We start from the raw sequence: 288,358 nt of genomic DNA, 5'->3' as shown, positions 1-288,358 counted from the left end.
CACCTTTACCTTTACTTTTTTACCATCGGTTCTATCCTTCATTTATTCTGTTCTGAAGAAAAGGTTTATATTCCACCATGCAGTATTACTATTTCCAGTACTACTTTGTATTGAAAATCTTAATATGTTTCTCTCTGAACCTGTGCAGTCTTGACCATCCTTGGCATTCCATGGACCAATGCAATGTGTAACCCAGGAGACTGTGGATACTGACAGCAACAATTCCTGCCATCATGGCAGCTATAAGTAGTTCTGCAGCAAACATGGAGATTGTGGCCCATCATCTGTTACCTTGTTCATACAAATGCATGTCTGGGAAAGACGGGAAACCATCTTGTGTGAACCAATCCTTGGTTAAGGATATAGGGTGAAATTCAACATTGCGCGAGCAGATGTCTGCTCGCACAAGGGGACCTCTTCCTCCTCTCTTCATCCTGCAGCCCCATGCTCCCAAATTCTTATCTGGAGTGTCCCCCAACCTCCTGGAGCAGAAAGTGAGAGTGTGCGTGGGTCTGCAGGGAAGAAGGGGGATCACCCTTTCCTGTTCCGCTGACAGAAACTGTTCCATCAGTAGAAAGACTTCACTGGATTTCACCCATACTAAATAACTGCCAGGGCTTCACAGTGGCTATCAGTTTTCTTGCGTAAACTGGGTAGTCATTTCTTTACTAATATGGCATACTTTATGTGATCCACCTCATTGCTGACCTTCTAAAGATGAACTAGCTGGCCTGCATAATAACTAAGTTACAACATATAGAATGCTGATGGGATGTTAGGCCAAAACTTAAATCCAAAATGTGCTGGTAATATATTTGGGATTTATGATACTCAGTTTGTGTTAATTTGACTTTTTTTGGGAAAAGGCATAGTTCACTAGACAAGAAAGCCTGATTCATACATACTTTTGTAATGTGGGAGCCATTCTCAGTCCAGTCCCCTGCCACACTGACAATATATGAAAGTAGAACCATGTGAGCAATTCTGTGGCTACTCCACATGCCAACATAACCTACCACAGAAATGTTACACCTTTTTCAACCCAAGGGCTGAAAGGGCTTCCACAAGATGTAGTGATGGCCATCAATTTGGAAGGCTTTAAAAGGGGATTGGACAAATTCCTGGAGGATAAGGCTATCAATGGCTACTAGTCCTGATGGCTATATGTTACCTCCAGTATCAGAGGCAGTATGCCTATGTACACCAGTTGCTGGGGAACATGGGAAGGAGGGTGCTGTTGCACTCATCTCCTGCTTGTGGGTTTCCTGTGAACAGCTGGTTGGCCACTGTGTGAACAGAATGCTGGACAAGATGGACCCTTGGTCTGATCCATCATGGCTCTTCTCATGTTCTTACATTCTTATGGCTTCTTCACACAGAGCTTTTATCTTGCTATTGAGATTGCTCACTCACAGAAGTTTGCGGGCCCTTTAGATGATGCTGTTAACCTCCAGGGCGTCTCCTGCACTAACTGACCTTTATTCCATTTTTAAATAGATCAGAGACAATGAGGTATCTAATTACCCCGCCTATGTTCCTCTTGAGTTCTCTCCGTGAAAAAGGAAAAGCCACAAGAAGAGGAACTGAACCAATGAAATATATGGAAGACTCAGATAAGGGGGAGAAAGAGGGGGAAGGTGGGGGAAGGAAGCATGTGTAAAGGGAGTCCGTTGTGATCCTGCATTTAAACGGAAGCAGAAAGCATTTAATAGGTAAATCTATGGAAGCCAAAGCTACATATAAACTCAGACCACTGCCCCATGCAACCATGCCACGCTACAGCACAGTAAACTATAGAAATCCAACTTAGTGTAGGATTTCACAGAATGCCCTTCCCACCACAGCTTCTTGGTGCAGAGATCCACTGAAAAAAAAGTGATTGCTGTCTTCTTCATTAGGAGTTTACAATTAGCTCATGAGCTATAGATTTATAATCAGGTAACTATATATTCATTTGTACCATATGACAATAATGCAGTAAGCAACCGTGGCTTGTGTAGTAGCTGTCTCCACAAGATGGCACTACTGGGTCTCTTTCAAGTTTGCAAAATTTTGTGCCACACAGGCAATTTTGGGGGTGGGGGAGGGAGAAAGTGTGTTATATGATATTTTTCACAGCCTTTGGCAACCCTATGGAACAAGATGACAGATGAAGACAAAATGGCCAGACAGATCTGTTAGAATAAGGTGGGCTGTAAGTCTAAACGAATGAGGAAATAATAAAAAGAGAGGGCAGAACCTTAAGATACCCGATATAATACAGCTGTTCTTGCTTTTTTCATAATGGTGTGTCGGACATAAAAGAAGTCTACATAATCAGATGACTTCAGACATTAAAGGAGTGTTATTTGCACATATGTTACGTTTGGCCACATGGAGTGGAGAAAGGAGGCATGGGACCCACACCATGCATTCAACATCAACAGGTTTGAATAACAGACTGACATGATGCTGTGTTCTATTGTGATGAAGCAAGTTTGTCAAAAGGTGCATAAGATTAAAAGCTATATCAAAGGGAAGAGAAGATCTTGGAATTTTGCTCAAGATGCCTCAAGCAGTGCGGGGGCGGAGAAACAATGGAAAGTTTTTAAAAACTGAAAGAAAGAAAGAAAAGAAATTAAGGGGGATGAAAAGGGAAGGGTCTGTGGTCTGGTGCTAGAAACAGGCCTTTAATCATAGAGTAGTCAGAACGACATGAAGAAAGCCAGGCCAACTCTGATCAAGGCAGTTGTAGTGAAAAAGAGAACAGAGGACTATATAGAAGTGCATCTGGTCTTAACCGAAGAGGAAACAAGGCTGATGATGAGAGGATGTTCATTAGCAACTGAGGAAAATATAAACAAGAGTTTCATTTTTCAAGAGGAAAGGTACACATGCACATTCTTATAAATGCCAGTGCTAGAATGGGCAGACATGATGTTAAAAATTATAGCTCATCAAGAGGGAGTGCAGAACATCAATGCACTGTTCTGCATTGATGTGACAAAAGTACTAATATTAAGAGGTTGGATATGTGGGAGTAGGATAAGAACATAAGAAGAGCAATGCTGGACCAGGCCAAAGGCGAATTTAGTTGAGCATTCTGTTCTCACAGTGGCCAGCCAGATGCCTATGGGAAGCCAACAAGGAGGACCTGAGCTCAGTTTAACACCCTCCTGCTTGTGTTCCCCAACAACTGGTTGGCCCCAACAACTGGTGCCAACAACTGGCAGTATCATACTGCCTCAGATACTGGAGGTAATATGTAGCTATCTTGACAAGTAGTCATTGAAAGCCTTATCCTCCAGGAATGTGTCCAACCCCCTTTAAAGCCATCCAAGTTGGTGGCCATCACTACATCTTGTGATAGCAAATTCCATAGTTTAAGTATGCACTGTGAGAAGATGTACTTCCTTTTATCCCGCCATTCAGCTTCACTGAATGACCCTGGGTTCTAGTATTAAAATTATATTAATCTAGTATGAATTAGTAGGATGCTTGCTCTTTGGTTTAATCATCACCAAAGAACCTCATTGATATAGCAGCTAGGTAATTCAGGTACAGGCAACATGGTGCCCATGGGCACCAATGTGCCACTGGACACCTTTCTTGTGCCCACCAAAGTGCCCTACCTCTCCCACTTTTTAAAACATTAACACATTTCCTAACCAAAAGCTAGGATCACTGTGAAATAGGTTTCTGTTGGTGCTGAAAACTGTGGATTCAGTGGAGTTTTGTCTGTTGTGGGTCAGACTGCACCTCTGCCTTGAACTCAGTCTTTTTGGCAGGTTATTTGTCCTTTGGCATACCTCCCATGCCAGCTATTTTGTTGTGGTGCCCAGGACAGTTTCTCAAATTGCCAAATGTGCCCATGGCCCAAAAAGCTTGCCTACCCCTGAGGTAATGTTACAAAACTCATAGTAATCTCTTTTTAAATTTAAGTCCAAGGGCTTTCCCTTCCTGTTCTGGGCTATAGATTGTAAGAATGTGGAATATTCCTTCCTCTTTGTTACCTGGAGAAAACCTTCTGTTACCACATGATGGCAGTACAAGATTTGAGTTTTATGCTTTAGCATCTGTGTGCATGTTGCTGTCTCTGGGTTCATGTGTTAATGTAGTTACACTGAAAATTAAAAACAGTGGTGAAAAGTATAGACCTCATCTCAAAAATTATTCTCAAACAGGGAAATGAGGATGCTGTAGTTTCTAAAAGCGTACAAGATTTGGGGCTGCATTGTACTACAAAGACTTCCCCAGTCTCAATTCTCACATTCTGTTTTGACAAAAGGCTGATTCAGACATGTTTGTGATTCACTTGGTGTATCAAAGGCATTTTTAAACTCTTGACTATATTAAAAAGCAGAGTACTGAACATATTGCAATACAAATTCATATTGAGGCCATACTTAGCGTGTCAAATCTGATAGTTTTCTTTGGCCCCTCCAAGTTTCTGATTTACTAATAGTTTCACATGACATTTTCTTTATGAACTCCTGTAAAGTGGTCTGTTATGCCACAGGTAGATATTAGAAGAATTATCCCATGCCTGGAAAATAGGCACAGAACAAGCTTTTGGAAATGGAAGGTGCACATTAGAAGGGACATATGAACCACATCAGGAGACTTTGGTAATAGTTGAATTGATAAATCTAAAGATAAGGGCAGTATTATCCTGATGGATGGATGGATGGATGGATGAACGAATGCATATAACTTAAAACACTTGGGCAGCATGAACTAAGAATGCAGCCAGTTGTGGCACGAGGGCAAGAATATTTCATTCCGATTAGAATTAGACATATTGTTACAGCTACTGTTTGGCCTCCCTTTGTTAGATGGGTTGCTTCTTAGTAAGCCAGAATTAGATGGTTGGTTTATATTTTCTTAATGGGGCTAATATTTGGGAGATAGTGGGGAATCTTTCTGTGTGTCTGAATGAGATAACCATCAGAGCTTGGAGAAGATGACCCCCACCCCCAGCTAAAGAATGGGGCTGATGGAAGATGTATTTGAGTGAAGACATAGCTGACTGGGAGGGAGAGACAGACAGCTCTACTGAACTTCTTTAAGCCTGGGAGCATCTTGGAGTGCAGAGCCTCTTTTGGGGGATCTGCTTCCTTGCAGGAGCATGTGCTGTTTGCCTCCATTGATGCTTTACTTGCATACTTGTAAAGAAAATATTACAAAAATGCTATAGGTTTTCCCAATGCTCTATCCTTCAATGGTGTCATGCTAGGTCTGGAAATTCTGGGTCACCCTGCCCCTGGAAGATCTCACTGGCTGCAGAAGTGGGGACACAATAACGTACTCAGTCTTATTGTAAAATCTTCTGTGTTAGAAGAATTTTTCACCAGACAGGGAGAAATAGTTGTGATTCAACTGTTAAATTACCTGCCTTTTACAGCTAAAACAAAACAAGAGTCCTCTGCGGTGGCACCTTAGAGCAAAGTACATTCCAGCAGCATAGGGGCATCTGTTGCAGAATAGAGAAATGTGTGGTTATCACATGAATCCCCAGGAAGATTGGTCCAATTCATCATGGTGAAGGGAAAGCAAGCTAATAAGAGATTAGCATTGGGGGGTGGGGGAAACATCAAGGCAAGATGACTTTTCAGGCAAGCGGAGTAAGAAATTACTGTAACAGCTTTCCGCTTGCTTTGTCGCCTTCTCACCACCAGCACCGGCAGCAAAGTCATCTCAAAATATATCAGACAACACCACATGTTGCTTGTATGCAGAACCCTTCTGTGACAAGCGGATCCTTTCCAAGTTTCCATCCTGAGCTACGGACGGTGAAAACAAAACATGATTAAAAGTAAATGATGAAATCACCATCACTACTGCTGATGACTATATCAAAATGGTAGAATGGCCTTTCCATTACAGGCAAGGCTGGAACACTTAAATACCCTGTAGCAGCATTTTAATTGCATTTTATTCTTCCTACAATCTTACAGGTAATGGGGGGAAGCATGCTATAAATGGAATGAGGCTGCACAATCCAAGTGTTTACGGGGTCAATGGCTGGGTCAAAAAGTGATGAGTATGACGCCAGTGATGCTCCCATGTGTAATTGCAATTGCCAATCGCAAAAGGTATTGGCTGTGATCCAGAGCCTAGTTAAATGCGCTTTGACTTCAATTGAACCTATGAGAGCATAGCTGTGTGCTATATTTCAGCTTTATGCCACAGTCCAACTAGTTCACACACTTAAGTCTCATTCAAGCAACTGATATATTTTGAAATGAATTTGCTGGTGGTGGTGAGAAGGTGATTAATGATTCTAAGTAAACATGCCATAGGATTGGGCAGCCCATCTCATTAATTTTAATGAGATTTGTGTTTAGTAGGGCTTATGCCCAACTAGTGTGTAAAATGCTTGCTGCCTCAGAGCATCTCTACACCAGCCTAAAATCCCACATTTAAAACGGGGCTTTCTGCTTCCGTTTCAAATGCAGGATCACAACAGACTCCCTTTACACGTGCTTCCTTTCCCCCTCCTTCTCCCCCTTACCTGAGTCTTCCATATGTTTCATTGATCTAGCTCCTCTTCTTGCAGCTTTTCCTTTTCCAGAAAGGGAACTCAAATGGAATGCAAGCAGGGTAATTTGATACCTCATTATCTCTGATCTATTTAAAAATGGAATAAAGGTAATTTAGTGTAGGAGATGCCCTGGAGGTTAATGACATCATCTAAAAGGCCTGCAAACTTCCTTGAGTGAGCAATCTCAATAGCAGGATAAAAGTGCTGTGTGAAGAAGCCCTAAGGCTGCAATTCTATTCATTCTTACTTGGGAATGCCCCACTAAATTGCATGGGACTTAATGCTGAGTCAGCATGCATAGGACTGGTCTGTTCTTTGCTGGATTTTAGCCATAGCCTACTGTCTTATACAGAATTAGGATAATTATGCAGATATTGATGTCCTAACCCTAAAACATGGTGGTGCAACCAATATGTAGTAAAATTTGGATATATTTACCCATACACTAGCATGATATCTCAAATCTATAAAGTAACGTGAGTGCTGCAAACGTATGGGTTGTTTAGGCTCACAGTATTAGGCTTCCAAGCACACAATTGTGATGAATGTAATATAGAAACTAAATTACACAGCTGCAATATAAACGCTTGTAAATGTAACTGGGGGGGGAGGGTGCCCCACAATTTAAAATATGTTATTAATTTGAATCTAATTTTAGGACTTAGAATTCTGTTTTGCATGGTAGAATTTCTCAGACTTCATATTGAGATAATGGCCCATTTCAGTTAGTCATCTAAACCAGGGGTGGGCAGAAAGTAGATCTCCAGATTTTTTGGATTTGAACTCCCAGCATTCCTGACCATTTGCCATGCTGGTAGGGGCTTCTGGGAGTTGAAGTCCGAAACATCTGGACATCTACCGTCTATCCGCCCCTGACCTAAACTATAGTTTATGATTAGGGCTCAGCCTGCATGAGCCTCAGGCTCACACACTTTCACTTTAGAACAGACTGCAGTTTCCATTATGTATGAACTCAAGGAACTGTGGTCTGTTCTTACTAAATGAAGTTAGAGCTAGGATGAAACCATGGTTTGATATCTGGGTTTGTTAACCATTTGTTAGGTATTATTTGAACTGGACCAATGTATGTCAGATGCTTTGAGCATTCAAAAGCACTGTGCAAATACTAAATATTATTAAGTTTCATCACTAAACACTAATACTAGCACTTCTACTACACATACTCTCACTTCACTGACTGCTGTCATTGACAAACCTTGATAAATTGAAACACTTGGAATGAACATTATTCAGTGCTCTGGCTTAACTGGGTTGTGGATCGGGCTGCAAGGAAAGCAGTACATTAGCCATTTGAACTGGTGATAAACAGTTATTGAATTTCCATCACATTTGCCTACCTTCTGGGCTGTCTTTGCATGCTTAAGTTTAAGTCCTGATATTTGTAAGAGATTATTTTGTGGAAGACATAATGAACATCAGTATGATTTCACAAAGGCTTCCACTGGAAATAAACTGCAGATAATCACTGTGGGTACAAAAGTGGTTGTATTACATTCAAGCAATAGTATAGCTGCCCTGGAATAATTTCTTATGAAGCATGGGATATACTTTTTAAAAATAAAATTCAGTAATTGACACACAGAAACTAGATATTGCATAAGAAGAGAGAGAGAACATAGTAGGTGTTTACCATAATAGGGATTTGAAGAAGTAATGTATACATATGATAGCATCTGCAGCAAACATAATGGTTCCCTTGAATGTGTGGCATTGGAGTCTAATGTTGATTATGTAAATCATGCTTAAAATGTACATGCTATTACTTGGAATCATGAAAGGAGAAAAAGGGAAATATAGAGTGATTCTTCCTGCGGTGAACACAAGAAGAATAAGAATGGTTAAAAAACCCTTCTAAAAATAGCTTAATGACTTTGAGAAGACATTGGATTGACTCATGATTTTTGTCCATATGGAACTGACAAAGTATTCTAAAGTTTCCTTAAATAATATTCAGCATAATCAGAGTTTTTACTTGTCTGGTATATTGAGAGCTTTTCTAACCAGTACTTTGGGAGGTGTTCTCCCCCCCCCCCCGCCGCCGCCCATTTCTTTGGAAATGGAAAGGGAATGCTTCTATTTCTCCACAATCTAACTTTTATCTTTGGTCATCAGTCCCCCGTTCCCATGACCAATTATCCTGTATTTCTTTCCCCTTGACAATTCACTAATAGCTTCATTCCCTTCTCCTATCATTGGCTCATCTTTCTTCCTATGTACAGGCATAAGTCAGCACCAATGTGCATATCTTCCTTGTCTTCTTCCAAGATCTGATTTTTTTACACCACCATTAACTTCCAAACATACCTGTGAAGAAAAGTAAATGATTGTTTAGTTGTCATTTGTTCTGGGTTTAGAATCTAAGTGGAAATCCATTACATCCCTGTATAGATTTTTATAGTTTAGTTTCATTTATGTTATAAATGAATGCCTAACTGTACTTGGCACTGCATATATTGGCTAGTGAATAGACCTTCCACAATAAATGCCTGGAAGTTTAAAAACATAGTTATTGGGCTGGATTAAAGCTGAAATCTATTGTTTATGTCTAGCATGGGTCCTTTCAAAAGTCGCTAACCAGGTGTCCAATGTCATGGAGCAGTTCCTCTCCTGTGTTATAGATTGCATGCTGTTGTGCTCCACGTATAGATCCTCGTGTCTGCTGGGAAAGATCCAGCAACTTCTTAGGTATTTTATAGTTGTCATATATGGGAATCTTCAGCTCAGTCCTCCCTACTCTATACTCTCTATATAATCAGGGCTGCAGAATATCTTTCAGACCAGGGTCTGAATGCCATTTTGGAGAGGCTCTTGGGGGCAGCATCCCAGTGGTGGGTAGGAGCAAAGGCAAAAGGGGCAGGAGCCAATATACCAAAAATAGCAGCATAGTTTATCTTAAAACTCTTACTGCCAGTAACTAAGCCTTAGGAGAGGAATCTCAACCTTTTAGGATAGGAGAAAAATCCATGCACAAAATCCAGGAAACCACCAAACAATGGTGGTTGGGGGAAATGGGCTGGGACTAGGGGAAGGGGTCATAGCCTTCTGAGGAACCCCTGAGAGCCAAATTGGGATCTTTGGAAGGCCAGATTTGGCCCCCAGGCCTGAGGTTCTACACCCCTGCAATATATGAAGAAACTCCATTAGAGGCCAGTATTGCCTTCTTTCACAGTGGGCTTCTCCACATGAGTGATTTATTGCACACTTATGACTGGCCACTCACAGAAGCCTGCAGATCCTTTACATGACATCGTCAACCTCCAGGGCATCTCCCACACCTTCCTCTGGTAATCTCGTTTTTAAAAAGACTGGAGATCCATTTGAAATTACCACAGGATATCCCCAGTGTGTAAAGTTGGCATTGCGCTATAATACAGCCAATAAATGGGGCTGTTTCATTGAAACTTACGGAGCATTGCTGAGAGGGGAAGTTTTCAATTACAAATCACATGGTCGCAGTTGGTCGCTGTCTAAAGGAGCCCATAGTGAATGCAGAAAGACTTCAGAAGGAGAAAGCCTGGTAAGGGTGTGGGTTTTTTCTTTAACGCAGAGATGTTTCCTCATTGCTCAGTTGCTGCTGCTGCCTTCTTTGTGCTACATCACAGCCACAGCTATGCCTCAAATAAGAACATGTCGTGACAAATGCCTCCCCAGGCCCCTGACATCCAAGTGGCACTTTCTAGAAGTAGGGGCAGCAGTGTATGCAGTGGTGTGGGGGTACCATGAGTCTCAGGGTCAAACTACGTGTGATGAAGGACTGGAATGTCATTCTTTTTATTTTACACAAATAAACTGGGGTGGGGAAGGATTTGGATTAGAGATGTGGAGTGGGGGCAAAGGGCAGACCCCCTTCCTCCTGCAGTGCAGGTGTGCAGGACGGAAGAATACTTGACCCCTCCTAAGCCAGCTGATTCCTGCCTACAAACCCCCACTGCTATTTTCCCCCAGACAGGCTTGCTGCAAGGGGGAGGCATATGCAAGGGAAAATGTTCAGATTCAGGAAGTGCTAAGCAACTGCGTCTACACTGAAAGGGATTCTCCCAGGCTCCACATTAGCAATGAGTCAAAAATGAAGCTGTAAACCCCATGTTTCCCTCATAGCACCTAGTAATAAGGGTTACAAAAGTATTTTTAAAGAAGCAATGCGAGTTATTCTGAGTTCTGATGAAGCTACCAAATTCTACATGAGATATCTGTAATCACAGCTATTTAACACATAAACATAGGTGTTTCTAGACTCCTATTTATTCCTATAAATACTATAGCAATAAAAATGTCAAATAACACAGGATAAGGTAAGAGGAGAATGTTTTTTCCATTTAGCAGAATGTGTTTAAAATCTTTGTCTCCTTGGGCAATCATATTCTGATACCATCTAAATCAGTGTGGCCAAGAACTAGTCAACCATAAAATGAATGCAGTCTCCTATGTGGTATAAGATGCATATATTCACATTAAGTGAATGGATGAGGAAATTTTTGCTGTCTTACAAATGTCTGGATGAGAAACACCGTAGCAAATTATATACTAGATCTAGTAAACAGGCAGCAGGTTTTTAAACAACCAAGATTAAATGCCCAATCATGCCCAGTTTACTCAAGTCTTTACTCCTGTGGGTAATTTGGCGTTTAGTAACAAAGGAGGAATTATTTTCAAGTACAGGTTATAGAATCAGGCCTTGTATATCAAGTAAATTACATCAGTTCAGTTCCTGCACCCAGTTCGTTCTGTTAATCTCTCATCAAAACTAGTGGGACAAGTACGGTCAACTAGGCACAGTGTTGTAAGCAGTAGGAATAATGCAGAAAGTTATGCTCTTAAATTTTGTTAAAATCAGTGGGACTTAAGTATGCATACTGCTTCTGGACATGGAATATTATGGGTATTTTTCAAGCACCCATTGCTGCTATTTCAGCAAGGCCATCCTCTTCTTTGTTTATTAAATTTATACCTTTGCAGCAGTACTTTCTCACTGGTTATCAATAATGTTCTCTAAGAAAATCTGTGATTTTAGGAAAATAATCCCAAACCAGTGCATGAAGATGCTGAAAGCATAATCCTCTAGGATCTTGTACTAGGGTGAGTCCTCATGCCAGTGTGAACTTCCTGGCTCCAATTACAGCTGTCACAAGTTCAAGTGCTTTGATGAATGCAGACTGAAAATGGATATACATGACTTCTTTCACCTGTTTCACTTTTGACATTATTAAACCAAGTTCACTAAATGCATGAGAAGGAGCGGTGTAGCCCTGCTGTCCTCCTTCTGTGTTTCTGTTGCCCTGTACTCAAGGAAGGTGATGGTTTCAAGAGGAGAGCCTCCTGTACCCATGATTCCAGAGTTCAAGGTCACAGCTTAGCTCTGTCTCCGTGTCTGGAGAGCCATAGGCCTTATTTTTCAGTAATGGCAGCATCTTTCATATTAGACACATGAATCACACCGCATATGATAGAGCTTGTAGTATGAACTACAGATGATACGCCTCATTTGAGCTGGTTATGCTTGAATTACGGTCAGATGAAGGCAGACTCACAAATTGTCTTTTGGAGGTGTGTGGGGGTGTCAATCAGTGTTGTGTCAGCTACATAGGTAAGCAGCACATCCTTGACATGATCCAGCAGAAGTTTCAACACAATCATGGTTCTCCTGCATGGGAAAGATAGGAACACAGGAAGTGGTCTTAGATCAGACTATTTGTCTGTTTAGCCCAGTATTTTCTTGCTTGAAAGAGCAATCTGCATTACTGGTTGCAACAATACAATTGGCAAGAAATCAGCAGGGGTATAATTCAGTGGCAGCAGGGTCAGAATATATGGGGGGAAGGTACAGTTAATGCTTTGGAGGACCACATGCAACCCCTGGGTCTCAGGTTGTACACTCCTAGTATAACTGAAGTAGTTCCCACCGACCTCCCCAGAAGAAAGGTAAGAAAATATGTGGAGTTTAAAATGTTGCTTATTCGTCTGGTGGAAGTGGCTGCTAGACTGAACCTGAGAAGAAACCTTCACACCTATTGATTGATTGATTGATTGATTGCATTTATACCCCGCCTTTTTTCCTCTTGAAAGGAACCCAAGGCAGCTTACATTATCCTCCTCCTCTCCATTTTATCCTCACAACAACAACCCTGTGAGGTGGGCTGGGCTGAGAGTCTGTGACTGGCCCAAAGTCACCCAGTGAGCTTCACAGCCAAGTGGGGACTAGAACCCAGATCTCCCAGCTCCTAGTCCAACACTCTTGCCACTACACCGCACCACTACACTACACCTATGCAACCTTAGTGCATAGATTCAGGATTTGCAGAACTGCTGGCACTGACTGTAGTCACAGGATAAATATGTGTAGGACACATTTTTAAAGCTGCTATGACATATGTACTTTTTGTCCTAGGATTATTATAATCTCATTTCAGGAGTCTCTCCCGCCCCCTCCCTTGCTTCTTTTCCCTTCATTTCTAGGCTGCAAATACTGAAAACTAAATTAAGTACAGAAACTAGTCATATACCTTGAATTCTGGAAATATTGCTTTGTCAGCATGAGTCTGATGCCCAGGAAATGGTGACCTTCCTGATCAGAAACAAGAAGTCTGTCTCAGTGACTAATGGGAGAGGTTGGTCATGGTCCTTTACTACTTACTTTCTGCACATGAGTCTTCCTTTTGAAGACCATATGGCAGGATGCATTCTGCATTCATGCATGTTTCCCTACAGAATATGAGAGGGACAAGTTTTTAAAAAGGGAAGCTTGGCTCAGCCATGCTTATTTTCATCTACTTTTAAATGTGCCAGTTCCCCTTAGAAGCATTGTACAATACAATGCCTTTGTCAGGGGCACAGAATCCACTCAGCCAAGGAAAGTCCCTGCTTGTGGTTTGGAAATTACACTTACCAGTTCAAAGCAAGACACTGAGGCATCAACAGATAAAATAAAAAGGAATCAGGCAGAGATGTTCTTCAGTAAAGTTCAATTACTAAAAGAAAACAACAACAACCTTGGTTATCACCCCCAAAATATGGCCCTCAGAGGGAATGCAAATTTGTTTTTGAACTTAGACCTCACTTAACAGCCTATGCCAACTTTCCCCAACCTGGTGTCTTTCAGATATGTTGGACTGCAACTCCCATAATTCCCAGACAGCATGACCACCATGCTGGTTAGGGATGATGGGAGTTGCAGTTCAATATATCTGAAGGGCACTAGGTTGGGGAAGGCTGGCCTAAACCATCCAAGTAGACTTACAATGAAAAGTCTACAGGTGCAACATTCACAATCATCAGAAGTTTCCCAAGAAGAAACCTACAAGTAGATTAAAAATCAGGGATGCCTGTGAAGAAGCAGTGTACACTCAAGAGTTGCAGCTCAGAATCCTCTGTGATATTTCAAAGGGTCCTCAGGGTCCTTCTTTGGGTAACAATGTGCATCTTCCTTGGGGCAGCAAAATGTCCCATTGAATTTGGCAGGGTAAAAAATAAAAAAGCAAGGATCTCTTGCGCAGACTGTGTATTTGGGCTAAATAGAATGCTCATTTCCACATTCGTGGCTGGAAAAGTTTAAAGTGAATTCAGAGTAACATCTTCATAGTACAACAATCATATGTGATACAAGTTAAGTATAGCACATTCTCCCCCCCCCCCCGCCCCAAGTTTTGTTCCAGGGGTCTAATTGTCTTGCTTCGTTCCAGCAGTTCCACCTGAAAAGTGGGATGGTTATAGGTACCCCCTTAAGGAAGTGGGTTGGCATTGCACCCCACTTCAAACACTGCGTGGCAGACACATAAGAAGCATCTCTAGTTGAGCTTGCGAAGTACTAAACAGAACATCTATTCAAATGCCTTTCTGTGAGAAGAAACGTCCCTGTTAGAATTCATCTGCCCATGGAGACAAACACTAAATGTTTTTACCACATTCAATATGTGCGTGGAAAAATAGAACCTAGTGCTCAGTAGGCATATAGGGCCAGTAAATAATTTACAATTTCCTTGGGGGTAGAAAGAATGGCCAGAGAGGCAAGCAACTGAATCTAGTAATCAAGGAACAGTAGATTCCCAGTTCATGAATCATTTAATAGGGTCACTAGGCTACTGGCATTGTACCACAATGAGCCAAACCTGAGTGTGTCACATTGTCTGCTGGATCCCACTGTTGACTGCACTCCTGCAAAATAGTCCCTTTTTGCCACTACCCAGCTGACAAATTTTGGCAGCAAGCCACTGCTTTATCCTTTTAAAAAGGGGCTATTTTGCAGCTTTTTTGCTGCAGCTGCCACTTTGGCCATTTGCAGCGGCAGCGGGGGCAGTGGGACGCTGCCAAAAAGGCCACGGGTCCGCATGTGGATCAGTGTTGCTCACCCCTGAGCTACGCTCTGGTGGCAGGTGGTTTCTATATAGTTGTGGCTCCCCTTAATACTATGTTTAAAGGCCACTGCATTTGTGGAGAGATGGGACATTTTGACATGCTGTTTTAGAAAAATAATAATGACAGATTATCCATGTTTATAGATAGTCATTATGTTTGTAATAAAACAATGAGCAAGAGCAAAGCTTAATTCACACAGCAAATGTTGGCTCCCTGCATTTTGGATTGTTGTTTGCACTGGGATGCCAAAAGCTCAATCCTGCACATGACCAGCTGGCTGTAGGCAAGGAACTGACGCATGCAGCAATTTCCAGCCATTGTCACAAGTCTGATGATAGTGTGAATCAGTCCCACCTCTGTTGTGGTTGGTCAGCAGTAGAACATATATAAGTGCATAACATGGCCTGATGAGACAAGGCTTTGGTCCACCTTACTCTATTATCTACACTGACCAGCAGTGTCTCTCTGGGGTCTCTGACAGGGGTCTTTCCCAGCCCTATCTGGAGACACCAGGGATTGAATGTGGGACCTTCTGCATGTAAAAATTGTGCTCTACTGCTGAACTATGGCCACTTACCAGAACAAAACAGTGATTTCTTTTTTAAAGAGGTGGAAGGAGACAATAATTAAGTGATAGGAAATGCACTTTGCAGTGATAGAAATTCAAATATTTTCCTGTCTTAATTCACCAAGGGTGCAATTCTTCTGCTTTCATAATACAGCTTGAGCTACTTCAGTTCAGCTTGAGGGAACTGTGAGCATATACATAGGATAGAGCCCCTGTCCCCCCAGTTTGTTTTTTCTCACCCTTGCTGCACACTATTTCCCCTGAAAGGATTTGCTGATGCTTGCAGCTCACCAGTGCTTGAAAGTTACGCAAAGAGGCCATAAACCGTTTGATCAGGTCAATAGCCCCCTGAGTTATCATTAGTAAAATGAGTCAATTGTATGTGCTTGAGAAAATTATATGCAGCACACTAGTATGAAGTCAATTTGCAGTTTTATGTTCTTATTAATACAACTTATTATTGTCTGTAAAAATGGGTGTTCTTTCCACTTTCCCCTCTCTTCTCCCACTTTAAACACATAGTGTGCAGCCAACTGAAGAGCTTGGCAACACCATTTATAAGGCACCCCAAGAAACATATACTATTAACAGCTAGATCACCATAAATATTGTGAGTAGAGCTATCAGGGACCTGCTCCTATACTTCCTTTGTACTTTAGGTATTGATCAGCCCAATATTTTCCACATTACATATAATCACTCTTACAAGACTGCCCAGGAAAGACACTTTATTCAGTATTCATGGCATGCCAAACCATCATCTTCAGGGGGGATAACACATACACACACAAATGGTGTGTGTGTGTGTGTGTGTGTGTGTGTGGAGTTGACTTGATGGTGGTTGAGATCGAATTAAGAGGTTCAGGGGGCCAAACTAAAGGTAACAGGGGAGATCCATGATTAGATGTCTCCACATAATTAACATCTCCTAAAAGGAGTACATATGTAGGCCTTCCCCCAATTTGGACTGGGGCCATGGCATGGGGGACAGGATCAAACTTTTCCTCCCACACCACAGCTCCAAGCCACATTGCACCTTCCCCCCAAACAACTATTAGCTGTAGAAACAAAAACAGGCACCAATATAGGCACCAAAACATATAGGCACCAATCTTTCTATTTCTGTACATTCCTAATAAAACATTATTTGCATTTGAAGTCACAGAAAAGGTTTTTCTTCTTTTGTACAAAGCAGCCAAGAATTAGGGTGTTTTCAGATGAGGCTTTCATTGTGAAATTGCCCTGCTTCATTCACAGAATTTTATAGGAGGACCCAGACAATGACGTCTTCCATTTGTAGCCCTCCTGCATTTTCCCACTGAATTTCCAATCTTTTTTCTTACCAGAAAAAAAAAATTAAAAAAGAAAAGGTAAAGAATAAAAAAGAAAAGAAAAGAATAGCTGCACCATGTCTTTTGACTGGTAGCGTTTGGAGCCCTCTGTCTGGAAGCACTCTTTAGAGGTAAGGCCACAAAATATTTTGCTATATTATAAAACCACCAAAACACGATTTCCCATTATTTTGGCAGGGAGCAAGAATTTTTCACACAGTGGTACCACATCTGATGCTCTCCTGGGTATGTTTAGTAACATTAACTCTGTCTGAGACTTTGAACTATTTTTAGAAGCTTTAAATGCATCCAGGGGAAAGAAAGTTTTCTTTTTATTCATACAAACAGTATCTTTATTTATTAAAAAAGTGAAAAATGGCTTCTCCTTTTACATCAGATGGCTTTTGCAATACAACTCTACTTATAGAAAAGTCTATGGGGATACATGAAGCCTTCTAATAAATGGGGATTCATATGATACTTTAGAGACTTTGTAAGGGCTGTATTTCTGGATGTTCAGTCTCATAACACAGTGAAGTGAAAGATCCTTCAGTCTAAATCTGTATTTTGAGGCTCAAAAATGTCAACATATACAGCCTGACTGCAGGCAGCGCTACTAAACCAATTAGTTGGATTCAAATTTAGCCATGCTTAGAGTAGACCCATTCAAATCAATGGGACTAAACTTAGTCGTGATTAATTCATCTCATGATTTCAATTAATCTACTCTAAGCATGTCTAATGTTTTTGGAGTTTAGCCCATTTTGTTCCTTTGAGACACTGGCTACTTCCAGATTGAAAACTCCTATTGTTACCAATCAAAAGACATTGTACAGCTATTCTGTCTTTTTTGTCCTTAATGGATTTTTTTGTGATAATTAAAAAGACAGAAGAAGCCGTGGGCAAACATGGAAGGGTTATCAATGGAACCCCCATAAAATTCCATGAATAAGGCAGGGCAATTGCACAATAAAAGGCTCGTCTGGAAGCACCCGCTGTTTGTGCGTAATATTAGCATGCCAGTAGTTTATCCTCCAGGGCCACATTAGGCCTAGGATGGGAAGAGGCTGTACTGGTGGATTACATGCTTTGCATGTAAAAGGTCCCAGATTCAATCCCTGTCATCTCCACACAAGTCTGAGGAAAACTTATGTATGATGCCCTAGAGAGCAGCTACCAGTCTGTGTGGACAATACTGAGCTAGATGGACCAATAGTCTGACTTGTTATAAGGCAGCTTCCTATGTCACCAATCATTGGCATGCTAACACTTCATGTGAATGGACTATTCCTTGCAGTAAGCACATTAAACGCAACAGCAGGCACAGAACACACCGACATGAATAGGTGCTTCCTATACAGTCTCATCACCGGTGACTTTCCACGCATTGATACACGTGACTTACATGTGAAGTTGTGTGTGCGTGCATCTGTGCGTGCATGCATATGCGTTTAAAACATTATATGGAACAATTTGCATGAGAGGTTTCTATTGGGCAGATGCTCCTGAGTCTAAGTTCTGTAGTTAATCTGTCTCTGGGTGTTAGAGAACAAAATCCTATTAGGCTTTATTGTATAGCAGAAATATTACCTTATATTTGCTTCAGAAACATGCAAACAGATGCACAAGGATACTGTAATCAATATCCTATATAAATTGTCTATAAAACTATCATGTTAATTGCACTCATCACTTCTAGAGAATATTAACTCCCTGCTCAACATTCATGAATTAATTTTGAATTCACTGAGATTAAGGAAGCCTATTTTAAGAGTCACATGTTCATTAGTATTTCTAATCACAGAGATATGCTTAAATGTTGCAGGCTGTGGCCATTTTAGGCAGAGGTGCATTTTTAATCATGGAAAATTTATTTATACTTACTTATACAGCAAATCTTATGGATTAGAAAAAAGTAAATGGAGAGTAAGAACAATTCAGTGCTTTCATGCAAGATGCAAGTATTGTGTGTGTGTGTGTGTGTATACAAGGGGAAATGGAAGGAAAAAGATCAATAGGAAGAAGATGAACATCATGGTTAAGGAATCTGAGGGAATGGTTCAACTGTACTTCTATACAACTATTCAGAGTAGCGACGTCAAAAACGAAAACAGCTGTAATGATAGCTAACCTCCAATAGGAGATGGCATCTTAAGAAGAAAACACACACACACACACTATATATATATATATATATATATATATATATATTCTAATCAGTACCAAAACATCTGCAGTGGCATGAAATAACCACTAGGGGCCCTGCTAGCACTTTAGCATAAAAGTCTTAAGCCATCATCAACACAGTTACACATATTTCAAAATCAAGAAATGCTCATTAACCTATTTCATACTCTTCCTTGGTGCAACTATGAATAATTCTTTCTCCAGCACGTACTGGCCTCTCCACTACTTGATATATTATTTTACAGGAGATGTCACAGAGCAGCAATTTTTCTTGTTTTATCAGAGAAATGGCAACATTCATGCAAAATATGACACTCAGGACTGTAAATTTTAACTTGCTTTACATCTGATTCTGTTTACAGAACAGAATAGGAGCTCAAGTGTAGCACAAGTATTCTTCCTCTCCCTTTAAAACAATGCTTTACTGCATGTGCCAACTCCACATGAGTAGTATGGGGGAGATTTCTGCTGCCCAGGAATACCGTGGGCCTTATGACAACCCTATTTAGTACCATTCTCCTATATCAGTAATAAAAGTCAGTCCTCTAATGTATATGCAAGGCCAGGCATAGTGATACAGTGGCCCTATCCTCAATCATATTTTGGAATCTCACCCAATAAATAACCTATGTTCATTTTGCTTAGCTAAATAACCATTAGCTAAACAAAAAGAACCAGGTTAGGGTCGTCCAAGGGGCATCTCAGCTAGTTTTCCATGCCAGTTGGGGGTGTCGATTACTGCCTGTACCAAAGGTGGGGGGCTTCACACGACAGGCAAAGAGAGATGCTCTTAGTATCTGTGGCTTCCTTTGTATGAGCTTGCATCCAGGAGTAGTGTTGGCTCAGACGTTGTGATTATTGAGTGGTTTGAGAGGTGCAAGGCTCTAAAATGTCATTGAGGATAGCATCACAATATCATATCACCTGGCCATGCATATACACTAGAAGTCTGTCTTTTATTACTGACACAGGACGACAGTGCTAGACAGCACTGGCAACTTTTTCCTGCTTGTTTTTCCTGTTGTGCTATAAAAAGATAACCTGAAAAGGCCCTCAAGTGTTGCCCATAGAAGTTATCCAGCAGAAATGTTCTCCCTGCTACTCATGTATATTTCCAGTAGCATCATTCCCATAGGCACTCTGGCCCAGGAAATGTGGAGATCTTCATGAGCAGTGGCAAGGCTTTTCTTAAGGTTAAAAAAATACGACAGAAAAACCCACTCAGTCACTTATCAAAAGTAAGGTAAGTCTAACTGCCCCCTGAGATTTCTACAAAGAAATCTCTTTGCTTATCCACCTCTATAGCAGCTGAATATTCCCCCATGATTTTCATGGAGGACAAATTGTCCTGTGAAAGTGGCAATGGGGGGTGGGCACATAGCTTGACTCATGGGTTCCATCAAGCCCTGCCATCTCCATTTGACTGAGATTATACACACACGTTCATATGCTGTTCACTCTCACAGGGTACATTCAGACAAGGCTTTTATAGAATTTTACAGGGGGTCCAGATGTCGTCTTCCACTCATAACCCTCCCTTGTTTCCCCACCACTTCAGTGTTTTTCTTACCACAGAAAATCAATTAAGGAGAAAATGATGGAATAGCCGCAGAGTGCCTCCTGATTGGTACCACCAGGAGCCCTCTGTTTGGAAACACCCACAGTGTTCAGCCACGTCTGCCTTAGTCTTTCTGTTGAAGTTGGGACACATCACCCATTAGCTAAACAAAATGAACCAAAACAACAATATTCAGCCAATTAATGCTCTCATAACCTAAGTTCCACCTGAGTGGGGGGGGGAGGGGGAGGAGGAACACCCCAAGGGATGCAAAAATCATGACAGCCCACAGCCAATCAGCATGGGCATAAAATATTCCTTCCTGGACCTCATCTAGGAAGATGAGCTTCAGTCATCACAGCCCAATGTGCTCTTCCACCCAGTGACTGAGCTGCCTCCTCTCACCCACCAGCACCAGATTAACATTTATATCCTGTTTTTCTGTAATAAGGTACAGGGTAGCAAACAATAGTCAACAATTGATACAATATCCAAATAACATAGCGATGTGTTGCTGGCCATGTCGGCCACCTGGTTATCTGTGTGCAGGGCTTGATCCAGGAGCATTGGCACGCCACACACCTGCTCTTCCTTAGGCATGCACTGGTCTTATAGCCCCAGTTCCTGCTTCTTGCCTGAAGCCTCACCATTGCAAGGGGAATTCCCCCTTTCCCCTTCAGATCTAATGGCTGCCAGAGGGAGGCAAGAAGGCTGCCAGTGGGGGATAGCGGCTTTTTTCATAGAACCCAGTATTAAGATCAAGTTAAGCTCGCTCTCTATGCTGGGAGATCCCAACATCATTATGTCATGGAAACAGTCTGATCCCATGGGCAAGACCCCCTCAGTGGGCCCCCTCCCTCCGTGAGTCTCCCTTCTCACCACCATTGTCACCAGCTGCTGTTGCTCCTCACCCTCTTTTTCCTCATTGCTACCACTCGCTTGCTTGACAGGCAGAGAGCCAGGGAGCAAGCAGGCCATGGCATCTGCCGCTCCTCCTTCTTCACCACCACCGTTGTCTGGGCGAAAGCAAGAGGCAGGTGAACAAGCAGGTTGCAATACTGAAGAGGAAGAGCAAGTCCAGGGGGCTCTTGTCAGTGTGGGCCCTTGGCAGGTGCCCAGCCTTGCTTACCCTTGATGCCGGCCTTGGATTTGATTGACCCTCCTCTACAAAATACTTAACGTAAGGGTTTTTCCTACACTGGGTACACTAGCCTTCCCCAACCTGGCACCCTCCAGATGTGATGGACTACAATCCCATGATCTCCAGTCTTGCCAGGAATGATGTAGGGGGTTGTAGTCCCAATGTATCTGGAGGGTACCAAATTGGGAAGTCTGGTGTGAATGATTAACATACCGTTCTCTGAAAGGGAAAGAATACCATTTTAAATTTATGGTATCCATTTTGACTTGCATATAAAGAATGGTGGGGAGGGGAGGATTTTACAAGCTACATGACATAAAGTTCTCTATGTAGCAATCAAATCTCTCATTTTATCGATTTTAAAGAAGCAAACTGGACACTCTCTGCTAGAATTAGTGTGGGGACTGCAAGAGATCAGAGCTGCTGCCTATATTTCTCTCAGTCACTCCTATTCCAGTTTAGAGTTTAGTTTTGATAAGGAGGCTCTGACTCCTGACAAAGAGAAAAAGCAACAAGAACAATAAGACCTGTCATAAGGCAAACCACAGGTAAAGAAATGGAAAGTAATTGCCTCTGGAGATTCTAGCCTTCCATGCCCAGAAATTAATTTTCCATTTTTGATACAATGAAGGTTTAATTCACCCCCCGCCGCCGCCCCCACCGGGCCCATGCTAAGGCTGATAAAAATCAAAGGTTTAATGCAGCTGCAGCCTCACTCTGGAGAGCAATTTCGAACTATTTCAGAAATTAATAATTAATTATAGAGCATCTTTTCATTGCTCACAGCCGTGTTGTTTCTTTTAACTCTTCTGGTTCCCTTTCTCCCACACTCCTGGTTTACAGTCACCAAGGAAGAATATATCCTTTGCAAACTCCACTGAAATGGAGCCTTCCCCAGCCTTCCCCAATCTGGCTCCCTCCAGATGTGTTGGACTACAACTCCCATAACCACCCAGCTATCATGACCACTGGTTTTGTGACTTCTTTCCTCCACTCCTTTGCAACTTCCATTTTCTATGGGTCTTATGCAGGAGAAGTTCCATGTAGACTGAGAAGCATTGTTGTTGTTGTGCAGTCATTAAGTCATGTCCGACTCTTCGTGACCCCATGGACCATAGCACGCCAGGCCTTCCTGTCCTCCGCTCTCTCCTGGAGTGCGCTCCAATTCATATTCATTGCATCGGTGATGGGATCTAGCCATCTCATCCTCTGCCTTCTCTGGTGATTCAGCCAAACACTACTCATTTTCTTTTATTATCTATGTTTCTCTCAATTGTGCAGCTATTTGGCTCACCTATTCAACACAATTAGCATGCCCTTGTAATTCAGTACTCAGCATCTCACACAGGAAGAGCAACAATCCCCCCCCCCCGGTGGAAATAGGTATGTGTGGGCTGGCAGGGTGGTAACATTTTTTCAGGGACTGCAAAATATTTTCTGAGGGTGATTAGTAAAGCAATTCCCAAATTCTACAGAAAAAATGAAATCCTTGATATTGTCTCCGACTTCTTTTAAAAAGCAAAACTTTGGAGAAAATGGGTGAGATGCAGAGCATTGTGTGACCAGCCATGTCATAGATTCCACCCTGTCACAGTGATGGGGAATTGAACAGAAACTGACATCTTGCCCTTCCCACCACGTGAAAATTAAACACATCTTCAGGCATGCATCCCTCACACAATCAGAACTGCATGAGGGGGAGAGCAAGGCCACACTCTTTGGCTCCACCCCCTCTGTTGAGCTCCTGTCACTTGGCTCCCTCATCTTCCACACATGATGTTGGAGGGCAAATGTCTTTGCTCTGCTCTTGGAGACTCCCTGTGTGATTTAGAATCCTGAGCTGGGAAGCCTATAGGAGTAGAGCAGACTCCTGCTGAGAAGGTACCCCTGTTATGTATGGAGGATGGTGGAGCCAAGTGATGGGAACGCAGAAGGGGAAGGACAAAGAATGCAGCCTTGCTCTTTCCCCCACATGATTCTAATTGTGTGTGTGTGTGTGGGGGGTAAATTGTGGGATGGGACAGAGCTCACTGGCAGAGCACCTGCTTTGAATGCAGAAGCTCTCAGGCACAATTCCTGGCTTCTCCGGGTAGGAGAAAGAATCCTGCCTGAAACCCTAGAGAGCTAAACAATATAAACAATACTGGGCTAGATGCACCAATGGCCCATAAGGCAGCTTCCTATGTTCTTAACACCTGAACAGGGCTTATATCTCATCTATCTGTATGGATGAGATAATCTGGCCAGGGACAGCCATAAGAACGTAATATGCCCCAACCACAAAGGAGGTTTAGGTAGGGGTGGTAGTATTTCTTCTGATCTTATATTCCAGCAGCTGCCACCTCTTTTGCAAAGGACAATGAAAACCTAATTTTGTCCATTAATATTGCTAGAACTCAGTGTGCTCCTCAACTTTCAGATTATCTTTCTTTCTTTGATTACTCTTTCATACTCCAGGCTATTATACTGATAAGCAATGAGCTTCATAAGTGTGCTGGAAACATTCAGCTCTGTCCTCATATGTGGCTGAAACGTTTTGCTCTAGCAGCATAATTAAGCTATTAGATCCTTCTTAATTTACAGTAGTGGGCTGAATCCAGGACCTGCCTTCTGTGGACAGAAGGGCTGCTCATGGAAGGTGCTTCCGCCCAATTTTCAGGGACCCCCCTTCCCCCCTACACCATAGCTCATACCGTTGAGCACGGTCTCCCGACCATCTGTGTAGCATTTTCAGGGGGCTGGAGGGGCTGACATAGGGAGGAGGGGGCAAGAAGTCCAATTCTGCCTGCCTAGTTGCACACAGCTAAATCTGGATCCAACCCAATGTATTCATTTTCAGTAAGGGACCCCCACTCCCGCATTTCTTTCCTCCTTTTGAGATGATTGGCTAAGTATTCTAAGCAGGCACATTTTCTCTGTTTCCACATGGGGAAAAACTCTATATTTGCAATAGGTTGTAACAGTTCTTTGTAAAACAAGGTATGCACTTTGCGTTGGTGTTGTCAGGAACACATTTGCATTCTTTTCAGTAAGCTATCGACTGTTTATTTCAATTCCATGTGATAATTAAATGACTTCATAATGTATTGAGTTGTAACATGCTAACCTCATAAATCAAGCCAAATAAAAGTGGATCACTTCCTGTGCTATAACAGAATAATTTGGAAACTAAAGAAAACTTGTTGATATTTAAATTTAGGAAAGATATTGCCGTTCCAGAGCTATAAAACTTTTAATAGGAGACATTGCAAATTTCTCTGTTGGTGCCTGGAGCTTTCTAGGTGGTCTTTTCTACCAATATAAATCACTTTGCCAAGACCTGCCATTAATTGTGGCATTTTTTTCTTGCCATTGTTTGTTCCTTCAGCTTTTGGGCCCACTCTAGATCTCTATAAGAGTACAGTTCTTTACTCAGAGATTACTCAAGCCAGGAGTTTTTCTTAATTTATATTTTGAATAGGCTTTTCTATTTGCCTCTGTGGTATTTACACTCCCGTATTTCATTTTTTTCCTGCAAAGAATGAGCTAGTTAACCACCTTTTCTCACTATATCATATGGAATTGTGGGCCATGTTCCCAACCTCAAAAATGTGTAATCACATGAGTACATTCTACCTATATCCCTCAGCACATTTTATGAAAGGGGTCAATAGACCTCTCATTAAAGTCAGTCTAAAGATTATTAATGGTAGCTGGTTCGAGTCCAGGCAGCCCAGCATCAGCTCAGACTTTAAATCCCTTTCTATAGAAAAAGAGTAGAAACGTTTGCAATACTTGAGAGAGTCCTACTTTTGCTTTTGGCTACTTAGACCAGACCAGACATCATAACAGCTATTGACCTTTTATCCCACTTTCCTTTGAATGTAAATCGAGGTAGCTTACAAACACTAAGAAATATTTGGAAATGTAAAACACAATGGAAAATTATCAAGTTAAACATTAACAATAGTTTCTTTTTTTAAAAAAGTGTCAACAATTTCTAGAAGGCCTATTATTCAAAATGTCTGATTAGCCTCCAGAAAGCAACACTGGTGTGATACAGGCTATAGCTAGCCTTTCCCATCCTGGTGCCCTCCAGTCCAAATGTTTTGGGCTACAACTCCCAGCATTCCTGATAATTGGCAATGCTAGCTGGGGATGATGGAAGTTGAGGTCCAAAACATCTGGAGGGCACTAGGTTGGTGGAAGGATGATATAGATCAAGGGATACAAGAGGATGTTAGGTGGCCATAACATACAAAGAGAAGCTCTCCATTCACAAATGATACCCTGGGCAGGAGACCCAGTTGCTGAACACAGATTTTTCTTTCCCCCCCTTATGAAGGATGCACATTTGCACATGCAGGAGCTAATCCAGAAAGGCAATCCATGCACAAAAGCCTATTGCCAGGTGTGGAAGTCCTTTGCTGTATCAGGGTGATGTTCTATATTTGCACTAGTATATGTAGTCCAAAGTCCATATCAACTTATTCACCATCCTGACTTCTGTTGAGGTGCTGAGGCCAGTTTGCATGATCAAATAAGCCATGGTGGCTTGTTTAAGCTGTGGCATGTGCTGGCGCATGCTGGGCACCATTTCCCTAGTTACCCGCCTGCGTGTAGCTTGTGTTGTCCAAACCTGGGTGGAATGGCTTTTTTGAGGGGGAAACAATCCTCAATAACCCTATAATAGGCAATGTTTCCCCCTCAAACAAGCCATGCCATCCAGGTTCGGATGACCCCACAAGCCATGCCTGGGAAGGTAATAAGGGAAATGGTGCCAGTTATGCGCCAGGTATTAAAACAAGTCACTGTGGTTTACTTAAGCCATGGTGGCTTGGTTTGATCATGCAAACCAGGTCACTGGCTCAGTTCACTGCACACAGTTCCTAGTAGTATTAGAGAGTATTTTCTTTGGTTTACGTGCTTTTGAGCATGAAGCCAATGTGGTTTGCAAATCCAAGCCCTGCTGTAAAATGCCCACTGATATAACTACTTAAGTAACTTCAGAATGGGGGCTCATAACAAACTATTGAACTCTGTATAGCTAACATATGTTAGGAATGTGGTCTGATGGTTTGAAAGACTTGGCTACATGGGGGAAAAGACTTTGTCGTACCAATCCAATAACACCCAATAATCTCCTTGAGGACTATCCAGCATGACTGCTACAGTACTTGCTTTGAAACCATTTACCATGGAAAGGCCCATCTTACTTTTGTCGTCTTCTCAGAGGCACTATATTAAACTTATCACCTCACTAACAAGAACCTTGCTCCAGCTGCAATTGAGTCCTGGGACTGTAGATACTGGTTCAGAGACATTGTGTAGTGTCTGTCTAGTGAATTTATTATGGAGACTAAATTGCCAGTTATACTCAAGCAGGTGATTGTAAAACTCTGTAAGGTGGTGAAGGGGTCACAGGGAGGGCAGCTAATAACAATGAAGCTACTTGGAGAGTTTATCTGACCCACCTTACTGTTCCACCTCATACTCAACTATTTATGGTGACATTGTTTATTTATCCTCATAAGCAAGTAGAGATTGTAATAAGTTTTTTTTAGCAGAAAAAGGACAGTTTTGGAACTGAGCCTTAGACCCTGAATCAAGAAACATTCAAGAAAGGCAACTTGTAAGATATATGGAGAGAAAAGATACAAGATTGAAGTGGATGCTTTTAGAAATGTGAATGTATAAATTTAAGCATAGTTGAAAAGCTCTGCCTGTTACAGATGCACACATACACTTGTCCCAGCTAAAAGTCTCATGTGTGCTGTGATACAGGTACAGAGCTCTTGGGCATACAAGCTTCTCTATTCACATCCATGAAGGAGGCAGCTCTGCACACACACACACACATCTGTTTGCATACACAGGGCTTTCCCTCCATTTCATAAAATGGAAAACTCATTGCAAAGCAGGGAACTCTTGCATGTTCCTTGGAGCCACCACAGCATCAAAACACCACTGGCTTGTGCAGAATGGACATCCCAAAGTCATAGAATCATAGAATCATAGAATAGTAGGGTTGGAAGGGGCCTACAAGGCCATCGAGTCCAACCCCCTGCTCAATGCAGGAATCCAAGTCAGAGCATCCCTGACAAATGGCTGTCCAGCCTTGTCTTGAAGGCCTCCAGTGTGGGAGAGCCCACCATCTCCCCAGGTAATTGGTTCCATTGTCGTATTGCTCTTACAGTCAGGAAGTTTTTCCTGATGTTCAGCCGGAATCTGGCTTCCTGTCACTTGAGCCCATTATTCCGTGTCCTGCACTCTGGGATGATCAAGAAGAGATCCTGGCCTTCTTCTCTGTGACAACCTTTCAAGGACTTGAAGAGTGCTATCATATCTCCCCTCAGTCTTCTCTTCTCAAGGCTAAACATGCCCAGTTCTTTCAGTCTCTCTTCATAGGGCTTTGTTTCCAGTCCCCTGATCATCTTTGTTGCCCTCCTCTGAACCCTCTCCAGTTTGTCTGCATCCTTCTTAAAGTGTGGTGCCCAGAACTGGACACAGTACTCCAGATGAGGCCTAACCAGTGCTGAGTAGAGGGGAACTAGTACTTCCCAGGATTTGGAAGCGATGCCCGAAAGAGCATTTGCCTTTTTGGCAGCCACATCACATTGTTGGCTCATATTCAGCTTGTGATCGACAACAATTCCAAGATCCTTCTCGCTTATAGTGTGGTTGAGCCACGTATCCCCCATCTTGTAAGTGTACATTTGGTTTCTTTTTCCTAGGTGCAGAACTTGGCATTTATCCCTATGAAATGTCATTCTGTTGTTTTCTACCCAGTGCTCCAGTCTATCCAGATCACTTTGAATTTTGTTTCTGTCTTCTAAAGTATTAGCTATCCCACCCAATTTTGTGTCATCTGCAAATTTGATCAGCATTCCCTGCACCTCCTCCTCCAAGTCATTAATAAAAATGTTGAAGAGCACTGGGCCCAGGACTGAGCCCTGCAGTACCCCACTCATTACCTCTCCCCAGTTGGAGAAGGTCCCATTGATAAGCACTCTTTGAGTCCGATTCTGTAGCCAACTGTGGATCCACCGGACTGTTGTTTCATCTAGCCCACTTTGAGCTAGTTTGCTCATCAGGATATCATGGGGCACTTTGTCGAAAGCTTTGCTGAAGTCGAGGTATATGATGTCTACAGCATTCCCACGGTCTACAAGGGAGGTTACTTGATCAAAAAATGAGATCAGATTTGTCTGGCAGGATTTGTTTTTGACAAATCCATGTTGGCTTCGAGTAATCATGGCATTGTTGTCAAGGTGCTTCCAGATGGATTCCTTTATCATCTGCTCCAGAATTTTCCCAGGGATTGATGTCAGACTGACTGGTCTGTAGTTCCCAGGTTCCTTCTTTTTACCCTTTTTGAAGATAGGGACAACGTTAGCCCTCCTCCAGTCATCTGGCACTTCCCCCGTCCTCCATGATTTCTCAAAGAGAATAGACAGCAGTTCTGAGAGTTCTTCTGCCAGTTCCTTTATTACTCTAAGATGCAGTTCATCTGGCCCTGGAGATTTGAACTCATTCAAAGTAATTAGGTGTTCCTTGACCATATGCCTATCGATCTCAAGCTGCAATCCTGCCTCTTCAGCCTGTACTTCGCCTTTGCCAGGGGGGTCATTGACCTTCTTTTGGGAGAAGACTGAGCCAAAGTAGGAACTGAGCACCTCTGCCTTTTCTTTGTCATCTGTTATCATTTTGCCATCCTTATTTAATAGCTGAACCACCATTTCTTTCCTCTGCCTTTTACTATGCACGTAGCTGAAGAAAGCCTTTTTGTTGTTTTTAGCATCCCTTGCTAACCTCAGCTCATTCTCAGCTTTAGCCTTCCTGATGCCATCCCTGCAATTCTGTGCTATCTGCCTGTACTCTTCCTTTGTTACTTGACCTTCTTTCCACTTCCTATATGTGTCCTTTTTTGTTTTCAGGTCATCCCTAAGCTTTTTGTGAAGCTACATTGGCTTCTTCTGTTGTCTTCCACCTTTTCTTCTTGTTGGAATTGTTTGTGATTGTGCCTTGAGAATTTCCTTTTTTAAAAGCTCCCACCCATCTTGGACTCCTTTTCTCATTAGCGTCTCTTGCCATGGGACCTTACTGATCATTGTTCTGAATTTATTAAAATCAGCATTCCTAAAATCCAGGGTACGCGTTTGACTACACTCAGCTTTTGCTTCCCTTAGAACCAAGAACTCAAGTACAACATGGTCGCTTTCCCCCAGAGTTCCTGTAACTGCTACTTTATCCACTAAGTCATATCTGTTGGTTAGGATCAAGTCAAGGATAGCCAAACCTCTAGTTCCTTCCTCTACTTTCTGTAGGAGGAAGTTATCCGCCACACAAGTTAGGAATTTCCTGGAGGGGCCATGTTTTGCAGAATTTGTCTCCCAACAAATATCGGGGAAATTGAAGTCCCCCATTACTACTACATCATGCTTCCTTAAAACATTGGCTATTTGCTTTTCAAAAGTTTCATCCTTGTCTTCTCCTTGATTGGGTGCCGGTAGTAGACTCCGACCACCAGGTTCCTTTTATTCTTTGCTCCATTTATTTCAACCCAGATGCTCTCGATGGGGCTACCAAGCTCCTCCTCCTGTATTTCTGTGCAGAGATATGTATTTTTCACATACAGTACAACCCCACCTCCCTTTCTGTTCCTCCTGTTCTTTTTGAACAAGTTATATCCTTCAATTGCTGTATTCCAGTCATGAGAGTCATCCCACCAAGTCTCAGTTATACCTATCAGGTCATAATTTCCCTCTTGTATTAAGAGTTCAAGTTCGTTCTGTTTGTTTCCCATACTCTGGGCATTAGTATATAGACATCGAAGACCATGTGCTTCATAGTCTGGCTTTCTTCCTACATGTGTCTGAAGACTATTATTGGGCGCTATCAGAGCTGTTCTCTCCGTTGCAGTGCATGCGCCTATGTCCATTGTTACCCCCAACATTACATCTCCCTTCCCCGTAGGATTCAGTTTAAAGCCCTCCTGATGAAGTACTTCATGCTGTGGCCAAACACATTCTTCCCATCCTTTGTGAGGTGCAACCCGTCCCTAGCCAACAGCCCATCTTCCAGGAAGTATAGCCTGTGGTCCCAGAATCCAAATCTCTCTCGTCGGCACCACCGTCATAGCTGTCATTCACCCGGAGTATTTTTCGTTCCCTTTCTATCCCTCTTCTAACTACTGGAAGGATGGATGAGAAAACTATCTGGGCCCCAAAGTTCTTGAGTTTCCTTCCCAAAGCTTCAAAGTCTGACGTGATCTCTTCGTAGCTCCGCTTGGCGGTATCATTTGTTCCCACATGGATGAGAAGAAAGGGATACCTGTCAGTGGGCTTTATGAGTGAAGGCAACCTTTCAGTCACGTCTCTAATCTGTCCTCCCGGGAGGCAACATACCTGGCGAGTCCACAGGTCTTCGCGACATACTTGGGTCTCGATCCCACGCAGCAAGGAGTCTCCCACTACTACCACTCTTCTCTTCTTCTTCGTGTAGGCCTGGGTTTCATTGCCTCTGTTTGACTGACCTTCAGCCTCTTACTCACTCTCATTCAGGTTCCCCTGTGATTCTTCCTCTGCAGTCTGTCCTCCAGTCTCATCCACAAGTACCTGGAATCGGTTCCACAGCTCCACTGCTTCCACTGGTGCAGAGTGGCGTCTAGTTCTTCTTCTCCTAACTGTCACCCTTTTCCAAGGAGTATCCTCTACTCCATTTTTCTTCACCTCAGCATTTCCCACTGCCTCATCTTGCTGTTGCTCTTCAAGCTTCTAGTCTTCCCTTTGCTGCTGTAGTTCCCCCATTCTGTCCAAGAACTCTTCGTGTTCTCTTATTCCCCGGAGAGTTGACAGTCGCTGCTCCAGTCCACTTACTTTTTCTTCCAGCAGCGTGATCAACTTGCACTTGTTGCAGGTGTAGGCCATGTTGTTCTCAGGCAAGAAAACAAACATTGCACACAGCTTGCAGGTCACCACCACTGGAGAGTCTTGTCCTTCCATAGCCTCTTTTCCCTTTTTGTGTCTAGCTTTGTGATTGTTCTAGACTAGCCTGTGCCTACTCCCCTCCTCAGTAGAGGTTAAAAGCAGAGTCCCACTGGAGTCAGGTGCTAACACAGTCAGGTGACCTTGGATATCAAAGGATTGGATCCAGATTCATGCTCAATCTACTGTGCTGAAGGAAATGGACTTCCCTGCCCCTTCCTTCCCATGACAGCCTCTCTAGCCCCCTGAAAAAACAGAAAAAGTCAGGAGACCCTGCTGAATGGGGTGAGTTGTGGTGTGTGAGGAAGGGAGGACCCCCCCAAAATTGGGCAGAGGAAGGTCCCTTTGTCTCATTGAAGGCAGTTCCTGGATTCGACCCAGTGACTATAAGACAGAGGGAGTTTATATAGTTTAAAGGGTGCCTCCCCTTCATGGATCACTGCCTTGTTGTGGCGAAGGGGCTTGCGTAACTCAGTGAAGCCATAAGCTATGCCGTGCAGGGCCACCCAAGACGGACAGGTCATGGCAGAGAGTTCTGACAAAATGTGGTCCACTGGAGAAGGAAATGGCAACCCACTCCAGTATTCTTGCCAAGAAAACCCCATGGAACGTATCACAAGGCTAAAAGAGATGACGCCGGAAGATGAGCCCCTCAGGTCGGAAGGTGTCCAATATGCTACTGGGGAAGAGCAGAGGGTATTTCCAAGTAGCGCCAGAAAGAGTGAAGTGGCTGGGCCAAACCCGAAAGGACACTCAGGTGTGGATGTGTCTGGTGGTGAAAAGAAAATCCGATGCTGTAAAGAACAATATTGTTTAGGAACCTGGAATGTAAGATCAATGAATCAAGGTAAGCTGGAGGTGGTCAAACATGAGATGGCAAGATTGAACATCGACATCTTGGGAATCAGCGAACTAAAATGGACAGGCATGGGCGAATTTAATTCAGGTGACCATCATATATACTATTGTGGGCAAGAACCCCTTAGAAGAAATGGAGTAGCACTCATAGTCAACAAAAGGGTGGGAAAAGCAGTACTGGGGTACAATCTTAAAAATGATAGAATGATCTCAGTACGAATCCAAGGCAAACCATTCAACATCACAGTAATTCAAGTCTATGCCCCAACCACTGAGGCCGAAGAAGCTGAGGTTGATCGGTTCTATGAAGACCTACAACTCCTTCTAGAACTAACACCAAAAAAAGATGTCCTCTTCATCATAGGGAATTGGAATGCTAAAGTAGGAAGTCAAGAAATCACCGGGATAACAGGCAGGCATGGCCTTGGTGTACAAAATGAAGCAGGACAAAAGCTAATAGAGTTTTGCCAAGAGAACATGCTGATCATAGCAAACACTCTTTTCCAACAGCACAAGAGGCGACTCTACACATGGACGTCACCAGATGGTCAATATCGAAATCAGATTGATTATGTCCTTTGCAACCAAAGATGGAGAAGCTCCATACAGTCAGTAAAAACAAGACCTGGAGCTGACTGTGGCTCAGATCATGAGCTGCTTCTTGCAAAATTTCGGCTTAAATTGAAGAACGTCGGGAAAACTACTAAACCGTTCAGGTATGACCTAACTCATATCCCTTATGAATATACAGTGGAGGTGAGGAATAGATTTCAGGGATTAGACCTGATAGACAGAGTGCCTGAGGAACTATGGACGGAGGTCCGTAACATTGTTTAGGAGGCAGCAACGAAATCCATCCCAAAGAAAAAGAAATGCAAGAAAGCAAAGTGGCTGTCTGATGAGGCTTTACAAGTAGCTCACGAAAGAAGGGAAGCGAAAAGCAAGGGAGAAAGGGGAAGATATACCCAACTGAATGCAGAGTTCCAGAGAATAGCAAGGAGAGACAAGAAGGCCTTCTTAAATGAACAATGCAAAGAAATCGAGGAAAACAACAGAATGGGAAAGACTAGAGATCTCTTCAAGAAAATTGGAGATCTCAAGGGAACGTTTTGTGCAAAGACGGGCATGATGAAGGACAAAGAAGGCAGGGACCTAACAGAAGCAGATGAGATTAAGAAGAGGTGGCAAGAATACACAGAAGAACTATACAGGAAAGATCTGAATGTCCCTGATAGCCATGATAGTGCGGTCACTGAACTTGAGCCGGACATCCTAGAGAGTGAAGTCAAGTGGGCCTTAGGAAGCATTAGTAACAACAAAGCTAGCGGAGATGACAGTATTCCAGCCGAGCTATTTAAAATCCTAAAAGATGATGCTGTTAAAGTGCTGCATTCAATATGCCAACAAATCTGGAACACTCAACAGTGGCCACAAGACTGGAAAAGGTCAGTTTACATTCCAATTCCAAAGAAGGGCAACGCCAAAGAGTGTTCAAACTACCGCACAATTGCGCTCATTTCACATGCCAGCAAGGTGATGCTCAAAATCCTACAAGCTAGGCTTCAGCAGTATGCGAACCGAGAACTACCGGAAGTACAAGCTGGGTTTAGAAGAGGCAGAGGAACTAGAGATCAAATCGCCAACATTCGCTGCATCATGGAGAAAGCAAGAGAATTCCAGAAAAACATCTATTTCTGCTTCATTGACTACGCTAAAGCCTTTGATTGTGTGGAACACAACAAACTGTGGCAAATTCTGAAAGTGATGGGAGTACCAGACCACCTTACCTGTCTCCTGAGAAACCTGTATGAGGGTCAAGAAGCAACAGTAAGAACCAGACATGGAACAACCGATTGGTTCCAAATTGGGAAAGGAGTACGATAAGGCTGCATATTGTCACCCTGCTTATTTAACTTATATGCAGAGTACATCATGAGAAACGCCGGGTTGGATGAATCAGAGGTCGGAATTAAGATTGCTGGGAGAATTATCAACAACCTCCGATATGCAGACGATACCACCCTAATGGCAGAAAGCGAAGAGGATCTAAAGAGCCTCTTGTTGAGGGTGAAAGAGGAGAGTGCAAAAGCTGGTTTGAAACTCAACATTAAAAAAACTAAGATCATGGCATCTGGCCCCATCACTTCCTGGCATATAGAAGGGGAAGAAATGGAAGCAGTGACAGATTTTACTTTCTTGGGCTCCAAGATCACCGCAGACGGTGACTGTAGCCATGAAATTAAAAGACGCTTGCTCCTTGGGAGGAAAGCTATGGCAAACCTAGACAGCATAGTAAGAAGCAGAGACATCACCTTGCCGACAAAGGTCCGTCTAATCAAAGCTATGGTTTTCCCAGTAGTAATGTATGGTTGTGAGAGCTGGACTATAAGGAAGGCTGAGCGCCGAAGAATTGATGCTTTCGAACTGTGGTGCTGGAGAAGACTCTTACGAGTCCCCTGGACTGCAAGGAGGTCAAATCAGTCCATCCTAAAGGAAATCAACCCTGAGTGCTCATTGGAAGGACAGATAATGAAGCTGAAGCTCCAATATTTTGGCCACCTAATGCGAAGAGAAAACTCCCTGGAAAAGACCCTGATGCTGGGAAAGACTGAAGGCAAAAGGAGAAGGGGACGGCAGAGGATGAGATGGCTAGATAGTATCACGGATGCAATGAATATGAACTTGAGCACGCTCCGGGAGAGAGCGCAGGACAGGAAGGCCTGGCATGCTATGGTCCATGGGGTCACGAAGAGTCGGACACGACTGAACGACTGAACAACAACAAAAAGGGTGCCTCCTCATGGGTCCCATCAGCTCTTTAAAGGCAGCAGCCATTTTGTTGTGTCAGCAGCAGAGAAGAGCTGCAAGGGACAATATTATAAACAGTTATCCTGGGATAATAACCCCTTGAGTCATTTTAAACTTTTATTTGTTTATACATTCAGGGGTGATTCAGAGGTAAAAATGTGCAAAGAATACGAAGCAAAATGAGGAGCTCATGACTCGACTCTTTTTTGTGGTAAGAAGAGCATTCAGGTAAACACCGTAGTTATTCTAGGATGCCGAGGCTGTGAACCGCAGAGTTCCCTTAAGAGGAAGAATGAACCATGAATGACTCAAGATAGCAGGGGTGATCATTGTAACACCATGGAATTCCTTGTCCACTTGAAGCCCCCTTCAGGTGTTCTCCTCTATGCAATTGTAATAGTGTGGGGGAAAAGAGCAGGGCTCTGCCTAGTAGCCAAGCTCCTGCCACTGTGTCCTCTCTGGCCCCACTTCCCACCACCCATTCATTGGAAGTGAACATCTGAGGAGGGCAGCCTGCTCTATATGCATAAGTTCTCCCCTCCCCCAGTGATATAGGCCTTTCCACCAACAGCACACAGCCCTTTCTGTCCTTAGGTCCTGTGTGATGTTTTTCCTTCCATGATATCAACCCAGCAAAGCCCATGTTCTTTCCCTCTCCTTTTCCCAGTCTCCACTTTTCCCAGTACCCTAGGAGATGCCGAGGATTGAACTTGGGACCTTCTACATGCAAAGCATGTGCTCTACCACTAAGCTATCCCATTTTCCATCACATCCATGGTAGTCAGTTCTTTTTTCAGCTTTTCCCCCCTCTAAGTCCCCATCTTTCTCTTTTGTATACATCCTCAACCCTCCTCTGGGCTTTTGTAATATTATGGCAGCTTATCCAATGGTTGAGGGAGCTCAAAGACCAAAAGGTAATAGCCAGCCATCATCTTGATGGTGATGATATCATATTTTTAACCCTCACATAGGACTGCATTAGGTCTAACCAATCAAGTGAATTGACCTTTGGACAAGCAAAAAAGGATTAGGAACACAGAAAGCACATAGGGAGGGGAAGGACATGGTTTGCCAGGGAGAAACAGCAGCGGGCAGAGGAGGGGGGAGTAACTCTCATCTTGCCTGTTGATTTTCCCTCTCAACCCCGCCCCCCAGCTGCTCCCCACCCCCTCCAGTTTCGGTTCTCAGGCATGCATGGGCTGCATCTGTAGCATCGCCCACACAAGAATCCAGCATCACTACCCACGCACCCACAACCTGATTTCCCAGCAATTGCGGGAGGGTGGGCACATTTGGCTTACTGCGCAGCTGCATGCTACTGGTGAGTGCCTCTGCACACGAAGATGTCACATGGCAACTTCCGAAGCAGCTGTTGCATGGCAGGGGAGCATCTGTTTCCAGTGAGGTGGCACTGGAAGCCATGCTCCCAGGTGAGGTTTCCAGAAATCCATGCTCTGCCCTGGAACACAGGAAGCTGCCTTATACCGGGTCAGACCATTTGTCCACCTAGTCCAGTATTGGTGACGCTGACTGGCAGCGGCTCTCCAGGGTTGCAGGCAGGACGTTTTTCAGCCCTACCTGGAGATGCGGGGGATTGACCCGGGGACCTTCTATATGCAAAGCAAGTGCTCTACCTCTGAGCTACAGCCCCTCCCCAGGAATCCCGAGTGTAAACCCCATTTTCTCCGTGCCATCCTGTATAGTAATAGCAAATCCATTTGCTGAGCATGGCTCCTTATGTAGCTAAAATGGAGCCATTTATGCCCAAGAGGGATGAATCAGCAGGCTTGAGGGGACCTCCAGGATTTGCAGAAGTACAAAATCTCTTTAGGGGAAAAAAGCTAAAGAGGACCTCCCTCTCCAAAACAGCCCAGTGACGACTGAGCATACTCAAGTGAGCATGGCACGTTGACCAACTGTTGGGTGAGTGGGACTAAAAGCGGGGGATAGCGGTGGAATGGAGTATCTTGGATGATAGTATGGCTGGCTGAACACGAGCACTCCACACTGCAGCATTTTGTTGCAGGTCCCACTCGTCCTGGTATATTTTCCATCAGCACAGTAATTCTCTCATCAGATTTTGTGCTTGTTATGCACCTAAATGTAGGACCTATATGCCTGGGCTGGTTTTGAAGCCTTCGTTTCCTGTGTTTATTATCCCACAGTGCAATAATTATTAGATAGAGATAAACATCCAAGCAATCAAAACGAAAAAAAAACATACACCCACACAGATTTCTCACAGTTGGCTCTGGATATGACTCACTAGATATGTATTAAGCACAGTGGGTGGGTACCCTTAATTTCTATATTTCTATTGTTTAAGTGTGTTTTTATGGGTTCTTGCTAATACTGATTTTGGCTACAGGCCTCAAGCCATTTACTCTGGAGTAGGCCTGTGGAAGTGAACTAGATTTACATCTAAGCATGTGCTCAGAAGACTCCAATCATATTTTGGCAAAATGTGAAACAAAAAATGTGGGCCTCTGACATGGATTGCAGCAGCTGTTCTGCCTCACCTGACGATCTTGGAATAAAGGCTGAAATCACTGGAGAGATTATTTCCCATTTGCTAAGCAAAGCAGTAGGAAGAAGTGAACAGTTGGGCACGTACCTTCCACAGCTGTCAAATATCTGAATTTATATCCATGTCTGTGTTGCATCTCCATATATAAAGGTCTGCTCACTTAAATGGTAGTTGGTTAATAGACTTTAAAAAATTACAAATTAAACAAATAGCATTATGTACAGATACCAAATATTTGAATTGCTCTAAGTTTGGTGCTTCAGTTTGTGGGTGGCCATTTGATGTGGGTGAATTATTCAGAGCTGCATCCCACCAAAAGTGATAGTTGGGCAGGTCTTGTCACATGAGGGGGATATCATTAGGGGAAAGGCTGTAATTCAGTGGTAGGCTGTAATTCAGTGGTAGAGTGCATGCTTTACATACAAAAGGTCCCAGGTTCAATCCTTGCCTTCTCCATGTAGGGCTAGGAAAGACCTTTTATAAAAGATTTTTTTAAAAAAAGTTACAGGCTGCCCAGAGCACGCCTATACTTTGTGGAGGGTAGCCTTAGAGTGTAGTGGTAGGCAAGGTGAAGTAAATGCCATGGGGTAGCTCAGAACTCTGACGGCCAGCTGTGAAATGGCAGAAACACTGGAGAAACACCCCTTAACTGGAGTCAGTGAGGTCATGATCAGGTGAAAGGCATACCCCTGGGCAGGGCTATCATGCCGGAGTAAATGTGGAGGATGGTGCACACCACAACAGAAGCACAGACAAGCTGAATGAAGGAAAACAATCAGACTAAAAGTAGTCTCAGAAGAACTGTTTTTTCTGCAGTAAGCTCCAGGGTGGCTGCTGGATGGCCACAACATCATGTATCCCTAACAACCTCCAAATGTAGCCAGCTCAGAGTAAATTGCTCGTGGAGACACCCCCCCCCCCCCGGAGTGTTGAATCTCTTTCAGCCTAAGGGCCAAATTCAATTTTGGAAAAGCTCGGGGAGGGTGCATATTCCGGTGGAGACTGGGACTGAAGACAAAAGGGGCAGAGCCAAATATCAAAACCACCAGCATATTATATCTTAAAGCTCTTACTGTCCATAAGTAAGCCTTAGCCTTGAGAGAGGGATTTCAGCCTTTTTAGAGTTGGGGGACAACTGCACAAAAGTTGGTGGTTGGGGAAAGAGGGTGAGGTCAAGGGAAGGGACAGCTGTTCTTGTCTTTGTGCTCTGGCCATCCGAGTTCTGCAAGTCTCTTACACTGCAACCCTATACATGTCTAGCCAGAAAGAGCAAATGGTTACTTTGCCTGCTCCCAGAATTGGTCTCAAAAGCATCAAGTGATGACTTGCATGAATAAAGATCAAACGGGACTTTTAAATCACCTCACATAATCTCAAACATAATATTTTCAACAGAGGCAGTTTGCTTGTTTGTTTAAATGATCTAAATGCCACCTTTACAATGAAAATGCTCAAGGCTGCTTACAAAAGTATAAAAGTAAAAAATCAGAACCAAACAGAACAGCAGTAAAAGCAATACTGTAAACATTGGAATGCACTAATCAGTTAAAAGCCTGAACAAATAAAAATGCCTTAGCCTGGCTTCTAAAACATAGCAGACCAGATGCAAGGTGAGTAGCCCTGAGGACCACATTCCAGATTTCAGGTGCCACCACTGAGGGAGTGTCTCTGAGACATTGGAAGGAGATGGAAGGAGAAGCCAATCGTGGCTTACTCAGATTTTTCAAGGAGTCGGCTTTGCTCCATGCAGGGCTCCATGAGTGAGTGTATCACACCAGTAAAAGTTGCTTCACAGAAGATACTTCCAGGTGGGGGTTCCAACATTAATCAGGCCTGCTTAGGAAGTTGCCTTATAATAGTTTTTCCATCTAGCCAAGTATTGTCTACTCAGGCAGAGGTCTTTCACATCACCTAACTCATTGATCCTTTTTAACTGGGCTAGAGACTAAGAACTTTTCTACATGAAGCATTAATTGTGTGCTCATCATTCCCTACTCACAGCTGTTTATGGGTTCTTTAAATCAGCGGTCCCCAACCTTTTTGGCACCAAGGACCGGTTTCGTGGAAGACCATTTTTCCACGGACTGGGGTGGTGGCGGTGGTTTTGCTGGCAGACTTCCGGCCACTGGGACGCAAATGGTGTCCGCGTAGCAGACGCCATTTGCGTCCCTGTGTCAGGGTGGAAACTGAGCCGATGGAACCCCAGAGCAGTTCTGATTCTGAGGAGAATCAGCAATCCGTGGGAGAGGAGCCAGCTCATCCCTCACAGGCACAGCAGCTGGCAGAGATTCCTCCTGCCAGCATTCCTGAGATAGCTGGTGACCCTGGCAGTGAGCAAGTGCGGGAGGGAGGCTTGCTGGACGCTCGACGCAGACGCAAAGAGCGACGAGCGATGGAGGGCGCAGAAAGGAGGCGTAGCGCCCGTTTGGCGTGCAAGCAACGGCCGCCTCCCATGGGCCCAAGGGAAAGAGGGAGGATCTCTCCCTAGCCCATACGTTCAGGGTCTTCAAGTGACTCTCCTTCAAACAGGGATCAACTGCCTACTCGGTGCATAGGCCACTCTGCTGTTCCTTGCTTAGTCGCTGGTGATTAGCATCTGAAAGAGTCATTAAGTTGTAAAAGGATTAAAGCCTTGAAAAGAAACCTTCCATCTGTGTCTTGAGTTGGCTATTGGAGTCTACTGAAAGAGGCCGCCAGGGCGCTCCTGACACCCTGTTCTTTGCAGTAATAGGCTACGTAAAGATTTACATAGCCCATTACTTGAAGAACAGGGACGCGAATGGCGTCTGCTACGTGGACACCATTTGCGTCCCAGCGGCCAGGAGTCTGCCAGTGGCCGGAGCCGGCTGGCAGCTCCACGGACTCGCCATGGAGCGGAGCTGGCCGGGGCCAGTGAGGATTCCGGGGGGAGGGATGGTTCGCCTCTCCCCCCGCGGACCCAAGGTAAGGGGGTTTCGCACACCCCTACAGCCCAGTTCCTAACCGGCCATGGACCTGCTTTAGATGACAACATGACCCTCTGGTTTCACTTCTGTGTCCAAAGAGCACTTTTGGCAAGTTTTTTAGAGCAGGGAAAATGCAGTATTATTTCTGAAAGAAAATGCTTTTCCACACATGAATTTGCTTTATTGTGCCATACCACAGTGCCACCTAGAGGCTGTGTAGCAGAAAAGCAGGAAAGGAAACACTCTTTGCGTCATGCCTGGATCTCAATTCTGTGGCAAAACCAAAAGTGGATGCAGCACATTAACAGCCTTGTGTACAACAGCCCTAAATCTGGGGCCTTCTGTATGCAAAGAATGAGCTCTGCCACTAAACTATGGTCCCTTCGCCATGTGTCACATGTTGTATACTGGCTGTCATGTTTACTCAGGGAAGACAGACTACATATGTCTGTGTATTGCCTAGGAAACCAGTTCAAAACCTAAAGCAGAACAGAGTGCTAAGGTACTCTCAGGGGCAGCATTTCAAATTTCAGTTGGGGTTCCGGGGGAGTGTGGGGAGACAGTTTCCAGTGGTGGGAGAAGACAAGTTTCATATCAAGTCCCAAAGAACACCTTGGTTATGTATATGTAAGATAGGAGGAGCAATCCTACTGCCTGATGCAGCACAGCCCATCATTGGAGCATCCAAAGCCCAGTTATGCTCATGCTGACAGGGTGGAAGTGAGGGAGAAGTGGGTTCTCCTCCCTCCCTTCTTGTTCTGGTTTTAAAAAAACATCTATTTCTTCCCCATTCATTAATTCCCCCCAGCGTTGTGTGATGTGTGTGTGTTTGGGGACTAGGAGGGCTTTGGATCCTGTGGATCCAAACCGTTCCAGCGATTCAGCCATGCCCCAGATCCACCACCTTTTCACCTATCTTGACACTGGAGCGCCGATGTCAGGGAGGTAAATGATGCAGAAGTTTCAACAGAAGCTGGGTGGAGGTCAGACCTCTCTCTTCGCCCTTGGAGGGGGAGATCTGAATCATCTATGGATCCTATGGCAATCCTATGGCTTCTCAGGGGCTCTACAATAGCAGCTTTATATTGTTTTAAAATGGAGTGGGTTTTTTTTTTTTCAAATTTAAGAGCAGTTTTCATGGTTACATTTATTATACCTCACAATAACTCCCCCCTTTAAACTAAGGGACTATGACAGGGTGGCTATGTGTTCTACAGCTTTTTATCCTGCAATTTTACTGGGGCTTCTGCTTCCAGATTCTTCACGGGATTAAGATCGGCCCTTTACATGCACTTCCCTCCCCCCACTTTACCTGTGAGTTCTATATGTTTCATTATACAGCCACTAGATGGCACTATGGTTTAGCTCCTATTATTGGGCGACCTCCTCTTTTCATGGAGAAATTCAACACACTGTATTTTAATGGTTCATTATCTCCAATCCTTTAAAAAATGGGATAAAGGTCAGAAGAGATGGGAGAGGCCTTGGAGGCTGATGACATCATATAAAGGACCCGCAAACTTCCGTGAGTAACCAATCTCAATTGCAGGATAAAAGCCCCATGAGGAGAAGCCCCAAGTCAAGTCTGGTTTAAAGATAAAGAACCATCAGAAGGGAGAGGCAGCAGGGACCTTGAAGTTGCTCGTCATCAGTTAGCACCTGGTCATTCACCAGCTAGTCACACGGGTCACTTGGTCACTGTCTTCCCCACTATGTATTTCTATTTAAATAACAGTAATTATTTCTAAATTTGCATCTCTATATATAAATTAGCACATGCACATTTTATACAAATTCATACCATCTTTCATCGCCTTTTTTGGTGATTCATTTCTTTTTTGGTGATGTGTCAGTGGCCACCCTAGACTATACCTCTATGGCATGCATACCTTGTGACCTAGGTAAACAAGACCTGTTTACTTGTTTATTCCAATAGTCAATTGGCCAGTTTGCACGCTCGCCACAGCCCACCATGGTACATGCCGGCAGCCACTGTGAATATTCAAGTCGTGGTGGACAATCACAGCAGTTTATCATGATGTCCGAACCTGGCAGAGGATGGGTTGTTGCTGTGATTAACAAATCACCCCCAACCCAAAACCAGCCCATAGTTTGTGGGAGGTTTGTTAACCAGGGCAACAATCCACCCTTGCTGGGTTCAGATGTCATGATAAGGCCACCACAGCTTGAATATTCACAATGGCCGCTGAACATGCCGCAACCCACCATGGCTTACTTTGTAGAACATGGGAACTGGACAGATGAGGGGGGAGATGAGGGTTGCAAAAATAGGGCTTCTGGCCCTGATTTAGAATTATAATCCCATTATAACATCACTGCCAGACTCAGGATTTACAGGTATCTAGCAAACCTACATATGGTCAACACCAAGATGTGCTAAGCACCACTGCATACAAGAAGATCCTTCCAAGGTGAGAAGCGATAAGATATGGTGCACCAAGGACTTAAATATAATTACAAAAATAAATCTAAGAAATTGTAAATGAATTTTATAAAATTTATAATAAATATCAATCAATCAATAACATAGCTACTTCATGTATGTCAGCATAATCTGCAAAGAGGAAAATCATGCATCTACCCTATGGCAAGATGCATGAGTTCTACATGCATTATTTCACATGATCTGAGGTGGATCATTGCATTAAAAGCAGTCTATAAGGCAAAGCCTAGATTTCAAAAAGTTGAAATAAGCAGAATGAGAGGAAGCCCTGCTAAAATGTCTCTTTTCATCCTAGGATAAGGGATCAATTAGACTGCAAAAGGAGGCGAGAGCTGTGAAATCATTTATTCTAGTCTAATAAAACCCCTTCTGCACCAAGTATAAAATACTAGCCAAGGTGTACACAAACAGCTGAGCACATCTTCTGCCATCTATTAGTGATTGCAAATAGCCAGGGTACATCCAGAAAGCTGCCAACAGCAACATCAGGACATTATTAAATATTATTCATTACCTTCAGTGGAAAAAATAGAGCCCTTAATCCTTCATCTTCAGTCCAAGAAACCCTTGTAGTGTCCCTGGAGGATTTTTGATCTCTACTTTAGAAGCCTTACGCTTTGGCTCACGGTTAGGTCCATGGATACAACTGGGGGTGGGGGTGGGAGAGGGGTTATTTTCCAACAAGGTAAATCAACTTAAAATCCCCTTACCTTTCTGATTCAGGAAAACAGTTTCAGATATTTATTTATTTATAATTATTTTGAGGCTGTCCTTAAGGGTAAAACCCTCTCAAGGTGGAGTACAGGGTTTAAAAAACACACATACGAAAGTATACAAAGAGGCAAATAGACAATTAAATACCATAAAACACTATAAAAGCAGATTATACCAATAAAAGCTGCAGCCCAAAGACTACAGGACAACCAGTGAAAACAAGGGAGTCTTCAAAGCCTTCCTGAAGATCTGCAAAGAACGGGCCTGATGAACCCCTGATAGAAGCTGACTCCAGAGGTGTGGGGCCACTACTGAAAAAAAACCCTCCCTTGTATTCATCAGCCTAACTGCCCTTGGCAGCAGACAAATGAGAAGGGGAACCAGTTATTATGTTAGTAGTGACCGAGGCTAATATCTTTATTACGGAGTGTATTAAATAATGAAAAGTCCAAGTATCATACTAATGTTGTCACAACATAAAACTCAATTTTATTTTAATTATAGAGTTAAATTGACTGCTTTCATATATTCGTTTCATGAAAAATCTGCATCAGAACTGGGAATTCCGTTACGCTCAATAGCATATGTAACAGGTGTGTGTGCGTGTTTTTAAATGTCCCCTGTGTCAAGAACCTCTACTGATATTAATATCAAAAACATCAGCGGAAGTAATTCGTGAATGAAAGCTGATTTAAACAGACACCTCTTACCTTTTAGGATCATGCTGGTGTACAACATGGCATACACATCGTCACAGCAGATGCAGGAACCTATGCAAAGCAAGTGAGGCAAGTCCATTTTGCTCTGCTTCCCATCGCTTTCAGCCCCATTGTTATAGCAGGGGAAGAAGAACATAGCTCAGTGACAAAGCGCACACAGAAGGTCCCAGGCTCAAGTCCTCTAGTATCTCCAGTTATGAAGGATCAAATAGCAGATGCTGGGACAGATCCCTGCTGAAATCCTGGAAAGCTGCTACTAGGGTGGTCACTTATGCATTGCCCCCAAAGAGGAAATGCATCACCAAGGGAGAGGACAAAAGAGAACACCGATCTGCATAAAACCGGCATATGCTAATTTATATGCAAATTCAGAAATAATGAGTATAATCTAAATAGAAATAAAATACATCTCACCATAGCAGGAAAGAGTGTGGCCAGGTGACCTGTTTCCCAGCTCAGGTGCTAACTGTGGTCGGGCAACTTCCTTCCCTATGGTTATTTTTACACAGGACTTGGACTGGACAGCCCATCAAGCAGAGCCTGCAGGCAGCATGCACCCCCTCCCCCATCATGCCCATGGAGGGATCACATGTAAGAAAGGGGGAAAGTGGCCATGTAGTGATTACAGAAAAGACAAATTTATTCAGCTTTTTTTCAAGCTAAATTTATCCATTCTAAGAGCATCTCTGTTGTTGTTGTTCAGTTGTTAAGTCGTGTCCAACTCTTCGTGACCCCATGGACCGCCAGGCCTTCCTGTCCTCCGCTCTCTCCTGGAGTGTGCTCAAGTTCATATTAATTGCATCGGTGATGCTATAAGAGCATCTCTACACTAGCCGAAAATCCTGCATTTAAAATGGGGCTTTCTGCTTCTGTTTTAAATGCAGGATCACAAGGGACTCCACATATACATGCTTCCTCCCCCTTTTCCTCCCTCCTTTCCCCCCTTATCTGAGTCTTCCATATGTTTCATTATACAACTGCTAGATGGCGCTGTGGTCTAGCTCCTCTTATTGCAGCTTTTCCTTTTTCACAAGGCAACTGAAGCGCGGTAATTTGATAGCTCATTATCTCTGATCTGTTAAAAATGGAATAAAGGTCATTTAGTGTGGGAGATGCCCTTGAGGTTCATGATGTCATCTAAAGGGCCCACAAACTTCCTTGAGTAACCAATCTCAAAAGCAGGATAAAAGTGCTGTGTGAAGGCTCTGTAGTACTTTGCAACCAAATTTCAGTGGCAATTCGTAGCAACCCCCCCCCCTCATTTTTGCAGATATTTGGCAGCACAGTGCAGCCTGTGGTGGTTCTGGGAGGGAGACCAGCTCCCAGACCGCCCACCCATGAAGTAGAGGATACCCTCAAATAGAGGACTGTCCTCTGTAAAGTAGGACACATAGCCACCCTAGCTGCTACCTGTTGGTGTAGAAAATATTGACCAATATTCTGATTCAGTTTGAGGCAGATTCCTATATGAAGGGCACCGATTTATAGTAACCCGTTACCTGCAAGATGGCCCAAAGGGGCCCTTAAGATGGTACGAGGGATAATCTCTAGCTATCACCCATCATTCACTCATTTCTGATCATGATTGTTATTGCTGGCACAGTAGCGGAATCAACTGGAGATGCTGCATCAGCACAGTAATTGGGTCAGCTTGCAATGCAGGCACAACACACCATGAATTGTGGTATTATGCTGGTGCCACACCCTGGTGCGCTAATTAGCTGAGGCAGCAGCATAGGGTTGGGCTGCTCACCATTTTTTTTTTCAGCGTGCATGCAAAGGTTCTTAATGCCTGTTGTTGAACCCCTGCTTTCTCCAAGGCAGAAGGACAATCTGATAATGCCCGAGAGACTCTACTGTGTGTTTATGCATATTATGATAAAATAAAAGGAAAAGACTGGTGGTGGTGGTGAATCTGTATATTTATGAAGTGATATGGTAGCCTTACAAACTCATTTCTTTGGCTCCTGGTCATACCATGTGGAACTAATGAATGTATAGCTTATGTAACGTTAGAGCAATATTTATGATTTACTCTCTGAAATGCTTCTGATTACTCCATGTCATCCTTAATAAATATTTTCTTATTTAAAATTCCAAATCAGTTGTTCATTCTTTGGCTCCAATCCAGAGAAAGCTAGCTGTGTGTGCAAACGGCCTGTTGAAATAGATGGGACAAGCAGTCATGCCTGTGACTCAACCTGCTTATGTTCTGTTTAAAAGGAGTTAAGTATGACTAACTTTCTCTTGATTAGGCCCCAGTTGCTTGTGGGAAACTGTATACTATAGTTGCTTCAAATTCATGTGACAAGGACACAATAAGTGCAATCTACCATCCCAACAGATGCATTTCCTAAAGTAGCACACTGTTTTAACTGTTTTATTGTTTTAGATTTTAATTGGTATTAGCTGGCTGGGGAATGCTGGGAGTTGTAGGCCTTTTCTCCGATTGTGCCCTTAATATGTTTTTAGCTGTTTAGATTATTTATTGTTTCATACTGTTTAAATTGATTTTATCTGTACGCTGCCCTGAGATCTGAATGATATAGGGTGGGATACAAGTGTTTTAAATAAAATAATAAACAGACTGCTGTTGTTTTTCTTAAGCTTTTGCAGGCAACAGTTTATTGGTGCAAACATGTAAGCTAGCTAGCTGGGTCCCTTTAATACACTGGCACCTGGCTACAGCAGGACTGGGAATAGATCTTTGAGTATCGAAACAGAAACCCAGAAGTCAGCGAGTCTTGGGGCTATTTTCAAGGCACCAGCAGAATTCCATGGGGTGCTAGTATTGGCACCCCCCCACCATTTGCCACCAATTTCCGGCAGCAAACTATTATGGAATACTACAATTACCAAATTTAGCCTGTAAACAAACCCCACTGAAGGTAACAAGGGATCGCTCACGACGGGCTGGCCCTACCATTAGGCAGAGTGAGGCAGTCACTTCAGGTGGGGGATGCTAGGAGGCAGCAGCAAGAGCTTGGGGGAGAAAGTTCTGTGCCATACAGCCTTCCCTGCCCCCCCCCCCAAACTAGCCTGCTGCTTTCAGATGCAGTGAAGACTGTTGTCTCATTGCCAGTGTTAAAATTTGCAGCTGCCAGTCCAGACAGCTTTTGTACAGAATGGGAGGGGAGCCATCTTGTTCTTCACCACAGGCAGCAAAATGTCTTGGGCCAGCCCTGCAAAGGTGGAGAAAGTAGCCCCACCCTAGGTGTTAATTCCCAGTTAAATGGCAGCCTGAGGCCAATTCTGTAAATCAGCTGGCTTTCCTGCTGCTCTGGGGAAGGGGAAAATTGGTACTTGCCAATGTCTAGTAGACTGTGGAAATGCTGTCCTCCTGAAAGCATTTGGAGGGTGGATGGAGCAGTTGCTAGGTAAATGCCAAACATTTTTTGGAGGACCAGCTCCAGGTCCTTCGATGCCCCAGGTCAGGCATGGGCAGACATCAGGCTTATGGAATCCACTTTGTGTTTTTTACTAGAATTTTTAAGATATACCAGCTGGAGCCAGGTACAAAATTGGGGCTCAGGTGGGGGCAGACATATGTTAAAAATTAAAGGATAGGGCACACCTGAGCCAGGACCAGCCCAAGACATTTTACTGCCTGAGACCAAGAACAAGATGGCGCCTTTTGCCCCATTCTGTGTACGAATGCTGACCGCACTGGCTGACCACATTGAATCTTACTTCAATACTGCAGCAAGTAAGCTTAGGGGGTGCAAGGCAAGTTGCATGGCATACACAGCTCTACCCTCCCAACACCATGCTGCAGCTGCTTCTGCCTAATGGTAGGGCTGGTCCTGCTAAGAGTGTATACTCAGCACATGAATTTATGATCAGTACCAGAACCAAGCTCACAAGTCCTTTGCACAAAAATCCACTCCTGGTTTCTCCAAGTGTTCTTTTTCAGCAACCTAATTTGAGAGAGGGAAAATGTTTTCAGCTGTTGTTATTCTTAGACAATTGGGAGCCATACATGCTTGCTGAATTATTGCTAATCATCCAGATATAGACCAGTAAATATCTCTACCCAGCCCTGCTGTAGACAAGTCAAACTTTTGCTGACCCTCTTTATGTTTTATTGTATGCTGAGCAGTATAACAGTAGCCCATCAAATTATCAAGCATAGATGGGGGTTGGATCTAGGATCTGCCTTCTGTTGTCAGTTCTCTGCTCTTGGAAGGTACCTCTGTCTGATTTTCAAGGATCCTCTCTCCACAGCTCACTCCATTCAACATGGCCCCCTGACCCTCTGTGTATCACTGGGGGGAGGGCAGACTGGAGGGGACAGGAAAGTCCACTTCCATTAGCTCATTTACATGTGCTCATTTACATATTATGTTAATCATGTAGCACGTTTTACCTTAATGTAACTGTGCATGGTCTCAAATCAGATCAAGACCAGCATGTTCTGGGAAGGGAAGATTAAACCTCCCCCACCCCAGTTTTTCCCCAAATTCCCTACTGGTCTCACAGGCTTAAAAATATTTTTTAAGTCTCCATTGGAATTTTGGGAAAGAAATGGAGCAGGGGAGAGGTTTAATCTTCTCCTTCTGGAATGTGCTGGTCTCGATCTGAATCAGGACCATGCATAGTGACATTAAGATAAAACAAAATGCAAACCTCAACTACACAATTAACATAGTAGTTCGACTCACAACCTGCATCCAACCTCGGGAATACTATTTTCTTATTTTTACTCTCACAATATTGTACTCCATATTAATTAATGTGTATAAAATATTACCCACAGCTTCCTGGGCACCATCGCTAGTACAGATTAGGATCCCCATTTCACCTACAAGCATTCGCTGAAGAAAAAGTGGGTACGTCAAAAAGTGCAGGGAACAGTTCTCTCTCCAAAGCATTTACATATCTGACGACTTGACAAGCTAAGTCAACAGTGGCATAACATGGCAAGAGGCATATGGGGGAAGACTCAGCCAGCATGCAAACCTGGGTACAGCCTGCACAATGTGGAGCATGTTAATGCCCGGAGATCATCTGGTGCCCCATTCAGCAGCTGAGGTTGCCCAGTTGCTGATGCCCTTTTGCAACCAAGTTGTCAGGTTGATACAAATTGGGCAAATCTGCTGCATATGAGTAATTTTCTTTTGTAGATGTATTATTTAGTTAAAAGAAGCAAGAGATTTTTAAAAAAACCCTTCAAATTTAATCTTTTTGAAACTTAATTTTTGCCCTTTTCAGCCACTGAACCTGCCACATGGAAAATGGATAAACAAAACCTGGAAAGACCCTAGGACTTGGCTTTAATTAGGAAGTAGAAATAACCTCCAGGCTCCCTATGAAAGAAGTATATTTACTCATATTTTGGCTTGATTTTCAAAGGTGTTGAACACTTAGCTCCCACTATTGTCCATGTAAATTGTGGATGGTCAAAACCTTTGAAAATCAGGCCAAAATGGTCCATAGACGTTAAGTTCTTCAGGGCACGATCTTGATGCTTGTTTGATAAACTGTATTTTGTAGCACTGTCTCCCCAGACAGCAATATATGAGTAATAATAATAATAGCTAGCAGATTTGGGCAAGGAGTTAGGGACATTTGATGTGGTTAAACAACGGCTTTCATGGTGCATTTTATTCTTTTCAACAAAAATAAGCCCTTGTTTTACAGGCCATATACTAGCGGAGCACAAAAGGAGCAACATGCCTGAAAACAATTTAGAAACAGGAAGGTGTTTGCCTGCTCATGTGCAACTTGGATACTTTTCTGTAATTTCTGATTTCATTTTCTTGAAATAACTTGAATCAAATGCTGCCAACTGGCAGTCTCGGCAAACTAAGAAAGGGCTTGTTTGCTTGCAATTACTTTTGTATCACAATGCCAAATGACCAGAGTATTTCAGCTAAGTGCATCCATATGTGAGCACATACATACCCGCCATCCAGAAAACACCACTTTATGCTTTAAATATTGTCTCTTTTGTGACATCTGTGCATGGCAAGTAAGTGACTCAAGCAGACTGACAGGCACTCTGAGCAAGCAGAATCCCTTGTAGAGTTCGGCCCTGTAAAGTAAGCAAGGGTTAAACCAAGGCAGGCAAGACTGGGTTTACGGAGGTCAGTCCTCTAACTGAAGGGCTGTCAGAGGACAGACCTCTGTTTCAAGGCAACCTCTATTTGAAGGGCTGTCCAGTTCAAGTCAAATTTAAAGATAAAGAGCCATAAGAAGGGAGAGTTTTGTCGCCCAAATAGGTTACCTGGTCACAACCTTCCCTGCAGTGATGAGATGCATTATATTTTGATTTAAATTATGGTAATTATTTTTATATTTGCATCTATACATACATACATACATACATACATATATTCATATGCAAATTTTTATGCAAATCTACATCCTCCTTTGTTTTCTTTTTGTTGATCAATTTCCTCTTTTTGGAAAATGCATAAATGGCACCTTAAGCTAAGACAAAGTGCAAGAAAAGAGCCAACAGGTATGGTGAACTGTCTGATGGGCTAGAAAGTCTCGTAAGTAATCTCTAATGCAAACGAAGCAGACAAAGTGTTAGATATACTATATAGAGTGATTGGTTGAATGCAGCCAATTGATATTAGCAGTGCCAGTTGTTGCTCCAGACTGTGGCTGAGACTAGGCAAGTTCAGTTCCCAGGGACGGATGTACAGTCAGGGCCAGAAATATTGGAACAAGGATAACTGTTTTGGCAGTTGGCCTCTGTACACCACCACATTGAAGTTGAAAGGAAACACACCCAGATGAGAGCGAAGTCAGGACTTCCAACTGTAATTCAAGGGGTTTGACAAAAGTGGGGCACCAACCATTCAGGAAGTACAGCCAGTGGCATACCCCCCCCCCCATCGTTGGTGGCTCATAAGTAATGGAACAAACCAACATCATTTCAAACTTAAGGATCGCCTTTAATACCTGGGTGAAAATCCTTTGCAGTCAATGACTGCCTGAAGTCTGGAACCCATGGACATGACCAAATGCTGAGTTTCCTCCCTTGAGATGCTTTGCCAGGCCTTTACTGCAGCTGCCTTCAGCTGCTGCTTGTTTGTGGGTCTTTCTGCCTTCAGTCTTGTCTTCAGTAAGTGAGAAGCATGCTCTATTGGGTTGAGATCAGGTGACTGACTTGGCCACTGAAGAACATCCCACTTCTTTGCTTTGAGAAACTCTTGGGTAGCTTTTGCTGTATGTTTTGGGTCATTATCCATCTGCAATATGAAGTGGCGTCCTATCAGTTTGGCAGCATTCAGCTGAATCTGAGCAGAAAGTCTAGCCCTATACACTTCAGAATTCATCCTGCTGCTTTTATCAGCAGTCAGGTCATCAGGTCAGTCCAGTGCATTCGGCCCCCCGAAATCTGTGGCGGAACGGCCTGCCATGCCCCCGCCCCCCTGCGGATCCCCCCCGGGACGAGACTAACCTGGGGCGGATCTTCCGGGCGGCGGCGGCTCCGGCAGCGGGCGGTCTTCCGACTGGCTGCTGCCGCCGCCATTTCCAGGCTTGTGGGGAAAAAAAAAGACGTGATAGGCTACATAAAGATTTACATAGCCTATCATGGCTAGGTTTTAAAAAAAAGGAAAAAAAAGACGTGATAGGCTATGTAAATTTTTATGTAGCCTATCATGGTTGGGGGTGTGTTTTTTTAAAAAAAAAATGGGTACGCAAATGGCGGCGGCTACGGCTGCCGCCATTTGCATTCCTTCTTTTTACCGTCTTAATGTACGTAAATATTTACGTAGACTATGACGGCGAAAATCAAGGGGAACGCAAATAGCGTAGCAGGTGCTATTTGAGTCCCCTTTTGAGTCGCCGTTTTAGCTTACGTAAAGATTTACGTAGGCTAAAACGGTGAATGAAAAAGGGATGCAAATAGCACCCGCTATGCTATTTGCGTTCCCCTTGATTTTTGCCGTCATAGTCTACGTAAATATTTACGTAGATTAAGACGGCCAAAAAGAAGGAACGCAAATGGCAGCGGCTGTAGCCGCCGCCATTTGCGTACGCGGTTGTTGTTGTTTTTTTTACTCAGAGCCCTCCGCGTCCGGAAATCCGGCTGCGGATGGCTCTGGCCTGGCTGGGCCTGGCCGGCTGCTCCGCGGAGCTGCCATGGAGCACAGCTGGCCGTTCGAGGATTCCAGGGGGAGGAATGGAGCGCCTCCCCACCCGGCCAGGATTCCGGGGGGAGGGACGGAACGCCTCCCCCCCCACCATCAACATAATCCACGAAAGGTAAGTCACTTTCGTACATCCCTATGGACACCTCTTTGGACCTCATGTTGGGAGTTCCAGTGAACAGCTACCACATGCAAATGTAACACTCAGAACCACCTCCAGGCCTTTCATCTGCTTGATTGGTCATGGGGTACCCAGGAAACAGGCCACACCTGGCCATGCAGTTGCTTGTCAGCCATTCGTTATGAGTCACCAACGATGGGTGTGTGTGCATGCCACTGGCTGTACTTCCTGAATGGTTAGTGCCCCACTTTTGTCAAACCCCTTGAATTACAGCTGAAAGTCCTGACTTCACTCCCATCTAGGTGTGTTTCCTTTCAACTTCATTGTGGTGGTGTACAGAGGCGAACTGCCAAAACAGTTATCCTTGTTCCAATATTTCTGGCCCTGGCTGTATGTGATTTCATTTTCCATAATTTTTTACTTAAATTTGTCCTGTTTGCAACGCTGAACATAAACATGAAATATTTTTTAGGAAAAGCTTGCATGCTCCTGAATTTATATACATGTTCAAAAATACACATTTTCATGCTTTAGTTTATGGGGGAAAGTGTGCATGGACACTTTCAAAAGATGTGTACCGAAAACACTCATGGTTCCCATTCAAATGAAAACAGATCACATTGGAAATGGGAGAGAAGCCATCCAAAGCGGAATCTTGAAGGCAGAGTCCAGAGAATCTCAGCAATCTAGACCTTACTGATTCTCCCCTCTCTATCCGCAGATAATGGTGCATTAATTCCCCGACCAGGCACACTGCAGTGGTGATACCAGGGAGTTGTGGCTCAGTGGTACAGCACATGCTTTATATGCACACGTGCATATAAAGCACATGCTTTATATGCACACATTCCTGGGGAGGGGCTGTAGCTCAGAGGTAGAGCACTTGCTTTGCATATAGAAGGTCCCCGGTTCAATCCCTCGCATCTCCAGGTAGGGCTGAAAAACGTCCTGCCTGCAACCCTGGAGAGCCGCTGCCAGTCAGCGTCACCAATACTGGACTAGATGGACAAATGGTCTGACCCGGTATAAGGCAGCTTCCTGTGTTCCAGGGCAGAGCATGGATTTCTGGAAACCTCACCTGGGAGCATGGCTTCCAGTGCCACCTCACTGGAAACAGATGCTCCCCTGCCATGCAACAGCTGCTTCGGAAGTTGCCATGTGACATCTTCGTGTGCAGAGGCACTCACCAGTAGCATGCAGCTGCGCAGTAAGCCAAATGTGCCCACCCTCCCGCAATTGCTGGGAAATCAGGTTGTGGGTGCGTGGGTAGTGATGCTGGATTCTTGTGTTGGCGATGCTACAGATGCAGCCCATGCATGCCTGAGAACCGAAACTGGAGGGGGTGGGGAGCAGCTGGGGGGCGGGGTTGAGAGGGAAAATCAACAGGCAAGATGAGAGTTACTCCCCCCTCCTCTGCCCGCTGCTGTTTCTCCCCAGTGTCCTTCCCCTGCCTATGTGCTTTGCAGCTGTTCAGTGATGGTTGAAGTTCCAAGGCCTGAATCTGTTGCTGAACGTGAGGCCCTCAGGAACTATAAGGCACACATCACTTAATGTTATTTAAAAAGGTGTCTGTGAGTTTGTGACTATTTAAGTTGTGTTTGTAACATTACTATAGTTATTGTAGGATTTTGAAAAGAAACCCCAACAAATGCTTCTAAAAATACCTAGTTGTTTTGTTTTTGTAATTTAACAATATTTATCTAAGAACGAGCAGCCAAACCTTGATTAAAATGCCCCCCCCGCCGCCGCTGCTGCCACTGCCGCCACCGCCGCCACCCTTTACCGAATTGGTAGGCAGTGGTGTAGTGGCAAATTTTGAAGTACAGGTATTGATCATGACAGTCCCTATAGCCACACTCCTAGGGAGAGACCACATTTCAGGCAGCTGTGTTGATCCACAATAAAAAACCAGTTCTAGCAGTTTTATTTCCACCAGGAGCAGGTCTTTTGTAAAGCTGATGGGTCTTAATTGCCCATTCAAGGCCAAGCCACCATAAAATACTTTGCATTACAACAGGGAACCATATATTGTTGTTGAGGAAATTCATTTCCCCCCATCTTCTGTGAGAATTGCAGCTAAGCTCAGAGGGAACAGAGAATTCTGAGGAGCATGGCAAATGATGTCCAGCATCCCTACTAATAAAAAAAAAGTGCTGGCGCTACCAGTCTCTGCAAGCCCTGGCTCCAGTACACCAGTGGAGAGACACAGAAAAAAAGATGGCAAACTTTCCAACATAAAAACAAAGAAAGGCAGCAAACTGAGAGAGCTTATGGGAGGCCCTTGAATTAAGGAAATAGGAGATTGCTTGTTGTGTAATCACAACTTGAGCTAGCAACACCTTAGCAGTTGACAACTGAAGTTAGCAAACACTTGTTTTTTTTTAGAAAAAAATGATGATGAAGATGATGATGATAGATTTATATAGCACTGTCAGTGTGAATAAGTGCCTTACTGGGTTTTATAGGCAAGAATAGAAAAGTTCTCACTCACAAGGAGCTTCCAATCTAAAACAAAACAGACAATGAGGAAAACAGGGGGAAGGGAGAAGTAGAGTACTTGTGGATTCCATAAAAGACAAAAAGAGCTGCAGGTATTTGGCACTTACAAAAAAAATCAACTACATTTCCCCCATCTGTTACTCATCTATAAAATGAGATAATATGACCCAGTTTTGCAAAGTATCATTTGAGCTCTGTGATGAAGACTGCCATTATATTATATTATTCTAGAACAGATTATGCTCAGATGAGACATCGCCACATGACCTCAGGTGGCTTCTGTCAACAGATGGCAATGTGGAATCCTTTGGGCTTGATTATTTACTTATCCAGAAGATTTACAATTATGAACAATGATGAAAAAATACATACTAAGTCTTTCTGGTTTTATGGTAGAGTCTGTCATAAGGTACCTAGAAAATAGGCATCGTGATATAATGACATATGCTTGAAACTTTAACCCAGCTTGGTTGAGAGGTCTGTCTAGAGTATTCATTTTTCATTAATTTTGACTCAAGTAGACAATGTAAATCTGATGTTAGTTTTGAAAACAGACGTTTTGTTGCTACGTTCTATTTCATGTGAATTGGCATGTGTGTGTGATTCAACTTGGAAAACTGCTGCAACTCCAATTAATGTCAGTGAAACTGTTGGAGTTTATATATAAATGGTTCAGTTTAATGTAAAGGCTAGGGGGGAGCACAGGGGCTTGAATTTGGAAATATTCCCATTTTTCACTTAAGGAAGGGAGCAGGAGGGAAAGGAGTAATAACAACAACAATAATAAAAATGTCATAGAAGTTAAAAATCAGTCCATCAAGTCCATTTTCCTTGGCAGGTTGCTTTTCCTCCTTCATTGTAATATTTTGTTCTCTAGATTTGTTTTTTTTTTTATCCCCCCCCCCATACTCCTAAAAAAACCCTGATATGAAATTGTAATAAAGTTGCTACTTGTAAAATTTAGGGTTGTGCCCCATCTCCTCCCATTTTTAATTGAGCAAATTTGATTTGCTATTTACAAGAGGAGAATCTGGTGGCATACTTGTTTGTTTTTATCTCTCCCATTTGGAAAGGTCACTATCCTGTCTACACAAGTTGCGAGCAGAAGAACTGTAAAGTAATTTAATCTAGTGGCCAAAAGAAAACATGCAGCTCCTACTCCCTGGCTTTTTTCACTGCTGGTATTTCCACAGGTTCCTCCAAGTTACAAAGTCTTCGCTGAGGGAATCACCTCGCCTTCCATTACTGAATCGCCAAAAGCCTGGAGAAAGAGAGAGAATCACTGTGAGTTACGTTCCCTTCTGGAGTTGCCTGCCAGTGACAAGCTGAGCAGAGTAAATAAAAAAGCTAATTTCCTTTTTTTGAAAACGATGTAGTTTATTACTGAAAACACACACCTATGTATAATCTTTTAAAAATATAACTGAAATATGAGTGTTTTGCAGGGGTTGCCACAGAAACACGTAGTGCCGTGTAGAATCCAAAATAGGATGTCTAGACAAACTCCTACTGTCTGACCTTTTATGTATTTCCTAATCCAACCGATCTTGCCAACCAAATTGGTGACTAAGCAGCAATTCACTTTATACACTGTCATAAAGGCCTGACAGGGCCCAGGTCACCGTTATAAATTTCAGTCTGGCTACTTCAGCAACTCTCAGCTTCCTTTACCAACACAACTCCCGTGTGGTTTCTGGGCTGTGATGTGTGCACTGGATCATCATGAAGTAATTTTGGGGGGCTGTAAAATCCAAAAGCCACAACTCGGCTGAGAAACAGAGAGCACTTTCATTCAGCAGGACCCCGGAGTTTACATAAAGCCATAAAAGGAAGACTGGAGAAAGTCTCTGGTGAAAACAAAATAAAGAAGTCAGTGACGTTAAGGTCTAGAGCAGCCGTCTCTTTTGGGGAAGGAGATCAGAGTTTGCATGTCTGTAATATTAAACATTACAAAATGAACTTCACTGTTGTGAATAGCTACACCACATGAGAATCACATTTCCCTTCCTTTCCATCCTCAACTGAAAAGTCAATTTGTTTATTTATTCCTCCCTGCCCCCCCCCCTTCCCAAAGCAGCCATATATAAAGCAAGTCAGCACAGGTTAAAAAAGCACTTCATCAAAAAGGTAAGATAAATGTACAGTCCCAAACATAGTCCTTCCATAATGTACATTGCACAAAATCCATCTGTCTTCAGGAATCTTGCAAGCAGTAGCACAGCAGAGCAAGGGCTCGCAGGGATGCAGCACTGGCACTTTTTTATTAGCAGGGACACTGATGTCATCTGCCACCTCCCTCAGACTTCTCTGAGCTTAGCTGCAATCCTCACAGTAGCTGGGTGGAAATCAGTTTTCCCAGCAACAACATATTGTTCCCTGTTTTAATGTAATGTATTTCGGGGTGGCTTTGTCTTGAATTGGAGATGCAGACCCATTCACTTTACAATACCCGCTCCTGGTGGAGATAACTGGTAGAATTGATTTGTTGATATGGATCAACATAGCTGGCTGAATTTTTGGACTCCCCTTGGTGACATCGCTATGTTTACCACTACCGAATTTACCACTACACTACTGCTTACAAGATATCTGTAGACTGCAAGGCCCAGTCAAATATCCCTTTTAAAAGGTCCTGCAAGTTCATGTTGATCCTGCAAAAATATACATGGGGCTTCTATACACGCCCAAGGGAATAGCTGCTACTTCATTTTAATTTATCTAAGTTTAATTTATCTAAGTTAGGTTCTGAGGAGTCTTGATCAAAGTGCAAAATGCAATGTAAATAAAAGCATGTTTTCGTGAGTGAAGACAGTTTCCCTTCCCATGGAAGATAACAGCAACAATAAGAAAGGAGAGGGTACTAGGCTTTGTGGGGTGGCAGGAGGGAGGAGCTGGGTGAACAGAAGTGACTTGCTGACATTTTGATCTGTGTACAAGTCTATACAAAGTGAGAAACCAAGCTCATTTAAAATTCACAAAGCATTGTAGAAGTAAAAAAAGAAGTTCTTCTTGCCCTTTTCTAACTATACAGTTCGTGCACATTCACATCTGCTCTGGGGGTATGTCACTGGACTTCATATGTATTTTCTGTGGATTTTAATTTTCCATGGTGTACCCAATCTGGACCCCCAACAATGTCCCCTTGAGTAAAGGACTCATTAACTTGCTAAATGAAAGACTTCCAACAAGGATGCATATTGGATGCACCTCCAAATGACAGCAAGAAATTCCCAACAACAGTTTTACCAGCCATTTATTTAGCACTCTAAAAATGCACAAAATCTATGGGTTGAATCCAGACAGTGGGTTGAAGACAATGTCATCTTGACCTTGCCCCCTCCCCCCAAAATTCCATGAACGAGGCTGTGTGATTGCACAATAAAAACCTCATTTGAAAGCACGGAAAGAAAGTTCCACTTAGGTCCCATTAATCAATGTGAAACCTTAGGCATGACTTCACTTAAGCCCCATTGATTTCCATGGGAACTAAATGCAGCTAACTTAGTCTGGATACAGCCCAATGAAACATGGAAGATCTTCGAAAGGCATAATTTTTCAACTACGAACCGCCAAAGAAAGGAAAGGAACCTGATAAGCAGAGATCAGGAACACCATAACAGGGGAATGTGCAGGAGCAAAAAGAAAATTCAACAAGGAATGCACAAAATTCACAGGAGTCTAAAGGCTAGCCTTTGGGTTCACTGTTAAAAAGCAGTGTATTTTAAGAGCATTTGTTACCTTTTTACATTTATGTTTTTGTTCGTCATGATAACCGGAAATATAGGTGCTTCTGAGGACTAATCACAGCGCAGGTGTGTGACTGCCACCTCTAATGGCTCATAATCAGTTATGCATGTCTCTTGCTCCTGCCCCTATTCACATTGCACAGCAACATAATGTTGGACAGAGACATGGCACTGAACAAAGCAGAACAATGACACAGATCCCAGCAGGGGGTGTACTTGCAAAACATATTAGGAAAAAGGTCAATGAAATTTCAAATTTGTTTTCAGCATTTGCACCTATAGGCTGTGGGTAGTACATGATGTTAAATTCTCTGAATTTTTATATGTTTAGAAACTAGAACGATAAAAAGTCATCTGTACCCTACTCTTAGGGCTTATTCAGATGATCAAGCAATATATGCCCTAACTCTATGGCACCCTTAGCACAGTATTCACACACATTGTTAATAGTGTAATATGAGGTCCATAGTTTGCCCAAGTTGGGGGCACTGGGGAGCCATACTGTTGTTTCCAGCCCATTAATTTTTTTAAAAGTATGTTTCCTTCAAAACATCCATACTAAGATATCTAGGCTGCTACTGATGTCAGCTCATGAACATCTTGATATGGGAAGGAGTACCAAGAGGTACATCTGTGTGCCCCAATACTTCTGTGGAATCCACTCTCACCCCAAATTCCCAATGCACCCACCTGGCTCTCCACGTTCACCTTTCCAGTTCAAAGTCCTTCAGTATGTATCGAATGGGGCTGACAGTGCTGATTGTTCGCCTTGCCTCTGAGATTTAATGGAACAGGGTAAAGCAATGATGAACGTTCCACCCCAGTATATCCACTGCAGTGTATAGAATGCTTAGTAAAGGCTTGTATAAGCCTTTAGCTCAAACCTGCTTAGTAAAGGCTCATATGAAGCTTTAGCCCAAATGGTGCTATACAGTCAGAAGTTCTCCTTGTCATCGTCGTCATCATCATCATCATATCAAGGCAATTTGAGGATTCAGAAGGGTAAGAACAATGCTGGAAGTAAAATTCAATAAATTTTACTGAAGCCAAATTTATCCAACAGGTATAGTTTCAACTTTGGCTGGACTTTAACAATGCAAATAAATTATGTATCTTGAAAAGAAGTGTACTAAATTCAAAATATCTGGCCTAGGAAATCATGGAATCACTTGTGCAGTGAAGTATTTTGCTATGTATTGTACTTGACAATTCTACTGCAGCTGAAAAAGGAGAATCACTCTTTGAGGTCTCAGAAGCACAATAAATTATTTGTGTGCAAGAGAGGTGTTTGGAGAGTTTTTTGTATTATGAAGAAAAATAACGTTACTGTTTTGCCCCAACCACTCCCAAAGGCATCCACCCCCAAACACATGGACATCTGCAGGATTTCAAAGAGAAACCCTTTCCAACATACACAGTTTCCAATATGAAAAAAAATGCCTCACCTTTTAAAACAATTTTATAAGGCGTGTAATTTTTCTAAAGAAATTTTTACATTTTTCTATCCACACAATGTCAGATACAACTTGTAGCTTTGCTCATGTTTTATGAGTTTTAAGTGGTTAACTATAACCACACATACACATAACGGGGGTTTTGAATATTGTACAATGCAGCTAAACATGGGCTCCAAAAGAAGATTGCAATTTACCAAAGGCAAATCATATGAATATATATATTAAACAAGTTTTCATAAAACTAAAGAATTAGTGTTGTGGTTTACATTTCACAACAGTCCATCTAGCCCCAAACAATTAATCCTTAACCAGCAGCAGACGTGAAATGTAATGCAAAGCATGTTTATTCAGACAAGTAAACACTGAGTTTACTTGGGACTTGTTCTCCAGAAAGTTCACATTGGACTGCCGTTGCAGATTATCTACAGTAAAGGGTTTGTTTAATATGGCTACCCCCAGAGGACATTCTTTTGGAAAACCATAGTATTGGACTGGCATTTAAAACTGCCAACTTAGTCATGTCCCACAGATGTATCCTAAATCTATGGTTTTAAAATTGCTCTTTAGCCAAGGCTACAGGTGACACCACGGAATATGCATGGTAGCAACACCTGCAATAACCCTTTTCTTGTTTTGCATCTATCACATGGTGAGATCCACAGAGAACTGAATGACATGAAATAATCTGGAGTGCCATCACTGTAGCCACTTGGATTATTCCAAGCCTCAATTTGGTGGATGAAGAACCAGGGTTTTCCAACCGCACAAATGCCCCGTCAGACACCTCACACTAAACAAACAAACAGTGCCATACAAACATGAAATGTGCTTTCTTCCTTGCTTACACCCTGGGGGTGTCTCCACGATCGATTTGCTGTGCACTGGCTGCATTTGGAGGTCATTCGGGGCACATGACATCATGGCCATCCTGCAAGCACCCTGGAGCTTTCCGCAGAAAAACTGGATTTCCTGAGACTACTTTAAGTCCAATTTTAAAGCACTAATTTTAGTGCTTTTTTAAAGCACTAATTCCCTAAAGGCTGTACAGTGCTATCTTAAAGCTGTGATTCTCCATTGTTTGGCTTATCGCCGTTTGGAAGTAACTAATTCGCACCTGCGCAGCATCAGATTAGAAAGGGGGCTGGTTTCCCATCCCTGTCTTTCCCAGCCCAAACATATGTGTGTCTACTCAGAAGTAACTCCCATTGTGGTCAGCAAGGCTTGTTCCTGAAATGTGGACTCCTGAAGTTACTGAGATTCCCAAACATTGAAATAATGCCTTTAATTAATGCGAAGCTTCAAAGCTTGGATTGTTCACAGCATCGGCAGCTTTAGGGGAGGGAGAAGACCGTGCTTTGCAGCTTCCGAGGCTGGCCCAATCCGGCTTGGGTAGATTCGGGAGGCCCCAACCCACCTCAGCCCCAAACCCTGCTTTGGGTCCCCCCGATGCCCCAGCGCAAACCCCCTTACCTTGCTGCTGCTGCCATCTTCTCTGCCGCCGCCCCTGCCATAGCCTTTGTTGCTGCCGCCGCCACCATCTTCACCACTGCTGATCGCCACCCTCACTGCTGTCCTCGCCATCCTCACCGCTGCCGCACTTGCCGCCTTCTCCGCCACTGTCCTCGCCACTGCTGTCCTTGCCACCACCAACTGCTGAGGCCTGGATGCACACGGCAACTCCCATTAAAATGGCAACTCCCTGCAGTAAGAGTTGCCACATGCGTCCACGCCTCAGCAGTTGGTGGCAGCGAGGATGGCGGCGGCGGCAGCGATGGAGGCGGCGATGGCAGCGAGGACAGCGATGGCGGCAGCTCAGGTAAAAACCTGGAGGTTCCGGGGGCGCTGGACGGGGGGGGCCGAAGCTCCGAAGTGCACCAAGCGCTTCAGAGAGCCCTCAGCCTTCTCCGGGTTGCTTCATGCCCGAGGTCACTTTGCCTCGGAAGGGGCACAAAGTGACCTGAAGCAGCCTGCTTCAACTCGGGGTTCGGGCCTCGGGATGAAGTGGTGCACAGCTCTACCATGTTCCTTTAATGGTTGCTGCTTTAAGGAAGTAATTAATGCGGGGGGGGAGTGAGAAGGAGAGCATTTTTTGTCGAGACGCAGCAGGAAACCTCCCAGGATTTTATCGAAGGAGAAAGGGGAGGGGGAAGAGGCTGAGCGGGGGTGGGGAGCCTCTCTTATTGGTTGAGCAGCCCCTGCCAGTCAGATGACGTTCACTCCAACCCTGCCCCACCCCGCCCAGAAGTATGTTCTGTGAAGTGACTTATACTGGTATGCTGCACACATTCGTGGAGCCCTGCATGGACGAAAGCTGATTCCTAGGAAAATCTGGGTAAGCCCTTCTCCTTCCTTGGTCATGGAGACACTCCCCCGCCCCCGTATCACTTGTGGTTTTTTAAATAGGAGTCAGTAGTTTTAATCTCCCCTTCATGGATCACTGCCTTGTTGTGGCAAAGGGGCTTGCGTAACTCAGTGAAGCCATAAGCTATGCCGTGCAGGGCCACCCAAGATGGATAGGTCATGGCAGAGAGTTCTGACAAAATGTGGTCCACTGGAGAAGGAAATGGCAACCCACTCCAGTATTCTTGCCGAGAAAACCCCACGGAATGTATCACAAGGCTAAAAGATATGACGCTGGAAGATGAGCCCCTCAGGTCGGAAGGTGTCCAATATACTACTGGGGAAGAACAGAGGGAATTTCCAAGTAGCGCCAGAAAGAGTGAAGCGGCTGGGCCAAAGCTGTGGATATACTCAGCTGTGGATGTGTCTGGTGGTGAAAAGAAAGTCCGATGCTGTAAAGAACAATATTGTTTAGGAACCTGGAATGTAAGATCAATGAATCAAGGTAAGCTGGAGGTGGTCAAACATGAGATGGAAAGATTGAACATGGACATCGTGGGAATCAGCAAACTAAAATGGACAAGCATGGGCGAATTTAATTCAGGTGACCATTATATCTACTACTGTGGGCAAGAATCCCTTAGAAGAAATGGAGTAGCACTCATAGCCAACAAAAGGGTGGGAAAAGCAGTACTGGGGTACAATCTCAAAAACGATAGAATGATCTCAGTACGAATCCAAGGCAAACCATTCAACATCACAGTAATTCAAGTCTATGCCCCAACCACTGAGGCCGAAGAAGCTGAGGTTGATCGGTTCTGTGAAGACCTACAACACCTTCTAGAACGAACACCAAAAAAAGATGTCCTTTTCATCATAGGGGATTGGAATGCTAAAGTAGGAAGTCAAGAAATCACCGGGATAACAGGCAAGCATGGCCTTGGTGTACAAAATGAAGCAGGACAAAGGCTAATAGAGTTTTGCCAAGAGAACACGCTGATCACAGCAAACACTCTTTTCCAACAGCACAAGAGGCGACTGTACACATGGACATCACCAGATGGTCAATATCGAAATCAGATTGATTATATACTTTGCAGCCAAAGATGGAGAAGCTCCATACATAAAAACAAGACCTGGAGCTGACTGTGGCTCAGATCATGAGCTTCTTGTAGCACAATTTCGGCTTAACTTGAAGAACCACTGTAGGGAAAACCACTAAACCATTCAGGTATTACCTAAATCATATCCCTTATGAATATACAGTAGAGGTGAGGAATAGATTTAAGGGATTAGACCTGATAGACAGAGTGCCTGAGGAACTATGGACGGAGGTCTGTAACATTGTTCAGGAGGCAGCAACTCAATCCATCCCAAAGAGAAAGAAATGCAAGAAAGCAAAGTGGCTGTCTGATGAGGCTTTACAAGTAGCTGAGGAAAGAAGGGAAGCGAAAAGCAAGGGAGAAAGGGGAAGATCTATCTAACTGAATGCAGAGTTCCAGAGAATAGCAAGGAGAGACAAGAAGGCCTTCTTAAATGAACAGTGCAAAGAAATCGAATGAAAACAACAGAATGGGAAAGACTAGAGATCTCTTCAAGAAAATCGGAGGTCTCAAGGAAACGTTTTGTGCAAAGACAGGCATGATAAAGGACAAAGAAGGCAGGGACCTAACAGAAGCAGATGAGATTAAGAAGAGGTGGAAGGAATACACAGAAGAACTATACAGGAAAGATCTTAATGTCCCTGATAGCCATGATAGTGCGGTCACTGAACTTGAGCCGGACATCCTAGAGAGTGAAGTCAAGTGGGCCTTAGGAAGCATTACTAACAAAGCTAGCAGAGATGACAGTATTCCAGCTGAGCTATTTAAAATCCTAAAAGATGATGCTGTTAAAGTGCTGCACTCAATATGCCAACAAATTTGGAACACTCAACAGTGGCCACAAGACTGGAAAAGGTCAGTTTACATTCCAATTCCAAAGAAGGGCAACGCCAAAGAGTGTTCAAACTACCGTACAATTGCGCTCATTTCACATGCCAGCAAGGTTATGCTCAAAATCCTACAAGCTAGGCTTCAGTAGTATGCGAACTGAGAACTACTGGAAGTACAAGCGGGGTTTCGAAGAGGCAGAAGAACTAGAGATCAAATTGCCAACTTTCGCTGGATCATGGAGAAAGCAAGAGAATTCCAGAAAAACGTCTATTTCTGCTTCATTGACTACGCTAAAGCCTTTGATTGTGTGGATCACAACAAGCTGTGGCAAATTCTGAAAGAGATGGGGGTACCAGACCACCTTACCTGTCTCCTGAGAAACCTGTACGAGGGTCAAGAAGCAACAGTAAGAACCAGACATGGAACAACCGATTGGTTCCAAATTGGGAAAGGAGTACGACATGGCTGCATATTGTCACCCTGCTTATTTAACTTATATGCAGAGTACATCATGAGAAACGCCGGGTTGGATGAATCACAGGTCGGAATTAAGATTGCCGGGAGAATTATCAACAACCTCAGATACGCAGATGATACCACCCTAATGGCAGAAAGCGAAGAGGATCTAAAGAGCCTCTTGTTGAGGGTGAAGGTGGAGAGTGCAGAAGCTGGTTTGAAACTCAACATTAAAAAAATGAAGATCATGGCAACTGGCCCCATCACTTCCTGGAATATGGAAGGGGAAGAAATGGAAGCAGTGACAGATTTTATTTTCTTGGGTTCCAAGATCACCGCAGACGGTGACTGTAGCCATGAAATTAAAAGACGCTTGCTCCTTGGGAGGAAAGCTATGGCAAACCTAGACAACATAGTAAGAAGCAGAGACATCACCTTGCCGACAAAGGTCCATATAATCAAAGCTATGGTTTTCCCAGTAGTAACGTACGGCTGTGAGAGCTGGACTATAACGAAGGCTGAGCGCCGAATAATTGATGCTTTCAAACTGTGGTGCTGGAGAAGACTCTTACGAGTCCCTTGGACTGCAAGGAGGTCAAATCAGTCCATCCTAAAGGAAATCAACCCTGAGTGCTCATTGGAAGGACAGATACTGAAGCTGAAGCTCAAATATTTTGGCCACCTAATGCGAAGAGAAAACTCACTGGAAAAGATTCTGGTGCTGGGAAAGACTGAAGGCAAAAGGAGAAGGGGATGGCAGAGGATGAGATGGCTAGATAGCATCACTGATGCAATGAATATGGACTTGAGCATGCTACGGGAGAGAGCGCAGGACAGGAGGACCTGGCGTGCTATGGTCCATGGGGTCACGAAGAGTCGGACACGACTGAACGACTGAACAACAAAGTTTTAATCTACTGTATACTGACAATTAACTTATGAATCTGCCTAAACTCAGAAAAAGTTATATATCTCTTCCTGCTGCCTCATCAAACTTGTGCTACCAAAATTGGTAACCTTCAAATATTGGGTTTTTTCCTAGGTTCACAATAATATAGGGCGGCCACATGTCCTACTTTAAAGAGGGCAGTCTTCTATTTGATGGCCAGCCCAGTCCAAGTCTGATTTAAAGTTTCTAAAAAAAAAATACAGGAGAAGCAGGGGACTTGGCTTTGTCCATCAACAACTAGCACCTGGACAGCAGACTGTTCTTCTATTTAAATTATAGTAATGATTTCTTAATGTGCCTCTATAAAAGCACTACTTTCCCCCTTTTTTTTTAGTGAAGGATGTTCTCTTTTTTGATGATGTGCATGTGGCCACCCTATCCTTGAATGCTTTTAAGATTCTCCAGAGTTTTTGCATGCTCATGCTTGTTACAAATTTCCATTTCAATGCCCTCCCCTATGCAATGAAAGCAGAAGGGCCATTTTAAAATCTTCAGGCTGAGTGGTTACGTATATTAGTGACTATTTACAGCTGAACTTTCTACCCCCACCTTCTCTAGTTCTCACTGAAGCCCCTTTTCATGCGTGACAAAATGTGGTGAAACACACCACATGAGCAGGAACGGGGCCGTGACAAGTAGCCCCACCCGTGAAGTTACGTCACATTGTGGCCCCGCCTATAGTCATCCCCACATACAGCGGAAATGCCTGCGGCAGGGAGGCCTTTGCATGTACCGCTGTTTATGCGTAGGCTCCCACACATTTTGGAACCTGATTGCACAGGATTCCGAATTGCATGGAAGATGTATGCACAAAGCCTTCCCTGCTGCAGGCCTTTGTGCTGTATGCGTGGGCTTCCTATAGGTGGGGCTACAATACGATGTAACATGGGGGGGCAGGGTTACTTGGGGTGGCCCCGTTCCTGCTCGCATGCTGAGTTTCACCACTTTTTATAACCCATGCATTGAGCAGGGGGTTAGACTTGATGGCCTTGTAGGCTCCTTCCAACCCAACTATTCTATGATTCTATGAACAGAGCTCAAGATTGCCTGGTGAGCACAACTCAGCTGGTGGCTTAAAATGGTCCATTTTACACTACAGTCAATAGGGCCTGCAGACTTTCAGTACTGTCTGTTAACTCACAAAGGAAACAGGGAAACTCCAACACCACATAGTATTCTTGTTTGGGTGTTTATAGGCTCCAGGGGTGAGGGGCATACATTTGGGTTAAAAGAAAGCAGGATAACCATGTTACCTCCTCTGTCCCTGTTTAAAACATACCCGTACAGAGTCAGACACAGACCTTGACTTGTGATTGTCCTGGCCAGTGAAAAACTGTCTCCAGCAACTACCATTCTCCTCAGCCCTTGAGCGACATGTTTCTCAGCCCTTCAGCAGAGCTGGGGCTTGGTTCTCTCTCTTTCAGGAGGCAGCTTGGAAAAAATATCTCAGGGCACACCCCCAACTCTCTTTCCAGCTCTTTGTGCAGGGGCTGCAGGTTCCTTGTCCTTCCTTCTCTAACCCTTCTGATCTTCTCTTAGTTTATAGTAGCTGCAGTACAAGTTCAGAGAGACTCCCAGGCTGTCCGAGACAAGACCTGAGCTACTAGGCTCAACAGACTGCAAGGCTTTGCAAACTGAACTAGATAGGCCAAGAGGTACAAGGCCTTCTCCAGACAAACGGAAGGACAGTCAGAGATATTGATATTAGTAAGACTGTGCCCTGAATCTTATTCCAAACAGTGTTGTAAATAACACAAGTTCCTTATTGCAGGCGACGATTATGCATTTTTTGAGCAGCCATTTTGTGAAGAGCCCAGCCTCCATTAACCCCTAGTATACCATAACAGTAAATATAAACAGAACTTTCAACATATTTTATACTGATAATAACCATTTCATCATAGAGAGCGAATCCTAGTCAGCACAGTTATAATCAGGGATGGGGTGGGGGTTCAGCCCATCAATTAATGCTTTCTGTAGAGGGAGGGGTACAGGTTAGGGAAGGATATGTTGAGAGCGTGTGTGCCATGGCTTTGAGGGACAGTGTCATATGCTTCACAGTGTGAAGCCTGCATAGTTGCTGCCAACCCCTATTGAGAGGCTCATAAGTGCAAGTGTTACACTCAAAAGTAAAAGCAGGGCCTGGGTATCTGTGGAAACAGAAAACTTCTATCTGTACAACAATTATAATACGGCATCATTGGCCAACTGAGACTTCAGACCACCTGTTTGCATTGGTTGCAGAAGAAGGAACATAGGGTGCAAGTCAGGCCTAAGGCGCAAGAGCAGGAGAACCTTAAGGGTATTTATAAGGATGCGATGAAGTGTTACTTGCCTGAAGATGGTAAGGAAGAGAAGGTTCAGCCAAGAAGAAGCTTGGTCACTTTGCTTGCACTATGGAAACTGCTCTTTCTGCCCTTCTGCCCTTATATAATTTGTGTTATATGCCATCCCTGATATTGTCTGTTGTTTAAGTTCTTAATGGACATATACACATAACATGTCTACTCCCCCGCCCCATTTTTTCAACTGCACATCTATCAGCTTTCCAACTGTACAATTTTTTTCCAACTCTACATTTTGTGTCCTGCAGCACACTATCCCCCCAGTGAAGAACAGCTCATATAATGGCATGGATCCATTGTAAAGTGGTTGGAACATGTGCCCCCCCCCCCAATGCACGGGGAAGAAACTGATATTCTGAATCCCATCTTAGAAAGACTCACTATTGGTACCTGTAAGAAGAATCAATTTTTTTTTTAACCTCTAGTGCAAAATAGATTTCAGCTTGTTACAGGATATTTGCAAGCAATGCTTGAGATATGTCATTATAGTGATTTTTTCTCCTTCAGAGATGAACTATATTGGTGCACATTTACATAAATACAACCATTAGGTCTGGGATATGGCAAAGAAATGCTCAGTAGACGCTCTCTTTTTTCCATTTAGCAAGCTATTAATTGATAACTGCCAATATAAAGGCTTGGTATTTCATGTGACAGATACATGTCTGAAGTTTTCTTTGGACATGCCTTCTTTCTGTTCCAGAGAGTGAATGTGAGAGAGAGAGTGAGAGGAGGAGGATGCAATAAGATGGTGTAGATTAGACTTCCAGAGCAGCTGCCAAGTCAGTCTAAAAAAGCTGTTAAATAGCTGAATTTAGCGAAACAGAGAGAGAGAGAGAGAGAGAGAGAAAGAGAAAGAAAGAAAGAAAAGGTTTTAGCTGGTGGGGTGATTTAACTGGCTAAACAGCCAGCTCATGGATTCTGCTTTACTTGAGCAGCTGTGGTTTATTTTCCCATTCCTTTTGGTTAAGTCTGGAAGTGCATGTACTGTTGCAGCAACTTCTTGAATCTGCTTCAACAGACAACTTCTGTAGCCTGGAATAGGGAAGGCACTTGGGAGGGGAAAGGGAAAGGGAGGAAAGCCCCTGGCACTGAAGAGAGGAAACTCCTTTGCGGAATGGTTTCTCCATATCCAGAGTGGGAAGAGCAGGAAAAGCTTGAAACTAGTTGCTACTGCAGATGACTCACCCTGGAGGGTTCTCTGAGCACCCATGTATTTGGACATATTTGTCTGTGAAGAAAGAGCTCTGTGCAGTGTGTATATATGTTGTTGTTGTTCAGTCATTCAGTCGTGTCCGACTCTTCATGACCCCATGGACCATAGCACGCCAGGCCTTCCTGTCCTGTGCTCTCTCCCGGAGCGTGCTCAGTGTGTGTGTGTGTGTATGTATGTATGTCTGTATCTATCTATCTATCTATCTATCTATCTATACCTATCTACCTATCTATCTATCTGTGGCAGGTAACAACACACAGCTATAAGCGTGCAAACATTGCATGAATCGATAGATTGAGAAAGGGTTCATCATTGTTTTTCTGTCTAATAGTTTTTCAAAGGTAGCATGACAGAGGCATGGATCCTCATGGTGAGCACACTAATCATAATATCATATCTCTTCTCAGGTTTTCTGGGTTTTGTAATGCTACAAAACCCTGCAAACTCTATTTGACTGAAGGAGACAGTAGACAAAAAGAAATGTATCCTCTGGTCAAATACGGTGTACAAAAAACTAGACTCCCCCAACCTGGTGCCCACCAGATGTGACAGAATACAACTCCCATCATTCCCAGCCAACATGTCCAACAGCCATGCTGGCTGGGGATGGTAGGAGTTGTACTCTGACACATCTGGAGGGTGCCAGAAGGCTGGCAGAAACCTTAGGAAAGGATGCCTCTTTGATGTCACCTTCAGTTCTCTTAAAAACAGTTGGCTGTCTCCAGCCACAGACTATGTGCTTTTCTTTATGAGGCATTTATTGTGCACTCATCGTTCCTTACAGTTGTTTGCAGGTTCTTTAGATGATGTCATGATGCTCCAGTTTCACTTCTGTTTTTGAACAGCACTTTCGACAAGTTATTTTGAGAGCAGGAAAAATGCGGCACTATTTGTGAAAGCGAAAGAAAATGTTTTTTCCACTTGTGTAATCGCACTGTTCAGCCATACCACAGTGCGACCTAGGGCTTTTCTACATGAGGCTGTTATTCCACTGTATTTACTTTTGGTTTTGTCACAGAATTGAGATCCGAGGACTACATGAAAAGCGTTTCCTTTCCTGGTTTTCTGTTACATAACCTCTAGGTGGCACTGTGGTATAGCATAATAGCACAAATACACATGTTGAAAAAGCATGTCCTTTTTGTGTTCACAAATAATACTGCATTTTCCCTGCTGTAAAAAAAAAAACTCCCGAAAAGTGCTCTTTAAAAACAGAAATGAAACTGGAGAGTCATGACACCATCTAAAGAACCTGTAAACAACTGTAAGGAATGATGAGCACACAATAAATGTCTCATGCAGCAAAGCTAGAGGTTGCGTAGTGAAAAAGCAGGAAAGAAACACTCTTCATGTAGTGCTTAGAGCTCCGCTCTGCGACAAAACCAAAATTAGATACAGCAGATTAACAGGCTGATGTAGGAAAGTTCTATGTTTGCCATATTAGTTCCACATTTTGCACAAAAAAAAAAAAAGTGGGGGGAGGGATGTGTCTATAATGTTGCTTTGGCACACATGGATCTTAATAAAATTTGAATTTTAACTTACACTTTACCTAAAGCATTTGCATGAGGTGCAGTTGAAAATCATTGTATCTTCCTATATTACATGTGCCAATCCAACTCACATTCTCTGAGCTTCTGGCACAGGTCAATCTTCTTGTTATCTCCTCTATTTTGCCTGGTCTGTGCTTTCTCCCTAGTCTTGCTGGATTGCAATATAGTCATAGAGCATCTGAATAGGGAACAGTGCATTTCCTGCAAGAGATTTATGTTTCATTACCCCCTCAAAAAATTAGTCTAGTAAGGTGGCTCTCAAATATACTGTGCCTGCAGGGCCACCCAGTTAACCCAGAACAATTAAAAGCATTTGGACACTAAGAAAAAGAAAATGTGTATTAGAACAATAAATGCTACATTTCTAAGGCTTCAGTCATATGTACCCTTACCTCAGAGTTAGGCCCGTTGAACTGAATGGACTAACATCTGAGTTGACATGCATAGGATTACACTGTAAGTCTACTTTAGTGGATGGAAGTCCCAATGAAACCAGTAGGATTTAGCTCTAAGTAAACATGCTTGGAGCAAGGCTGTAAGTCTGGAAGATGACAACACCTCTGATCCAGACATATAACACGATCTTATATATGTCTACTCAGAAATAAATCCAATCCAGTTCAATGGAAGTTACTCCCAGAGAAGTAGATATAAAATTGCAGCCTGAATTACCTTAATTACCTGAGCCAAACTTTCCTGAGTATCTCAACCACAGCTCCTGGTTTTTAAATTGAAAACTGGGTTATTGCGACAGCAAAGCAGATAAAAATGATAAGGAACTTTATGTCACAGGTGGTATGTAGAAGTAATGACCAAATTGAAATGTACTTCTAGTTTTGAACATATTCTAGGTGTACTACCTCTACCTCACTCTTTTCTTCTATGACTATTTATTTATTTATTTATTTCATTTCTATACCGCCCAGTAGCCGAAGCTCTCTGGGCGGTTCACAAAAATGAAAAGACTAGCGTGGCCACTTACGCATCACCAAGAATGAGGACAAAAGAGGACACAGATTTGCATAAAATATGCATAAGCTGATGTATATGAGTGGCTGCAAATGTAGAAATAATGACCATAATTTAAATAGAATAAAAATACATCTCACCATAGTGGGGATGACTGTGACACGGTGACCTGTGTGCCAGCTCAATTTACTGTCTAGGTGCTGTTCTTCAAGGCCCTTGCTCTCTCTTTTTATGGTTCTTTATCTTTTAACCAGACTTGGACTGAATAGCCCTTCAAATAGAGGACTGTTCTTTTTAAAGTAGGACACATGGCCACCTTGTTAGGACTCTGCACACCACAACTTATTACTTTGACTTGTTCCAGAAGGCATGATGGGAATGCTTCCCATTTTAGAGAGTGTTATGACACAAGACAATTTAATCTTTTGTGACTGCTGGTCGCCAAGCACTCCTGCCAACTGAAGGCGTTGCTGGCACAAGAAGAACATTTGCCAGGTCTCCATTTAGCAAGAAAATGCCCATGGTTTGAAGTATTAATCCTTCTTTCCCCCTGGGTGCAAGCAAAGTAAGGTTGCCAGGTCTCAGGGCTTGACTCAGGTTTCAGGGTTTTAGTAGCCTCTGTCACAGGATCTCCAGCAAAATGGGTTAAATCTCAGGGTGAGGAGCCAGAAGCCAAGGTAAAAGCTATTTTTCACCCAGTGGATCCCCAGCTTTCTCCTCCATTTTAAAGGTTACACCACCCTCTTTCTCGGCATGTTCTTCAGTGGGAGAGAATGAAAGAGAGGCAGGTACCAATAAAGGCATAACACACGTATGTTGGAAATGTATGGGAGAGAGGGCAATAATACTACCCTGGAGAACAATGAGAAGAATATATGAAGTTGCCTTATGCTGAGTCAGACCTTTGGTCAAGCTAGCTCATTACCCTGGCTGCTAGTGGCTCTCAAGAGGCTAAGGCAGGAGTGGGGAACATGCAGCCCTCCAGATGCTGTTGTCCCTCACCATTGGCTATGGTGGCTAAGGCTGATGGGAGTTGTAATTCAGCAACATCTGGAGGGCGACACACTCCCCACCTCAGGTCTAAGGTAAGGTTAAATGTCTTTCCCAGCCCTGCCACCTGAAATGCTTTTTGATTGGAGAGACTGGGAACTTGTGGCCTTATGCCTGGAAAGTGCAAGTTCTGCTACTGTGCTTAGCTGTGGCTGCTTGACCAGAAGGATAAGACTGCGATCACTTTTTGGTAAATGTTCTCAAACAAAGGCCACTAGGCCCCATTCCAGGCTCTGACAGGTGCCGTCTTTGAGCTCTCTGAGTCTCCAACCCCTGAATCTCAGAAGACTGGGGAGGCCACTTCTGAATCCCCAGAAAAGAGGACAAAGGAAGGCACTGATTTACATAAAGTGTGATTATGCTGATGTATATGTATAGATGTAAATTTAGGAATAACTATTATAATTATAATAATTGGACCTTGGGCTGCGTTTGCCCAGGATCTTGCATGAGAGAAGTTGGAAGAAGGCTTACAAAAGACTATTCCATGTTCAGGTTGATGGGGTGGAGAAGCTGCGCAACCCACCCACCCCTTTTAGTTGCACCCTGGGCTTTTGCTGGTGGTTGCCCTTTATGGGGGCTGGGACTTATTGTTTTGAGAATAATTTGATATCTTTTGGCTAGGTCTACTTTATTCTCCCTCTTTCATCACAGCTTTGGCAGAAGGACCAGTGTGAACATGGAAAATGACTCCAATATTCTGAGAGTGGGAAGCTGCTCAGTAAATCCATATCAGGGGAGATGTATGTGTGTGAGTGTGTGTGTGTGTGTGTGTGTGTGTTGGACGAGGATAGAAGCGGATTCACAAGGCTGGAACAGCTCTTGGAGTGGGGCTGCAGCCTACGATTGTGAAGGTAGGCAACATCCAGTAGAGCTATAGGCAACTAATGTGGGTGACCACTTCATATTCTCCTCTTCCTATAAGGAGAATGGGTTACCATCCATCTGGTGAAGTTCGGGCTTAACCTTAGTGGAGCCACAGGCCATTGTGCCTAGCCATCTATGCTCCTTGAGCAGCTTGTAGGGAAGGGTTAGAATGGTCCCCACCCTTTTTAAATTGGTGGGCGCATTTGGAATTTTGAGAGAGTGTCGTGGGCGCTCTCATAAAATGATTGCCATGGGGGGCGGTTGTCTCATTCTCAAAATGGCTGCCATGGTGGACAATGCCGGCCACCAAACACTAATTTCCCAGAAGGCGAACTGGTGATACTAAAAGAAAAGCAAGTTGGCCAACAACTCAAGTACAATGCAGAGGCAGGGTCTGAGCTCCAAACCCCAAAGCCACTCTTTTGAACTCTACTAAAGACGGTGCAGGAGGGCAGCACTTTGCTTTGCAGCATGGCAGCCTCCCGGTTAAAACTGGAGGGAGTCTGGCAGGCCCCAAGGGAGGTGTATGCTGGTACATTGGCCCCCACGGGCACCATGTTGGAGGTCCCAGGATTAGAACTACCCCACCCCCACCCCTGCCACACTGGTCTTAGCTGATGCATTACGCCATGTTCCCTCAATAAAGTTATGCCTGTTTAATCCTATGTATTGGTTGGTATCTGCCTCTTTTTTCCTTCCACAGCAATGCAAATATAATATCATGTTCTGCTGGCTAATCCACTATGGTTCAGCCCCAGTTGAGAAAACCGAAGGGAATGGGGAGACATTTAGCTGTGTAATTCAGATACAGAATATCTTAGAAAAAAAGAGGGAAGTACAAAAGATTGTATTGGGGAAAAAATTACTGAAAAGCGTGGGTAAGTGCATTCCGTGGGTGGTGGGTTTTTTTTTTTTTTTTTTTTAATAGCTCTCTAAACGCCAGAAAAGGGAACAAAGATGAAGTAGAGGAAAAAGTGAAATGTGAAACTGGTACAGATGCAAATGAAATGTAAGAAATATATACTCAGAGCAGTGGATATGGTGTATCTTCCCTTTGACCTACTTAGCAGGGCCCCCAAAAGTGCAACAGTCAACTTTTTCATGTCCAAATCCTTCTTAATTATAACATGATACAGTAAAAAAACCCAACCCCCGAAAATTGGGTCTTTGGTCACAGCACAGCATTTCTGAAGTACAGATTAGATCTCTCATGGATCAAACTACACTGCAGAATGACTAATTGTGGGATGACTAATACCCATCTTCCCTCCAAAACTCTATTTCATAGTGGCCCAGAAAATATAATCATCAGGTTGCTGTTACCTCTTTGCTGGTCCTGTAGTGAGAACCTTGGTCCACGTTACAAGGCATTGAACAGAAATGTTTCTGTACCTTAGAATAAAAGGACTCTGGCAGTCTTCCCATTACTGTGATTTAAAAATAAAAATAAAAACCCAGTTCTGGGCTGGCACTGTATAAAATCAGGAGAAAAAGTGACCACACCCTTCTGCAGAGGACTTCCAATCTGGAACAGATTCAGCAGAGACTGAGAGGAAGAAATGTAAAGAAATACTATTAGATACACACATAATATGCTAAGCAGAATGCTCTCACATTACAGTTGTAATAGAAGCCCAAGGCCACCATTGTGGGCGCTGGGCTTTATCCAGAAAGAGGCTGAAAGGTGGGACCAGGGTTTCTCTCACTTTGCCAGACTCCCTGAAAGTTATGCTAATTATGTAGCGTGTAGCTGAGGGTTATCTTTTTATTTATGGTAGTGTAAGCTTGCACGGCCCTGACTTGGACCAGGACTAGCATGCACCAGGAGGGGAGGATTAAACCTCCCACCACCACCTTCTCCACCGCCCCGAAAAACAGCCTCCATTAATGCCAATGGATAATTATTTTCTGTGGTTAACCCCCACGTGTGGGTGTGTATGTGAGAGAATTTCAGGGGGAAAATGGTGGGGAGTGTGTGTGTGTAAGGTTTAATACTCCCATCCCAGTGTGCAGCGGTCCTGATCTGAACTGGAGCCATGCACGCTTACACTATGGTAAAGAAAGAGCTAACCCTCAGCTAAATGCCATGTGATCAGCATAATGTGTAGTTTGGCTGTCAGTGGCAGTGACACCTGTGTCTCTCAGAGGTCACAGCTGCTGCCCCCTCAGGGAGAGAGTGATGCCTGTTGCTGCACTTATTACACTGGCCTGTCTAGTCTCCCATGGACTATAGTGACCGAAGCCCAGCCAGGCCTATTATTTATTTTCCCTTTCTCCCTCCATAGTAGATTTGACTAGTTAGTTCAAATACATTTGTTAAATTCAACTCCCATTCTGCCCCCTTAGGATTTCCAGGCCCCTGAAGGGAGATTTTCACCCGTGTGTCTTTTCCCATCATCGTTTTGTGGTACCAAGAGAAATGCACCTGGTGGAATTTTCCCTTTTATGAATCTTTTTCAAGTACAGGGCAAATGCATTTTGTGTCCTGTGGGGAAACTGAAGTGATTCTGAGACATGGTGATGAGGGGGAGATATAACAGTATGCATTTTGCAGAAAGAGCGGGAGAAGGTGAGTAGTGGCCATTACAAGATTCCCCTCCTTCCTAACTCGTGCTATAATACTAGCCTTCCACTGCTCTGTCACCGATACAAAGGGTGTCTCTACATTCAGCAAAACCTCCGCATCCTTACTGGGGTTTTCTGCTTTTGGTTTCTTTGCAGGATTAGGATGGGCTCCTTTACACAGCAGACATGTGGTTTGAATCAAGGGAGCACCTCCCTCCCTCCCATCTGTGTAAAGGAGTGTGTGTGTGTGTGTGTGTGTGTTGTTTTTGTTGCCTAACTTGTGCTGTACCATTTCCTCGCTGCCACCAGGGGGCTGTCCATCCTGGAGCCACCTTGGAGCTTTTCACAGAAAAACTGGATTTCTTGAGACTACTTTAAGTCCGATTCTTTTCCTTAAGTCGGGTTCTCCTCAGTATTAGGCTGACCATATTTCCTTGAGACAAAAACAGGATACTGGGATGACAAAAACGGGACAGGGTTATGTAATATTCCGTATTCATGAAAAACAACCTAAACTCACTGCAAAAGAACATTGAAAGGGGCGCAAATGAATAACACTAATTTATTGCATATACACACACAAAAACACTCATAAATATCCATATATAAAATACTTATAAAATATCACATGAGCAGTAAACAAATCTGTATGGCATACCACACTGAACACTCTAATGCAGGACTGCAGTGACCAGACTGCAAAAAATCATAAACCTACACCAAAAAGAAAAAAAAAGGAATGAACACCCTGACTGCTATCACAACCCGGTATATGCTAATGTCCCACTGGAGAGTTCTGCTGTAATAAAAGTATAGCTAACAGCCTGTTGAACCGAAATATGAATCTGAAAAGTCCAAATCAAACTGAATGTAGGGCAGAAAGCATCTCTATGGGTGGAATGATGGTAGAAATAACAGTAAGACTCACCCTCCTGGCTCCCACACGCTGAATGGGGCTTAGCGACCACCTCTTGAATTCCCCGCCACTGCAGACAAGCAAGGGGGCGGCGTCTGATCGTCGCTAGCTCAAGAAGCCTGGCCCTGGCTGGATAAAGTAAAGGGAACTTCCTCTTTCATCACACTAGAAGTTTTACTGCATGCATTGCTTAGCATAGAGCCTTATGATAAACACGTTCAGTTTTGTACAAAAAATTAAAAACGGGACAAAATTGACATTTATATTAAAATGACAGGACAGTCGGGAAATATGAAAAAAACGGTACTGTCCCATTTAAAACAGTACGTATGGTCAGCCTACTCAGTATAGTGTTGGTGTGCCCCAACCCCTGCATTTGCCTCAGGTATGCTAGCCCTGCCCAGGGGCGAGCCTTTCACTGTGACCTGGGTCAAGGGGTGTTTCCTGTCCCTGTGTTTCCCATCCTTGTGTTTCCCAGCACAGAGCAACTCAGAAGTAACTCCCATAATGGTCAGTGAGGCTTGTCCCCTGAATGTGCACTTCAGAATTTACAGAGATCCCCCCTCAATCGAAATAGCACATTTTAAAGCACTGATTCCTTAAAGGTTGTAAAGCGCTATCTCGAAGCTGCGATTCTCCATTGTTTGGTTTATTGCTGTTCAGAAGTAACGAATTCACACCTTCGACTCTGCGCTGCATCAAGTTAGAAAGGGGGCTGGTTTCCCATCCCTGTCTTTCCCATCCCTGTCTTTCCCAGCACAAACATATGTGTGTCTACTCAGAAGTAACTCCCATTGTGGTTAATGAGGCTTGTTCCTGAAATGCACACTCCAGAAGTTACCGAGATTCCCATGCATCGAAGTAATGCATTTAGAAGCTTTAACGTCAAAGGTGCATGTCTTTGATGTTTGCTTCCTTGCTTTTTGGAAGTAATTAGTTCACAGCTTCAATCCTTTGCAGCAACGGATCTTCAGGGGAAAGGAGAAAGGGGATTAGAAAAGTGGCTGCTTGGAGCCATGGTGCTTCAAGTATTCAGAGGGTTAACTCTCCTAAAAACTGTGAAGCGCTATGTCCAAGCTGCTTTCTCAGCTGAATGGGTGTAATTAATGTGAAGCTTCGAGTGTTCACAGCATTGGGAGCTTCAGGGGAGAAAGAAGGGTGCACCTATGTTTCTTTAATATTTGCTTTGGAGTAATTAACATGAAGCTTTGAAGCTTCAATTGTTTGCAGCTTTGTCAGCTGTAAAGGACGGGGAAGCCTCTCGCATTGTGGGGCAGGAGGAAGCCTCTCACACTGGTTGATCAGCCCCTGTCAGTGTGATGTTGTTCACTCCATTCCACCCACCGCACCTGGACGTATGTTCCTGGGATGGGACTTAGAATGGTGCAGTTCACTCGTTTATGGAGCCCAGCATGGACCAAAGCCATCTCCTTGAAAAATCCAGATAAGCCATCATTGGCTCCTCCTTCAGTTGTTGTGGAGATGCCCCCCAGTAAAATTACAACTTACTTCAGAGTAGACATAAGATTGTGCTGTAAGTCTGCAATGCTAAGCAAACTTATTTGGGGATTAGAACTGTCTCCCTTCATTGCAGGGAAGCATTTTACCCTCTTCTCCTTCCAAAAGTCCTTCCTCAGCAAGTTCATAGTGCTATGCCAACCTTACATGTTGCCAATATGGCACCATTAACTTTTATTACTAGCTTATCTTTGATCTTTTTCAAAGTGGGATAAAGAGGGAAATGTGCAGGAGATGTCCTGGATGTTGACGATGTTGTGTAAAGGGTCTGCAAACTTCAGTGAGTGACCAATTGCGAGCATGCAATAAATTGCTCATGTAGAGACACCCTAATACACCCTAATGATTTTAGAACCATTACAGGCCAAAGTAAACATGATGTAGGTGATCTATGGGTTGGGTCCAGGATCTGCCTTCCGTAAGAGGAGGGCCTCCACTCACGGAAGCCCCCTTTTCCTGCTTTTGGCAATCCCTCTCCCTCTCAACATCTCAGCTCACACAATTCAGCAAGGTCTCCTGACTCTCTGTGCAGCATTTTCAGAGGACTGGAAGGGCTGCTGTGGAAGGGAATTGTGTGAAATTCCACTTCTATCAGTGCACACACACCCAGTTTGAAGGGCTCTCTTGATCAATTGCATCTATACATATAAATTAGCATATGCAAATTTTATGCAAATTGGTACCCTCTTTTGTTCTCTTTTTTGACATGTCATAAGTGGCCCCCTAGTTCACACACACAGACTTGGTCTGCACGATCACTGCAGCCCACCATGGCTTATTTAATATTTTGAATATTCAAGCCGTGGCAGGCAGGCACAGTGGCAAATCGTGTCATGCAAACCTGACAAGGGTGGCTTATGTAAGGATTAAACAATCCTTGCATAACCCTAAAACAGCCCATGGGTTATGCAAGGGTTGTTTAACCCTTACATAAGCCAACCTCTCCATGTTCACATGTCGCAATAAACCACAGTGATCGCCCAGCATGGTTTGAATATTTTAAATGACCACTGGTACATGCCACAACTCACCGTGGCTTAAATAAGTCACAGTGGGCTGCAGTGATCATGTGAACCAGTGTGCACATGTGCGTGTGCACACATGCGCGCGCACACACACACAGACAAAGTTGATATTAGCCACAGACACCACTCTACAGCTAATAGCAGCTCTGCAGTTTGTGTGTGATTTAAGCCAGGGAAATGGCATGTGGGGGAGAGTTAAACCCCAGCACCATGGCCCCAAGTCAGCTCCCATCAGCCCCAGCTAGCATGGCCAATAATCAGGAATGCTGGAAGTTGTAGCCCAAAACTCCTGAAGGGCACCAGGTTGGTCTACTCTAACTGGCAGTGGTTCTCTGGCGTCTCAGGCAGAAGTCTTTCATGCCATCCTCTCTCTCTCTCTCTCTCTCTCTCTCACACACACACACACACACACACACACATTCTCTGTGGTCGTTATCAAGTGAGAAATTTGATACTGGATTAGCTTGCTTGATTGGTGGATCCTCTATATTCTGTGCTAGGTGATCAGTTATGGCCATTTCTGACTATCAGTTTATGATGTTATAGGTGTAGTTACATTTGCTCAATCAACTTGTGTGAACAGTCCTGACGTTCACAGAGTTGTGGTGATGCCAACTTTGTGGCCTGTTGCAGCTTCAACACACACACTTTGGGCAGAGACAGATTATTCAGATTGACGGCAAATAAAAATCTACCATACTCTTGGTTTCATTAGTCTTCATTATGTGACCACGACAGCTTTAATTGCTGCCCCGCATACATAAGTAATAAAAATGTAAAATGTTTAAATGAACTGTGCCTCCCAGAAGCCATTATAAAAGATTAATGACAAGCACTCTTTGCTAATTTAAATGTCTTTAAGAACCACATCCGAGTAGCCCTTGTGGTTATGATGATTTTAGAACGTTATTTGCTAGACCTCTTGTCTTGAACCATTATGCACTGAGCTTTGATGACTTTGATTATTCCGTCCTTAGTGAGTCTGACTTCAATACATATTTGACTCCCATTTACTCAAGCCTGACAACCTACCTCATTCCTGCAATCCAAAGTGGCTTCAGGTATTGATGATAGTCTGTCTTGAAGAACTGCTGATGTTGCTCGGAGGGCCTGAAGTGCAGGCATTATTAGCAGCACTAACCTACTTGTTGCAAATTTCATTCCATGGGCAAAGAGCTGAAAAAGAAAATAGTACTGACCCTTTCTAATAAAACTGGGGAATGGGTTGAATCTCACAGACCTTTCTCAACTTGTGGCCCTCCAGATGTTTTGACCTACAGTTCCCATCAGCCCTAGCCAGCATAGCCAATGGTGAGGGCTGATGGGAGTTGCAGGACTAAACCTCTGGAGGGTCACAAGTTGCCCACCCCTACTTTAAAAGACTTCAGGTTTGAAGCTTCCTCCACCCGTACAAGTTAAACCTTGCTCATTGGTAGACCTTAGAAAAAAAGACACAGTTGCTCCTAGATGTTAAAATAGTAGCATCCAAAACATAGACTTGAAATTCATTCTAATTTATTATGGGTTAGATTAGGCTGAATGTGAACATAGGAAGCTGCCTTATGCTGAGTCCAACCAGCATAAGGCAGCTAGCTTGGTATTGTCTACACTGACTAGCAGTGGCTCTCCAGGGTTTCAGGCAAGGGTCTTTCCCAGCCCTACTTGGAGATGCCAGGGATTAATCCTGGGACTTATTGCATAAAAAGCATGAGTGCCACCACTGAGCTATGGACTGAGAACAGGATGAATATCATGCAGGACACATTCCATGCATGGACAGAGATATGCATTTTGCTCTGGCAGATTGCAGCTGGATTGGACCAGTTAATCTATCAGGACTATTAGGGCTTGCAGGGCCCATGTCAAATGTTGGCATGGTTGGACACTGTCAGGGTTGGATTGGAGCCCATACAGCCCCAAAGCAGTTCTGATTCTGAGGAAGAGATAGAAACCATGGGAGAGGAACCCACACACTGTTCAGAGGCGCTGCCGGAGGAAGAGCCCCTTCCTGCTCAACATTCCTGAAAGTGGTAGCGACCCTGGCAGGAAGGGGGAGGGACAACTGGAGCTTCAGGATGCTAGGCGCCAGCGCAGGGACAAGCGGGAGATGGAGGGTGCCGAGGGGAGGCGCTCAGCCCACTTGGCGCGACATCAACAGCTGTGCCCCGATGCCCCATGGGAAAGGGGTGAACTTTCGCCTCCTAGCTGTTAAGTTCAGAGGCTTCCCGCCTTTTCCCTCCAAACGGAGACCAACTGATTCCCTAAGGCTAGAAACCCCGGCTAGGCAGCTCTCTTAAGTTTCCCTCATTAGGCTCAGGCAATTAGCATCTGTAAGCATCATTAGGTTGAATGGAAATAAAGCCTTGGAAAAGAGCCCTGTCGTCTGCATGTTGATTCTGGCTACTTGAGGATTTCAGAAGGCAGCAAGGGCGCTCCCGACAGACACCTGCCGAGGACCCACACCTTATTAGGGGGGCACTGACAAGAGCCCCCTCAACCTGCTCTTCCTTTTCAGCACTGCAACCCTGCTTGTTCACCCACCTCTCGCTCAGATCCAGAACAAGCAAGCAAGCAAGCAAGCAAGCAGGCAGGCAAACAACTAACAGAAGGAGTAGTGGTAGCTGCCACTCCTTGCTTTCTTACTGGCTTTCTGCTTCACAAGTAAGCAGAAATGATGAGAAGCAGCAGCTGGCAATAGTGGCAGTGAGGGGGAAGGCTGGCCCATTGAGGATGTATGGTGCCCCCCCCCCCCAAACCCTGGAGCTGGCACTGAGGGCTTGGTCCTACAGTCTGGGCCGAAGCTGATTTGGAATGGTTTGAAAAAGTATGGACAATCCAGGAGGTGTCTCCACGAGCGACTTACCCTGAGCTGGCTGCGTTTGGGCATCATTAGGGATACACGATGGCGTGGCCATCTTGCAGCCATAGTTTCATGTTGAAAAACTGGTTCTTCTGAGACTACTTTTAATCGAATTGTTTTCCTTAATTTGGCTTGTCTGTGCTTCTGTTGCAGTGTGCACCACCGTCTGCATTTACTCCGGCATGCTAGCCCTGCCCAGGGCTGTGTCTTTCACCTCACTGACCCCAGTCAAGGGATTTTCCCAAATGTTTTCCCTGCCTGTCTTTCCCTGCTGTCTCCACCATTTCAGCGCTGGCCGTCCGTGTTCTGTGCTACCCCGTGGCATTTACCTCACCTTGCCTACCACTAAAGTCTGGTGGCCATCCCCGCAAAGTATAGGCCTCCAACTTCGTTTTTAAAAATTAAAGCATTAAACCGAAATAGTGCTTTTGTCAGCAGTACCTACACCTCCCCCCATCTTGCTATCTCAGTATGTCACTATCTCATATTTGTCCAGCAATACCTATCTCACTACCTCACTGTGCCACTATTCGGGGGCATAGCTATTGCCGGACATATGCGTGATAGTGACCTAGTGACATTGAAAACCCCTTTGTAGGTGTAATTTTTTTTAACTTCTTCCTTTCTGGATGGGTGATTTCTTTCATGTCTCTATGCCTCTATCACACAATTGTGCTATTGATCAATTGTGCGATACAGTGATAGAGCACTTGCGTGATAGAGCACTTGAATGATAGAGGCATAGAGATATGAAAGAAATCACCCATCCAGAAAGGAAGGTTAAAAAAATCACACCTACAAAGGGGTTTTTAATGTCACTAGGTCACTATCATTCATTTGTCTAGCAACAGCTATGCCCCCTTTCTCTCACTATGTCACTATTGCGCATTAGCGCTATCGCGTGATAGTAACAGAGTGAGATAGTGGTTTTAGAAAAAACAATTGGGGAACGTGGACATAGCTTGTGGAAGGGGTCTCCTTAGAAGTAACTGCCATTGTGCTCAATGAGGCAAAGTTTCCATCCATCGCTTTACAGGAGGATCAGGAGAAGGAAAAAGGAGAGCCTGGAAGGGGGTGGGGAGGCTTCTTATTGGTTGAGTAGTCCCTGCCAGTCTGATGACATTTACTGCAATCCCCCCACCCCACCCGGAAGTATGTTCTGTGAAGCGACTTATACTGGTGTGGTGCACTCACTCGTGGAGCCCTGCGTGGACCAAAATGCAGCAAAGCCGATTCCATGAAAAAATCCAGGTAAGCCTCCCTTCGCTTCTCCTTCCATTGTCATGAAGACAGGGTCCAGGAATACCTAGAGCTACTCAGCATGCACATGTTCAGTCACTTTACCCCAAACTGCAATGTGAATGCTAGCTGACTGGATTGACACTCAGTTATTTTTTTTATATATATAAAGGAAGGTTGAATAGCTAGCTCCTTAGAGGACACGTCCTTTCTCTTCCCTCATGGAACCACTGATGAAATCCCTTAAATGTACAACTGTGTTCTTCCAGCAAGTTTCAGTCAACCAAAGAAGGCAAGAATTTAATGCATCGCCCCCTCCAACATCCAGTGAGAAAATTATCAAACCCATTGTGGCAAGATGGCACAATTGACATCTCCAGCTCAGATCTTGATTCGTGATGCTAAGCTTGATCAAATGTGGGTGGTTTTATCCACAAAATAAACTGGTTCCCATTTTGGGTTGTCAGGCTAGACAGATCTTTTTTCTATCAGGAAAGGCTTGGCTGGTTGGCATTCTGTATACATGAATACAGAATAATAGTGTTAGAGAAGAAAGACGTCTTTACTGCTGCTGCCACTATGGCATAGTTCATTTTTCAGTGGGTTCTATCATGCCATGTTTGGTTGAATATAGGCCAAGTTTTCGACCAATGGAAACAGCTTATTTGTTTTTTCTTGCACTCCTTTCCACCACCCAAATCCTACTGATTTCATAAAAGTAACTGTTGATCAAGCTTTGCATATGAGCTAAAAGTTCTCCTGGCCTCAATAGATTAAAAAAAAAACGAGAAGGCGATCCCTTTTCTTGAATCAATGTCTGTGCATGTAGAGAAGCACTTGAGTAATGCAGAACTCAAGAAAAATGAAGAGACAGTTAATTGTCATCTGTATAAACAGAGAGCAAAGTTACTCCCAACTCAGATATTTTTAGTCACTTCTGGTAGCTACCCAAAGAAAGAGATCATCTTGCCTATTTTGTATCAGTTATTCCATGAGTCCAAGACAGCAACAGCTCTGCATACCAAGCAACAGATCAAGTAATAGAAAAGCCCACCAGATAAGTTAAAAGGACTCATGTTTCTGGAAGAACAGCAAACAGGATCAAGGCAGGGCTAACCTCAAAACCTCAGATTTAGCTGTTTGGCACTATATGCTGCATGGAACCAAGGAGATCTCCATTTTCTTCTTTGAAATCCATTTGTTGTTGTTGTTCAGTCGTTCAGTTGTGTCCGACTCTTCGTGACCCCATGGACCATAGCACGCCAGGCCTTCCTGTCCTGCGCTCTCTCCCGGAGCGTGCTCAAGTTCATATTCATTGCATCCGTGATGCTATCTAGCCATCTCATCCTCTGCCATCCCCTTCTCCTTTTGCCTTCAGTCTTTCCCAGCATCAGGGTCTTTTCCAGGGAGTTTTCTCTTCGCATTAGGTGGCCAAAATATTGGAGCTTCAGCTTCATTATCTGTCCTTCCAATGAGCAGTCAGGGTTGATTTCCTTTAGGATGGACTGATTTGACCTCCTTGCAGTCCAGGGGACTCGTAAGAGTCTTCTCCAGCACCACAGTTCGAAAGCATCAATTCTTTGGCGCTCAGCCTTCCTTATAGTCCAGCTCTCACAGCCATACATTACTACTGGGAAAACCATAATTTTGATTAGACGGACCTTTGTCGGCAAGGTGATGTCTCTGCTTCTTACTATGCTGTCTAGGTTTGCCATAGCTTTCCTTCCAAGGAGCAAGCGTCTTTTAATTTCATGACTACAGTCACCGTCTGTGGTGATCTTGGAGCCCAAGAAAGTAAAATCTGTCACTGCTTCCATTTCTTCCCCTTCTATATGCCAGGAAGTGATAGGGCCAGATGCCATGATCTTAGTTTTTTTAATGTTGAGTTTCAAACCAGCTTTTGCACTCTCCTCTTTCACCCTCAACAAGAGGCTCTTGAGATCCTCTTCGCTTTCTGCCATTAGGGTGGTATCGTCTGCATATCGGAGGTTGTTGATAATTCTCCCGGCAATCTTAATTCCGACCTCTGATTCATCCAACCCGGCATTTCTCATGATGTACTCTGCATATAAGTTAAATAAGCAGGGTGACAATATGCAGCCTTGTCGTACTCCTTTCCCAATTTTGAACCAATCGGTTGTTCCATGTCTGGTTCTTACTGTTGCTTCTTGACCCTCGTACAGGTTTCTCAGGAGACAGGTAAGGTGGTCTGGTACTCCCATCACTTTAAGAATTTGCCACAGTTTGTTGTGATCCACACAATCAAAGGCTTTAGCGTAGTCAATGAAGCAGAAATAGACGTTTTTCTGGAATTCTCTTTCTTTCTCCATGATGCAGCGAATGTTGGCGATTTGATCTCTAGTTCCTCTAACTCTTCTAAACCCAGCTTGTACTTCCGGTAGTTCTTGGTTTGCATACTGCTGAAGCCTAGCTTGTAGGATTTTGAGCATAACCTTGCTGGCATGTGAAATGAGCGCAATTGTGCGGTAGTTTGAACACTCTTTGGCGTTGCCCTTCTTTGGAATTGGAATGTAAACTGACCTTTTCCAGTCTTGTGGCCACTGTTGAGTGTTCCAGATTTGTTGGCATATTGAATGCAGCACTTTAACAGCATCATCTTTTAGGATTTTAAATAGCTCGGCTGGAATACTGTCATCTCCGCTAGCTTTGTTGTTACTAATGCTTCCTAAGGCCCACTTGACTTCACTCTCTAGGATGTCCGTCTCAAGTTCAGTGACCGCACTATCATGGCTATCAGGGACATTCAGATCTTTCCTGTATAGTTCTTCTGTGTATTCTTTCCACCTCTTCTTAATCTCCTCTGCTTCTTTTAGGTCCCTGCCTTCTTTGTCCTTTATCATGCCCATCTTTGCGCAAAACGTTCCCTTGAGATCTCCAATTTTCTTGAAGAGATCTCTAGTCTTTCCCATTCTGTTGTTTTCCTCGATTTCTTTGCATTGTTCATTTAAGAAGGCCTTCTTGTCTCTCCTTGCTATTCTCTGGAACTCTGCATTCAGTTGGGTATATCTTCCCCTTTCTCCCTTGCTTTTCGCTTCCCTTCTTTCGTGACCTACTTGTAAAGCCTCATCAGACAGCCACTTGGCTTTCTTGCATTTCTTTTTCTTTGGGACGGATTTCGTTGCTGCCTCCTGAACAATGTTACGGACCTCCGTCCATAGTTCCTCAGGCACTCTGTCTATCAGGTCTAATCCCTGAAATCTATTCCTCACCTCCACTGTATATTCATCAGGGATATGATTTAGGTCATACCTGAACGGTTTAGTGGTTTTCCCGATGTTCTTCAATTTAAGCCGAAATTTTGCAAGAAGCAGCTCATGATCTGAGCCACAGTCAGCTCCAGGTCTTGTTTTTACTGACTGTATGGAGCTTCTCCATCTTTGGCTGCAAAGGACATAATCAATCTGATTTCGATATTGACCATCTGGTGACGTCCATGTGTAGAGTCGCCTCTTGTGCTGTTGGAAAAGAGTGTTTGCTATGATCAGCATGTTCTCTTGGCAAAACTCTATTAGCTTTTGTCCTGCTTCATTTTGTACACCAAGGCCATGCCTGCCTGTTATCCCGGTGATTTCTTGACTTCCTACTTTAGCATTCCAATCCCCTATGATGAAGAGGACATCTTTTTTTGGTGTTAGTTCTAGAAGGTGTTGTAGGTCTTCATAGAACCGATCAACCTCAGCTTCTTCGGCCTCAGTGGTTGGGGCATAGACTTGAATTACTGTGATGTTGAATGGTTTGCCTTGGATTCGTACTGAGATCATTCTATCATTTTTAAGATTGTACCCCAGTACTGCTTTTCCCACCCTTTTGTTGACTATGAGTGCTACTCCATTTCTTCTAAGGGATTCTTGCCCACAATAGTAGATATGATGGTCACCTGAATTAAATTCGCCCATGCCTGTCCATTTTAGTTCGCTGATTCCCAAGATGTCGATATTCAATCTTGCCATCTCATGTTTGACCACCTCCAGCTTACCTTGATTCATTGATCTGACATTCCAGGTTCCTAAACAATATTGTTCTTTACAGCATCGGATTTTCTTTTCACCGCCAGACACATCCACAGCTGAGTGTCCTTGAAATCCATATGATGCACTAAAATACAATTTACTTTATAATCTGATGTCATTTAATGACTTGTTAAGTTACAGCACAAACAGTGAGCGATCCTGACATCATGGTAGAAACCATGTTTTATTGTGATGGGAATGGGTTGCAGTGGGCCTCAGGCTTGTGTGCTTTTCTCATCCTTCTCTTCATCCGGTGCAGCTTTGAGGAGAAGACCCAAAGCTTTCATTTCCATTGATTATTAACTGCACTCTAGCATTAAATCCAAACTCTAAACTATGGTTCATCTTTACTATGGCTTCACAACCCAAGGTCCAGCTAGCAAAAAATGGAAGCAAACGTTTCCAATTTCCTACTTGCAGCTGAGCTGGAGGAAAGGGGAGGGGGAAGTCCACGATCCTGAGACTTGCACAATACACCCACCTCTTTTGCTTTTCTCTCTTAACTTATTTCCCTTCCAATTCCCGTTTTTCAGGCAGAGTCTTCCAGAGAAGCTGCAGAAGAGCACCAGCTGTGTCTCTGCAAGCTCCATGCCCAAAGTTCTCTATGGAGAGCTTAAGTGGAAGATGGGGTGGCTGTAAGGGAAGGGGGAAGCCACACATCTTTTCTCCCAGCTCAGAGCCAAGTGGGACAGCACTCAGACATTCCGAATCAAGGCAAGACACTATTCTTCAGCTTATTTATGTATTACGTAAGTGTACTTAGGCTTTGGAATGGAGGAGATTTTGTCAAAAACTAGGTGTAGTTGGCCCAGTTGCCCCCGCCTCTGCCAATGGCCTGCCACTGGCCTGCGTACTCAAACACGCCTATCTGCACATGAAAAGTCACTCCTTGAGCCCATCTGCCTCATTACACACTGGTGCAGGCTTTTCTCTGCTTCCTGTACATTGTATTCATTTATGCTGCAATAAATGGTCTTGAAGTAGCTTCAGAATTTGAGGGTCAAAAAGCAACAGTAAGAACCAGAGATGGAACAACCGATTGGTTCAAAATTGGGAAAGGAGTACGACAAGGCTGCATATTGTCACCCTGCTTATTTAACTTATATGCAGAGTACATCATGAGAAACGCCAGGTTGGATGAATCACAGGATGGAATTAAGATTGCTGGGAGAATTATCACCACCTCAGATACGCAGACGATACCACCCTAATGGCAGAAAGCGAAGAGGATCTCAAGAGCCTCTTGTTGAGGATGAAAGAGGAGAGTGCAAAAGCTGGTTTGAAACTGAACATTAAAAAAACTAAGATCATGGCATCTGGCCCTATCACTTCCTGGCATATAGAAGGGGAAGAAATGGAAGCAGTGACAGATTTTATTTTCTTGGGCTCCAAGATCACCGCAGACAGTGACTGTAGTCATGAAATTAAAAGACGCTTGCTCCTTGGGAGGAAAGCTATGGCAAACCTAGACAGCACAGTAAGAAGCAGAGACATCACCTTGCTGACAAAGGTTCATATAATCAAAGCTATGGTTTTCCCAGTAGTAACGTATGGCTGTGAGAGCTGGACTATAAGGAAGGCTGAGCGCCAAAGAATTGATGCCTTCGAACTGTGGTGCTGGAGAAGACTCTTACGAGTCCCCTGGACTGCAAGGAGGTCAAATCAGTCAATCTTAAAGGAAATCAACCCTGAGTGCTCATTGGAAGGACAGATCCTGAAGCTGAAGCTCCAATATTTTGGCCACCTAATGCGAAGAGAAAACTCCCTGGAAAAGACCCTGATGCTGGGAAAGACTGAAGGCAAAAGGAGAAGGGGACGGCAGAGGATGAGATGGCTAGACAGCATCACGGATGCAATGAATATCGACTTGAGCACATTCTGGGAGAGAGTGCAGGACAGGAAGGCCTGGTGTGCTATGGTCCATGGGGTCATGAAGAGTCGGACATGACTGAACAACTGAACAACAAAGATTCAGAATTAGGATGTATTTGTAAACTCACCATAACATTTTGTTTGTTTGTTTAAATCAGGATTGGGGAATCTGCAGCTTGCCAGATAATGAGACTGTTCACATGTGACAGTGGCATTTGGTAGCAAATTGTGGGTTAATTAACACACGATTTGTGGGGACATCTGTTGTGTGAGAGCCACTTCCATTTTTTATAAAAAAAAAACCTCCAGTTGGCACGATAGTAGGTTGTTAGTGTAATGTGCGAACCTGGACTGATGGGTTAACCCAGCAACAAATCTTGGGATAACTGTTGGGTTAAGAACATAAGAAGAGCCATGCTGGATCAAACCAAGGGTCCATCTAGTCTAGGTTTTATTCTGGTTGTATTGTTATACTGTGGTTTTAATGTTTTATATATTTTATATTATTTTATTGTGTGCTCTTTGTTTTTAATTTTTGTGAACCACCCAGAGAGCTTCAGCTATTGGGTGGTATAGAAATGAAACAAACAAACAAACAACATTCTGTTCACATAGTGGCCAAGCAGCTGCGCATGGGAAACCCACAAGCAGGACATGAGTGCAACCGCACCCTCATGCCCATGTTCTCCAGCAACTGGTGTACATAGGTTTACTGCCTCTGATACTGGAGATGGCATAGAGCCATCAGGACTAGTAGCCATGGATAGCCTTCTCCTCCAGGAATTTGTCTAGCCCCCTTATAAAGCCACCCAAATTGGTTGCTATCACTAAGTCTTGTGGTAGCGAATTCCATAGTTTAACTATGCACTGTATGAAGAAGTATTTCCTTTTATCTGTCCTGAATCTCCCACCAGTCAGCTTCATGGGATGGCCCCAGGTTCTAGTATTATGAGAGAGGGAGAAAAGTGTTTCCCTATCCACATTCTCCATACAGTGCATAATTTTGTACACCTCTATCATGTCTCCCCTTACTCGCTCTTTTCCCAAGCTAAACAATCCCAACTGTTGTAACCTTCCCTCATAGGGGAATGGCTCCAGCCCCTTGATCATTTTAGTTGCCCTTTTCTGCACTTTTTCCAGCTCTACAATATCTTTTTTTAGGTGCAGTGACTAGAACTGTACACAGTATTCTAAGTGTGATTTCACAATAGATTTATATAAGGACAGTATGATATTGGTAGTTTTATTCTCAATTCTTTTTTTAATTATACCTAACATGGAGTTCACCTAGCAGCTGCACACTAGGTCAACATTTTCATAGAGCAGTCCACCACAACCCCAAGATCTCTTTCTTGGTCTGTCATCTCAGATCCCATCAGGTTATACTTGAAGTTGGGATTTTTTGCCCCAATGTGCATCACTTTACAATTGCCTACATTGGACTGGATTTGCCATTGGGATGCCCATTGTCCCAGTTTCAAGAGATCCTTTTGGAGCTCCTCACGATCCTTTTTGTTTTAACCACCCCAAATAATTTGGTGTCATCAGCAAACCTGTCCTCTTCACTGCTCACTCCTAATTCCAGATCATTTTTGAACAAGTTGAAAAGCATTGGTTCCAATACAAATTGCTGTGGGAACCCACTATTTACATCTCTCCATTGGGAGAATTTTCAGTTTCTTCCTACTCTCTGCTTTCTGTTCTTTAACCAGTTACTGATCCATAAGAGAACCTCTCCTCTTATTCCATGACTACTATGTTTGCTCAGGGTCTTTGATGAGGGACTTTGACAAAAGCCTTTTGGAAATCCAAGTAAACAATGTCTACCAGATCACCCTTGTCTACATGTTCATTGACACTCTTAAGTGACAAGTGAGACAGGACTTACCTTTGCGAAAGCCATGTTGATTCTTTTTCAGCAGGGCTTGTCCTTCTAAATGCTTACTCATTTTGTCCTTAATAATGCTTTCAACCAATTTACCCAGAACAGACATTAAGTTAACTGGCACGCAATTTCCTGGATCCCCCCAGATCCCTTTTTAAAAATTGGTGTTATGTTGGCTATCTTCCAGTACTCTGGTACAGAAGCTGATCTTAGGGACCTGTTGCATATTTTTGTTAGAAGATCAGCAATTTCATATTTGAGTTGAGAACTCTAGGATGGACACCATCTGGGCCCGGTGATTTATTTACTTTCAATGAGCCCCTAAACAACCCATCAGTTCAGGTTCATATGTCACACTGACAACCTCCAATCAGGCCAATCAGAGGGTGTTTACAGAAACCAGAAGTGGCTCACAGGTGGCACATGTCCCCACAAATCATGAGTTAAATAACCCACAATTATTTATTTATCAGTGAAAATTCTATACCACTTAATATAATAAAACCCCTAAGCGGGATTTGTCCTATGATGTGCAAATCAGGTCATTGTTGGACTCCAACTCCTATCAGACCCAGCCAGCATGGCCAATGGTCAGGGATGATGGGAGCTGTGAATATTGCCATTTCTGATGTCAGGTTTGTAGATATAAGTAATATTTCCTAAGTCTGAAGACCCTGGATAGCCCTCTGAGTCTGGAAGGTGCTGGGGGTGGAGGATGGGTCAGGAGGACCCTTTTAAAGAGTGAAATCAATAGCATCAGTACTTGAGCAGTTGTGTGGCTTTGTTATAAAGTAAAGGCCAAACACAGAGTGGCTCCTGCTGTCAGTAGAAGAAAACTGCAGTGATCCTTATTTGTGGCTGCCGCTATTTCTCTTTATGTTGCTCTCACTGCTGGATGTAAGAAGTGGGGGAAAGCAGCTTAGTAAAGATTGTTTGGCAGGCATTACAGTGACATGGTTCACATGACATGTGGTGGCTCACGGTGGATTATTTAGCCCATGACAAGGCGTGGCATCCATGGGTGCCATTTTGCGTATGCAAACACCAATTGGGGGTTGTCCTGTTGGCCACTGGGGGTAATGCAAGGGTTGAACAAATTCTCTAATCTGCACTGAGGGCCACTTCATGTCCCTAAATTCCTTTACAGAAGCTAGCTTGATGCAGTAATTACTATGAAACCTGTGTGTTGATCATAACGTGCAAGAATTGTAAGCATTTTTTCTGCAGTGAAAAAATAATAATGATCAAGCATTTGTCTGTAGAGCTCCTACAGAGGTATGGGAAGGTCAGCCAGAAATCTGGTGTTGTCCAGGAATCACAAGCTTCCACCTGGACACACAACAGAGACAGACAAATCTCCTACAAACTAAGTTCAGGTTAGTTTGGTGACTTTCATTTGGATCCAAAGACTTCAGCCACATTAGGCAGATAAACATCAGGTTGACCTGATCAATAGAAACCCCTCTGTGTACTCTGTCACCTTACAGAAGTGATGAACGTTATATTTTGCAGGGTTACATTGTAATCTGATTCCTGGGCTGAAGTGCGTCAGTTGAAAATGGATGGAATGTTTATTATTCCTAAATCTCATGATGCTGGGTGTGGGGAAGGAAAAGGGAAATGTTAAGGTTTTAGGTCAATTACCAGACCTATAGGTAGCTATGCTGACAGATGAGCCCTTTGTTGCAGACCAGAGGTTTATATCCTTTAAGTACTACACCCAGCATCATATATTTTTTTGGTCATGTAAAACATCAAATGATTATTTCAATATGCACCTCATTAATGGCCGGAACCTGTGTCCTAGAAATACTCCACTCCTAACATGATTGATTTGGCTGGACTAAGCGGGAAGGAAGAATGAATCCATTCTAGGCATAACACAGATTGCTGCAGAGGGAGAACCAGGAAAGCCCAACAGGTAATGATACTTGCTGGCCACAGTGATGCATATTTGGAGAAAATGTGGGGGGGGGGGCTGGGGGGGGAAGAGATGCTTGCTTCACATTCCCTCTCTCTTAGGAATCTGCTTCTGAAGTGGAAAACTACATTCCCATGAACAAAAGCTCTACCCCCAAACCAGAGGGTACTGTATTCACAGAAACCCTAATAAACACTGGAGTTATTTCTACAAGAACATGTTCAAATCCTAGAATAATTCTCAGAGAAAGGCAGTGTGTGTGTGTGTGTGTGTGTGTGTTTGTGTGTTTTAATGAACCATTATGGTCTTGTGGCAAAAGAATTAGACATGGACTTAACAGTTTGGTTTGGGGCAAGGTGGCTGTAGTTTCCCCCCTTTGTGAAATCACAGAGTTGGATGGGAACATGGAGGTCACCTGGTAATGGGAGTTACTTCTGAGTAGACTTCCCAGGCCTCTGCCCAATTCTGTCCATTTTTCCCCCTTTCCCTCTAAATACCAGGCTTCATAGCAGGCATCCCTGAATAAATGTGCTATCACACGATAGCAGAAATGCGTGATAGTGCACTTCCAGGAACAAGCTTCACTGACTACAACAGGAGTTAGCAGGGATCCCTGAACTAATGTGTGATAGCGCAATAGCACAAATGCGTGTTTGTGCTAATGCGTGGTTGAGTGATAGCGAGATACTGACACAGAGGGTATGTGTATTGATGGAAGAACTGCACAGTAATGTTATAATGAGATAGCACCTTAGTGTGTAATACAAAAACTGGACTATGATGATTTATTTATTTATTTATTTATTGCATTTATACCCCGCCTTTTTTCCTCTTGCAAGGAACCCAAGGCGGCTTACATAATCCTCCTCCTCTCCATTTTATCCTCACAACAACAACCCTGTGAGGTAGGTTGGGCTGAGTGTCTGTGACTGGCCCAAAGTCACCCAGTGAGCTTCCATGGCTGAGTGGGGACTAGAACCCGGATCTCCCGGCTCCCAGTCCAACACTCTCACCACTACACCACACTGGCTCCCTGATTGCGGCATCATTTCCCCGGTCCAAAGGACACAAAGGAATATTAGCTGTGGTTCCTTCTCACATGTAGTTCTGGGGAAGTGACCTGAGATAAACCTGATTTTCAGGCTGTAGTGGGAATACTTGCTTGCCTGCGATAGCATGCTTATACGCACTAGTGATTTAGTGCATATTTACAAAGTTTTTTAAATAGTTGGTTCCTCGGCATCCTGCTCCAACATGGTGGTAGAACTTCTGGAAAACAGGGAGGGAAAGGGTTGGGTCAGTGAGGTCCCGGGCAGGTGAGCGACACACCCCATGGGCAGGGCTATGATACCGATGCAAGTGCGGGTGATGGAACACACCCCAACAGAACTGTAGTAAAGAGGAAAAGTCGGACTATAACCATTCTCAGAAGAACTGGTTTTTCCGCGATAAACTCCGGGGCAGCTGCTGCATGGCCACGACATCATTCATCCCTAACGACCTCCACACGCAGCCAGTTCGAAGGAAATTGCTCGTGGAAACACACCTCAGGTTTTCCCATCCCTTGTTCCATCTTTTTTCTTAACACAAAAAATCCGTTAAGGGGGAAAAGGCAGAGTAGCTACACAATGTCTTGAGATTGGTGGTGCTAGGAGCTTTCCATCTGAAAGCGTCCTTAATCTCAGTGATTATGATAAGTGGTTCACATTTTCCCCTGACATTCTTCTAAAAATGTGGAATTTTACCTTTAGACTTTTTTGTAATTATTATCATGGTTTACACTTTTACTATGGTTGTAGGTTTCCTCTGAGGGCCACTCTGCACAGCAACCATTTCACTAATGGCTGTGACTTGAGAAAAAAACAACTCTGAATCTTTTCCGAGTATTGGCTTAATTCCTGAACTCTGATGCCCAGGACGTAGCAAAAACACCTGAAGTGAAGTCTTATTATAGCCAAGAAAAGTCGTACTATTGCTTTCCAAACAGACCTCTGGGCTTTTGCGCACATCAGCGATGGCTTGAGGATAATGTTTCCTACAATGCTGGAGATTTATCTCTCTCTCCATTGTTCCTGGGTATAACTGATGAGGGCTGGGCCACACTTGACAATGCAGATGCTTGCTGCATGTACGCAAGTGTGTGCTATGGTGCACGTTATCAATTCACATGTGTCAAGGAAAGGCCAACCAAGCGTGGCTCTCTGCTAGGTGTCCACCATGTGATTAAGGCTGCAATCCTATATCCCAGGAGTCTTTTTAAGCCACAGTAGGCTGTGGTGTGTGCCAGCAGCCATTTTGAATATTCAGCCCATGACTTCAGCTTGTCACATCTCTGAAACCTGGCTAGGCTGGGTTGTTGGCATGGTTAACACACCACCCAGAACCCATGGGCTGTTTTACGGTTCCTAAATTGATTTAGAAATCAAGGGAAAAGGAAATTTGGGCTGAAATGCTAAATGCACTTATTTACTGGGAAGCTGGTGTGTTGCAAATCTCCTGCTGCAGTGGGTGGGAGGGGAGGGTGTCCAAGGCAGGGGTAGCTGGCTGGCATACTGGGCAGGGGAACACTCCTGCCATCACCAATAGCTGAGCCAGCAAAAAGCTCACGAAGAGTGAGTTTGTCACCACCATTTCAAATTCCCCATGTCCACACACACAGCTTCCAGGGAAGGGATGACAAAGTTTAATGGCTCAAGAGAGACCCAGCCTGCTTGTCAGTAATGGGAGGAGGCGGTGGGATAGCTAGAGACTCCTCTTATGGTGGATCAGTTAAAGTGGGGCAGCTGAGCCGAGCTCAGAGGGAACAAAACCCAGTCTTTATATGTTTACTCACGGAAGTAAGTCCCAGAGCTAAATTTGATTTACTCCCAGGTAAGAAGGTATATCTTGTACCCAGTCTAAAGGATATAACCTGTATTGAGGCCCATTTAGCTCAACAGGACTTACTTCTCTGAGTAGATATGTAGAGGACTGCACTATTACTAAACATTTGTGCAAACATTCTCCTAGCCCTCAACTTTGCAGCCCCTCCCACAGACTGCATTTCCTAGCCCGCTAGCAGACTAGGTAACTGAACTACACTGCATTAGTGCCATGTATTACTGTCTCTCCCTCCCCACAGTATGGGCATAACAACAATGGACTACTTTGCAGGGCTGATGTAATCCAGCCATAGTGCAACTCCCCCTGCCCCACACACAATATAGTAATAATACCAAACTTTATTTGCCTTGGCAGGGTGTGGTGTTAATTTTACAAACACAGGGGGGAAAATTGTGTGTCTGCGTGTGTGCAAGCATGCTTGTGAAATAAGATCTGAGCTAGAAAAAGCATGAACAGCCATCAGTCCTGCTACCTATTGTTTTGGGCTGGTTATGCTCCTGACTGATCACAGCTACACTAAAATTCTGGATTTCTCAATTTTCTGTGGGTAGTAATCACTATTCCACTAGGGTAGACCAAAAAAGAAAATGGGTTCAAAATGAACCAGGAAGCCCCTTGGTCATTCTACAGCCCCATTAACCCAATGATTAACCCTGCCGGGGGTGGGGGAGTCTAGGTCTAGGTTGTCCTCAAGAAGTGAGGTTAATCCACTCTGCCAGAAAGCCCTTTTCATAAGAAATGCTCCTCTGTCAAGCCAGTACATGAGCAGAGCTCCGTGGTCTAGCTATGCCCCCAACATCATGCACACCAGCTTGCTCTCGCTGCAGTTATCCACACTGCATGCAAGGACATCAGGGGGCAGGGTAAGCCAGCATGTGTAACATCAGCGGAGGGGCTAGTCTACATGGCTCTGCTCCCCGCTCACATGTTGATTCAACGTGTGTTTCTTACCAATATGGCTAGTATACAACCCAGTATATACCGACAGAGCAGTATTACAATAATGCCTTAACCTGGGACTAATTGCCCCAGGAAATATGAACCCCAGGCCCCATCTACATGGCACCGCTTCCACACACACCCAGTCACAAGTGTGCAGCATGTCAGCTTCGAATTAGCTTCTGCTGCAATACACTTGCGATTTACTGTGCACTTCCCTAACAGTCTCTGCCGTGCCCTTCTTTTTTGCCATTATACTTTACTGTGCAGCTGTGCAGTCCTGTGAATGTGGGGGGTGCGACACTGCAGTCTTTCTGTCCCTTGTTAGGTAAAAAATGGGTGTTCTGTGCGCCTTCATTTCCACGCCATCTGCTTGTCAGTGCCCCAGCCTGAGACTCTTACAATGGTTTGCACTCACAAGCATGAGCAGTACATGCCTACCCATTGCTCCGAAATGGAGGCTGGAACGAAGTTGGTCCTCCCCCAACCCCAACCCCCCAGCCCTTGGGCACTGAGTCCAAAAGCGACTGTTGTGAAGATACGAAGCTGCGAAAGTGTGCTTAAATAAACGAAAACGCCTCTCTGTGCCTCTGTAACTGCGCAGCTGCAAAGGGACAGGGGGAGTAAAGGGGTGTCACAGAGTGATGCAAGCACTACGCATGCTCATCTCTGCCCCTCCGCCTTCTACAGTTGCATCCTCCTCGCCCTCCTGGCTGGCCCCATTGACAACAGGCAGCACCATCGCTGAGCGTACAGGCCCCACGGTGCTTCACTTTAAAAGAATTAAAATTACTTAAATTTTGAGTAGCAGGGATCTGAATGAATCAGACACAACCAGGGGCGGGGGGCGGGGAGAGATGGCCCATGAGGGCATAGTGCAGTATTTATGTCGTTCCTGTGCACTCACTCACTGAGTTCCCTCTCAAAGGGAGTGTCTGGTTCAGAATGCTGCTTCTCGAAACATAAGCATTTTTTTTCTTTTAAAAGCGTGTGGGGGGGCCTCCAGGCTCAGCCAGGCAGGTGCTGCAGCACTTTGCCAGCAGGCCCGGCCCAGCCAGGGCAGGCGAGGTGGAGGAAGAGGAGGAACTGTCACCGCCATACCAGGTAAACAACACAGAGTGTAGGGCGCTTCAGTGGGCAGCTTTGGGCGGGAAGTGGGCTCCTGTGGGTGGCAGGTGGTGGTGAGGCTTTGGCAGGGGGTCACCGGGCCAGGGCTTTGGCAGGCAGGCAGCTTTGGGTGGGGGGCGGGCTGGACGCGTGGGTGGGGGCTTCTGCAGATGTGGCTCATTGGCGGCACTATGTTGAGGGCACAATGGAGTGTGCCGCCAGCCCTGAGCCCATTCTGAGCCCATACCACCTTATTGCCACCTCATTCTGCTGCATGTGGCGTTTCATCAGTCTGAGCTAACAGCATTTCTACAACCAACCAACCATAAAATGAATGTAAAATTCTAATCAGAGTTGGGTTTCTGATACCACTTTTTATTCATGAATACATATACAAGAGATGCATAGTCTTTTAGAGCGAGGCTTGAATGTAACAAATTTCCAAAACAGCTTAAAAGAAGAAAAATAGAAACAAACAATGACAAAGGAGGAGGTGTGACATACTGGGAACAATACATATGATTATCTTGCTAAAGTTATTGCTGAAATGCAAACATTGTGGCGCTTGTGTGGTCAGAGCCTCACCCAAGATATTTCTGTATCTGAGTCAAAAATCCTTTGGCATACCCAGAGGTTCCTCGATTTGCACTCTATTGACGTTTCAGGAAAAGGTAAGAGAACTGAACATCTGAGAATTACACTGGATCTCCATTTCTTTCTTGGCAGCTACATCTTTTAAATGTAGAAAACATAAAAAAGCAATTCTGTTGGCAAGATACTTTAAAAATATGGTATAATCCACCGAGTGCAGCTCCAGCACAGGTTCCCGTTGCAATGAATGGAAATTATACCGAAGCAGTTCTTGATGGATTGCAGAATGATTATATGAGCAGACTAAAAGCTATTTGAAACAGAAGTGCCTGCAACAGACAGAATATAGATATTTAACATATCACATAAAAAGTTTATCATTTTATTAAACTCGCCCCCTCCCCAGAGTGGCAAAAATGAACCACTCTAAAAGTAGCTTTTTGTGGGAAGTTGTACTTTATTAGATCTATTTTCTAGCTTCAAGTTTAGCTGAAACCTGTCAATTTTATTTTAATATATATAATATGGCAGTTTAGAAGAAATGCATGCAACTTCTACAAAGCTAAGTACAGGGTAAATATCTGTTGCTAAACAGTTGGGAAATCAGTCAAATAGGAGGCCCAGTAACGTAATAGTATTTACATATAGCCATATTATATTCTTAGTTTTCACAGTAATGTGCAAATGTTACAAATATGGCTTTTCAATTTTTTTAAAGTAAGTAAGACATAATTGTACAGAGTAATATTTCTTAATGGTTAGGACTGTTTCACTTTATTGTGAAACCTGTTGAGTTTGCATTAACTGTACACTGCACTTAGTCGTGCCACCTTAGTAACAGTGGCATAGTTCACGCATATTTCCTAAGGCACAATATTAATGCTAAATGCTTTAAAAATGAAGCCATGCTTTTTTGTTTGTTTATGTGAAATAATATGCCACTGCTAGCTACATGGTAACATTAAAAATGGTACAAAATACAATGCTAAAGACTACATTACATGCTGAAGGTTTATATGCACTCTATAAACATGAAGCTATTCTGAAAGCATACTATACAGCATTGCATATTAAAACATTTGGTTTTGGTAATATTTGTTGTACACATAGCAGAGAGTTATAAGGCTTCAGTGGAATAATAATCTTATAATTGAACAAATATTTTACATTCTTTGATAGCGGTATTTACAATTGCTTTAACTCATCCTTTGTCATTTGGTAATTAATACATATTTCATATGCATCCTTCTTGACAGTCTAAAGTGCTTGCTTATCAGCATGAGGAAAGAAAATGCATAATGGTTTTAAACATAACAAACCCATAACACAGAAATGGCAAGAGCATTTACTTGGGATTTGGACTGCATTCTCAAAATCAGAAATTATTGCTAAAGTCAAAGCCTTCACAAGGCAACTAGGTATATCTGCATATATGCTAGTTTGTATGTACATGCATACACATAAATCAATTGAGGAAAAGATAGATTTCCATGTTTTTGTCCATCAACCATAAATATTTCGTGCTGTTCCATTTTCTTGTGCTATGTCTGTAGCCAGGCTTAAGTCAAAATATTAACATGCTTGCAGGGTTAACAGTTCTAAGATTCATGAGCAAAGACCTGTGATGACTGAAAAAATATAAAGCTGAGATGACAATTTGGTTTTTTAAAAATGCATCAGAAATAAGGCAACAGGATGTCAAATACAGTTCAAGGGAAAAGTTGAAGAAATCCTGGAATTCAGACACATATTTTACCTTAAGTAGGGCTTTTTCTGTCCATACCAGCAGACAGTCTTTTAACACATCGTTCTAATATATGCTTGATCGTTTCTGTGCCTAGAAATACTTTGGATGGCAGCAAATTCAAAGCTGCCAATAAAATGTCCTGATGCCACAATCTAGCAAAATAAGGCACTTCCAGAGTTGTAGTCCAGTAAAGCCCAAAGGAAAATAAAATCAGTTTTTAAGCCAGTCACCTGTTGTGTCACATTTCCTATTTCAACCCATGAAACACACCACTTTATAGTCCATTTCCTCCTTTTTCCTTGAGATGACTTTTTTAAAAGGAGGTGTTTTCTTAGTTGAAACCAGCCAATCAGTGTGTGTGTGTGTGTGTGTGTGTGTGTATGCATACACACACGCACACACACAAGAGGTAATTGTTCCAAACATTCAACAAAGTGGAAGAGCAGAGCGGTACCAGGGGTTATCTTCTGTTTATCTGAAGCCGATGTCTCAGCTAAGCTTAAAACTGGATTTTGAGATAGCCAGCTATGAATGGACAATGGTGCTGGAGAGGTCATTCCTTATTATTTCGTTTACTGCAAATAAGAAAATACAAATAGAGAAGGATTATTTCACTGAAGTCTTACACATCGCTTGAAAGCAACATTTAAAGACACTTGAATTAGTGCTGTCAGTTTCTCTGTGGCCATGGTTGTTAAGCATAAAATGCAGGTAAGTAGCAGATCAGAACTGGTCTAAGTGCAAAAGAACAGCATACATTCCCATTTGGAATGTACAGCATCTTGGACTTCATTGTATTGCATCACACATATTCCATCTCTGTAATTAGTTACATACTGAAAACATTTGGATTGACTCTGAAGGCAAAAGTGACAAACAAGAGGAAGTCTATAGAAGAACAGATCCACTGCACAGAAACTGACCGGAGTTTGCAAGCACAACACACAAAGCTGCAGGGGGACGACCTGAATGCTTAAAAATTGTTATGACTCTGCTGGATATGGTTCCATATGCTAATGTTTCCACAGTGGGAGGTTTGATGAAAGAAGGAAGGGAGCTAAATTGGTGTTTTTGCTTGCTTACAACTAGTATTTGTAAAACAGATAAACCTGCACAGCTTCCTCAATGGTCAACAGCATGCAGAAATGTAAAACCTTTTCCGCATCAGAAAACTTCTGAGGACAAGGCAGTAAGTTCAAATCCATCCCAGACTTTTAAAGGAAGGAGTAAACAAAGTCTATAATCTAAGCATTAACTAGTGGGATTGACAGTACAATGTTTTTGTTACTCGCGTGATTCTTCTTTCATTCCCCTCCTCCCCTGATGGACTGTTGGGCTGACTCGTTTCCCACACTCCCATGATGTCCATTTATCGCTTGTGATTTTTGGCAAATGGACAGGAAATGACTGAACCTGGCAAAGGCCATCAACAGGGAGCTGCACAACATCCCTTCTATTTCCACCCTGCTTCCCTGTGGTCCCTGCCACTGCTCGATTTACATTCAGATAGACAAAATGTCATCAGTAAGGCTGTCACCACTTTGGAGCTTTCCTAACATCACAGGGAAGGGGAAGCACATGCCCACGTCATGGAACTATCCTGGAAAAGCCCACGTTTCCCTTTGCCCGTGGGCTGTTGATCATCCCTGCTTAGATAATTCCATGTGTTTGTACAAGAGAGGGCCATGCTGATCAAAAACAAACTTCCTGCAGATCTGCCCTGTTGAATTTGTTAGAACACTCTTCAGATTTATGGCACATTTTATAGAAAGAAGGCAACATAAATCAGAGAGTCTAGAGTGGCACGTGAGAAACTGGGTAGCGAGGCAGTGAGTGCTTGTTACAATGTAAAAATGGTATCTTATTTATAAAAATCTATGTAAGGTGCAGGGGGACTTGGGCACCAGGACACAGGTAACGTATTCTCTTTGCCACCGGCTTGTAGGCTGAAGTAGTTCTGGCTTGATTTTTCATGTGCTGCAGCACCACCTGTATAAAGGCCAGAGAAGGTACCACAGCTCATCAAGTCAGCTGGGTCTGGTGACACAAGGCACCAATGGGGGACTGATTGGCTCCATATAACTTTTGCTCTAGGCTTGGTTCTTCAGTCTGAGCAACCTGTTGTTCTGAGTAGCAATGTGCCTTGCTTTGCCTTGCCTGGTCCAATGTCTGGCTTCTCCTGCCTCTGGTCCTTGTTCTCCTGATCTGGAACCTGACCTGACCCCTAGCCTGTCCTTGACCATGTCATCCACCTCTGACCTTTTGGACCTCTGTCTGGCTGTGCCAGAACCAAACTCCTAGCAGTGGGCTGCCTTCAAGCTTGGCCAAGACCTGACCAGCTATGGTTTGCCTTCTCTTCCAAACCTGTAATGCAGTAGGAATATGTCTCCAAAAGGCCCACAATTGTGTCTTTTTCTTTTGAATCCAGTGAAAATAACTTTAGACCCACATTCTCATGGAATACACTGGATGTATGAGGAACAATAATAAAGATAGCTATTTTTATGTAAACAGAACATAGCTGCTTATATTATTCTTTCTTGTAGATCCAATGTTTGTGTCACCAGAACCCCAAACATGCAGATGAGCTGGGAAAAGAAAAGTGATTAGTTTAGCAGATAATGATGCTACAACCAACACAGTCAATATGTGACAAAAAGGAATTAAAGGAACACTAAACAAAGATAGGAATGACCTGATAGGGTGCAATGGGGAATATTTCTGTTTGCACCCAATCAACCTTCCAACATATTAGACAGATGCCTTAAAATGTAACAATGAATCTACTATATAGATTTATTAAACTGGACTTCTACCCCTTGATGCAAATCCTTGTTTGTCCACTTAGAGTGGGAAGTGTCATATTCATATCTAGAGGAATACTTTGTGAAACAACCTTAGCATTGTAGCATGTCATATTGCAGCTTTGGCATGTGCTGTGTGACTGATTCCTGCTACAACGGAAATCCTCCTCCCATCAAATCTTCTGAGAAGATCATACGTCTGGTTGGGGAAGATCCCTAACCTATTTATTTATTTGTTACATTTCTATACGGCCCATTTGTCGACGCTCTCTACATTCAGTATCACCTTAGAGGCCAGCGTGCTGACCATCAGCTAATATTTCGGCCTGGGTATCTTCGGCATCCTGGAGCAACATGTCCTGCCCTGGCTTTAGATTGGTATTTGAAGCCCTAGTGATGACACTGCAGTTTCCTTCATCATTGTTGGTAGCAAAGAGGTCCTTTGGGCCACTTATATGTTACCTTTGTGTTGTGGAACCTGCTGCAATATGGCTTGTTCCCATGCTCCTAAAGTAACATCAGAATTTCCATTCTATATGGGATGAGTCCACACTGTAAATCCACAGCACACCAATGTTGCCATTCTCAGAACTAGAACCAGTGAGGGCTCCTCCCACATGGAGTGGTGCAGGGATTCCCACACTGAAAAGTCACACAATAAGAAGCCTGAAATGTCAGTATCCAATGACTCCCTTCCAGAAGCCTGGTTTCTGAACCTTAAGGGAGGAGGTCAACATCAACAGAAACAGAACTCCTATCTGGCTTTCTTGTATTTCCTTAAAAAAAAACACAACTCTTTAATTTTTGCTTTTGCCACCAACTGTACTAAAAACTGGGTCCACAAAGCTACTGTATCCCTACACTTGATGCTAGAAGGGAATCCTCTAATGCCAGCTAGGGCAAGAAAAATAATAATTCGAGCTTTTTTATTTAATTGGTAGCCACAGCTAAATACTTTATTTATGTTTGCCTTGAAACACTAATACATTCCCTTTCTAAATGCACATTAAGTAAAACCCATGCATTTGTATCAGTCCTTCTAGGGCAATAGGCTGGGCTCTACCCAGTCATTTAAGAAAGACCTGGCAAAAAGCTCTCTCAAACACCCCTTTGCATGAAAAATGACTTTTCTCCAAAACAAAAGCAAAATTTCAAGTTTGGAATTCATTCTCCAGCAACTGCCTGAAAACTGGAAAATTTACAGTGCCATTCTTATGCATCAAAACTAAGTTTGATCTTCTGCATCAAAACTAAGCCCAATAGAGATCAATGCGATTTACTCCCTGGCGAGTAGGTATGGGATTGTCACCCTAGTCGAATTTAAAACAAACAAAATTAACTCAAATGGCTATGTTTTCCACTTAGTATTTGTGAAGGCCAGCAGGGCCTTTAGCGGAAGGCTTCTGTGGAAGTGAAAATAGGTGTTAAATATTGTTATATTGTGAATGCATCCTTGTATCCTAACATTTAAAACAATTTAATTTAAAACAAACAAAATTAACTCAAATGGCTATGTTTTCCCTACATTTTTCAACTTTTCTAAAATCACATTTTAGACAGCTTAATGTGTAATGCTCTTTTATGAACTATTATATTTCTGCAATGTAAAATGTTGTTCAGCGTCTAACTGATGGCTATTATATATATTGAAGCAAGAAGCACAATAACTAGGGCTTTAGTTTATTGCTGAATTTCATTTCTGGAGTAAGCCTGGGCACTGGGTTCCAGAATGTTAGGATACAAGGATGCATTCACAATATAACAATATTTAACACCCATTTTCACTTCCACAGAAGCCTTCCGCTAAAGGCCCTGCTGGCCTTCACAAATACTAAGTGGATAATGACATCAGGAACACAGGACATAAGACCACGGGAAGCTGCCTTATGCGGAGTCAGACCCTTGGTCCATCTAGCCCAGTACTGTTGACACTGGCTGGCAGCGGCTTTCCAGGGAGGAGATTTTCCTGCCCAATCTGGAGACGCCAGTGATAGAACCTGGGGCCTTTTGCATGCAAAGCAGGTGCTCTACCACTCAGCTACAGCCCCTCCCTTTGAGAATGGGTTCCCCTAGTCCAACACTCATTTTATTGGTGGGGTAACTCAGGGACAAAACAGGCATTACTTTAAATCCATATCTAGCAGCTATGTTTTTTTTTCATTTTTCTTTTTAGTACAGAGTAGGTGCAGGGGCCCCAATCCAGATCTTAAAAGCTCTCTTACTCTCCATCCTAGCCCCCTGATCCAGATTGAGGCCCCTGCACATACTCTAGAGTAAAAAATTTAAAAAGATCATAGCTGCTAGATATGGATATAAACCAATCTCTGTTTTGGCCCTTAGGGACATAGGGAAGAGTTGGAATGCTCAAAATCACACAGCCAGTTTGTGGCTAAGCTGCCATTCAAGTCGGTAGCTTCAAGGTATGATACTTAACAGTGCAATCCTATATGTTTCTACTCAGAAGTAAGCCCTACTTAGTTCATTGGGTCTTACCTCCAGGTAAGTGTGTACAGGATTGTAGCCTTAGACTAGAATATTCCTGCAAATGAGCAGAGTACTTCCTATTGTAACAGTTCACATACCTTTTTAAAAATAAGTTTTTTGCTGAACTTGCCAATTACACCCACAGTTTCCCAACATGGTCTCCACTTTTAAAATTGGTCAGACCTATAGTTTCCATTGTCATGCTCACTTTTCCACTGACATCATGTGAAAAAAAAATCTAATGTAAGAGTTAAGAAAGGCAGGTTTGTCATGTGACCAAACACATCAGATGCCGCTGCAACAGGATGTGGCAAGCTGTTACACCACAATTTAGTTTTATAAGGAGTTTTTCTTCTTATATTTAACTTTAAAATGACCTTGCCATGGAAACATCTGTTTTAGTAAATAAAATATTACTGATACTCAGATATAGTTCTCAAAAGTAACATCCCACTTTTATCTACCTATGATAGTAAAAAATAAAACTTTAAAAAGGCAAGCTTTTCCAAACTTTTCTCCCCTGTATATTAAATTGGCCATTCCTTGGAATCAGGAAATAGCATGTCTCTTGTTATATAAAAATGGCCTATAGATGTAATCCTGGTCCTACTGAAGTTAATAGGAAAACATCTATTAATTGTAATGTAGCTGAAGCACAGCCCTTTTATCCAGAGATTAAACCTTTCCTAAAATTATGTCAATCTTGGTTGATGCCAGTGATGCTTCATTCAAACAAGCAGGAGTTACACTGGCAAAAGAGAAAAGAAGGAAATATTCATGTGATCATTAGTGGTGAATACTTTGGTGCATAAAAGAATGCATGTTCAGATCTGCTATGACTTTACAAAGTTATACATCAGTTTTAAGTGTAAGTTAAAGACCAGAGAAGTCAAATAGAGACTGTAAAACAGCAGAGGAACCAAGGAGCTTAAAGGATAGGCTACAGAAAGCTGATTCTGCAATTGTATGACTCAAGATTAATGTTCCTATTGAAAACTGGTCCCTAGGTTTCTGAGTCTGATCTTTAAAATAAAGAGAAAGAATAAAGCAATGTTTCAATTAATGAGCCACTGTGCTTCCTCTTCGGAGCTTCCTCATAAGAATACTACTGTGAATTGCAGAGTCGCTTGAGATAGTAGCTTTAGGAGTCTACATACTTTTTGGCTTGTCCCTGAACGACAATCAGTTAAGGAATGTGTGAAGAAAGTGACCCATATTAGCCTAATTCAGCCTTCCTCAAACTGGTGCCCTCCAGATGATCTGGACTTCAAGTTCCAGCAGCCCCAGCCATCATGGCCAATGGTCAGGAATGCTGGGAGTTGTGGTCTAATAATATGGGGTTTGGAGGGCACCAAGTTGGGGAAGTCTAGCATAATGGCTAAAGTCTGGCCAGCCTAGCCTAGCTGGATTCCATCTTAAGGACAGAATGCCTCAGATCCCTTTCCTGAGCTAGTAACATTGGCAAAGTAGCTAGTTCCAGCCACGTTAGATGCAAGTGTGCTCCCTTCCTCTATCTGAATCCTGCGTGTTCGTGGGCTGCCTGCCTGCCTGTCCTCATGTTCCCCATGTAAATGCTACGGTTGGTTGCTAAGCAGAAGTGCTTTGCTCAACTCCAGTACATGATATAATTCATGCCACCCCTCCGCCCCGATACCCATTACTGTATAATATTCTTGTGGATCTGTTTGGTGGTCTATCAGACGATGCAAGGCAACATTTTTGCCATACAAGAGACTGATTTGAAAATGTTTACCTGTATTTCACACACCTTGCATCTTGCTTACTGGCATCATAGCCTTGGGATCCTGCCCCCGGAAGGGGCAGAACCCTATGCCTAAAGCCAAAGAGTGCTGACAATTAAAGGGGCAGGACCCAACCATGGGAGAATCACAGTACAATCCTATACATGTCTATTCACAGTTAAGCCTAACTGAGTTCAGTAGGACTGAGTCCCATCCCGAGTGCATGGAAATAAGTGGTGCAAAATGCTTCATGTGATTTCAGTGAATCAGACTGCTGATAAAGGCACAGTAGTGCATCAGGAGAACCTGACCCTGTGGCACAGGGTATGGAGAATTTGCTGTGGGAATGATGTTTTCAGTAGCATCCCCATGGCACATGTAACAGTTGTGAATTAAACTGTAATATCATAGTAAGAGATTATACAGCCTACTCAAGGACCTGGGAACTCGAATGTCTCTAGTTGGCAGATAGAAACAACATCTTCCTTACCTTTTGTTCCCTCTGTCCTTCCAGAGAAATAGAAAATATTCTGCTTTTGCTCCTGCTTTCAATAATGGGGATTCCCATTTGTATGCCCACAGCCAATAAAGCAAATGGATAACTTCTGCTTGAGTAAAGTGATGTGTGCACACTGGTGCCAAGAACCTTCTGTAGCACTGAATCAGATAAATGGTCGGTCGGTCGGTCGGTCGGTCTATCTATCTATCTATCTATCTATCTATCTATCTATCTATCTATCTATCATTGTGTATAATTTTTGTCCTAGGAACAATCAAATGTAATGCTTTTATATAAAGTGTAGTAAATTGTTACAAAATGATGTAAATAGTGATCTTTGCCAATATCTTTTCTTTCTTTCTTTCTCTCGTTCTTTCTTTCTTTCTTTCCTTTTTCTGATCGTTTGGATGTAGAAATGTAATATCTAAATGCATTCTGTGCATTCCCAAGATGAACAAACTTTCCTCATTATGGGCATGATGTTCACTGTTCCTATGCAACCTGTATAACCAGGAATTCTCTAATTTTGCCATATCTCCAAGTTAAAGAAAAAGGGTTCTAGTCGTCCCATGTAATTAGTAGAGAACAAAGATAAGTGCAATATAGGTTGCTCTTACTCTGTTAGAAGTGGGACTGGCAACAAAATGTTGCAGTTTGAATTGCTCCTGTTAGTATTCCAGCCAGTCAGCCAGGCCTTCTTCCAGAATACTCCATTCCATTCCTCTGGGTTCCTGTTTTCCCCTCTAACAGACACTCAGTAAACTGTGGCCACTGAGCATGCTCAAACCTAAAGGGTGTTTTTTTCCTAACCTTTTTGTACTTCTGCAATGTGGGGTTCCCTCAAGCCTGCTGTTACCTTTCTCTTGTGCACAAGCATTGCTGTTTTGGCTACATAAGAATCAGCACTCACCCCCAGACATCCGTAATAGATGGAATGAAGGACTATGTAGGGGTTCAGCTACACAGGCCTCTATAGGCCTCTGCAGCTGGGCCCTTTTACTCCACAACATAGGTGTCCAGGTACTTCCCAAACTTCCATGGACTGGCTAAAACCAAAAAAAAAGGCTTTCTTCAGATACATGCGTGGTAAAAGACAGAGGAAAGAAATGGTGGTTCAGCTATTAAATAAGGATGGCAAAATGATAACAGATGACAAAGAAAAGGCAGAGGTGCTCAATTCCTACTTTGGCTCAGTCTTCTCCCAAAAGAGGGTCTATGACCCCCCTGGCAAAGGTGAAGTACAGGCTGAAGGGGCAGGATTGCAGCTTGAGATTGATAGGCATATGGTCAAGGAACACCTCATTACTTTGAATGAGTTCAAATCTCCAGGGCCAGATGAACTGCATCCTCAAGTAATAAAGGAGCTGGCAGAAGAGCTCTCAGAACCCGTGTCTATTCTCTTTGAGAAATCATGGAGGACGGGTGAAGTGCCAGATGACTGGAGGAGGGCTAATGTTGTCCCTATCTTCAAAAAGGGTAAAAAGGAGGAACCTGGGAACTACAGACCAGTCAGTCTGACATCAATCCCTGGGAAAATTCTGGAGCAGATTATAAAGCAATCCATCTGGAAGCACTTTGAAAGCAATGATTACTCGAAGCCAACATGGATTTGTCAAGAACAAGTCCTGCCAGACGAATCTGATCTCATTTTTTGATCAGGTAACCTCCCTTGTGGACTGTGGAAATACTGTGGACATAATATACTTCGACTTCAGCAAAGCTTTGGACAAAGTGCCCCATGATATCCTGATGAGCAAACTAGCTCAAAGTGGGCTAGATGAAACAACGATCCGGTGAATCCACAGTTGGCTACAGAATCGGACTCAAAGAGTGCTTATCAATGGGATCTTCTCCAACTGGGGAGAGGAAATGAGCAGGGTACTGCAGGGCTCAGTCCTGGGCGCAGTGCTCTTCAACATTTATATTAATGACTTGGAGGAAGAGGTGCAGGGAATGCTGATCAGATTTGCAGATGAAACAAAATTGGGTTGGATTGCTAATACCTTGGAAGACAGAAACACAATTCAAAGTGATCTTGATAGACTGGAGTGCTGGGCAGAAAACAACAGAATGACATTTAATAGGGATAAATGCCAAGTTCTGCACCTAGGAAAATGAAACCAAATGTACAGTTACAAGATGGGGGAATACTTGGCTCAACAACACTACAAGTGAGAAGGATCTTGGAATTGTTGTAGATCACAAGCTGAATATCAGCCAACAATGTGATGTGGCTGCAAAAAGGGCAAATGCTCTTTTGGGCTGCATTAATAGAAGCATAGCTTCCACATCCTGGGAAGTACCAGTTACCCTCTACTCAGCACTGGTTAGGCCTCATCTGGAGTACTCTGTCCAGTTCTGGGCACCGCACTTTAAGAAGGATGCAGACAAGCTGCAGAGGGTTCAGAGGAGGGCAACAAAGATGATCAGGGGACTGGAAACAAAGCCCTATGAAGAGAGACTGAAAGAACTGGGCATGTTTAGCCTTGAGAAGACTGAGGAGAGATATGATAGCGCTCTTCAAGTACTTGAAAAGTTGTCACAGAGAGGAAGGCCAGCATCTCTTCTCGATCATCCCAGAATGCAGGACACAGAATAATGGGTTCAACTGACAGGAAGCCAGATTCCAGCTGAACATCAGGAAAAACTTCCTGACTGTTAGAGCAATACAACAATGGAACCAATTACCTAGGGAGGTAGTGGGCTCTCCCACACCGGAGGCATTAGATGAGGCTGGACAGCCATCTGGCTGGGATGCTCAGACTTGGACTCCTGCATTGAGCAGGGGGTTGGACTCTATGGTCTTATAGGCCCCTTCCAACCCTACTAGTCTATGATGCTATGATTCTAGATGAGAGTACAGAAATTTATCAGGGTCAACTGCTACAATTTTTGCATTTTGCTCTTAGTTTTGTGCAGCAAAACTCCAGCAACATTGAAAATACAGCATTGGGTGCCACTGGACAATGCCCTGTATATTCCATTTTGAAAATGCAGGTTCCATTTCAGGTGGAACTAGTGTACAGTAAAATGCTTCACTTATTTCAGTCCTGGGATAGAAGATAATCTATCCATCTTTCAATGCATTTCATGAAACACAGGTTCACAGGCTGTATCTCTTAACAATGATCTTCATGTACAAAATTATATCAATAGAACACTTGACTGAACATATTGCACTGTCTGGTCCTGCTGACAGCTGAATGTCCTTGGTTTCCATTGAATTCATAATATATTGTAAACCCCTTTCCAGAGAGATAAAAGGCTCCTTGCTTTTTACAACACTGAATCCATGACCAACTCTCAAACAAATAATAAAAATGGCAGCCATAGAACAGATGGACATTTATGCCGATAACACTATGGAATTCAGCCCACTGGGCTATATTATTATTTAAATTATAATTTGCTTGGGTTATTTATAGCATCTGTCCACAGTCTTCTCCTTCTTTAATATTCTGAGGAATTGGGCCTAGTGTTAGCAACGGGGGGAAAAAACAATGAAAAAGAAGTGACACAAGTGAACATAGGTGTGTATCCAATACTGCTGCTGCACTCCTGCTCATTCAGTTGCACTAGCGAGACCCACTGATCATGCAGCAGTACAGAAAGCAACCCTGGAAACAAGAGGAAACATTTGTTTCTGGATCTGGACATGTCTGTTTTGGAAACAAGTGTTTGTTCTTGTTTTGGGTTGCTTTTAGAACTGCTAGCTCCCCATGGCATTAGCAGGGGGTGGTGGGATTCCAGTGGTGCATGGGCAGGCTTGGATACTGTCCATAGTGTTGTAAAACAAGGGGCATCCATTCCACTCTAACAGAGGTGTCATCATGCTATTAAACAAGGCAGATAAGAGGGTTAAAATAACACCAACAACAGTCAAATCCTCAAAAACAATAAAAACACCTAACAATTTTTTATTTTATTTTTTTTACAAAGGGTGGCTTTTACCACGATTCAATCAATTAGCGCTATTGAGGTCTCTCTGTTACAAGATGCCATGATTTCCAGTGCTACAGCTCTGCGTGGGAATCCAACATCATTAATGAGGTATGAGAAGTCCTCATCCTTCTGAAGGCTGATTCACACTTGTATATACATCATTTGGTATCTTGTAACTTGATGACTTACTGCTGAAGGTGTGAGCTGCCTCTGTTGCAAAGGGCTTGTGGCTGAGGTGATGGAAGAGCTGACAAGAAAGCTCTGCCTATGCCTGAAGTGTTTGATCTGTGAAGGCCGTTTTACACATGTGTCTCATCCCTTGAGGTTGCAGCCAGTGAGAGTGGAAACATGCATGTTTGAGTTCCTCCTAAGAGGAGATACACGTCCTGCAAGACATAGTGCCACTTTTACCCTCTTGGCTTTGCCAAGGCTCACAAATGTATGCAATTGTACATTATTTGGACTTTCCAGCAATAGTCAACTAGTGAATACTCAGAACTTCTAGGATGAATCAAATAAAATGGCATTATATGATAATCATACTAGAGGATTGCAGCCAAAAATGTGGTTCATTATTTCAAATCAATGTATTAACCTCAGCCTTTTGAACCTCTGAGATACCTACCTCATTCTTTCCTAGGGTTCTCTTGCCATTCTTTTTTAGGTTGTTCTACTTGCCTTCGAATCTGACTGAGCACTGCAGACAGAGACACTTCTATTTGCCTCATCCCTCTGTGACATGAAGGCAGCTGGAAGAGATGTTGGAGACCTGTGATTGGGTCTCCCATGTATTTATTTATTTTATAAAAAGAAAAAGGAACTTTCCCATCCACTCCATTCAAACCTGGGATAGAGGGGTTGACCTTCATCCCTGTTTCATTTCCCTAAATGACCCCCCTGCCCCCCCGCCTCCCAACCAGCTTCTGTTTGCCCTGTTAGGAAAAATGTACACGTACGTTTTCTCTAACAGGGTGAACAGTAGTTTCAGTGACTGTAGCGGTGATTTTCATCGGGAAACAGCACAGGGAAAAGGATCAACCCAATGTGACTGCCATGGTCCTGATTCAAATGCCTTCCTCCTCCAATCTCCAATTTCCAACATCTCATCTAATTTAGACCTTGGCTGATCACTACATAAAGCTTCCTTACCACCAACACAACAAAATCCCTAAGTGCATTACAATACGGATTACATTGCCAGATTACATTGCCAGAGTGTCTACTCACTACTAATTAAAACACAGCACTCTTCTCTTATGCAATAAAGGTGCAAACTGGAATATTCTGTAACCACAAAGGAAGAAAGTTCTTGTTAGGAAAAACAGGAGTTCTGCCATGGATGGAAAAACATTTCAGAAACTAGCAATATTTAATTCCTGAGGCACAAAAGGTGCAATGGACAACAGATCACTCTAAAAGCCACAGAATTAAAAACAAAACCAAGAAACAATTAATGAACAACAAAAAAGGCTTATAGAGCAAATGGAAAATATAACCACACATTCCATGAAGGAAACGGATCTTATATTACCTCAGGTATCCTGGATGTGTCTAAACTTTAACTTATTTTTATCTCTTTAATCATAATAAGCCACTACCTGAGGGCATACCGTTTTTGGAACAAGAGAACAGGCTGAGTGAATCAAGTGAGTGACAATGAGTAGCAGGTTTTAATAAAACATGATCCTCCCATCTGTGAATGAGGTTTTGGCAGTGATGTTTGACAGTCACTAAAGTGGAATATTTTTCCTACCTGAAGTGGTCTTTTTTTTGTTAGCTTAATAATCCAAATTGTGGAACCAAATGGCTGTGGAATGGGCTTCAGGTGAGAGTTTGGAAATGTACCTGGCCACGGCCATTTCAAAAGAAATGCAAAACTGTTCTAGAGTCAGCTTCTGGGCTGCAGATGACTAAGGTCACCTAGCTCCACTGCTAGTCATTATTATTTATGTATTCTGATTATTACTATTACAGGCCTATTCAGCTGTTAAAGTCCTGAGATTAGAATTGTGCACAATCAGGATTCTAAATTGTGCAGAGACCCTACATGAGTATAGCAAGCTCCCCACTGCAGATTATTGCCCTTCAGTATGCAGAGGATGGTAGGGCTGGAAAACAGGGCCATGATGGAGAGGGAATGAGCCCTTTAAAACCTGAATATGTTCCAAGATTTTGAGATTCTGATGTCTTGTTTATATTTTGTTGGAAGCCATCTCAGATACTGGGGAGGAGACGGGGGTATAAATATTCTACATGAATGAATGAATAAATAAAGCCTGCAAAAATTCTACTATGGAAACACCTTGGAGAGTTAACGGGAGAAAATTTCATCAGTGAAGTAAGGTGACATCTATGTGTAGCAACCACTTGACTAGAATTCTTGGACAGGGTTCAAATCCCAAATTAGTCCCATTCCTAGATTCATCAGTTCACATCATGCAAGTCTCACTGGCGTTATATTTTCTGTCAAACACAAATGGAAACCTACAACATTTGGATTGGTTTTGCTGTAAATGGGGTCTGGCTTTTGACTGCTGAAAACCACCACTGTCCTGGAATTTGGTGTCTCTTGACCACCATGTCATCAATAAATTGTTATGTTGAGTTGGCCTGTTAATATTTGATAGAAGAATAGTGACATTTTAAAACAACAACTCACAATAAGAAGCTAAAAGCAATACTGAAGCGTTCACTGTCCTTTTTTGTGTGTGTGTGGAGACAATTACCTTATTTAGTGAGAGTTTTAATTAATCAACAGATAAAGAAAATGTTGCCTAGCATTTCAACCACTATCACACACATATACTCACAGAGAAGAAGAAATAAGGAAAAAGCCACATTCTAACCAAAATTATGTATTTACATTCCGAATAGCACAAGTAAGTGAAACAAAAGTTAGGCATGTATTCAAGTTTTGCACAGAATTTCCATACCGCAAAAAACAAACACAGCGTGACCATATGTTAAATAAAAATGCTGATGTTCAAATCAGGGAAACTGGAAAACTGTTTCAAACTGGAAAGGACTAGGGAAAGAGGGGTGAGGTAGGCCCCATCAGTACTACCTTCTGTTTTATTTCATAGTATTGCCCTAATCATCATCATATCATAAATCTGTTTCTATTAGGATTTTGCCAACATTTGATTGCCTAGATCAGTAATGGCGAATGAAAGGTGCACAGACTCAATGTGGCCTAGGAGGCCTACCAGATTTTACTTGGTGTGTGGTAATTTCCCCACCTCCCTCCAAAAAGTTTCACTTGTAAGTATAAAAAATAGTTTTCAAAAGTTGTGAGTCATAGGAATGTTTCACACTTTAATGTTACATCTCTCTTTGGGTTTTGTACATAATGCCCCATTCTAGCTTCAGCACATGTCCTTCATAACTGTACAGTCCTTATTGCTAGATGGTGCTGAGCTCTTTACAGAGCCTCATCAACTGTGAAGAGGTTGGGTTTGTGTGGTAAACCCTGGTCAAAGTGTGTGGATCTAAGCTTCTTGTACAAAACTGGCCCCAGCCTAGCTCAGCAGAAATTATTCCAATCAACATTTTACATATAAAAACAGTAATAGCACAGCAAGATAACAATCAGGTCTTTACTCTTTAAACACAGGACAATATGAGGAGGGGAGAGAGAAACTGAAGGGGAGGGAATGTGGACAAGGGGTGCGAGATGGGAGAAGTGTTTATTTTTTTATTGTACTGAAAAGGAAAACAGAATAAACTGTTAATACAAAAAAGATGGCGATCAGGTGCTTGGCAGCTGGAAAACTCAGGAGCAAATGTATCTACCCATTTACCATGTCACCCCATGTTTGTTGTTTCTATGTTTCATGAAATCAGCCCTGATGATGTATTGGTCTGCAGCTGATTTTCTGATATATGAAAGTATACCAAATATCAAGCCAACTGCATTTAGATGTTCATCAGAAAGGTCTATATTCACACTTACTGCTTTTGAAACGAAGTAATAAATGGAAACTGAGGCCTCCAAAATACAAAGAGGCAAGGGCTCCATTTTCTTCCCCTCCCTAACCCACCAACGCCCAAATATCCACTGACCCTGAGCAGAGAGACAGAAATAAGCAGAATGCAAAGAAAAGGAGGAAAATGGTAAAGGGAAGAAAAGAAATAGAAGAGGAGTACAGAAGTGGTGATCTTCATGTTGGGTGGGGGAGAAGGGCATGGAAGTGGGGGATTACTGCAATAACTCACAAAACTGCTGTCTTCGGTGTTATACAGCTCAACACAGTATTGCTGCATCAACTCATAGGTGCTTTGCATTTCAGTCCTATTGTATACAATTCTTACACCTCCACCCCAAGATCTAGCATGACTCCCAATCATTGCTCAATGGCTGCAGCATTCTGTGACTTCCAGTGTTGTGATGGAGGTAAAGAGGACTAGCTTATTAAGGAGATCAGCCACAGCAGAACTGGATGGCACAGAGGTATCTCTAGAACAGGTTATCCACTTTCTTTGAAGTGCACCATCCCTCCAGCAATTCTCACTTTCAGACATCCCATATTTAGATGCCAGAGAACTTTGAGTATTGTGTTATGCTTGATTAACCTGAAACGGCAGTCCAGTACGTAGATTTACAGGATTTCAGTGCTGCGATTTCCACAGCAAAGGTTTTGTGGGGGTTACAGAAATAATTCAGCTCATTTTTGTGCACTCTCACAAGTTGGAGAAGACTGGGTATCTCTGAGGCAATGTGGGCCTCAGGACCTTATCTAGTGTTTAAACAATGCCACAGTTGTAGTAGTTATCCCCCCTGCTGCCTAATGGCCACGGAAGGCCCCAAATTGACCTCTTCCCCTATTAAATGGGAGGGTGTACAAGTTCCTTTCACCACCCATTTCTTCTCAAATCTTCTCTGAATTTCAGGATACTTCTACAGAGTTATTGCAGTATATGTCACCAAAACTCAAATAGACACTTGCTGGATCACCAGAAGCCTGCCTAGCTGTTCTTAGAGTGGGACAAGATGACACATCTCTGCTGTAATTTAAGGGCATGTCTGTATGGGACTGGAGAAGGGGAAGCTTTGATATTCTCAATCAGTGCATCAGATCCCTGAAAATGTGGAACTGCAGAGCCACTGTGGTGTATTGGTTAGAGTGTGTTGGACTGGGACTTGGGAAATCTGGGTTGTAGTCCCCACTCAGCCATGAAGCTCACTGGGTGACTTTGAGCTGACTCTCAGCCTAACCTACCTCATAGGGTTGTTGTGAAGATGAAATGGAGAGGAGGAAGATCATGTACACTGCCTTTGGCTTCTTGGAAGAAAGACAGGATATAAATGTAACAAAGAAACAAGCAAACAAACAAACAAACAACTCTACCCAAGGGAAGGACACCACAAAACCTTGTAAGCTGAACTGGGAAAATGGGACACACCTGTATGTCTTAAATTATCTCTCTCCTTTCTTACTTCTAATTGATTGATGAAGGTTATGCAGCAGGCATTCTGGGTCTGATATATAAAACTGTTGTGAGAGCAGAATTTAAGTAATACAGTTTTCTTAAAATTGTAGGATTTTAAAAATAGACACTTTGTGGTAAAAATAAAACCAGATGGAATTAAGTGTAGCTCAAATGATGGTCAAGGACACGTCATCTTATTACAAACAGCTGGTGTCAATTATAGGTTTACACCAAACCTTGTCACATGACATTTAAGACATATCAGCAGACATTTTGTACCCACCAGCACAAACACAGACTTTACTTTTTACAGATTTCAAGTTTTCACCCAAAATTCCTTTTGGGAAGAAGGAATGGCATATTCTCAAGGCCAAATGCTTGCAACACACAGTCCAATCCTATGCAAGTTCAGTGGGAACTTGTGTGCATAGAATTGAAGCATATATGTTGCATAAATGTTTACTTGATCTATTACTTTTTCAACCTAGTTATCAGCCCATGTGTGTCTGGAAACTGCACCATAAATTTGTCCTTTGCAAAGCAGGTGGTGGTGGTGGTGGTGGGGACACAGTATTTGCAGGAGAGAAAAAATAGGTGGGAAGAAGGATGCTTAACGCTTCCTCCACCTGCCACTGTCCCTCTACAACTTGCCACAGCTAGTTTTTTTCCAAAAAGTTCTAGACATGCATGTGCCATCTCAGGATGTGGAGGCCAAAGTTTCCATATATCAGTTGGTTGCAGAAGTTCTGGCTTCAGTTACCCTCCTAAACACCTTCTCTGTCCATACCCTGATCCCAAATATTGTTCCTCCACATATACACTCTTACTTGTAAAGTTTCTATTGAAATCACTGAGACTTCCATCAAAAAAAATATGCCTAGGAATGTATAATAGCATACTTCTCATAAAGGAAGGACAAAATAAAAAATAAAAGATGGTACCCTACAGTTAGAGTCAGAAAATAGGAGGCTCCTGTGTGAACATGGTCTAAATAACCTCTCCTTGCCTGGTTCTAATTGATTCATGATAATTATGCCAGCAGGCACTCTTGTCCCAATAGAAGACTGTTGCATGAGCAGAATGTAAATAGTATAAGTTTCTTAGGATTGCACAATGTTCAAATAATTGACACATTGTGGTTGAAATAAAACCAGATGGTTTCATATGGGTAACACTCCCTTGAATGGATCATAATGAATCGTTTGCAAAATATGGGCCTTGAAAACACATTAAACTGATTTATACCTTGTTAATAGCTGTTCCTATACTCTTCTTATGGCCTCTGCACTTAATCAAACCACCTTTTAACCTGGTACTTAAGGGTGCAGATTTCAGATTATTCTAGTCCTTGTAATAGCTGGTGCCCACATTTGTTATTACATAAAATCAATTAGAGAGAATACATGTGTGGCCTGTGGATTTGATTCAGAAGTAACTAATGCGTCAGTGATGTCCAATTACAAGAAACGTAATGACCTCTTTGTATTGAATGGCATCTAATATTCTCTGATGAATTGCTCTTTATGTACAATGTCAGAAAATATTATATAATGATTAATAATTTTGTAATCAATATCAACTTTTAGCCTTATTTGGCTCCCCAACAACCTTCATAATCAATACTTTACAAAGATAGTTGTTATGTTTTACCTTAAATAGTTCCAATGTGTCTTGTATTTTGTTAGGGCAATACCTAATTCTAAAATTTGGATTATCCATTAGCCTTGCATACTGAGTTCTGTGTGCATACATACATATGAGCTTGTTTTTAAACTTGTGTATTGCCTTGGCGCCCTTTTGGTCAGAAAGGTGATGAATAAATATTGTAATACATAATAACATATTACATACATATTATTATGTGAACTTTCTTCTTGAGTACTGCAATAGGTTAGTCACAGCAAAAATGGCAACATTTTTAGCAATTGCTCTTAAAGTGAGGATTGCAAAGACATCCTGACTTTAAGTCGCATAATGCTAGTTTTAATTTTATTTAATGTTTTTATTTGTTTGGTAAACCTTTGGTAGATTTTTATAGACACTGTATAGCATTACTGTTTGTTTTATGTGTGATTATGTATATATGAATATTGTTACAAACTGCAATGGCCATTGGCTTTGTGCAAACAAAATTTGCTTTGCTTTGTACATACACATGAATGCACATGCATCAACCATCTTTGTCGATGAGTAACTGAAGCCACATTCATTTCAGCTGGTTTACTCTGAGCATGATTTAGTCTGGATCCAAACTATTATCTTTCTATTAGTACTTGTAGAAGCACAACTCTTCCTTAGATCCAATCCAATGAAATATTCCACCTCTGTGTGCGTCAAGAATATCTCTGTTTCCAACCAGCTGGTGCGTGAAGTTTTCTGGGTTCATCAGTGATCCAGGTATCGCTAAATGTACCAATTACACTTAGAGTGATAGATGCTCACCATTTTTAAATAATAAAAATAGGAAACAGTTTCATTGCTATCTTAGTCTGTCTTTTCTGCTGTCTTGCACAACTAATCCCAAACACCACGATCTCTCACCAAGAAAAAAACTCCCTAGTTAGTTGAACTATATGGGTTAGGGCCTGGCAACTGGCAGGCTCGGGGCCTGAGTCTGCCACACAGAAGGCAACATACAGTGCACTTTAAATTAATGGACAGTGCAGTGGGGGGTTAGTGACAAAAGCCAGTAGATTAAAGTGAGGGTTTTCTACACGAGGCTGTTAAGGTGCTGTATCTACTTTCAGTTTCTTTGCAGAATTGAGATCCGAGCACCACATGAAGAGTGTTTCCTTTCCTGCTTTTCCACTACATAACCTCTAGGGGGTACTGTGGTATAGCAGAATAGCACCAAATACACAAGTGGAAAAAGCTTTTTTTTTTTTTTGCTTTCACAAATAATACCACATTTTCCCTGCTTTAAAAAAAACTAGCTGAAAATGCTTTTTCAGACATGGAAGAGAACTGGAGGGTCACAGTGTCATCTAAAGAACCTGTAAACAACTGTGGGTAGGGAATAATTTGTACACAATAAATGCCTTGTGTAGAAAAGCTCTGAGTTTTAATCAGTTTGTTGCTACTTGACTGAGAAAGGTTTACTGTTGAATGAGCAGGGACGGAGAAATGGTGGGAAGACTGTAGCATGTAGTTATTGTGTGGTGAAACCCAGCACTGCCATGCAATTCATCTCAACAGACCAGTTATAATGGAAGACAACTAGACAACTGCTCCCCGTCCCCAACCCCCAAATTTTGCTGTATATGCTCTTCTTTACTGGAGAGGTGCCATATTCTGCTGAAAGAGCTGAAAAGTTAAAAACTGGTTTCACAGCTTTCCTGCTTTGAAAGCTGTATGTGAATACTCAAGTTCAGGTTCTCAAAGCAACGTGCTGGGAAAAGACCCACTACAGAAGTCCAGGCAGAATACCTTGAAGGTGGGAAGTACAAGATATTCATGTTTCATGCACGCTTAAAATGCTGGGACTACTCAAACACTTTGCCCATACTATTTGCTTTTTCCCTAAAAATAAAGAAAATGGGCAGCTACATTCATGGCCAGCAGTAGGAAATAAGGCCCAACCCATAAGCTCCAATCAGTTTGTTCCCAACTCCACTCCTTTGGGAAGTGAGCTAGTCAGAGTGTTCACTATGGGGAAGAAGTAAGAATATTCATTTTTAAGGCCACTTCAAAAGCTGGAATGACTCACAACATTTTGCGTTCTACTTTCAAAGCAATCGTTAGCAATCTGCCGCTTGCAATCATTTTCTGTTTTCTCTTGAACTTCTGGAGAGAACACCTCACCTTATTGGTATTTGGAAGGTTACAATGTGTCATCTCGGCTAGGGTGATTCTGCAGTGCATAACACTTTTATCTGAAATTTAGCATGACACTTTGGACAACCGTGAGGCAGTTTAGGTAATAAAAGAACCATACAAATTGTGAACGTACAAGAGCAATATTTACACACAAAACCTACAGTGGGCAAAACTGTTTGCCTGTATTAGAGCTGTAACGTTGGTTTTGGTATCTCCCAATCGCTTTACATAGGAATCAAGGACGCCTTTTCTGTTATGCACTGGCGGTTTTATACTGCATAGCAATTTGTGTCTAGGCCAGGGGTGGGCAACGTGTGGCCTTCCAGATGCTGTTTGACTATAACCACCAGCAGGCCTAGCAAGGATAGCCAATAGTGAGGGATGACGGGATTTGCAGTCCAGCAACATCCAGAGGGCTAAAATTTGCCCACTCCGGTCTAAACTCTTCAAGTGAGCAATACAAATCGGTATATCCTTGAGTACTTGTACTACCTGTAATTTGACACCAAAAATGCCTGCCAGCTTGAGCATGCCCAGACACATGTCTTATTAAACCTGGCTGAAGTCTCTCCTGTGGTTTCTGTATGTTGTATTATTTAGTCTGAAATAGCCTGTCCTGCACTAGCTTTCTGAAGCAAGGCACATTAGTAAATATAACAGCTTATTTAGAACAAAAAGTTTAGCGATTGTTGAATAGAGTGAATATTTAATCCCACAATGAATTTGATTGTACCTGTCCTAGAATAATTGCAATTTATACCACAGCCCTATACATGTCTACTCAGAGATAAGCCCCACTGACTTCAATGGGGTTTACTCCATTCTCCCAGGTAAGTGGGTATAAAATTGCAATCTTAAACTCATTCAGCAACATTCACTATAGAAGCTTATTGAGGGGGATGTAAGGGAGAGAGTGCAGTGCTTGACTTGAATAATCTTGGAACTATTTTATTGGCTTTCAGTTAAAATTCATTTGGACTTCTGTGGATTGCAGCCTAAATGAGTTTAAATAGAAAAAGAGCTAGGTTTTCATCTGTGAAATGTTCTGGGGTTTCCTTGGGCTTCTGAAACTTCAGCACACATCAGCCACATGAGGGCTAGAGACTTACAATGCAATCCTACAAAGCTCTATTTGTGCACGTGAGGGAAGAACTATGAACATAGCTGAAATTTCTGCACAGAGAAATGTAAACCGGGCAGGGATGACATCAGGGGAGGAACTGGGGAGAGGGTGTGGTTGGAGGAGGTTCCTCCGCTGCCTTAAGGCTTCATTGACTTATTTTCAACAGCAAGTCACACAGCTGAACAAGCGAGCCCATTTTAAATGTAAAAAATACCCTGCCTGCTCAGCAATACAAGTACCTGTAACAGAAACTTCAAAGACACCTCTGGCTGTATGTGTGGTTCTCCTCTGTGCATTCTGATTTTTTGCTTGGACTAAAGTAGAATCCTCCACCACCACCACTACAATACACCTTTTGTAAAAACACAGCATTTAACACACAATCATCTAGAATAGCTTCCATCTACATACATTTTCTGAAATACTTTCATTCCAACCTGTTTTGGAAGGAAGTTTGAAGAAGAGTGGAAACCTGGCATTTAACTCAACAGGGAAGAAGTGGTTTCCACTTCACAAAGAAAGCGGGGTGGGGTGGGGAGTTATAAAAAGAACATCAAATGTAACAGCTAAGTATGGAGATGGAAGATAAGAAAAGACTAGAGAGAGGCAAAACTCATGCAGATACTTGCTCTTGGGTAGAGGCTGGGCCAAACCTTTACTTGTCTTTCTCTTATCAAAAACATGTAAATATTTCTTAACAGCCAGATCTGGTCAGATGCATGCTTTAAATCATTCTTTTGAAAACATGGACTACGTTGACTTTTTCTTAAACTTAAGGCACAACTCTATGCAAGTTTAGACAGAGAACGGCCTACAACTCCCAGCATGCCCCAGCCAGCCATTTTTTCATTTTTAAAAAAAAATTAGGCATTTTTTCTGACTAAACTTGCATAGGATTGCACCCTTGCATAGGATTGCACCCTAAACTTGCATAGGATTGCACCCTTCACATCCCTCTGAATGTGTCGGGACTGCAAATCCCATTAGGCCCAGCCAGCATGATAGGAGTTGCAGCCCAACATATCTGGAGGGCACCAGGTTGGGGAAAGCTGGCATAGAGTTTTGTCTGGCTTGGACACAGCAAATTGCTGTCTGAGGTGGGGCACGGGGGGACACCAACTTTTCTGCTCAAGACTTAAACCTCCTCTTTGCTGCAGAATTTGATCTATTCAGTGACTTCTCCTTCCATCTATCTGCCAAGAGGAAATAACTTTGCTGCACTGGGAGTCTGGGAATCCTAGAAAACAATCTTAAATCCATAAAATAATTGAAGTGTAGTTTTACTGAGCTGTTCAGTTCGGTTCTGATTTTTATTACAATGTCAACAAGTGTTTAATTTGTTTTAAAGTTTAGGTTCTTAAATCTGAGTGATATACGGTAGTTTACAGCTTGCTGGCAAGAGCTACTGTGGAAAAAAAATGAAAGTGCATATAAAGGCAGTTCTAAGTTTGACATTATAAAGCAGGGAGCGAAGCCAAAAGCAGCAAGCAGCACAGCTTTCCCAGTCCCGGCTAGCTTTGGGGACTGCTCACTTATTGACATCAGTCGCTATGGGATACATTTCTCTGCTCTTAACCAATCTCATCTGGAGAGTGTAATTAAAAAAGAAATGTCTTAATATGTAATTTCTCTCCCCAAAACATTTACAGATGTTAACTAGGGAGGCAATCCATGAAGTAGCACTGTTCTGTCGCACATCTCCTATTAATTTTAGGAGGGGGTGTGTGTCATGCTTGTACAAGCAACAATGTTTTCTTGTGAATTGTGCCCCTCACTGCTAGTGGATGGGGGCTGATTCCTCCTTAACAACTCCGTGGTGGCTTCTAATACCTGATTTTGAAAGAAGCAACACATGAGGGGGTGGAGGAAGCTGGAGTTGATCACTTTATATATACATTCATTTGTTTTTAACTCGGATGGTTTTATAATTACAGCCACCAACTGTATTCTGCTACACACTTTAAGGGCTTCAGCTATCCTCAGCATTCCTGCAGGAAAGAGATTAAGTGGTATCCTACCCTAACTTCAAACAAATAACAAAGTACATTTTAGGCTTTGGTGAGTTCACTGTGTATTTTCTGTGAGCCTTCTTTGGCCAGCTTCTCATTTTCCAGGTGCTGTTAAAAACATTTATAGAAATGCAGAGAACAAACTTTAGAGGTGATCTACTTTTATGCATGTGCCGGGCACGAGAAAGCGATAGCATAAAATGGAGGGGCTTTATAGAAGCTCTCGTCCCCAGAGAATTTTTAAAAGGGGGGCTTTCCTCAGCTGGCTGAAAACTGTGCAAGCAGACGTCTTTGCCTGTGCTGAGTGCACACGTGTCAGTCCCACTTCTGCAACGTTAACTGAAGTGGAACTTTTTTCTCAGAGCCAAGTACTTCATGATTTACACAGCCATATCAAATATCTCTGGAGTACCCTGCAAGAAGGTGATGGCTAAAACCTCAGTTCTGACATTTGCAGTCCAGACACAGTTGTCTGATTGAAGGCCTTTTTTTTAGTCACTGGCTTTGATTGGAGCCAGAGCCTTGAGTAAATCAGAAGAATTTCTCGATTTTTCTGAGGGCCGTGAGCACTAAATGTTTTCCGGTCCTACTTCCTGCCATATCTAAAACAACAGCAGCTGCATGGGCCTGATAGAGAAGCATCCCAGAGCACAAATTTTCACAAATTGGGTGGGAAAGAAAAGAGGGGTGGGGGGAGAAGACATTTATTTAGGGAACTGATAACATATGCACACATATGGCATCAGATTTGTTGTTGCCGATGATAGCCGTTTAGGCTAAGGGCAATGAAGTTAGAAGCAAACCAAACCCTCTGCTGTGACCATGGGAATAATAACTTTCCATGCTGGCTAGGATAACAGAGAGAGGCACAGTGCACTTGTCCTATTGTACTGAATATCAACCTTTGATTAGCTAATGTCTCCAAAGGATAGATAAGGAAGGATAAGTGTCTCAGACTCGAAGGCTTTCATGCCCTTTCTTTACCATGACTGTGGCTGTTTGAAAATGCTTTGTATGTTTCCAATAAGGAAGGGTTGCCTGTGAGAAAAATAATACAGAATTCAGAAAGGTTCCAAATAAACAGCATGAGCTTCGATGGAAAAAATGAATGATTTTAAACAACATTATTGTCAACATTTTCTAGGCCACTGATTTCCAGATTGTGGCAAAGAGCCCACCAGCGGTTGGCAAGACCCAGGAGGTTGAGCTGCCATGCTGTTGATGATCAGCTTGCTATTCTGTTGATAGTGATACAAAGTAGTGATGTATGACCTTCCGTTGTCTCCATTTGCAATATCCTTATAAAAATACATGGTGCGGCCACATTTGAAAGATGGTGCATAAAGCTCTGGTCTCCACATCTCAAAAAAGATATTGTGAATCTAGAAAAGATCCAAAAAGGGAGCTGGAGCACCTTCCCTCAGAAGAAAGGCTATAGCAACTAGGGTCTTTTGGTTTAGAAAAAGGGTAAGGAGGGACATGAGAGATGTTGATAAAATCATGCATGGTGTAGAGAAAGTGGATAGAGACACATTTTTCTTCCTCTCTCATAATACTGGAACTTGGGATCATTCAATGAAACTGACCGGCAGGAGATTCATCGCAGGCAAAACTACTTCTTCACCCAGTGTGTAACTAATGTATAGAATTTGCTACCAGAAGATGTGGTCATGCCCACTAGCCTAAATTGCTTTAAAATGGAACCAGATAAATTCAGGGAGGGTCCGAGGATGTCTATCAGTGGCTAATAGCAACCTCTGTTCAGATGCAGTATGCCTCCGGGTACCAGTGGCTGGGGAGCAACAACAGGAGAGGGTTATTGCTAGTGATGGGCAAACTCACCCCAACAAGAATTGTAATTTCCTCATCAAGTTATGCATTCCTCAGTCCAATCTCAGATGAAAGTTCTCCACTATTTCAAGATCTCGTGTATATACGAATTCTTGTGCATGCATGTCAACACAATGCATCTTAGAAACTGTAGTATGGCACCACACTATGCGTCATGATGTCATGGGTCACTCCATTATATTGTCCTCTCTGATTGGCTGCTTTCTACTGTTCACCCTACAAGCAGTATGGAGCCACTGAAGCTGGAGGGACTGTCTGCAGCATGAGTGGCTGTGGCACAAGTAGGAGCTGTGGAAGAGCTCCATCTGCTGAAGTCCATCTGCTGAAGTCATAGAATCATAGAATAGTAGGGTTGGAAGGGGCCTACAAGGCCATCGAGTCCAACCCCCCGCTCAATGCAGGAATCCAAGTCAGAGCATCCCTGACAGATGGCTGTCCAGCCTCGTCTTGAACGCCTCCAGTGTGGGGGAGCCCACTAGAAATGGGATATTTCCATTTCTTTAAGAAAGTCCAGATTTCCTTTTCACCTGCCAGCTGTCTCAGGCTGCACCAATCCCCTTCCAGCCGACTCTTCCGTAGATTCCCTTTCCAGTATCCTCACAGTGCCACCCACCAACAACCAGCTCTACAGTAATTTTTACTTACCAAACAAGAAACAAAATCTGTCTGATACTTGAGAGAAATGGTCTCAGTTGACTAGCTGGACACGGAAATGTCCCATTTGCAGCCCTCATGCTCATGTTACTTAATGCTTTAGTTACTATTTTCCAATGCAATCAGTGTAAGTTAAGATTTGAAATCCTTCAGCAAACCAATCATGACTGAAAAAACAGCCACATAGGTTAGTATCCACCCTTTGTTCAACATTTCTTTCTCACTCGTGGCTTGGCTTCCTTTCTATTTCTTTAAGAAAGTCAAGGGTTAAACCACCCAACATCAGGACAGGCACAGAAATAGCAAAGTTTAGATGCCTACGTCATGCAGACCACACAGGAGCAGGACAGAGATGTCAACTCGTAATCAATCTGATTTTGAATAATGGAAAGACTAACGTTCATTATGAACATAATTGTTTCCAACAATGAACTGCCGAATTTCATGGTTCTATGGCATCCATAGTATTGCCTTCATGTCCTGCTTGTAGACTTCTTAGAAGTATCTGGTAGGCCATTGTGAGAAACAGCTCTTGGGCTGGATAAATCTTTGGTGTGATCCAGCAAGTCTGTTCTCATGTTTAGCACTGTCAATTGCTTGAAAAATGTATCACCTTTTTTTTCTTCAAAATTTTGAAATGGCTTGCAAAGTTTTGAGCATGCACGTTCTTGCAGTGCTGCTTGGGAACTTTAGTATGAGGTTGATGAGCCCCTCAGGTCAGAAGGTGTCCAATATACTACTGGGGAAGAGCAGAGGGAATTTCCAAGTAGCGCCAGAAAGAGTGAGGCAGCTGGGCCAAAGCCGAAAGGACACTCAGCTGTGGATGTGTCTGGTGGTGAAAAGAAAGTCCGATGCTGTAAAGAACAATATTGTTTAGGAACTTGGAATGTAAGATCAATCAATCAAGGCAAGCTGGAGGTGGTCAAACATGAGATGGCAAGATTGAACATCAACATCTTGGGAATCGGCAAACTAAAATAGACAGGCATGGGCAAATTTAATTCAGGTGACCATTATATCTACTACTGTGGGCAAGAATCCCTTAGAAGAAATGGAGTAGCACTCATAGTCAATAAAAGGATGGGAAAAGCAGTATTGGGGTACAATCTCAAAAACGATAGAATGATCTCAGTATGAATCGAAGGCAAACCATTCAACATCACAGGAATTCAAGTCTATGCCCCAACTACTGAGGCCGGAGAAGCCGAGGCTGATAGGTTTTATGAAGACCTACAACACCTTCTAGAACTAACACCCAAAAAAGATGTCCTCTTCATCATAGGGGATTGGAATGCTAAAGTAGGAAGTCAAGAAATCACCAGGATAATACCAGGCAAGCATGGCCTTGGTGTACAAAATGAAGCAGGACAAAGGCTAATAGAGTTTTGCCAAGAGAACATGCTGATCATAGCAAACACTCTTTTCCAACAGCACAAGAAGCGACTGTACACATGGACATCACCAGATGGTCAATATCGAAATCAGATTGATTATGTCCTTCGCAGCCAAAGATGGAGAAGCTCTATACAGTCAGTAAAAACAAGACCTGGAGCTGACTGTGGCTCAGATCATGAGCTTCTTATTGCAAAATTTTGGCTTAAATTGAAGAACGTAGGGAAAACCACTAAACCATTCAGGTATGACCTAAATCATATCCCTTATGAATATACAGTAGAGGTGAGGAATAGATTTCAGGGATTAGACCTGATAGACAGAGTGCCTGAGGAACTATGGACAGAGGTCTGTAACATTGTTCAGGAGGCAGCAACTCAATCCATCCCAAAGAAAAAGAAACGCAGGAAAGCAAAGTGGCTGTCTGATGAGGGTTTACAAGTAGCTGAGGAAAGAAGGGAAGCGAAAAGCAAGGGAGAAAGGGGAAGATCTATCCAACTGAATGCAGAGTTCCAGAGAATAGCAAGGAGAGACAAGAAGGCCTTCTTAAATGAACAATGCAAAGAAATTGAGGAAAACAACAGAATGGGAAAGACTGGAGATCTTTTCAAGAAAATCGGAGATCTCAAGGGAACGTTTTGTGCAAAGACAGGCATGATAAAGGACAAAGAAGGCAGGGACCTAACAGAAGCAGATGAGATTAAGAAGAGGTGGAAAGAATACACAGAAGAACTATACAGGAAAGATCTGAATGTCCCTGATAGCCATGATAGTGCGGTCACTGAACTTGAGCCAGACATCCTAGAGAGTGAAGTCAAGTGGGCCTTAGGAAGCATTACTAACAGCAAAGCTAGCACAGATGACAGTATTCCAGCTGAGCTATTTAAAATCCTAAAAGATGATGCTGTTAAAGTGCTGCACTCAATATGCCAAGAAATTTGGAACACTCAACAGTGGCCACAAGACTGGAAAAGGTCAGTTTACATTCCAATTCCAAAGAAGGGCAACGCCAAAGAGTGTTCAAACTACCGCACAATTGCACTCATTTCACATGCCAGCAAGGTGATGCTCAAAATCCTACAAGCTAGGCTTCAGCAGCATGTGAACCGAGAACTACCGGAAGTACAAGAGGGGTTTTGAAGAGCCAGAGGAACTAGAGATCAAATCGCCAACATTTGCTGGATCATGGAGAAAGCAGGAGAATTCTAGAAAAATGTCTAATTCTGCTTCACTGACTACACTAAAGCCTTTGATTATGTGGATCACAACAAACTGTGGCAAATTCTTAAAGAGATGGGACTACCAGACCACCTTACCTATCTCCTGAGAAACTTGTACGAGGGTCAAGAAGCAACAGTAAGAACCGGACATGGAACAACCGATTGGTTCAAAATTGGGAAAGGGGTACGACAAGGCTGTATATTGTCACCCTGCTTATTTAATTTATATGCAGAGTACATCATGAGAAACGCCGGGTTGGATGAATCACAGGTCGGAATTAAGATTGCCGGGAGAATTATCAACAACTTCAGATATGCAGATGATACCACCCTAATGGCAGAAAGTGAAGAGGATCTCAAGAGCCTCTTGTTGGGGGTGAAAGTGGAGAGTGCAAAAGCTGGTTTGAAACTCAACATTAAAAAAACTAAGATCATGGCATCTGGCCCCATCACTTCCTGGCATATAGAAGGGGAAGAAATGGAAGCAGTGACAGATTTTACTTTCTTGGGCTCCAAGATCACCACAGACAGTGACTGTAGCCATGAAATTAAAAGACGCTTGCTCCTTGGGAGGAAAGCTGTGGCAAACCTAGGCAGCATAGTAAGAAGCAGAGACATCACCTTGCCGACAAAGGTTCATATAATCAAAGCTATGGTTTTCCCAGTAGTAACGTATGGCTGTGAGAGCTGGACTATAAGGAAGGCTGAGCACTGAAGAATTGATGCTTTCGAACTGTGGTGCTGGAGAAGACTCTTATGAGTCCCCTGGACTGCAAGGAGGTCAAATCAGTCCATCCTAAAGGAAATCAACCCTGAGTGCTCATTGGAAGGACAGATACTGAAGCTGAAGCTCAAATATTTTGGCCTCCTAATACAAAGAGAAAACTCACTGAAAAAGACCCTGATGCTGGGAAAGATTGAAGGCAAAAGGAGAAGGGGACAGCAGAGGATGAGATGGCTAGATAGCATCACCGATGCAATGAATATGAACTTGAGCATACTCCGGGAGAGAGCGGAGGACAGGAAGGCCTGATGTGCTATGGTCCATGGGGTTACGAAGAGTCGGATACGACTGAACGACTAAGCAACAACAACATATCCTAGACCAAAAACCAAAGACACATAAAGTCCTGGAAGCTTTAACCCCCCCCACCTTCATCAGCCTCATACACAAGCAAAGCCAGCAGTGATGAAACAGAGAAGAACCTTCCCATTCATCTCCAGGAAATGTCCCATTGCAGGTCTCAAGCTGGAGTTAGGGGCAGTACAGATCCACCACCACCACCACTCATGCCCTGGTCAAACATATGACATTCCCAAGCAATTGACTGCCCAGGAGCCAAAGTATTATTCTGAAAATATATACTCATTTTAAAATGTCAGGTAAATCTCAGCAATCAAGGTCAGTTTAATTCAAGAGTAAGGGTCAAAGTAATAAACCTCTGAGTATGTTGTAACAGTGGCTGCTGGTTTGAGGCACTTAGTCTGATAAATGCTGAATGTGGAAAGGTAAGAACTGCTTCACCTCCACTAGTGATGGAGTTGGTTTCATAGTATTACAACTTTGCTATCCTTCCCTCGCTCTTGATATGTGGGCTCCTCTGAATAAACCCTATGGTAGAAGTCGGCAGAAATTGGATAGTTGGGCACCTGTCAAGGCCAGTGGGTCCATCCTTGATAGTACCCTGGCCTTCCTGCTCTTCCTCCTTGCTGCTGCTACCTGTTTGCTCCCCTGCCCTCTTCCTGGCAGTGGGTAGGATGGTAGCAATGGGAAGGAGGAAGAGAAGCACTAGCAGCTGGCAGTAACAGCAGTATGAAGGGGGAGGTGGGATCACTAAGCGAGAGACAGGTTGCTACTGAAGTTCCCTTGACTAAGCCCTCCCAAAACCTGAAGGCAGCACTGGAAGTCAGGGAGGAGCCATACCTGTCCTAGCAACAGAGTAATTATCTCTTCAAAGACTCATTTTACCCTTTGAGAACCATGATCCTAAAGTAAATGAACTCTCACGAATAGGATCCATACCAATTAACCAATCCTAAGGCCCAGTGGAAGAACGGCTTGGGACACAATTTGACTTGGGGTGGGGGAGTATACTGAGAATGAGAATAATATTAAAATTACAATAATATAATAATATAATATAATATAATATAATATAATATAATATAATAAATATAAAAATAAGACATATTGTATCTCCAATATATACAATAATATTCACGAACAAAGTTCTAAGAAGGCTGTAGGTAACAGAACAGGAAGTTGCTAGCCCTGCTTCGTTTGTTATTGGGGTAGAAAACAGGATGGTATGCTTCCGTTTCTATTTCTGCCCAAAGATTTAGTCTCAACTAGATTTATGCATGACGTAAAGAAGAAAAAAAGAAAAATTCGAAGCCTCCAAAAGTTGCGTTTCTGTAGCTCAATTATTCAGACACATGAAATAAGAAGAAAATGCACCCAAGCTTAATAAAAACTGTGTTTAGCATTTCTGCTTATCAGTATTCATTCAGTTTCTTAGCGTGAGCCATCTTTTTGTAGGAAAAGCACATAAAAAAGGACATTTCCTACTTCTTAATCTTTTCTCAAACTGTAGAGCTGCAGACCTCAGAATAAAAAAGCTCATAATAAGCTATTTTTATACTTTTTATCTTACATATATGCATGCATATGCATATGCATGTACACGCATACACACACACACAGCTCCCTCCGCTCCAAACACCACTAAAGTCACTGGTCAAGACAAACAGCTTTCTTATTTAAAAACGTTTTTAAATGAAGCACTACAGTGATTTTGGTCTGGAGGCACTTAATCTGTCTGAAAATGATGGTGCAGGTGTTTCCCCAAATTAATTTTAAGTACAGCATTAAAACTTGTGTGGGTAGTTATATTCTCTGCTTTCAGTTTCTGTTGTGTTAGCATAGGCTTTTCCCCCATTATGAATCTGTGAGTGCTAGATGCAAATATGAGATAGCAATATACAAAATGCAGCAAAATGTTAATTGCTCCAATATTTTATATTGTATTTTATATATATTTAAATATATTTTATATTTTATTTTATACATATTCATCAATCCACCAATTAACACTTGAAGGAGTGCATAAGTATCATCTCCAACACCCTCTACCAGAAACCTGTTGACCAACTGACACATTTGAGAGACTGACTGGGTTCGCACACACTCAGCGGTTGACTGTGGGTTGTTGTTGAACCATGGGCTGTTTGTTGAACCATGGGTTAGTGTGTTGTCTGAACCCCAGACATTTTCTGCAGGGTGGCTTGTTAACCATTCAGGGTGGGTTATTTTTCTTGAACCACCTTGAGAATCTATGGTTTATTACTGGGTTGTTCAGGGTGGTTAACAAGCCACACTGGATGGTTAACAAGCCACCCTGCAGAAAATGTCCTGGGTTCAGAAAACACACTAACCCCATGGTTCAACGAACAACCTACACTCAACCCACTGAGTGTGGGTTAGCATGTTGTCTGAACAGTCCCAGTGACTGACTGGCTCATGTTCATCCAGTGAGCATTGTGGCAAAGTGGAGATTTGAACCTGGGTTTCCCTGGTCCTAGTCTTTAACTCTAACCACAATATTACACTGCCTCTCAATATTTTTAAATATTACTTTTGTTCTTTCTTCTTGAGATTGTCTTTTCTTTCTCACTTTGCTTTTCTTTTTATATGGAAGGAAAATAGTAATGATAACCATACAGTCAAATCTTAAAAGGGACCTGTGAACATTTAGGGAAACTGGAGAAACAGCCTTGGGCTGCAATCCTAGACACACTTACCTGGGAGTGAGTCCGATTGAACTCAGTGGGGCTTACTTCTGATTAGACATGTGTAGGATTGCATTATTAGAAATTTAACACACTTCAGTCATTGAGAAGGGCTCCTTATATCCATTTCTCATGATAAGCTGATGATCTGTTCTGTGGTCAACTTTGTAACTAGTCTTCTTATTAAATAAAAGTGGTAACAGTTACACATGCCACTATATCCCTGCTGACTTATCCACTTTGTGAAAGATGTCTATCTGATCTTTTGACTTTGCTTTGAGATTCAGTTGCAATACCTACTGGTATTATGTTATTCTTAAGTCTGAGCCCTCTGATGCTATTCCCAAACCTCACTTGTATTATGAAAACATTTGTAAGCTTTCCTGAATTACATGTAATGCTTTAAAATCCTTTTCAATCCCTTTCCCTGTAATCTCTATTTCTGGAGCATGCAGATCTGAACCTCAATTGATGTAAACTGTGGGAGCTGTCCTACAAGCCATGGAACTCTTCTGATCTTATGATGAGATGAAGATGTGGCCTTAGCATTCAAGTTTTCAGACAAAACTTTAAATGCACTCCAGCAATCACTCAATAAGCCACACAAGCCTTGCCTTGTAGCAGTCACAGTGTGTTCCTAATCTTGAGCTTGAGAGATTTGGGAAAACTCTGAAAGCCAGGGCAGACATATCCTCAGGGATTTCATAACTGTGGAGGTGGGGCAGAGTGGTACTGATGTGTAGTATTCATCTCCTACACATCCTCCTCCTGTCCTAACATCCTGCAGTGTTGAGTGCCCCTACTGAAAGCTTCAGGAGAGTTGTGCTATGGGAGAGATCATAGCTCAGTGCTAGAACATCTGTTTTGCATGCAGAAGGCCCCAGGTTCAATCCCTGAAAAAAGGGATCAAGTAAGAGGTGATGGGCAAAGCCTCTTCCCAAAACCCTATTTCCAACCAGAGGAGACAATACAAAGAAGGAAGGTCCAAGGATCTGACCTGGTATAAGACTTCCTATGCAGCCTCAGTAGAGCATGCTTACCACATGTGTCTGAAAAACCAAAAAATGGCATGCAAACCAAGGGGATTATTGTGTCATAATGAACATTTACAACTCCCAGAAAGATTTTGTTGTATTTAATAATGCTATATTATTATTATTATTATTCCTTCATATAGAACTCTGAAGTGATTCATAACCATTATCTTTTAAAATGTGACGTAACTCCCTTTTGGGTCAAATAAGCACACTTAATGTTAATTGGCAGTGCTGGCTACAGTAGTTATAGTCTGAAACAGTTCTTAATGGATAATCCAGAAAGTCTGAGGTGAAAGTGACGTCAACCACGTAGCTTAGTCTAAGATAAGGTTTTGGAGTGGCTCATAGATTAAATTTATACTTTCAAATATTAATTAACAATGGTAGAGAAATTAACCTTAGCAATGTGTTTTCCATAAAAAAAGGAAAGTAAAAGGGGGAACAGATGGATAGATGGAAGAAATGGCCCAGCCAACAAGGGGAATGCTGTTGAGCATTCTGAAGCTAGATTTCAGAGCTGCTACCCCCTAGCACTGTTTTAGAAACCTTTCTTGCTGGATCTCATCTTTCTTAGAAATTTTACTCAATAGACATCTGGAGAATATTCAGCCAGATCAGTTATGTATTTTGCAGACACACATTAGCATTACCACACACTGTCTTGCAAGTAATCGAGAAGAAAAGTTCTCAGCATAAATATGGCTAGGAGGTGTTTTTTTTTTTTTAATGTGCTAGTCTCTGCCACCCCAATTAACATTAGTGAAAAAAACAGTTGCAAAGTTAGAGTAGCTATGCAGTAGAACTGGCATGGGAAGCCTTTAGGCTTGTGGGATCTACTTTGTTTTTTACTAAGACCTTAACGTCCACCAACTAGAGCCAGGTGAAAATAGTGGCTCATGGTGACAGACAGACATTTAGAATTATGAGCTCAACCCAGGAATATGTTTTTAGTACCACAACTGAACTAACAGTCCTTTCACACAAAAATCCACTCCTGGTTTCCTCCCAGATTTTCTGTGTGTGTGTTCGTGTGTGTGTGTTGGGGGGGTGCTTTTGTAGTTATTACTGCAAAATAGTTGGGAGTCAGAAACTTGTTATGTACTGCAAATTACCTAGAGATCTACTAGTTCATTCTGATTTATCTTCAAAGTTTAGATTAGTTGCCAAAGCTTGAACCCAAAAAGGAATAGGAATTCAGCCAGTATATAATATCTGACAGATAATCATTGGGAATTACAAACAGCTTGATAGTTTACTATGGCACCACTGACTGGAAAATTAATAGTATCTTAGCTTCATGTGAAGGTCTCCGTGTATGGTCTGAAAGCACCTGATACAGTAACCTGGTGAAGCTAAGCAAGCCTAAGTGAAGGCAGTGCCTGGATGGGAGAAAACCTGGGAAACAGATGTATGCCACCTTGAGTTCCATATAAGAAAGAAGGAATACAAATGTAATAAAATAAATAAGTTGCACTGATGGCATTCCATCCTCTCCAGTCACTAGTGGTTTTCCCAATACAATTTCCAAGCTTTTGAGTGAGGATTAAAATGTTTTACATGAAATTGCAGATAAGTTTCTCCTTTTGGTGACAACATACAGTCCTTAAGAAACGAAACACTGGGATGCATCTCACTGATCCAAACAGATGTCTTCCAGATGAGTTGGACTGCAACTCCCATCATTCCCAGCCAGCATGGCCAACATTCCTCAAAAATACAGTTTCCAGGTAAATGTAGCAGAAACAAACTCCTGTGCTGTATCAAAAGCAAGGCTGGTCTCTGACTGCCAACAACTATGTTCAGTCAATGCAACAGTTCTGCATTTTTTGGATTGCTAACAAGGGCCTAGTGAGGCTTCTGCTAAAAAAAAAAGCTGACCATTTTATTATTGTGCGCTGCACTATGTTCAATGGGAATTACTTTCAAGTAAGCATGTAAAGTGCAATAATATAATAGCTAGCCCACATATATTAAGTCATCAAGCCTACTTACAGGACTAAGACTGCTCCTTCTGCACATCCAGAACTTAGAAAACTGGTTAATTTGACTGATTTAATTCCTGTCAAATATTTCTTTATTTTAAAAAAAAATTATACACCACTGTTCATAAACACGTTATAGTGGTCTACAGTTTAAAATGATAAAAACAACAACCAACCAAATCAGTAGAAAATCCTAATAAATAGCTACAACAAGAAGAAACAAACACCGCAAAACAGAAGTGGTGCAAATAGCATCAATTTCAATAGTTAAAGATCATCTGAAAAAAGACAGTCTTCAGCTATCCCTGAAAGGACAATGTTACTCTTTGCATGATCATATTTAACCAACGGAAAGGAGTGGAAAATTACCATAGTCAAGCTTTGACAGATGACAAGAATCTGAATAAGTAGGTTGAGGTAAGGACTGCTTCGCTCCTCTGAGGTCAAGGCCATGAAGTCTTGGGGGGGGGGGATGACTGTTATAGGGGCTTTGTATGTGTGTGCATCCCTTCTCTCAATCCCACTGTTAACCCAAGTGCCCCCAGTCACCAATGTTAGGGCCAGTGTCAGACTGTTTCCTGGGCCGCTTTGTCATGCCTCAGGGAGATGCTTGCCTGAGTCACTAGCCTCATGCTTGAAGTCTGTCTCTTCCAGGTGTATAATTTGAGCTCCATTTTCCAGCTCAGTAAACCCTGGGCCAGGACTGGTCAGGAGCAAGATGAAGAGCCATATTGCTGGTGCTCTCCTATATAAATATGGTTGCCCCACATCACAGAACTTGATGTCTGTCGAATAAGCCCACAATGTTGTTTTTAAGCAAAGCATCACAATTCTGCAGGTGCCTTTCTGGTTCCTTGCTCTTCCTGCCCAGATTCCTTGCACTTCTAAACTACAGTTTAGCTATTTGTTAGCTTTGTGTCTGCCTTCCTGCTTATCTCCTCCTGACTGGGTTCCTCAGACCCTTTTGGTGTCTTCCCACATCCTCTGCTGTTCTACACTGTTCCACAGACTACTTGCCTGGACTCATTGCCATCTCATTACAAGCTTGCCTATTTCCTAAGGATTGGTTGCCTGAATATACCCACACCCACAAACCACCAATCCAAAAGCGATACACAGTGCATAGTTAAACTATGGAATTCGCTACCACAACATGTAGAGATGGCCACCAATTTGGATGGCTTTAAAAGGGGGTTAGATAAATTCCTGGAGGAGAGGGCTATCAATTGCTACTAGTCCTGATGATTATGAGCTACCTCTAGTATCAGAGGCAGTATGCCTATGTACACCAGTTGCTGGGGAACATGGGTGGGAGGGCGCTGTTGCACTTGTGTCCTGCTTGTGATTTCCTGGTCGACAGCTGTGTGAACTGTGTGAACAGAATGCTGGACTGGATCAGCCCTTAGTCTGATCCAGCATGGCTCTTATGTTTCTTATTACCATCCCTGATCCAGAAGAAATTGGCCCTCTAGTCCTCAGGTCTCAGAATGGCCAAAGACACCCAAATATCCCAGCAACCTGGCACTTTAAATGTATTCCTGAACATAAACATTTTCTCCCACTAAGGCCAGTGGCCACCCATGATGTCCTGAGCTGCTCTTCATAAAACAGTGTGCCACTAGTACTATTATTGCTCATCCTCCCTACATTTGCAAAACTTATGCAGTTATTAGGGATGGCCAAAATCTTAATGAAAGAGACAAGGCCTCTCACTGGCCTGACCTTGGCTACTGGCCTAGTTTTGAAAAATAATTTCTCCAGAAGCATTTTTGTCAAGACAGGTCAGGTCATTAGAGTAACGAGAGTTTAAGCAGCTCCCACAGTGGCTGTGGACTGATCTGCCAACACTGCGCAGCTCTCCAGTGACACTCCCCAGAAATATTTCAAACGAAGATCATATTCCAGTGATGAATGCAAGCATCTGAACAATGCTTTCTCGGGAAAGAAGGCTCCGCTTCTGCACAATGTAAATTTTCTTTGGCAGCAGCCCAGGCTTATAAGCAAACAAATGTTACTATAACTTATGTGCAGCAGGGCCTTATCCACCAAGCAAATTATGGTGTTTTAAAAAATCCTTCCTACTTAGGAGGACGGTATTATGGAAGGAAGCAAAGGACTAGATTGTGGAAGCGATTCTCAGTTGTATATCCATTTATTTGTGAAAGAGATATTTGGGCTAAATTGCAGAACCAGCATTTAATGTCACATGGATCAGTACATTTGCATAATTAAAATGTTTAATGCAAAAGAAACACATTATGTGCATCTTATTTCATCATTTCTACAGGGTTGCAAGTTACTGTGTACCTCTTCCTTTCTTTTTCTACGTAGCTTAGCTATTCACCCATACCAAAGCCTTGAACACTGTCAGTGCAAAAGGGAGCAAAGGATCTTAGTCTTCACTCAAAAGCTCAGCATCTTTAGTCACTTAACATTAACAAGAGTGAATTCCAACTTATCGTCAGGGAACCTAATCAACTTTGATCTGTCCACTGCAGACTCCCTGTGCATTGCAGAGGAGCCTGAGGTGCATTCTAGGATGTACGCTTCTTAGTATGTGCCATGTGGAATGTTGGACTTAGACCTCATCTTGTGAGAACATCTGCAGCTACACATTGCAAGAGACTGTTAGTCATGATGCACAAGTAGCATCCATCAGCTTGTCCAGGGTTACATGTCTTCTCGTTGTAGTACTCTTGGTTTTTGAGATCACAGTTTGAAAACCATTGCTTTAGGATTAGTATTAAAGGAAGTTCTGCATCTTCATTGGCTTATCTGAGATCTCCATTTGGATGTTTCGGGCAGTATCCAATATTAGGCCTACTTAGAGTAGACCTATTCATTTCAATTTATTTATAACACTTGTATACTGCTCCACATCTAAACAGATTCTGGAGCGGTGAACAACAAGAGATAAAATGAACTACAGATAAAAAGAATGAAACATATTAAAATTATTCTTTAAAAAAGAGTGCCATATATATATATATATATATATATATATATATATATCTGGGTCTAGTCTAAGTTGGACAACCATTGGATTCTACCCTTCATTACCACTTCAAACTCAGCATGTTCACCTTCATTTCTCTCTCCTCAATTGCTCACTAACACTATCATTATCATCATCATCCTCCACCCTGTTGACCTAGCATGAAGCTTTGGCATTATTGTAGATTCTTCGCTCGCCTTTGCTCCCCATATTGGATCACTCAGCAATTTATCTAACTTCTCCCTGTACAACACTGTGAAAAGCTGCTCCTTCAGTTAAAACGGATGCATTTCCCCCCTTGAAGACCGGAACCTTCTTCACCAAGGCCTCTCTTGTCACACCTGCTAAAATCCTTCATCTCTCTCACCATTCAGGCCATTTGACAGCCCTACTGAAATCCTGTCCACTGGATTTCCATCCTCTTCCTGATCAAGCATGAACTCCTTCTCCTTATCTTCAAAGTTCCTCTCAGTTATCATAATTAGCAACAACAACAACATTTTGCCATGAGATTTTATACACTGGAGTGGTCAGAAGAAGGAAATGGCACCTGTTATTATGGTTCCCCGTAATAGTTCTTCAATTAATCTTTCACTTCTTCCTCCACCAGTCCTACCATATTATAATTTATACCTCGCCCTTATTTAACTTGTCCCTTTGTCAGCTAAGATAAGGGACTGTACCTGAACTGTGACAAAACGCAGGCAACAATGAAGGTGCCAGGATCTGGAGAGCCCAGGGTCGGTCCTAACATTAGGCAGAGCAAGGTGCTTGCCTCAGGCAGCAGATGCTGAGGGGTGCAGAGTGGGCAGAACTATTTGTGCTCCATGACCAGAGCTAGGCTGCTGATGTCAGGGGCAGTAGAGAATGGTGTCTAATCAACAGCGTTGAAGGAAGATTTAACTGCCAATACGGTTGTCTTTTGAACAGGGGATGGGGACGCACCATCTTGTCCTTCATCTCAGGCAGCAGAATGTCTTGCGCCAGCCCAGGGGTAGCCTCACTAGTACCTCTGAATCTTATACCACAAGCTTCAAAGGCCTCTGTCACTCAGTACAGAACAATGCCAATGTGAAAGGGGGTCTATAGAGGATTAAGAGCTTTTCTACACAAGGCTGTTAATCCACTATATCTACTTTTGGTTTGGCACAGAATTGAGATACAAGCTCTACACAAAGGGCTTTTCCTTTCCTGCTTTTCCACTACATAACCTGTAGGTGGCACTGTGCTGTAGTGGAATAACACAATTACACTAGTAGGAAATATGTTTTCTTTCACTTTCAAAAATAAAACTCCATTTTCCCCACTCCTACCCCCCCTGGGAAAGTGCTCTTAAAAAACAGAAGCAAAACTGGAGGGTCATGACTTTGTCTAAAGAGCCCATAAACAACCATGGGTAAGGAATGATGAGCTCACAATAAATGCCTATTGTAGAAAAGTTCTAAATATGACAGAATGCTATGAGACTCAATGAGCTTCTATCCTAGAAGGCTTTGCATCTTGAGGAACTGGATAGTGTCCACTTGGCTTTCCCCATTCCTCCACCCTCCTTATTTTTCATTCCCCCTCCTTTTCTTTTGCCTTTGATATGGCAACAGGATGCAAAGCGAATGAGTGGGACGTGAGATGGGGCATGGCAGGGATGGGCAAGTGACATTATATTCTGATTCACAAGTGAATATACAAAACATGTTGAAATATACAGCTACAACATTTTATGAAATGCTACCACTGATACCCCCCCTCCCCCCCCCCCAAGGAGGCTAGGGAAATATGAAAGTTTGGATGTAATTGTTGCACCTTGCAACACATCTGACTCCTCCACAGGTGGCTCTCTGGGAAGCTTCTCACAGAGAGTACCTTTATAAAGCTGGTAACTGCAGCAAAAAGGAAATCTTAATATTGTGACCTGACCCAGTGTGGTTTCATTTAATGGGCAGCTACTCAAATGCAGACATTAAGGTCCATTAAAAGTTTGACCCTAATGAATTATTTGAATTCTTTATTCCTCCCCTCTCCACCCATCACATCTAACCTTCATCCCCAATGTTAGCGGCCTACCATGTTTTACCACAGTAGTATGTACACTTTCAATCATCATTATAAATGAGGAGGGGTCCTCAACCTTGGCACATAGCCAGCTTTACTAAAACTTTCCACAAGGAAAGCCTTTTGTTTTCCTCCAGAGCTGCTAGTCTAGGCCAAAAGAAAGGAAGGGTGGGAAGGGAAGAGTAGGAGGGGCGAAGATGGGGGGCACAGTTCAGTGTGTTGACAGTATTACTGGGCTTTGTGGAGTACCTGCATGTTGTTCTAATGGCATCTGGACTACTGGAAATCAGTGAGAACACTCAGAAGTTTTTAAAAGGCATAATTGTGGCAGCAGCAGACTAAACTTAATGCCTCGAGAGCCAATCACTTTAATCACGAGTCTGAGGTGCATGAAAAAGGATACATTTCAACACAAGAATAATTCTGTCTGGTATAGTTCCTGTTCAAATAAACTATATGACCAAATCACGCACATTTCAAATTTATATATAAATTTGAAATGTGTGTGTGTGTGTGTGTGTGTGTTATATAACACCCCACCCCCTTCCTGAAAATATGGTGCAGAGACAACAGAATTCAATATATGCTACATAGGAGAAATATGGACATGTCAGACATCTAACCGTTCAACAGTGTAAGCAATTCATTGGAAGGACATTAGCAATAGCTCATATTACCTCCATAAGTTCCAGCTTTTACTGAAAAAGTTATTTTTAAGAGACACCTTTAAAATGGCTGGTTAGGCTGTAGTTTTCAATAACACTTTGCCTGTGGTTTTGCCTTTTTTACATACTTACATGAGAGTTTAATACTCCCAATTTACCTTTTTCTTTTTTAAAGAAAGCAGCTGAAATGTATGCATTCATGGGCAAAGTGCTATAAAACTCACAGCTGTGCAGAGACAATTACAAGGGGCAAAAGCTGACTGGCGCTAAAAAGACGCTGATGAGGTGCTTTTGATACTTGCTGTCAGCCATATATCAAAAATCCAGGCATCTCTTTGTTTGTGGTGTATGCCCTTATATTGATATATAAAAGATCTAGATAATGCCATCAAATCAAGCCTTCATTAGAAAGGAAGGGGAGGAACTAAATACATGGTGCAGTGAAAGAGACAAAATATTTTAGTTCCTAAATTCCATTTTCCAAAGTTATGTCAGGTATCTCCAGCTAGATTTTCAGAAACAAAAGGGGGACTCAGGCACTTAGTTTGTAGTGTACTGAAAGATTATGGAGTTAGGTAACTGCAGGCGAAATCCACAATGTCAGAGCAGTCCTGTTAAACTGAACAGGACTGCTCCAGAGTTATGGCTGACAGGTAATTTCAGCCTTTTCCTCCTACTAAAGACTCTGATCTCAGACATTCTAGTAATCTCATGGACATTTATATTTCAATTGTCAAAACAAACTAACACAGAGTTACGCATGCATAAACCCATTTAAATCAATGGGATTAAGCATGCCCATGTTGGATTGAATTTAACCTCATCGGACAAAGGGTTTTGAGGATAACAGTCCTAGAGCATGTCTTTCCTTTAAAAGAAAAGAAAAAGGAATACATTCTTCCCCTGCTAATTATTTTGGGTTTTAATTTTTAATTAGATCAGAGTAACAATTACTCAAATAAATAATTCTTCAGTCTTAGTTGTTCTTTATCAATCCATTGTCAATTTAATGCAGCACTGGTCCTGAAATTTCTATCTGAATATAAAAAAATAAATTTTCTTCTCATTGTCATCATTACATAAGATAAGAACAAAACAGCAACAGTAACATCAAAGCAAAATCACACCTTTTTAGCTATATATGGTCCTAACATTCAAACTCTTTCCCATACAACAGCCTTCCTCAACCTGGTGCCCTCCAGATGTTGCGGACTTCCAACTTTCATCAGCCCCAGTAATCATGCTCAGTGGTCAGGAACCGTAGGAGTTACAGCTGGGGAAGGCTGCCATACGATATGCCTTGCTTATCCCTAGGGAAGCATTATTGTGAAGAATGTGTGATTTCGGATTTCCATAGACATAGAATAAGTTCCATCACTTCCAGGTAACCATATACAAGGATGGATCAGGTCACATCTTACTTATCACCAGGCAACACCAGGAGGAACATTGAGACATATTGTAGGGAGATTTTCAATGACTGAATAGTCCTTAAGTCAGGGGTGGGCAGGTTGTGGCCCTTCAAATTTTCTGACCTACATCTCTCCTCACTCTTCACCATTGGCTATGTTGCCTAGAAGTGATGGGAACTGTAGGTCAAAACATCTGGAGAGCTATATGTGGCCCACCCCTGCCTTAAGACAACGATCCTCAACACACATACTAAGAAGTAAATTCTATTACTTTCATAGATTTTTTTCTTAAATAAGGGTATTTAGGACAGCTTCTTAAATGGTTTTGTTTGTAGTTTAAGAATGTTGCAACCCTCAATTTAGGATCAAGGTTCCTGTTACAGAAACCAATATTAGACTGCCAGCCAAAGGTCAGGTCATTTTTAAAAGTTTTGAACAGGAGTGACCATAAATGCCTCTGATTTAATGGTCCACCAATATTTTGTTGTTGGTCCCCCCCCCCCTTTAAAATACTATTTGTTATCAGCATATTCAGTGAAACACTGGCTAATAATATCTCCTTGTTAGAAATGTTGGGTCATCAGTTAGTTTCCAGGAGTCTCTTCCTGTTGGTACTGACGTGTTCCCTTGTCGCTTACAGAGATAACATTTATTGATAATCCCCACTAATGTCTTTGATGTTTTTAATGGTAGGAAATAACTTCACAATTGAATGACTTTGTGCTCTTAAGATCAAAATATACAGAAGGAACATTAACAAGATTAATAGCCTAAAATAACCTCCTTTTGATACTAAAAGGACCAATACTACTTTTCAAACTAGGAATCTTAGGAGATTTTGTTGTGCATGTTCTGTGTGGCACAAACAAAGGATTTTTTAAAAAACTGTGACGTTAGGATAGTAGCCAAAGATCCGTCCAGTTTCAGGAACAAGTTTGGTGGTACATTAACTGCAGGGAAGATTCTAGCAACTGAGAACAGCCCTCCAAACTGTGAGCTATTCTATAAATATTTTAGGGAAGAGATGCAGTGTCTACATTGGTGTGTACATGGATGTGTATATTTAGGTGTGGCACATTTTGATATAATTTGGTAAAAGGCCATTTAAAAAATGTCCAAGTTTCAGGTGGAAGTTTCCAGATAAAGTGTTATTCTCTGCTTCTAACTTCCAAATCTGTATGCCATTAAAAAAAAAAAAGTGAGCAGGGAAGAATATAACTTTTGAAGGCACAAATGCTTTAAAATTGTAAAGTACTCTTCAGATATTTTGGCATAAAAACATGCATGCTCTTGACCTAAAAATACCTAAAGGGTATGTTCTTTTTGGCTAATATTAATTACTGCAAGAAATTAATTCTTAATTTTATGATGTCCATATGAGTACCATATTAATACAAATTGTAGAGAAGTTTGGTATTAGTTATATAACTTTTTTGAACAAATGAATTCCCTTTGGATCTTTTTTCAGACACGTAACATATCTGAGCAGAGTGCTTAAAAAAAAGAAGCCATGTGACCAGAGAACATAAAACTGCTATTTTAAAATGCTAACTTTTAAAATCAGAATGTAGGCGGGGCCACACTGTTTAAAATGGAATATAATACTTGGAATGTTTGTTTAAAACAAAACAAACAAACAATAAATTGTCTTTTGTGATTGGTTTCCATTATAAGACAATCATATACATAGTTTCATTGGAACATTAGTTTGAAAACAAGATCTGTTCAAAGGTATTTCTTTGTCATGTACTATAGGGCATTATATAAGGTTATGCTGTTATTGAAATGGACCTCATTAACTGCATAAGGCAAAAGTTCATAAGAACTACCAGGGCTGAAAGCACCATATCACCATTTAATGAGGTAATATAATAAAATTCCAGATTTCACCCTTTATTGCGCTAAATGAATAAATCTTTGGGAGTTTGACAAGGTCACTGTAGCATTTTAACATTGCAGTGGTGCATGCAGAACAAAGATATATACTTTAAAAACTTTTTAATAAAAACCAACTACACATTTACAATATAAAATAAGGGAGCTGGAGGTGTGGAGGGGGAAGTCACCTTAAATTCAGATACCAGAGAGTCAAAGTCATGTCTTGATTTTTAATGTGGACATTCTTAGCTGAAATAGAGCAGTTTTGTCATTTAATTCCGGTTAGCAGGCTCACATATTTCAAGTTGCAGCATATGATGGACAGCGGGTCCATTCCAAATCAGCTTTCAGTGCCATTCTGCAAACCACTGGCATAGCATAAGCCAAGACCATATGGTTAAGATTATTGCAGTGTAGCTATTGGACATGCAGATACTTCAAGAATGACTAACAGCTCTTACCATTTAGATTATACACTTTCATTATTGCTGATGACATTAAAGAAATCTTTCCCATACAGATGTCACCCAAGCTGAATTCTGCACCATTCCACAAGGCTGTTAATTGGCAGGTTTCCCCATCAGAATGCATAAGGAGATTAAAAGAACTCAATGGCACATCAAAATGGTTGAACACAAACCTCTACATCTGCAGAAGACTTACCATCGTCCAGGTATAACTGGTCCAATTCTTCAGGTTCTCGCTTGATCGTTACAGGAATAGGGGCCAAATTATGATTATTGTCCTCATGCAACTCGGGCAACGACAGTGGCTGATCTGCTGGAGATTCATTTCTTTGAACATTCGGCAGTTGCTGCTGACCCATTATGGATGAGTGAGTTGGACTGCAGGACTGCAAATAGGTTGACTCTTGGGTTACAGATGGAACTGGAGAGGAGGGACTGTTGGGATAGAGTGTTTGTTGGTAACCAAGGGAACAGCTACTGCTCAGATGTTGACTCACCTGCGGCTGCAGCATGATGTGAGATGACTGATCTGGAGAGCTTGGGTGCACAACTATAGACCTTGGCACTTCCTGTATGGTGGGGACACCTCCAACGATCTGCTGAAGTCCTAGGTGGTTGTGGCCTGGGTTGGTGATGCACTTGTAAGCAGGAGAGGAAAGATCATGCAGCTTAGGACTTGAGCTGGGAGACGATGACATCACAGTGTTTCTCTGCTGACAGGAAGTGAAGCCAGCCACGAGGCACGAGCCAGGATCAGGAGGCATCATGATCTGCTGGCTGTAGTATGGTTTGGAGAGAGGGCTTAATCCTTGGTTCCTTGGTCCACAGGTTTGAGCAGGCTCATAGTCGTCAGTGGGTTCTGTTTTTATAATTGGAACTGTTGAAAGAAAAAGAAAGTGCTTTGAATAAACATGGAGTTGCACATTGGTATGATCAAGTTGGCTTGTGGCTAGGATACCCTTTGCAAAAACAAACAACGTCTTGAATAAGACTCTGTGTGTCCTTTGCCTGGTTCTCCCACCCCATAAAAAATATGAATGAGTCATCCGCACAAGAGAGTCACAGCTGGTTCTAATATTGAAAAAGACTATTTTCTTTGGACTCTCCTCCAGCTCTAATGTGCTATAAAAATCTATTTGCAAATAGCTGCACTGCAGTAGAAGCTCTGGACCCAAGGGTTCTATGGATTTGTAGTAATCAAAGGAAATTTTTTAACTTGGATGTACTACCACATGTCTAGTGCTACCGATGGCCCACTTGATAGATGTCTGCACAATGGGTAAATTCAAGTGTGGGGATTCAGAAAAGGGGCTTTCAGAGTTCAGCAAAACAAAACTTCAGGGAGAATGGCAAGCTTATGAAAAATTATGCATTTCATCAAAAGGCTTTTTTCTTGAATGAGCAAAAACCTAACTTTTCTTCTTTTAAAAAACAAAGACAGTGGAACAGTGTTTTCATATCATTTTTAAAGCCCATACTAGAGCTCACATGAAAATTCAGCAAGGAATATTCATATCACAACTTACTTGATTCAGAACATTAGAAACAATTATTAAAAACCTTCACCTATGTTCTATCATGCAAGAACAGGCTACATTACACTTGTCTGTAACACAACTGCTCCCACTGCCATATATTTCATCGCAACTGTACCTGCTAGTCAGGGTAGAGAAGTCACAGTCCCTAAAAATACCAGGGAGAAGCTTTTTAAGATGATGGTAAATGTTTTCAGCATGTGTTGAACAACAGTAATTCAGATGGAATCTAAGCCTCTCCACACCATTTCTAAGAGTAGATGACATTTTCAAGAAGACCACCACTCATTCTTCAATCATGTTCATTTCAAATTAGGATAAGTAGTCTGTGACTGAAGCTTGGGCTAGCATTTATGTGAAGCAATTTTATCCATAATCCAGCTACAGCTAAATAATAAGATTTAGGTTGCAATTATATGTACACTCAGCTGAACGTAAGTCCCATTAACAGCAGTGGGACTTACTTCTGAAGAAACATACATAGGATTGTGCTGTTAAACAAATGTGCAGTCAATATGTATGTTTACTCAGAAGAAATTTAAATCCCATTGTGTTCAATGGGGCTAACTCTTAGTAAATGTTCAGAGGATTGCCACCTTAGTCAAAGTGAAATGTATATCCAGCACCTTTGCAATCCTTTGTAAGAGTGCAGTCCTATCGAGATAGGCGGCTGCCTCTGAACTCACCTATCCAAAGCAGGGCAGGAGAAGCACAGAGGGAATCGTTCCCTCTGTGCTCCTCCTGCTCTGCATTTTTGGCTAGTCAGCTGATTGTGGCTGTCTAGCCACGGGAGCACGGAGTGGGGAAGGATGCTGCTGTACGACACACAGGATGTGTCATACAGGCAGCTATGCTCTCCCCATCCCAGAACACCCCCAGCTACACCCCTTTCCGGCCACTCTGTGCTCTTCTTGCAAGCGCGGAGGACAGGGCTTTTCCGCGCTGCCTCCGAGGCAGCACGGAAGTGTGGGGAGGTTGGTTCCCGGAAAACAACATGTCTTATGGCCATCGCGCTGCTGTCTGGTGGCCATAGGATTGCTCCCTAAGTGGTTGTGGCTTTGCCCATAACAGTGATCTGCTCAACTGCTCCCCAAGGTCATTTTAGCATAGAAAGCCGCTAGGTACTGGGCTCAGTGGTGAGCATGGAATTCATAGTGAAGTGGTCCTTTGCTTGTTTGCCCACAAGCCCAAACTGAAGTTCACCATACCACAAAAGAGGCTTGAAAAGTTTCATGATGATTAGCTGTTATCTAAGAACCCAGTGAAAGGCTTTGCTATACATTCAATACTAACCACTAATGGTTATTGGTTAGTTTTACCACCCATGTGGTGAATGGGCGACTGGGCTGAAATTAGCTCAATTCCAAGCACACTGATGCAACTAATCTGTGCACTGGGCTGTTAATCATAGGTTAAATCAAAGAATGGCAACTTTAGATTCATGTAAATGTTTATTATTTCTTTCAGAACTATTTTCCATCTATAGACATCAATTTACATTGCATTTCAAACATTTGGGCTGCTTGGGAGATACAAAGTGAATTTAGGTATAGGATGGCCATTTATGCATCACCAAAAAAAGAGGACAAAAGAGGACACCAATTTGCATACAATCTGCATATGCTAACGTATATGTAATGCACATTTAGAAATGATTACGATAATGTAAATATAAAAATGCAATACATCACACCATAGTGGGGAAGACTGTGACCGGGTGACCTGTGTGCCTGCTCAGTCTGCTGTTGATGGGCAAATTCAAAGCCCGGCTCTCCCTTATGATCTTTATTTTTAAACTGGATTTGGATTGGATACTCCTTCAAATAGAGGATGGTTTCCTCTGAAAAGTAGGATACATGTCCACCTAGTTTAAGAGTGAGATATTTTCACTAGATGAGCTTTCTGTATAGTAGACAACTCTTACATTATGATTGCTAGCACTGTACTAAGAAGGGAAAGACGTGTTTGAAAGTGGTAAAGAATGGTTTTCTGATGCAGCTCTGAATGGTGTAAAAATGCCACCAATGGTGATCTGTTGGTAAATCAGGAATCTCTGTACACTTTACATAGATCAACAATGGTGAATCATTTTAAAAAACGAATTCATTGTTAAAATCTTACTCTGCCATTTTTCCTACAAGATCAGAGTGCTCCTTCCCCATAGGGCAGGGGTGGGCAACTTGTGCCCTCTAAATGTTCTGGCCTGCAACTCCCATCAGCCCTAGATAGCATAGCCAATGGTGAGGGATGATGGGAGTTGTAAGCAAAACATCTGGAGGGCCACAAGTTGTCCACTCCTGTCATATGGACTTGAGAATATACATGGACTTCCCAGGCAGCCTTCCGTCTAGGTATGGCTCAGGACTGCTAAGTTTCTGAGATTGGGGCCACTTATGAGATGGAATTATAGATGAGGTGCCTTCAGGTCTCTGGGCTTGCGGATTCTCTGGCCAATTTGTTTATCTGTCTAAGGGCACAATCCTATGCCTGTTTAGACAGAAAAGATGGCTGGCTGGGGAGTGCTGGGAGTTATAGGACTTTTTTCTGTCTAAACAGGCATAGGATTGCATTCTAATGCACTTATATCTTGCTTCATCAAGGGCCTATGCCTGGCTCATGAGTAGACATGGTTCTAACTACGGTGTCAAGGTGTTCCTCATAGAAATCAAAACATTGTAACAAAGAAAGAAGTCCTCCAATCTCCTACTATGTCAATATTAATTGTTTCCTGGGAAAACGTAACTGTCAAATAGCTTAAAATCAAGAGATATACACAGAGTATTTAGAACAATGCCAACAGATAATTACCAACATTTCCCTTGAAAGATGAAGGGAGAGTGCAAACTGCTTTATACATGAGTAGAGCCACAATCCTTCCCTGATTATTATGCATGCATATCTTGAATGGAGGTGTATTCAATTTCCATATCCTTGTACAAAAATAAATTAAAATAATGAAGTGGCCCTCCGTGTGTGGCTTGGGAAAGTCACTCTCTCACTCAGTCTAACCTACTTGATAAAACTGCTGTGATGATGATGTTTGAACAAGGTAATTCTTTAAAGTATTTTGTACACTGAAAATGGTTACTAGTAATAATATCTACAGGGTTTCTTTTCACTAAGGGCACCCATCAATGCAATGTTGTTCAGAACTCATGAATTCACTTCAACCTTTAAACCAGAAGTGTACTGGGAAGGGGGGAGCTTTTGCTTTGGAACTTTGGCCATCCTGCAGTATACTAACATTCACTAGAGTCTAATGTGGTGTTCTTAATTCTGTTAACAAACAATAATACTTGACATTCCAACTTAATTAGACTCAGATTTAATACGAGTTAACAATGTCAGCCTCAGGCTGACAAATGTGTCACAATGTCAGCCAGTTTAACATTAGAACCACATTTCTGAAGTGATGCTAGCTATAAATCAGCAGTGTCTCCTTAGTGAGAGGAGTCCATATGATGACGTCACACCAAGACCAGTTGGATAAAAACAATGAGCCTCTATGTGAATTTGAGTGTGGAGAGAGGCATTTCAGTTATACAAGCTGAAATGAAAGGCTCTGAACAGGTAAAATACATTAAATCTTGACAAAAAATAATGAATCACTTTTGCTGAGAGAGGGCAACTATGAGATTTCTTTAAAAAGTGACTTTGCTAAAGCCAGTTTGCTCTGACATGTTAGAAATCCAGTTTCACACTTCTATAATTTATCTGTTTTGGCCTGTGGATGTTAGGATGAGTAAGAAATAAGACACATATTTCAGGAAACAAGGCTACAATGCATTCAGCTGCCAATCTCCTTATGAACTGGGTGACTGCAGTTAAAAGAGAACTGAAAGTTCTGTGTCCTACTGAAGTCTTGCTAGAGGTTGCTGCAGCAAAACCTTCCGTAGGCAACAGCCTATTTCATCATTTGTGCGTACTGTAGTAAACCAAGACCACGGCAGATTTTTGTCTTCTTGTACATAGAGTCCCTCCAATTAATAATGAAACTTTTCTGGCTATGATATATGTACTCTCATGCCTAATTCTATACAAAGTGATATATCCGGCCTGGGTTATCTTCTATTAAGAGCTTTAGAATCTATAATTATCTTCCCAAGTAATTCAAATTACTCAGTGTTTTTACAACTGTGGTCTCTTCCCAAATGAATCAGGCATGCAGTGCTTTTCATTTGCCGTTATACTGTTTGGCTGTTCAACAAATACAAAAAGCGACAAGACATTGTAGATCCACGGAGCTGAAGTTATTTCAGAGGAAAACCCCGGAGCACCTGATTTGCTTATGTACAACTAATGAAGCTAAAATATGCATTAGATTGTTAAGAGGTTTTAGAAGAAATGAGTCATTTTCTATCACAAGACATTAATCGCATAATTCTGAAAGGGGTAAAGAGTCCTAATTTCATTTTCTTCTAAGGAAGATTTCAGGGCATGAAAAACAAATTACTGCTCCCTTCCCCCTCAAAAACATTACTTTGTCATTGTTTCCAAAATGCATCTTCCTTGATTGTCCTTTGAGCCAGAATGAACAATGAAGCACACAAGGAAAACTGCACACTACTTTAGGAAACCCAACATCAGCTTCCATTTTAAAAGTCTCTAATTCATATAGCTATAAAGAAGAGACTGGAAATACAACAAAAAGATCTGACTAAGATTCAGAAACCAAAGGGTTCCCAGTTGTCAGGGATGCTAGCTAGCTTTTGGAGAGGGCAGGGGCGGGGGCAGGATACGTGAGTGCAGAACATGGTTCCTATGCCTTTAATAGCTGTGTGATATATAGGGATTCAAGCAGGCAACTCCTTTCCCATTACTGCATCACCATGCCAGGAGAACCTTCCCCTGCTGAATTCCTGCTTGTCATATAGCTGTTAAGAGAATCATGCTAAAGGCTGTTAGTTCAGATAATATGCTTAGGACTTTTTGCATGCTCTCCTGTAATCCAGCATGCCACTTGTTGCCTCCTACACAACTGATGACCAAAGAAAAATTAAAGGATTACTACAAATATGTGTGTATTATGTGTGTGCATGTATACTAACACCAACAATAAAAATACAGTGAAATGTGAAACATATGAATACCAGAGGAGGCAACTACTGCAAAACTAATACATAATAATACTAATGAGGATTAAAATACATGCAAAGCATATTCTGTGAAGGGATATGATTGATGCAGCCTCTGGAATGCTGTCAAGCACAGTCTATAAATCCACCACTGTTACAGATATTAGTGTAAATCCATTAGGAAGACTTGTTTGGCCCACGTAGCTAGAATCTTGAGTCGATGGGAAAGCCGGACTATTTTCCTGCTTCAGCTATGCAGTTTTACTCTTTTAAGCCACACTGTGCAACATTCAAGGCTCTTCAGCAGGATGTCAGGATCAACACTAAATCAGTGGATAAGTCATGTATTCTCCATCTGCAGCAAAATCCCAATTACAATCATACATATATACCTAACATAAATGATAAACAGTCATATATTTTTTTTAAATCCTATCTAAAAACCTAATATAATTTAAATCACATGAATTAAAATATCAAGATGATGGCATTTTTTAAAAACTCTTCCATGTGTTACACCTTATCTTCAAATTCAAATATATTACAACTTCTCTAATGACTCATTTTTATAACCTTTTAGAAAAGGGGAAATGACTGCCATCCATGCTTGCACCTTTTTTTTGTAAAATAGTTAACCTACAACTATTTAACCATTTGTAGTGACCTTGTATCAATGATACATGCCAACCATCTACTAACCCCTTTACCATAGTAGAATAACTACATGAATGAAAATATATAAAACCTTATTCAAGAATAAAACTCACAGGATGACAATTATATCTTGTCTAAAGAGCCACCCTGTTCTCAACACTATAGTGTATAGCATGATTTGTTAACAAGTTTTGCTGCTTTTAAGTAACAAATGGTATAATCGGGTTTAATCAACCACAGTTATATAATGACTAATGCTGGGCCATTTTTTAATGTTTGATTTTCAATATGAAAGTTGCAAGGGGGTGGGGGGAAGAGAAGGTTCATGAAGACTTTTTTTACCTTCAACACTTGCATGCATTTTTCACACCTGTAGCCATTGTATTACCAATTGGCTACTGCTTTGACACCCTAAAGAACAACTTAAAACACTACTCTGTCATGTGGTCCTAGCCAACCAGAGATTATGTTGTGAATGTGATAACTTCACAGTACTACATAACCAACCAGATTTGGCTAAGTGATAATGTCACTGAAGGTAAAAGAAGTTGAGGTCTGATATTCAGCCTGTTCTAGATGGGGTTGCTGTCCCCCTTAAGGATCTGTTTCATAGTCTGGGGAGTGCTGCTAATCTAGTTCTATCCTTCAGGTGGCATCCATTGCCAGGAGTGCTTTTAATCATCTTTAATTTATATGCCAGGTGCAGCCTGGGGAAATAAGATCTTGCCACTCAGACCTTAGTAGCTTTCAGTTAGATGAGTGTAATGTGTTTTATGTGGGGCTGCTTCGGAAAAGTGTTTGGAAACTATAACCAGAATGTGTGCTTACCTTTAAAGCCCTAAATGTTTTGGGTCCAGGGTATTTGAAGGATGACCTTCTCCCATATGAACCTGTCCATACAGTGTGGTCATCACTGGAGGTCCTGCTCTGTGTCCTCCTGCTTTCAGAAGTGTGGCAGGTGGGGACTACAGACAGGGCCTTCTTATGGCACCCAGCTTCTGGTACTGTCTTCTGGAACTGCCTTATGTAAGTTCCATTAAAGCAGGGGTGGGGAACCTCTGGACTGGATTACTGTAATACGTTATACATGTATTAGAATATGAGCCAAGTGAGCACTTAGTTTGTGGCTGATGTTGTTTGGTCCATTGAAAAAGGTTTGTATGATTCAGGGTACACACTAGATTACTTTTTTTTAAGTTTAAAAGGCAGAACATACAAACTCATCGTAATAGAAGTGCTTCAAGAGTACATGTCATATTCTTGTTTGGGATCCTTAAAAATTGCCTCTGCTTGCGGATTGCTAACCAGATGGTCCGCTAACTGCTGCCGGAACCATCTACAAGGCCCTGAGCCACATGAAATTAGGGTGGATTTTTATAACCTCATTTATCAATTTTAAATGTACACATCTCACATTGTTTAGACTCTTTATATAATTTCTGTATATTGGACTCCATCTTGTAGAGCTGACACTGGATTGTATGCCAGCATCCCCATAAAGAGCCTAGCTACATAGCTAAAGGTTTCCAAATAGATTCACACTTTTGGCAGTTATGATTTATTAATAAATAAATAAATGATTGCCTATGTTTAACTGCATTCCAGAAGTTGCATATATTATGAAATAACATATGGGTATATTTCTTTTATATTCCTCTTTAAGATCAACAGGCAGTTTAGCAGTAGTCTTTTTGTTTTGTCTTTAGCCATGTAGAGCCTAATGGCCCGAGGCTGAGTAAGGAACCGGCAAGACAAGACCCTGAGCCACATGAAATTAGGATGCAGAGGCAGTACCTAGAAAAGCAGAAGAGTGACCTAAATAAAGTTCAAGGCAGAGGGTTGCATTCAATGTAATGTTGGCAGAAAATGCACAAGCGGTGTTATTGTTCCCCTAGTAGTTGCGTGTTCCTCTAGCGGTTCTGCAAGCACTAGTGGAATTAGTGCAAGCAACACCTAGCACAATGAAGTTGTAATTAGTTGTGAAAATACTTGGGCAGTTACTCCTACAAGTGCTTGTGCATGTGGAATTGAAGTACTGGATTGGACACTTGTGCAAGGATGAAAACAGGATTTCTATACGAGTAGAAGCTTTGCACTACTATACCCTTCTCCAACCTGGTGCCATCTAGATGTTCTGGACTACAATCCCCATCAGCTCCATCCAGCATGGCCAATGGTGAGGGATGATGGGAGTTGTAATCCAAAACACCTGGAGGGCCCCAGGTTGGGCAAGGCTGCTTTTGCAGAATGACACCATTGGATACAACCCAGAATACTGAGCAGCCTCTCAACACACTCTTTCTGTAGCCCTCATGACAAACATAAATTAGGCAGCAGCTGAGCAATGTTGCTAAAGCTGAGGGCAAGGCTCAGCTGGACATGTTCAAGTCTCTCCTTCTTGTATAAACAATAGGAAGGAGATACTTTCTCATCCATATTCAGGTTCTCTCTTCCTCTGTCATCAGCATACATGCACACATGGGTATCAGGCCATTCAGATGTCCTTTGGTAGAAGTGCTGAAGGGCCCTCTGTGAGATTTCCTGTTTAGCACTGAATTCACTGTTGTCTAAACATTCTAACCTAAGATGAGCCCATCCATACATTAAATCGCACATGCCCTTGAATCCTTTTATAGATCATCATGATGGCAAACAAATACAAAACAGAGAGCAAAAAATGCACAAGGTACCCATGATACAGGTTTCTATCAGAGCCATAGAATCACAGCACTGGGTGGAACTAGTGAATCATCAAGCCCATGGATGATAAACTGGTAGCACATGGGCAGGTGCTGGAATAGGCCTCTGCCCGACACCCGGGATAGGCCTCTGCCCATCAGATTTGGCTAGATGGAGAAATAGTTTCACTTGGTATAAGACAGCTTCCTGTCTGCCCTACATACGTAATATGCATATGATATAAAGTAAGTGCAACTCCTATTTTCAATGACATGCTTTGGGCCAAACAGATTGTCCTGTTGTATGGTATTTCACCAGCCAACTACTTTCCATTTTTTGGCTTTAGTTTGCCTCTCTGTCAAAATTGCTTACTGGGCCAGTCGCAGCCTTTCCATGGCGCCAGCAAGGATGGTCCTGCAACACTTTCATGGCTCTCAAAACACTTTCACAGAAGCCATTCTTCAATAGTAAGCACCGATATCTCCTTTACCTTGCAAAATAATTATACAGTGGGGTTCTTCTAAAACAATTGTGTCATGTATCCTTGTGCCCTTTATGACTTCTGTAAGACTTGGGCTACTTCCCCCACCCCCCCATGCCATCTGACAAGTCACTCTGCCGACCCAGCAGGCTTAAAGAGCTTGCTCAACAGCATGAAAGTTTAAAGCCGAAACATATCAGGAGATTAGCAATACAAATGGAGATATGTATCACAATACAGGAAGATGTAACACAGCACACTGCATCTTGCTTCTACTATTTTCCCCTGGTTAGACTGGCATAATATTTTAGTTTAGAAAGTGAGCTAACAGTGGGTGGAGGGAGGATGCAAAAAGACAGCGTGGCTCTTAAATGTCATCACTAGAAAACTATCACTGCAAATAGTCAAGAGATAATTATAGACCTAGAACAGGAAGTAGAGCCCAAAGCTGACAAAAGAGGCCACTGTTCACTTTTCAGAAGCATCATCACTTTCTTTCTGTAGTGCATCCATCAGGTAATCAGAAGGTTAAATCTAAAATTAAAAGGTCAGGCACAACAGCGTAAACAAGATTCAGCATTAGTGTTGCACACCCCCACATGCTAAATGCATTTGAAATTTTGGCTTCACAAGGGATAATATGCTGTGCTATAAACCCCTAAAAATAAGTCAAATGTTTCTTTCTGGGATGCATATAGCGCACTAGAGTGCAAATAAGTTCTTATTTAGGGTTGTTTATCACATTAGATTTTAAAGGCATGGGAACCTCTGCAGCAAACAAGATTACTTGTACTACAAAACACTGAATCAGAAGCAGTCTTGAGGTATTTTTGAACTGTACCCAGTATGAACCATGCCAGTTGGAGGCCCAGATCATGTTGTGCAAGGGACAGCTGGGCAGTCTGTGTACATGCGTCTTCTGACATTTGTAGCGGTAAGAGCATGAGCTGAAGTCTCTGGCTGAAATCTCAGTTCAGCCATGAATTCACAGGGTGGCCTTTGGCAAGTCACTACCTCTTACCTTCTGCTCCCTGCCCCATTCTCGTTTGCACTATTATAGTACCAATAATACAAAATGTACCAGAAGAGTACATAAATAGCTTACTGTGTAGGGTAGCTGTACAGATTACTGAGCCCTTAAGAAAAGCCCCATACAAAATACTAAACATCGTTATTTCATTCTAAACATACACATGGGGTTTTTGCCTTCATGCGAACACCCAGGCTGCTGGCCCATTCTCCACATTGTGTACAACTAGGATCACATGGAGAAAAGTATGAACTGAGCAGTGCACAAATCCAGCTTTTTCAAGATGCCACAACATGGATATCTATTTACTGTACAGGTGTGCACTGACTCCCAGATTTGATTTGGACCCCAATTCAGTGCTTCAGAAAATGGCCCAATTCTGCTTGGAGTGATTTGAAGGCCATCCACTTCGACTTGGGTACTGAACCCCAGCCAAAATTTGGAAACCTGAGACTTTGCGCTTCCCATTGACTATAACTATGACCATATGCCTATAACTTTTCTTGGTCAGAATCGGATGGTATTTGCAGGCATAGCAGCCCCTTAGGAGGGGAGTAAGGCTGCCAAATGTCAGAAAAATAGGTGCAGGTTTTTTGTGCTACTTGCCTTTATATTTTGATTTTATTTTACTGATAATGTTTTGATTTGGAGAGGAGAGACATTGGGTTGGTTCGCACAATCAAAGTAAGTCCTGTGCTTTACTTAAATCGTGACATGTGACAGGTGTGTGTGGGGTGCAATCTGAAAAATCACCTTGTGGGCATGGCTTGTAATATTGTCCAAACCTGGGCAGCATGGCTTGCTAGAGAGAGAAACAACCCTCCAATAGCTCTACAATAGCCCATGGGTTATTGGAGGGTTGTTTCTCCCTTCAACAGGCCATGCTGCCAAGGTTTGGACACCACAACAAGCCATGCCCATGTGATGATTATTCAAATAGTGCCCGGCCTGTGCCACAATTTAAATAAGCCACCGTGGCTTATTCTGATTGTGCAAACTAGATCAATGTCTGGATCTCCAAGCACAAGTTGATTTTTAAAAGTCTCATTCCAGTGGCTTCAAAGTAAAGCCCACTTTGCCTCAGGAAGGACCAGAAATGGTCCGAAGGGGCCTGATTCTGCTCGAGCTTCAGGTTTTGTCCAAATCCAATGCACACCCCACATTTACTGCCAGTTCACATATTATATACTCCACATGAGTGTGTGTCTGAGGATAGTTGAGGTTGCTCACATATAGGAAAAAGGGATCACAAGATCCAGCTTTAAGTAATTTGTGGATTGTAGCCCTGTTACCACTTTCAAACTGGCAGCTTCCTGCTTGGTTGACAGGCTTGACCACTTTGGCCAACTTCTCAGACATCTTTGGTGGGTTTTCAGGTCTAATAATGGTAAATTTATTTCTTCAATATAACACAGTTCTAAAACTTTCTGTGTCTTAGGTCAATTGTCTTTGCTTCCTGCTATGCAAGTTTTAAGCCATGGAACTGTCATTGAAGTGGCACTGATAGTAAATTAGTAAGTGGTATAATGCTGGCATAAGATCAGGATATCAAGTGGAAGAACTAGGCCCCAGTATTTAATAAAAACGGACACTGCCAGAAGAGATTACAAAGAAATGAACTGAAAAAAGAAAGAAGTATTGTTATCTGGAAAAAATATATTTGGCAGTGTTCTAGCTGTCACTCATACCACTGGCATAGGTTTTAAAACAGAGTGAGTGGTTTCACTTCGCCTTAAATTTAAGTTTTAAAGCAGATGTTGGTTGGAGGTACTGTAAAAAAATGAGGAACCAAATTAGATTCACATTGGTGAAACTCTAAGAGGGAATGATCTAAAATTACTCATTATTACTATTATAGCAGTAGTTAAATTCCTATCAAGATAATGGGAGGCAAATGTCAAACACTGGGGGATAGCTTTGTTCATTTTGCTCTTCCAGTAGGTTTGGAGAACCCTACTGTATTTTGCTCACATCATGGCAATGATGGTGGCAGCTTGGATGAATGGTTGTGAGGCAGTGGGAGAGCCTGCACGTCTCTACTGTGCTGCCCTTTATCCATGTCTAGAAACCTGGGACTGACCTTGCTCTTTGCTGTACCACACTGCAAGGACACCAGAATGATAGTGAGAGAGAGACCTCCACCATGTTTACTACACCATATAGCCCTTTGTCTAAGCCCCTGCTGCCATGATGAAGCGAGTAAGAAACGGATACGGAGAATGAGGCCGGCTGTACTAATCTGCATTGTGGCAACGTCATAGATCATAGGCTACATGGCAGTGAACCGTGGCCTTCAGAGATGGTGAAGAAAGAACCCTCTTCCCTTCTTCCCACTTCCACATCCAGCTGACTTAGATATCTTGAAGAAAAATGTTGTGCTGGGAGAAAAACAATCCACTATTCATCAGTAAATGGGCACTCTGAATCACAGGTATACTGTGAATCCGCCCCCTCGCCCTTTACAACAATACTTATTAGGGAGGTTGCTATTCCTATTTTACTGCTGGAAAAATGAGGCTGAGGAATAGGGGCTTGTCCAAGATTGCCAATGGCCCCATGGCTGAGGTGGGACCTGAACCCTGCTAGTCCATGGGCCACTCTATGGATTTATCAGACCCCACACTCACTCAGCAAGGTTCAAACAGATCACTGGAACTTTGCTGACTAAATCAGCCAAACCTTTTCTTTTACCCTTTTCTTTTTCACCTTCAGGATTTACAACTTCCACAGACATAGACACATACCCAAAAATTTTGGGTGCAGTTCAACCATCACAAAGGCACCCCACTGTTAGGAGGGCACTGCTGTATATAATTAAGGTTGCTATTTTCACATTCTCTTTTCCTTGAGTATATTTTGGCTACAGTTCTCAAGCCACTTCCTCTGGAGCAGCCCCAGTGACTTCTGTGGGAATATCATTCTCTCAGGGATTGGTGGGGTGGGGAGGGGGAGAGACAAGCTTAAGTATTGTGGTATTTTGATTCTGAAATATGAATTTACCATGTTTATGATAGGATACCATATTTATAATCTATACCCCTGGGACAAAAGGTACAAGATACTGTTCCTTTTGATATTGTGACTAAAATGAGGACACCCTTTTAAGTAGAATGATGTGAAATTAAAAACTGCATGCAATTTATTCACAGACATTTGCTTTATGCCCTTGGCACAAAATGTCGTCTTCCCTACTGAAATCATATGGAAATACACTGAATGATTGATTGACTGACTGATTGAAAAAGCAAGGTAATCTCTTTGTAAAAACATGAGCCATGTTCATTTAAAAGAGGTGCAAGGAACTTTTTTTGGTCGAGGGCTGCATTCTCTAGGAGGTACTGTGTCAGGGTACCTCCCTCTCAAGATCATCACCACCCACTCTCCCCTCTCTCTTGAACTGAGAGAGAGAGAGAGAGATCATCACGACCCCACACTCTTTCTCACCCCTCCCTCCCTCCCTCCCTCCCTCCCTCCCTCTGGATCTCTCTCTGGATCTCACCCCCCCTCCCTGCCACCCCATTCTCTGCTCTCATGCACCCCATGCTTCCTGTCCTATTTCTGTCATATCGAGTGGGTCATATAAAACAGTGGTGCCAAGCAGAGCATGAGAACACAGTAATCACTGCAGTACCACAAACAGGTGGCAAAGACGGGGCAAAAAAGATGAGCAAGGGGGTCTTCCAGGAAATCTTTCCTTCGCTTCAAACCCACCTTTCAAGCCAATTAAGTATGCACTAGCACAGTTCTCCATGTTCTATCGTTCTGTTAGCATTTGTATGCACAGGGGCATTAAAAAACACACACAAACACACAATTAGGCACTAGTGTTTTAAAATGGCTCCACAGACAGTGGCAAGAAAAAGGTTGTGAACCCTAATTATAATTACAGAGATTCCATAGTTTTACCATGATAGCCATCGTGAATCAAAACTAGTCCTTTTCTAAATATCCAACAGGGTTTATATTAACAAATTCTGTGTCTTGTGAAATAAAACAATGTATAAATTAGGCAAACAATGAGTACTTAAGAGTCAGGGTATGTGCAAAAGTAAGTGAACCCCTGGTTGCCTCAGCTCAGTTAAGGGGATTATTTAGAATCAGGTGTTTAAGTAATTAGCTAGATCTTCAGAGGTGCGTTTGGGGGGCCTCGCCCTATAAAAGGATCAGAAACTTTGTGAGTTTGGTCTTCACCATACAGTTGTGTGGAAACACTTCATGCCATGATCAAAAGACCTCTCTGAGGACCTCAGAAAAACAGTTATTGCTGCTCATCAGTCTAGAAAGGATTACAGAACCATTTCTAAGGATTTGGGGTGTGACCAATCCACTGTCAGACAGATAGTCTAAAAATGGAGAAGGTTCAAGGCCACAGTCATTTTACCTAGGAGCAATCATCCTACCAAAATCTCTCCAAGAACAAACACGTGCATCACCCAGGAAGGCAAAAAGAACCCCAGAGTAACATCCAAGGATTTGCGGGCCACTGTCGCCTTGGCTAATGTGAGTGTTCATGACTCAATGATCAGAAAAAGACTGAACAAGAAGGGTGTTCATCAGAGGGTAGCCAGGAGGAAACCACTGCTCTCTTAAAAGAACATTGCTGCCTGTCTGAAGTTTGCTAAAGATCACACAGATGATCTCAAGACTTCTGGAACAATGTTCTCTGGACAGACGAATGAAAGATAGAACTTTTTGGCCTCAATGAGTAATGTTATGTTTGGTGAACAACAAACCCTGAGATCGAACAGAAGAACCTCATCCCAACCGTCAAGCATGGTGGTGGGAATGTGATGGTTTGGGCCTGCTTTGCTGCCTTAGGACCTGGACGGCTTGCCATCATTGACACAACCATGAATTCTGCAGTGTATCAGAAGATTCTAGAGGAGAATGTCAGGCCACCCATTCATGAGCTGAAGCTAAACTGAAAGTGAGTCATGCAACAAGACAATGATCCTAAACATACAAGCAGATCTACAAAAGAATGGCTGCAGAAAAAGAAATTCTGTGTTTTAGAATGGCCTAGTCAAAGTCCAGACCTAAACCCAATTGAAATGTTGTGGCAGGACCTAAAGTGAGCTGTTCATGCAAGGAAGCCCTCAAATGTCACTGAGTTGAAGCAGCCCTGTAAGGAGGAATGGGCCAAAATTCCTCAAAACCGATGTGAGAGACTGACCAATGGTTACAGAAAATGCTTCCTTGAAATCATTTCTGCTCAAGGGGTGCCACCAGGTACTGAATCTAAAGGGTCACATACTTTTTCACACATGGATATTGAATACTGAATCAGTTGTAGATAAATACATGCTGAAAAAGCATCATGTTTGTGTGCCTTTTGTTTAATCAGGTTACCTGTTGTTCTTTATCTAGGAATATGGGGTTAGATTAAGATCTAATAACATTTTAGGTTGGAAATACTTGACAAACGTAGGGGGTTCACAAACTTTTTCTTGCCACAGTATTGTTTAGGAAGGAATGGGTGAGCAGAGGGTTTATGGGGGCAACTGACAGCAACTGTTCAAAAATAGCGACCTACTGTTGCAACCAGGATCCGTAGCACAATACAATGTATTATAGAGATATTCTTTGGCAGCTTCATTGGTGGTTTGCAGGCTAAAGTTATATACTTGTAACAATCAGAAAAACCAAATATGACCGGAACAAAAAACACAACACTAAGTTCATATGGTGTATATATGAGAGCCACAGAAGCTTCAGAAACAGTATTGCCTAGATGCACCACCATAAATTTTCATCTGGAATTTGCAGGGCTGGATCAATGCCAGTGTGAATGGAGAGCCAGTGTGGTGTAGTGGCAAGAGTGTTGGACTAGGAGCTGGGAGATCCGGGTTCTAGTCCCCACTCGGCCATGGAGGCTCACTGGGTGACTTTGGGCCAGTCACAGACACTCAGCCCAACCCACCTCACAGGGTTGTTGTTGTGAAGATAAAATGGAGAGGAGGAGGATAATGTAAGCTGCCTTGGGTTCCTTGCAAGAGGAAAAAAGGTGGGGTATAAATGCAATCAATCAATCTATCAATCAATGCCATGATGGGCCCTGGGCTAGTGGGCTATAGTGGGAACCCTACTTCATCCCAACTCTGACCTCACTCACAACAATAAAAGAAAACGATGTTAGATACAACAGTGTATGTGTGGGAAGAGTACATACCTAGGCTTGTATCCAGATTTAAGCTGGACCAACTGTGTTGATGGAAGTGGACATTTCACCCCCTCCTCCCCAAAGCAGCCCCTCCAGCCCTCTGAAAATACTACATAGAGAGTCAGGAGACCCTACTGAATAGGGTGAGCCATGGTGGGTGGGGGAGGGACCAAAAACCAGGCGAGGAACTGTCGTCTCATGGAAGGACCCTTTCTATTGAGAAAGGCAGATCCTGGATCCAAGCCATATATTATGTTTAAGAACTTAAGAACATAAGCAGCCTTAAGAACATAAGAAGAGTCTTGCTGGATCAGACCAAGGGTCCATCTGGTCTAGCATTCTGTTTACACAGTGGCCAACCAGTTGCCCATGGGAAACACCCAAGTAGGACATGAGTGCAACAGCACCCTCCCACCCATGTTCCGCAGCAACTGGTATACACAGCCTTCTCCAACTTGGTGCCCTCCAGATGTTTCAGATGACAGCTTCCATCAGCCTCAGCCAGCATGGCTAATGGTTAGGAATGCTGTAGTCCAAAACAGCTGGAGGGCATCAGGGTGGGGTAGGTTGTCTTAGATGAACATCATCTTTCATGCTTTTCTGGAAGCAAAAGACACTGAGGCCCCCTTCATGTGTTAATCATGTGAAGTGGTCTCACTGAGTGTAATGGATTGTGGGTCCCTGCTGCTGTCCCTGCTCCTGATAGCACAGTTTCCTTGGCCCCACCCCTGATGTCCTCATGTTGAGTGTAGATGTCTGCATATGAGAAGCATACATGTCTGGATAAGTGGCCCCAAAATTTTTATAAACCAAAGCAGAGTTATTTAAAATAGATTGTTTATTAAAAGGGTCTTGAATGCCACTAAGCCTATCTCTTGCTAGTGGGCTCTGAAGTAGAAAGTGTGAACTCTCTCTCTCTCTCTCTCTCTCTCTCTCTCTCCCCCTCTCCCTCTCCCTCTCTCATGCTTTTGGTGCAGGCCAACAATAAGTGCAGAGAATAGAGTTCATGTAATAAAACATAGCAAATAAAATACTGTGCTGTAAGGTTCCCCCTAGATGTGTGACATTCCGGAAGTGGGTCTAGAATGCTGCTGCTCCCCCTGAGACAGGGGACACCTGGTTTGCTGCCCAGATATGCCATGCCATAATCTGGCCTTGGAAATGTGGCTAGTGGGGCAATGGTTTTGAGTGAGCTCTTCTACATAACTAACTCAAAGCTTTCAACCCAAAAGATGGGGCACTGAATTTTACAAACTCCCTGTAGGTTGTTGGAAGGATTGCATTGGAGTCTCCAACCTCAGAAAGACAGAATGGTAGAGACAACTCGCATTGTAGCTCTGGGCCACCATTACAATCTTTGCCTAGGATAGAGAGCATGACGGCAGCATATTGTAAGACAGGTGTGAGAGTATGCTGGCATTTTGTTTACTGGATGGTAGAAGAGATTCTTCCTTCTTTTAGAATGCATCTGCACATGACTTATTTTGGAGGATGGATATGTTCACACAGTCCAAGGCTTCAACTTGCTCTGATCCCCAGCTCATGCCTGTGGTTAACTTCTAAGAATGAGGTCCCAAGGCTCTGTCATGCTCTCTAACCCAGAAGCCCAACTTCTCTAATGTCAAATGTGCAGGAGCAGGCATTGGTTTAAGCCAGTGGGAATGGAAAGGCACTCTGCACCAGCTCTTGTCTTTTCATCTTTACATACTGCAGAGCTGAATACAGGCCTCAAGGCTGAAATTAAGTCCTGCCTTACAGGAGCAATTATTGAACCACAGAGGGCTGTGCAATCTGTACAACCATCTTCTAGGTTGATATGGTGTGCTTGTCTCAGATTGTCTTCTTTAGGAACACTTCGCAAACTTCTAGTTGCAAAATTAGGCACCTGAGAGAAAGTACAGGCAGCTACCAGTAACATTATGTCTTTATTTTGCCACATACAAAACCCTATACATATTATGAATATATGATAAAGCAAAAATCAGGGTTGCCTTACTCTGACACACTTCTCATCCTATGCATAATTTTGTTGTATTCATGAATAACAAACTTAGGGGCATTTTTAAAGTTGCCAGTGACCTCTCCCCTTCCCCTCAGGCTGCCTGAAAGAACCTGTTGTCAACATCTGGTGAGCAGGGAAAATGAGTGCTAAGCTAGCATGCCCCCATAAGCTAACTCCTTGTGTTCTCCAGGTTCCACAAATATCTTTTCTTTATGCCAGGGATGGGGAACCTGTGGCCCTGTAGATACTGTTAGACTCCAGCTTCCATAAGCCCCAGCCAGCACAGACAATGGACAGGGATAATGGGAGCTGTAATCCAACAGCTGGAGGGCAACAAGTTCCCCACCCCTGCTTTTTGCTTTGGCATTATTTAAGACATTCTCTAAGACAGTGGGGTATAAAAAAACATTACATATCTCTCAATGAAGTGGAACTTTTGTTATGTTCCTAGTAGATCTCTACCAAAGAAACAACAGAAAATTTATTTGGAACAAAACATTTTCCTCAGGCTATTCCACGGTTTAACCATGGAATTGGTTCAATCCCTAAATAGTTCAAGAATTATAATGAATTTATTCATCTTGCACCACTTTTCAAATGATACACATGCTATTCACTTTCTGCAGCTTGAAACTAGAAATATGTTGTTACCATTAGCAGGAAGATAGGTGAAAAGCTGGTACTGGCTTCTCTTTCTCTTTCCATTGCAGACATAGAAATTAACTTGGACAGGACTTGTAATTCTCTGATTTCGAAACGGTGGTATCTCAATCACCAATGATGTCTAAAAGAAAATGTTTAAAACAATGTTTTAAAAAAGATCCATCGCTTGATGAAACAATGACTGAAACCAAAGGCATAAAAGCTAATCACATACATATACAAACATGAGGAAAATACCTCCAGAATATTTCCTGCACACTTAATGGTGAGTTTTCCTACAGTAGGCTATATAGTAGCTAAACTGGGCAGCTTGAGGAGAGGGCTTTGGGGGTTTTTTTTGGTAGTCATATATAGCTGAGTACAAGATGCATCAGATTTAAAGTGAATATGCATGTATTTTTATTTTGCTGCCCATCTCACTGAGATACTTGTGAGTGGTCACCTGAAGGCTGGGGGTTGGAGGGAAGGTTTAAAACTGACAGGGTGTGTGTCATTTGCAGGGGAGAATGGATGGGCAAGGGAAGGGTTAAGTACCCCCCTCACCTGACAATTCTCCATGCCAGTCATCCCCCTCCTGACCCCATGAGAAAAATGGCAAAATGAACCTCGTGTTTTTCTCCTAATGTGTAGCTCCATCCTGAACCTTACACAAGTCACCTCTTAACGAGTATTTTAAAAGGATGAACATTCTCCATACTTCATATCAGATATGTGGTCAGTGTATAGCATCTCAGATATTACACCTGAGTAAAACAGCAAAAAACAAAATCTTGTATGAAATAGCCTCGGTTTGAAGCTTCTGCAGTTAAGTCTCCCCAAGTATTTTGACAGGCATTTGAGACCCTAGAGGAAAGACAATGCTCTTGAGCTCCTTCACATAGTCTCCTCACCTCTTCAACATAGTGCTGAGGTCAGAACAGAACTTTCTCATGAAAGATACAACATATGGCAAATCCTTCCTGTCTCCCTTGCCTCCTTCAAGATGGCATTGGATTGAAGTAAACAGATGAAGTTGGACTGCAGAAATCTGCTCCCCTATCATACAGGCTCTGTCTCTCCTGTCTCCAAACTCTGCCAACAGCACTGATACATAGTTTCAGAGTGGCTGCACACATTACAAACTGCAGCTAAAAGCAGAACAAGTAGACTCAAGCTTCCACTTCCCACTGCATGCTGGGACACTCGAGAAATGAACTTATGAATCGCCTACTGAAAGCTACATGACGGGAAGCAGGAGTGTGAATGTACTCTTGCAACTGCTTATTTTTCACAATTCCTAAAGAGCCCTTCTTCATCTGGATTTTTTTAAAAGCCAGCTAGAAACCATACTGTCAGGGCCAAACCCAAATGGCTGGTATAATTACCCTCCTTAGATTTTGACAGTAATGAATCTCAATGGATGTGATGGCAGGCCAAGCTGATTAGCATAAGAAAATAAAATAAACATAGTAATAACTCCCCATCTCTCCCACCAAGAAAATGATACAGGACATTGTCTGAGCTGGGGAGGCACTGCATTGCAGTGGTTTCGCTTCTCCTTGGAGGGTCGGCTCCAGAAGGTGGTGCTTGGGTAATCTCCAAGTTAGATTACTGCAATGCACTCTACATGAGGTTGCCTTTGAAGATGGTTCAGAAGCTGCAGCTCATGCAAAATGCGGGGGCCAGATTGATAACGGGGACCAGAAGGTCCGAACATATAAGATCGACTCTGGCCCGCCTGCACTGGCTGCCTGTATGTTTCCAAGCCCGATCCAAGGTGCTGGTTTTAACCTATAAAGCCTTACATGGCTTGGGACCACAATACCTGATGGAACAACTCTCCCGACACGAACCTACCTGTACACTACGCTCAACATCTAAGGCCCTCCTCCAGCTGCCTACTCTGAGGGAAGCTTGGAAGATGGCAACAAGGGAGAGGGCCTTCTCCGTGGTGGACTCCAAATTATGGAATGATCTCCCCAGTGAGACCTGCGTGGCACCAACGTTATCTTTTCAGTGCCAGGTTAAGACCTTTCTCTTCTCCCAGGCATTTGGCAGCATATGATAAGTTTTAATTGATCCTGGAATGGCGTATGGTTGTGGTTGTCTGCTTTGAGATTGCTTGTTGAAGTTGTTTTAGATATATGGTCTTGTATATTGTTCTGTTTGTGTGTTTTTTATGGAATTGGCTTTTAAAATCTGTATCTTGTATTTTTAAATGTTTTAATCTTTGTAAACCGCCCAGAGAGCTTTGGCTATTGGGTGATATAGAAATGTAATAAATACATAAATAAATAAAATAATTATTATTGCTCTGTAAGATAAAAATTGCAGGCTGGCTTCTTTGCAATATAAAAACAACCAAAAGTTATTTTTAAATCAGGTTTTAAAAAATAAAAGTATTTTGTTTATTCTTGTTTAAAAAGACAAAATGTCTTCCAGGAGATCTTCGTATTATGTACAGGGCAGCCTGGCACTGTGTATGTTCACACATGTATGTATAATGTATGATTTCTCAATGCCTAATCTCTTAGTGACTCACAACTGAATGAATGGCCAGCAACAACAAAGAAGATAAGTCTGACACAGCTACCACAAGCCACCTTTGCAGGCATAAAGTGGCATGGCTTTGGAAGTGGCAGATGATCTGAGACCCCAGCTTAAATTGCTGTTAAAAATGTTTGGCCGCAGCCCGCAGTTCTGTTTAGAGCAATGGTTTCTGTTTTGCTTTCCTGTGAGACAAACATAATGAAATGAGCAAAAAAAAAAGATAGAAGCACTGTCACTGAAAACAGTGTTTAGGGAGGTGTCAGCTTATCTGAAAGAGGATTTTTTGGGGTCCAGCTTTTACACATAAACATGTCATCACTTGCTATTTCAGTAACCAAATGAAGCTGTATTGTATAAATGCATCCACAGGAAAATGATATTTCTCAAAGGGGCAGGGAGTACTTACTGGCTTACACAACTCTTTGTCCGTTTTGGCCTCCATTTCCCATACGTGATGACCATCTAAAAAACCAGAACAAGAAAAGATGTGTAATTCTACTCCTTTATGTATCCCTTCATAGGTGCCATAAATGGGAGGGTGTTTTTTTTTTTTTAGATGCTTCCTTTAATCTCACTCACACACACATACATTATATGAATTGGTAAAATACTCTCGGCTTATTTCACACTTTTTCAACCTGGCCTTCTCCAGTGCAATCAGGCCTTCCAAGCTGAATCTAGTAAATACGTCAGGGGAGTTACAAGAAATACACATTTTCATTCAAAAGAAAAAACAGAAAGAGTTAGGTTGCTGGAATTTTGAAAAAAAACCGGACTCATCTATTGGTCCCACTTCCACAGCCAGAGCCATATTAGTTATACTAATCAGCTCCATGTATGTCTATGAGACCTGCCGATGTCTGCCTAGTGATACACTGACATTTTGCCTAACCACCATTTGGGGATCATTGGTCCAGTGTTTATAGCAAAGACACCTGCAGGAGGAAACCTGGTATCAATTAATTTGCATATTTATTACAGCAGTGTGATGTACAAATGCAAATAATATTTATTTTAAACCTCTGGCCACATCAACGTTTGCATGCCAAGGCTCTCTTCAAGGCAACAGTGAAGGTTCTTTGTCTTCTCTTTTTACTTTCAGTTTCCAGGATAAAAATGGGGCATCTATTGCTGTCTGATTCACAACAACTACCTATATACATTTTTTTTTCTTATGGAAAGCAATTTCACTGCAAAGGGAAGATGGATGTGAGACTAGCATCTCCTGATTGGGTTATAAGAATACATATTTGAAGCCCATAAAAATGCACATACTACAGTTGCTTATCTGGTTTCATCACCTTCTCAGAGCTGTATTGAAAGCATCCTGATATTACGCTATGTGACACATTCTTGTCAAATTTGGTCTATTTCTACAGAGGGCACAATGAGGCAAGGAGCCATTTTACAGAAAGGAGCACAGGTGGACTATTGCCCCCTGGCATTATTTTAGTGACATAGAACTGCTGCTACGTGCAACACGTACTACTCCAGTAATACCAGAACCTCTAGGTCAGGTTCGCACGATCGCCAGTATGGTCAACAAGCCATGGTAGCTTGTTAACCATGCTGTACATGCCAGTCACATGCTGGTCCGATTTCCTTAAAGGCCAGGTTTTGGCACAGACACAGCCTTGGTTGCCCTGTATGATGACCTATTTTGGCAGAGAGACAGGGGAAGTGTGACCTTGTTGATTGTCCTTGATCTCTCAGTGGCTTTTGATACTATCAACCATGGTATCCTTCTGGGACAATTGTCTGAGCTGGGAGTGGGAGGCACTGCATTGCAGTGATTTTGGTCCTACTTGAATGGTTGGTTCCAGAAGGTGGTACTTGGGGAATATTGCTCGGCCCCGTGGATTCTCTAGTATGGGGTTCCACCAGGGTCAGTTTTGTCCCCCATGCTATTCAACATCTACATGAAACCATTGAGTGCGATCATTTGGTGCTCTGGAGTGTGTTGTCATCAGTACTCTGATGACACACAGCTCTATTTCTCCTATTCATCTTCTTCAGGTGAAGCTGGGGATCTGCTAAATCGGTGCCTGGCTGTGACAATGGACTGGATGAGGGCTAATAAACTGAAACTCAGTCCAGACAAGACTGAGATGCTGTTGGTGGGTGGTTCTTCTGACTGGATGGAGGGTGCTCAACCTGTTCTGGATGGGGTTGTGCTCCCCCTGACGGAGCAGGTTTGTAGCTTTGGGGTTCTCCTTGAGCCATCTTTGTCACTTGAGGCTCAGGTAGCCTCAGTGGCACGGAGCGCCTTCCACCAACTTCAGTTGGTGGCCCAGCTACGCCCTATCTGGACAGGGATAACCTGGCTTCAGTTGTCTATGCTCTGGTAATCTCCAAGTTAGATTACTGCAATGCACTCTATGTGGGGCTGTCTTTGAAGATGGTTCAGAAGCTGAAGCTCATGCAAAATGTGGGGGCCAGATTGATAATGGGGACCAGAAGGTCCGAACATATAAGACCGACTCTGGCCCACTTGCACTGGCTGCCTGTATGTTTCCAAGCCCAATTCAAGGTGCTGGTTTTAACCTATAAAGCCTTACATGGCTTGGGACCACAGTACCTGATGGAGCACCTCTCCCAACATGAACCTACCCGTACACTATGCTCAACATCTAAGGCCATCCTCCGGCTGCCTACTCCGAGGGAAGGTTCGCTGTGGTGGCCCCCAAATTATGGAATGATCTCTCTGACAAGGCCTACCTGGTGCCAACATTGTTACCTTTTCAGCACCAGGTTAAGAACTTTCTCTTCTCCCAGGCATTTGGCAGCATATGATAAGTTTTAATCTATCTTGGAATGGCTTATGGTTATGGTTGTTTGCTTTAAGATTGCTTGTTTGAAATTGTTTTAGATACGTATATGTTCTTTTGTGTGTATTGTCTGTTCATGTTTTTTTTTAATGTAAATGGCTTTTAATCTCTGTATACTGTATTTTAATGTTTTTAATCTTTGTAAACAGCCCAGACAGCATTGGCTATTGGGCAGTGTAGAAATGTAAATAAATAAAGAACCCTAGCTGGCGTGGCTTACTGTGTTGTGCGAACCTAGAGAGGGTGGGTTGTTGCCATGGTTAACAAACCATACTGAACCCATGGGCTGTTTTAGGATTTGGAGGTGGTTTGTTAACCATGGAAACAACCCACCCTCCCTAGGTTTGCACGACATGGTGAACCATGCCAGCAAGGGTAATTAAGGAAATCAGGCCAGCATGTGACCAGCATGTGCAGCATGGTTAACAAGCCACAGTGGCTTGCTACCTGCCTGGTGTTTGTGTGAACCAGCCCACTGACTAACATAAGAACCATGCTGGATCAGACCAAAGGTCCATCTAGCCCAGCATTCTGTTCACACAGTGGCCAGCCAGCCTTCTGTGAGAAGCTTACAAGTAGGACATGAGTGCAATAGTACCTTCCTGCTCATGTTCCCCTGGAACTGGTGCACATAGAGATACTGTCTCTAACACTGGAGGTAATATATAGCCATCATGACTGGAAGCTATTGATAGCCTTATTCTCCATGAATTTGTCTAATCCCCTTTTATAGACATCCAGGTTGGTGGCCATCACTACATCTTGTGGTAGTGAATTCCATAGTTTACCATGTGCTGTGTGAAGTATTTCCTTTTATCTGTCCTGAATCTTCCACCAATCAGCTTCATGGGATGAGCCCAGATTCTAGTATCGTGAGAGAGGGAGAAAAATATCTCCCTATCCATTTTCTCCACATCATGCATAATTTCATACATCTCCTACACGATCTCAGACTTCTGATATCAACAGAATGGCCTGGAAAGGACAAATGCTTCAGTAGCTCTCTTATGTTGACAAGGTAATGTCATAAGGGGCCCTCACTGGTTCAGAAGTTAAAACACATGCTGTGGTCCTGACTCTTTGCTGGATCAGGAAAAATGTCTACCTGGCCCGGCACTACATAGGTGGTCAATAACCACTCAACAATACCACCACCAAGTCTCTAAAAAGTTATTGTCCTTATACAACCTAAATGTGGCTGCAGGACAGATTTATACATGGCATTATGACTCGGGCTATTTTATTTTTAGTACCTTATGTAATGATTCCTAACACTGAATATGCATTTTTCACTGCTGCAGCACACTCAATTGTGCATAACAACCATAAAAAAGAGTTTGTTGTATCTTAGCAAATTGCCATTATACACAGTTACAGGATAAAAAAAGATCATTATACAATTTAAAATTCTACTAATAAACCCTCAAAAATTGAATAATTTTCCTTGCAGCGATTAAACGTTGTAATGCGCATCTGTCAGACATTGACAAGATATTTAGGTCTTCTGAAAGATACATATTTGAATTGTGCATAACTTTGGCTTGTCATGCTCATGTCAAACACAAGGTGAGCATTATGTCCCCTCCCAAGTTCTTCTTTGGCTTGGAACTCAGCTTCTCCCTCTCGCCCAGCTAGTTGTGGCTACAGTGCTGGATTTAAACTGGGAAGACCCCAGGATCAAATTCCATAAAATTTAATGGGCGACCTTGGGTCAGTCATTATCTCTCAATTTAGCCTATGTCCCAGGGTTGCTGTGAAAATAAAAAAGGGGAGAGGGGAGGGGGAAACAGACGAGTTATGTATACTGGCCTGAGCTCCATGACTGTAGGGCAGGATGACCTAGAAGAGTTTAAGCTGGTAAGGGTGTGTGTTCCTTTCACCTTTTTAAATGAATTACCAGAATTTGAAGTTTTTTGCATGTTTAACCCATTCTGAAAGATAAATGACTTGAACTGGGATTCTGTTTTTCAATTCCTGCCAACTTAAAAAAAGCAATTGAATGTTTCAATTATTATTTTTTACAGTGCTGCTGCTATGTTTTGTTTGTGTTTTTACTTTTTCAGTTTTGAGGCTGATTAAGAGTGTGTGTGTGTGTGTGTGTGTGTATGTTCACAAAAGGCCTTTAGGTTCACAAAAGGCCTTTAATTATAACTTGTTTAAAAAACAGAATATAAGAGTAGGGGATGTATTGAGTCCTCAGTTATCTGAAAAGTAACGAGAGTTACTGTTGGTCTAGTACAAAATTCTCTTGAGAAAGTCCAGACTTTTTCTGTTACAAAAAAGGAGAGGGGAACAGATGACTCAATAAGAGTTAGTGACATTTCATTTAACAAAAACATAAGGAGGAGAAATTGTTAGGAAGCAGAGACCAAAAAAGAAAAAAAGAAAAAAAGAAAAAGAAGAAAACAGAAAGAAAGAAAAAGCAGACAATTCCTCATGTTACGTCTGGTGAACCAAGAGGGAAATCTCTACACCCACAAACTGGGATCAACTCCAGGAGAGAAACCTTAGACCACTACGTCAACGTCTTACAGTAAACATGTTTTGTAGGTTTATATGGATCAGCTAATTTTTTAATTTATTTTTTAAAAAAGATGGGATGGATGGAATAATTTTAAGGGGTCTCAAAATGCTAAAAGGCTTACTTATACTGGAGAAAAAGGTCTTATGTCAGTACAGCATTTGCCAAGTATCCTACCCAAGTATGCAAGATGCCTTCTCTAGTCAGAATGTGCCGGAGGAGTGAGGAGTGATACACCACAAAAGTTTCCATTGTAAGGCTGCCACATCTGCATCAGCCGGGCTGACTCACAGCCGAAGGCAACTCCCTGACTGGCTAAAGTCCAACAAAAGTACACCAGAGCAATTTATACCTTTCCAAAATGCAAATAATTCAAATTACAGACATAACATAAAGCTGAAACAGACACATTTCAGGCATTCCCTTTAAAGTTTAACTCACTCAACTGAGTCCAAATTGTTTATTTTGTTGTTTATTTATATATGTAGAATGACAAAAAGAAAACACACACACTAGCAAACCATCCACCTTTACCCCCCACCCCACTCACTTCTATCCATGAGAATATTTTGGGGGATACATAATTGTGTCTTTGGTGAAGTATTGTTACTTTCTGTATTGAAGAAATTAATGTAATATTTGACACTTTCAAAAACTGCTGTAGATTTAGTTTAACTTTTTTTTAGTTTAATATTTTGTTCAAAAGCTGAAACAGTACTTTCAAAACAAATTTCTTAACCAATAATTAAACGAAGCATATTAACAATTTTAAAAAGAAGACGACGCTTCCTGCTTATCACTTGCCTGTAAGTGCTCAAACTAAGGCAAAACTCTTGAATTGTTTCTGGACAGGAGAATCAGTTCTAAGATTATATCCATCATGGGTTTAGGTATTCATTGCTGACACTGAAGCTGATCATTAGTTCCTTTTCTTACCTAAAGGAAACAGACTCACTAAACAGCAGCAGAGATTTCCTGTTTGTACAGCTGAAGGGAGAGTGGGGGGAAATCCCAGAACAAGTAAAGCCCACAGATATAATTTGAAGCTTCCACCTTCACTTTAACAGGCTTTTCAATAAAGGGTACTACAGAAAACAATGCCGATTAAGGGTCAGTTCACACATTCACTTTATGTGCCAAAGCACCCAAGTTTTTGTATGTATGTTTTCTCTGCGTCACACATGTCTGAAGGGGTTAACTGAACTTGTTTTCCTAAAGCATTTCTGTGGCCGGTTTTGTGTTGGCGTGATACCAGAACCAACCACAATTAAGTCCTTCAAATACACACTCGTATGTGCTGTGGAGAACAGCCCTGCTATGAAGAAGCTTGGTTTTTTAAAAATGCACATAAAGTGACTGTGTAGAAGAACTCCCAACAATAAGATCTGTTTACCAGCAAAAGCAAAACAAAATGCCACAGTAACTTTTCCTTGCTGCGAAACACATAAGAATGTTTTTACGGAAGGACAGAGGTGAATTAGTCATCCTTCAGGGATAGCAGTCTGTGTTTTTCATATGACGGCAAAGCGCTCCTGTCAGAAAGCCTGACATTTGGGGATTGATAACAGTGGCAGGCAATTCTGAACACCTACCTCATTGCCATATAGGCTGGTTTTAAATTGCTAAAAATATAAGCAGGGTTCTGAAATGGAATGGCTCCATACTGAATGGGCCTTTGTAATTCACTCTGTATCAACTGTTCTCTGCAGAGTTAAAAAGGAAACTCTGCAGAAGTTGAAAAGTAAAAATATTCTAAAACCATTAGGGAATTCCCTGCAGCGTGAGTCACAGAAACGGCTTCCCCACCACACCCATCAAAAAGATTTCCACATAAAAAAGGCATTGTGGGCTTGTTCTAACACAGCAACAGCAAAAGCAAAAAGACATTTGGTAAATCTCACCACCTTGGTTATTTCCATATAGTGTTGTATTATTCTTGGTTCTTAAGCTCAGTGCTTTTTTCATATTGATTAACGTCTAAGTTGTAGAAAGGGGCTAGAAACAGGCTAAATCTCTAATGAATGAGTTGTCATGGATTATGCTTCAATTAACATCACTTGGTAAATTTAGTGTGCATAGAGCTTTATCCCAAGCCTGGTGCTGTCCCACCATATCCTCAATTTTCTGATGTAGAATCCACATCACGTCATCAGATAAGAAACTGCAGTAGAGAGATCGCAGGTGACCTGTCAAAACCTACCTAGCACAGACAACCTGGGATATGAATTCAGGACTTCTTGGTCCTATTCTCAGAACCACATCAGCTGGCTTCCTTTTTCCAGGTTGTAGCTACAGGAATTAATTGCAATGTGCTAATAGCTCATAACTGAGTAGCTATGAGTTTATAGAACCATGGAATCCAATCTACTTAATGAATTTGCCCATGCGTTTAGATTGGCTTCAAGGTGCAAAAATTATGAAATGTTCTCCGTAGGGACAGCCATTAAACTTCTTCCTTTCCCATATTCAAATCAGCACTTAGAACACATTTTTAAGCTAGCTTAGTGATTTTCTTCCTCTTAAAGTGCTCATCTTGTATTGCATAAGGTTTGTAATTATTCTGTTTTAATTGTGCTTTCAGGAATTGCTGTTTATGATATGTATTAGAGACCTGAATATAATTTGTTACAGAAAAGCAAAGTAAGAACGATTAAATCATTAATTTCACTTAATTCATTATTCATTTATCAATTTTGCTTAACAACATTTCTCTTATTTATTTAATCTGGGCTGGAATTTGAATTCTGCTCCTGTGGATCCAGTCTTTTCACCACATGCTTCAGCTTAACTTTCAGATGATTATTGGCAAGTTCTCCGATACAGCAATTAGGCTGTGCATGTTGTAAGGGCTTTGCATGCACAGCTGTTACGTCTGTACCAACACTGAAAAATGTCTTATCCAGAGAGCTATATTCTGAGTGTATAAATCAGTGTATAATGCTACAGCATGAGGCCAGGGGGAAAGCCAGTAAGGATGTCTGGGAGGGTCACTAACCACACCTCTGCTGTCAGCCACAAATGTTTATCCATCCCAGATCAGGGTGCAAATGAGAATCTCCATGAAAAGGACCATAGACGTACTAGCCTCACACTTAATCTCTTGAGCATACATATGCCTGGATTGATCCAAGTGTGTTTTAAGCAGCGTAGACTACATGCATGGGGAGCCTTTTCTGCATGTGTTTGTCAGTAGGCAGCTCCCTTCCAAAGCTTTTGGTCTTGTGTGGCTCCTAAGCTGCAGCCACCTCTTTTAATTCTTCAGATCTCATTTCCTTATGAGTTGTAGTCTTGTGGTGAAATCCTGAAGGAAAGGAAGCGTTCTCAAGTGAACTGACGTTAAAACTGGAAACCAATCATAAAGCCATGACAACAGTGCTCTGAGATACCATCAGTTCTCAGGAGATAAAGAGGCTAGATCAGCTTGTGTGCTTTGATAAGAGAGCTTTGCTAATGCTGGAGTAGTGCTGGCATAGCAATGTAGAGGATGCTATACTCTGCCATTGTGGGGCTGTACTGTTGAAATGCCTTCTATATACCATGAGCAGCAAGTCGTGTTTATCTGGGTTTTTTTCCCTATCAAAAGCCTCCTAAATCATTCAAATTATGCCTGAGATGTCATTTCAAAGCACACAGTTTCCAGGCAATACTTGTGCTGTTAAATTAAAGGAAATTTGCTAATTGAACTTTAGAGTTCAAATTCTAAGGCCAAATCCTGTTCATGTGACAGGAAAAGCAGGTCACTTCATTGCTCAGAACAGTGAACAGGTTTGACCCGAGGCATCAGAGAATATCACCTGATCTGGTAAAAGGAGGCCTTCTTGACTGGTGAGGCTTATTCTCTGAGATTCTCTCCTTTGCTGATGCAGAAGCCCCTAACCCAGATCACCAGTTCAAAACCTGCTGTGGCTCTCAGGTGTAGGCTGAGAGTCACGCAAGCTCTCCTTTAGCCCAAGGCATTACAGCAGCTAAGCCAATGGCAGTCATAGGAACTGTGCTACCTCTGCCTTCCAAACCCCATTGTGACATTAGACCCCTCTTGAAGACTAAGACACCTATTATGGCATGAGCTTTTGTAGGCAAGACCCTACTTCATCAAAGGCATATGACATCAGAATAGAACAGCCCCTTCCTGCTGGATGATGGTCACTATCCGTGGGCTGCAAACATGCTAATAATTTTATAATGAGTCCAACTCCCACAACAGTGGGCGAGAGTATTACTGACAATAAATGACCATCATGGAATAGTTTAAATGCATGAAAAGCATGAGTCCTCTTCAGATGTTACTTGCATGCAGGGCAGTCATACATAGAACAAGGAGTGGGACCATGCTACAGGCCTCACCCACAACACTGTGCAGTCAGAGTAGTGTTACCCTTGATGCCCATGTGTGAAGCACAGAAGTCAGGGGCTCTATGCGTGAGTATCCTCCCCAGGAAGAATACACGAAGAGAGCTATACTCTCAAATCTATGCCGTCTCTTAATGAGGATTTATTCAAGAAGGACATCGGCAGATGCCATTAACATCTGCAAGAATATTCACAAGACATTGGGTGAAATCCAACACAACTCCTACTTAGAGTAGACCCACTGAAATGAATGGGACCAGTTAGTCATGACTAACTTGAATCTCATTCATTTCAATGGGTCTCCTCTAAGTAGGGCTTATTTTGAATTTTATGCAACAGTTCCACCATGATTAATGAGAGACGGGTTGTTTGATGATCATGTCAGGAGATCTTACACTTTCACAGATAACAGTCCCATCTGAGTATGAATAATCTTTAAAATAATGTGTGGTGCCCTCTGAACATAACGGCTCAAGAAAAACATTTCAGGGCAGTTATTAAATTGGAATTGGTTTAGATATTTAATATGGTCATGCAGAATTCTGGTTCAGAGAGGGCAAATGTCCAGTTCATGTATGGTTGAAGGACATCTCAATTACATTTGTTCAATGTCTCCAGGTCTGCAGTGATTTATCTGTTTATAGGATGTATACCTCACTTTTCAACACAAACACTCTCAAGGTAGCTTACAACTATCAGTGAAAGACAATAAAAGACAAACATTTTTTTAAAACCCTATAAAATCACAAGGATAAAAACAGCAGAGCCAGCAGATTAAAGCAGCTGGCACAACATGCTCGATAATATACTATAATATATATGGGAAAGATCCTAGTCACATTCTGGCCTGAGCAACATAGCTGAAATGCAGGTTGGAGGGCACCTAATTCACCCATGTGACCATCTTATCCTTTCCACAAAGGTGGAACAGCAAAGTAGCAAGAAAGGGAAGACAGACACAGACTTTGACTGACCATAGCTTCTCATTCTCAAGCCAGAAGTCTAATGAAAGGACAGAGTTAATATCTCATCCAAGTGTCATCTCTATGACAGAGGCTGAAGTAAGCTGCAAAGAAGGAAGGAGAGTTGCAATTGTGATGAAAGGGACCCTGGGTGCTTTCATTATGGGTGAGGGGTTCTCCTAGATCCACTGTTATTATTCCCCTATTCTTTTGGGTTCTACTCTACTTGTCTCCTGGTAGGAATTCTGGATAGTATAATGTTAGTAATGGACTATGTGTGCACACACTCACAGTGTAATAAAAAAAGGCAAAACTCGACCCATTTTCCTAAAACAAATAATTCTATAGGGGTGCCAAAGGTGCCTCCCTCCTTCGCAACCTCATTGTCAGGCTACAAAAGCAGGGAAACAGCTTTGAATATAAAGTTTAATACAGGAGAAGCTTGTAGGCACCATTCACAAATTAATTCTTGTTATGCAAACAAGCTGCATTATTCCATAAACTACAATTTGGCATGCAACTAACCATGCATCTGTCTGCTGTAGCGATGCATATAAAATACAGAGCACACATATTCCCCCCCTTTTAAAAATCACCCTTTCAACCCAAGACAAAATGTTTGAAATTGTACACACGTATTTAAAAGAACTACTGACCTTAAGAGCCCCAATAGAAATACTGTATGATGAGACTCAGTAATGATGATACCTTCTTATGTGCATGGAATACATGCCATACTATCTTTACCTTTTCCTGTGCTGCAGAGTTAGGAAAATCTGAAATGTATTTCCTATAAGCTACGTCACAACTACTCTATGCGTGCGAAACGATTCCACCGAGCCATGATTCCATCACCTGATGAAACTCCCTGCTAAAGATATCTGTTTCTGGTCAGTGTCCAGGCACCCTTTATGCACCAATACAACTCCAGGATGTAGGGACAAGTGACCTTCACATTAACTCTTGTGCTCCGAACTGTACAGTTCTCCATTTTCTAGGCCTTCTCATTGGCAGAAGCTTTCAGACTTGTTGCAAATGAGTTAACACAGAAATTGACACAGCGGCAAGTGACATGGGTGTGGCAGACTGGTAGAGAGGCCGACACAGAAAACAACATTATGCATACGGCATGTGATCAAGAGATATTCTGCCACTTAGTTTATTATGTGAACTACAGCTTGACTACCCATCTGAAACTTGACCCCTTTTTGGCCAGTTGCCCCTCAAACTGTGACTGCTACTGGCAATGGAAAGACCAATGGAAAGATCTCTGGGAATGTAAGATCTTTTACCAAATGGAGTTCAGCCAAAAGTCTGCTCACTAGTCTCCACGTCTCATCTCATCAAAACAAGACGCCAAGCCTTGAGCCTTCAAACACAGAAGTGCAAAATGAAACGTCTACAGTAGCACAGCCCATATCTAAAGGCCATTAAAGTGTCTGAGGAAGATGTCAATTGCAAGATCATTATTATTTTATTATTTAAAAAAATTATTTATCTTTTTACTGCCGTCTCCCCACCCATCATTCTAAAAAAATTAAGCTGTATAATTCCACTACACTGAACTCAGATGGGAATAATTTGAACTCTATAACTTTCTTTTCATTCTCCACTAAAGCTACACAACAAAGCATTGAAATCTTCCAGATTCTACAAATTCCCCCCGCCCCTCCAGCAACCAGTTGTCGCCTCTGAGGCTATCAGAGACAGAGGAAGCAGCGGTCAGGCACCCTCCCCCAGCATCGTGCCTGGGTACAGCTCCAGTTGCGAGCCCCCTCCCCCCTGCTACCAACTGTTGCTGATGAGGATGTCAGAGGGAGAGGAAGCAGCAGCCCTTCCACTGTGCCCATGATCTGCTGAACTTTGCACCTAAGAATCTAGTGCCTAAGGGCGCAATCCTATGGCCTCTAGTCAGCGGCTAGATGGCCACAGGGTAGGCCGGTTCCCTGAGAACTGATCTCCACCCCCTCCCGCTCTGCCTTGTAAGCAGCGCAGATCTGCCCTGCCCTCCGCGCTCATGACAGGACTGTGAAGCAGCAAAAACAGGGTGTTCCTGGGGGTGGGGCAGGTGGAACTGCTGTTCCAACACTTCCTATGTGTTGTCTGGCATCTGCCCCCCCCCCCGCTCCGACTTCCCATGGCTAGAAAGCCAAAATCGGCTGTCTAGCTGTGAATGCAGGGTAGCTGCTCCTGCCCTCCATTTCCTTTTTCCCTCCCTCCTCCCTCCCAATTCCCTTTCCTTTTGTGTCATGTCTTTTAGATTACAAAGCTGTGGGCAGGGACTGTCTTATTTATTTCGTGTCTTTGTAAGCCACCTTGGGAGCCTTTTTGTCTAAAGGGTGGGATGGAATGCTATAAATAAATAAAATTTTGGAGTGCCATCATCTACTATGCCTTACTAATCTGATTTCCTAGGAAAACTCATGTGATTAAACACAAATGGTTCCAATACAATCTTTCTTGCTAAAAGCAAATTTAAAATGCTTTTTCATAAGGAACTGTACCAGAAATCTGTTTCTCAAGCTAGATGTTCCCCCAGCAGATTCTATTCCAAAAAGCAGTGAAGAAAATCAATACTATATCTATTTTATCAGTTGAAAAGAAAAACTCACATAGAACGGCAAGGAACAAAGGTTGACTGGTGATTAATAAACGTAATTAACTAGCGATTCCATTCAGTTATTTCACTCAGTATATTTGAGAAAATGTGAATTTGAGAACAGAGATGGTGATGAGACTTGTTTTTAAAAAACACATTGGATTGGATCTAGACCTAAAGTAGACCCATTCAAATAAATTGCATATAAGTTAGTCATGATCAATTTAAGTTTCATTGATTTCAATGTGTGTATTTTACATATGATGAAGTCTAGACCCAATACATTATTAACTCACCTCTGTTCATCAGCAATATATGACTTGATATGACTTAAGGGTGAAATAATATTATTTTTCATTTGACTATACTTGCCATTTCATTATTTGCAATATGTTATACTGTTATGAGGGGCCACCCCTTACTTATCACATCAGGACATTACCTGAAATGGAAGGTAAGCCCGGCAGTGCCCAGCTTAGCTCATGCTTGATATTGTTCAAACTGATGGTGTGAATTCAACTTGAAAATATCCTTAGCAACCATGTAAGGGCTTAAGGTGAGACATCGTAAGCCGTGATCACCACCATTGGCATATTATGCGCCTGAAATGTTTTGATATAACTTTAGGCATGCATAAGACGGCATCTGAAATGATTCCCACTGATTTTCTCAAACATGATTCTACGAACAGGATCTATGATAGTATCTATGAACAAACCACACCATTGACACATTTGACAGAATGTTTTACCAGAATGTTTTAGAACTGGCTATTAGTTTCAGAATTTCATGGTTTCCTTAAAAGCATGCAGCATGTTTCAAGGAGGATATACTCACATTTCTTTGGGCTTGTGCATACACACACACACACACACACACACGCACACCTTGGCCAGTATAGTTAATGTTATCTTTGAAGAGCTTGACATCTTTTGGAAGACGTCTTCCCAAAACAAACTCATTATTGCTCTTGAAACTCTTTGTTGAATGCTATATGATACAAATCTACCCCAAATTAAAGTAGCAAGAGAAATTGAAATACAGAGCCAAACCAGAATTTTTACTGTGTAAACGGGAGTTTGAGACAACTGAAGTAACTACTGGACTCACTTGGTATAAGGAAATGTTGAATTTTAAAACGTTGAACCTTCAGAACATAGCTGGCACCCCCACCCCCTCTCTCACACACACAGCTCTGTGACTGAGTGTCTTGGATACACATTTAATATTGACTTTCATCACTGGAAAATATAGCTTTATGCACAAGCAATAAACTGTTGACAAGCCCCCCCCCCCCGAAATAAGGGTTTACTTCAACACTTGGTTTTTTTAAATGGTCCTATAAGACATCTAAGCAAATTATAGTATGCCTCTGAAGAGAGCAGTTACATTTCTTGCAAGGACAGCAATCCCCCCCCCCACCTCCACTCCCCTGGTGTTCTCAGTATATAAATTAATTCTGCTTTTGGACAAGCCCTTTTGTGTGACACTACTCCCCCTTTTAGATAGATATTTTAAGCAACTAATCTTCCTACCCAGCCACTCCACTCAGTGCAACAGGCATAGAGCACTGTAGGTCAGGGGTTTGCAGTGCGGCAACCATGGGGACCTCCGATGGCACCCGTGGAGTTCTCTACTCCCTGCCCCCCCCTTTTTAAATAAAAACCTTGGAAAATGTTAGGGCACCAGGTTCACCCGCTTTTTCTGAACCTGCTGATCAGCTGTTGGCAGGTAGAGAAGGAAAGAGCTACTTTCTGGTGCAGCCCAATCTTCCACCCACACGGACCTTTCCCCTTTGCTCTCTCTTCCCACTAACCTTACTATTTCTCCCCCAACCCCTTTCCTCCCTATTTCTCACCCTTCCCCATCCCCATCCTTGTTTTTCTCACTTTCTAGCCTCTAGCCTTTCTCTTTCCCTCCCCTCTCCCCTTTTGCCTTGCTATTTTCCTCTCCCTCCCAGCCTCTAGCCTTACTATTTCTCCCCCCCCCCGCCCCACCCACCACCTCTTTAGCTCACTTTTGACTGGCCAGGGCCCCACAGCAGCCATTATGTGACTATTTATTTATTTATTTACAACATTTGTATACCACTCCCCATCCAAACAGATTCCGGAGCAGTGAACGTAAGAAGTACAACATTAAAAGTGATAAAAGATTAAAACAGCATATTAAAATTATTAAAAACAGAATGCTAGTAAAAACTGTGGCTGATCATTTAAGGAATGCCTCCTGGAACAGAACAGTTTTCAGGAAGCACCAGAAGCAACACAGTGTTGGTGTCTGCCTGACTTCCAGCAGCAGAAAGTTCCAAAGAAAGGGGGCCACCACACTGAAGGCTCTTCTCCTAGCCAACTCCAGTCGGGCCATAGGTCCATGTGGAACTAGCCATATCTTCTGTGGGAGCCACTTTGTATTGGTGCCCACAGCAGTTTCTCAAATTCCCAAATGTGCCCATGGGTCCAGAATGGTTGGGGACCCCTGCTGTAGGTGATGTTAGCATTTCAGATGGCTTCTCTTGGTTGTTTGCTGAAAAGCAGTGATGAGGGAGTTAAGCTGAAAGCACAGCTCTGCTGCTGACTTCAAGTTCAAGAATGGACTTGATCATTCTTCAGGGATTCCCTTTCATATGAGTCATTGTTAAGACAGGCCAATCCCTCACCACCCCCGCCCCACCCCCACCCCTTTCCATGCAAGGAAAATACGATTCCTCCAGAGATCATAGCTCATTACTTTGGCTCAGAATAACATACAGGGAACTACAATGGACTGGAATGCTTTACATAAACATATATCTTATTTATAGATCACATTAACACAGACCTATACCTTACCCCTGGAGTTTCTGCCTAGGAGTTTCAGCTTTGCAAGCTCAGTGCAGAATGGTTAAATGATAGACATATGATTAAAAAAAAAAAACCCTTATCATTAGCATGCCAACAGCTACAGTAGTAAAACAAAAAATACTCACTCGGAGTAGTGTTGTCAAACATTTACAATGCTAAAAGGTACACATTCAGTTATAATACTTCCTTTAGGGTGCAATACTATGCATGTTTAGATGGAGAAAAGTTCCCCTACAACTTTGCTGGCTGGGGAATGCTGGGAGTTGTAGGCCTTTTCTCAGTCTAAACACACATAGGATTGCGCCCTTAGTCTGTGATCTTATACACACTAACTCTGGGAGGAAGTCCCACTGAACTCAATGGCACTTACTGAAGGGTACACCTGTATAGGATTGTATGGCTAGAAATATTATAACCAGTCAATATATTTATTTTCCAAGGAAGTGCCTCTCAGCAGGAACTTGGGCTCTTGATTATGCACTGTAGCACACAGTGGGAGGGTGGAAAGCATCCCATATCTGCATACTTCAAATCCTTGTGTTTTTATTGTAATTTATTCTCCCAAAAAGTTGCTTGAATTCTTTTCTCCCAATCCACTCTCCACAGTCCCTGACTACATAGTTGCTCATTCTGATCTGTCAACCTAAAACTCTCCCTTCCTGCTCCTCTTCTTCAGATGGCACTCTCTGCTAGCTTCACAGTTTGAAGAATGCCCCCTTGTTGATATCTTTATTCACTTCTTCAGTTTATGTTTGAGTAGGAGAAAGTGAGAGAGGCCATGAGAAGGCATTTGTCTGACCCGGTCAGTTTGCATCCCTGAAACTGTACTACAGCTCGATTTAACATTCGAAAGAGAGGGCCTTACTCAGCAAAAGCACACGTGCTTCCAACTTATTGTACTGTTACAGACAGTCCCAGATTGCAGAGTGGAACGGCAATCGCTTCGGAACGCCGTGAATGTTGAGGGTTAAACAGTCATGATTATCAAAGCCTTCTTTTGAATGGCTGGGAGAAGTGAAGTGCCTGAGAATTTCAGGAGACAGCTTAAAGTTCAGGGGGTTTTGGCAAGCAGCTGTGGAATGTCTGGTTTGTGCCAGCACCACGGAAACCCTTTCCAAAACAAGAAAGCTTTTAAAAAATTGCTCCTCCTTCTTCACTCTTGCCTTCACTGACCCTTTCTTTTTACATCTACCTATCTGTCCATCCATCTGAATCTCTCTTTTTTATCTGGACCTGACTTTGTTTGTATATTTACTTGACTTCCAATCCCTCTAGCAGCTTGAGACTAAAATAGCCGAGAGACCTGATCCTGCAAGGTGTCAAGTCCCTGCAGCACGGTGCAGCTTAATAAGGAGCCAAGAGCACCTCAGAAGTGGTATAGGAATTTCAGGTAATGAAAGGACAGATAACAAAATTGTGCTTCTTTGTTGTTTGTTGTTCCTGGAAATATATTTCTTTGCACCACGCCCAGACAGATTTTTTGTCAGTGATAAAGTCCCTAAAATGAGCACCTAAGGAATTAATAAAACTACACAGGCCTCACATTTTCTGTAGCAATGAGAATTTAAATTCCCTGCTGCACTGAAAGAGATTTTCAACATGTGCTTGCTGTCAATAGTGCATTTTGCCAACTAATTATTAAAATAATTAAAAAGAAAATGAAAAAAGAAACGAAAATGATAAAAAGGAAACAAAAAGAAACTGACTACCACCATTTAAAAAACAGAATTGAAAGAAAGCATCTATAGTACGCGTGATGTAAACTCCCACTAACTAGGACCTAATAAGATCAGCCATATCACCAGGGGCTCAGTTAAAGATTATTTGTGGACTTCTGTCCAGAAATATTATAAACATGATGTGCAATTACATCATTTGCACTAGCATCCATCAGTGACAAAGATTTCACCGGAACAAGAATATTTAACAATACAAGACCACAGCCTAAGGGCCAAGTTACATATGATACGAGTATTTGTTCCCTACGGGAGCAGTTCAGCCCCTGGACTCAAAAAGGTTCCACAACCCTGCTCTTTGGTTTTAACCTGACTGTTGCTAGCTTAACCTAAGCACTGGAAACTTCCATTGCATGTCCACGAATACATACATGCGTGCAAATGATTATGCGTTGTCACGCTGTTATACGAGCATACAGTTTGACTACGGAATTTGGAAAACTGCATTTTAGGATTCAATGTAGTGGTTAAGCTTCCAGGAAAATATAGTCTGATCCACTGGTTATTCAGTATAATGTGGATTTATAAAGTTCAAAAAGAATGTCATACTGTGCAGATTCCAAAAGCATTCCTAATTTGGGGGTGATTGATTTATATCAGAAAAACAATGCAGGGATTAAACACTCCTTGTTCCAGCACCACTGCTCCAATTCAATTCACAGCCCACCTGGGACTGTTTTTAGGTAAAAGGAACACCAAGCATGGGTTTCCCACATCACATGCAGTTTGGCCCTAAGGATGTACAAATTGATTTTTAATATCCTTCAGCTGGGCGGTAACATCATACTAAAGGCTACTTCACACATCCCTAGACTCTGCAGGAAACTATAGTACAAACTTAAATCCCTACCTGTGTTGATAACAATATTACATGGCCTAATAAGATCAGCCATCCTAATAAGATCAGCCAAGGGCTCCTTAATCTGCACACCCTCCCTCCAATGCCATAGATACTATCATCTGCCAACAATGTCTTTCGGCTGTTTACATAGGCCAAACAGTCAGTCTCTACACAAGAGGACAGATGGACACAAATCTGACCTCAAATTTGGCGTGACCAAATTTGACACCAAAAATATCTTAAACTAGTGGGTGAACACATCAGTTTCCCAGGGCACTCTACTGCTGACCTTAAAGTCAACATACTTCAATAAAAAAAGATTTCAAAAGGAATCCTCATCACAGAAGGTGTCTCTGGCCAATTTTTGTCGATCCTCCCTTCCCTCTCATCCCCATGCACCAAATCCCATCACATTCAGGAGGGTCCACCTCAAGAGAAGCTTCCTGGGAGTGGGGGAGGTGCTGGGAGAGGAGGAGGAGAAAGGAAAGTCACCTTCCACTCAGCCCCTTCCTCCAGCACTTCTCTCAATCTAAGCTATTGTGTGTGTGTGGGGGGGTTGAGGTGGGGGGATGTACCATAATGTATGGATGCAGTGGAAGTTTGTCTGGAAATACATATATTGTATAGGTAAACATGCAATTAGGCCAGGATTGGCTGCACAACTGCACATGTTTATTTCTATAGAATAGCAACTTTCACACGTTTTTAAAAATGCATTTAAGAAAAGAAAGCACTTTTTTCGGCTTCCCTATCAAACACAGTGAATACAGTTGGACTTCCAAGTAAACATATTTAGGTTCAGGCTTTAGGTTCAGTAAACATCACAGTTCATGACTATACTGGCAACACAGGAAAATACATCTGCAGTCATGTTTAAAACCAGTGCTTTAAATACCTGGAGCTTTCTCCACAAATATGACTTTGGAGTCTTGAAGAAAGTTGTGTCCACTCAGTATCATTTTCTTTCCACCCATCACATGATAGCTATCAACACTTTGCTTCTCAACCAAAGGCAGTTCCTGAGCAGATCTTTGAGCTGATAAGATTAAAAAGAAAAGTGCCATAATCAGTACAAAATAAAGTAATGTACACAGACATACACGCACGATACATATTTTGTGAAATTCAGCAAGGCAGACAATGTATTGACACTTCACACATACAGAGAGAGAGAGAGAACTGTTACTTACAGCACTCAATTGGGTTGGATGCTACTTGTAGAGAAAGGGTTCTCCCATTAGCTTGCGGGATATGAATGCGGAAGACCAGACGAACTCGTGTATTCTTCCTTCCAATGTCAGTTTCTCCTTTCCTCAGCTCAATATCTGAATTTCTAAGTTTCAGTATTCCAGCACAATCAATGCTATCAAATAAAATCAAGTTTTAAAAAATCAAAACCACGCCGTTTTAACTTTCACAAGCTTCCAGTATGGCACATATCCATGCTGTCTGCACATTTTATGTCAGTATTAGAATATATAGCTCACTGAGGAGTACATATGAATTCCCATACAGCATCTATTCACAGAACTAAACCCCTTAAGAAGTCCATTCCCTGCTAACTATTCCATTGTTGGATAAACAGGCCTGGATCCAGAAGTCAATTAACTAAACCACCACGAATTCATTCTCTGACAAGGATCGTACATGAGCCCTTTATGGTCCCTATTCTTATTTTAGCACCAATTGCTAAAAAGCCACATGACAGTGGGAGGCCTATGCAGGGAGACAGGCAGTTGCCAGACAACTTCTCTGGAGTTTTCCTCATCATTTATGGGTCATTTTAATACAACAGCAAGGAGGGTTTCTACATTCACCCTGTGGAAGTAGCTAAATGGGAGATTGGGCCTTCTGGCTCCAACAGCGCCTAGGACTAACAAAAATCATATGAAAGTTGTTAATAGGGCTGGACCCATGTCATTGATCTTACTAGCATCTCTGACAAATGGAAATATATGCATTTTTATTTGGAAGAAAGCCTTCTTGTTCCTAATGAAAATGGCATCTTAGAAAAAAAAATCATGCAAAAGCTCTAGCATTTTCTGTTAGACTACTCTGTGTGTGCACACATCATTCTCTTACAGTACTGAATTTCAACATGATTACCATTGCACAAACTTGAGTTATGATTTGCCTGTAAGCCAGTGCACATTTTCATAAAGCCATAACTTTTAATAAAGCTATAGTTTTATGAAAATTATAGGCTCTGCTTCAGATATCTACTCAGCCAAACTTTAGTATAATAGAAGATACAAAGCAAGCATGTAAAATTAGAGTAACTTCACCTCCATTATCTTTCAACTGCTTGGGCTTGGGGCTGATTCAGACTTAACTCAATTAGGTGCTCCAAAAATGAACCTACAAGAAGCCTCAGACTTGCAAGTTCCCTCCTCCCCTGAGCATAGCAGTTCCCCCCCTCCTTCCCTGGTTTGAGGGTGCTTGCCTTGAAAACCAGAACTAGAAACCATGGTTTAATCCTGGCTTCCAGTCCTAGCTTGCAGGGGCTAGTGAAAACCATAGTTTGCTGGTTCAGGTGAAGTGGCAAACAATGGCTTGCCTCAAACTAGGAAAGGAAGGAGGTAATCACTGTGCACCTTGGCTGGAAGAGGGAGTGTCCCAGCCCCAAGGCTCTTTGAGGGCTTCTTCTCATTCTGCCAAACCATGGTTTGGTATTATGTCTGAACCAGCCCCTTTATATACAGTAGCTACCCTTTCTTAGCAGAGCGCCTGTGACTTTAACAACCACATGACATGCAGACATTCACAGCTGAATCTTTCCCTTTTATTGCATCTCAGCACCAATAAAAAGATGCATACCAAACTGCCATTAAATTTGTCATGATGCAGGTTATGGGGAAGATGAATATGCTATGTGCCTGCCAAAGACAAGAAAACAGTAAGTTGATTTCAGTAACTGGGAAGATGGCTGGCCATATGCTCCATTTATATAAATTGAGTGCATGCCCATTGAGTTCAGTGGAGAAAAGCCAGATTCCACATACACTTTCAACTAGAGTTTGGCATCACTCTTCTGCCATAAAGTATCAAGAATGGTCAGAGCTGTCTCTTTCTTGGTTTTCAGGGGGTGGGGGAAACACTCTATCTGATAAACTGCTGTGCTGGCAAGCAAGCCTGTCAGATCAGACCCATGGCCAGAGAAATCATAATTCCCAACACTGCACCAGGGTCACGAATGAACCCAGAATGCTGCACAGTCTGAAACTGCGGAAGTGAGCTGGCGACAGCCTGTTTTGCCAAATGCAGCAGTGCTGCCACACATAGCTGGGGCCAAGAGATAAGATATGCACCATCCTAAAGCTCATCCTAAAGCCTAAAGCCGGGTTGGATGAATCAGAGGTCGGAATTAAGATTGCTGGGAGAATTATCAACATCCTCCGATATGCAGACGATAACACCCTAATGGCAGAAAGCGAAGAGGATCTCAAGAGCCTCTTGTTGAGGGTGAAAGAGGAGAGTGCAAAAGCTGGTTTGAAACTCAACATTAAAAAAACTAAGATCATGGCATCTGGCCCCATCACTTCCTGGCATATAGAAGGGGAAGAAATGGAAGCAGTGACAGATTTTACTTTCTTGGGCTCCAAGATCACCGCAGACGGTGACTGTAGCCATGAAATTAAAAGACGCTTGCTCCTTGGGAGCAAAGCTATGGCCAACCTAGACAGCATAGTAAGAAGCAGAGACATCACCTTGCCGACAAAGGTCCGTCTAATCAAAGCTATGGTTTTCCCAGTAGTAATGTATGGCTGTGAGAGCTGGACTATAAGGAAGGCTGAGCACCGAAGAATTGATGCTTTCGAATTGTGGTGCTGGAGAAGACTCTTACTAGTCCCCTGGACTGCAAGGAGGTCAAATCAGTCCATCCTAAAGGAAATCAACCCTGAGTGCTCATTGGAAGGACAGATCCTGAAGCTGAAGCTCAAATATTTTGGCCACCTAATGCGAAGAGAAAACTCTCTGGAAAAGACCCTGATGCTGGGAAAGACTGAAGGCAAAAGGAGAAGGGGACGGCAGAGGATGAGATGGCTAGATAGCATCACCGATGCAATGAATATGAACTGGAGCACACTCTGGGAGAGAGCGCAGGACAGGAAGGCCTGGCGTGCTATGGTCCATGGGGTCACAAAGAGTCGGACACGACTGAACGACTGAACAACAACAAAAAGCTCATCAGCACAGTTCCATATCCTGGATATACTGCAATAAACTTTTACGGTATGATTGCAGATGACAAGTAGCAGAGCAAACCTGTCTGCAAACCAGCAGAGCAATTTGCCCAGTGGAATTTGCCACTACTGTGGCTCTGTTAGCAAGCCGTTCTTTGAGCTATTGCAATTTCTCATAGGACTGAGATGTCCATTGCCACAGATCCATGAAATCCTCACTTTAAATATAACAGAGTGGGCAACAGGTGAATAACTACAAGAACTAGTAAATGAGAATGTTTAAATGGGAAGTTCCCTGATTAATTCTTTCTTCTAAGGCCTTGACATGTTATAAATGTAATTTCTGTGAAAGATGTAGCCTTTCAGCACTGGTGTAAATACATGTGCAGCACAACCTCATTGATCCAAATGGCTTGGCAGGCAACCAAAACATTTGATTAAACTTGACATTCAAGTAAACAGCAGTGCTATTTACACAGGATTAAACTAGACTAGTTAATATACAAGGAGACCTCAGAGCTTCAGGCAACTGAGATTTAGGTAAACATAATGGAATTATAATTATGGGTCTCATCCTGAAGTGGCACTACAAGTACAGAAGATATCTCTTCATGTTTACCCGGTTGGCTGGACTGCTCATAAAGAAGAGAGGTTCCATGTTATCTTGTGTGTGACTCCACACGGGAGGGGCACAGCTTTGCACAAACGCAGCCATATGCTTGGCATTCCCACAGGGCAATCCTATGCATGTTTGCTCAGAACTAAGTCCAACGAACCCATTTAGGCTTACTCCTAGGTATATGTGCATAGGATTGCAGCCTCAGTCTGGTAGCATGTTAAGCCCCTGGATTTTTCTCCTCATTTCTATCCATCACACCATATCCTGCTTTTATTCTTGCTCTCTCTGTCATCCAGCTCCAGATGCCATTTAGTATTACAGCACATTTGCACATATTTACACCTACAATACATGTACTGTAGGTGTAAAGTACACAACAGCAATTACACATAATTAATATACACGTTAGCCAATTTTTAACAATACTCAGAGACACAGTGGCAACAGAAGACAGGACTGGGGTCTTAGGGCATCTCTACACCTCCAGTTTATTGGACAGTCATGACTGGCCAATATTGTGCGGGTCCATTACACAACGTCCTCATTGTCCAGTCATTGTCCCACCATTTCCACCCACCTATCCCGTGTTTTCCTCAAATGGAAAAAAGGTGGTATTTTCCCAAATATGTGCAAATGGAGCACCATGACCTCCCCATGTATTTCCGCCCTAGTGCAAATGAACCGCTCTATGTTGGTGGCTGTGGGTGGTTGTTTTGGGTTGTTGGGGGTGCAGTCATGATGGTGAAGGCGGTGACGACAGGCTATGGGGCATGTCGCCTTCCTGTGCCACTTTGGGTCCTTGCCATTTTCGGCCTGCAGCATTCTGAACAAGGCAGCAGGTCAGCAGAGTGGCAGATCGGCAGAGCAGCATGCCGGCCTTCTGACTTGTTGGGATGCCTCCCTGCTGTGCATTCCCGATGAGTAAACAGCTGAGTAAATGGCAGAGATTGTCAAAAACACTGAACGGGGAGGTGGGGGGGCCTGGGGAGATCTGTGGGGGGACTGTCTGTGTGCCAGTCCCCATCCACCAGTAATGTGTAAGGGGGGCAAGAACAAGGGAGAAGCTGTTGCTACACCCCAAGCATGTGTAAAGTTTTTTTGCGGAAAGGTGGCAATGCCTCTGAGCGGCATCACCACCCCCGTGAGAAGGAAAGAAATGAAAAATAACCTGATGGGGACAGCCATCTAAAGAGAGTGACCCAGTCCTGCAATGATACTGGATGGGGAAAGAACTGATGTGGAATTCTCTGCCTGCATGTTGGAGCCCTTAGTTGCAAGGGCCTAAATCTCTCTCATATTTATGGTTTAGTCTTAACTGTTTATATCTGTTTTCATATGGCTTTACTAACACACATTTCTTTGGGACAGAACAATAACGCCTTACAAAATAAATAGAATGCATTCTTGCTACCTTAACATTATCTCAACGCTTCAGGCTGAAAACCACACATGATATGAAGTTGTGTGTATTTCCCCCTACTTTAAAAAAACCCCAAAAGCAGTGACGGACGGTGGAAGTCTTAAATGGAAGACTGGCAAGGCAGTGGCAGGGTGGGGTGGGGGAGTGCATAATCTTTTGCCCTCTGACCATTTTTTTCTGCTTAAAATCACCTCCCCTGCAAGCCACTTTCCACCCAGGGAAAGTATCTTTTCCTTTGTAGAAAGAAAAACAGCTGGGATGGGAGGGGGTGGTTTTGAGCAGGAAAAAAAAATGGCTAGAGAGCCCCCACGCCGGGGTTCTTTGCTTAAAATTGTATCCTCCTATGGCTGCTTTTGTTTTTTTTTTAAAAAAAAAATATGTTGGGAGAAACATGCATGCTTCTTTGTGTGTCATTTAGTTGCAATCTCAAAAAAGTCCTTTACCAAATTTTCCCTCAGTACACACACACACACACACACACACACTCCTACTATCTCTTCTTAGGGGGAATTCTAATAGGCTGTTTCTTGCAGAATAGGCTACAGGAATAAGGTGGTGTCAGGTTAAGATCCTAAAAGGAGGAGCTGAGGTAGGAGATATTTACAGCTCTGTAACTGATATACTGATTTGAAATGGCAAGGAAGCACATTGGTTCAGACTGTAGAGTGGAAAACACACACACACACACTTGCCCTAAAATAAATATCTGCAAAATTTACTTGTGTATTAAACAATTATGGATCAATTACTTTATAAAAGCAGTAGAGATTTGCGAGTGAGGAAGGTCTTTTATAGTATTCTGCAGCTGGAAAAAATGCATAAAATCTACACAGAGTAAAAAGGACAGGCAGAAAGTACAGAGCCACTCAGTATAAAAAGGACGTGGGCCTTACATTGCTCTCATGTTGTTTTCAGGTAGAAGTGGAATCTCCAAGACTTTGGTGTTTGAAAGTATTGTTTCATGGCTGGTTGTGGAAACAGTCTTCCCAGTGATCCGGTGAACCTGGTAGAAGGCATGGGGACGCAGCAGGCGGTCGTCTGCAGTGCCGATGAACAGCTGTAGTGTGAGCGGCTCACTTTCTAAGTAACCGTGTAGCTGGCAAGAGAACAGAAAGAACTTCTACTAAGCACCATACACATAAACTGCTAGGAATCTATTAAAATTTTATATGCAAGGGAGTCTAATTTAAGGAGAAAACTTGTGACAGGTGCTAAACGTTAAGCTCTCCCCCCTGCTACACACACACACATACTTTTTTTCGGGGGGGGGGGCATAATATTGGAACAATAAAAAGGTGCACTCCAGGAATGTCTCATTATTGTGGATGACCTAAGGCATTTCAGGCAGACTTTGAACAGCAGTACTTCATACATTCAGAAATTTTACATAATACCTTTCCATGAAAAAGAAAAAGAGTTAACAATGGAGTCTGTGTTTTCTCCAGAAAAGCCAAGCCAGTGGAATCATGAAAACTACGAAAGCCTACGTTTCATAACTTTTGCTGTATTTCTACCATCAATATCTGGACAAAAGTGATTTTAAATCCATAGGGGAAGCAGCATAATGTTTTTTAGGTAATGGCACAGAGAAGAATGAAAAATCCACATTGCTAGGGGCTCAGATCACATTTTTTAGGCACCTGAGCAACTGGGTTCTCATCGGCTGCTGGCATCAAGGCCTCCCTCAAAAGAACTGATCATATTTTTAGAGTGATGTTTTATGAGGGACCTGGGCAACAGCCTAAGGCACACTGTCTACACAAAGCGATGTCAAGAGAAATCAGCTCAGCTACTGCTGCTCTGGCTCACCTTTTTCATCTGTCACTTTAAGAGTTGGGGGGAGCGGGGAGGATTCAGACTGTAGTTTGCATAGCACTAACACACAAGATGCTTAAACATAACAAATCCAAACAGCAGATTGGAAGAGGCAAGGAAGGGGGAAACCTCAGCTAAGTAGTTCAATCTGCGCTAGTGTCTGGCTACCTCTTGGCAAGCCATACAACAGGCAGAGAGAGCTTCTGATGTGCACACCACGAAAACTCTGCCAAAAGGAGCCTTCTGCTGCACGCAAAGGCCCATTATATCTGGCACAACTGGTATTCCTTCCATTTAAATTTGTGAAAGGCCTTAGCTAGCAAAAATCACAAAAGTGCTGCTAAAGCTAAATACATGTTAAAGAATGATGGCTTTTCTTAGCTGATAAACTCCTTTAAGACAGCCTTCAGTGGAAATTCCAGCTCAGTACATGGGGAGCGGAGGAAATGGCTTCTGGAATTGGAAGTGACTTGCTGGGCAACCTGGATGTTGCATTTGGGAAAGGGCTCCCAGAAGCTCACTGCACGCACAGAGCTCAAGATATTGGCCTTGTTCATTAGGCCAAAATATTTGGTGCTCTGTCCACCAGGAAGGGTTGATAATGCTGAAAAAAATCAACCACAATGATGTTGTGTTAACAAAAGCAATGTGTCTGGTAGTGCATGTCTATTCAGAAGTAAGTCCCAGTTAATTCAATGGGACTTACTCCCACATAAGTACGTATAGGACTACTGCCTGAAGCCTATAACAAAGGGAAATGACACAGAAAGGGCTGCACTGTGTTTACTCTTCCCTCTTGCCCTTTCTGGACTTCCCAGTTAAATCCATTGGGGGGAAAAAGCTGGGCCTTTACTTTCTGAAGGCTGTGCAAGACCACCAACATCAGAATGCTAATGGTTTCAAGTAACATTTTGTCACAGATGATGTATTAAAAAATAATATTTTTAAAGGCTAACCAAACAGAAACCTTTTGAGTGAAGTGGCCAGCCTTTTTGTGGATGAAAAAGAGTGTTTTTCAAGTTAGGGAGGTTGTGGGGCTGATAGTGCAGGGGGGAGATTTCTGAAGAAAAGCATCATTCAGTCATTGGGTCCTCTAAATGAAACACTACATTGGGCACTTTCACCCTCACCTCAGAAGTAATCAGTGATGTGGGTTTGCTGGAAAATTTTCCAATGCAAATTAGGTTGATTTGCATAGGGTCCTTTGCACAAGAACATTTTCAGTTTGCATCGAAAAATGTTCTAATGCCACAGAGCAGGGGTGGACAACTTGTGGCCCTCCAGATGTTTTGGCCTATAATTCCCATCAGCCCTCACCATTGGCTATGTTGTCTAGAGCTGATGGGAGCCTTAGGCCAAAACATCTGAAGGGCCACAAGTTGCCTATCACAGCCCTACGGAGATCTAATTTAGCATTGTCATTTTACTGGTATTTAGTAAACAAAAACACTGTTTAAAAGTATCCCATGTTAATTTTTTGTTACACCACAACTAATAACGTAAAATATTTGAGGGGAAAAAATTAAAGCACAGTTAATGTGACTCTAATACATAGACAGTTTTATTGGAATACTTGTAAAAATGCAAAGACAATAGCATGTACTTCCCTTACATTGTTTAAATTTAAGAAAAAAACAAAGTTATTGAAAACTGTTGACACACTAATTTTAGCACTCCAAAGAATTGTGCATGATATGCTGACAACCACATATCTATTTCAACAGAATTCAACACTCTTCCACTAAGTTGTTGGGGCACCTTCAGTTTTGTTGTCACTACTTATTAGTTCCATTTCACTCTGAGACATTAATTTATTATTATTATTAATTATTATTATTATTATTAATTACATTTCTATACCGCCTAATAGCTGGAGCTCTCTGTGCGGTTTACAAATATTAAAAACATTAAAAATACAATATACAGACAGTAAAAACCATTTACATAAAAAACACATGAACAGACAATACACACAAAAGAACACATGAATAGACAATACACACAAAAGAAACATATATGTAAAACAACTTCAAACAATCTCAAAAACAAACAACCATAACCATAAGACATTCCAGGATTGATTAAACACTTATCATGTACAGCCAAATGCCTGGGAGAAGAGAAAGGTCTTAACTTGGCACTGAAAAGATAACCATATGGGCACCAGGCAGGCCTCATCGGGGATATCATTCCGTTATTTGGGGGCCACCACCAAAAAGGCCCTCTCCCTTGTTGCCATCTTCTGAGCTTCTCTCAGTGTAGGCAGCCGGAGGAGGGCCTTAGATGTTGAGCATAGTGTACGGGTAGGTTCGTGTTGGGAGAGGCGCTCCATCAGGTATTGTGGTCCCAAGCCATGTAAGGCTTTATAGGTTAAAACCAGCACCTTGAATCAGGCTCGGAAACATACAGGCAGTCAGTGCAAGCGGGCCAGAGTCGGTCTTATATGTTCGGACCTTCTGTTATCAATCTGGCCCCCACATTTTGCATGAGCTGCAGCTTCTGAACCATCTTCAAAGGCAGCCCCACATAGAGTGCACTGCAGTAATCTAACTGGGAGATTACCAGAGCATAGACAACTGAAGCCAGGTTATCCCTGTCCAGATAGGGGTGTAGCTGGGCCACCAACTGAAGTTGGTAGAAGGCAGTCCATGCCACTGAGGCCACCTGAGCCTCAAGTGACAAAGATGGCTCCAGAAGAACCCCCAAGCTATGAACCTGCTCCTTCAGGGGGAGTGCAACTTCATCCAGAACAGGTTGAGCACCCTCCATTCGGTCAGAAGAACCACCCACCAACAGCATCTCAGTCTTGTCTGCACTGAGTTTCAGTTTATTAGCCCTCATCCAGTTCACTGTCGCAGCCAGGCACCGATTTAGCACATCCACAGCCTCACCTGAAGAAGATGGAAAGGAGAAATAGAGCTGCGTGTCATCAGCATACCGATGACAACGTTACCCCAAAACTCCGGATGACCGCACTCAACAGTTTCATGTAGATGTTAAATAGCATGGGGGACAGAACTGACCCCTGTGGCATTCCATACTGGAGAATCCATGGGGCCGAGCAATATTCCCCAAGCACCACCTTCTGGAGCCGACCGTCCAAGTAGGAGTGAAACCACTGCAGTACGGTGCCTCCCACTCCCGGCTCAGACAATCGTCCCAGAAGGATACCATGGTCGATGGTATCAAAAGCCACTGAGAGATCAAGGAGAATCAACAAGGTCATACTCCCCTGACATAGGTCATCATATAGGGCAACCAAGGCTGTTTCCGTGCCAAAACCTGGCCTGAACCCCGATTGAAATGGATCTAGATAATTGGTCTCATCCAAGAGTGTCTAGAGCTGGTTCGCAACCACCTGCTCAAGAACCTTGCCCAGGAAAGGAATATTTGCCACTGGCCTAAAATTACTAAGATTTTCTGGGTCCAGGGAGGGTGTCAGGAATGCCCTAGCTGCCTCTTGCAGTCCCCTCAAATAGCCAACTCAGGACACAGTCGACGAGGATTCTTTCCAAGGCTTTATTCCTTTATTACTTTATGACTCTTTCAGATACTAATCACTAGCGACTAAGCAAGGAACTGCACTGGGCATAGACAGCAGAGTAGCCTAAGCTCCAAGTAAGGCAGTTGGTCCCCGTTTGAAGGAGAACTGCGGGAAGACTCTGAACTTATGGGCTATGGGGAGATCCTCCCTCTTTCCCTTGGGTCCTCGGGACGCGACCATTGTTTGAACGCCAAACGAGTGGAGTGCCTCCTTTCGGCGCCCTCCATCTGTTGTCGCTCCCTGCGTCTGCGCCGAGCGTCCAGTAAGCCCCCCTCTAGCACTCTCTCACTGCCAGGGTCACTATCTATCCCAAGAATGCTGGCAGGAGGAATCTCTGCCAGCTGCTGTGCTTGTGAGAGATGAGCGAGCTCCTCTCCCACAGATTGCTGTTCCTCCTCAGAATCAGAACTGCTCTGGGGCTCTATGGGCTCAGTTTCTACCCCAACAGAGGGCTTCTTTAAGAGTGGCCTCACTACTTGTTGGGAAATTGAAGTATTGATTAGGTTGTTGGTAATTTGCTATTGTTCATTTCATTTAAAAAAATAAAATAAATAAATTTTTTTTTTCAAAAAAGGAGTGGTCTCACTACTGCCTCTTTGAAATATATGTATTTCAGTGACACATATGTAATCTCTCAAATACATGCTACAGATAATCACCTGGAAAACATTAATTGCAACTTTGACACTGCCAAGCTTGCCTAGTTCTGTATTTGCAATTGGCATACATTCGTTTTTACTAATGAACTTATGAAATTGAACATTTTCCATGGCAATGAGGGGGAGGGGAAAGCACTGGAAAAACTTCCCGTGCTTTATTTTTTCCATGGAAAATTTTCTGTCCCACATCACTGGAAGTAACTCAAACCAATTGTGTTAGGGCACAATATGCATATGGAAGGGGGCTGTAATATTGTTCATCGGTTCATTACTCTAGTATCTGAAACACTGACCAAAACATGGAACTAAGGAGCTGGTTCAATGCAGAAATGTATTTCTTTGTGATTAAAAAGAATGACAGAAAAGCGACCAGTAAGGGCTAGTCATAGATCAGGAGTGGGCAACTTGTGGCCCTCAATACGTTTAGGCCTACAACTCCCATCAGCCCTGGACAGCATAGGCAATGGTGAGGGATGATGGGAGTTGTAGGCCAAATCATCTGGAGGGCCACAAGTTGCTCATTTCAATTTTAGAGAGATGGAAAGGGAAAGAAATGAGAAGGGAAAAGTGACATTCAGCTCACAGGCACTATATCTATCAGAACTTGAGAGCAGGTAGACAAGGTAAAGGTTCACTGGCACTGTGGCACCTAAGCCATATTGTTTCAAATACAGGAGGAATTGTTGAAAACCTAATACAAAGTTCATATGGCACACACAGAAAGCCTCAAGCTGGGTGTGTAGGTTGGGTTGGTGCTCTTGTTTATAGCTTGTTTACATTACTGTAGCCAAACAAGGAGGCTGTTGTTTTGCGTGTGTCTAATTTTTCTCTTAGCTTCTTCCTGGGTTTGGGAGTTGCTAGCTTTGTTCCTTTTGATAAGATTTGCACATCCATAGTTAAGCACACTGCATTCTATCTGCAAACAGGCATTAACTTATTATGGGAAAGGCTGGAAGCATTATTATTTTAATTAACGTCTGTGAACCTCCTAGAACATGGCGTCTAGCCAGTCATAACACTGTTATAGGATAAAAGGAGTCCTTGGACCAAAGACTCACTCCAGACAAGTTCCACGATCTATATATGCTAACTCAACTTGTGTTTCCAAAAGCTACAAGCAGCAAGGGGGAAATACACTCAAACTATTATAGTACACTAATATTAACACCTTTCTTCTAATTTCTGCCTGGAAGAGTCATAAGCAATGTTTCGGGGATGAAAAGTTTACATTTTCTGGTACAGATTTATAACGCTGCCACGGGTACAGGTAAAGACATTTTACGCTCTGAGGCACACTTCAGAGTTTTAAAAGGACTGTTTGACAGTAACTTCCTCTCATTATCTCCTCACTTCACTTTATTTTGTAGACTATGGTGTAGTTCAGAGTAATTTGAACAACACCATTAAGTCGCTTGCTGATGTAGTCAGCCTACCCCATCACACAAAGTGGCAGGATGCTGAAAAATAAGAACTGTTGCATGTCCTTCAAGAGCCATGGAGAAGCACAATGAAAAAAGGAAAGAAACCAAGCCCTATGCTCTAAGCTAACCTCTGATGGTGGCAGGGTGCGAGGAGGATTTGTGGGCAGGAAATCCATATTTTTTTTACACTGCGCACCTACATAGGTGCACAGCTGTGAATTATCACACTGTTTATTTTAAAATCTGCATTCCTGCACTGCTACGAATGTGTACGTGCAGTTACTGGACTTAAAAAAAAAAGCAACCTGAAATGCAGCATGATCTCCCAGTTCTGCACTATATTGTAGTTTGTGACATGTGCTTGCGCTATAAGCACAAATGACAAAACACATGACCTTTCAAACTCCTCCTACTTCTCCCCCATTTACAATACTATGCATAGATGTGTGGCATAGCGGATTCTGCACTGTACTGATTAACCTGTGCCCAGTAGTGTAGTGGCAAATTCAGAAGTGCAGGGCCCCTTCGTGACAGTCACAGCCACGCCCCTTCTAAGATTACACAAGCTTGTAAAATATACAGCCTTCAACTGGGATTCAAAAACAGTGCAGCTGAGAGTAAGGCAGTGGTATTTCCATTGGATGTCTGAGAAAAAAATGCAGGGGGGTTAATCTTTTTCAGCCACTCGCTCAAACACAAACATTTTAGGTTTTCAAAATATGATACTCTATGGAAGCTTCACCCTCTCAACTCAGCGCTCGTGGACAGATTCCTTCTCATGTAAACAGCCCCCTTGCACACTCCCTTAGTGCCCCAACATTATCCATTAGCCTTCCCTAAGCTCCTTCATTATATCTCTCCCATCCCGCAACAGAATCGTCCACACACCCAGCTGGATTGAAACACACACACACACACACACACACACACCCCTTCTTTCTCCTCTCCCCCAACTGATATTTTTCTATTTCCCATCCCTCCACCAAGGTTTGTTTGCCCAGATACATGCCAACCTTGTACCAAAAAGTGTAGCTGACAGAGCAGGTTGCATTTGGCAATTCTGCTTACTATAGAAATTAATGTTCAAGAATTAACAGTGCAATCCAATGGGTCTTTATTTCGAATTAAGTTTACAGAGATCTTGGGAAGGCAGCTAAGGCTGCAGTCCTACACACACTTACCTGGAGGAAAGCCCAATTGGAAATTGAACATAGTGGGACTGACGTCTGCGTTAACATGCATAGGATTGTGTGATAAATCCTAAAGACTGGCACAAACCACCCACCTGCCCTGACCCATGCGTAAATAATGGTGGCAGTGGCCACCCCCTGCCCTCTCTTGCTGCTGCTGTGGCCAGCAGTAGCAGCAGCAGCCCTGAATGGGTGGCCTGAACAGGAGACGAGGGCAGTGCCAGGCACGCAGGCAGGGACAGGAGGAGAAGCCAAGAGCTGAGGAGGAGAATGGGATGGGGGGGCGAGAGGAGGCTGCAGAGCTCCCCCAGGCTCCTTCTCTCGCTTGCTCCCTTTGGCAGGCTCTGCATAGTAGATGAGAGGCAGCCAAGAGGCAGCTGCCTGCACTCCCTCTGCTCCTTCCTCCTCCACTAGCAGACTGCAACCCAGCTCAGGGCTGGCTTCAAAAAAAGTGCCAGAGCAAAGCCCCAGCGCGACCCACCACCACTACACCGCTGCCTGTGCCCACGGAGCAGCAACTGCATTTGGAAAAAAATGTGGGTGCAGCGATCAATCACAAATGAAAGGAGCTCCACTGAAGATCCTACCAGGGTCTTTCTCAGGGCCTTTGGCATGCCATGCATGTGCTGCCAGAGCATTTGGTCCTTCTCTACTCCATGTTACCCCAGGAATCCTGTGTGGGAAGCTCCTGCATACAATGTTGTTGTTGTTGTTCAGTCGTGTCCGACTCTTCGTGACCCCATGGATCATAGCACGCCAGGCCGTCCTGTCCTGCGCTCTCTCCCGGAGTGTGCTCAAGTCCATATTCATCGCATTGGTGATGCTATCTAGTCATCTCATCCTCTGCCATCCCCTTCTCCTTTTGCCTTCAATCTTTCCCAGCATCAGTGTCTTTTCCAGGGAGTTTTCTCTTTGCATTAGGTGGCCAAAATATTTGAGCTTCAGCTTCAATATCTGTTCTTCCAATGAGCAGTCAGGGTTGATTTTCTTTAGGATGGATTGATTTGACCTCCTTGCAGTCCAGGGGACTCGTAAGAGTCTTCTCCAGCACCACAGTTCGAAAGCATCGATTCTTCGGCGCTCAGCCTTCTTTATAGTCCAGCTCTCATAGCCATATGTTGCTACTGGGAAAACCATAGCTTTGATTATACGAACCTTTGTTGGCAAGGTGATGTCTCTGCTTCTTACTATGCTGTCTAGTTTGGCCATAGCTTTCCTCCCAAGGAGCAAGCGTCTTTTAATTTCATGGCTACAGTCACCGTCTGCAGTGATCTTGGAGCCCAGGAAAATAAAATCTATCACTGCTTCCATTTCTTCCCCTTCTATATGCCAGGAAGTGATGGGGTCAGATGCCATGATCTTAGTTTTTTTAATGTTGAGTTTCAAACCAGCTTTTGCATTCTCCACTTTCACCCTCCACAAGAGGCTCTTGAGATCCTCTTCACTTTCTGCCATTAGGGTGGTATCATCTGCGTATCTGAGGTTGTTGATAATTCCCCCAGCAATCTTAATTCTGACCTGTGATTCATCCAACCTGGTGTTTCTCATGATGTACTCTGCATATAAATTAAATAAGCAGGGCGACAATATACAGCCTTGTTGTACTCCTTTCCCAATTTGGAACCAATCGGTTGTTCCATGTCCGGTTCTTACTGTTGCTTCTTGACCCTCGTACAAGTTTCTCAGGAGACAGGTAAGGTGGTCTGGTACCCCCATCTCTTTCAGAATTTGCCACAGTTTGTTGTGATCCACACAATCAAAGGCTTTAGTGTAGTCAATGAAGCAGAAATAGATGTTTTTCTGGAATTCTCTTGCTTTCTCCATGATCCAGCGAATGTTGGCGATTTGATCTCTAGTTCCTCTGCCTCTTCGAAACCCCGCTTGTACTTCCGGTAGTTCTCGGTTCACATGCTGCTGAAGCCTAGCTTGTAGGATTTTGAGCATAAACTTGCTGGCATGTGAAATGAGTGCAATTGTATGGTAGTTTGAACACTCTTTGGCATTGCCCTTCTTTGGAATTGGAATGTAAACGGACCTTTTCCAGTCTTGTGGCCATTGTTGAGTGTTCCAAATTTGTTGGCATATTGAGTGCAGCACTTTAACAGCATCATCTTTTAGGATCTTAAATAGCTCAGGTGGAATACTGTCATCTCCACTAGCTTTGTTGTTACTAATGCTTCCTAAGACCCACTTGACTTCACTCTCGAGGATGTCCGGCTCAAGTTCAGTGACCGCACTATCATGGCTATCAGCGACATGAAGATCTTTCCTGTATAGTTCTTCTGTGTATTCTTTCCACCTCTTCTTAATCTCATCTGCTTCTGTTAGGTCCCTGCCTTCTTTGTCCTTTATCATGCCCGTTTTTGCACAAAACGTTTCCTTGAGACCTCCGATTTTCTTGAAGAGATCTCTAGTCTTCCCCATTCTATTGTTTTCTTCGATTTCTTTGCATTGTTCATTTAAGAAGGCCTTCTTGTCTCTCCTTGCTATTCTCTGGAACTCTGCATTCAGTTGGATATATCTTCCTCTTTCTCCCTTGCTTTTCGCTTTCCCTCTTTCCTCAGCTACTTGTAAAGCCTCATCGGACAGCCACTTGGCTTTCCTGCATTTCTTTTTCTTTGGGATGGATTGAGTTGCTGCCTCCTGAACAATGTTACGGACATCCGTCCATAGTTCCTCAGGCACTCTGTCTATCAGGTCTAATCCCTTAAATCTATTCCTCACCTCCACTGTATGTTCATAAGGGATATGATTTAGGTCATACCTGAATGGTTTAGTGATTTTCCCTACGTTCTTCAATTTAAGCCGAAATTTTGCAATAAGAAGCTCATGATCTGAGCCACAGTCAGCTCCAGGTCTTGTTTTTACTGACTGTATAGAGCTTCTCCATCTTTGGCTGCAAAGGACATAATCAATCTGATTTCGATTTTGACCATCTGGTGATGTCCACGTGTAGAGTCACCTCTTGTGCTGTTGGAAAAGAGTGTTTGCTATGATCAGCATGTTCTCTTGGCAAAACTCTATTAGCCTTTGTCCTGCTTCATTTTGTACACCAAGGCCATGCTTGCCAGGTGTTATCCCGGTGATTTCTTGACTTCCTACTTTAGTATTCCAATCCGCTATGATGAAGAGGACATCTTTTTTTGGTGTTAGTTCTAGAAGGTGTTGTAGGTCTTCATAGAACCGATCAACCTCAGCTTCTTCGGCCTCAGTGGCTGGGACATAGACTTGAATTACTGTGATGTTGAATGGTGTGCCTTGGATTCGTACTGAGATCATTCTATCGTTTTTGAGATTGTACCCCAGTACTGCTTTTCCCACCCTTTTGTTGACTATGAGTGCTACTCCATTTCTTCGAAGGGATTCTTGCCCACAGTAGTAGATATAATGGTTACCTGAATTAAATTCGCCCATGCTTCTCCATTTTAGTTTGCTGATTCCCAGGATGTCGATGTTCAATCTTGCCATCTCATGTTTGACCACCTCCAGCTTACCTTGATTCATTGATCTTACATTCCAGGTTCCTAAACAATATTGTTCTTTACAGCATCGGACTTTCTTTTCACTGCATACAATAGGATAGGGCTTTTCCCATGAGTTCTAGTAAAGCAATACCAAGGGCTGCAGCTGTTCCAAGGCAGTGCTGGATTCCAGCACTGGAGCAAAGGGATGAGGAGGTGTCTTGCTCTGCTGCTGCCTTTGCACAACAAAGCAGAAAATTGGGTGGTTATCTTTTAAACTCTATGTTCTTGCCTAAGAAACCAGCAGCAATTTATGGGTGCATATTTTTCAGACATGTTGCCACACTTCCTCCTCATCCCTTTCTTTTTGAATTTGAAAACAGATCTCGCAATTATTTAGGATACTTATTCAAGCCAGATGTTTGCTTACAAATCTGTTACATACTGAGCCACCCACTTATGTCAGATCTAGAAGCACGAAAAATGAGTGTTTGGAATAAAACTGCACACCCCAAACTCTTGTGTCTCTTTATGATAGGCAGTTCTTCTCACTACAAGCACAAACTAAACATCGACTTCAAACTTTCAGTACGCTGGGGCTAGCCTGGGAAAAACCACAGGGTCCAGCTTCCACATGAAAAGCCAGATGCTGCTGACCTAAAATGGTCGTCTCCCTTTTAATTCTGACAATTGCACCGTGTTATTTATTTTCTGAATTATATCGCATAACCCCCACTATGCCATCCAGGGCAATAAAACATGATGCAAGGATTAACATTTTAAAAGGACATATTCAGCGCATGCCTAATTTTAGATCATGCACCTATTTTCATTAGCTATGACGGATGTGGCTGTAGAAGCTTTTTAAAGTAGACAGCAATTGCCTTCAGAATGGATTCACTTTGGCTTTGTAAAGACCATCCTCACAAACAAAGTAGTTCTCCGCCTCCTGCCGAAAACACAAAGGTAAAGAAATAGATATACTATAAACCTGGAAGGGGGTAATTAGCATTCCAAATTATTGGGAAAATATTTTCTAGTATATTTGTGCATATATATATATATATATATATATATGCATATTTTCCACGTGCTCTGGAATACTGTTCCTGGCTGGCAGCATGGGAAGCATGTGTCACACACCCTATTTTTATCCTTTTCTTTTTCTAACATAGTCCCAAGACTAAGGTGCCACCGTCAGTACTTCTGTGACCGGACACTGCTGACAGAGAACATTCTTGGCAAGATGAGAACAAGAATTAAAGGATGCATAGTGGACATTCTACATAATAGGTACACTATATTGTTTTAATAACACATTGCTTTATCTAATCTGTGCTAATAAGCATTAATGGAAACAACAACCGAACCCAAACAAGTATTTGGTTTTTCCTTCTTCACTAGTGCTCCTTCAAGAAAACTGAGCATTATGTACATTATTCAATTGAGATCATGGTTTAAGACAGCCTAATGAAGCACATAAAGCTTAAAAAGCAGACAGGAAAAGATGGGTACAGTCAGTTTGTGAACCTTAAGTATAACGAAGGGTGCAATCAATGCATGTTTAGACAGAAAAAAGACCTGTAATATCCAGCATTCCCCTGTCAGCCATGCTGGCTGGAGATTGCTGGGAGTTGTAAGATTTTTTTTTCTGTCTCTGATTCTACTGCCATCTCAAAAGCTCATTAATAAGGATGTTGAGCCTGCCACTTTCAAATAGCATTTTGAAAGAGAAAATTCCCATACTAGTAGAGTTATTCCTGACTGTGGGTTCCATACTAACAGCACACTGAATAATTTTACAAAATGTGCAGTATAATGTTCTGAAGACTTCTTAAATACAGAAATGTCACATCAAGGGTTGCTTGACACTTGGAACCTTTATGGAATCCCCTCCTGAAGGAAATCTCTTTCTGCCACTTTCTGAGGTTTTGATCTTAACATATTATATTATTCATGATGAAGTTGGTATGTTGTTTTATTATTGGAATTTCTATGCTGTGACCTTAGGGTTGTTTTCGGGATGTTTTCATATCAATTATAATATGAAAAAACTGCATGTAGCAAACACTTAGTAGCAATGTAGAGGTTTACTAAATTTGATCACAAGGCTCTTGTGACATTATCAAAGAGGCTCAGTAAACCTGGAAGGTATTCTTGTCTACATTATAATGGGCATGTGTCACTCACAAATCACATGACCTTCATTCCTTAGTCTGCCATCTGCAAAACTGCACTTCACTGATACAAAGATTCATTATTTGAGAATAAACCCAGCTACCCTAAATGCTAAGTTGAGATTTTGAAAAGAACTCCATACATTCTAAAATAAACATCTCTCCATGCATCCTCCTGTGTCTCAAATGAAGATGTCTGACACTGAACTCAGGCCCAGAGGAACATCTACTGCACAACCACCCTTAAAACAAACAACAGCTGCACAAGACAATATGAATCTCAATTACTTCATTGGGGTGTGTATGCAGGAGACATTCCCCACTGGTTTGTGCTCATTGTGTCCAAGAACAATGTGGAAGGTTCAAAGGAACTTCTAAGAGGTAAAGAACATCTCCTGAACTGGCTTCCCCTCTTCAGCTTTCTTCATCATGAATGGAGGACAGTTCAATGGAAAGAAAAGTATGAAACATTTGGTCAAAGCCAGATGAAAGCTAGCAGAGGGAGGTTAGGTTGGTTTCTTCTCTATTGTCCTTCTGCCAGCAGGCAAAGACGTTCTGATTCAAGCAGGCCTTTGACGGGTAAGCTGGTCTTTTGCGTTGAGTGATGTTTTATTCTGTTATCGAGTTTTTAATTCTTTGATTATTGTTTTATTCAAGTTTGTATTACCTTTATTGTAAGATGTGTTAAGTGCATTTTCTTCATAGAAAGGCAGTATACAAATCAAATCAAATCAATCAATAAAATAAAATAAATAACATAACATAACTATAAGTACCAGAGACAACTTGCTACCTTCATATTACAGGCCTGAACAACAAAAGCTCAGATACCAATCTGGAAATCACAAGATAATTGGGGAAGCCTTCTTTATTTTACAGTGGGAACTGTGGACACAGAATTAGAGTAATCTGATTCTCCTGCCACTGAACTATCCAGGAAGTGAGGACTAGACAGTCGCAACCCCCTTAAAGATCTATATTTGTTAATGCAGTTTCACCTGGCTTGATTGTACATTTAACTAAAAACTATGCTAGGTTTTTTGTTTTCTTTTACTATTAGAAGGTTCATATCCAGTATAGAATATTTTAAAGCCCAGTATTGTCTTAGCCACAAATAAAAATGGAATGATCTCCAACAAGCAGGAGGGGATCTTATCTAGATATAAGAATGGAAGGAAGCTGGATTGTTTAAAACTGCTGTTTAATATAGTTCTCTGTGTGGTGCAGGAGGGGTATGCATGCCTACATGCATGTGTGTGCATGCATGCTTACACACATGCAACATGTGCATGAACATGTGTCTCTACATGTATAGATTATGAAACTATGTCTGTAGAGAAAGATAATCTGTTATACCTGAGAATATCTGCTCATATTCTTGTTGGTATGAGAATATTATTCATCTTAAAGCTGTAAGGAGTTATTACTCTCACAGTAATAGAGATGTTTTGCACTCAGCAACTGGCTTACTAGGCGTCTAGGCACCTATCCAGACTAAAATGCTCTTTGCAGCTGCTGTCTTGCACCACCACACAGACTGCTCAGGACTACAACTACAGCAGAAACATCTCCCTAGTTCTAAAAGGTTCTTTCGTCCCAACAAGTAGTTAAGAACATAACAACATATGAAGAGCCCTGGTGAATCAGACCATTATCTAGTCCAGCATGGGAAGCCCACAAGCAGGACATGCCTGAGTGTAACAGCACTCTCCTGCTTGTGCTCCACAGCAGCTGACATTGAGACGTGCACTGCCTCCATTATGGGAGGTGATATATAGGCAGTGGCCACTGATAGCCTTACCTGCCATGAATTTGCCTAATCCCTGTTTAAAGCCATCCAAGTCTGTACCACTATATCTTGTGGTAGCTTAACTATGTGCTGTGTAAAGAAGTCCTTCCTTTTATCCATCCTGACTCTCCCACCATTCAGCTTCACTGGTCAACCCTGGGTTCTAGTACAATGACAAAATCGTGAAACCACCTCAAATTTCTCCTTCCTGCCACTTTTCTGTCACAAAGGCTATTTTATCCATGAGAATGATACTCTAGTCTTGTACAAGAAAAAAAGATACTTGCATCGACAATTTAACAAACATAAAGGAGTTTAAGATTGTGGAGAAAGCCTCCTTTCCCCAACACCCACCCAGTATATTGGCACCATTTTGAGATGTCTATTCTCAATTTTCTTCAGACAATCCCTTAAGAGGAAGAAGATCTTTTACAGCTGGAATGACATGCGGTCTTCACCACCACCCAGCTGAATACGCTTGGTGAATGGGAAGAAGTTAGATAGCTCAGTCCATATTAAAAACTCAAGCACTTCAATCAGACTGGCTTCTGGATCACAGACAAAGGATTCCACAGTTAAGGCTCCCTGGTGGAGGGAGACACTAAGCGGAACGTGATAGAAGACCGCATATACTGCACCTTTTTTGTCATGCATGCAGGATACTACTGAGGAGAAAGAAAGAAAAGACGTTTTAGAGGATTCACGCACAGTGTGTCTAGGGCAAGGGTGGGCAGACTCGAGGCTTGCAGGATCTGCTTTGTTTTTTTACTAGAATGCCAAAATCCACTAACAGGAGCCTGGTGCATAGGACACCCTTATAAAGAAAGCATTATAAGACCAGGAATTGGTTTTAAGTACCAGAAATGAACAGAGTTCACAGTATGTTGTATCCATCGTTAGACTAGCGCAACAGTACAAGATGTGTTGTTGTTCCTCTAGTACTTACACAAACACTAGCAAAACAACTAGCACCACTTGTGCAAGCAATGCCTACACTCAGGAAGTTATAATGAATTGTAGAACAGCTTTTGGAATGGCTTGCACTAGCAGAATCAAAGTATTGAATTTGACACTTGCACAAGGATGAAAATGGGGTTTCCACAAGCAGTCGAAACTTTGTGCTAGCGGAATGACACCATTCGATCCAACCCAGTCCTTCCACACAAAAATCCTTTCTTCATTCCACAAGTTTTCTTCATTTCAACAGTATAACTTAGGGTGGATGGGGGGCGGGAAGGTTATTTTTTGGTGCTATTGTTAAATAACTAGGAGTCAGTCATCCTTGCCCATATACTGCAAATCACCTGGAGATCTACCAGTATATCCAGTCAGATTGACCTTCTGCCCACTTAAATGGACTAGGGGACCATTTAAGTTATTTTCCGTACAAATAATTCCATAGATGGAAGGGTGGAGTAAGGGAATAGACTGCAAATAGTTAATGTATAGTGGGGCAACTTCTCTGCATAGTTTGGTAGATGACGTACATTGCCAGATGACTGGCATTTAGGTACTTGTTTACTCCAGAAGACTTGCATTAGTTTTTTTTATCAACAAAAAGTCTTGTGGTACCTTAAAGATTAATACATTTATTATAGCATAAGTTTCATAGACTAAAGTCTACTTCATCAGTTGCATCCAACGATCATTATACTCTTCCATGAAAGCTTATGCCATAATACACTTCTTGGAAGGTGCCACAAAACTCATATTTTTCTGCAAGGACTTATCATGGCTATCACCCTGCAAGTTGACATCTTACATATATGTGGCAGGTCCCCTATGTCCCTGGAGGATGAGAATAAGCAGATCGGGCTGGAACACCTGGTGACTTCAGACCCATTAGGCAGGGGAAGAAAAACTGATCTAGAAGGAAGTGGTCAAGCAAACAGGAAATCAACCACCTCTCTGCAAGCATGGGTTTTCCCTGATAATGTGTCGGGAGGGCTGAGCAGATGTGCTGAGGTATCTCTCTGTGGAACCTCTATTTCTCAGATGTCAGCAACTTGAACCAAATCCTTGCAACTCTCTGAAGTAGTTAATATGGCATACCTGTGGACTTTAGGGAGCTCATCTGAGTTTCCCTACAAACCCACCCTGCCAGGAGATAAAGCTGTGGAAATGCACCTCCTAGGCCTGAATACATGTGTTAATTATGTGGTTTACCATGGAGTGCAGGATTTTCCCTTCAAAAACTGCCAGCATGGGTCCCCTGATTGAGTTTTGGACCCTGGTATGGGGTACACGGGAGCTTTAACCCTTTGCCCTCCACTATGGCCCTGATCTGTATCATTTGACTATTTGTGAAAGAAAAATCCTGTAGTCAAGGCAAAACCACATGCAGTTTGGTTCCTAGACAATTCCAAGAGTGAACTAACTAGGATGTTCTGTCCTGATCCTGGCAAAGAACTAGAACTTGAAACATGTGGCTTATCAATCCCCCTCTAATTGACTACTAACTTATGAAGGTAGGTACCCTACAATAAAAGTCCAGATTGCTAGTAGTAGTGATTGATGATGATGATGATAATAATAAATGAATGAATGAATAAATAAATAAATAAATAAAATCATTATTCCCAGAATGTGAGTAGGAACAGGACACAGTGGCTCCCTCACAATAGATTCTCACATTTGAGAAATAAAAATTAGGTGTATATCTTACATTATGATCACAAGGGGCTCTCAGAACAGTGGTAAGCAATCAGTCCATTACAAACATGTTGAGAACGGGATAGGGAGGGATAAGAGGAAGGGGATAAAAGACAAGGCCAAACTGTTGTCAACTAATAGTATGATTTCCACATTTAGATACTGGTAAAACGTCTGGATTTCAGTCAGAACTTTCCTTTTTGAATTGGAAAATCTTTGCACTGGACACAAGAAAAGAATTATCTGCATAGTTTCATGGTTCCAGATTAAGAAGACAATGATAAAGCACAAAAGGTAATTTGCTCGAAATTTATAGAGCTAGGCTGAAACAGCAGAGGCTTATTTCCGGGGTGTGAATTCGAATTACTTCTTTGACATCATCACACACATATAAATAATACGGAGGGCAGCATATTCCATTAAATCACGTTGGCTTTGTGTTTGTAGAGATCATAATTTAATTTTCAACCAATGTTTACATAAAGGCAGTATCATTAGGTGGTTAAAGAATGTGTTCGAAGTCCAAATGCTACAAAATGTGAAAAAAGGACTAATACTTCCCCTGTGCTATAGGTGAGTAGTATCTGGAAAGAATGTGTAATTTTATTACTTTATAAGGGCATATGGTACAGTCCACAACACTTGCGATCAATAAGAATCAGTTTGCCGTTGACTTCAGTTTGATGTGGATTAGGCCAGAATTTTGAAGCCTAAATGGGCTGCTTGCCATTTGACTCCTCTTCTGCATACACGTGCTGTGTGACTGGTGAAGTTCAAGCTTTCTGAACATAGCCGGCAATTCATCTTTGGGAATTAGTCATGGGTGTTACTAATTTATACAAGATACTAGTAGGTATGTGTAGGCAAAAGAGAGATTTTAGGGACTCATCCAGTGTCTTCTGGGGAAAAAAAGGTGAGAAGTAGCTCTGACATAATAAAATAGCCATGACAATGGTGGACAATAGTATTTGATCAATTGTCGTTATTTTTAATGTAGAAAATCAACGTTATAACTAATTTCAAACTCCTTCCTGCCAAAAGGAAGCTTAGCTTATTTAAATGTAGCCTGTCATTTGAAGAGATAGAGTTAGGAGCTACATTTAAAAGCTTCATTTCTGTAAATATTTGGAGAAGGGTAAGTACTGGGAAATACTGAATCATAACCATATTTTGTAATGGAGTTACTGTTTGGATGTCTGAGCATGAATGGAGGGGAAAAATCAGGCAAGTCACATTGTGAGTTAGAACTGCAGCCTGCTGGATATAATGCAATTCAATTAACACATTTTGTTTTGTAGTTTTAAGGGTTAAGGTTAGCATTTTGTACAAATTCTATAGATGGAGTTCACAAAATCCCATTTGCAATGATAATACTAATCTGATATAGGCTTTAGCATGCCTAACTCTGTGCTGGATTATGGCCAATATGTAAAACTGGGGGGGGGGACTTGGCTAGTATATTCCACATTAATTCCCATACCTGCTGCAAGCTAAGTAGCTGATCTAGTATGGGCTAATATAAAATAAAAACCTGAAAGTCAAGCTCATTTAAGTTTTGCTTGTGACATCTTGTGATCCCAAACCTGTCCTGACATCTAAAACTTCTTCTATGTTTCTCTTGTGATAATTTTTATATTACACACAGACACACGCAGACATTTTGCCTTTCTTGGTGGCAAAGAATTAGGAAAGGCAGGCCATCGCACTACTCAGTCATTATTTCGCACAGATGTGTTTGCCATGTGCACACCACTGTGTGCCACAGTAAACACTGTATTGGGCAAATGGGAGATGTGCTTTCAAACATATGGTGAGTACACATGTGGAATCTGTGGCAAAAATTAGGTTCCCAGTGCTTATTCTTACGTGTTTACAGACACACATCTCCCCTTCACTGTGTCGATCAGCAAACAGATCTACCACATGATGTGTGAAACTGTAACAAGATATTCTGAAACGGACATGCATCCTAGAGCTGTGGTTGTAATTTTACAAAACTGTTCACAAAGAAGTAGATAGAAGGTGGTGGGTGTTTCTATAGCTCTGGTCTATGACCTGCAAACTGACTGCAGCTGTGTGCAAAGTAAACTGAAAACCAGTAACCAATGATGTGTCAAGGCAGTCCTAAAAACCCCTTCTATTACCATTTGACTGAAGAACTTTTGGCCCGAAAAGCCAAACAAGCATTTCTAATTAAAAACATGAAGTGAAACTGGTGTCCTAGTATCAGGGGCAGTCTTGTTAGCCATAGTTCTTTATTTTTACAAACCAGTCGAGTAACATTCAACAAAACTGTGGTAGAAATAGCATTTCAAAACTGGGAAAAGTATTGGAAGGATTTCTTCTATAATACAGTAGCCTAATATCAAAATCACCACAGTAATTTTTTTTTTAGTGCATTTAATTTATCCTACAAGGCCCCTGTATGTTACTTCACCAGAAAACATAGATTTGGACATTAATGTGATGCTTATGAAAACTAACCATAATTCTGGAGAAAAGGAATGAAAGCAACCTAGCTCACTTTTAACTTTTGTATTAGTCAGTTTCAGTAGACTGGTTTAGAAACCAATGCTCTCTCTTCTGCAATTATTCACAGCACTAGTAATTTAATTACTACTTTAATGTTTGCAATGCCCACAGTTTCCATGCAAAAAGAAGGCACCAGGGAAGGAGGGGGAAATGAAGGGTCATCATACATATGATTTATGTTAAATAAAATATTTGAGAAAACTCACTGGAAAAGACCCTGATGCTGGGAAAGATTAAAGGCAAAAGGAGAAGGGGACAGATGAGATGGCTAGATAGCATCACCGATGCAATGAATATGGACTTGAGCACACTCCGGGAGAGAGCGGAGGACAGGAAGGCCTGGCGTGTTATGGTCCATGGGGTCACGAAGAGTCAGACACAACTTAACAACGAACAACAACAACAAATATACACACTGGAGATCCAGTGTGGTGTAGTGGCTAGAGTGTTAGACTGGGAGTTGGGAGATCCGGGTCCTAGTTCTCACTCGGTAATGAAAGCTCACTGGATGACTTTGGGCCAGTCACAGACTCTCAGCCTAACCCACCTCACAGGGTTGTTGTTGTGAGGATAAAATGGAGGAGGAGGGTTATGTACCTTGGGTTCCTTAAGGGGGAAAAAAGGCAGGATAGAACTGTAACTACTACTACTACTACCACCACCACCACCACCACCACCACCACTACTACTACTACTACTACTAATATATATACAATAATACCTCCATTTCTCCTCATCCAAGACAATTTCATTGTAAGTCAGTCTTTCCTCCTCGGGACATCATAGCTCTGTAGAATGGGTTTGAATGAAGCTTTCATAAGCCTCATAGCTTATGAAAGCAATCCCATTGGTTTGTTTCAAGGTGATAAACAGTAGACATTGCTTTTTCAATTTGCAAACACTGAAGTAATCCACCCAATTCCTCCCCCGCATTGTAAACCCTACGTTGGTGTATTTTCATAAGGGACATATGAGTTTCTCTAAATTAGAGGAGGGCAAGCTGCATGCAGCCCTTGGCCTAATTTCAAAAGTCCTCTCTGAATGGTGAATTCAGACCTCTGGCAAAAGTGATCTGTCCTTTCCCTGGTAGCCTGCTAGGTGGGAAGGAAGAGGGAAAGAGAGAAGGGGGGTGTCGTCAGACGGAAGAAGAAAGGAAGAGGAAGAATTGGTGGCCCCAACCATCTTTGGCTGTGGTCCTACTCACCACTCACTGTAGCCCCACCCACTACCATGACAGATGACCCCCAATGGAATGGAGCCCTCACCAGAAGAAAGGTTCCCCACCCCTGCCCTTGATGGTATGTAAAGATCAGGCAAAAATATAAAAGGGTACAATACCTTGATACTCTGACCTCCCCTCAGTTAAGTAGGAGCTTTTTCAGAACTTAGGTTCCTAGTAATGCATTTGCTGTATTTCTTGAAGGGAGGTATGTAGATATCCCACAGAAGAAGCAAAAACGTGTTTTCAGATGTAAGCATGCCGAAGGTACTGTACACTATCTATTGTTCTGTCCTTTATATGCTAAACCATGGGAAATTTTTAAAACAGGTTTTGTTCTACAGTATTCGGGTAAAACACCACAAGATATTGTGATAGAATTAATAATAGATTGCTGTTATATTACTTATAAACTGGCACCATTTGCCACAGTGGCTAGGAACTACGTGCAAGTTTTTAAAGGGAACCTTTTAATTTATTTTACTAGTGTTGTTGCCTTGATGTGCTGCAGATATGGATGTTTAATTATAATAGATTTTACAGCAACTGGAAAGGTACATTCTGCCAATGAATAAGGTCATGTATGAACAAAATGTGAGGGTGTTTTTGCTTGCAAAAGGGCTTTGGCTATGTGCAATAAAGTTTATTCAGTGGTCTGCCAGCGGTCATCATGCCCATCCTAAGCTTTTACCTGGCTAGCGCAGCCACTCCCTGCCCAACAGGTTCACACATTTATTTCAATTTGTTATATTAGTGCTGGTACAGAAACCAAAAGGTCACTGTGTTCTAGTGGCACCAGAAAATGTTTAAACTAAGAACATTGATTAGCTTCAAGTCTATGGGCTTCATCACATGGAGCTTTTATCCTGCAATTGAGATTGGTCCTTCATGGAAGTTTGCGGGCTCTTTACATGACGCCATGACCCTCCTGCACTAAATGCCCTTTGTTCTATTTTTAAATAGATTGCAGATAATGAGCTATCAAATTACCCTGTGTGTTGTGTTCCGCTTCAGTTTCCTCCATGAAGAGTTAAAGAGGCAAGAAGAGGAGCTACATCAAGGAAAGATAATGGGAGACTCAGATGGGGCGGGGGGGGGGAGGAAGGGCATGTAAAGGGAGTCAGTGGTGATCCGGCATTTAAACCGGAAGCAGAAAGCCCCATTTTAAATGCAGGATTTTAGGCTGGTGTAGAAATGCCCTATGATGGTCAGTGATCTTTTTGCCACATGTAAATAAGTACATAAGGGTGCTGTTGCGCTCCTGCCCTGCTTGTGGGTCTCCTGTGGGCAGCTGGTTGGCCACTGTGTGAACAGAATGCTGGACTAGATGGACCCTTGGTCTAATCCAGCAGGGCTCTTCTGTTCTTATGTTCTAAGTAGCACTGGTGGCCACTATCAGATTTAGGGCACAATCCTATGAATGTTTAGATAGAAAAAAGGCCTATAACTCCCAGCATGCCCCAGCCAGCATAGTTGGCTGAGGCATGCTGGGAACTGTAGGCCTTTTTTCTGTCTAAACATGCATAGGATTGTGCTTTTAGTCTGTTAAAATAATTAAAAACTGTTGCTGGCTTATTTCTTAAACACTTTGCAGGGTGGACTGAGTTTTATTGCATTGACAGTGTGCAAGACATTTGTTTCATATTTATTTGTACAGTAGATATTGTAATGGACTATCTCCTTTCTTATCACCAAGATCTCAATCTCTGCTTCAAGAGAAGAGAAACAATAAGCCTGTACTCTTAGTGAAAGTTACAGCAACATAGTTTGTCTAAACTCCCCTCCCCCATAATGTATTCTTACCTTTATGGATGGGGAGTATAATCAACTAAAATGGAAACACGCATTGTTATTACTCATGGTGTATTAATAGATATATTGTTATGGGCTTCATAGCCTTCTAATCTCATAACTAATGGAAAATGTAAATTATAAATAATAATGGCAAGTGAGCTGTCTTGGACTAAAATTAATGTAGAACAGAATTAACTTTTCAACATGTAATGGTCCCAATCCAGAGAAAATAAGTTGTGCTTATAGTACATGTACATCCTGATCCTTTGATTTAACAAAGGTGGGGTAGAAACAGCAGGAATAAAATAAGTTAATTGATTCACAAGTGATCAAAGGCTGCAATCCTAATAATATTTATTTGGGAGGAAATACCACTGATATTAAATGGGTATACTTTTCAGTAAAGTTTGTGAGAAGTGAGTTGCAAATCTCATTAATGCAGTACACAGGCACAGCTAACCTTTTCTGGTGCAGACCCAGAGCATATGTATTGCACAACAATATCGCAGAGCTAAAAGTTTCGTGCTCTTAGGGAGAAAACAATTTGCTCTGACAACTCCTCATACTGGATTAGTAGGCAAGGTCCCATATAAGAGATCAATAGAGGACTAACACCTAATTAAAGTAATTTTAGTAAATCATATGAACTGTAGTCAATTAATTCATATATTAAATCTGCACTAAATTTGCATATAAAGACAGTGCTTCAGAAGGGAAAGAGCATACGTTTTGTTTTTCGATTACCCACAAGTATTGCAGCTGGCACCAGTTTTGAAGAGGCATTCTCTCCTGTGTCAGAGATAATTTTTAAGATGACTGCCCACCTGTCTTTTTCTAAATAATTGAAGTTAAAAGTAATTAAAACATTTTAAGATCTCCTGTCTCATTAGTTGTGGGGATACTTTTAATCAAGTGTCCATCCAGAACAGGTTGCTCCCCCAATCTTGACTTAGGTTGTCTACTGACCAATGGTAAGTCCATCTTGTCTGTATTGAGCATCGGTTTGTTCACACCCTCGCTGTATCCACGCAATGGTTTAAGACTTCCACAGTCTCCTCAGCATCCATTGGAAGGAGAGATAAAGAATGTTGCTGTTGGTTCATCCTATGGCATTGCTGTAGCATTTTAAAACCTGGTAACATTATGAGTGGGCCCAATGACATGATCCTTACCACCCAACCAGTGGCCCAGCTTTGGGTAAGAGCAGACACTATTCAAGGAACAGGTGGATATTTGTCCATAAGCATAACCAATCATTCTGCTCACAATGATGTTGAACAGATGGCTACAAAGTAAGGGCAAGAGAAACGACTTGCTATTTAGTGGCCCCTTAATGATGCTACCTTTCAAGGCTGAGCAGAATTGTTGTGGGCTGCACTCATAAAATGCTAATAAATCATCATTTCACACAGAGAGTCCCCAAAATGTGCCATGCTTCTAAGAGTGCAGTTGAAATGATGCAGCATGAGATTCCACAAAGGAGCGAAGGGCTGCTTTTTCCCCAGTGTTCTCGCACCACTCCACCCCATACACTTTGAGAGGGCAATCTGGCTGTGAATACTCAATGACTAATAAAAAAAACAGATGCAGGGATAAAGATGCCTCTCAGGAAGTCCAATTATCATGGGAAATATCCACTAAACTGTATAAAATTATGTGAAAATTACATTGCCTCTTATCTGTCACTACTAAAAGCCAGCTAAGAGCTCATCCATGGAATATGATGAATTTGATGGTATTCTCCATTGAAACACCTCAGATTCAATTAACAGCCAAAAAGGAAACAAGGTGGTAAGAAACAGGAGGCTAAAAGCAGGTATTTTGCCATTCTGCCTTTTTTTTTTTAGCCAGACAGTCCAGAAAACAGGCAGACGGTGCAAATTTTGTGCTCTTTAACTTATTCCTTCTATCTTAGCTCAATCAAGGGCGCACCCACCTCATTCTAATGGTCTCTAAAGAAAAGGAAAGCTGTTTAGAAGCTCACTAATTTATAAAGGAAACAAGAATCATACACTAGTAATGACCACACACACCATCTTATTTTCTTTTTTACTAAACACACAGCGATCTGAAATTTTCAACAACTGAAATATTACTTTATTCTGTCAAGAGTGCATTGTAAATGATCCCACCCTACTGGAGTTTTTGAATGCCAGTTTTGCTGTATGTGAGATAGAAGTCCACATAGCACTCACTCATATGCTATGTGGTAGCTTCTTACGATCATGCAACAGTTTATGAATAGCTTCATGTGTTGAGCCATTCATATAAAGCTCTTACCAGAATAGATGTGGATACACCAACCAAGGGATTGTGCAAACACCCCCCAAAACTGAGCTGCACCAGTGGGGCTGAAATCACTACAACTGCATGAAGAGCCACTTCATATGAACAGTATGCACCCAGTTACATTTTTGTTATATATATTTATTAAAATTTAATAGTGCAATCCTATGGGTTTTTACTCAGAAATAAGTTCCACTGTAACCAGTGGGGCTTACTCCCAGGAACACGTGCATAGGTTTGCATCCTAAGTGTTACAGAATTCAAAAATAACAGCAAACAAAAGGAGAGATCACTGAGTGCAAATTTACACTGTTACAATGTCCATGGTCTCTAAAAAAATCTTATCCAGAACATTTAAGGTTGCGGTGGTCTAGGAATACAGGAATCACTATTCACAGGGAAAATAAAGGGATACCACATTATGTAGAAGTCATCAGGCTTGGCCACATGGGTTGATGACTTTGATTCATGCATCAATTTTTCAAGTAGATCTACAACCTAAGTACAAATGTGCCATCCATTTACAGCACCAAGTGGTCTGATCCATTCAACCGACACCTTCCTAAGATGGTATATGACTGCAAAGACCTGCAAGGGTGAGCTTCCAGGAACAAGCCCTGAATATCTCTATGTACCATACTGAAGGGGAGTGGGGTGGAGCAGCACTGAAATCATGAATCTGATCCATTGCCTCCTACCTATTCCCATAGCTCTCTCTGCCCAAACTACCCCACCCTAATTATGCCATCCAGATTTCAGTGATAAATATAATTAACTAACGATGTGTAATAACAAACGCTTTCAATTTCTAGCAGTCATTCCAGCCCTCTGCCACCAGCCCAACCCTGCCTGGTAACAGAATCATTTCCCATATCATTACAAATGGTTCTAAAACATGCCCAAACCTCTCACCCCATCCTACTCTTGGCTCTCACCAAGACACATTCTCAGCCTTTCTAGAGTTGGCTACTGCTTTTCAGTAGCCCTGCTCCTGTGCCTCTGACAGCAGCACTTCAGACAGAAATTAATCATGTCAATTCATTTGCATGCCAGGAAAAGTTTCACCTGCTAAATTTCTGTATGCCAGCTATTGTTAAATGCAGAGGAGGAGGAGTAACAAAAATGCTGGCAATCTGACCCCTACCCCAACTACATCCTGTTAATTTAATTTCTCCCCCAAAGCAGCCATTCTGGGCCCCTAGCAACTGGAGTTACCCTGAGGAGAGGAAAATAAACCAACACCAGTTACAATGCAGCCATATCTAGGGGCAGGTGAGTCAGTTTTGTAGAGACCCACAACAGGGCAACTGCTGTTGACGAAACTCCAGGAGCAGGAGAGGAATACATTAATCCAGGGAGGGTTAAGACATGCACTCCAGAGCTGTATTTTCAAGCCTTCGATGACAGTTATGCACTTCAGATATGTGCGGGGCTTGTGTTGATGTTTCCAGCAGTCTGGGCTGCTCTGGTGAAACCTGCCAGCCCTTTCAGCTCCTAATGCTGCTCAGTTCACAAGATATGGTGGATGTTATCCTGAATCACTGTTGCACCGTGCCAAAGCCAGACGAAATCCCACTGCTTTGTTTTTGGTATTGTTCTACAGTGGACCTGTCCCCAACTAGCCCTCTGGCTCAGTGTAACATGTGGCAGCAATAAAATGACCAACAGACGCGCCCAAGCAGCAGTACTCCCACTGCCCTTTCAATCCATCCATCTTATTTTCATTCTCAAATGCTTCAGCCTGAAGCCCTATCCTGCATAGTTCAAAAGCTTGAAAATCTGCTATTAGCTCTTGATTGGTACAATTAGTTATTTTTTAAAAAAAGAAATACAGCATTTTACCTGTGTACTATCTGTCATTCTGAGAAACCAAACACAGCACACAGATCTCTCAGTCTTAATGGGCTTTTTTTGTTATTGCAAACAAAAAGCATTTCTACTTTTGGAAGAAAGCATTTTTTTAGAAGTGTAGAAAGCTACCTTAGGCAGCTTTGGTTATACAGGACTCCCATGAGGCTGGCTCTATGTGAGGTAAGAAACTTTCCCCCACCCTCGGATAATTTACTAATGATGCACAGCCCCACTCCCATGTATTAGATTTGTGGCCACAATAATATTCATAAAGCATCTGCCAGGCTATTCTCCTTTTCAATTTTGATTATCTGTCTGCTACTTTGTGGTTAGCTTTAACTATGCAGATGCAAGATGTGTGAAAGCCATTCAGCATAGATTTATTCTTAAGAAGTACTGTCTGTCTAAAACAGAGCAATAAAACATAGGCTCCCTGTCTGGACTGCAGTACTGTTCTGTGGCTGGATGCTATTAATTGCAACCTGGCTAACAGGTGCTTGCCAACTTCTTTATATTCTCAACATGAGAAAGGATTGAATTTCCCTCTGGCTGAAAAGGTAACATTTTCTTTCAAATGCACATTATGAAAAGCATACAAGGGAAGCCCGTCATGTCAGGATAAATTGGAGCACTGCATTCCAATAAGTCTGTTTAAAAAAACAACTGTGTCCAATTTATCCTCTTGATGTGGAATATTAAAATGGTCACCGTGTACTATATTCCTAACTGTACTTCGCTCAGTGCTCCCTTTTATCTAGTCACTTGTGACTGCTTATCTAAAAACAGAATGAATCTCAGTTCAGCAGCGCAACTAATTATAAGTAGCAATTAATAACTAAGGATGTTGTTGGGTCGTGCTGAATAGCTTTCTCACACTGATACTCATGACAGTCTCACCCTCACCAGCTGCATGTTCGGCAGCTGTGTAAAAGCTCCTACACAGATACAGATGTAAGTGTGCCAAACTCCTCCAGGTAAGGGGGAAATCCTGATCATTCATTTATAGGGTCCCTTCACATGGACACTGGATACGTGTTCATGGAGGGCAGGGCTGGCACATGTGGCAGGAGATGCTATGCAGTGCAACCCTGCAACCACCTCATGTTTTTCTATGCACAAAGGGGCTCAGTTTAACCATCTCTCACGCCAGATGTCATTCACTAACTACTAACTCCACTTGCTAATCACGCTGTAAGAGGGTGCTCTCCTGCACTCATGAAATTTGATTCCATCCTAAATATTACAAATTTGAATGAAACCCTGGCATTTTAAAAATCAATGGCAAAAGTCCACAAATTCTGTGCCAAACTTATGGTTCTTTTATTTAATGAAATTTAGATACTACACAATCCATAAGAAATACAGTGCCTTGTAAAAGTATTCACCCCCCCCCTTTGACTTTTCCATATTTTGTTGTGTTACAACCTGGAATTAAAATGGATTTAATTAGGATTTCTTCAACGATCTACACAAAATAGTCCATAATGTCAAAATATGGGGGGAAATCTACATATTTAACAAAATGATTTACAAATAAAAAAACTGAAAAGTCTGGAGTGCATAAGTATTCACTCCCTTTGCTGTGACACCCCTAAATAAGCTCTGGTACAACCAACTGCCTCCAGAATTCACATAATTAGTTGAATGGAGTCCACCTTTATTCAATTCATGTGTCAGGTGATCTCAGATTAAATACACCTGTTTCTGTAAGGCCCCAGAGTTTGTTAGAGAGCATATTTAAACAAACAGCATCATGAAGACCAAGGAGCTATCAAAACAAGTCCGGGATAAAGTTCTAGAGAAGCACCAAGCAGGGTTGGATTATAAAAAAATCCCAAACTATGAACATCCCCCTGAGCACCGTTAAATCCATTATTGCAAAATGGAAAGAATATGGTACAACCACGACTCTGCCTAGAGAAGACCGTCCACCAAAACTCAGTGACCAGGTAAGGAGAGCATTAATCAGAGAAGCAACCAAGAGGCTGATGGTAACTCTGAAGGAGCTGTAGGGATCCACAGGTGAGATGGAAGAAACAGTCCATGGGACAACTATCACCTGGACACCTCACAAAGCTGAGTGTTATGGAAGAGTGGCGAGCAGAAAGCCACTGCTGAAAATACCCAAAATCCCATTTGGATTTTTCCAAAAGGCATGTGAGAGACACAGCAAACATGCGGGAAAAGGTTATCTGGTCTGATGAGACCAAAATTGAACTTTTTAGCCTTACTGCAAAACCCTATCTGTGGCACAAAGCCAACAGTGCTCATTGCCCTCAGAACACCATTGCCATGGTAAAACATGGTGGTGGCAGCAACATGTTGTGGGGATGCTTTTCATCAGCAGGGACTGGGAAACTGGTCAGGACTGAGGGCAAGATGGATGGAGCCCAATACAGAATAATTTTAAAGGAAAACCTGTTTTGATCTGCAAGGGACCTGGGACTGGGGTGAAGGTTCACCTTCCAGCAGGACAATGACCCTAAATACACAGCCAAAGTTACATTGGAGTGGTTTAAAAACAAGAACCTGAATGTCTTAGAATGGCCTAGTCAACACCCAGACCTCCATCCAATTGAGAATCTGTGGCAAGACTTGAAAATTGCTGTTCACTAACGGTCCCCATCCAACCTGACAGAGCTCGAGCAATTTTGCTAAGAAGAATGGGCAAAAATTGCAGGCTCCAGATGTGCAAAGCTGGTAGAGACTTACCCCAAAAGACTCACAGCTCTAATTGCTGCTAAAGGTGCTTCTACCAAGTATTGATTCATGTGTGTGTGTGTGAGTACTTATGCAACCAACAAATGCCAGTTTGTTTTTGTTTAATTAACTTTTGTGCCACAATACAAATATTTTGCACCTTCAAAGTGTTAAGTATGTTGTGTAAGTCAAATGGTAAAAATGCCAATTAAATCCATTTTAATTCCAGGTTGTAACACAACCAAATTTTGAAAAGTCAAAGGGGGTGAATACTTATGCAAGGCACTGTATCCTAAGAAACACAAACTAAAAATCTCTGTCTTATAGTTAGGTTGTGTAACTATTGTTTATCCAAGTTGCTATTTCAGAACTTTCCTTAAACTCAACCCATCTAAGAATATAAATACATGAGTATTTATTAAAACATTCTGTTGCTTTATGGAATGTTCTTTTATACCATTTTTTTAAAAATCAGAATTGGTAAGCATGTTAAAGAGTCTTCAACCTATAGATGTTTGTCTCTTTCAAAAGCATTTAATTGCAAAAATGCTGTCGTAAGAATCATCTTATGGTTATGATCACACTTCCAAAAGTGTTACAGGCACCACTAAGGAATGGAATGGAAACAATCCTGATTGAAAGTGAATGCCTCAGGAAATGTCTACATAGCAGCTTCCCTCACTCCGGTGCAGGATGTCATGACTCCCCCTCCGCAAACCTTAGACAGTAGACAGAGGACTTACTTGGAGAAAGGCAATGTGCATCCTTCTATACAGGCCGCATGGCCAACATTAGTCCTGTAGTTATCACCTGTGATGTAGATGGGTGTGGACAGATGAGGAGCCTGCAAGATCTGAAGTTGCCAGCACGTGCTGACTTCCATATCCAACTGTTTCCCAAATTGGCCTGCAAGCCCCTTCTCACTAGTACCAGTGATGAGATTAGTAAATAGCTGAATCTGAACTGAACACAGTTATTCAAACAACAATATTTCAAGTATACAATCAGCCTCACTTAAAATCACAGTGCTTTCTTAAATCCACAGGGTTGATCTAGGGTTGCCTTTCCATGAGCAGAAGTATTCCTTCCATTCGCGGAAGGGAATGCAATCTAGTGGAGGTTCCCAGTGGATGAGGGGTGGCAGCGGTGGGGTGGTGAGGCTATTTTCACAGGGTCTCCCTTCCTTCTGCATTCCCTCAAGCAACCTTCCACATGATCCACTGTTGTATGTGTGTTCTGTATGCTTTACATTTGGAGATGCGGGGGTATGGGTTTAATGTTAAGAATAGGACAAAATGCAGAGGAGACTGTAAAGGGTTGTAGATAGAAAGTTAGAGCAATGCTTATAACAAAAATGGAAAGAGTAAGATTCTTTGCTATTATTGCTATTATTATTATTTGCTATTATTGATAGTTAAAGAGACTAGCAGGGCAGTCCTATACATGTCTACTCAGATGTAATTCCCATTGAGTTGAATAGGGCTTACTTCCAGGTAACAGGTATTCCTGTTTTAGCTGTGATGCTTTTAGTGGTTTATTAGCATCTTTGAACTTTTGAGGAAAGGCAGGGTAAAAGATAGCTATGTAGGTATACAGACAGGGTCAGAACAGCCTACCACATCACAGCTCTGTGTCTGTTTCCCCTCCTTCCTAGTTAGTAAGTATGGGTATGCTCACTTGTATGAGCCATAGAATGGCTCTGCTGAACTCTTTAATGAACCTAGCATGCACCTTTAGCACAGGTCACCTTGTCTACTCCTGCCCTCTGCTAACAGTATGTCATAACCATGATGATATATGGTATGGATCTGGTTAAATGGGGAATCCTGTCTTTGAGTCTCCTCTAGATGTGTGATTGTATGGACCAGTTCAGATCTTCAATGGTGATGTTTGCATGAACAAAGGGTCTGGGCCATGGATGTGTGTGGGCCATGACCATGGGAATCTGTCATGCTGACCATTCATGAATTAGAAAAGTATGCACAATTCAGTTACTATCCATGATCTTTCCCACATACGACATCATTCCTGTAGTGCCAGTGACATGCTCTCTCAAGGCCTAAGATTGCTCCCCACCAGGCAAAGGAAATTCTTGCTAGGCCAAAAGTTGGATTGACCCTATGATTCTGGGATGAGCATGTTCTTGGCTATCTCAAAGGCTTTGCCTTGCTTCCCTTTCCTTGTGCTTTCTACATTTTTTCTGGCACACCAAGAAGTCATATGGACAGAGGACTGAAAAACACTGAAGGATAAGGTGTGATAAAAACAAGAGGCAGGACCAAAATACTTCTCTGCACTCACTGCAGAAAGGAGGGGTTGTTAGCTATAACCCTCGATTACCCTTTACTTCCTCTTCTGTTTCCTGGGTACAGGGCCTCAATGCTCTTGTGTTCACATATCCCATAGTATATGGGCATGAAAATATTCTCTACGTTCACACCATTAGAGAAACAAAATGACTTGCCTTGGGCCACACAGGATGTTAGTGGGAGGGCAGGATTTGAAATCTAGAATCTTAAATTCCCAGAATAGAAGGCACATTTTCCTCCTTTGTAACAAGTCGACAGGGAAAGTACTGAATAATATCTGAAGAGGATTATGATTAGTAACCCCGTTTATGAGACGTGGTATGACACACGTTGCCAAGCATTACTTCACCACAGCCAATTAACCAGCACCTTTGATTAGCCAGTGTTCTCAACACATTTTTAGCTCTTTCTAGGTGTGTCAGCTCATCTCACTCTCCAAGAGTTTAGAAATCCTTAGGATAACTTGGGGCTGCCATGGTAGCCAAACAGTCAAACAAGTTAAGAGCAAACATGTAGGAGTGAGAAGTTACATTAAGCATTACATATGCAGGTGAATTTACACATATTCACACTGAAGGCAGCACAAAAGTACTGATGAGTGCACGAGGCCAAGGTTCCTCCTATAAACAGGTGACATCCGCCTCATCACTGTCCGTCTCATCGCTGGCTTGGTTGAATGGTCCCGGGAAGGAGAGAGACAGCCAAACTAGTAATTAAGTGAGCATCAGTGCTCAGTGGAAGTAGGCTTAATCTATGCAGTCTATGCAGTATTGATACTGTATTGGACATCCCAGCTGTATCAACTGCAAGGACAATGCATGGAAATGACTGTTGCTTAGTATTCCCCGGCTGCAAATTTTATTGGACTAAAAAAGAGTTGGGGAGGGGAATAATACCCAGCTCAAAATGTTACCAACATAGAAACTAAATGTGGGAAATGAACACTGCATCAAAGAGAGGCGGTTGCAATACAGGTCAAGGCTCCTGTACATTTAATAGTTGTGTTCAAGAGGAAATATCAGCAAGTGCAGAAGTTATCACCTCTACAACACCCTGATATGATTCCCTTCTTAACATTAATATAGAGAAACGGCAACAGATTCATAGTGAAGGCTCAACCCCAGATGGCAGAATCTTGGCCTTGTTTCCAAGGCTAGGTGCTAAAATCCTTGAGTCCAGGTGTGGAGGGACTCACATCATCACTAGTGCTGTGCCAGGGGCCTCTTTGCAAGTTAGCCTCCTCAGCAAGCCCTATGGCCTATACTGAGGATCTTTCGGGGGGAGGGGCATATTTGTCCTGTGGTTGTGCTCTGCTCAGGCTTCTGCCATGGTGCCACCTGTCCCCTCCTTTCTGGCTCTTTGACAGTTGATAGATTCCCACTTCCCTCAGTGTGAATGTAGGTGTGGGTGTGGCTTAAACGCTAGGCTGGCATGCATCAGAATGCCCACATCTTGGCATTCCTTCTGACTTGGCTTTGTAATTGTAAAAGTACAGCTGGGTCGATAAGTCTATGGAGATGCTGAGAGGTGTGAATGCTCAGATGTCAATGATCAGTGGAGGCTCTTGACTGGAAAAAGGCTGCTAGAAATAAGACAAAAATACTTGGGGGGGAACCCCTGAAAATCCTATTTTATATCCCACAGGGAAGGAGAACAAGACAACAAAGAACAACCAACTCCATTTATCATTAGGACTGAAAAATAGATCTTATTCGTTACTCCCACTGATTTGAGACTTGCTGTCTTCTTTTCCTTCCCACTTTTTTTTTACTGCCTTCCCCCTTCCTTTTCCACAACCCTGTCTATGTGGAGACACGCAGCATGCTTCATTTTATTTCCACACAGTGTAGCAAGAGATTGCAGGGGAGTGCCTGGACACATTTAGCCCAATTAAATGTTGGCACTGTATCCTGTTTTTTCCAATCACCCTGGTGGAAATTTAAAATGTCAAGCTGGCCACTGTGAACTGATGCCTCCCATCTATATTTCCTTACACTAGGCAGCCAGCAGAATACATGCTAATGAAGAAGTTTATTTGACCTTAAATAAATAAATAAATAAATAAGTGTGTGTGTGTGTGTGTGTGTGTGTGTGCGCGCGCGCGCACGCGTGTGTCCGTTTGTTTTTTAAAAGACAGGAAAAATGAGACAGGAATAGTTAAGCTGTTTGCACAGTGAAATGTGCTAAAGAAATTAAACACTAATACCTGATCTTTCATAAAAACAAAACTCAATGTGTACAGTTTGGTGCATCTTCTATGTAGCTATCTCTCTGGAACTCAAACCTTACAATTATTCCCAGCTGAAATTCACTTCAAACTGGCATCATTTTTCCCCTCCCCCAAAATGAAAAAGAGCAAATTTCAAAAAAAGATTTCCCCCCTTGAAAGCTATTAAACAAATGCAGGCCACATGAAAGAAATTCTGGGCCCCATGAAAGCAAATATTTCTACTCCCCAACCATCTAACCAGCCAGCCTTATCCCTTACCACATGTATACATTAACTTCTCCTTTGGCTCTGCAGAGGGAAGGCACTTACAAAAGTTCCTACCAATGAGTTGAAACCTTTGAGGGCATAAACTATAGAACTACTTTACAGGGAAAATCTCCTGGAAGATGGCAGAAGGGTTGGGTGGCCCATCGCTGCAATTTATTTTATTTATTGAATGTCCCACCTTTCTGCTTCAAAGTGTTCAAGGAGGCTTGCAACAATTACATCAACAACAATAAAACTAATATTAAAAATATAAAACTACAACAGCAAAGAGATCAAAAGCAATCAACAATTAAAACGCTGGGAGAATAGTAACAATTTTAACTTGACATTTAAAGGGATAACAAAGTCAGTGCCAAATGAATATATGTGGGGAGGAAATTCCATAAATGGGGCACCAGTACAGAGAAGGTTCATTCCAGGTCAATACCTGCCAAACCTCTGAAGGTGTAGACACCCAGAGCAGGGCCCCAGAAGATGATTTTAAGGAATGCAGAGGTTTAGGGTGCAATCCTATGCAAGTTTAGACAGAAAAGGGATGCATAGGATTGCATCCTTAGACACTTAAGGATGCAATCAGCCATGCTGGCTGGGGAATGCTGGGAGCCGTAGGACTTTTTTGTGTCTAAACATGCATAGGATTGTGCCCTAAGGAATGTGGAGGTTTAGATACTCCTCCTGATATGCAGTGCAATTCCCTCAGAATACCAATGCAAAGCCATTCAGTGGGAGAGTTCAAACAAGCATATTTTGGCATAATAACCCAAGATATAAACATGCCTTTTGATGATGCACATAGCCCCTGCCTTCACAACAGGAGCAAACAAACCAGGAAATTTTCCATTACCTATAGTTTCCCATTTCCTCTGAACTGAGAAACTATAATTAACAGCTTCAGAATAAGCCAGGATATTAAGCCAATTTCAAAGTATAGTTTAATAGCTTAGCTTGTTCTGAAGCTGTTCACCATAATGTCCCAGTTCAGACAAGACTTGCTTGCTTGTTTGCTCGCTGGCATGAAGGCAGAAGCAGAAGGAGTGCATGTGTGGCTAAAAGGCCTGTTAATATCTTAGCTTATTAAGATGAAATATGGTCATCCAAATGTGCTCAGTGTTGAACTATTAAAATCACATCATTCCATGAATAAATTTCCTAAATTTAAAATTAACACTGGGAATACAGTGCACTTAAATGAGTACACTATACATGCAGACTAAAGACAGAACAACGGGTTGGCATGGAATGGCTCATCATAATATAATGCTTATATCAAACATCAAGCCTGATTGTATTCAATTAAGCCTATACCGTGCTTAGGCTAATTGAAATCAATAATTAAAATCCTACATGGGATTGGGCAGGTGCAAGTCCAGAATAAGAGGAGCTCACAAATGTGGTGTGCTTAACCCTGTTGATTTCAATGGCACTCACTATCTCAAATCACCCACAATGCCCCTGCATTGCTCTGGAGAGACGCTATATCAGGGCCACAACAGCATTGTGAGATAATTAAAATGGGGAGTACCAGCCACAGCCCCCTGGCTCCAATGCTGAAGGAATGCCCCCAAACTTGGGGGGCTGCAGCCAGTGTTTTGGGCTGATAGTTGAGTAGGTTAGGCACTCTGTGTGGTTCACGTCAAAACTGCCTGGGGGTGCTGCCCATGGGACTGGGAGACATGCAGCCTGATCTTATGCAGAGTTGGACACATCTAACCCCATTGAAATCAACAGGGTTAAGCACACCTAACTTTACATAGGATTGCAGTCTTAGTGTTTAGTCCAGACTTTCTCAACCTGGTGCCCTCCAGATGTATTGGGCTACAACTCCCATCATCCCCAGCCAGCACAGCCAATGGTCAGGAATCCTAAGAATTGCAGTGCAAAACATCTGTAGGAGACCAGGTTGGGGCCTGCTGTGTTAGTCTCTTACATACTAAAATCAGCACACAAAAGCATTCTGATAGCAGCTACAGTCTTGCAGTAATGTATAAAGCAGCCCATAGATGACACAATTAGGCTTATGTGGCCTGCTGTTGAGGCAGTGAAGACTTATACTCAGTCCAACACAGCACTTACTTATATGCGGTATGGGGTCCATCTTCACTGGCTCAACAAGAGACAAGAGTTTAACATATGGGGGGTGCACACCAATCAAATTCATCAAAGACTATGGTTTTGCAAGACATATGCACAAGTGCATTCCTTCTAAAACAATCAACCTCAGCTGCCATGAGCGATGCTATTACCTGCACCACTGGATGTCCCCCAGCAGATGCCTTGACAGCCCCTCGGCTCCCTTCCGTCTCATAATGGGCTCTGTGATGGGACTTGGGCTGCACTTCAATCCGAAGTTCATAAGGTCCTGAGTGAGATGGCAACTGCCAATCCAGAGCAGGCAAGGTTGGGCTGTAATGGAAAACAACAGGGACTAAATAATAACATCAAGTCTACTATCATAACCCACAAGAATCTGACTCTATTACTTTAGAGGCCACTTTTAGCAGTTCATCCTTCACCATCTTACATTTAAAATTTTATCAATACAGATAATGGTATGACATAAGTAATTTACAAGGTAATGGTTATTTTATGAAGATTTATGGATGACACAGTTTTTATATTGGATGCTTAAACAAAATGGAAAACATTTTAAGCTTGGTTTAAAAAATAAATGAATAAAAAACACTTAAGGCATCAACCCTTCAGAACGGACAAAGGTGGATGGTAAGATGTGGAAAAAATCCTAGAAATGCAATTTGATGCTGAAATAGCCTCTGGGGAGTATAAGTACTTCAGTTCCATCAATTTACATTCAACCAACTTCATCTTTTGCTCATACATCAATGGAAGTTCTTCATTCAAAGTATTTCTGTGAGCCCCAATAAGCCCTAAATTGACCCAAGAAGGCTTCCCTTTCTGTCTTTGCTGTATTCAGCATAGATAGGCAAACCACATGGTGACTCAGCCAGCAGTGCCTGCCTCGCTCTCTGTACTGCCGTTGTGGGGAGTTCATCTGCACGGTTGGCAAGGGCACTTGGAGGTTGTATTACACCTGCCTTTTCAGAGTTGTTTTTTGTTTTTATACCCATCCCTTAAGTGCTAAAGTGAGAGCACAGGAAGCTCCTATTAAGATGTATCCCCTCCAGCCATACTCTTGATGTATGGCTGACAGAACTCCAGCATAAAATGGGCCTCCTGAAGCCACATATCACTCTGACCTAGGGATGATTTCAGATGTGTGATAATCCCCCCACCTCTCAGTGCTACTTAATGTGAAAAAGGAGTCAGCATTTTGTCATAGTATTGGCCATTTCCACCTCATGCTAGTATTATAACCCAGTGGTAGCCAACCTTTTTTGATAAGTGTGCTCCAGGTCAAGGTGAAAGTATGAGACCCAAACCACATATTATGTTAAATATGTAGCTAGTAGCTAAATCTTCTTTCTTTCTTTTTACTCTAAAGTAAGTACAGGGGCCCAATTCAGATCAGGACTCTGTTGTGGAGGGTATGGGGGCCTTAATGCTTTGCTCTCCATTGTGGTTGCAATCCAGATTGGTGCAGGGCAGGGTGTTCCTGCAATTTAGATTGCCAAACACTGATCCTTTAAAACAAATGGATCTGTTTTTGGCAATAAAAATTGCAGGCACAGCAAGGTCAACAGGTTAAAGCTCCTCTAGCCCCTACACTACGATTACAATCCAGATTGGGCCCCTGTGCTTACTTCAGAGTAAAGAGAAAGAAAAGAAGCAGCAGCAGAAGAAGACATAGCTGCTGGCTACGTCTTTGAAGTAACATGTAGTTTGGCTTGGATAGTCACACGCCAGTCTAGTGTGTGCTACGATACATATGCAGCCTCATCCTACGAGGTGCCTTGTCATGGCTTTATTTCTTGTTTACTGAGTTGGGGAGCAGGCAGGTACGACTATGTACTGATTTATTTAAAATGTTTAGAAATGCCTCTCGGGTTGGACCCAGACTTAATCATGCTTAAAGTAGACCAATCAAAATTATTTATTATTTATTATTTATTTTATTTATTTATATCCCGCCTTTCCCCCAATACTGGGACTCAAGGCGGCCTTACAACGTTAAAACTGCTACAATTAAAACCTATAAATAGAACTATAAATACAACTGTACAAAAGTTAAAAATATAATTAAATCATCAATACTAAAATTGTAAAAATATTAAAACATTAAAAGACACCAGAACAACAAAAATGGTATCCATACGTCAAATTTTCACAGGTCCAGACTAGTTATCCCCAAAGGCCTGCTGGAACAAAAAAGTTTTTGCATGCCTATGAAAACATATCAAGAAGGGTGCCACGCTCGCCTCCCTGGGAAAGGAGTTCCAGAGCCTTGGGGCAGCCACCGAGAAGGCCCTCTCCTGCATTCCCACCAGGCGTGCCTGTGATGATGGCGGGATGGCGAGAAGGGCTTCCCCTGAAGATCTCAGGGCACGAGTAGGCTCATAAGGGAGAATACGGTCTTTCAGATAACCTGGACCCGAGCTGTATAGGGCTTTATAGGATATAACCAGCACTTTGAATTGTGCCTGGAAACAGACTGGGAGCCAGTGAAGCTGTTTTAACAGGGGAGTTGTATGCTCCCTGTTACCAGCCCCAGTCAGCAGTCTGGCAGCAGCTTTTGAACCAGCTGAAGTTTCCGAACACTCTTCTGAGGCAGCCCCACGTAGAGCACGTTACAGTAATCCAAACGGGATGTAACTAAGGCATGTGTCACTGTGGCCAAGTCAGACATCTCAAGGAATGGGCGCAGCTGGCGCACTAGCTTTAACTGTGCAAATGCACTCCTGGCCACTGCTGAAACCTGAGCATCTAGGCTTAGGGCTGAATCCAGGAGCATCCCCAAACTGCGAACCTGAATCTTCAGGGGGAATGCAACCCCATCCAACACAGGCTGAATCCCTATTCCCTGATCTGCCTTTTGACTGACCAGGAGCACCTCTGTCTTGTCTGGATTAAGTTTCAATTCGTTCTCCCTCATCCAGTCCATTACTGATGCCAAACACTGGTTAAGGACAGAAACACCTTCCTTGGAATCTGGTGGAAAGGAAAAGTAGAGTTGGGTGTCATCAGCACATTGGTGGCACCGAACCCCAAAACTCTGGACAACTTCCCCCAGTGGTTTCATGTATATGTTAAATAGCATGGGGGACAAAACAGAACCCCGAGGGACCCCACAAGCCAATGGCCAGGGAGTCGAACAGGAGTCCCCCTGCACCACCTTCTGAAATCAGTGGGACTTGGGTTAATCATGATTAACAATGCCCATTTATTTAAATGGGTCTACTCCAAGTATGACTAAGTCTGGATCCAACCCACAAACTTTAGTTTTCAACAGAATTCAAACTGTACAGCTTCGGCTATTGAGCGGTATAGAAATTAAATAAATAAATAAATAAATAAGGTATTTCAAACAATAAAACCAGCAATAAAAGCAGCAGCAGCAGAAAAAGACAGGAATCAACAATAGCCTAAACACGTGTAATAAACCCTGTTCTGGTTTTGTGTTTGGGGCGGGGGGGACAAAGCAATAACTTGGAGTAAGGAATATTAAGGTAAGTGGGAGGGGCATGGAATGTCAGTTGGAAAGTGATGGACAGGTAGAGGGAATTCACTGGGTGGGAATGGGTTTAGGAGATTATTAGTTCTAATTGCATTCATCCCAGACTTCAATTTACTATTAATTTATTTTCCAGAGTTCCTCAAATAAGCACCCTGTCTGTTGTTAACCCTGTGTAATTGTAAGTGAAACCCATGCTTAAATGGTTTGAACACTTATGCAGTGCTGTTAGCACAGTACGACAGTGACACATGCATTTAAAACCAATAATGAAAGTTAAATGGTCCACAACTCTATTCAAACCCTGCATAAATAGCAGTGTGTTCAGCTGGCGACTAAATGCCATAAGGGAGGATGCCAAGGAAATGGAGAGTGAGGCGAAGGGGCATTCCCCCAATTGAGGCGCCACAACTGAAAAGGCCCTGTCTCTTAATGGGGGGAATTCTGAGCAGGAACTCTGAGGAAAATCTTAACAATAAGCCACATTTTGTAGGCATTGGCAGCCCTCTGGGTACCCAAGTCTAAAGTAATTTAGGACAGAGATGGGCAACTTGTGGCCCTCCAAATATTGTTGGCCTCCCATCAGCCCTAGCCAGCACAGCCAATGGTGAGGGATGATGATGGGAGTTTCAGTCCAACAATATCTGGTGGGGCTCAATTTGCTCACCACTGACTTATGGTTTTCAGGTCAAAGCTTTTATGACTCTGCTGAAGCGACACTGATGGACCCTGCTGCTTCTCTCCAGGTGTGCCCCAAACTTCTGCCATCTGTGCCACTGGCGACTGAAACCCAAATTTGTGTGAATGAAAGATGCCCATTCTAGACTAATGGCTAGTCAGGAAGGGACTGAGTGTGCAATCTACTGTCAAAATCTTCGTAACTATAAGGGATAGAAACTTTTTAAAAGTGAACCTTAAGTTATTGTAGCGTTACCATGCCACATTGTATTTAGCAGCCTAAGGTGACAGGCATAAAGTTCTTATTCAAGCACAACCGGCAAGTTCATAAGGCCCATCCTGTTTCGTGCACCATTTCTATATATGCTGTCATTTGAAACGTTCCCGGACAATTATCTGGAGAGACCCTGCTTGACTGCAACAATAATTTATATAATACAGAGCAGCTGCATATCTCCTGTGGATGATCACTGCATATTATAAAACAGATGCTTCTATTTTTAAGCCAGTTCATATATGATGGATTTTTCTTTTTTCCTCCCCCTCGAGGACAAAATATCTATCAGATTATGACATTTTCAGGGTATTTCTTTCTTAAAAGCAGTGATCCATCCATCATCGCAAAGTTCAAACCCTTTAACTTTTAAAGGGGAATGACAAAATGGGAAACACAAGTTTCTTCTCTCAGTTTAGATCTCAGAGTGACACCTGAAACATTTTTTAAAAGGCAGTTGGTGATCTCGTTGTAAGGCAGCCACATAATTCAGGCTTGTAACTCATAATTAAAATTCCACTGCAGGTTCTGAATAACAACAACAACATGACAACCACAAATTGACAAGTAAATGTTATTTTCCTGATAGAAGAGGTGGTATGATTTTAACAGTTTCATGGGTTGTGGCGTGTCAGTGCAATTTCCTATACTAGGTTACACTTAATTTCCAGAAGCACAACATAGTTAAACAAAGAGCATATATTTAGATTTTAAAAGTTCTTTTGTGGGACTAAGGAGACCCCAGCCATGCCACACATGAAATAATACACCGCAGGATATATGAAGAATTTAGGGACAGATGTTCTGTGAGAGTAAGAGCCCCTTCATGCTATGGGTTGGTTCCAGGTTTAGTCGTTCACAGAGCTGGCCCACTGAAATCAATGGAACTTGTTAGTTGTGACTAATTTAAGTCCCATTGATTCCAATGGGACTAATAAATCTGAATCCAACCCAGTAGATTTTTAAAGTGTACATCTAAAAATGTGATGTATGAGTGAAACAAATGGTTGGAAACCCATGTATCATCCTATTTCCTGTTGACTGTGCCCCCATTGGTAAATCTCAAATTTGAACTTTTTCAGGAACTGGGGTGGGGGGATATTTGCTTGGATTTTCATTTAGTCAATTGCTAGACAGTTCACATGTTAATATTTATTATGAAAAGTTGCAATTTGCATTACAAATACATTTTATAATGGCCAAACTATAACTGCAAGCTCATAAAAGCAAAACTGCTCTCCCTTTTCTGGTTATATACAGAGGGGTCATGTTCTTCCTTTGGCCGGAGGGGGAAAGAGCGTAAGAGAACAAATGTAAAGAACTGGCAATTAAGCAAAAGAAAAAGAAAAGATAATAACAGCAGCCAAAATAACAAAAAGACACCAGAGTAATCAACTTTAACAAGGTAGCAAAATATGTAACACGTGGAAATATGAAAGCTAGTAGTGATTCCACAGATGCCCTCTCAAGAAGTAAAATGCCCACAGCTGTGGTTATTTCAGGCACATGGAAGTTGTTCTCGCTGCTAAAACCTTCTTGGCAGACAGAGCATATATTGTATCCTGTGGGATCAGACAGCTCTGCTGATTGTTTATTCCAACTTACATAGAAATGTGGTAGAATACTACATCTCCCGTCTCCTACTTTTGAACCAAACTGCCTTGGGAGCAACTATCTGTGCTTTCCTTATTTTGAAGCCACAATTATGTAGCACTCATCCATGTGTTGAAAGCAGGGAGAAAAGAGAAGGCCTGCGCCCCAGGAAGAATGAAACCCATTCACGAAAAGCCTGCATGCTCTGAAAAGATTATGTTGGGCTCACAAGTTTTAGAATGTTGATTCAGCATCAATAAAGATACTCCGAAATGAATTTCTGAAGCTGTATGCTATTTGTTTTAGATGATACAATCCAATATGTAAACCCAGCACATTCTGTACTGCAGACAAGAAAAAACGGACAAATTGGGAATCTTTGGTAAAGACATAATGGGCAGTTCCTTTAGTACACAGGCATATCAAGTGTCTGGCCAGCTACAGTATTACACGAAGAGAGAAGTATATATGCATATAGGTGTTGGGTGCCTTTGTCTGCTATAGACATCTAATGAAATGTGAGTCATGACAAAGCTATTCTTCAATCAAAAATTAAGCTACTACTAAAACACTTCAGCCAAGCAGTAAACAACTATGAAGCTCCAAGTACTATCAAGTTACAACAAGATTTATATTTCTTTGCATAGATGATCAACTCCAGATGAAAATACCTGGTGTGTGTACATAAATGTGTGCACTGGTATATTCACTGCAGAAAGCTGCACAATCGTTTTTGATGGGACAAAAGTTTCACAAATGAATTATAATACTGGTTTATTTCTGAATCTGTCACACTGTACAGTAAATAAAATGTATTTAATTGGTTATGTGGAATTGAGAAATACTGTTTTATAGTTGATAACGCTATAAGAAAATAATGGGCAAAATCTACTGTTGTGTGAGCAGACCTTCGCTCACATAATGGGACCTTCCCCTCCTCTCCCCACATTTGCAGCTCCCACCCCTCCCTAAAATCTGCTCTGGAGCCCCCCTCCCCCCTCTGGAGCAGACTCTGAGGAGCATAGGGGACTGTAAGGGGAGCTGTTCCATTGGTAGGAGCAAGACCCATCCATCTCTTCACCCAGGCTTTCCCTGAGGTGTGACCCAGGCAGCTGGGGTCTGTAGCACACAGAAGAGTGTGCAGTTTTACAGCTGGTTAGCATTGTTATTAACATGTGGTTATTATATTTTATTGTTGTTTGATGGTATGACATTATATGTTCACTGCTTTGAAACTCTGTGAAAGCAGTATATAAATCTGATTAATAATAATAAATAATAGGAAAGGATTATTTGGATACCACTCAAGGAGAGGGTACACAGTAATGCTTCATTTCTAATGAAAAAAGAAACTTTGACTGCAATCCTGTTCAAACTTACCTGGAAGTGAGCCCTACAGTGAGACTAGTTTCTGAATAAACATACAAACAAACCCTCTAACCTGGAAGCTGTCTTAACACGTGGAGAGCCTCTGTCCAGTGATGAGGGAAATATACTCTGCACCTGCTCATGAGCACTTCTACCTATTTTCTACCTTGACAACTGAAGCCCTGAAATGGACTTGTGTCAGTTTTGCATCCTGGCTTCCCCCAAAGAATCCCGGGCATTTTATTTTGGTGAGGGTACTCGGTGGTGCTGCCAGGGCAGGACTTTAGGGCAGAAGTCAAGGGACCCACTGCAGAACAAGCAGGAGGGCTCCCAAATGCAGCAGGGCTGGCGTACCACATTTTAAAGGAAGTAAAAAAATGTGCACTGCCATTTAAAGAGGGTGACCATGAGAACATGGGGTTGGCTCCAGATTGAGTAATACTTAGGGAAGAGCCATTGAAATCAATGAAACTTAAGTTGGTCATGGCTAGCTTAAGTCTCATTGATTTCAATAGTCTACTCTAAGCATGGCTAAATTTGGAACCCACTCATCAAGTCAAGTCTAAAATTACCTGTAACTGCGCCACTGAGCATCCTCTGAGATCTCTAGGCCCTTAACGAAACTAGAATTTCTGTGTTTTTATGGGGAATGGGGATGACTGTTAAACTAGATTACAACTGCAATCCTATACCCACTTACCTGGGAGTAAGACGTATTGAACTTAATGAGACTTACTTCTGAGTAGACATGTATAGGGTAGACATGTTTACTTAGATTACTTGAGGACTGTAGCTATAGCTATGTGGTCTATTTGTAACATCTAAAACCATAGTACCTCACTTCTATTATACTGCTGAACAATTCCACGTCAAAGACACTTAAAACAAAAGCTAAGAAGGGGTTATTGAAATATTTCAGCTTCCCTTCTGGTTTGCTAAGCTGTAATCATTTGCCTCAAGAGTATTTTCCATCATAGATGGAGAAGTTTAGATAAATTATTCCATTTTGCTGGAAGCAGCATGATTCACATGGCTATTAATCTGCTTGTATCAATACTTCTCTTATGAACTCCTGGTTCTGTTGTAAACATTTTCTACATGCTAAAACTTGGCATACAAGATTAAAGGCTACCTGATTGCAAACAGAGCAGAACCTTAAATGCACACAAATACCATCCACACACAAGCCTTTGAATGCGGGCCTTTGTGCAAAAGCAGCACCCAGATGTTTGGGATTAATCCAGAATCAGAATCTAAATGCCAAGCGTGCAATGGGGATGTACAGATTATTATGGCTCTGAAGAATTAAATGTCAGTGACTTCCTCAGTTTTCCCCAAGTTGGACTGGTTGACCATGGCAAGTATTCTTCCCAGTGAAACCAATAGCCATCACACTGAAGTCACTTTCATATGAATGAATGACTTCCTGCTGCCACCCACCCATTGTCAAAGTATGTGTAAGTCGAGGGTGGTGGTGGCAGTGGTGGTGGTGGGGGAGTGGTTTTGTAGTAATAGCATCTCAGAAATGTTTCATCATGAATGTTAATGATGTGGCTTGCTTGAGACACCAATTTGTGTGAAATTCAGGAACCATTTTCTCTTGTGAAACTAACTACCCATACACTCAGCGGATAGCTTTAAGGAATTCACTCTCTCCTCCATTTCAATTCCCCATTTGTAAAATGGGAATAATAGTGACCTCACTAGGTTGTTGTGTTAAAATTACTTTTTAGGTGCTCTGTACACTAAGGTTGCAATCCTATACAGGCTTAGTTGGGAGTAAGTTCCATTAAACTCAGTGGGGCTTACTTCTGGGTAGACATGCATAGGATTGCATTGTAAAGGTTTTTATAAAATAATGTAAATGACCATCATCCACATCCTTACATTCAATTATGAACGTTCTTTTAGGATAAGGAATTCTTGTTGACAAATATGGGCAAATGAGAGCATTCATACCATCACAGAATCTATGTGAAAAACAAGTATTAATTTAGGAATTTTCTAATCATCCTTCTGTTTTAGGACCTTTTCTCTTATTCAGGAAGAGACACAGGAGGTAATACAATAGTTCTGGCAAATAAAGCTTACGACAGGGTGGATTTTGGAATCTATGTTATTTGTTGGAACCTAACCCAGACTTTGAAATGGAGCAGATGTATAAAATAACAAGGGGAGAGGAGAAGATTCCAGATCTATTGTGACCAATGACTAAATTGGTGGGGTGGGGTGGGGTGGGGTGGGGTGGGGTGGGGAGGGGGTGGGATTGAAAATAGTAATTTCAGTTGTGTGTCCCATGATTATGTTTATGTCTGTGATCAATTGCCCAGGATTATTTCATATATATGGGTTGAAGGAAGCTTGGTCAGGGCATTTGATTGGTAAAATAACTTAAATCACACATTTACAGTAGCTTCCAGCTGTCCTGGAGCATGAGTTAATGAGATCACATGGAAACATATTGAAAACCAGGAAACATTTTTTTTTTTACATAAAAGCAAAACAGTGGAAAAATGTTATATACATAATACCGGAATTCATTTCATTTTCATTAACACACAGGGGAATGCTGTGTTCATTTTAACTGCGGATGATAAAAAAAAATTAAACACACACACAACAGTTTTCTGTAAATTACTGAATGATAACGATTAAGGTGGTCCAATTGCCACATGATTTTCCTGATGTTAAGCATACACATGCAAGGTAGTAACCCAGCCACATTTTTCTCAACTATTTTAAATCTTTGGGAAGATAACTTGAAACACTTTTTTTTTTAATGAAAACAGGTTCTGCAAATAATTTTTCTTCTGTAAAATTATGTTGCAGTTCTGGATATTGCTAAAAGCCCACAGTCCTAAAAATGTTAATTTAGTACCTCCTACGAGTCCACATCTGACTATGAGTTTTCCATGCGCACGGTTTAGAACTTTAATGCTCAAACAGATGTCACATGAAGTTGTTACATGTTTCCTCACTTCCTCGTAGAACAGACAGCATTGTCCTTCCATACACACACCCATGAAGGTACCATGTTGCATGGGGATTTACATGTTCTCCATATGCCATACTGTCTGAATGCAAAGGATTAGGCATGGCTATGCATGGGTGCTGTCAGGTTTGCAGGGACTGAATGCTCTGAATCTGTGTGCCCACACCCTCAAATAAAGACATACATTCTTGATTAAGAGATATTCCAATTATGCTTCCTTTAGGCTGCAATCCTATATACTCTTACCTAGGAATAAGCCTCATTGAACTTCAGAGTAAACATGCATAGGATTTCACTGAGAGTTCCACAAACTTGCTTAGAAAGTGAAGAAAAGGCAGCCAGGCTTGCAAAGTTTGCTTCAAGAACTCAGTTATAAAGTGAAACACCTAATACAAAATATAATCCAACAGTATTTTATGCATTTATTTATCTAGTGCCATGCCTGACACTTTGCAGAGTACAAGAGAACAGGTCCCTGCCCCAAGGAGCTGACAGTCTAAACTAATATTTAACAGGCACCAATTGTGGCATGTTTTCAGTGCTTGTTAAAGACCTCTCCCTTTACCCAGGCCTCCCCTAATTGATTGTGCTGCCCAGTTTGTTCATTCCTGTGTTTGGGCTTTCTGATTTTAAATGTTTTAACTGATGAGTATGAGTATTTTATCATGATATTGTATTTTAATGTCCAGTTCTCCATTGTAAACTGCTCCAAGATGTTTTTTTAAAAGATATAGTACATTGATTAAATAAATAAAAGAAAATAAATAAATAATGAAATCTGACACAGGGAAAACAAGAGAGGAAGGGAAATGGATAAGCAGGGAGAGAATATGCCATTGAGGGTTGGCGTAAAAGGTAGACATGGTTAGGCACCTGCCAAGGGCCCACACCCCAGCAAGGGCCCACAAGAGCCCCCTGAAGTTGCTCCTCCTCTTCACCACTGAAATCTTCTTGTTCTCTTACCTCTCACTCTGGCCCAAACAATGGTGGTGGTGAGAAGGAGGAGTAGCAGATGCCACCACCTGCTTGTTTCCTGGTTCTCTGCCTGTCAAGCAAGCCAGTGGCAGCAATGATGAGAAAGAGGGTGAGGAGCGATAGCAGTTGGTGACAATGGCGGTGAGAAGGCAGACTCACAGAGGGAGGGGGGCAGTGGGGATGCCTGGCCCAAGGGCCCTCAAAAACCGGGAGCTGGCACTAATGCCACTGTTTCAGTTATGCGTGCTTAGGCTATAGTTACAGGTATATTAGGACTTAGGAACTAGGAGGTTGAGCCAGAGTCTTCAAGGAAAAGGCAGGCTTTGAGGAAGGGTTTGAAGGAAGTAAGAGAGGTGGAATCACACGGGCATTTTAGGAGGCAATTCCAAGCATACAGGGCAGGACAGCAAGGGAGAAAGGGCAGAGAGTTTTTTTGAGCAGACAGGAGTTCTTCAGGCAGCAGAGGGTGGTAGAACTGGAGGAACAAATACCACAGGCAGGGGTGTATTGGGATATAAGGGCAGAGATATGGAGGGCTTTGAAGGTGAGAACAAGGAGCTTGTGCTGGATCCCTGAAAGGACAGGAAGCCAGTGAAGGGATTGAAGGAGGGGCACCACATGATCAGAGCAATAAGAGAGGTGAATGAATCTGTCAGTAGCGCGTAAATGTAGCAGAATAAATTACTGTTTGTTTGTTTGTTTGTGTTTATAAAATGCAGCCATGAGACTGCAATTTCAGGCAGAAGACCAGCATGGGAAGAGAGGAGTTTCTTAATACTTTCACTAAAATAGTTTTTCCACTGGAAACTACTACCTCCCCCACAATGCTTTGACCTCCACCTGAGGAAATACACAGGTACACACCAAGAATTCCATCCATAGGGTTGTAGCCAATGTTAGTCCTACTTAGAGCAGACCCATTCAAATGAATGGGACATATGTTAGATGTATTGGATATAACCCACAGACTACAGCTGTCTAGGGCACATAGGAGCTCTCATCATTTGCCAGTACCAGAAGCACCGAGTTGTCTTAAACATCATGTTTAATTAATTAATTAATTAATGTATTTTAAAACATTTATACCCTGCCTTTTCTCCCAAGAGTTCAAGGTGGCTTACAGAACCTCACCTGTGTTCTGGGCATCTTTAAAATTCCTCAAAACACAGAACATAGGAGTAGTGGCTACATTCTCACAAGTAGAAAAGTTTAAAATATGGCTAGCCTCTCCAGTTCAAAAAGCCGACCTACCAAGCTGTCTCTGTTATGACAGACTTTAGATGTGAGATAAATGAAGAAAGAAACTCTACAAAAGGTATGACAGTGTGTGTGTGTGTGTGTGTGTGTGAGTGAATATGGCCCTAAGAAAAAGGTCATTAAATATACATTTTTATTAAAAAACACACAAGGACAATCAAAGACCACACAGTAAGTGTAAGGTTATAAGATGCCATTTTAAATTTTTTTCATTGTACATGTTTATTTCTTTTGTCTTTTTATTATGATAAATAGATTTTTGTCTATTATTATTTTATTAAAATAAAATATTATTATTTTACTGTTATATTACCATTTCCATCAGACTGCAGCTGAGGGAGCTGGGAAGCAGGGCCACTCTGTCAGCTCTGCTGAAAGACCAGCTCAGTCACACTTCTCCTCTCCCTGGACTGTTTCCATTCCAGCTGGTCACGATAAAAACTATTATTTAACTTCAAGGACTGGTACCAGAATTCGCTTTCCCCCTCTTTCCCTCCCCATCCCCTTTTCCTTTTGTGTCATGTCTTTTAGATTTCAAGCCTGCAGATAGGGCCTGCCTTATCATACGTAAGCCACCCTGGGTACTTTTTTGGCTGAAGAGCAGGGCAAAATGCTTTAAATAAATAAATGCACAAAACTACCACCAAGGTACTTAATATACTTACCTGCAATGAAGCATTAATTCTGTATTTTAAAAGTTGCAAAAACAAATCTATCAGCTGTTGTTATTGCTTTTAAAAACAGCAGCAATGCTACCAAGAAAACAGGCAAGTAGCAATCCAAGCATCTACAGAAGATGGCTTGAAGCTGCCTTGATTGACCAATGTAAAAATTAATTAAGACACACCACATTAGAGAAATGAACCACAATGTCATAGGTCTTATTCTAATAGAATCAATGGAAATATTTCCTTTGACTCTCTAACTATATGAAGTAGCAAAACAGAGGAGTTAGCAGCATTTTAAAATATAGCTTAAAAACATTTTAAAAAATGTACCTCATGTATGATGTTGAGGATAATGGCTTTGATTTGGCCCATTGATAGGGATGCTGTGGCACCGAAAGATACTGATCACAGAAGTTTCCTTTCCTGATGTGCTGAAACCCAGGAAACTCTTCTGGTGATAAGTCAGCTGTTGGTGATATGGTCCCCTGATCATCACCACTCGGTTCAGTCTTGAGTGTCATGGATGGGGTGTGATCGATTGCAGTTTTCCTGGACTTGATAGGAATCCCATCATTCATGTCTATTGTGCTGTCAGTGGTGAGGGCATTGATAGCTGCGACAATGGCTGAACTGGTGTACTGGTTTGTGTTCCCCAGCCACGTCTCATCAGTCACGCTGACCCGTGGAGAGTTCTGGGGAGAGGGTGTTGGGGAGTGGTGTGGCGAGTAGGAAGTTTGCCTCCCGTTCAAACTGTATTTTCTCTTGTTGCAGGGAGAAGACGGCCTAGAACTACGAGTGACCAGCCAGTTCTCCTCAGTAATGCTCGTTCTGGGAGATGCAGAAGGAGAATGTCTGGGTGAATTCAGTAACGTGCAGGCGACCAAGCTTCGCTGATACCTCTCCTCAGTGTCAGTGGTCTTGGGTGATACACATGGCGACTGCCAAGGAGATGTCTGAGGGGAAGTATAAGGATAAGAGTAATTGGATTCATAGGAAGATGCTTCTGAGTTGCAACTTCTGGAAGACAAGCTACTGGCTGGGCTCAGGCAAGTCGGGTCTCTATACACCTCAATGTTTGGTAAGCTCAAAGTGGCCGTAGAAGGTGGTCTCTTTGTATTGGGGATGGGCTCCTCGACCTCAGGATCATGGAAGAACTGGTTGTTGTTCTGATGCAGTCCCAAGTAAGAGGTTATTTCAATTCTAGGGCTTTCTAATGCTGGCACTCCATTAGGTCTGACATTTGGGGGCAGATAATATCCGCCGGTGCTACTGTCAGTATGCCCTCCATATGCCGAAGGATGATTAGCTGATGGGACAACTGAAATGACTGGATTAGATGTCTGAAGACCATGACATGGAGTTGACAATGAAGAATGTGCCACGCTTAGGGACATACTCGAATTTATATTTGAAGATGCATAGTTATAATGTTCTGCAAAAAAAAAAAGGATAAAACAAAAAACAAAAAGAATGACATGAGATGTTGTGCGCGCACACAAACTAATTAATTAGCACACTGTGTCCCAATCATGATCCAGTAGATATGCTGGGGTTTTACCTGGGTTCAAAGCCTAGTTCAGCCCTTTATTCTGTGAACAGGCATGGGCTCTTTGCCTCAGTTCCCCTTTTGTAGAGTGGAAATTACAATGACATCCTTTATAGAATTATTCTGCAGAAGAATGAGCAAAGGACTGCCCACTGAAGGCATCTGTGGATGCTACAGGGACCACCAAGAAACAAAGTACATCCTTTTTTGTGTTTTTGGTATAATGGACAATGCAGTCACTCACACAGTGCCCCAAGAGCTTGAACATCTACATAACTTCAACATCTACCTCTACCCACAGAGAAGATGAGAGTTGGTGCTTGGGGCATTACATATGGATTCACACAAGGGGAATGGAAGTCACCCCAAAACCCTCTCTTGGTGCTTCCCATATACCAGGGGTGCAGAACGTCATGGCTGGGGACCAAATCCGGCCTGCCTGCTGTCCCAGTCTGGCCCTCCAGGGTTCCCCAGGTGGCCACACACCCTTCCATTGGTCACACCCCCTTTCCCTCCAACCACTGATTGTTTGGTGGCATCCCATCTTTTTGTGCAGTGTTTTCCCCATTCTAAAAGGTTGAAATGTATCTCCTAAGGCTTTGTTGCTAGAAGTAAATGCTTTAAGCTAGAAAATGCTGGAGTTCTGGCCTTGCCCCTTTTGCTTTTGGCCCAGCCCTCTTTTGCCTTTGGCCCTGCCCACCACTGAAATGTGGCCCCTGAGAGCTTCTCCAAAATGGAATTCAGTCCTGAAGCTGAAAGAGGTTCAACACCGCTGCTATACACATTCAATGCTGTCCTAAAACTTGTGAATTATGCAAAATATATGGAGCATTGGTGGCCAATGTTTCTGGAAGGTGAGACACAACAGCATGAGGCTGTGCAACTGGAGTGCACACTTATGCAGGCTTCGGTGACCTGGTGTAGCTTTGATTCTATCTACTGAGCTTGGGAGCAGAGAACAATGCAGCATGGGAGAGGAAGATATAAGAGCAGGACTCACTCTGTAACATAACTAGGCACATGGACCCTCCTGCTTCTGTCCAGAAATGCCTGCTACCCCTGTTCATTGTGGCACCTGTAGATTGGTCACACGTTATTTGCATAATGTCTATTAGAAACCTGAGGACACCAGGTTGGAGAAGACTAGAAAAACTTCTGTGAGGGGCAAAGACCTTCACAGGAGAATCTAACAATGACTCCAAAGAGCAAAAAGTGAATGAACGAAAGTAAAATGTCCAAAGGGAAAATCAAAACCAAACTAAACTAAGATGGAGGGAAACGTTATATGGAAAGCATGTTCAGGTTCCATCTCATACTGAAGTGGAAAAGGCCAGTAGTATAACTTCTGGTTTGATCACGTTATCAACAAGAGTACAGAGGCTCTATTGGGCAACTTTGGTTTCTTGGGTTATTGATCTTCTGGAGTGAAAAAGCACTAGAATACAATTAAGCTTTTATCTCCTCTCTCATTAATTTCTCACAAGGCAATTTTCATTTTGTTGATTTTTTTCCCTATTTCCAACTACTGTTTCATGCAAGATATTAGCACTGGTACAGATTACATCACTGTGCAAGCAGAACTAAAAGTATAGGCTGCTTGTCTCAGACTGTTAGTATTAATCACAAATGTTGAGAGAGAGAGAGAGAGAGAGAGAGAGCATGCACTTGTGCACAGTAAACACATGAAACTGCAGTAGCCACGCAGACATGTTGCGCAAAGTCAGAGCAGCTTCCTCTTCCACATAAGCCAGTATAGCTGGCCAACCATGGAGCACAATCAACTCTTCCTTCTGGTCTTCCTTTCGATACTCTACGTATCAAAAGCAAAACAGCTACATCAGCTCTAACGCACTCCAAGATCTGATCAGTACATGCTGGCATTTTTCTCGTGCTAAACACCAAAAACAGATCAGATTGTGCTTTTGTCTGTGTTGTTAACCACAAAAAGGGCATCCAGTTTACAAATACAGATAAATGGGGGGGGGGGTGTTTTAAAATATTTATACACTGGTCTAGCAATTGAGCTCTTTATATCGGACAAATGTCATCGGCCCTGATACCAGTTCAAGCAAAGCCGTGTGTCATCTAATTCCACCCCAAACAGCAGTTGAGTGCCCCTCCCCCTATTCCCTTAACATTTAAGCACAACTTATTCATGCCATCAGTTTCCCCCCTGCTGCTCTACATCACTGGCTAATGCTAGCAGAGTAATGGACAATATAATGCAGAGGTGGGCAACTTGTGGCCCTCAATATCTTTTGGCTTACAACCCCCACAGTCCCTCACCATTGGCTATGTTGGCTAAGGCTGATGGCAGTTGTGGGCCAAACATCTGGAGGGCCACATTCCCCACCAGATACAATGGGTTGCATCCAACAGTGTCCTTCTACAAGCTGATGGGACACCATTGGTGGATTGAATTCCCCCCCTGCAGCCCCCCCATATCTGTTCCAGGAGGTTGGGGGACCCTCCAGAGCAGATTTGGGGGGTGTGCAATGGGCAGAAGGGGAAGGGAAACTCCCATTTTGCAAGCAGACATCTTGCTTAATGCTGGATTTAGCCCAATGACATCAAGACAATGCAAACAGCTAATGTAAAAACTAGCCAGCTGATGAAGTGGCCAGGAATAAACTCACCACTCATAAAAGGCTCTGCTCCTAGGAGTATGAAACTATGCTAGGGAGCGGTTCAACAGAATAATCCACCTCTTCAGAAGGAAAATGGAAAGTTACATGTGTATGATAAAGGGTGAGTATATGCTCAAAGCAGCTTTATGTCAACTTCTCCCCTCCCACTCTTTCCTGTAACGTTTAGGCCCATTTAGGGCGCAATCCTATGCATGTTTAGATCAGAAGAAGGTTACAACTGGCAGGCTGGGGAATGCTGGGAGTTGTAGGACTTTTTTCAGTCTAAAGATACATAGGATTGTGCCTTCAATAGCATAACACCCCCATACACTTATGAGAGTCAGCACCTCTGACCCCATAACAAAATAAAACCTGAATTTTCACCATCCAGATTGTCCTGCCTATTTTTCTGCATTACTGCTGCCTCTAGTTTTAACATATGTTTTAAAAACTTTGGTTGCTTTTTAAGAAATCTGTATTCCAGAATGACTGAAACAAAACAAGTCAAGACTTCCTCACTTCCTTCACATACAATATTTGTTTCCTTCCTTCCCGGGAGGCAAATGCCCCAGACGAAGGCACTCCCTGACTTACACGCTGAGATCCGGAAAAGCTCCGTTAATGATCATGGCTGTATTCCCAACACAACTCAATCCTCTCTAGCACTGCATGTGCAAAGGAGATTCTGAGCTTATTGCTTCTGCACAGTTGCTTATCGTGACTTTTTGTTTACTACAAATATTCTCGGCTCCACCAACTTAATACTCAGATGTGTTAAGAGATTCAAGCAGAGACAGACTGATATGCACATACAACACTACTCCAGTTGCTCCATAAGCAGCTCTGTGATATTTGAGGCTGATTTATATCATGTCAGGCACAATTAATATGTTCAACACCTATACAAATCTTTTTACCAGATGCCTTAGGAAACCTGGCTATTTACCAAGAGATGTTAATTAACTTTCAGGGAACAACACAAATAAAACAGGGCTATGTTTCTCTCTAGCTTGAGGCGCCATCCATACACCACGTAACCAGGCAATAACAATTCTGAAAAGATAGTGTTTGTATGCATACAGAGTATATACTCTATGAAAGAGTATTTAAGCCTGTATAAAATGGCAGACAACTACTTACCAATTAAATTCAATCAACTGAAAATGCTATATATTGGTCATTATGAGCAGGGGTGGGCACAAGGTAGTTCTCCAGATGTTTTGGATTTCAACTCCCAGAAGACTCTGCCACCATGGCCAATGGTCTGGAATGCTTGGAGTTGAAATCTGAAACATCTGGAGATCTACTTTCTGGCCATGCCTGATTATGAGGATAAATGGAATCAGTGTTCTTAAAATTGGGGAGGGGGAGACCTCTCTGCGGGGAAAGGAACAGACATGGCCACATTTAAGGTAAGCATCAACGGTAGACATGGTTGGGAACCTGCAGAGGGCCCACACCCCAGAAGGGGCCTATTGACAAGAGCCTCCTAGACTTGCTCCTCCTCTTAACCATTGCAACCCGCTTGTTCACCTGCCTCTCGCTTTGGCCCAGACAGCGGTGGTGGTGAAAAGGAGGAGAAGTAGATGCCACTGTCTTCACATTCACTACTCTCTGCCTGTCAAGCAAGCAAGTGGTGATGAGAAAAAGGATGAGGAGCAATAGTAGCTGGTGACAATGGTGGTGAGAAAGTAAGAGTCATTTTGGGAGGTGGCCTATTGAGAGTGACTTGCCAAAGGCCCCTCAAGAACCTGGAGCTGACATGGATCCTATTCATACACTTGTGCCTCCTGGGATCATGTTGAGAGACACGACAGGTGAGGGCTTTGAGTTCACATGCTTCCCCCCCCTCACCCACTAGTCCTCTTCTGCTGCCCTCAGTGTGGGGTCTTATGGCTCTTGAATGCAGGATCTCCACTAGTGTTTTACCTCGCAGAGTCAGAGGAAATTTAATGTTTAAATAGTAACTATAAGAGCTCTTGGTTTGGTTGTTCACATTTCCCTGTGGTTAAGAACAGTCGGAGAGGTGGAAGGAGTGTAGATACTAAAAGGCTGTTCTTCTAGAACAACCCTTGAGATATGACAGGAGAAAAACCATCTGAACAGGGCCCAGGAGAGGCACACACTTTGCCATTTTTGCTGTATTCCTTAACTACCTGCCCTTATCCTCCGGCCATTTCCAAAGGAAACATAGGAGGGACTGGTGCATGTCCTGTGGAACTCAGTCGCATAAATGTTTGCTATGTGCCTCTGGGCTGATTCACAATGCTGAATTTCTCCACACAGTATGCAGCTGTGGATCTGAAACTTGCCTGCAGAAATGTTTAATGCGAACTGGTTTATACTGCAAGCAACCTCAAGGGTTGAAGCTGCACTTTTTCCAGTAGCCACAACCATAGAGATGACTTTCATGGATTGTACACAACCTAGTATACATCTAAGGAAAGTAATATTATCGGGTCATATTGTACACAGTTTTAAAGTTGTTGTCCACAACTGAGTCAAGCCCCAACCTAACTTAGGTTAAACCAGTGGTATCACCATCATCTCTTTGAGTGAAGACAGACAGAATTTATATACATAAATCATATATTATATTTATATAGTATCGTAGAAAAATTAAATTGGCCCCATATTGCGACTGGATCTGAAAAGAAAGAAGAGTACTAGTCTACCCAAAGCAATTCATAAGATGCACCAAGAGTAATTAAATGACTAGTGAAAGTTGTCATTTAAGATCTCAAATGAACTTTCATAGGAAAAAAATGTTATTGAGAAGAATAGCTAAACAAACATGGGTGAACATTACACCAAATGAGATACAATGGCCTGGTTCAGATATTGCATTTCTGGTCCAGGAAACCATGGTTCATTGGACTGGGATATGCCCTCCTCCCCTCATGGGTCCAGCTTAATACAAGACTTCCTGGTTTGTTAAACTACAGTTCAGCATGACATCTGAACCAGGAAACTGTGGTTTGAACGCTCCCTACAAACCAGGACTACAAACCTTCATTCATGCTTAGCAATCCTCACTTGTAAGGAGCACTGAAACCAGCTCCCTGGGTTGGAAAACTTTGGGTTAAAAAATCAGGAATGGTTCTGTTAAGCCAGGCGCACAAAGGAAGGAGGGAGGTCACAGGCACATTCCTAATCCAACAAACCAGGCAGGTGGTGTTCCACCAGTTCTGGAGCAGACTACACTCTCTGTAAAGCATCAGATGCACAGTCTGGGGCATGTTAATGGAGTCATCTTTATCACTGGAGACTCCGGTCACTTTGGTGGAATGAAGCGCATTCTGTCAGCTTAGGCTATTACTCCAAATGTGACCCCTTCTAGACAGAGGGCCATTCCAGAGGCCATTCTGGAAACTTCTAACTTGCGTTACTGCAGTGTAACGTGCTTTACGTGAGGCTGCCACAAGACTCTTTGTTGTCTCTGCTGCAGACAGTTGCCCTCCAACTCAAGCTGGGACATGGGAAAATTCTAGCTGCCTGTCTCTGTCTCTCATAGTGTACGTGGAGAATAATTGGGTGCACAGCCTTGAAATTATCTGCAAATATGAACTGTGTCTTGTTGCCTGAACACAATGCATGCACGATGTGGGTAGCAGGTTTTTCTTCTCTTGATAGAGGGGATTCCTGGTGACTGAAGGAGCCTTGTCCAAATAACCTGAACGTGTCTTCCTTCTTTACCTGGGGAGTGGTTCTTTATGCAATATATGGTGCCTTATCTCTGTTCACTGAGCGGACAATCCACTCTCATGCCATCCTGTTCCACGTAGACCAGATAATGCCAGCAACAACAACAAAAAACACTCCAGAGACTCTCAAGAGCATCTCCCTCTATCCAATTAATGCTGCATCGCTGCAACTGAGAGTACTGCAAGGCCTTTCAGCCCTTACATCCAAGAAGTGTCCTACATATTACAGTGCCACATAGTGATTGCTTGTTCCTTGAGTTGTGGGGAGGGACATCCTTCTTGCAAGCTGGAACTTGCCCTCCAAGCAGCATGGTCAATTTCTCCTTCACAAGTGGAAGAATCAGGAAGAGGTCCTTTCTGTCAGGTTGCCCCAGAGGTCTCCTGCACCTGCCAGGCTGGAAGTGGCATTGCCAGGGACCTTCCATCAGGGCCTGTCTGCTCCTGGGTTTATCCAGGGATCAGCTCCAGTCTCCCCAAGCTGAGCTTCACTCTCCCCTGCCAACCACCCCCCTCTCCCAAATTCTTGGGCAAGGCTTCCTACTGCTCATGCTCAGTGTGCACAAACCAACACACTGAAAAAGTGTACACATGCCACATCCCATTTGTTTAATCCCAGTTTCCCCAAAACTGTGACACATTGATTTGAATTGAATAACTAAAGATATGCAGCCAAACGGGTGATTTAGGTATCCAACCAATACCTAAAATCCAGTCTTCCTTCCTCCTGCCTAAACCCTATCCCAACACAGCGTGAGCCAATATGTTGTAGCGGTTGGACGGTTGGACTGGGAGCTGGGAGATCCAGGTTCTAGTCCCCACGTGGCCATCAAGTTTACTGGGTGACTTTGGGCCAGTCCCTGAGTCAGCCCAACCTACTTCACAGGGTTGTTGTGCAGATAAAATGGGGAGGAGGAGGGCCATGTAAGCCACCTGGGTTCCTTCCAAGAGGGGGGGAAAGGTAGGGTATACATGTAGCAGCAGCAGCAGCAACAAACACAACAGGCTGCCCTATCTCCGGGCTCCTGCATGTTTCGTCTCCCACGCCTGTCAGGCCCTCCCGCTTCCCAACATAGCACACAGCTCCCTCGCTGCAAGGTGCTTCTAACCAGTTCTACCCCACTGATCCTTACAGCCAGCCACACGCCCTGAGAGGTGCCTAGGAGCGCGTTCACACAAGACACTAGACCGCAGCGCCTGTGGGTTTTCCTCACCCTCCGAGCGCGCACGTGGGAACGCTGATCAAGGCGACTCAGAAGTGTGGAAGAAAAGTACTGTCAAGGCCGCGACGCTCCCCAGATTTTGCACGAGGAAAAAAGCTACATGGGCGGGAAATGTAAAAAAGGAAGAAAAAAGAGCCACCTGCGACAGCGGCATTCGACTGCGTGACAGCGATGAGAGATAAGAGGAGGCCGCCGCCGCCGCCTCACGGGCCATTTTGATCCGGCAGCCCCACGGCGCTCGAGCGCGCTCCGGCAGCCTCTCTCTCGGCTTGCTCTGAACGGACCCGTCCTTGGAGGGGGGAAGCGAAGGGGGCAAAAGGGAAGGAGACACCGTCATACTCCCAGCACCGGGCGGCGCTTCCAGCTCCCTCCCTCCCTCCGCTCAGCCTATTGTGGAGACCGGTCTTCCCGTCCCCGAAGAACCGCTATATTTCACGCGCTGCAAATAAACGCTCCTGGCTAATCGCCCTCCCTCTCCCCTCCCCGGCCCCTGAGAGCGGCTGGCTGCTGACGCTGCTCGTCACCAACCTTTGCCGCCGCCGCCGCCGCCCCCCTCGTCGCTCTGGTTAAACTCGAAGAGGAAATCGAAATCAAACTCGGGGTCCTCCTCCAGGCCGGTCATGGCTTTTCTAGGTAGGGAGACGGAGCCGCCGCCTCCTTCCTCTTCAGCGAGGCTGGGAAAGCGGCAGCGGCGGAGCCCCCCGCGGCTGCAGCCCCCGAGGCACCTGTTGCGGGGCTGCGGCTGTGGGCGCCCGGCAGCGCTTGCACGGCCCCCTCCGCGCCGCAGGGGCCGGTCTGGCGCTGGCCTCCCTCCGTCCAGCCGCCGGGCGCGCCGCTCGCTCGCAGCTCCCGGGGCTCCAAGCCCGCCGCGCAGCCCCCCCCGGGTCGTTGCAACGCGACCCTCGGGCGAGCGCCGAGCGCGGCCGCCTTCTCTCTCGCTCGCTGCCGGGCTGTGGGATCCTCCCCTCCCTGTGTGTATCGACACCCGGAAACATCCACAACCGAGTTTGCCGGCGCTGCCCGCCTCTCTCCGGTTCCTCATTTTAAAGCGAGCCCTCGCCGCTGCTCAGGTTACAGCCCGAGGGGGGCTGTGCTTCGCCCCTGGCTGGGCCACCTGTCCGAGTGACACTCCGGCAGGCTTCCGCCTGCGTCTTGGGGACGTCAGGATGAAACGTGGCCCACCTTCTCCACCTCCCGGTCAGGTGGCTTGCACAAGTAAAACCGAAGTCGTATTCACTGCCAGCCAGCCCCCAACTCCATTGCGTACGTGTGGCTTGGGGAACTGATGAGGTTTGAAAGTTGCCTCATTTTATTTTTTAGCAGCCATGCACGGCTCGTTCTCTCCGGGAAACATTTGTTACCTTTCTATACCTCCCGATAGCCAAAGCTCCCTGGGCAGTTCACATAAATTAAAACAAGTAAAAAAAGAAAAAAGCAGACACAGATTACAAAATATATGGAGACCTAACACTGGGAATGCCTGATTGGCCACAGGACTCCAACATGTGTCCCCTGGGTGCTTCCGAACAAGGCTTTTATTTCACCATCACCCGGACTTTCCCCCAGAATTTTACAGGGGGTCCAGACCTACTCATCTTCCACTCATAACCTTCCTGTGTTTTCCCACCACTTCTTCCATCTTTCCCCTTACTGTGGAAAATCCATTAAGGACGGGGGGGGGGGGGAGAAAGACAGAATTGCTGCAAAATGGGTCCTGGGTGTTAGCAGTAGGAGCCCTCCATCTGGAAGCACCCCGTGCATAAGAACCTGTCTCTGCAGGGCCCCTGAAAGGTTGTTTTTTAAGGTGTGTGCGTGGGGGGGGGGTATACTCAAGGTGGTCCAATATTAAATTAAAATTAAATTCAAAATTTATCCCAACTGTATTCAAAAGATACATTAATATGATAGAATAGTAGAAAGACTAAAAGTTCACTGTTTAGGGCTCACTGTTTGGGCAACTACAAATGTATGAGAATTATACTACATGTTCTTATTAGAACAGAAGATCTACGAACTCCAGATCTGCTTCAGGAATCTTGCTGTACAAATCTCTTCTCAAAGACAAGTGTACTATCATGCTTGCAGTGTGCCCACTTGCCAATTAGATGTGGGTAAAGATGAAATCCAGGAAGTCTGGCATACAGGCACCAAAACTGTTAGCATGTGTTCTTCCTATGTGATGATTTCTGTCATGGCATTCTTGCGTATGAAAATCAGAGCATGAGAAACAGCCCACAATTAATGGATCCTCACTGCCACAAAGCAACAGTCTAGTACTCGCATTTTAACTTCAGTTCTTCATTATGCACAACAACATTTGTAGGGATTAAACTATGGCTCTTCTTCATTGCTTTTCCTCACATGCAAAGAAGAAAATATCAGTTACCTATATTTTCTTGCTTTTAGGAAGTGAGAGAGATGCTGCCTTTGCAAAGGGCAACTATTCCATTCTTTGAAACAAACAGAAATAGTTACTCTTAACTTCAGAGCCACTGCGATATGCATGGGGATAATGGAAACTACTGCTGGATTTTCCAGCAGTATTGTAATACCAAACTACCATTGGTCACTGTAGTGATGCTACAAGAGGTAGTTCCAGTAGTCAATAGCTAATTCAGACTTCCGCATCCTGGCACCCACGAGATGTCTTGGACTGTAACTCCCATCATTCCCAGCCAGCATGGCTCAGTATTTTGCCAAACAACTAAGTGAAACAACCAAGTGATAAGCCCCAAACAACCTTGTGATAAGCTGCCAAACCTGAATATTTGAGCAGTCTTGATCCATTTTTGTTTCTTTTGATGTGAGTACCTTTGGTCAATCACATGATCAGTTCTTATGCACTGATGCCAGCCCAACTTGCCCTTTGCAGTGACTGTGTTGTGTTCAACCACATGTACACCCACAAATGTGGAAAGAACAACTTTTCTATGAACAGTAAATCCGAATGGAACTGTTGAACTGGGAAATTCAATCTGCAGTAAGCAAGAGAGGACCAAACTTTACAGATTGATCTCTTAACTTATGATGAATAGTTTTCCTTGGGAAAGAATATGTATGTTTGAAATGCATTGGGGAAATTTGGAAACCAGCTTGTAAATAAATTTGTCTTGCGTCTATTGTCTTTCCCCCCTCTCTTCATTCTTGGGCATTCACAAGATGAGTTCAGCACAGTAATCCACTTTAAAAGTAAACATTGGCTGAATTCCCGTTTTTTAAGTAGTGGTTGGATGAATTCATCATTAGTATGGCTTGGATATTCAAAGAACTAGAGTTATTCCAGTTGACTATGGCATCTTAACCTTTTCATTGTTTCAATTTTGTATGAGAACACTTCCATCCCTCACTTTCTTTTTTTTATATATATATTTCCCCATTTTTTTCTGCAGTGTTTTTGAAATCCCATTCAAAATAAGAAAGGGAAAGCCTTGTGCCTAACTTCCTATTAAGTGAAAAACATCTACACTTTATGCCATAAACAACACATCTTTGGAGGGATAAGGAGTGATCAGGAATGGGAGGGGTTGGCTGAAATATGTGGAACAGCCATCAGGGAACCTGGGAAATGATAGGGTTTCTATTTCACTTCACTGGCAGACAACATTCTAATTGCCAAAGGTTTCCAGTTTCCCAGAGCAAACTGATCAGAAAACCCTTGTATCTTCTTGGCTAACTGACACATTATGAAGCCTTCAAGATGAATGGAGGTTGCCAGTTTGTGTGGGCTGGTGATTTTGAGAATGTATTTGTATATAACTACAGCTGACCTAGACCACACAAAACCTCTCATCGTTCTGTAGCTGTGTGTATATAAATGTGGTACTAATGATATTGCTTGCAGCTGATCCACAAAATATTCCAACCAAGTAGACTCCAAGTGAAGGGGGGGCATTATCTACTCCTGATAATTATTTTATTCATATGCTGTGAAATGCCAGACCTCTTCTTCAACCAGGAAGCTGTGCTGTGTTGCAACCAAGGTCAACTGAACCTGGTCCAGGTTCCACAATTGCAGAATCTCAATAAAGTTCCCCACGTACACCAGATGTATAATATATATGGTCTTGGTCCCAATAATTGTAACAGCACCTTTGTTTTTATGGTGCCTGCACAGTAACAGCTAGAGATGTATATCGGATTTGGCCAAAGCAAGAACCGAATCACTCTCCTTCAGACAATTTCTGGTGCTTCTGAAGGGGAAGTGGGCTTCCCTTCAAAGTGACCATAGCCAAAGCTGGACCTTGCATAAAGCTTCATTAGCAATTTGGCTTCAGAAAGGCAGTGTGCTTCCAAAAATAGTGTATTTTGCTTTCATTTCTCTAAATGCTGATGAGAGAGGAAGGGAGGGTTTGAGTGAATGACAGGTCCACCTTGTAATGAGAGGACACATTTTACTTTTGGGGAGGGCAAGGATGGGACTGTGCAATGGTATTCTTCCGGTGCCACCAGACATCAATACGAAAAAAGCCTTCAGCTGTTTTTCAGTCATTGTAACTCCTAGATCCTGCACGTACCCTTCTGAAACTTTGCAGGTTACTTGCCTGGAGATGCTTCTATGATGTCTGCCATTTTCATACAAATTGCCCAAAAAACCACAGGGGGAGGGAAGGGGAAGCAAATCACCCCTCCCCTCCCCATTGTGAGGAGTCCACTTCCATATAAACCACTGCATGTATTCTTCTTGCACTTTTCTTACTTAGAGAAACCTCCGTGCTGTCTGTCATTTTCAGAAGAATGGTCCACAAGGAACACAGAAGGATAAGTGCATACTTTTTGGGGTATCGTCAAAATGTAAAGGCTGATCTTGCACAAAAATCCCTGGCCAATTCACTTGAAATTTGGCAGGCTTGATTCCCACAGAAGGAGAAATTCTACCTACAAATTTAATCTAATTCTGCCAAGAAATTTTTAAAAAGTTATTGACAGTTCCCTTTAAAAAATATCAGAGTATAAAAGTGTATAGCACAAACCCCACTACACCTAACTTTCTGACATTTGTCAGGCATAAACCTCTCCTAAAGGGCTACTATGCCTGCAAATGTCATCCATTTCTGACAAACAGAGCAAACATTATAGCCATTTTTAAATTTCCCATGCTTGTGAATGGGAGGTCCAAGTCTCAGATTTCCAAATCCCAATTCAAGTTCAATACCTACATGAAAGTGGACAGCCTTGAAATTGATCCGAGCAGAATCAGGCTGTTTTCCAAAGTACCAATCAGAGTCAGAATAAAATCTTGAGGTCGGTGCACACCGCTAATAATGGCATTTCAGTGGTCAATATGATAGCATGACAAGCTTTAGGAATGGACTACTAAGTTACAATTCACAAGTTAGTTAAACTGAAGCAACTTGTTTCAAAATTATACTAATGTAGCTTAAAGCGAAATACTTTAAAGTTTGACTGTTTTGTGAATCAGGCCAACTACACAACTCCTTTGAATTCTGTTTCCCCCTTCCTCCATAAGAATTTCTAGTCTTTTAGGAGGGTGAGTAGCCTTAGTACATATTACCACATATTACTTAGCTGCAGCACCCACTAGTGCCAACTGTTATAAAAACCACATGAGAAAAGGGAATTTTAATGAGAGATATATGCAATGTATCCAAAGCACTGCACTAGCTCTTCACATTACAAAATGTGCTAGTCTCTCACTCACACAGTACATGTACACTTATTCTGGAGTAATTCCAGAAAAGAGTGGTAGTTTAGTGGGGCTATTCCATAGTAAGTGCTTCCAAGACTACAACCTAAACTGGTTGGTGGGTTTTTTTTCCCCATAAGAAGCCATTATTTGCAGAGTTTTATGATTATTAAAAATAAAGTTTGTTATAAACAAGGCTTTAATTCTCTTCTTGGAACTATAGTGCTTTCACATTTGCCAAGATAATTTTAAAGTCTGCAACATGCAAATGACCTCACCGTCCCAGAAGCCAGGACTGTGGGGCTCCCAGATCTTCAAGGCTATATTTCAAAGGAATCGTCGTTAAAAGCAGTTATGGAAATGGTATTCCGCTATAGACTCTGGGAATCCCATTTCCAGGCTGATGGCTGGAAGGTCTATCACAGAGTGCCAGGAAAATACCATTTTTTCCATGAGATCCATTATGCTTCTCCCCCCTCCTACTTTCCATAACAAAGTCCTATATTGCCTTACACATTTTCTATTATAGTTTACACTGCTCTGGCAAACATCTGCTCCTGGTTTCCCCACAGGCAATTTATAGAATCTGACACTGAACTGGTGGTAGCCACTGGCCCTTAAAACTGTTGCTTCAAATGTTCCTAACAGACATGCACCCTGGTCTTCTTGACAATGAACTAGCCAAGAACTCTGATGTTGGGCAAGGGTGTGTGCGCGTGCGTGTGTGCATGACAGACAGCGTGCGCAAGAGAGAGCTGGCTTCGAGTGAAAGAGCTTGTTGTTATTGATTTAAGAGGCACATCTGCACAGCCAACTGGGAAGACAAACTGCAGATATGTTGTGTAATATACCAGCCTTCCCTGCCTTTGCTGGCTTTTGATTACTTCTTTGCTCCCAGCTGTTTGTTCAAAGTTTGCAAGGCTGAATCACCAGGGTATGTAAAAAAAGAAAAGAAAAAAAATCATCTCATCTTTAAAGAGATGAGATTTATCATCTCTTTGAGATGATAAATCTCAAAGAGATTTTGAGATTCTCAAAATTTGAGATTTTGAGATTCTCAAATCGCCTCATCTTTAAAACTACCATCCAGCAGAATCACCAAGGTAATTTTAAAATGGAATTTGAGGGGGATGAAGAAGAACCAAAAATGGTGGAAGAATAGACAACTTTGTCCTACTTCTAGCTGCTGTTTAGAAGTTAAACTACCCAGACTTAACCCAACAACAAGCCATAGATTGTTGATTGAAAGCAGAAGCGACGAGCATGCTGGAGGCAGCCCCCACACTCACTCCCACTTGGCCACAGCAGTTCCTAAGGTAAACAGCCCACGAATTGCCATTATGTGCGAACTGAGTCATATACTACTAACACAATCACCACTCTGCTTCCTTTAACTCAGGAGTGGGAACTAGATTTTGTGACCCATTCGGCATTCTGTAGCCGCTCTGGACACTATATATATATATATATATGTGTGTGTGTGTGTGCGCGCGCGCGCGCATGCGCGTGCACCATGGTAGTGGGGAGGTGTGCCTTACCAGGGGCATGGCAAAAATGCCCCCTACAGTTGCCCACCCCTGCTTTAACAAGAGCAGACTCTCAAAAAGCAGCACAGCTGTATCTGAGATCTGGAACATTGAAGGTATAGGCCACTATCCAACAAGAGTTAGTTATACTTAAAACCATTGAAATCAATGGGCTTAGACATCTCCAGTTCTGTGTTGGATTGTGGCCATGGTCTCTAGCTTTTAAACACAACAAAGCTATATTTAATATTATGGGCAGATCCCCACAGCTATATGACCAGACAACTTCTAAAACATCTTTTTAATAGACTGGCTGTAACAATCAACTGTATTAGAGGAAGTTTTTGGAGATATGTAGCCATTGGCACAGGTGCAGCCTGATCCACAAACTATTTAAGGTGAAATGTAATGACTGTAGGAATCAAAGTGAGGAGAAGTCAGAGCTGGGACTAGGCTTTAGCTTCTTTAGCATGGTGCCACCGATGGGCCCCCGTGGTGCCAACCTGGGCCCTTGCCTGGCACTGGCCCCACCATTATCAACCAACCACCTGTTGGTGGTGCTGCCCCACTGTCCAGTGCAGTCCTTCCCACCAATGTGCTTTCCAGGCAGGCTGTATTTTCATTATGATCTACAACAGGCAGCCACCATCGTAGATTCTGCAAAATACAGTGCCCAGTGTCAATACCAGGCATTGCATTTGGGGGAATCTATGATGGTAACCACCTGCTGTGGATCATAAAGAAAACAATTAAAGGCTCAAGCAAGTTCCAGACAGGTGTCGAGAGGAACTTGAAACTGAATAAATAAAAATGCAAATTTGCCCTGTTGGACATATATTACCCAGGGCACACCCTAACCAAAGGTGGGCTAAAATCTGATGCAACTAAAATATAGGGCATAGCTAAAATGCCTAGTACACAGAGCAGGCTTGATTTCTACAGTGAATCACTTACCTAACACAGTTTCATTCCAAACACAGCAACAGTGATAGTACCATTAAGACAGTTGTTGCCCAAGATGTTGAGTTTTACTGGATGCCACTCCATGGAACATCATTCAAGGGGTTAAAGCAGGGGTGCAGAACCCCAGCCCCAGGGGCCAAATCTGGTCCACCTGGGATCTTAATCCAGCCCTGTGGGGTTCCCCAGAAGGCCACACTCCCTTCCCTGTTCCCACCCCTTTCCTCTGACTACCAATTGATGGTGGTTTCCTGGCTTTTTTGCATTTCTTTCCCATTCTAAAAGGTTGAAATGCTTCTCCTAAAGCTTAGTTGCTGGCTGTAGGAGCTTTAAGCTAAAATATGCTGGTATTTTGGCTCTACTCCTTTTGCCTTTGTGCCCCCCTTATCTGAAATGGAATTCGGCTCTTGGGCCAAAAGAGGTTCATTACCCCTGAGTTAAAAGTACTACTGAACAGAAGCACCTGTGTTGAAGCATTACAATGTGAAAGAACTAGTAACTGACTGAGTAAATGTCAGTTCTCCAGGATTAGATGCTACTGGCTTAAATCTAACGTTGGGCGAGTGGACATCCACTTGTGGAATGAGACTTCCCCATGCTCTCCTCCCCCCTGCAGCCCCTAAATCTATTCCAGAAGGTCCCCCAACTCACCAGTGCAGATTTGGGGGTGGGGTGGAGGCAGGTTGGGGTAGGGGAAATCTGTTCCGCCCATGGTTTCCATTCCATTGGTGGAATGACACTGTTGGACCCAAGCCACTGTATTGGTGCAGAAAGACTCTCCTGTGGCATATGCTTCCAAAGCACTGAGAACTACCCAGACGACTTCTGCTCTGGTAGAAAATGTAATACTGGGAATAGCATTTGAACCTTAGAAGCAGACGGCAAAGTATTCAGAAAAGCTTAGAATCAAGCACTTCCGAGAATCCAAAGATGCCTGCTAACACTACAAAAATATCAACTACAAGGGCTGTTTACGGACAAAGAGTTAATAATTGCTTGTGTCCATCCAGAAGCATAAGAAGGTGCCTCATACTGAGTCACTGGTGCATTTTGCTCAGTATTGGTTACACCGGCAGTAGCTCTCTAGGATTTCAGATAGGGGTCATTCCCAGCCCTAACTGAAAGTGCCAGGGATTAAATCAGGAACATTTTAGAATCATATAATAGAATAATAGACTCATAGGGTAGGAAGGGGCCTACAAGACCACCAAGTCCAACCCACTGCTCAAAGCAGGAAGCCTGATTCCCAGGTGGTCTCCCATCCTTGTACTAACCAGGGCTGACCCTGCTTAGCTTCTGAGATCAGGCACATCCAGCCCTTTACTCATGCTTACCACTGAGCTATGACCCCACATCCTAATATCCCCTATATTTATCCAGAGCATATATAAAACAAGGAAGAACAAATTCTGAGGGTGAGGATGTTGTTATATAACCTCATGATGTCATATCTGCCTATCGCAGCACTGAAGCTGGAGGGAAAAATCAAACGCTTACTGTAAATGATGGTCTTGTAAACCATAAAAGGTACTATTTCATTACATCGGTTACTATACATCAAGCAGAAGTGTGGAAATGCGGATGTGACTGACTGGTGATGCAGCTGCTTACAGGCTGAATAGATCTGCAGAGCACTAAAGGTCTTGAGCCAATGGTAACCAAGTGAGAAAGCAAATGTACCTTTGTAAAATGCCTATAACAGCTTTCCCCAACTTGGCTCCCACCAAATGCATTGGACTACAACTTCCATAATTCCCAGCCAACATGGCAAATGGCTGCACTGGCTGCGAATTATGGAAGTTGTAGTCTAACATATCTGGAGGGCACCAGGTTAGGGAAGGGTGGCCTAATCTCATGACAGAACAAAGGACACTGTTGCACCATTGAAGTACAGAGAAGGTTTTGAACACTGTAGCTTGTGACTCCATCGAGAGGCAAGAGTGATAAGAAAACTTATTAGACACAGAGTATTATTTTGCTGAAGACAAAGGTGGGGGTGGGGGGAGAGGGAAAAAGATATTAGGAGAGAGAGAAATAGCAGGAACCAAAGTATCCTGTTAGTGGGTGGGTGGGGAGAAGTAGTACTGGGGAACACCATCAGAGAACTGGAACTGAAGGCAGTAGCCATTTTGATGTCAGCTACATAAAAAGAGCTGCAGAGTATTAAATTTGTTTGTTGTACATTCCAGTCTCATGCAGCATCATTTTTAAAAGTTTGCAGCAGCAAATATTATGCAAAATACTTGAAGTCAAGGATCAAAACTAGAGAATCTGACAGGGAACTTCTGCCTTTAACAGCTACGTGACAGAAAGAAATTAGGTGCTGCATATGCAGTGTGAATAGACTGATTTGTTTAATATTTTAATGTTTGTTTTTCTATCTAGTTTTTATCCAGCCATTTTGACCGCATTCAAAGTGACTGCCTTTGTTCTTTCCTGCCTGGTCTATGATAATCTTTAAACTCATGTTAGCCTACATGCAAATGCATGGATCACTTTTCACATATTCCTAGGTTTATCTGATTCAGGTGCACCCAAACCTGAGGGAAAGGCCTGTATAACTTGTGAGCTGTCAGACTCAGCACAGCCCACCAGCCAGGTTGTCAAACCTAAGAAGTATTTTACACGCAGACTCACACACTGATTTTGCAGTCCTACATATACGAGGGGATCCTGGTGAGCCACCATCAGCTTTGTGGTTCACAAGTTGTACAGCCTTTCTAAAGGGGATTACAGATACCATTACTACTACTACTACTACTACTACTACTACTACTATTACCTGCCTATATACAAATACTCTAGGCAGCATACAAAGTTTAAAACAATTCAGCAAAAAATAAATAAATCCAACAATAGAAACAACACAACCTAAAAAGTGGTGAGTATACAGCCAGAAGACGAACTGATCATCAGTATTATTACCCATTTCAAGAAGAGGCAGTCTGTTAGTTCATCCAAGAGTCTTGGTGCACCTTAAGGTCTAACAAATCTGGTGCACCTTAAGGTCTAACAAATCTGATGGTATTGCATTATCCATGTACACGGTGAAGAAAATTTTGCCACACATCCTCAAAAACTTGGGGATGCAGGGTAGTGGTAAAACTCTTTTCACCACATGGCCCAAACCACAATTTGAAAACTGATTTCAACCATGGCTATAAGCTGTGGTTGAAAGCAAACCATGATTAGGGGAAATGCCAGTACCTACATAATGCCATACCACAGTTGGCTCCAAAAATGGAAGGGAGGGGAAAAACTCATGTGTGAAAGGGAGAGAGATAGAGCCACATAATGTCTGCAGTGCACCAGATAATTCAACTGAAAGAAACAGAAATAAGTACAAAAATAAACAAAAGTGAAGTGGCCTACTCATAACAGAGTGTTTTATGAACCGTTGTCAGAGGCCAGAACCCTCAGTCAATTTATACCACTATAATGCCACATGCGCTAATGTAATGTGACTGGGATGAGTATATAATAAGCATTTTTAAAGCTGCATGTAGTTTACATGTGATTTGTCATTGCTGATGTTGCATTGCACACTCTGCTCATTTTACAACTTGGGAAAATAACCAGCAGTAAAACTCCAGAAAGCAATTAGAAATATATATACATATATTTGTATGTATAAACAAATACATACATATTACTAATGATCCAGAAATCGTTTCAAGCAAACACCTGTAATTTCCAATTTTTCTTGATTCTAATTATAGTGGAAGCTCAGGAGACCTCACTGAGACTTATTTTCACTTGGGAAAGACTGAAGGCAAAAGGAGAAGGGGACGGCAGAGGATGAGATGGCTAGATAGCATCACCGATGCAGTGAATATGAACTTGAGCACACTCTGGGAGAGAGCGCAGGACAGGAAGGCCTGGCGTGCTATGGTCCATGGGGTCACGAAGAGTCGGACATGACTGAACGACTGAACAACAACAACAAATCAGGTCAATTACTGAATAGATGGTATGACCCAAACACAACAACTGAACAACAATTAATCTGTCTCTTCTTGCAACTCAGCTCTTTTTGAATTTTGTCATAGCAAGCTTCCCAAAATCCAGATTAAAACTTTTTTGGTCTGCTTTCACACATTAAAGATTGTCTGCATGGAAATCACTTGTATAAGAAAAAGTATGACACCTGCATAAAGATAGTTACGTCTGCAGAGGCATGCAACCCCAGTGGGCCGAAGCCCCTGATTGCTTCTCCAGAATTGAATTTGGCCTTTGGGCTGAAAGATGTTGTCACTCCTGCCCAAAAGACATCAAAGTCAGTGCTAGGTGAGACTCTCTAGGGAGAGCACTCCAGGGCCACCCTGTCCCAACAGGGAAAAAAGCTCTCTCTCTGGTCAGCTGACCTCCAAAAGTGGGCTAACCTGAGAAAAGGCTTCTGATGATGACTGAATGGAGGACTGTCACACAGGATAGATTTCTAAATGGAAGCCACTTATTAGTAGCTATCGGAGGAGGTGTGAAGTGGCCTAAGTGTAGATGAGACAAAGCAGAGAGCTTTTTACCTGATGTCTTTACTCTGTCCTGGTGTGCATATGAGTGAAGATCAAAGGAAAAAGGGGGTAGAGCAGGGCTTGATAAAGCCACATAATTACTTGAAGAGCCTTAAAAAGGAGGCCAAAGGGAAGCAGAAGAAATAAAAGAAGAGGGCTCTCACTGACTCCTACCATCAATTATCCACACCAGTGATGATGTAAAAAAGTCTCCCCAATCATTTCCATGAAGTTGGCAGTCACAGGCCTCCTTCCTCATCTGATCACACCTCTGCACCTCACAGATGCCTGTGGTTGTCGGCCCACATCACACCCAGACCTCTAGCCTCTTTTTTTCTTTTGAGGAAGTGCTTCATTTTGGTTAGGCTTCCATGAGTTTAAGGCCTGGAACCGCGCTACAAATATTCATGAAACTGCTGAAGTGAGATCATTTGCATTTCTTTTTTCAAGCATTTTAAAAAAGCCTCAGCCACAACCACTGAAGTGCTAAGAGACAGAAGTTACTAAAGTTGCAATTTAATCTGAATATGAGGTATTTGAATGTTTTCTGATTCACAGTCACTAAACAACAGATGTAGTTAACCGTGCTCTTCCAAGAATTGTTCTGTAGAATAAATCTATCTAATGATGGATGAAATATTCCAGATAATGAAAATATCTATGCATGAAATGTAGATTCTGTGAAGCAGTATATCTGACAGTGGTGTTCCCAATGAAAGGAGACTCAGGGTGCAATCCTATGTATATCTAGACAGAAAGGGGTCCTACAACCTCCCCCCCCCCCCATGCTGGGAGTTGAAGGACTTTTTTTGTCTGAACATACATAAGATCACACCCTTATAGTTCAATACTATACATGTTTACTCAGAAGTAAGTCCCATCATGTTCAGTGGTGCTTGCTCCTAGAATAGTGTGCTTAGGATTTCAGCCTAAGACTGCAATTCTATATCCACTTACATGGTATTAAGCTCCACTGAACTCAGTGGGACTTGCTTCTGAGTAAACGTGTAGAATTACACTATTAGTGGACCACTGGCCATCTCTCAGTTATGTTTCAGGTGTAACATTTCACCTGTGAAAACCATGAGGGAGGTGAATTTCAGGATTATGTGTAAACAGACCCACAATGTCTTGAGTCATAGCATCATTAATTTCTAAATAAACACAGGGCAACACATTTATACTATCAAAGCAAAGACTCTTTCAAAACAGAAGCTTTCTTTGAAAGATTAAGGCATTAAATGTTACAATTTACACAGTGGTACTAAGTCCTCTTCAAGAAGATAAAGTGTTCACTGCACCTGCTAACAGATGTAGTGCGCAATCCTATGCCTCTTTAGACAGAAAAGGCATTCTCAACATTCCCCAGCCAGCCATGCTGGGAGTTGTAAGACTTTTTCCTAAACATGCATAGGATTGCACCCTTTTATGGAGATATTATTAAAATAAGATCTAAGTTACAGCCCAAAGCAGGCTCTCATTCAAATTTTTTTTTAAATAGTGATAACCTTTTAAATACACTTTTATGCTGTGAACATTCATGTACCTTTCTATGCAAATATTGCCATATAATATTGTACTTAGCGTTGCTATAATTACAGATATACACTTTTCCAATATTTTTATATCAGACAATGCTGACTTTTTCAATATCGCATGGTATGAAAGAATAATCTCAATATGGTATTATTTAAATCAACAGAGTTGGCCTTGGCTTTTTTCTCTTTTTAAAATAGTTGCTTACTGTAACTGACTGATATTGCAAACATTATCCTGTATCTGCTATTTTGTTCATGACAGGGGCCCCAGTCTTTCTTACCTTTGACTTTAATAGAACTGTTCTGGATGATAGTAGGAGTACAACTGAAGGTTGCAGTCCTATGCACACTTACTTGGGAGTAAGCCCTATTGATCATCATGGGACTGACTTTTGGGTAAATACTGCAGTTTCCAAACCAGTCCCTCTCCATGTAGCCTGAGGAGTCCTAGGAGTTGCAGGACTTTTTTTCTGTCTAAATGTGCATAGGATTACACACTTAATGGAACCACTCTAGTGTGAGAAGTTCATTTTGCTTTTGTGCGCGACAATTACCATCGCATCAGAAAAGCTTGCTTTACAATTGGACCTGTTTGAAGCACCGGTCAGGGGGGAGAAAGTGATGCTTAGGATAATCCAACCAACGAACAAGAGAGACAGTTTTGGAGCTGAGGTTTCAAACGATTCCTTGACTTAAAAATAAATAAACCTGAAAACTTTTTTGTAAACATTACAAGCGGTTGTAATTATAGGGCGTGCTCCGTCAGAGGTCTCTTCCTCTCTCTCGGTTAAATGATATTTCATCATAATCCAGTCTGCGCTATTGAACGTTAGCATTTAGCGGTGAAAAGTAATTCGATGGGCTGGATTGCTTCTGCACACAGTTAGCTCTGTCAAGCATCGACACGTACAACGCGCAGCGGCAGCCGCGCGCTCTGAGAACTCCACTGTGTCCTGGGATTCCTTTGGTTTCAGGATGAGGTTGCCCCACCCCTCCGGCTCCTATTCACCGGCTGCTTCCATAAGCACTGCTCTGTTGCACATCCCACGTAACCAAGGCGCCTGCCCACACATCACCCGGCAGATAGCTGGCCCACCCCGAAGGACCCCGATGGCCCTTTGAAAAAAAAAAAGGGCGAGGGCGAGGGGGGAAGCAAGGCTCCGCTCGCGCTTTCTCCCCCGCCGTAAGCTTCATCTCCAGCGCCCAAGGCCGAGATCGGAGCGGGAGAGGAGACACCTATTGGCAAGAAGTCGCAGCAGGCAAACCTCAAGGCTGCTTTGGGGAAACACCAGGGGGACACCGCTTCCCTCCTCCCAATCAGAGCCGCCAGCGCCAAGACCCGGCCAGCCAGTCCGTCCCGCCTTTGCGCGCACACACACTCGGAGCCCGGCGCCTTCCCGGGTTTCCCCCGGCGTGGCCGCCTCTGCCTTCAAGAAGGGCGAGCAAATGTCAAATGCGAAGAAAACTGCCCGGGCGGGGGGGGGGGGGAATGGGGAGAGAATAAGCACGAGCGCTACTTTACCTTCCTCCGCTGATTTCATGCTGCTGCTGCGACGGCTGGACACGCACCCAAAGTTTCTCTTTCACCACTTGGCTGGATCTCGAGGTGCAAAGAGGAGTTGATTAAGAGGGTCACCGCTTGGCATCCGCTCAGTAAAAAGAAAGAGAGGTGAAGGCAGAGGAGGGAGATCTCTTCCTCCCTCTCGTTCAGCTCCCGCAATATAGCCCGTGTCTCTAAAGATCTTGGCGGTGGCGTCGACGTTGGTGTTTCCCGGTCGCCAACGAAACTGGAAAACCAAACCCGGCTTGGGGGGCGCGGGGGGCGGTGGGTGTTTGGCTTTTATTACGGAATAATGCTAGTCTAGATCTTAAGCAGCTCTCCCCAGGGAGACGTCATTGAGATGGGCTTGGACTGGGACCCGGGAGGGGAGAGAGAAAGAGAGAGGGAGGGGGTGTCGTGCAGGCACAAGAGATCCTTCTCCGAAGAGAAGAACGGAGAGAGAGCGCGCGCGCGCTTCGGAAGTTACTCACACACACTCTCCCTCCCTCCTTCTGGTGTCTTATTCGGGGCCGGGGTTTATTTTGATCAGGAAAGTTTGAAGAGTCTCTAAGTCTTCCTCTGACGCACGGCCGCTCAGTGACTGCTGCCTTTTTAAAGCTGGAAAACACCCCCCCTCCCTCCTTCCCCCTCCCAGCCCCTCTCCCCGCCCAGAGCCCCGTGATGTCACAAGTCCTGCGAGCTACTCTCAGCTGCCTTGCAAAGGAGCCAGCCAGCAGCCGCGAAAAACGCTGGAAGCTTGAGGAGGAGAAAGAAGTCCAAGAGGAACCCCCCTCCCCGCGCGCTCCCCTCCGATTCTGCTGAAGAAGCAGATCTCGCCTACCGTCGACACTCGCGATGACAAACCAGAGCACCCACCCAACTCAGTCTGGTTCCAAAGTGGGGGAGCGGGCTGCGTGGGTGGGGGAGCTCTCGTTTAAAACGAGTGAGCAGCACAGAAGTAAGGGAGGGGGAAAGAGGCAACGAAGAGGTGGAGAAGGACGCAAAAACTACGCATGCTGAAATCATTAGGTTAAAAAAAAAATCCTCAGGCTTCCCCCGCTGTGGAAATTTGGAAAAGAGCATCAACTGGCAAGCAGCAGAAAGGAAAATCCCATTCCGCTAAATTACTCAGACTCCGAAAAGTTAGCTTCGATAACTGAGATTTATTGGCTGTTGTTATTATTCTGTAAATATCTGGGCGATGCGGCTGTGAAAAGGCAACACCGGAGCGGGGAGGCGGCGAGGGCAGTTTTAAACCTGCGGCTCCTCCCTCCGCAAAGCAGCCGTCTCCACCCCCCCCCCCCCATAACGCGCGGCGGGCACTCGACAGAAGCTGCAGTATTTTTTTCTGAAGGCCCCGAGTAGTACGCCAGACTTTGGTATCGTCTGTCTCCTTGTGCGTGTGTAACGTTGTATCGCCGCTCCTTCTCTTTCTTTGCCCCATGACTGCCAAAAGGGGAGACCATAATTTCTTTGCTGGAGTTGGCAAAAGGAAGATCGCGGTTAAGATCTCCGGCACACGAAGAAAAGCCCAGTAATAAATCTACTTCACAACGCCCCCTGTGTAGCTCCAAATCAACCTAATGCGAACGCAAGAGGAAGCGAAGCCGAGCCAATGAAGGAGAAACCGGTTCTTCTGTTGCTGAAACCGTGCCCTCCGCAGGCACTGAGCACCTCAAGCGTTTCCCGACCGAAGCGTAGATGAGGACCTTTCAGGAGATTCCTCAGTCCTCATCGAAGTGATCGAGCGGCTTCTAACGGGGGCAGATCTTTGCGATTTCTGTGAAATGCTGGCTTCTCTCTTAGCAAGCGGACTTGGTGTAAGCGTTCCAAAACACTGGGCCACCACAGCTTACCCATGTGCGCGCTGCCCCATCCGGGTGCGCCACGCTGAACGCTCCTACAGGGCTGGGAAAGGAGAGGACCAAGGCCAGCACGTGTACCCCTGTGTGGTTGGTCCCGGAAGGAATTGTGAGCTGAGCCACTCGTCCTGTCGCGCTTAGAATTCACTGAGCACGCTCCATCGAAGGCAAGGGGATCGTGCACGTGTTCGCGGGAGATGTACATACATGTGTGTACTGTGCGGCGTGCCAATTTTATCACCGGCATTGTTTTGAACTCCTCGGTGAGATCTCGTTTTCATAACCCGTATCTCGCCTTTTCTGCAGGCCCTTCTCCTCTGGTTAATCCAGGGTTTGCTCATCCATCCTTTACAATTAATAACTGAGTGGGCAACAGATGCCAGCCGTTTTTGTAAAACAAACAAACCCAGTTAATACGTGCATCCCAAAGACCCCGTTTTTATTATTTTCAAGATGCTCTACGTTGATGTCCCGCTGAGCCCTCCTTTACTACAGATCACCGGGGGAGGGGGGCTCTCACCCAGGCCACGAGGGGCAGCAGCATCCCAGTTCACCCGACAGGCTCCCTCCTGTCTTTTGCTAGCGCGCTCTTCAGTTTCCTTTCGGTGACTGATGCGGCGGCTCCGCACTTTTCCGGTCTCCTGTACGTGTAGTCGACTGGCGTTGTGGGTCCGGCAAAAGCGCGAAGGGGTTTCCCGCCGTGGGTAGGAGGGGGGGGGGCGATGATTAATGGTAGTTCTGAATTTAGTTTTCACTTGCTTTTGGAGTTTGGGGAGTTCCCTTTCCAGGTGGAAGACGCAGCGCTGTTTTCTCCAGAGAGCGGAGTGGGGTAGCGGCGGTGGCGGTGGGGCAGGGTTAAGTTCGATCAAAGTGCTCCTACTCCCGCCCCCGCCTCGGAACTTGTTCGGCTGTTGGCCATTAAAATGGCACGTTAGAAACCAGAGGGCTTCCCAGCCGGGTAAAACGGTAAGGAAGAGGGAGAACCTTTGGCATGGGGGAAAAATCCCAGTTGCAATAAAGACAGCCTTGTTGGCCATGTACGCCAATTGGAGGCCGGTTACACATGCACAGAGTCAAAATTCCGTCCAACAAACGCGCGTGTAGTCCGAGCACAGAGGGATGCACCAAATTCTAAATACACAGGTGAGTGTACCCACCTCCAAATACACAAACTACGTATCTCCTGTACACACGCAGACACAGTTACACGTGCGTATACAGCATCTCAGCAAAATACACTTGGGCTATGTGCTACCTCCAGCATCAGAGGCAGTGAGCCTATGTACACCAGTTGCTGGGGAACATGGGTGGGAGGGTGCTGTTGTGCTCACGCCCTGCTTGTGAATTCCTGGTAGACAGCTGGTTGGCCACTGTGTGAACAGAAGGCTGGACTAAGACCCTGGGTCTGATCCGGCATGGCTCTCCTTATATTCATTGTAATAAACACCAGGCCCGCGGACCAGGATGTTACCACATTCTTACAGTACCGTGTGCATGCACTGAAGCAGACCCTCAGCCTACACTCAGGTACACACCACTTTCTCCCTCTTCTACCCCAGATGTGGTAGGAACAGAAACACATTGAGCATGCTTTAACTTCACAGAAAACAGTGTTAGAATTACGGGGGGGGGGGCGGGCAGAAGAGCCCCTTAGTTACTGTACATGAAATCTGTGGGGTCCCATGATTGGGCTGTGACTGGGATTTGGGCTTGCGAAGAGAAAACTCCCTGGAAAAGACCCTGACGCTGGGAAAGACTGAAGGCCAAAGGAGAAGGGGACGGCAGAGGATGAGATGGCTAGATAGCATCACCGATGCAATGAATATGAACTTGAGCACGCTCCGGGAGAGAGCGCAGGACAGGAAGGCCTGGCGTGCTATGGCCCATGGGGTCACGAAGAGTCGGACACGACTGAACGACTGAACAACAACAACAAAGGATTTGGGCTTGTGGGTTTCCTCAAAGGTCCCCTACCTTTCTCCGCATAATTTGAGCACCGACCAGAAAAGGCAGAAACGCTCCTAGCAAATGAGGACGACATCGCCGTAAACATGAATGGACGATCTGCATGGGCGAAGGGGCCTCGACAGATCGAACACCACCAGCAGCACTCTCGGTCCCACGGAGCCGCGTTCACGCACTCAGCCGCCAGCCCGCGCGCAGATGCGGTCGGCTGACCCACAGACTCCAACCCGTGCACGCCCGCGGTCGGCCAGTGGGGCTGCAGCGCGCACCCAGGCCGCCGGCTGCGAACCGTCGGGGAGCCGCACGCGTTCCTCGCACGTGGCCCCGAACGGACCCGCCGAGGGAGAGGCGAGCACATGCGCGCGCGCGTGCCGCCCCCGTCGGTTGCGCCGCCGCTGCCCTCCCTGCCAAGCCTGCCCCCGTTTGAGCGCCCTCGGCGAGAGCGCCTTCGCAGACACGCCCCCGACCAGCGGCCGGCGGAGCGGGCTCTCGCGCAGGCCAGGCCTCTCCACGCGAAAGCCCGCGCCCGCCGTTTCCATCGCCGCCCCCCGCCCCGGCGCCCCGCTCTGAGGTGGCGGGAGCCCCCAGTGGCGGCGCTGGGGGCTCCCGCTCGTGCTCCGACTGGCTGCCGCGCGGGGCGAGCGCGCCTCCCCGCCTCGCTGCTTTCCCTGCCTTCTCTCCCCCCGCCCGCCTTCTGCCCTGGAGTGACGGAATCCCCGGTCTGTTGCCTCCTGTTTAATGCCGTTGCCCGGGCCACCGTGGCTCGCCTCCAAGTCCGAGGGAGTTTTCGAGGAGGGAGGACGAGGCGGGGCGGCGGCGGCCGCGGGAGCAGCAGCCGCCGCCGCCGCCAGCTAACCTTGGCCGCCTGGTCTGCGGCGCGCAGCTGGGCCCCCCTGCCCGATGCTCCCGCCTGCTCGCTGGGCCCAGGCGGCCCCCAGCTCCGGCTCCTCTCGCCGCCGCCGCCGCCAGCAAGCCGAGGGGACCCCGCTCCGCTCCGCTCCCCCACCCCCCGCTTCTCCCATCTGCTCCTCCCTTCCCCTGAAGTTTGTTTACAGGCGCTGCTACCAGGAGAGATTGCGAACCGAACTTTATTTTAGGGATCGGTGATGACTAACAAAGTTACAAGGAGCTTTAGTACAGAAAACAACCCTATTTTTAGTCGGGCTGTTGTTTCAGTGGCTCGACTGTGGCACAGTCACCCCTACGCCGCTGCCAGATGCCAGCGACTTCTGGCTGCGAATCCTAATTGAAACAACAACAGCGCATTTGGCCTGTCCAAGTTTTGCACAAGCATGGAGTCATTACAAAAAAACTACAAACCCTAAATCAACCGACTGAAGTCCCACACATCATTGTTGTGGATACAATTGGTTTTAATTTAATTTGGAGTTTCCAGGACACAAACCCACGGCTGTTTCCAGCGTCCAGGGGCCAAAAGGCAACCTCAGAATATCCACCGCACTTTCGGTGACCTCCCGTGTTGGGGACAGCCGAACCCTGATTCTAGAGCTTTCTCCGCTTCGACAATACTGCTTTGCATTTATCCAGGTTCTGGGCTGAAACCCAACATCAGTTCTACTTAGAGTAGACCCATTGAAATGAATGGGTCATGAGACTAACTTAAAACCCATTCATTTCAACAGGTCTACTCTAAGTAGGACTGTTGGATTTTACCCTTATTCTTTACCTTCCAAAATAAGGTTGTCAGCTCTTGACTCGGAGATGGAAGGATCATGTGCATTTGAGAGCTTTAAAGGTTTAAGAGCTGCACAGCAGGAAAAAGATGCTCTCGTGCACGCGCGCTCTCTCTCTCTCTCTCTCTCATATTACTGTGGCACTGCCTTGGGATAACTCTACCCGGTAGTTCTTCTGATCACACAGTTGTCAAAGGGTGAGGAGTCTTATTCACAAGAAGAGTTGGTGACATTTTGGCCCCAGTCCCAAAAAACCTGGACAGCTGTGTCTCCAGTGTGGTTTTGGACTTGTATTTCTCCAAAAGCATGCCTCCTGACAAAGTGCTTTGAAAAACAAGGAGAGTTCAAAGGGACAAAAAAATAATACATTCTGCTGTGTGTGTACAAGGACCTGGTGGCACATAACTAGAAGTTGTAGTGGGGGATGGCTGTGTAAGTGACTTTACACTAGCATCATCTGTCAGCCTCAGCCCCCTATCCGCACGACGGGAATAATATAGAATGTCTGAGGTCAGAGGGGGAAATAACTATACACATAATCGCCCTTCCTTTTTTAAAAAAATTGCAAATACAACAATACCAAACAGAAACCACAAACAACAAAAATGACAAAAGGGGGGGATACAAAAGAGAGAATATTTTAAATGTAAGCTGCCTCAAGAACTTTGGTCAGCAAGTGGGGTATAAATACACCAAATAAATAAATAAATATGCTGATCCACCTTACAGAAATGTCAGGTGCTCTGAACATTTAATAAAAGTGTGAAGTATGATAATTATTAAAGAAGAAATTAGACATTATCTGTCCTGGTGGCAGTTTTGAATGAAGGGGATGCACATGTATTCTGGAGAGCAAATTGTAGCCAGTTTGTAACTTGCAGTCTGGTGTTGCTAGACAAGGGATATGGAAGATCTAGGTTGAAACTTCTCATCCCTGTTTGGGTAGGGGAGGAGAGGGAGAAAGCTTATTGCTGCTTTTATTTATTGTATTGTTGGTTATGCCATATTTTGTTTTTAGTTGTGTATATAGCAATGAATTTCATGTGTTTCATTTGCCGTAAGCCACCCTGAAGAAGTATGTTGTCAGGAGGATAGAAACGAATGAATAAGGCTGCAATTCTAAACATACTTGCTTTGAGAGTAAGCTCCGCTGAACACCATGGGTTAAATCTAATGCTAGTCCTACATGAAGTAGATCCATTTCAATGAGTGTACTCTACATAGGATTAACACTGAGTTTAACCCAGTGAACTCACTTCTGAGTAAACATGCATAGGACTCTGCTGAAAATGAATGAATGAACAAAGATGCTTTGGATCATGCTGCATAGGGTTGTTGTAAGGATAAATGCTAATGTGTTTTGGTATATTGAAAAGCAATACAAATATTATTCAAAACAATTTTGCTTACCTGACTATCTTTTCTCTTTTGTAGCACCAGCCTATGCCATTCATTCATTCATTCATTCATTCATTCATTCATTCATTCATGCATTATATTTTTATATTGCCCCATAGCTGAAGCTCTCTGGGTGGTTCACAAAAATTAAAAACCATTAAAACACATTATACAAAGTACAAATAGGTCCCACTAAGTTCTATGGATTTTATTCAGAGACAGGTCCCACTAAGTTCTATAGGTTTGATCTATATTTAGTCATACTTAGAGTGAAATCAATGGGACTTAAGTTAGTCATGGCATGGATCCTAGAAAGCTTTCATTCATAGTGCCTATCAGTGGCATTCTATTGTGTATGTTGGTGTCTCCCAAGGTTCCAAGAGATCCAGACCTCCAAAGAATCATGGGGGAAACAGACAGACCAACCCATTCTTTTCTCTACAGCTCCAAGGGTAGAAACCTCTATGGTAATAGGTATCATAATAATATGAAATCAAAATAACTAGCAGCATTAATTACAAATTATATTGATAAAATAGAATGGGCGGTTTAAAATATGATTCAAAATAAGCAAGGTGATCGATTTTATTGGATTAACTTGATGATGGAAAAGCAACACATATTGTTAGCGATACAACAGTTGGTTGCTTTATACCGCACACATTAGCTTGCTATGGTTTTGTCTGCAACAGTCTACTGGTTATTGTATTTTACACAGTTGTTTGTTGTACTACGTATTTAGAATGTAAGCAACAATCCAGCTAAAGTACAGGAAAGCATTAGGCACTTTCTGCTCAATTAAGTCTTGCATAATTAAAAAAAAAAAACTTGCACACTTTTTCACAAAAAGAGGTAGCTTCTCTGCAATTTCTCTTTGCTCAAAATTCATTCAATTTATTGTCATCTAATGATCTTAGTAGCTCTCTGGTTTGTGCTTCTGATGTATTTAAGACCATTTTGTTCATATTGCTTTTGTTTTAATTTGTACTTCAAATTTGACTTGCCTTACTGTCAGTTTCTATTTGGTTTTCTGGAGTTTGTACTCTTATTTTCTCTATTTGGATGAGATTTCTGATTTTTTAAATAGTTGCCTTGATTCCGCTGTTTAACCATGCTGGCATCCTTTTGGATTTATGTTTGCCCTTTCCAGAATGAGGTATATAATTTCCAAACACATATAAGTTTAATGTGAACACTTTGCAAATACTGTTTCCAAACCATTGAACAATGCTTGCATACTTACCTGGGAGTAGGCCCCATTCAACATAATACTTACTTCTGAGTAATAGGGTTATGCTGCACCTGTTCCAAGACACAATTATTTATTGTATCTGAAAGTGCAATTTCTTTATAATACCTCAAGCTTGCATTTTCCCAGTCCATTTGAAGGGAATTAAAAGTATTATTTATTATTAGCTCATTATTTTTCCACGTTATCTTGATTTCATTTTGTATTGTAAGATTCCCAGCATAGGGTTGGATCCAGATCAAAGTTGACCCACTTAAATCAATGGGAAGTTTGTCATGACTGACTTAAATCCCACTGATTTCAATGGATCTGATCTAAGTATGACCAAGTTTGGATCCAACCCATAGCTTTACTGGAAGCACATATATCAGTGCTAGATCATATTATATGCTTAGCCTGGAATTTCTGCCCACCATGATTCTGTGGATGCTTATTTCTTTTATTAAAAAAATGTATTGGACACTATGCTTTTTTGTTTACTTGTAGAGCAATACTACCTGCAGGATGACCTTCCCTGTTCTTTATAGATTGTACATCCAAAGATTTGCACTGCTCCACTAGGATTCTGATATGCCTGCTATATCTCAATCCACTCCCCCCCCGCCCCGCCGAATTCAACTTCCAGGCCATCTTTTCCCCCATCTTGACTTTGGAATTTCTATTGTTAGCATATAAATACCAACATTTCTTCTTTCTTTTGTATGGTATGGTTCCCTGATTCTTTAATAATTCTTAGTTATTCTCCTTACCATAGGTCTCTGTTATACCCTTTTGCTTCTACATGCTCACTGTCAACTTCTGTCATGTCTCCACTTTGAAGTCAAGCAAAAAAAGTGACCCTCAGAAGGCAGCCAAGAGTCGGGATGGGGTGGTGGTGGTGGAATTTCAGCTCTCTAACACTGGTGCAGTACCACTAATTTGGCTGACCAAATATCCATGAGAGGAATGTCATCTCACCCCACCCCCACAAGCATCTTTTTATTTTAAGGAACTGAGAAGGGAAGCCTGAGCCTTGGGAGGGAGTGGTGGTGAGCTCCGACAAGCAAACATTTGGGGAAACCTGCAAAATATGGTTTTGCATCTCTTGGGGCCAAACTTGACCAGATGTTAATAGTGTGGATGTAATTAACATATCACATATTACTATTAACATAGGGCAATTCTATTTTTCAAGCATAATTTTAGTACAAGCGCCCTCCCTGGCTTTTTCATTGGTGGGAGACAGGTGACAGTTGGAGAGCAGGTGAATACAGATAGTTGAGACTACAACTCCCATAATCCCTGACCATTGGTCAAGTCTTGTAGTTCAACACTTCTGTTGGACACCATGTTGCCTACCCCTCAGGGCTGGCTCAAAACATTTTGTTGCCTGAGGCAAAGAACAAGATGGCACCCCCTCCCCAGTCCAGGTATAGAAGATGACTGAATTGGAAGCTGAATCTTTAACACTGGGGATGGGATAACATCCTCCACCACAGACTACATTTACAGGGTCCAATAGAGGGTCTCTCATGTATACCACTCTGTCCTCCAGCAGAGGAGAGCGGTCAGAGAGTTCATGAAAACAGCCAGGAGGCTGCCATTGCTGCCCCATAGCATCTGCCACCTGAGGCAGTCGCCTCACTTTTCCTAATGGTAGAGCCAGTTCTGCTACTCTTGGAGTAGAGTCTTGAGGAATGCATACTAGAGGCTGTAGATAGGCATGTTCAAAGCACGTCCCTACTTCTATTGATTTAAGTATTTCTATGTTGTTTGTTCACTCAGTCGCTTCCGATTCTTCATGACTTCATGGACCAGCCCACGCCAGAGCTTTCTGTCAACCGTCGCCACCCCCAGCTCCCCCAAGGTCGAGTCCGTCACCTCCAGAATATCATCCATCCATCTTGCCCTTGGTCGGCCCCTCTTCCTTTTGCCTTCCACTTTCCCTAGCATCAGCATCTTCAATTCAAGATTCCCAGGGTGGTTTACAACAACTAATAAAAACACAATAAAAGCACAGAATGCAGAGCTAAAAGCAATCACAACATGGGGGAAAGGGCACCTAGGGGTGCAATCCTATGAATGTTTATGTATGGCTGGCTGGGGTATGCTGGGTGTTGCAGGACTTTTTCTGTCTAAACATAGGAATTGCACCCTAAAAGACATGAGCTTAGGTGCCAGGCTAGCCTCTCTGAGGAGAGAGTTCCACCGGTGAGGCTCCACAGCCAAAAGGCGCACTGCCTTCCCAGATGCAGCTGAACAGCCCACAAACAGGCCATGAAGGGAATAGCTACTTCTTCATGGTTGCTAACCTGACATTTCTACCCTGCTTAACTAGCCCAAGGACAGGCCCTCAAAACAGCTGGAGGCTTCAATTAGAGGCCCAGGTTTTGTAGAGCCATGAACTTCACAGCCATCCCCCCCCCCTCGCCCACCCCAGTCTTCATAATTGAACCTCGCAAATGAGGACTATCGACGTCCAACTGCCGGAAACAGGGTAAACAACAATAATCCAGCATTTAATCTTAAAATATTGTACCTTTTAGATGTAATTTTTCTAAAAGTTACTTTCATTATTTAAAGGGTCAAAAGTTAGGAGTCTCCAGGAAAATCTCTCAGGAAATATCCCTAATCTTCCAAATAGACTCATTGCTCTGTGAAAGATGGCTTTCTCTTGCAATTTACTCTTATTTTGAACGGTGGTTTAGCATAGATTCCACATGACATAAGCCTGGTCCCTGCTTAAGAATTAAGTTCTTTGTCTGTACCATTGCATATCACTGTGGCTCCTTTTCCTATCACACTTATTCCTTTCCTTTTTATCATTGCCCACTTCTATTCCCCCATCAGCCTATTAGTTCCCCCTCCCCCTTTTCATTAACTTTCCATTTAAATGTGCTATCAGTTTTCCTTTAATACATATCCTTCCATTGTGTAATACTGAATTCCAGCACGCTGGCCGATTTCCCTTGTGTATACAAATCCTTTCACAGTCTGGAGCATTCCTGAAATTTATCAACCATCCCCATCCTATTATGATGTCATCGGTGTGTCTGGACCAGCAATTCAGTTTATACGTTTTAAACAGGGCAAGTCTCAGCATTCAGCCTTGGGGGATCCCCCCTCCCAACCTGTCGGCACCATGCGTACTTATATTCATTCCCTGTTCCCAGTGTTGGATCACTGTTTCTTAATTGCTCTGTAGGGCCTGATATTCATACTCGCACTACAGCAGGTCTGCACAACTTGTGACCCTCCAAGCTGAACTAGCTCACCACTAGGGAAGCTAGGTGCCCGCTTTTACAGAGGGCAGTCCTCTATTTGAAGGTGTCCTCTATTTGAAGGGCTGTCACATCCAAGTCCAGTTTAAAGGTAACAAGCCATCAAAAGGAAGCGCTGGGCCTTGAAGTCGCCCATCAACAGCACCTGCACAGCAGAGTGAGCAAGGCCTGGTCACAGTCTTCCACACTATGGTGAGATGTACTATATTTCTATTTAGATTATAATAATTATTTCCAAATTTGCATTTATAGGTAGAAATTAGCATATGCAAATGTTCCGCATCCTGCTTTGTCCTCTTTTTTTAATGATGTATTTCCTCTCTTTTTTGACAGTTCATAACTGGTCACCCCATATTTGCACCAGCCATAGTCTGTGGCCTGCCAAATGTTTTGCAAAGTCTGGGGATTTGGAGCTCTTAGTGGACCACATACATGGATGGTTGCTTTGGCTTGGTGCATCATACCTTGTGCAGGCCTGGAGTACTTCATACTAGACCTGGAAACAAACAAAGTCATTCTGCATTTTTTGGACATTTTGAAATTTCAGCCCTAGCTACATTATGTTATTTAACTTCGCCTTCCCTAACTCAAGGTGTGTCTTTAAACAATGGACATAGACAACAGTACTGGGATCTGATCGTGGGATGGGGCTCGGAGGAAGGGTCACAGTGGCAGAAACAGGAAAAGTGAGATGGCACAGGAGGGGCAAAGTGAATTTCACTGGGGAGCTTTCTCCCACCTTTTAGATGTCTGAAAGAGCAATAGCTCTTTTCACATTAGTGCTCTTACTGTAAACTTTTTTTTTCCTGAAGTAAGTCCTCTTGGTTTTGATGGAGTTAACTTTCAAGTAAGCCAGCTTAGGACTGAAGCTGTATTTTACATTCCTGTTTATGATTCAGTTATAATTTGTATGTGAAAAGGGCCTTTCCTTCAGGAAACATCAAGAGTCCTGCAATTGGGGCATGGAGCCACCCACCAAGGGGCATCATGCACACACACGTGCACACACACATCACTGCCACCTATGATCCGTTATAGACTTAGATGCTTGCAAGTGAGCACACAACAGTCATACCCAAAGTCATGCAGAGATGCTTTCACCACGTCTAGTCATGAGCTGAGCTGGAGTGCAGTGGGGATTCCCAAGCGTTTTGCATAGGACAGGGGGCTCTTCCAGATGGAAACTGAACCTCTGGAAGTGACCATGAAAGCAGGCTATTTGGAGAGAAAGGCTTTTGAAGTCCTCAGCATTTTGGCATATATCTGAGAAAACACAGCATCACTAGGCCGTGGTCAGGGCAATCCTGCCTGCCCTTCCAGGAGTACTCCAACATCAGAGTCTCCAACATATCCAAAGCATGAGCCTGGCAGGGTGGGAGAGAAGAAGGAGTGGCTTTTTTTTTTTTTTACTGTTCCTTCTGGGGCTGCTATAGTTCCCCTGCCCCATTCTGGTGTGTGGCTGGAGACTGGGAGGGCTTTGGATCCTGCAGATATAAAGGCTCTCCTGGAACTGCCCACTGATCTGCCCCCATTCTCTCCTTCCCAAAGTTGGAGCTCCAGTGTTGGGGAGATAAGGGCTGTAGAGGCTCCCACAGGGGCTGGGAGCAGGGTTCCTAGGTTGGATCCCTTGCTCCAAGTTCAGACTGCTCTCTTCACCCTTGGAGGGGGGATCCAATCTATCCGATGGCCCCTGGGATGTCTTTCTATGTACCATTGGACTGTAGTTGGTTGGTATCATTTTTCAGATGTACATGTTGCCCCCAAACCCAACAGGAAATGCATAATCAAAAAAAGAGGACAAAAGAGGCTACAAATTTGTGTGAAATTCATATATGCTAATCTACATTACACTTTGTTGTTGTTGTTCAGTCGTTCAGTCGTGTCCGACTCTTCGTGACCCCATGGACCATAGCACGCCAGAAATAATATTCTTTAAATAGAAATAAAAGTACATCTCACCATAGTGGGGAAGACTGTGATCAGGTGACCTGTGTGCCTGCACAATCTGCTGTTGATGGGCAAATTCAAAGCTTCCTCCCTCCTTTCTTATGGTTCTTGACGGTTAAACTGGACATGGATTGGACAGTGCTTCAAATAGATGACTGTCCCCCAATAGCCCTTCACATAGAACTGTTATCTGTAAAGTAGGACACATGGCCACCCTAAGATGGACAAGTATAACCAATGCAGGAAGTTCTGAAGCAAAGTAGTGTTCAAATAGGAAATTAAGTAAAGAAATGGCAGAAAGAGAGGTGGAGAAAGATAATGTGATAAGGGAGAGGAGTTGGAGGAAAGGCATGGACAGATAAGGAGCAAAGACAGTTTAGGGAGAACATTGATCAGATGGTACAAACTGATGAGAAAAACAGAAATGAAAAGAGGATGGTGCCAGGTACTGTGAACTAAGAGTGTGAGGTGCACTTTAGCTTCACCAAAACATCTGGTCAGAGAAGGGAACTGCAGGTACGTCACGGTATCTAGCAGAAACATCTGGGCAGAGTCCCATGACCATGGAAAACCAATTACTTTCACTTCCTCTTATTAACCTCCTAGACCTTGCTATTCAGTGTTGCTAGATTTGGGGGACAGGGTGGGGGGAAGACTCTTTATGCATATGAGATCTTTTGCGCAGTTCTGTATAAATATATGAGCATTCACACTTGCTTAGGCCAAAACAGGCATGACATTAAATGTGTGGATGCATTTAATGTAGCTGGTTTTTCCCTTTTGCAATAACAGTTGGGACACCTTTTCAGAACTGGGGTTGCAGCATTTTGGGGAGGAGGGGAATTTAATCGCTACCCTGTTGTCTCACCAAAAATCCCCCCCGCCCCCCTGCAGCTAGTGCTGGGAAGGAAGCTAAGTTACTAATTATTCTGTTCGACTTATTGCTGAATTATTGCAGCACTAACTTGAACAGCAGGGGAGCAGTTGCCAGTGTGTCCAGGAAGAGCATGCGTGGGAGACTGCCAGAACCTGCTCCCAGCCAACTTCTCCACTTTAACTTACTCCTTTCTTGATCATCCTTCTATCACCATTTGAAATTGTGTACTGAATACTGGAAAGAGACTGATTTTATTATTTGTTTTTATTATTACATTTATATCCCACTCCCCCCACCCTCTTGCAAGGAACCCTAGGTGGCTAACTGTACATAATCCTCCCCCTCTCCATTTTATCCTCACAACAACCCTGTGAGGTCGATTAGGCTGAGAGTCAGTGACTGGCTCAAAGTCACCCAGTGAGCTTCATGGCTGAGTGAGGACTAGAATCTGGATCTCCCAAGTCCTAGTCCAACCCACTACACCACATTGGCTCTTTACTGATCCCTCCCACTCTTATATTTAATTATGATAAATGAATAACCTTGGATGTTGATAAAGAAATGTACTTTAATGGAATGCAATAGTAATATTTTACAATCTCAGGAAATGATCAATCATCATAGCATCTATAAGTATTATTAATGTCAATACAAGAGTAGAAATAAACATTCAAGCAAAAAGTCCTTTTCTTTCAATAATTAATTAATTCAATAACGGCACCAAAATGAAAGCAAGGAAGAAATCATTCAAGACATCAGATTGTAGGGATGGGGCAGAACCCATTTAAGCTAGGTTAGGTATTAGTGATAGTAGATATACCTGGGATCATTGCTGCCTGAGGTGAGAAGGAAATTATTGTGGATGTATTTGTTTATTTATTTCTATTTCCATCCCACCTTTCATAAAAATCGAGCAGGTAACAACAGTATTAAAAACAACCAGCAATAAAAAAGCCAAGCAAAAACAAAACACAAACCTCTAATAAAATCAATAGTCAGCAAAGAAAACTAAATAATCAACAATAATATATCCAATCTTATTCATTACCGTGCTCCATAAAAAGAGTCTCTTTAGACAATGTGACTTACATTGTCTGCTATAGAACAGTGGTAGTGGTGGTGTAGGAGGAGGCCAAAATAGATCCCCCAGTGCTGCCACCTTCCACTCCCCATGTGAGAGTTCTGAGCAAAACCAGACAATTTTGAAGCTCTGGCATGAGGTTTCCCATTGACAGCCTGGCAACACAGCTGCTACTGTTCTTCAGTCTGAGCAATGCAACTCATGGCCACAGGAAGGGACTCTGTTTCTCCTCTGGCTGGCTGCCTACTTCCTTTTACTCTGCGCAGCTGTTCCTCAGCTTGTACTTCCCTGCCCTGCTTTGCCCTTTTGCCCACGGACTGCTACCCTGGTGTCAACAGTTACCTGCCCACAGACTTAACCACCTCGTTGGCTCATCCATCCCTGTTGCTTGAGACCAGAGACTCATCTTTCCAAAGCCCTGGATGCAATACCTGAGAGACAGGGCAGTTGGGAAGGGATCAGGGTGGGTGAGTGTGTGCACTGGGGGGAGAGGGGGCAGTTCATGGGATGGTGGCGAGTAAGGACAGCAGGGCAGTGGAAGCAATGGCGCACAAGTGCGGAGTACTCAGAAACGGTGATGGGCACGCCTGGAGCTTTGGATCCAGGACTGTACGAGGATCAAGGGAAGCTGCTTCTGTTTCCTGAATGACTACTTGGCCTTTTACAGCGCCCAGTTACGTTTCTGTCAGTACCGCAGCCTTTCACTCAAAACTTTCCTCTGGGTGCTATTGTCCTGACCCTGACCAAAGGCAGCACCATGGAAAGTTCTCAGTGAGCAACTTGCACCAAAGAAATCTAGAACCGAAGCCTTTTATGGTTCCTTGGTCAGGTCACACCTCCCAAGCTCCACCTCTTCCTTGAGGAGGAGGGGAAGGCCTGAAAGCCCTGGCTTGGAGCCTAGCACTCCGTCTCTTGGACAATCCCCTCCAGGCATTTGACCGGCTGACAAGGGGACGCAGTTCCCTGATATGGAGGGAGCAGTGCGTGCAGGTGGGTTGTTCTGCTGATGAACCAGCCCCACCTCCTCTTTCTGGAAAGATCCTTGAACAAAAAACAAAGCTACATTGGACCCCCAGATCTGCATCTCCAGGCAGACTTCCCAGATTCTCTTTCACTTCATCCATAATTCAGTGTATGTAAAAGAAGTTCAGTACAAATCGCCTGCTGGATGCACGCCCAGGTCCTCCCAGGCTATTGATTGGTCATTTTGAATTTCCTTCCCTGGAAACCTCCCAGGTTTTCTTTTGGCATTTGGCTGGTGGGCAAAGAGTCGAGGGCAAACTCTTCCCTGCTCTGGAAGCCCAGGAAGCTGCTTTGGTGAGTTATCTTAGCATCTTGATAAGTAAGGTTTAGTGAGCTAGTTTGATGGTTCATTTTATTTTTAAAAGCAACCATTTCTCAGCTTTTCTCTGCTTGGTTCTTTAATACATACATTCTGAATCGGAAACTGGGCCTGACCTGAGGGTCTTGCTTAGCCCGGAAGTTGGCCTGCTCATGTGCTGGACTGCTTGGTAAACACAGTAACCAGGTTGTTGAGGAGTTTAGAGGAAGCTCTGAAAAGAGGGCCTGTCCTCCTCCATTTATAAACTCCATCAGCCTTTCTTTTCCTGTGGGCAGGATATTAAAAAGACCCAGGAGTGACGGTGGTGCTACCTTGGAGGAATATAGACAAAAGGGTATCTTGCAGCCTACCTCTCACGGTGGAGGAAGACATATCCGTTTGTCCTGGTTCCTCAGAGGGTGCAGACTCTAAGGACATGGACTATGGAGGTTCTGGTTCTGATCTGATGGGCACAGACCCAGTCAAGATGTTGGAGTCAGAGTCCAGGTTGCCATTCAGAGCAGGAGTCCTGACAGCTATACTGTCTGTTCAGTAGCAGGAGGAGATTTTAATTAGTCAAATTAAAATCTCCCACTAGGTCAAATATTGGGTTCAGAAGAAAGTGACCAAGCACATGTTCCCACACTATATAGATAAGTAGTATAACTCGGCACTCGAGTCTTGACTTAGCTTGGCAGGCACAGAATTTCAGCTAGCCTTGGTGATAGAGGGACGATCAGAAAAGGAATCTGCGACAGTTGAGAAGCTGGCAGAAAGCTTTTCCAGCAGCCATTCCAAAAATCTTAAACGTTTGGCAGTGTGATGCTATGCTGAGGTAGAGAAGCAAAATCCCTAGTGAAATGCCACCTATTTTACTTCTCTATCCTCACTGGGGTGGTTTTTTGGTCACAATCCACCTCCTGCACAAGCCCCATTTATATGAATGGGACACCCATCCTCTTGCATCCAACCCATTGATTTAACTGGGTGTGTGTAGGATAAATTCCTAAAGAGAACTGTGCCCACTGCAGCCCATAGGCCAACGTTCCCCAACCTGGTGCTCAACAGATGTTTTGGACTTAAACACCCATCAGCCCTAGCCAGCATGGCCAATGGTCAGGAATGCTGGGAAATGTAGTCTAAAACATCTGGTGGGCACCAGGTTGAGGAAGGCTGCTGTAGGCCATTCTTCCAAGACAGACTGAATCCTTATTCCCTGATCTTCCCCTTTCCTGAGAAGAAACACCTCTGTCTTGTCTAGA

At 42.9% G+C, this 288,358-nt stretch overlaps 1 protein-coding gene and 1 long non-coding RNA gene across 8 annotated transcripts; both read right to left on the bottom strand.

Annotated features, from left to right (window-relative positions):
- Nucleotides 1-54,808: 54,808 nt before the first annotated feature.
- Nucleotides 54,809-68,102, bottom strand: LOC146347189 (uncharacterized). Its single transcript, XR_014790196.1, has 4 exons — nucleotides 67,590-68,102; nucleotides 60,037-60,166; nucleotides 59,843-59,927; nucleotides 54,809-56,667 (listed from the first exon to the last, which is right to left on the bottom strand). It is a non-coding gene; the product is annotated as an uncharacterized LOC146347189 (long non-coding RNA).
- Nucleotides 68,103-99,398: 31,296 nt separating this feature from the next.
- NFATC1 (nuclear factor of activated T cells 1) lies at nucleotides 99,399-271,030 on the bottom strand. Of its 7 annotated transcripts, none has more exons than XM_084850047.1 (10): nucleotides 255,252-255,770; nucleotides 245,957-247,058; nucleotides 232,478-232,637; nucleotides 195,232-195,434; nucleotides 189,306-189,478; nucleotides 189,011-189,151; nucleotides 169,842-169,897; nucleotides 166,895-167,027; nucleotides 147,125-147,504; nucleotides 99,399-101,962 (listed from the first exon to the last, which is right to left on the bottom strand). In XM_084850047.1, the coding sequence occupies exons 1-10, from the start codon at nucleotides 255,763-255,765 to the stop codon at nucleotides 101,960-101,962; spliced, it is 2,865 nt and encodes a 954-aa protein (XP_084706173.1). In that variant the 5' UTR covers nucleotides 255,766-255,770; the 3' UTR covers nucleotides 99,399-101,959. The 7 variants fall into 7 exon arrangements, with proteins under 7 accessions (XP_084706173.1, XP_084706174.1, XP_084706176.1 ...); XM_084850048.1 differs by lacking the exon at nucleotides 255,252-255,770 and adding an exon at nucleotides 270,425-271,030 and having other exon boundaries at nucleotides 99,406-101,962; nucleotides 146,824-147,504; XM_084850050.1 differs by lacking the exon at nucleotides 255,252-255,770 and adding an exon at nucleotides 270,425-271,028 and having other exon boundaries at nucleotides 99,406-101,962.
- Between the last annotated feature and the right edge of the window lie 17,328 nt (nucleotides 271,031-288,358).

This window comes from Heloderma suspectum, chromosome 4 (genome assembly GCF_057233095.1).
Source record: "Heloderma suspectum isolate Gila_16-S chromosome 4, 16-S_ref, whole genome shotgun sequence".
Taxonomy (NCBI): domain Eukaryota; kingdom Metazoa; phylum Chordata; class Lepidosauria; order Squamata; family Helodermatidae; genus Heloderma; species Heloderma suspectum.
This window is presented reverse-complemented; position numbering and strand designations above follow the sequence as displayed.

Bases quoted from the DNA above. Each gene is read 5' to 3' on its own strand.
- NFATC1 (XM_084850046.1), bottom strand. From the start codon at position 255,765: ATGAGGAACCGGAGAGAGGCGGGCAGCGCCGGCAAACTCGGTTGTGGA. The intron at 169,898-189,010 runs GTATTTAAAGCA...CTGGTTTTTTAG, and splicing joins ATTTGTGGAGAAAGCTCCAG to ATGGTCATCACGTATGGGAA. The intron at 167,028-169,841 runs GTAAGTACTCCC...ATTTTCTTTTAG, and splicing joins ACAAAGAGTTGTGTAAGCCA to ACATCATTGGTGATTGAGAT.